The following is a 285,735-nucleotide window of genomic DNA, read 5'->3' on the forward strand; positions in this document are numbered from 1 at the left end:
TTTACACAGGCTGGGCTGGAGGTCCTGAGCTCATCTTCCTGCTGTGGTGGTCTGAAATGTCTTTCCTTCTCCTTCTCCAGGTTGAGTCTTACTGTCCGAGATATTGCCTTTTCCAGGAGCCCCCACCCCGAGGCTACCTATGGAGTCAGGCGTTTCCCAGGCAGAGCCCCACAGCTTCCAAGCGGAAGGTGTCTGTTTGCCTCTTGTTTCCATGAGTCTCCATTTGCTTGAGCTCAGACTCTTGTCAGGCTACCAGCCTCAGGATCCCTAAATCGCTCTTCTTCATATCCACAGCTGTGACTTCAGTGGTGTGTGGCAGGCCTAGACAGAATATGCTCAGCATTTTCTTCCTTCCTTCCCTCCCTCCCTCGCTCCTCCCCTCCCCTTCCCCTCCCTCCCTTCCTTCCTTTGGTTTTGTTTTTCTTTTTTTTTTATCTAAAATATTTTTTTAATATTTTATTAAGAATTTTTTTCATTCATTTTGCACACTAATCAAAGATCCTCCACTTCCCTCCTCCTGCCTCCCCAGCCCCAGCCCCCACCACCCACTCCTGTCCACAAGAAGGCAAGGCCTCCCATGTGAAGGCACATCCAGTAGAGGCAAGTCCAAGCCCTTTCCCCTGCCTCAAGGCTGCACAAGGTGTCCCATCATAGGTAGTGGGCTCCAAAAAGCCACCTTATGCACCAGGGATGGATTCTGATTCTACCACCAGCCCCCCTGCCCTGCAACAAGCAGATCAAGCTACACAATTGTCTTATCATCCAGAGGGCCTAGTCCAGTCCCATGCAGGCTCCACAGCCATTGATCCAACTTTCATTAGCTCCCACTAGTTTGGCTTGGTCGTCTCTGCAGGTTTCCCCATGATGATCCTGATGCACTTGCTCATAGAATCCCTCTTTCTCCTACTGGACTCCTGGAGCTCTGCCTGGTATTTGGCCATGGATCTCTGCATCTGCCTCCATCAGTCATTGGAGAAAAGCTCTGTGATGACAGTTAGAGTATTCACCGATCTGATCACTGGGGCAAGCCAGCTCAGTTCAGGCACCCTCTCCATTATTTCTAGTAGTCTAAGCTGGGGTCATCCTTGGGGATTCTTCCCTAGCAACGGGTTTCTCTCTATCACCATGATATCTCCCCCCATCATGGTATCTCTCTCATTGCTTTCCCACTCCATCCCTGTTCCAGCTCAACCATCTGATTCCCTTATGTTCTCATCCCTCATTCCCTACCCTTCATTGCCCACCCCTCACCCCCAGTTCACTCATGGAGATCTCATCTATTTCCTGTTCTCAGGGCTATCTATGCATCCCTCTTTGGGTCTTCCTTGTTAGCTAGCTTCTATGGAGTTGTGGGTTGTTGTCTGGTTATCCTTTGCTTTACTTCTAGTATCTGCTTAGGAGTGGTTACATACCATATTTGTCCTTCTGAGTCTGGGTTACCTCACTCTGGATGATATTTTCTAGTTCCATCCATTTGCCTGCAAATTTCATGATGTCATTGTTTTTCTCTGCTGAGTAGTACTCCATTGTGTATATGTACCACATTTTAAAAAATCCGTTCTTCAGTTGAGAGGCATCTAGGTTGTTTCCAGGTTCTGCCTATTACAAATAATGCTGCTATGAACATAGTTGAGCATGTGTCCCTGTGGTATGATTGAGCATTCCTTGGATATATGCCCAAGAGTGGTATAGCTGGGTCTTGATTGATTCCCAATTTTCTGAGAAACTACCACACTGATTTCCAAAGTAGCTATACAAGTTCACTCTCCCACCAACAGTGGAGGAGTGTTCCCCTTGCTCCACATCCTCTCCAACATAAGCTGTCTGCAGTGCTTTTGATCTTAGCCATTCTGAAAGGTGTAAGATGGTATCTCTGAGTTGTTTTGATTTGCATTTCCCTGATAACTAAGGATGCTGAACAATTCCTTAAATGTTTTTTGGCCATTTTAAATTCTTCCTTTGAGAATTTTGTTTAGCTCTATAACCCATTTTTTAATTGGATTGTTCATTATTATGATGTCTAGATTCTTGAGTTCTTTATATATTTTGGAGATCAGCCCTTTGTCAGATGTGGGATTGGTGAAAATTTTTTCCTATTCTTTAGGCTGTCGTTTTGTCTTATTTACTGTGTCCTTTGCCTTACAGAAGCTTCTCAGTTTCAGGAGGTCCCATTTATTAATCTTTGCTCTCAGTGTCTGTGCTACTAGTGTTATATTTAGGAAGTGGTCTCCTGTGCCAATACGTTCAAGACTGCTTCCTACTTTCTTTTCTATCAGATTCATTGTAACTGGTTTTATATTGAGGTCTTTGATCCACTTGGACTTAAGTTTTGTGCATGGCAATAGATATGGATCTATTTGTAATCTTCTACATGTTGACGTACAGTTATGCCAGCACCATTTGTTGAAGATGCTTTCTTTTTTCCATTGTACAGTTTTGGCTTCCTTGTCAAAAATCAGGTGTTCATAGGTGTGTGGGTTAATGTCAGGGTCTTCAATTTGATTCCATTGGTCCACATGTCAGTTTTTATGCAAATACCAAGCTTTTTTTTTTTTTTTTATTACTATAGCTCTATAGTAGAGCTTGATGTCAGGGATGGTGATGCCTCCAGAGGTGGCTTTGTTGTACAGGATTCTTTTAGCTATCCTGGGTCTTTTGTTTTTCCAAATGAAGTTGAGTATTGTTCTTTCCAGGTCTGTGAAGAATTGTGTTGGGATTTTGATGGGGATTGCATTGAATCTGTAGGTTGCTTTTGGTAAGATTGTCACTTTTACTATGTTAATCCTACCTATCCATGAGAGATCTTTCCATTTTCTGATATCTTCTTCAATTTCTTACTTCAGGGACTTAAAGTTCTTATTGTACAGGTCTTTCACTTGCTTAGTTAGAGTTACCCCAAGGTATTTTATATTATTTGTGGCTATTGTAAAGGGTGATGTTTCTCTGATTTCTTTCTTAGTCTGTTAGTCATTTGTATATAGGAGGGCTATTGTTTTTTTTTTTTTTTTTTTAGTTAATCTTGTATCCTGCCACATTGCTGAAGGTGTTTATCAGCTGTAGGAGTTCCCTGGTAGAATTTTTGGAGTCACTTATGTATTCTATCTTATCATCTGCAAATAGTGAAAGTTTGACTTCTTCCTTTCCAATTTCTTTCTTTTTTTTTTTTTAAGATTTATTTATTTATTTTGTATACAGCATGTATGACTACAGGTCAGAAGAGGACACCAGATCTCATTACAGATGGTTGTGAGCCACCATATGGTTGCTGGGAATTGAACTCAGGACCTCTGGAAGAGTAGTCAGTGCTCTTAAGCTCTGAGCCATCTCTCCAGCCCCTTCCTTTCCAATTTCTATCCCCTTGATCTCCTTTTGTTGTCTTATTGCTCTAGCTAGAACTTCAAGTACTATATTGAATAAATATGGGGAGAGCAGACAGCCTTGTCTTGTTCCTGATTTTAGTGGAATCGCTTTGAGTTTCTCTCCATTTAATTTGATGTTGGCTGTTGGCTTGCTGTAAATTGCCTTTATTATGTTTAGGTATGTTCCTTGTATTCCTGATCTTTCCAAGGCCTTTATCAGGGTTTCTCTGTGTAGCCCTGGTTACTCTGTGGACCAAGCTGGCCCCAAACTCACAAAGATCTTCCTACTTCTGACTCCTGAGTGCTGGGATTAAAGGTGTGTGCCACCACCCCCCGGCCAGTATTTTTTTAATAAGGTAGTCTTGATTGGTCCCGAGATATGGGTAGAACTTTAAAATATTTTTTGAAGAGCTTTAATTACATTTTAAATTCATTTGTGTGTGTGTGTGTGTTTGTGTGTGTGTGTGTGTGTATGTGTGTGTGTGTACATATAAGTGCAGCACACTGTGCACTCATAAGGAGGTCAGAGGACAACTTGTCAGAGGTTGCTCACTCCTCCACCGTGTGGCTTCAGGGGACTGATCTCAATTCTCAGGCTTGGCACTAAAAGCCTTTACACACTGTGCCACCTCGCTGGCCTAAGTCTTCCTTTTTAAACAAGTTGTACACGTACATAAAACAAAACCCAAAAGGAGCAAAAAGGTTTTATAATGAAAATTAAAAGTAGGTCACTTCCCAATAACCTAGTTCTTCTCCCCAGAGGCCACCATTGGTATCACTTTCTGAGTATTCTGTGCAGACAAGAACTATCAGTCTGCCTTCACTCATTCCCCTTTGTTTTTGGAAAAATTTAAAAGAACAAGAAGGTTGCAAGAATAATGCAGCAAACACCCTCTGCCAAATTTCACCAATTAACGATTGGCCATAATATGTGAAATATTTTGCAAGCATTATTATCGCTTAATGCTTGCAAACCCACACATTCATGTCAGTTTTGTACATGAGGTCAATGAGGCACCAGCCAGGGTAAAGGACTTGCCCACAGCTGGATCAGAGCTGGGCTTTCCCCTCAGGCGGTAGGAAGACTTTGATCTGAGTTCCTTCATTCCTGATACTTTGTGCAGGAAAGCATTTCTTTCTCAAAATGGGAAATACACCTCCCGGGGTAGTCACCAGATGATCAGTGGAAAAGTACACAGCTCTGAAGGCATCTCTTCTACTAAAGCCTCCTCATAACCTGAGCTCAGCGGCTCTCAATGCTGCTACCATCTGCTCCAATATCACCTTCACCGTGAAAAAATGAGTTAGCTTAGATTCTGCTAAAAACTCAGGCTGATTCCGAACTGTCAGCCCGTTGAGCCAGGAATCTCAGGCCTAAGCGATCCCTCCCTCACGTTGTTCCTCCCTCTCTCCCCACTCCTCCTTAGACATGTCTCACTATGGTCCAGGCTGACCTCAAACTCTCCATCCTCCTAGGTCTGCCTCCAGAGTCCTGGGACCACATACTCCTTTCTTGTTCCTCCTCCCCCACCTCTACCTGCATACTTGGGACCATTTCCGCAGGCTCCCTGCTTAGATCCCTCCCATTGCTGCTGGAAGCACTCTGTCTCCTAAGGAGCAGGGGTTGTCCCCTCCACCCTGCTCCCCTCCGCCCATTCTGCACTCCCCTGCTCTTTCCTTTCCTAGTGGCCTTTTGCCTGGAAGTCTGGGCAACAGTGGCCTACAGTAATAGTTCGGCCGCTTCCTGGCAAAGTGACCTTGCACAAGCTATTCCCAGCGTCTGAGCCTTTGTTTCAGCAAGCACCTAATGAAGGTGCCTAACTCCGTATCTTGCAGAACTGGGCTCACTCATCTCCCATCTTAGAATTGATAGCTCCTTAAGGCTGCTGACATCTAATCATGTCGGAAACACTATGTATTATTACTTAACTGTTCCACGCACCTCAGTTTCCTCACGTAAAACAGGAATGATCATGGAAAGATTGAGGAACTTTAATGAGCTGAAACATGGGGAGCACTTGAAACAGTTCCTAGCCCTAATAGTGCTCTCTGGGTCGACCGAAGACCCGGCACAAAGTAGGGGTGCAGGCTGGGCGCGGCAGAAGGCCGCAGGGAAGAGGCTACGAGGGAGGCAGGGGCCCTCGGGGAGACCGCGGAGATCCGCGGCTCCCTTCCGGGAGCAGCCCAGCCCAGCGCCGCAGCTGTCAGGCCGCGGGCGTCGGCGCCAGTCCACCAAACCTGAAAGTTCCATCCCAGCGCCTCCACCTTCCCAGCCTGGACAAGTTACCTTGCGCCCGCTGCTCCCGGTCCCGCCCCCGCCATCCATTGGCCGACGGGTTTCTTTGTTAGCAGGAGCGTGCGGGCGCCATTGGCCCGCGGGCTGCCGGTTGCGGCGCCCCGCCCCGCCCCGCCCCGAGTGCGCGCGGCGCCGCGCTCGGTTCGTTCGCGGTGGCGGCGGGCGCCCGGTGAGCGCGACGGCTGGACTTGCCGGCCGGCGCCTTGGGGGCGGCCGCGGTGGAGGCAGCGGCCCGAGGCCGCGTCCGTCCATGGACCCGCAGCGGCCCGGCGGCGGGGCGGGGCGCGAGGCGGCGCGCGCGCTCTGAGGCCGCGGCGAGCAGGCGGGGCGCGGCGTGAGCGGGGAGGCCTTTCCGGGCCTGCGGCGGCCAGCGCAAAATGCGGCGGCGGCCGCGCTGAGTCCCGACCTCCGGGAGCGCGCTGGGCCGAAGTGGCCCGCGCCGCGGCCGCCCAGGCGACATGTCGGCGGCCAAGGAAAACCCGTGCAGGAAATTTCAGGCCAACATCTTCAACAAGAGCAAGTGTCAGAACTGCTTCAAGCCCCGCGAGTCGCATCTGCTCAACGACGAGGACCTGACGCAGGTGAGCTGCCGCGGGGTGCGGAGCTGGGAGTCCTGCCTGCGAGTCGGGCGAGGAGCCCGGAGCCTGCGAAGGCCAAGAGAAAATAAAAATGGAGCAGGGAGAAAAAAAAAAAATGCGTGAGAGTTGGGGGATGGGGTTGGAATGGGGGCGGGAAGAGTATCGATAGAGCCGGGACAAAGGGAAAATCCTCAAGTATGCCGAAAAATAACATCCTTTCCCGTTCCCATAGCTCTGCCGTGTGATTCATGCTTTTTGGGTGACTCAAAAAATGTCTGGTTTCCCTGGATAGGAACAAAGTGGGGCTTGCTTGCCGCTTGTCAGGACTCTCCTACCCACCCCCAGACTCTTGTCTTGGGGCTGGACTCAGACTTGGCCACCAGACTGTCCCAGGAATTGGCTTGTGTGCGTGGGCCACCAGCTTCCATCTTGTGGAACAGAGCCTGCTCTCCTTCTAAGTCACTGTCACCGTCAGGGCTCGGAGAGAGGTGGGGTATTTCTAAGTGGGGATGGGTGGGTCTTGCTCTTGAACTGATGGTAGGGACGGTTTTTGTTGAGGGGGGTCCCTGTTTCTGCTCTCTGGCTGGGGAGTCCAAGAAGACTTGTGTGCATTCTGGGGAAAGTCGATTACCTCCTCTTTATGTCTTTATCTGTTGGTCGGGATTTTGGATCGGATTAGTAGCTCTTCCTACCCCGCGTCAAAGTCACAGACAGGAAAAACAGTTCTAGGCCTCCACCCCCGAGTAATAAATGTCGGAGATGGGAAATTTGTGTTGATACAAGGTCCCTCGTTTGGGCCACAGGCCCTATTGGCCCTTGGGAACTGGGTGCTCTCAGGCTTCTGGTGTTGAAAATTCCTGGCCTTATTTGCACCACTTTGGGAAGGACCTGTGCATCCTGCTTACCTTTCCCCCTGCTCCTCTTTAGTTACCTCTCAACATCTGATTGTCCCCTGCTTGCTGAATGCCAGTGGAGTTTCCCCATGCATTCCAGTCCAGTGCCACCTGGTACTAGCCACTCCTTTTTGGAAAGGGCTGTTTAGACTGAAAACATTGCTTTGAAGTTCCCTGATTTGGCTGTTTTTAATGCCTTTCTGGGCAAGCAAGGTTTGACTTGTTTTATGGGGCAAACCAGAACTGGGTGGTAGGGCAGGGGTTATGGCATCTTTCTCTGAGGTCAGATTTCCAATAGCCAGGAAGTAATCAGGAAGCTTAACTAGATTCTCCAGGTCTCAGTCATTGATTTGTGAGGACACCCAGGGCCTTAGCGACCTGTCTACTTGGGAAGGGCAAAACTCCTGAAGAGAGAGAAATCGTGGTTTCCTCTTCTCATTTGAACTCTGTTCTGGGAAGCAGTTTATGGGATTTATGAGGTGACTGCTTCTAGTCTTGGCTGTGACTTTCTGAGGTCTGACCTTGAACGAATCTTTTTACCTCTGTGTGTTTTAATTTCCTTATCTGTAAACTGGTAATAGTGATTACTGGCTTACTTCTCCCACGGTGCTATTAGGAAAAGCAAAAAATGTATTTTATTGAGCTTTTCCTCTTATAATTTAACAAACCGAAAAACCACCCATAGAACAGTCAACTTTGATTTAAGTTTCTGGACTTGGCAAAAGGCTGTTTTGAGAGAGGTTTGTAAGTTTCCAGGTTATTTGGAGCAACCACAAAACTGGTAATTAGATATTTATGCTACACAGGGGCTTTTACTGATTCTTAAGTTTAGATCAATGAGTGGAATTTAAATGTTTGAGTCTAAAATATTAAAACAAAAATAAGTTGATTATTAATTAAACTCAAGGGATGAGGCAGATTGAAAGTATTGGACTCTTTAGCTGTTTTCAAAGTGGAATTGTAGGTTTTGAAGCAGGCCTGAGACCTCCAGGGCACAATTTGAATAGTAGTTCCTAAAATAATGAGTAGGGTTATTTGTGTGGGGAGAGATTAGCCCAGTCTTCTACCTCCTGGGATCTTTCAGGAAGAAACTGCTCTTGAAAGGCGAGCAGGGAGACTGGAGGTTCTTGCCAACAGCATTTGTCGCTGCTCTCTGTTTCCGGTTCTCCCAGAGCCCTTTTCTCTCCTTATGGCTCCATTGGAAAACCTCAGCCAATCGGTTCCTGTCAGCCTCCCCCAATCCCCTGCTTCCTGCTGCCCTTCCCACCCAGAGCTTATTTTAGACTGTCCAAACTGGAAGATACATCATCAGAGCCACCCCCTCTGTAATAGTTGAGGATGTGAGTCTAGGGAGGCGGGAACAGCTTCTGCTCTCAAGGATGTCATCTTCCCAGGAGCACACATTCCTTTGAGCCTTCTGATTTAAGCTTTATTTCCTCAGCTGTTGGTTTTGTTTATTTGTTTTCCCCTAGAGAGGTAGGGAACTTCTTCCAGGCCCGCATATGTTGTGGCATCAGACCTGGGAAGTACTTGGAGGTCAGTTAAACTGGTCACTTCCTTTCATTGCAGAAAGCCTAACACTCAGAGGGAAAGATTTGCAGGAGCATAGCATGGATTCCTAAGTGCCTTCTTTGTCCCCTTCTCTAGGGGTCTACAGCAGCCACCTCGTGGGCACATCAGGACAGTTAAGTCTCAGAAAGTGCCTCAACAGTGTTGTTTGGGGCCAAGGAGTCCTGCTTTCCCTGCCCTGGAATTCAGACTGATCTGGGATACGTTAAGCACAGTTCTTGTGTTGTCTGTCACTCGGATGGAGCTGTGCTTGCTCAGCCCCTATTCCCAGGATGACATTTTTCTTCAATCCTCTTGTGCATTTCCCTGCATATAGAAGGACGGAAGTATCATTTGAACCTTTAAAATTTTTAACATTTGTTTATTGTGTGGTGTGGGCATCCACTTGCCACAGGGCACCACTTGTGAGTCAGTTCTTGTATCATGGTTCTGGGGATCAGACTCAGGTCATTAGGCTTGGCAACAAGTGTCTACCTGCTGAGCCATCTCAGCCGCCCTCAGCCAACCTTTGGAAGCCTGAGCTTTGTGCTTGTGTTCTCCAGCGTGCTTCTTTCTGCTTGACAACGTCTAGAGCTCCTTTTCATGTTGTTACTTCTAAAAACATAAAATTGTTTTCCATATGGGCCCATTTGGAATGCACTATAATTTAACCCATTCCCTCAGTGATGAGTAGTCAAGGCCACTGGTGAGTTTTGCTGTTCTAAATAGTGGATAGAGGGCTGGCAAGATGGCTCAGGAGGTTGGGTGCTTGCTATGCAGGCCAGGCCTGAGAACCTGAGTTCTTTCTCCCGAACCCATGTAAAGGTAGAAGAAGAAATCAAGTCCACAGAGTCGTTTTCTGACTTTCATGTGTGTGCTGTGGAGAGAGAGAGAGAGAGAGAGAGAGAGAGAGAGAGAGAGAGAGAAGAGAGAGAGAGAGAACCCCATACATACATTTATGTATGCATACAACACATTAATTTTTAACAAATAAATGTCCTCTTAAAAGATTTATTTTTATTAAATTGAATCATATGTAGGAACCTGTGTGTGTGTGTGTTTGTGTGTGTGTGTGTGTACGTACGTATGTGTGCCTGAGTATGTGGATGTGGACATGGAAGCCAAAGGTGTTGATTCCCCTGAAGCTGGTGTTACAGCAGACATTTGTCAACTGCCTGATGTGGGTGCTGGGAACTGAACTCTGGTCCTCTGGAAGACCAACAAATGCCCTTAACCACTGAGCCACCTCTCCAACCCAGTTACTGTGTCTGTCTAGCTAAAAGCTATAGTGCTTTTGGTTGGGTGTGTGCGTGCAGGAATGCGAATATTTCTCTGGGGCAGATACCTAAAAATAGAATGGTTGGGTTAACATCAAGTTCACTAAATTTCCAAAACAATGTCATAACATTTTCAGAAATGGATATTACTGAATGATTTTATTTTTTAATGAGTTCCCTATTGCTATGCAAGTTAAACCCCCCTTTTAAAATTTTATTTTTATTATTTTTAATCATGTGTGTGTCTGTGTGTGAATATGTGCATGTGAGTACAAGTTTGATGGAATCTTACATAGCCCAGGCCGTCCTTGAACTTGCTTTGGAGCTATGGCATGCCTTGTGCTGATCCTCCTGTTTCCACCTCCACAATATTGGGATTAAAAACAGGTCTATAACACCATGATGGCTCTTTTTTGTAATATTTAATAAGTTATTTTTATTTTTCCTGTGAATTGTTTGTATTGCATTGTTTGCTCATTTTTCCATTAAGCCCCCTTCCCCTGATGATTTGTAATTTTTTTGTATATGCTTTTGGTAAGGGTATACAAACTTTGTATAGAGGTCCTAATAATAAATATTTTAGCCTTTGTGGCCATATAGACTCTGAAAATTATGTAACTGTTATCATGATACATAATGAACTATAGATAATACTGTGCACAATGTATGTGGTTGTGTTCCAGTAAAACTTTATTAGCAAAAACAGGCAGCTGGCATGATTGACCTGGGAGTTATAGTTTGCTCCCCCTCCCCCAAATATGGTGAATATTTCCAAGTGTCACTGGTCTCTGTGTGTGGCTATTTTTTATATAGTAGTTTAAAATGAATGCAGTTGGTACTAGGGCTGCAGCGCATGCTAGAACACGCGCTTAGCATGCTTAGAGTCCCTGGGTTTCATCCCCAGAACCGATATAATAAAGTACAATGACTACACTTATTTAGTGTGTGTGTGTGTGTGTGTGTGTGTGTGTGTAGATCAGCGATTTCTCCTTCCACTTCCACTATGCAGGTCCTAGAGAACCAGTTTAGATAGCAGACTCATTGACAAGCACATTACTCACAGGGTCATCTCTTCTTTAATATCATGTGTAAGAAGATCTTCTCTCCAATAGTCTCCAATATTATTAGTTGCTTTACAGTTATTTTTATGTTTAGCTTTTTAAATTTATCAGATTTGTTCTTAGGAAAATCACAAAACCAAGCCGGGCGGTGGTGGCGCACGCCTTTAATCCCAGCACTCGGGAGGCAGAAGCAGGCGGATCTCTGTGAGTTCGAGGCCAGCCTGGGCTACCAAGTGAGTCCCAGGAAAGGCGCAAAGCTACACAGAGAAACCCTGTCTCGAAAAACCAAAAAAAAAAAAAGAAAAGAAAAGAAAATCACAAACCAAAGGCAGAGGATCTAGAAGAGGCCTGGGGTTAGTCCAGGTAGATGGCTAGGAAGATCATCTATCCACAGCAATATTAAGAGACTAGAGAGAAGGAGGTTGAGCAGATTTCCTGGTGGAGAAAGCCAGGATGTATTGAAGTACCCATCCATCCACCTCCCCCAAAACCCACAGTTATATTTATTTTATGTGTGAGAGAGTTTTGCCTGCGTGTGTGCGTGCGTGCGTGTACTTTTGCATGCCTGGTGCCTGGAGAGGCCAGAAGAGGAGATCAGATCCCATGGAACTAGAGTTCCAGGTGGTTGTGGGTGCTGGGAACCAAACTTAGGTCCTCTGCAAGTATAGGACTTCTTAACCCCCAAGCCATCTCTCCAGACCCAATTATCTTTAAAACAGACAGAGAAACCAATTTGCAGTGGGTTTAGGGGTGGAAATTCTGAGGTAAATTGACCTTGTGAGGGTGGATATCCATGTGGCTCCTGAGGTGGAGCCGTTCACCTCAGCCAGAAGTGAACGCTGGAGCGAAGTGAAGGGTTTGCTGAAGTTACAAACGTCAGTGGTTTACTTAGGAGAGAGTGAGCACAGAGAGACACCCTCCATCCTCACAGGCAGGTAGCAGTGGAAGCCCTGACGGAAGTAGGGAGGTCTCAGAGAAGGCTGCTCACTCTGAGATGGAGGTCTCTCCTGGAGCTCCTAGTCCTCCTGATCTGATTGTGTCTTCATTGTGCTCCGACTGTCCTATTACCATGGCTTCAAAGGGTTAGAGGTTGGGGAGCTCTGATACCTGGGGCCAAGGGTTTCTGTAGAGCATTGCATCAGGGCTCCACTTGTTCCTCTTATTTTCTTAGAAGTTTCAGGGTACAGAATTTGTCTGACAATGTTTATCTCAGGAACAATGGAGAAATGTCTTGCTCATCTTTTTTTAGACTATTGATAACTCTGTGTATCTGTTCTGTTTGTCAGGGGATGTGTCTGAAGTCCCAGATACATAAAATCCCCTTACAAATGACCAAGGACATGAGAAGATTCAGTATCATTAGTCATCAGGGAAATGCAAATCAAAATTACAGTGAGGTTCCACTTTATACTCATGGGGATGATTATAATTCTAAAAAAAAAAAACCCAATTTAATGAAAGTAGGTGAAGATCTGGAGAAATTGCAATCCTTGGACATTGCTGGTGGGGATGGTATCAACCGCTGTGGAAAACATTTGGACAATTTCTCAAAAAGGTAGATGTAGATTTACTGTGAATTACAGCAGTTGCAGAAAATTTGAGAATAGGTGTACTCTAATACTTGTATGTAAATATTCATGGCAGCACTACTCACAGCGGCCAAAAGATGACAACAGTCTGAGGGTCCATTGGGCAGCGGGTGACAGCTTGTGAATCCATACAGTGAGTTATCCTTTTATCTAACAAGGAGCAGAGTCCTAAGCCATGCTGTGACATAGATGTACCAGGAGAGCATGATGCCAAGTGAAAGGCTCTCACAGAAGAGATCACACAGTGTAGGAGTGTGTTCACATGAGTGTCCAGAGGAAGTGCATCAGTAGAAACAGAAGGCAGATTGGTGGCTGCCAGCGGCTGGGGGAAGGATGGTGGGGAGTGACAGCTAATGGGCTTGAGATTCTAGTTGGGGGGTGGGGAGGATGAAATGTTTTGGAACTGGATGGGAGTACTTGTTGCACAATATTGTGTAATATACTAAATGCTACTGAAATTTTCACTTAATATGGCTAATTCTATATTATGTGAATTTTACCTCAATAAAAAAGGAAAAAAGAACTGGGTAGTGGTGGTGCACGCCTTTAATCCCAGTACTTAGGAGACAGAGGCAGACGGATCTCTGTGAGCAAGTTCCAGGACAGGTTCCAGAGCTACACAGAGAAACCCTGTCTTGAGAAAACAAAAAACAATAAACAAAAAAGAAAGAAAGAAAAAAGAAGAAAAGAATATACAAGGATCATATCCACACCTGCTCTCTGCTCCTTATGTCGTTTGCACTATCTGATGGTTTCTGGAATCCGGACTAGAGATTGGGTTTTTTTTTTCTTATAGGGCCAGATAGCAAATATTTTAGGTTGTGTAGGCCAACTGGCAAAGTCAAGACATTTTTAGAATTACTTATCTAATCATTTCAATAATGTAAAAGGGAGTTAGGCCTCGCATATTGCAATATAAGCTAGCAAGTTCCAAGCACAACTTTGAAGTAAGAAAAAAATCAGAAATTAAAAAAAAAAAAATTTAAATGCATTATGAGAAAAAGTTATTACTTGCTGCGTGCGTGCGTGCGTGCGTGCATGCATGCATACATACATGCTCGTGCAGGCTGTCAGATAACTTTACGAGTTGCTTCTCTCCTTCCACTTTTATGTGGGCTCCCAGAGTCCGATTCAGGTGGTCAGACTTTGGCTACAAGAATTCTTTACCCACTGAGCCATCACACTAGCCATCCCAGTTATAGTTTCTTTAATCTGATAGATCAAAAACACTATCATTTTTACCATGGAAAGAAGTTTAAATGTGTGAGTTCACCTTCTGGTGGGATTCAGTTCATACAACCACCTTTCTGGTGTCTTAGCCATGCATGGCTGCTTCCCAGAGACTCTGGCATGGCATGTGGGAAGGAAGGCCTTATCTCTCTCTCCTCAATGTCACCTGAGAAGGCTCTGGGCTAGAGGGTCTTGTACTAGTCTTCTCTTACCTGCTACTCCTGGCTGTGCCCTCTTTCTCTTGCCCTTGGTGTCTTTCTGCCAACTTTGGGGTTGTTTTGTCTATGAACGTCACATCTTCTTCAGTAATTAATTCCTTTTGATGTATTCAGAAGCTCTCTGTGGGTTCTGACCTCACCCTTGTAGAGGCAAGGTTTGGTGACAGAAGGAAGAAGGGTTTTGGCCAGGGTCCAGATTGCCTGCAAATGGCCTTCTGGGAAGCCAGTGAGTTCTGAAGCAGGCATGAGTGCGGCTGCTCTCTGTGCCACATACACCTTTACAAGCCATTTGGCTGAGACCCCCTGTCTCATGCAGCTTCTTTGATCTTGTGTTCTCCGGTGTTTGTCACCTGTCTCCTCGCTTGCTTCCCTGGGCTGAGATTTTCTTCAGAGTTATTTTTCCCTTGCAGACCCAGACCCGTGTTCTCTTAGGCACAGTGTGCAAGACGACCCAGAAAGGTGAACTGGGCCTTTGTTCTATGAAGTGGGCACCTGCCTTCTGTTTACTGAGAGGGCATGCTATGCTGTTGGATCCATGGGGTCCCTGAGTACCCTCTGCATGGTCATTAATATTCCAGAGGATGCTGATGGCCTTTTTCTGTGTGTAGAAGCCTTGCTTGAGCCGTCTTGTGACTGCCAGGACCCTGTGCCGTTAACTGAAATCAAGACCTTTGACTTGAATATGTCTGTTATTTATTTATCTGTTTGCTCTCATGTTCGTTTGTTTGAGATAGGGTCTCACTGTGTAGCTCTGATTGTCCTAGACTCACTCTGTAGACTAGGCTGACCTTGAACTCACAGAGATCATCTGCCTCTGCCTCCTGAGTGCTGGGATTGAAGTGTGGACTACCTCACCAGTCTAAATGGTTATCTTTAAGTGGTTCCCAAGCTGCTTAATTTTATTTTATTTTTAATTTTTTATTTGTGTGTGTGTGTGTGTGTGTGTGTGTGTGTGTGTGTGTGTGTACATGAATCCACACAGTGATTTGGAACAGTCAGCCTCAGAAAACAGGTCTTTCTTTATCCTGGGAACTTGGTTCTCTGGGCTGCCCTTTTTCCATCTACATGACATGGTTGGCACAGTTGGATAGTTTCAGGCTTTTCAGTAAGACCCGTATTCTTTCACCAAAGCAAGGCTCTGTGTGGTATGGCTAGGGTTCTGGCTGACAGAGGCCCTTACTTAGGTCCTCTGAGGGCCTGAGGGGGTTTGAAAACTGCCCCAGATTTTGTGCCTGTTCTAGTTTCAGCGCTTGAAGCTGTTTCTCAGCTGCCGTGGGTTGGACCTGCCACTACCCTGCTCATCCATTCCCACAGTGTCATTATGTCCTTCTGGGGAAGGCGGGGAGAGCCAGTGGGTTGATTTGCTGGCATTTTGTCTCTAGAGACTGGAACTGGAATCTTCCAAACCACTCACTGGTTTTCTGAGTCAAGGTCAACCTAGTTCACATGAAACCGCAGTTGGTTTTTTGCCTGGGGCTCTTCTCGCTTGGTCCTCCTGGGTTTGGCTTAGGGATAGCACACCACCCAGTGAGTGAAGCTTGTAGTGGGTCTACATATTTGGCTCTGCACCTCCTTCATCCCTACCCTGGCCTGAACATGTTGAATCACCTGTCAGCATCATGATTCCAGAAGTCCCCAGAGACTAGGGGCCAGCTTGACTGCTGGCAGAATGGCTCCCGGGCAGAGAAAGGGACTGCTCACGGTTGATCCCCATTGATCTGTAACTGGTGCTGTAACTCTTGTACCAGTCCGTCATGGGCTGGTACAGGAGGGCTCAGTTCAGGAGGGCCACCGTGACATGAGGTTGACATTTATCTTTGGCTAAGGCAGGGCTGTTGTCAGGCCTTGGTGTGTTAGGGAAGAAGTTGCAGTGCCGAGAAGAGGGGCTGTCCCGTCCCTGCCCTCCTGGCCTTCACTGAGCAAATGGATTGTCTTTGCTTCATAGACGGAGCAGCCGAGAGCTGTGAGTTGTGTGCTGAGGTCACAGGAAGGCTAGTATGGGCTTCTCCAGAGTTCTGTTGGGCCTCCTTGCCCTTGGTAAGTTAACCTGTGATCAGAGAGATTCCCTGGTTCGGGGATATTCACAGGGTGTGCGTGTGCGTGTGCGTGTGTGTGTGTGCGCGCGCGCGTGTGTTCACTTTCTGCAGCTGTGAGGAGCTGCAGGGAACCTCCTGTCCCCCAGAAAGGCTGCTAGCCTGTGGTAACAGCCACACCTTTGGCATATTGCTGAACAGGAGTCACTGTTTTTTTCTCCTGAAAAAATAATTCAGAATTGGGAAATAACCATGTCCTTGATCTTCTCAGGCACTGGTTTTAACAGACAAACTGGCTCCTTGATACACTTTGTGCTTATGGTTTTTTACCTCCTCATTCTTCCCCTGACTGAAGGGGCTGTGTGAAATGGGAACAGCTGCTGAGAGCCCCAGTGGAGTAGAGAAAGGGGGTCATTTTCAAGGTCCCCTGGTTTACACTCAGAGCCTCATTGTGAGGAGTAGGGGAGACACTGGGGCATGGGAGCCTTGGGACCCTGTGGGGGTCAAGATAGCTGCCTGCTTTCCACTTGAGGATGTGCTGTGACCTAGAAATCTGACAGCTGCACTTTTCCATTTTAGTGTGCCACAGAAGACGGTTGGAATAGCAGAGAGCAAGTTTTCAGCTCAGGTCACATCCAGCATTCTCCTATAGATTGAGCAAGCTTCTTAGGGTTAAGTGTCTGTGCCCTCATCTGAAACTTCAGGTGATTGTAATACCCTTCTTGGAAGTCTAGAGAACAATAAGGTGCATGTACAGCCCCCAGTAACTCCAGGGATATGGGAGGGGCTGAGTTCATAAACACCAGGTAGAATGGGCACTCAGGAAACAGGATGTTTTGCAAGCACTGAGCATGCAGTACAGAGTGAGCATGTGGGGCATCGGCCCTGCCCTGGCATGTGCTCACTTAGCACACTGTCCTGTCTGTTAACTGTGTAAGCCAGTTTGTCCTTAAATTCATTATCCTCCTGCCTCAGTAGCTTGAGTCTCAAGATTACCAGTGTATGCTGCTGTATAGGGAATTGGGTCAGTGCCCTCGAGCTAAACAGGGTGGGGTATTTTGCTGGATAGTTTTATGTCGACTTGACACAAGGTAAAGTCATCTCAATTAAAAAAAAAAAAGCCTCTATAAGATCGGGTTGTAGGCAGGCCTGTAAGACAATTTCTTAATTAGTGATTGGTGGAGAAGGGCCCAGCCCATTGTGGTTGGAGCCATACCTAGGCTGGTGGTCCTGGGTTCTATAAGAAAGCAGGTTGAGGCCAGGCATTGGTACACACCTTTAATTTCAGCACTCAGGAGGCAGAGCCAGGTGAATCTCTGTGAGTTTGAGGCCAGCCTGGTCTATAGAGCAAGATCCAGGACAGGCACCAAATCTACACAGAGAAACCCTGTCTTAAGAAACCCTGTCTCAAAAACTAATAAATAAATTAATTTATTAATTAATTTAAAAAAAGAAGAAAGAAAGAAAGTAGATTAACCAGCCATGGAGAGCAAGCCAGTAAGCAGCTTCCCTCCATGGCCTCTGCATCAACTCGTGTCTCCAGCTTCCTATCCTGTTGGATTTCCTTCCTGTCCTGTCCTGATTTCCTTCAGTGATGAACAGTGATATGGAAGTGTAAGCCGAATAAACCCTTTGCTCCCCAACTTGTTTTTTTGGTCATGGTGTTTCATCACAGCAGTAGCAGATTCAGGCTGAAGGGTCTGTCTTGGGCTCCACATTGAAGCAGCAAATGAGAAAATGAGCACAGATGAGGAATGCGTACCGTTGTAACCTTTCAGGGGAGCTGGCCCTCAAGCCTGTTCTGTCTCTCCTAGCCAATTTGAACCCCTGGACCCTGCTGTTGTCCTGCTGTAGCTGCTTTGTACCTCCAGTGCCATCTCACATTGGCCCAGAGAGATCAACAGGCTCTGCTCAGTCTTGTTTGTGTGTGTAGGTTTGGTTTCTGGAAGATGGCAGTATGAAGATTGAACTGGTTTGAAGGCTTTAGAGGACAGGAAGTGAAAGGGCCAGGTGTCATCAGCTGAGATCTCCACCTCAGGCTGTCTGAGTCCTCTTCACACAGAAAATGGGTACCACAGGTAGGAGATGCGGGAGGACCTAGGCTCATGTCAGCCATGTCCCAATGTCAGCTACACAGTTGCCTTTTAGATGTCAGGTGAATGCTAAGGTGGGTAGAGGACAGCCAGAGCCAGAGCCAGGCCAGTTCAAAATTGCCAGCTGGTCAAGAAATCTGGCCAGGGTGGGTTATAGCCCCTGATCTCCAGCATTGAATTGGCCCCTCTGCTACCAATCACACTGTCCTCATCTCAGGGTTCTTCTAGATGCTTAGTCATATGGTATGGAAACTACTGAAGGCTTTTCTCATGGACACATGGCACCAGGACAAAGCCCTCTACTTCCCAGTCTCCATCTGCCTTCCTCTCTGGAAGTGAGTCTTCTTCTTTGTGAACCATGGTCTCCCATGGTGTACAAAGGGTTTCTTTGTTGTCCCAGGCCACTGTTACTCTTTCATATCCACAACAGTCTTATAGGTGAAGAGATAAGGGGCTGGGTGTGGAGAAGCCCTGTGACTTGTCAGGAAGAGCTGGGCGAAAGCATAGACCAGCTCCTGGCTTCCTGGATAGATGTGGATCAGCTGCCTGCCAAGTGGGCCAGCTAGAGGATCCAGTCTGGGCTGTCCTTGTTGAAGTGTGCTTTCTTGTGGACTGTCTTCCCATCATGCTCCCCCCCCCTTTTTTTTATGAAGAGGGACTCTGCATGGAACTGGTCATGACTTCTGTGCAAAGCTGCTGCCCAGAGGCTGTCCAGCATCTATCATTCTTCCCTCTGCCACAAACAGCATCATCTTCTAACAGTCCTTTAGCTGTGGGCAGCCTGTCAGGGAAGAGGCTTTTAATAACCCCACCCACCCTCTGGCAGGGGCTAGGCTTGCAGGGCCCTCTAGGCCAGTTGAAACAGAGGGGAGGAGGTAAAGCCCATATCTGTAGGCCTGCCTACTATGTGCCAGGGCTGTGGGATCTGTTGTTTTTGTTTACTTTTGTTCTTTAAGGTGTAATTCATATAACACAAAATTAACCACATTAAAGTGTATAATTCAGTTGCATTTAACACATTCACAGTGCTATGAAACCATGCTCTAGTTGAAACACCTCATAACTCTTCAGCCATCCTGCATCCCACTTCCTATTCCCAGGTGATCACTGCTGTGAATCTGCTTTCTTTTACTATGAGAATTTCACAAAAAATGGAATCATAGAACTTGTGACCTTTGATCTGGCTTCTTTCAATCAACTAATGTTCTCATATCTTGAGTACTATTTAGAATTTCATTTTTTTATGGCTGTGTATTATTCCAGGGTATGACTGCACTACATTTTGTTAGCAAGAGGGCTGGAGGGTACAGGATGGGAAAGCTGGACAGCTCAGGGATGAGGCTTACTGGAAGGTGAGGTGCCTGGGAGCTGTTGGAAGGAGCTCCTGGTGCTCAGAATTGGGTCTCAGAGGATCTTGGGTTTGTTGAAGCAGAAAGGCCTTCTCTGTCCTTTTTCCCTACAGGATTACAGTGTTTGTTTGTTTGTATATTACTTTTGGCACTTCATTCTTTTAAACAAAACATGGAACTTGAGCCTGGCTTGGTGGTCCTTGCTGGCAGCCTCATCACTAAGGAGGTTGAGGCTGGAGGATGATGAGTTCAAGGCCAGGGCAAATGGTACCTTAGTGCTTATAAAATACTTTGTCTCACGGGTTCTTAAAAGGATACTAGAACTGCTGGCCTAGCTCAAGGTGGTCTGTTTTCAAAAGACTCCATGTAGGCGGAATTTCTCTGTGTCTTGGCAGCCACTTCCCAAATAACCACTCAGAGGTTTAATATTAATTATAAATGCTTAGTCAATAGCTCAGGCTTGTTACTAGCTAACTCTTACATTTTAAATTAACCCATATTTCTTATCTACCTTCTGCCACATGGTTCATGGCTTGTTACCTCATTTTCTACATGTCCTGTTTCCTCTGCATCTTCTGGCATCTCCAGACTCTGCCCTTCTTCCTCCCAGCATTCTTAGTCTGGCCCTCCTACCTAAACTTATTCTGTTCAGCTATTGGACAATCAGCTTCTTTATTAAACCAGTCACAGTGTCATATATTCACACAGTGTAAAGGAACATTCCATACCTAGGAGTGATGAGCCTGCTGTGAAGAGTGCAGTTTGAAAAGACACAGGGCAGTAGCTAAGGGAGACAGGTTACTGAATGCAGGTTTGGCAGATGGGTGCCAGGGATGCAGAGCAGGAGTGACAGCAGATTTTGTTGACATTACCTTTTCTGGCCACCAGCATGCTCTGGATTGGTTCATGCTTTCAACTGCTCCAAAGCTCCTAGCGACTTAATGAAGTCCCTCCTAGGCCTTACCAACTAAAAGTACCATCATCTCCCAGTTACACCACTCTGACTTTGCCTTTGGGAACATTCAGGATCTAAACTACAGCAACCCCCAGTTATCCATCCTGGCATGTTTTATAAGCATTTCTACATCCTATCAGTCTGTGGTCTGCTTCAGTAAACTCTTGTGCTTTATGTTTCCACCTCCAGATTCAGAAAGGCTGCTTGTGGGGTTTTACCAAACATCTCCAGAGGGTGCCAATCACCAGAACACAGTCCAATCAAGAAGTGTTGGCTCTGTGCATTGGCAGGGGGTTCCAGAACAAATGCCTGTGTAGTGTGTATGTACTTTGATGCAGTCTTTTGGGCAATGTGTGATGATCACTCAAGAGGACCTTACTCTGCTTTGTGTTGTTTTTGTAACTCACTATCTATGGAATAATTGCATTGTCAGCATCTAAATGTTCTATTTCTTACCACATGTTGCCACATGCTACTCTCTGAGAACATAACATTTCCCGTGTCTTGCCATCATGGTTATATAGCAGCCCCACTGTAAGCTTGTCTGCCTGTGTGTTGTCTTCTTGGTACCGGATTCTGACCATTATCATTCTTGTGACCTGGGGGCATAGGATGGGAAAGTTGGAGGTTCAGACTGGCTTGCCAGTGTTCCAAGGCCTTATCAGCCATAATCCTAACATGCCTAGGGAGCAGTTCCGTATCTAGCCCAGTGTTACTGACCAGAGTATCCCTGGAGTCACCTACCCATGTGTTTGCTTTTCAGCCACTGGAGTCTCTGGACTAGATTGAGCTAGGTAAGGACTGGATTCCTATCTCTATAATGGCTGTGCTGTTGTTATAAGAGAAGGAGCTGAGCTGGTGGGGTTTGGGAGATAGGACCTCATAGGGAGCAGGTACTGCTACAGGTGAGTTCTTCCCATGCATCCTTCTGTGTGAGCCCAAAGTGCTAACTGTGTGGAGAGGAGCTGAGCAGGAGGGCAGTGCTGTCATTGCAGACCAGCCCGGCACATACTCTCAAAGTAGCTGACCACAGCAGTTGCAGGACTCACTGTTCTCCAGAGGTGTGCTGCCTTGAGGGGCTGACATGGGACGGTGAAACACGGTTACCTTTGGAAGGGCACCAAACCTGGAGGCCTTGGGAGTGGTGCTTTCATGGGTCCTTTGGTGGCTACCCCAGGAGTCAGACTTCCTCCTTCCATGCCCACTTGCTGTCTGAGGGAGAGGGTGAGTCCTAGGGAGCAGAAACCTGCTGGGAATCCTGTCACCGACTGTGCCCCCTCCATGCTCTTTGAGCCACACAGACTATGTGAAGCCAGAGCCAAACTTGTCTGTTCTGGGTGCCTTGAGGCTGGTTGTGATAGGGTAGCAGTGTCCAGAAGCCAGACCATGCCTGAAAAAGCATTTATTTAGTAGTTTAATTGTGCTTTGTGAAACAGATTAGAGTATTGGCTTCTACCCTTGCCCTACTCATTTGGTCTGGTTGGAGACATTTGATCTAGCTCACCCCAAATTGGCTCTAGAATGATGGTTAAGAGACTTGCCACCATGAAGGAAGAAGCCCTGCAAGGTGGAGCCTGAGAGCCTGTGACTGCCACAGACTGCCACTGGGCCAGCAGAATGCATAACTGTAGCTCGGGGCTGAGGGTCTTGAGGATTGACTTCAAAGACTTTTTTGACTACAACTATGGATTCTAGGACTGTAGCAGGTTCTTGCCAATGTTCTTGCATATAGATAAGATGGAGGAAGAAACTGTAGATTTGGTTTTGTGGAGTTTTTTTTTTTTTTTTTTTTTTTTTGGTTTTTCGAGACAGGGTTTCTCTGTGTAGCTTTGCGCCTTTTCCTGGAACTCACTTGGTAGCCCAGGCTGGCCTCGAACTCACAGAGATCCGCCTGCCTCTGCCTCCCGAGTGCTGGGATTAAAGGCATGCGCCACCACCGCCCGGCTGGTTTTGTGGAGTTTTAAATTCTTATCTAATTACATTTTAAATTTTGTTTATTCTGTTGAGACATGGTCTCATAATGTATCCCTGGCTAGTCTGCATCTCACTGTGTAGACTAGGCTAGCCTGGAACTCACAGAGATCTGACCACCTCTACATCCTGAGTGCTGGAATTAAAGACATGTGCTTCCATGCCCAGCAACCCTATTTTAATTAAACCTTTACACCAAGATCATTGTAGATAAATCCTGCTGCTGTAAGGTGACATGGTGATCTCAGTACCTTTACCCATTCCCCACCATGACACCCCACAGCACAGAGGGGTGAATGTATATGTCACAGCAGGTTGCTGAAGCTGGTGTAGGCAGGAGCATCACATCCCTCGCACCCACACCTTCATCTGCCACAACAATCCTGTCGGGTCCTTACCTAAGCAGTTCAGTTCTGGCTTCCTCTAGATCTCAGGGAGGTTTGAGAGGATCTCACGGCATGTCACCTGTGGGGTGGCTCTTCTACTTGTCTCGGTCTCCGGCAGCCCTGAGAGCTGTGTGTGGGGGTAGATCATGTGATTCCACTGCTGGCTGGTGGAGCACATGGCCCGTGGGGTTTGTTAGCTGTCTCTGCACCTGTAAGTCTTCTAGACTGCTGCCATCGTCCGTCGTGTGTAACTTTCGTGTCACCGCTTTCATTTCTTTGGAGTAAAGTACACAGGGATGTAGTTCTGGTGAAATGGTAGTTTCATATTTACCTTATAAGAAACCGCCACACCGATTCCCAGTGATGTTGTGTGAATGCCCGCCCGCTTACTTTATGTCTTTGTCAGCATTTAGAGACTTTGTATAAATGTACATGTATAGTTTAAATGAACAAAACTGTCTGGGCTGACACTACTTCCTCCAAGAGCCAAAAGCCCCAGCACTGGGCATGAGAAGCTGTGTTTTGAATTGTTGGTCAGGGCTGTCCAAGAGGCTCTCCAAACATTGCAGGCTGTTGCCCTTGACTGACCCCAGAGATGAAAAGTTTAGTCCCCATTGCTGCACTTCAGACACGGGGCCCAAGGGCCCCTGAGCTGGAACTGACCCGAATGCCTCCTCCCTGAGGACTAGCTTTCATGGTACCAGAAGACACCATGCAAGCTTCCAAAGGAGGGAGGCCACCACAGACCTACCCAAGTTGTGATGCCTGTGAACCACAGCAATGACCAGCATGGCACAATAATCCTCAAGGTTCAGTACTGGCAAGTGTAAATGTAATGACAAGCAAGTAGACTTCCTCCCACAGCAGCAAAGTTGGTTCAACATATGTCAATCAATAAATGTAATGCACCATATAAACAAATCTCAGGAAAGAAACCACGTGATTTCAGTTGACACTGAAAAGGCATTTGACAAAGTTCAACATGCCTTCATGATAGAAGTTCTAGAAACTTCACAAACAGATGAGACGTACTTCAAAATAATAAAGGCTGTATACAACAAACCTATAGACAACATTAGATTCCATGGAAATTGACCGAGGACATTTCTTCTAAAATCAGGGATGAGACAAGGATTTCTACTCTGTCCCCTCTCATTCCCAGTATTGAAACCCTAGCTATAGCCGTTAGAAAAGAGGAGAAAGACATAAAAGGGTAACATGGGAAGGGAAGGAGTCAAACCATCTCTGTTTGCAGATGATGTGATCCTTAACTTAAAGGACCCTATTGAGTCTACTAGAAAACTAAGTGACAGTATACAAAATCAGTATTTAAAAAACAGCTGTCTTCATTTATACTAATAGCCTACTCCAAGAAATAAATTAAGAAAAATATTCCTTTCAAAATAACTGCCCCCCAACCCAATTATTTAGGAATATCTTTAACCAAAGAAGAGAAAGATTTCCACTATGAAAATTGCCCAGCGTTTTAGACATACTTACCACCTTTCAGGAGCCCAGAGCATCAGGCCACTGTTTTTAAAGGCTTTGGAAGCTGAGCATGATAGTGCATACCTGTAACCTCAGCACTTGGGAGACTGAGGGTAGAAGATTTTGGGCTACATAGCCATTTCCTGATTTTGTTTTGTTTTGTTTGGTGTTTGTTTATTTTTTATTTATTTATTTTTTTTTTAAGGAAGAGACAAAGGCTAAAGGCTTAATTGTGCTTCTTGGTCTTGCAGCCCTTCAGAGCCCCACCTAAGAATAGCCTCTGGTTTGTACTGTTCTAAGTAGGGAAGTCACTGGGGTAGTGGTATCCCTTGGGTCTTCCGTGACAAAATCACAGGCATGTGTTAGTTTTGAAACATGTTATTGTTCTAATGATGGAGGCAAGTTACTAGATGCTGGCCTAGGTGGTCAGGACAGTCCTTGAGGAAGGGACATGGAATCCTAAGGTGTAGGTGGCTTCATACGGTGATAGGGTGTGCTGGGGATCTGGGAGGGACAGCAGCAGCCCCTCTAGCCTGGCTGTGGAGAAGGACAGCCATGGGGCTATGTGGGGAGCTGTGTGTGTAGAGGAGGTGTGTCTGGGTCTTTTTGTGCTCAGTAAGATTAACTGGAGGGCTAAAGGTAGTTCCCAGCAGCACTTGCAAGGGTTCTGTGGAGATAAGGGATGGCTGCTTCCTTTGTGTGTTTTGCTTCTGTAGATGGTTGTGCTTTGTACTGTGACATTGGCCTGTGTGGCTAGCCTTTCAGGTTCCTGGTATCATCCAGCTATTGGCACCAAATCATCCCTTGAGGAGTTGTGCCACCCCGTGCTCTATAGGGCCAGCTCAGTCTTGGGCATCCTGCTCTCTTACTCATCTGGCCCACATCAGCTCCTGCAAATCATAGTTATAGCCCTTGGGACCTTTGACCTTATCTCTGACTGGGGCAGAGTCACCTGAAAACTCACCCCCTGCAGTGTCCTGACTTCCTTAGAATGGGAAGAACTTTGTTTACTCACATGCTTGCAGTGTGGCATAGAAGCAATCGATTTTTCCAGTTCCAGACCTAGGTCTTGGTAAATGGCTATTTTGAGGCAATCTTGCTCTGTAGTTCAGCCTGATAATTGACTTTGAGAGAGAGCACACATACATGCAGGTATTTGCTTGCTGTGACATGTGTGTGGAGGACAGAGGACAACTATTTGAGGAGTTGTATCTCTCCTTCTATTATGGGATCAGGGGATTGAACACAGGTTGTCAGGGTTGCACATTTTTTTAATTTTAATTTTTTGTGACTATAATATAATTACAGTGTTTCTCCCTTCCCTTTCCTTAAAACCCTCCAGGGCTATAGGATGGTCTTTCTGCATGCTGTGAATGTGTTGCTTCCACTGGTTAATAAATAAAGCTGCACTGGGCTATGGCAGGGCAGGATGGAGCCAGGTGGGAAATCCAAGAGAGATAGAAGAGGAAGAAAGGCAGAGTCAGGGGGACACGATCCAGCTGCCGACGGAGCAACAAGATGCCAGCAGACCAGTAATGCCACGGCTATGTAACAATACATAGATTAATAAAAATGGGTTAATTTAAGATATAGTAGCTAGCTAACAATAAGCCTGAGCCATAGACCAAACAATTTGTAATTAATGTAAGCCTCTGTGTGTTTATTTGGGACCAAGTGACTGTGGGACAAAGGAAAACTTCTGTCTACACTCCCATATACCCCTCTTGCTTTCGTTCAATTTCATGGCCTCTTTTTTTTTCATTAATTGTTATTACATACATATATGTTTATATTTACATATTTATTCCTAAATATAACCTGCTTGGTCTTTGTGTTACTTGTATATTTGCTTTTGGGGGATAACTATTTGGTATTGGGGAAGACTATTTTTCTCACTCTCAGCATTCCAGTTGCCTGTGGTTCTTTGTGTAGAGTTGAAGCCTCATGGGCTTTTCCACTTCCCCTTTGCCATGTCCATTGTTACATGCTTGTTCACGTCATGCTTAGGCAGCCATGTTGGTAAGATTTTATGGGTATTGCTTTTGACATTACTGGCACAGTCTCACAGCAAATTCCCTGATCTGTTGAGTCTTTCTGCCTCTTCTTCCACAATGTTCCCTGAGCCTTACTTAGGTGCAAGAGTGTTTTATAGATGTATTCATTGGGACTGGGCTCAACAACTCTGCGTTTTGATTGATTGTGGGGTTTTTTGTTTGTGGTGGTGTTTGTTTGTGTTTTTTTTGTTTGTTTGTTTGTTTTTGTAGTGGTCTCTGTTGTTACAAAGAGATGTTTCCTTGATGCAGGGTGAGAACTCCCCTTATCTGTGGGCATCAGGTCAAAGGTTTAAATTGTAGTTAGGTATTATGTTGCTTTTGTAAAGGAGTGGCTGTAGGTCTTCTTCTAGCATACATGACTTCACTAAGTCTGAGTGGTTAGCTAGGTTTCCAGAACCAGGCATGGTTTCCTTCTTGTTGAGTGTATCTTAAGTTACCACCAAGGTATGCTCGCCACTACTGCACTCAGGTAATGGTGCCATGCTGGTAGTTGATGTGGTTCCTAGGCATCATAGCTGGGTAGGACTGTTGGGTGCCTCCCTTCTATGGAAACTTTCATGGCACCTTTTGGTACCATGAAAGAGGGTTGTTCATGTCTCATATTGGGGTTTTGGTTAGGTGGTCTTTGGCTCTTGGAGGTAGTACTTTCAGATGAGAAAAGTTTGTTAACATTATATGTCTGTTTATACACAGAATTATGTGTATTATAGTTTTTTTGAGGTAACTAGTAGTATGATTGCTCGTGACTTTCAGACATCCTTGTTTTTTTAATCCACCTCCCTCCTCTATTAACTTCCCTCCCCTCTCCCTGAAGAGCCCCCCTTTTCCATATCAGATCAGTGTATCCCATTCTCCCCCTTTGCTCTTCTCTGTATTTACCTCCCTCTCCCTCCCTAAAGCACTCCCACATCCATCTCCCACATCAGATCACTCAAACTCTGCTGTTTCCCTCTCTGTTGTTCCTGAACCCCTTTCTTGGCAGTGGTTCCATTTTACTTTCCCAGTTTCTAAAGATTTGAAGCTAGGAGTCCCTATGAGAGAGAACATAAAGCATGTGATCTCTTCTGGTTCTATCCATTTACCTGCAAAGTTCATGTTTTCATTTTTCTTTACAGCTGGATGGTGTATATGTACCACATTTCCATTATCCATTCATCAGATGAAGGACATTTCCTTTGTTTCATATCCTAGCTGTTATGAATAGGGCAGTAATGAATATTCTATGGAGTAGGATGTTGAGTCCTTCGGGCATATATGCCAAGGAGTGGTATGGTAGGGTTATATGGTAGATTTACTTTCAGCTTTTTGAGAATTCACCACACTGATTTCCATAGTGGCTTGGTGCAGTCCCACCAATGGTGAGCGAATGAGGGTTCCCTTTTCTACCCATCCTCTCCAGCACTTGTTATTGATTGTCCCTTTGATCATTGCTAACCTGACTAGAGTAAGATGAAATCTCAAAGTTGTTTTGATTTGCATTTTCCTAATTGCTAGGGAAGGTAAACATTTTTTTGAGGTATTTGTTAACCAATTTTTTTCTTCTGAGAACTGTGTTAAGGTCTCTAGCCTGCCTTCCTTCCCTCCCTCCCTCCCTCCCTCCCTCCCTCCCTCCCTCCCTCCCTCCCCCCCCTCCGTCCTTCCCTCCTCCTTCCTTTCATTCATTCATTCATTCATTCATGCATGCATGTATGTTGGTGTTTTGTTTGTTTGTTTGTTTGCTTTTTTGAAATGGTTTTTCCACGTAGCCTTGGCTGTCCTGGAACCCACTTTGTAGACCAGGCTGACCTCAAACTCAGAGATCTGCCTACCTCTACCTTCTGAGTGTGGAGATTAAAGGTGTGCGCCACCACGCCTGGCCCATTTTTCTAATGAGTCATTTGTGGTTGTTTGTTTGACTCTTTGTTTTCTTTCTTTCTTTTTTTGAGTTCTTTATATATTCTGGATATTAATTCTCTGTCAGATTTATAGCTGGCAAAGACTCTTTATTCCGTGGATTTCCTCTTCACCCTGTTGATTGTTCTTTTAGTTTTGCAGAAGCTTTTAGTCTTATGAAATTCCCCTTGTCAATTGTTGGCTTTAATTCTTGAATTAACAGAGTTCTATTCAGAAAGTCCTTTGCTACACCTGTATCATTAGAGTACTGCCTATGTTATCCTTAGAGTACTGCCTGTGTTTCCTTCTAGCTATTTCGGTGATTTAAGAGTTAGTTTTTGTTCAAGGTCTAATCCAATTTTCCCAGAAGCATTTGTTGAAGATGTTTTCTCTTCTCCGGCTTATGTTTTTGATGTCTTTGTCAAATATTAAGTGGCTGAAGTTACATGTACTCAAGTTTGCATCTTTAATTTTTTGTTTCCCTTATTGGTCTATATGACTGTGTTTGTACCAGTACCATGTTCTTTTTATTACTGTGGCTCTGTAATATACCTTAAAATCTTGAATGCCAATTCTTCCAGCTTTGTTCTTTTTGCTCTGGGTTGCTTTGGCTATCTGGGGTCTTCTGTGGTTCCATATGGATTTTAGGATAGTTTTTTCTATTTCTGTAAAGAATGAATTGGGGATTCTGATTGAGCTTGCATTGAATTGGAGAATAGTTTATGGTAAAATTGTCATTTTCATGATGTTATCTCTGTTATTCCATGAGCATGGGATGTCTTTCCATTTTCTAGTGTTTTTATCTCTTCAGAATTTTAAAGTTTTATTTGTAGAGGTCTTTGATTTCCTTGGCTAGGTTTATTCCTAGATATTTTATTTTCTTTGAGGCTATTGTGAATGGGTATGTGCCCATGATCTCCTTCTCTGTATGTTTGTTGTGGTGCATAGAAAAGCTCTTGGTTTGTGCATGGTGATTCTGTATCTTCCACATTGCTGAATTTCTTTATCACTTCTAGAAGATTTCTGGTAGAATTTTTGAGATCTCTAATATATAGTATCATATCATCTAAAAATAGGGATAGTCTGACTTCCTCTTTCCTCGTCTTTAATTTCCTTTTGCCTTATTGCACCAGCTAGCACTCCAAGCACAATGCTGAAAAGGAGTGGGGATGGTGGACCTCCTGTCTCTTTCCTGACTTCAGTGGGATTTCTTCAAGCTTTTCTTCATTTAGGATGATGTTGGCTGTGGTTATAGTTTTTATTGTGTTGCAGTATGTTCCCTGTAGCCCTACATTCTCTAGGATTTTTATGAAAGCATGTTGGATTTTGTCAAAGGCTTTTTCTACATCTATTGAGATGAGCATGTGAATTTTGTCTTTAAAACCCATTTATGACAGCTTGGTACTGGTATAAAAACCGACATACGGACCAATGGAATCGAATTGAAGACCCTGACATTAATCCATGCACATATGAACACCTGGTTTTTGACAAAGGAGCCAAAACTATACAATGGAACAAAGAAAGTATCTTCAACAAATGGTGCTGGCATAACTGGATGTCAATATGTAAAAGATTACAAATAGATCCATATCTGTCACCATGCACAAAACTCAAGTCCAAGTGGATCAAAGACCTAAACATAAATCCAGTTACACTAAACTTAATAGAAAAGAAAATAGGAAGCACTCTTGAACGCATTGGCACTGGAGACCATTTCCTAAATAAAACACCGACAGCACAGACCCTGAGCACAACCATTAATAAATGGGACCTCTCAAAACTGAGAAGCTTTTGCAGGGCAAAAGACACAGTCAATAAGACAAAAAGACAGCCAACAGATTGGGAAAAGATCTTCACCAACCCCACATCTGACAGAGGATTGATCTCCACAGTATATAAAGAACTCAAGAAACTAGACATCAAAGCACTGAACAGTCCAATTAAAAAATGGGCTAAAGAGCTAAACAGAGAATTCACAAAACAAGAACTACAAATGGCTGAAAGACATTTAAAGAAATGCTCAACATCCTTAATCATCAGAGAAATGCAAATCAAAACGACTCTGAGATACCACCTTACACCTGTTAGAATGGCTAAGATCAAAAACACCAATGACAACCAATGTTGGAGAGGATGTGGAGCAAAGGGAACACTCCTCCACTGTTGGTGGGAATGTAAACTTGTACAACCACTGTGGAAATCAATATGGCGGTTTCTCAGAAAATTAGGAATCGAACTACCTCAAGACCCAGCCATCCCACTCTTGGGCATATACCCAAAGAATGCTGATACATACCATAAAGATACATGCTCAGCTATGTTCATAGCAGCACTATTTGTAATAGCCAGAACCTGGAAACAACCTAGATGCCCATCAACGGAAGAATGGATGAAAAAAATGTGGTACATATACACAATGGAGTACTACTCAGCAGAGAAAAACAATGAAAGCATGAAATTTGCAGGCAAATGGATGGAACTAGAAAAAATCATCCTGAGTGAGGTAACCCAAACCCAGAAAGACAGTTATGGTATGTACTCACTCATTGGTGGATTCTAGATATAAAATGAACAATCAGACCACAACCCATAGAACCATAAAGGCTATATATATATAGCATGGAGGTCCCTAGGACGACTGTGGCATATAATAAATTTCAGTTTTACTCAATTATTGAAAAAAAAATAGCCAAATGAATGGAAACACATGAACTATGAACCAAAGGCTGAGGGGCTCCCATCTGGATCAGGCCCTCTGAATAGGTGAGACAGTTGATTGGCTTGATCAGTTTGGGAGGCATCTAGGCAGTGGGACCAAGTCCTGTGCTCATTGCATGAATTGGCTGTTTGAAACCAGGAACTTATGCAGGGACACTTGGCTTAGTCTGGGAGGAAGGGACTGGACCTCCCTGGACTGAGTCTACCAAGTTGATCACAGTCCTCGGGGGAGGACTTGTCCTGGAGGAGGTGGGAATGGAGGGTGGGCTGGGGGTAAGGGGAGGGCGTGGGAGGGGGGAGAATAGGGGAACCCATGGCTGATATGTAGAACTGAATGGTATTGTAAAATAAAAAATATATATCACAAAAAAAAAAACAAAAAACAAAAACCCATTTCTGTGATTTAATGTATCTGTTGACTTGTATATGTTCAACCATCCCTGGATTTCAAGGATAAAACTAACGTGGTCATGCTGGATAATCTTTTTGATGTATGTCTGTATTCTGTTTGAAAGAATTATTTAATGAGTTGTTTTTTTTTTTTAATTCATTGGGATAGAGGCCTGTAGGTTTTTTTTTTTTTTTTTTTTGTTATTTGTGTTATTTTTTTCCTGGTTTAGGCATTAGAGTGATAACTGGCTTTGTAGAAGGCATTTAGGAGTAGTGTTCCTTATGTTTCTTTTCTTTTTTGAATAACTAAGAAACATTAGCTGTAGATCTTTGAAAGTCTAATAGAATTCTGCTGTGATTCTATCTGTCCTTGGACTTATTCTCTTTTTTCTTTTAAGCAGGAAGGCTTTTATTACTATCTTATTGTCCTCATTTGTTGTGGGTCTGTTTAGGTTCCTGACTTCTTGGTTTAATTTTTGTATTCTGTTTGAATCTAGAAATCCTCTCATTTCTTTTAGGTTTTCCAGCTTAATATGGAGTACAGGTTTTTTAAAAACATTCCCTTGCCGGGCGGTGGTGGCACACACCTTTAATCCCAGCAGAGCCAGGCGGATCTCTGTGAGTTCCAGGCCAGCCTGGTCTACAGAGCGAGATCCAGGAAAGGCGCAAAGCTACACAGAGAAACCCTGTCTTGAAAAACAAACAAACAAACAAAAAAAATTATTCCATTATAACATTATGGGTTTCTTCAGTGTCTGTCATGTTTCCCTGTTCATTTCTGATTATATTAATTTGGGTCCTTTCTTTCCTTTTGGTTAGTTGGGCCAAGGGTCTGTCAATCTTGTTTATCTTCTTCAAGAACCAGATCTTAGAGTCATTGTTTCTTTGTATTGTTTTGTTTCTATTTCATTGACTTCTGGTTTTTTTTTTTCTTACCATCACTTGTGTTTGAATTTGGTTTGTTTTTCTTTATCCAACTTTTGAGTTGCATTCTTTCTGATTTTTTTAAGGTAGGCACTTAGATTTATAAATTTCCCTCATAGGACTGCTTTCAATATGTCCCAGAGGTTTTGTTATATTGTGTTCACATTTTCATTTAATTCTAGGGAATTTTTTTTTATTTCTTTCTCGATTTCTTCTTTGACATATTCATCATTCAGTGGTGAGTTGTTTAATCTAAATTTGTGTATTTACTGGAGATTTGTTTGCTGTTGATTTTAATTTGCATTGTATTGTGGCGAGATAGCATACAAGGAGTGATTCCAGTCTTTTTTATTCATAAAGATTTGTGTCCCAGGATGTGGTCTATTTTAGAAAAGCTTCCATGTGCTGCTGTGTATTTGGTGTTTGGGTGGAATATTCTGTAGATATCCATTAGTTACATTTGATACATCTATTAATTCTAATGTTTTGTCCAGATGACCCATCTATTCGAGAAATATATTGAAATGGAGTACTCATTATTAATGAATGTTAATCTGTGTCTCTAAACTCAGTAGTAGATTTTTTTTTTTTTTTTTTTTTGGTTTTTCGAGACAGGGTTTCTCTGCGTAGTTTTGCGCCTTTCCTGGAGCTCACTTGGTAGCCCAGGCTGGCCTCGAACTCACAGCGATCCGCCTGGCTCTGCCTCCCGAGTGCTGGGATTAAAGGTGTGTGCCACCACCGCCCGGCCCTCAGTAGTAGATTTTTAATGAAATTGGGTGCCTCAGAGTTTGATACATGTTTAAGATAGTAAAAGTCATCTTGGTTAGCTATTATTCTCTTGGTTAGAGTGAAGTGTCCCTCTTTGTCTCTTCTGATTAGTTGTAGTTTGAAGTCTGTTTTCTCAGATATTAGTGTAATGATGTATGCTTGCTTCCTGTCCCAATGGGTTAGAGTGCTCTTAATCATCTTTTCACTTTTTTAAAAAGCTGAGATGTGTTTGTGTTTTCTTGGTCATCGAGCAGAAGAATGACCTTCAGCTTTTTCTTGGGGGGGGGGTTCGAGACAGGGTTTCTCTGTGTAGCATTTGGAGCCTGTCCTAGAACTCATTCTGTAGACCAGGCTGGCCTCGAACTCACAGAGATTCACCTGCCTCTGCCTCCCGAGTGCTGGGATTAAAGTGTGCACCACCACCACCCAGCACCTTCAGCTCTTTTCTCCTTAATTTCATTGAGTTGTTTCTTTGTGTCTTCTTCAGACTCCTTGAATTCTCTCAAGTTTATGATTGTTCTTTCAAATTCTATATCCTGGAGTTCATCTAGGTAATTCTCATTGGTGAACATTTCTATAGGACTTGTAGGTTTTAGAGAGAGGACACTGGCCTGATTTTTCATATTGTTAGTATTTTTATGATGAGATCTGTGCATATGGACTTCTTTTATTAGAGTTCTGAGTCTGTTATGGACAGAACAGGTTTGGGGCAGACAAGATATATGGGTAGTTTGGGCCTAAAGACTGGATATGTCTTGGATGGAATGAAGCCAAGCAGACAGAGGTTACTGGGCTGGTATATACGATGTGCTTCCTGGTCCCAGCCTGGAGTGTGGTGCTAGATCTGGCTGGGTGGAAAGGTAGGAAGGATATGGTGTGGGAGCATCTTGGGTTTGGAGGATAGGTGGGGAGGGTCCTGGCTGAAGCCTAGAGGTCCTTTTTGGTACAGGCAGGGGAGGCCAGACTAGGCTGGTGTACTACATGATGGGCCAGGCTAGATCTGGCAGGCTGTAGAAAAGATATGTTTGGGGATATCAAGGAAACTCACCAGTCAAGACCCTGGGGAGGTCTGGATATCAAGTGGGGTGATTGCAAGTGGTACAGGAGGGACCTGTGGGTGGTTACAGGTAGGGCAAGTCCTGGGGGAAACCGAGAGGTTGACTTTGGCTTGGGAGAGGGTGGTTAGATTAGGTAGAGGCATGGCATGTCTGACCCAGTGGAAACCTGGAGCTTGGGTTCTGGACAGTCAGTGGGTACCTAGACTAGACTGGCACACTGATTGTGGACCTGGGCTAGATCTGGTAGATTATAGTGAAGGCATAGATAAAAGGTTGGGGAAGGGGAGGGGGATGGGGATGACACTTGCTGGGCTAGATCCTAGAGGAGGATGTGAGAATTCTCTTTGTATGCTTTTAAAAATGGCTTTATTGAGATAAAATGAATGTAATTGAAATGTTTAAAGTGCACAACTCGGTGATTTTGATTATTTCTAGAGACGGAGTTGTCAGTATAGTTACCCTGCACCCTTCCCTGTCCCCCAGCTGCTCTCTGCACCTTGAGTTTTGCTGGTGTGTTTCAGTCACCAGCTTCCCTGCCAGCTCTCTCTGGAGCCATGGTTCTTACTCTGGGCCTCTGCTTCCCTGGCTGCCTACTGGAAACCTTTTCCTAGAGATACCAGGATCTGGGACTGTGGCCTGGAAAGTACTAGGTCTCTAGTGTGCAGTACAAGGCCATGCAAAGAAGGCTTGGGCAGAAGTTTGCTGAGTGAATAATGATGCCTGTGAGGACTTGAGCCAGGGTGGCCTGGGTTTTGAGGCTATTTACACCAATTGCTAAGGTCCCCATTGTCCCCTTTGGGGAAGGTCATATAGCTATACCTAATATAATGTCACCCTAAAGCCCTGCAGCCATAAACCAAAAAGATGCCACACAATCAAACTGGGTAGCCTGTTGGTCAGACCTCAGGGGTAAGGGATAAGAAGGTCACTTAAGAGGGAGGCCAGGATACACATGGTTCAGGAGTTGTCTCACTCCAGCTCTGATTTTCCTGTGCTGTGGACGGTCCTTTGACAGTGTGCACTCATCATGTTTACGGGGAGAGGGATATGTTCAGCTGGCCGGGCACTGCTAGTGTCCCTAGAGCTCTTGGACCCTCTGCTAGCACTCCTGCATTTCAAAGCAAGGTTCTGCCAGTCTTCCAGCAGTCTGCCCCTATCCCAGCTCACATCTCTCTACCCACTTTCCTCAGGGGAAAAGTCATTGCTGGTTTTTTTCAGGGGTGGGGGTTGTTTAGAACTCTTATAAAGAAGCCAAGAAATGGGAGGATTCTTGGCTTTTCATGGAGGCTGTATGACCCTCCAGCAAGCAGATTGCCCTCTCTTGAGTCACAGATTCCACAGCTAAAGGTCATGGCATGATGGGGCCTCCCAGTTTGCAGAAGGTTGAATAAGAAATATATTAAGTGTCTCCCTTCCCCATGGCGTATTCAGAGATCATTGTGTGGATGCAGCAAGAGGGTTTGGATTTTCTTGTCACTGCCCCCCAAATGGCAGAAGGTACTTTGGCTCAGTTGTTCCTTTGCCAACCTCTTCTCCCCAACTGGATATAGTTGTCTAGAGCCATAGTGTATCACTTTCCTGTGAGTACATTGTACTACTTTTGTCAGAGTTTTGGGTGGGAGATGCTTTGGGCAGGAAAAGTATAACTATGTCTAACATTGCTGAGGTTTTATAGGCTAGACATCATGCTTGGTGTTTTTTCCTTATGTAGTTTTATTGAGGTATAATTCACTTGCCATAAAATTCACCCCTTTAAATTGTAGAGTTCTCTAGCTTTAGCATATTCATAGTACTCTGCAGCAATCTCCAGTGTCTCATCCCAGAACATTTTCATGACTTTCCAAAGAAACCCCATGCCTTTTCCCCTTGCTCCTGGGTATACATTCAATCTGCCTTCTGTTCTGTGGATTTGCCTGTTCCACATAGTTCACGTGAATGGGATTCTATAGTATGTAGGCCTTTGTGTCTGGCTGCTTTCAATGATATTTGGTGATACAATGATACAGTGCTCTTGAGGTTCACATGCCTTTTGTGTGCATCAGAACCTCTGTCTGTGTCATGCTGTGCAGTCGTTGTGTGGGTGGGCATTTCGGTTGCAACACCTTTGGATAATTGGGAGCAGTGCTCTCAGAGGGCTGCAGCGCAGCAGGCTTCCTTTCTGTGCTTCTCTCACGTGTTTCTTACCCAGCAGTGGAATTGCTGGGGCTCACAGGAGCTCTGTGTTCAGCCTTTTCCAAACCGCCAGGCCGTTCTCAACTGCATCAGTTTGCCTCGTTGTACTAGTTTATTTTGTTGAGACAGTCTCACTCTGCAGCCCAGGCTGACTTGGAACTCATGGTGATTCCCTTGCCTCAGCCTCCCTGGTGCTGAGATTACAGGCATGAACCACCTCACTTGACTTCTGTGTTGTATTTTACCTACATTATCATAGAAACTTCATGAGGTGGAGTTAGAACTGTGGGTATCCTGCCTTTCACCAGCTCAGTGGCAAGTTGAAGCCCAGAGGTCTCCTTCCTTGCCCTTGGCTGCACCTAGGCACTGATGAATCTTCGGCCAGTGTCAGATCTCTACCAGGTCCTGTTTTACATCTTCAGGATGGGGTCTTGAGACTGTGGCATTTACACTATTCCTGGTGCTCAGTCAGGCCCACGTATTGACTAAAATGTCACCCTTTTCCATCTTGGTGTGTTTGTCAGGAACTTGAGAGAGGCAGCCTTGTGTCTTTAGAGTTCTTTTGGTTTGTGGGTTTTCAGATGCCCCCTGGGTTCTGTGTTCCCCAAAGCATACTGTGGGAATCCTGTAACCTTTTAAATCAGGCACCTGTTCTCAGCCTGTGCCCCCTGGGTTCTGTGTTCCCCAAAGCATACTGAGTGACATCCTCTTCGTCAGCTTGCCTTGCTCTCTTATCCTCTGGTCCTGTGCTGCTGATGACCTTGCATCCTTTTTCTCTTGTAGGCTAAACCCATTTATGGTGGCTGGCTGCTCCTGGCTCCAGATGGCACTGACTTTGACAACCCAGTGCATCGCTCTCGGGTAAGGATACCTGAGAAAATTCTTAGTTTCATTTGAGAACAAATTGGTGAAATTAGGGAGAGAAACAGGAAGTAAATACTGGAACCTGAGTGACAAAGTCAGCAAGGAGCCAACATTTTGTGAACTCCGAAGTCTCAGAAAGTTCTGCTCACATAGATACAGAGTCCTTGTTTAAAAATGTGCCATTCTTGTATGGTGTCACCTAGTGTGGGTCATCTGAATTCTTTGAAAACAGTCAAATGGAAAGGCAAAAAAGCAGCTAAGTACATCTTTGCAGCATGTTAATCTAGTTCCTAGGTCCTTCAGAGCCTAGGCAGTTCGCTCCTGAACCAGGGGCTTATTTTAGCCCTATGAGTCCTAATAAAGGGCCAAGGCTTGGACACCTGTGCTCTCTAAGCCTTACACTGTCCTGCCTCCTGGGTATAGGTCTCTTCTGGAGCAAAAAGATAGATAAAGCTGCATTTTGCTGACCAGAGGCTTGCTCATTTCCTGGGCAATCCACTGGGGATTCAGCTCCAGAGCATCTTTTCCATACACTTTCTCCTAGTTGTATTTACATAGTTGCCCTGGCTTTGCTCATCCCTCCTCACCTAGGTGGGGCTTCAAGAGTACATGCTCTGGCCCACAGAACTAGTGGCATTATATTTCTAGTCCTTGGGCTTCCTTCTAGAATGGATTCTGATTTCAAAGATAGCACATAGGAACCTTGGAAATGTTTTTGGAAAACAGGTGACAGTAGCCTATTTTGGAACTCCAGCCTGGAAGCAGCCCTAGCAGGTCCTCTCTGCATAGCCCCACAAGTCCTGTTCTTACCCCATGGGTAGCCAGTGGTTCCAGCTAGAATGCAGTACCCAGGGAACCAAGTGCCTTTCCTGTCTTCTACTAAAACTTCAAAGCTGCCACTTTTGGCTCCTATTGAGAAAGTCATTGTTTTAAAATTTATTTTTCTGGCCTAGAGCAAAGAAACATATATTATAGTTAATTCTATGGCTTTAGTGCTAGTCAAAACTTACATGTTATTAGACTTTATAAAATGTTGAGAATAGAACCTTGAGTCCTTCTGAGATCAACCCGAGGGGTTGGGGTGGAAGCCATGCCTGCCTGTGAGTCATTATTTAGACTCACAGCCTCATGGGTAGGCAAGACCCTTCACACAGAAAGATGGTGTGTTTGTCATTTTCATTCCAGCTCTCAATGGCTGATCGCCGTAACACCCCTGGAGGCCTGGCCTTTGTTGGGTTCTTCTCTGTTTGACTTTTGTTAGCTTGTTCCACCACTGTTGAATTCCTCAGCTTTGGTTGTCTGCTTCCTGACCCTTGGAAATCACAAGACCAACCCATTTTATATCATTTCCCAGACTCTCTTGGAAGGGATGCTCTTAGTGTCCCTACATCCTCAGGTTATTCCAGATCATATAAGATCATTCATCCAATAAATCAACAAACATTCTATGAAAAAGCTCTGCTGGCTGCAATAGAAACATAGAAAAGTGACCACATAACAGTTTCTACTCCCAAGGAAAGCTCCCGCTTTAAAAACTTCGTGGGGTCTATGGCAGCACTAGTCATTCGCGATTAGGCTTGTCTCCTGACCCCACCTGGCTCATGAATCACTGTACTTATATCTCTGGTTTCTTTCCTTCGCCATCTACCCCAGAAGTGGAAGCCTCGGAGCCAGCATTCCTTAGATTCTGTGTGTCAGATATTGGGGTTCTGCCAGCTGAGACCCAGGGCCAGGATACCTGACCCCCAGCTCTGTGCTCTGTTGCAGAAATGGCAGCGAAGATTCTTCATCCTGTATGAACATGGCCTCTTGCGCTACGCCCTGGATGAAATGGTAAGTGTCTTCAGCATTCCCTGATCCTGGCCCTGCTCTTCCCCACCAGGCTCCTCAGCTGTGGCACTGCTGGCCATCTCATGTGTGAGTGCAGCCTTACTTAGGCTTCTATTTGGGAGCCTGGAATGTTTTAAAGGACTTGTAGTACTAAATAGAAAATACTCTATAAACCCAGATCTTGTGCTTAAGACTTTTTAGCAGTTGTTGGTAAGAGGCAGCTGTGAAGAAGGAAGTCATTTGTTCAAGGTTGGTGAAAGTGAGGGTCAAGTCCAGGGGGTCAGCAGGGGTTTGCACAGGTGGTGGCCTGTCTTCCCGGGACTGTCCCACTAGATCTTGGTGTAGATTCCTTTTTAGCTGGCACCGGAGGTCAACTAGTCCTGTGACGAGAGCAGATGGTCTTCTTTCTTCTCTTCCACTACCTGGTTTTCTGCCTACAGCGTGGGTGGACCAAGTGCTTGCTGCTCTTGCTTCAAGGGCCAAAACCCCAGCCCAGCCAAGTAGAACAGAATGGCTGCCTCTGTTTCTACCCGTGTCACCTCTCTTTTCTCTAGGGAAGTTTCTTTCTCCTAAATGAAGCTTGGGATGCTCTGCAGTGCCTGTGAAGACCAGGGCCACCTGGGAAAGTCCAGTCATGCTGTTTCAGATAGAGTGGCCCACTTGGTGTGCTCAGAGCAGGTTTCTTAACTGTGCTAGGAGACTTTGGAGCATGAGATAACTGTCTCCAGGGACTTTGCAGAGGGTCAGGACTGGAAGGTGATGGTTAGCACTCACGTGTGCCGAGCAGCCCCTTCTCCACCGATGCTTTCTGATGTGGCATTTCACTCCTTTTATTCTAAGATTGTTTATTAGTGGGCATGATATTGTCCCTATAGCTCTCCTCTCCCACAATAACTGTCACCTCATTGGTTGCTTAAGATTTTTTCCCCATCATTCCTTCTGATGAACCTAAGAGTGACCACAAGGGGTTTTGCTGAAGAGCCGTCTGTGAGCCAGAGTAATTTGAGTGAGCACTGACGGTGACCCAGCTAGAAACAGGAACAGGTAGACATGCATGATGCTCTTCTCCCAGTTCAGGAGACACAGAGGGCAAACTCCTCCTCTCTTGCTATCCTCCTGTCTTAGCTGCCAATGGGCAGCAGCTCTGGGATAGGAGTTAGTCTCCCATAAGCCCCATTCTTAAGTTCTGTAACTAGTTAATAGTATTGGAACCTCTAGAGGTTATGTTCTTGTTGGGCTCAGGCCATGAACATCTGAAAATCAGCACAGGGATTCTTGATTTAGGTCCAGCTGAAGTCTAGAAGAGTTCATTATAGTGTTGATTCAGTCCCATCAGCACAAAGAGAATGACTGCTGTCACCCTCAACAGCCGCTTCTCAGTAGATGAGATCGTCGAGCCTGGTGTGCTGACACCTTGTGGTCCACAGTGTCTCCCAGCAACCTGGATATAATAGTCTGATCTCTGTTGCTGCAGTGAAGACCATGATCAAAAACAACTCGGGAAAGAAAGGGTTTATTTGACAGCAGGTTCTGATCATAGTCCATCATTGAGGGAAGCCAAACAAGGAACTTAAGCAGGGCAGGAACCTGGAGACAGGAACTGAAGCAGAGATCCCAGTTTGTGCTTTTGTACACCCAGGACCACCTGCCCAGGGTGCCATTGCCCACAATGGGCTGGGCCCTTCTGCATTAATCATTAATCCAGAAAATGCCCTCTGCCGACTTGCCTACAGGTCAGTTGGATGGACGAATTTTTTAAATTGTGGTTCCCTCTTCTCAGATAACTCTAACTTGTGTCAAATTGAAAAAAATAAAATAAAATGGCCAGCATACAGGATGTGGGCTAAGGCAGAAATGACTCTGTGTCAGGACTGTGAGAAACGAAAGAAGAAAAGAGAGGACATTGGGGGGACATCCAGTTCTAATAGTTTTTGTGCACAGGCCATTTTCTGGCACATGGCCGTGGATCTGGAAAGACTAATCATGTAGTCAGTTGGTGTTTTTCTGCCTGGACCAGGCTAGTGCACATAGCTACTTCTGAGAGTGAAGTGGCAAAACCAGCAGCGGCAGTCATGTTGAAATGTCTTCTAAAGTATCACTTTGGGCTTGTAAGCTTTGCCATGTTGCCTCAGGAAGTTCCCATAAAAGCTACAAAGGAGGGGCCATCACAGTGAAGACAAGGCAGCAGGAGTCAGTCAGGGTAGGGGCCAGGAAGGAAGAGACCATTTCAGTAGAAGTCAGGAAGGAAGTGGCATGGGGCTCTTGCTAGGACTGAGGGTGAGGGGAGCTTACCCATGCCCTCTGGTCTGCATCATGTTAGGGTTTACCCTTTGTGATCATTCCCTGGGCAAGAAGACCATCTCCTCTGCCCATTCGGGTGGGCAGGGTTTTAGGACCTGGACTAGAGGTCTGTGCTTGCTGTCATGTGGCTGGGTCCAGCACAGTCTTCCCGTGTTCTTTCTGATTGCCTGTAAGAGCCATGGTCCTCAGTAGGATTAGTGTGCCTCAAGGCTATGTGGCCGTTGTGTGGTTTGATTGAGACCACTAAAGCTGTGATGCTATTGGTATATACTGGTGGGAGGCAAGGATGCATAAGACATCTCCACAACAAAGAAGAATCAGCTTAAAGTTTCTGTAGAGCCCAGGCTAAGAGACTGAATGATTTGGCCAGTGGCTTACTTACTTTTTTTTTTTTACTTAAAATGTTTAATTTGCTATTAATTAGCACAGGACACAGGACTCACCTACCTGATTCCTGGAGTGGGATAATTGATGATAGGCTAGGGTTATCTTATAACCTTTCTTTATCTTGAGGGGTTTCTGTGGTACCTGTACCTCTGCTGCCTGTGTGTGCTACTCACTCAGGGAACACACCATATTTCCTATGGCATTCTTGGATTATTGTGCTTATGAAGTGTCCCCATCTGGGTTCTTATATCTAAAAACATCATTTTTGAGTGCCTGTGACTGCCTCTGAGCCTCCTGTCCTGCCTGACTAAACTGCAGCTCTCACTGGTAGCCTGCCCTTCCCAGCTGACTGGGTGCACCATTAAGTTGTAGCATTTTATGGCTATTTTCCTCCCTTAACACTTAGTCACAATCTGTTTCAAATTGTCATTTCCCTGTTCTACAATTATACTACTTCCCCCCCCCCCTTCTTTTAAATGCTTTCTTACCAGCCAAACTTACGGTTTTCCACTGTGATTGGGGTTTTGATAATTCTTGGTTTCTTTCCATGTTGTCTGGGTGGGGTTCAGGGGACCAGGCATAGCAAGATGTGTGGACTTGGGGCTCACCAGCTGTGGTGAACTAGAGAGAAGATGGGCTGGGGTGGTCCCAGAAGTGTTAGGAATGGGGTGAATTTGAATGGCTCTATGCAAAAAGGAAAGTGATGATGTACAGAAAACTGAGAAACAGTGAAGAAGAGAGGTCTCTTGGCCCTTGGTTGGGCTGGGAAGCAACAGGTGAATGTCTGATGGTTGCAGTGTGCCCTCAGGAGGTGGCTAGTGGTACTAGCTCTGGGTGCTTTAGGACTCTGGCTGGCTAAATAGGACAGTACAGGTCCTTGGTCTGACTGTTGCCTTTTCAGGCAGAGCTAAAATGACACTCACTTTTGGGAATCTCTCTTTTCCTTTTTGAGCAAGTTTCTGTCTCCATACTCTCAAGTAGTGTGTGTGGAGGTAAGGGGCATGATGACCCGCAGACATAGTGGAGCCTCAAGAGAGGTCCCGAGGAACTTGGAACCCCCCACTGCTGCCTAGCCTTTGCTTTTGCTCCATCTGGATGTTACAGGCCGAAGGGCGGCTTGCATCTGGCAAGAAGTTCTGGGCCCCATAGCGGGCCTGTTCTCTTCCTTTGCCCACATACAAGTAAGGCAAACAGATGGTCAAATGCTTTGTTGAGTTTGTTTTGTTTTTATTTGTGGTAAAATATGCATAACATAAAACTCACTACCCTAAGCATATAACACAAAGCACATAAAGTGGCAGTGGGTACTCACACATGAGCCATCGCCATCCAAGTGCATGAGAGCTCTGTCATCTTCTCAACAGAAACTATCCCATTAAGACCCCACCTCACCCCTTAGCCCCATTTTCTTGCTTCTGTCTCAGCTTGATTCCATCAGGAGCCTCATACAAGTTGGTGTCCCTTACCAGAAATGTTTGAGATGGTGGAGTTTAGTATTTTGGAATTTTTTACATTTAGGGGTATTTGCATTGATATTATGTGATGTCTTGGGGATGAGACACAATTCTAAATAGAAAAATCATTTATGTTTCAGCTATACCGTATATACGTAGCCTGAAGACAATTTTATACCGTGTTTTTCTTGCATATAAATTTTACTCTACCCCATCATGAAGTTAGTGTGGAATTTCCTACAAGTCAGAGCTTGATTTTATTTTGGATCATTTCAGATTTCAGACTTCATGTAAATGGACTCTTAGCTGCTTGTATCTAGGATATTGCACTCTATGGGTTCTCAACACACCTTGTTACAATATGTTACAGCATGTGGCAGGATTCCCTTTCCTTTTCACTGTGGTAGGTCCACAGTTCTTGAATCCCATCTGCTCTAAGATGACCTGTACCTCTGCATGAAGGTCATTGGCTTGTGATGCCTGTCCTGAAGCCAGGTACAGTGACAAGGGCTACAGCTTCCCAGTCCTGAGAATCCCTGAGAGAGCCCAGCGTACAGGAGCTTTGGGACTCTTGGATCATGCTGACTTCCAGCGTCCTTGATGTAGCAGGTGAAGAAGCCCTTGCAGCTTTGGGACATGTGCCTTTTTAGGCTTGTCTGGCCATTTGTGAGTTTGTGAGTCTTGTCAGATACAGTAGCCCAGCATGGTTCACTGTGGATGTCTGTGTCTTGTGTGTAGAGTGATGGTCTTGTGGGCTTCCTCAGCAGACTGTCTCAGATTGGCTTGGCTGCTTTAGAGGTGTTTCTTGTAGGATATTCTAGGTCACTTTGACTTTGGGACATGTGTATACATTTTTCTGGGCACATTTCTGCTACTATTGTGTCAAAGCTACAAGCAGTACTTGCTGGAGTGTCCAGGCCCTTCAAAAGCCAAGGAAGGGCATCAGCAATCCTGCTGTTATTAGGAACTGGCAGCTAAGGTGTCATTTTCTTTATAGCTGACCTAGACCTTGATTATTCTCAAAGCTATGACTGCCCTGCATTAGAACCCTATACAGGGTGAGCTGAGAATCCCTTTTGTAACCACCCTTGATTTATTTATTTATTTATTTATTTATTTATTTATTTATTTATTTATTTATTTATTTATTTATTTTAAGGGAATGTGACATTTGAGAATACTGTTTTGAGCTCTGGCAGTTTTCTTCCTGCTTAGAGCTTTGTGCAGACTACCTGCACAGGTGAGCAAAGGGTCTACTTCTGCCTTGGCTTGGCCCCCAGCTGTGTTTCAGTCTATAGTGACTTGAATAGCTCTGGGGAACATCACTGCTAGAGGATGGACATGAAACACTCAGAAAACCCCTCTGTGACAGACACTCAGGCTGTGGGCACTCAGGTAAACCAATAATTGAACTCTTCGTGGTAAAACCATGATGAAAATACTGTGAGAGGCAGTAGATAGTTAGGGAGGCAGACCAGTCTCCTAGGAGGAAAAGAGAAGGAACTCTTTGACCGCCTGTGCTTGCTGCAGATTGTAAGGGAGGAGCCTGCTGCTTTGTCTCCAGCTTGGTTCTTTGTGTACATTTTGTAATGTGGCCCCCACAGTGATGTTGGCTGTGGATCAAGATCAGAACAGTCTCCTGAGGGTGATAGCCAGAGAGTTTCTAACCATTACCTAACATGTTATACTCAAGGAAGCCCAGTGGGAGGCGTATGACTGAGACTGCGCCCTGGGGGCTGAATCACAGGTATGGGATGAGACAGGATTCCTAAGCATCATCCTTGAACTTCTCTTTGGGTGTAGAGGGAGTGCTGACTGTTCTCATACAGGGCCAGTGTAGAACAGTTTGAAGCTTGTTTGCTGCTGTGGTTTGGATAGGCATCCTTCTAGAAGTCTAAATAGAAAGACTTAGTTTCTAGGGTGGCAATGATAAAGAGATGCAGGCCAAGGATCTTTCAAAGGTGGGGCCAGCGGGCAGTCTTTAGGTCATTAGAATATGGCTCCCAAATGGATTGTAGGGCTCTGATTTCTGTGGAGATGTAACCACTGGCTCTAACACATTCCTACCATGATGTACCATCCTCACCAGAGGCCTATACCAGTAAACCTTTAAAACTGTGAGTCTAAGCAAATTTTTCTTACTAAGTAGCTGGCCAGAAAGATGGCTCAGTAAATAAAGAGCTACACACACACACACACACACACACACACACACACACACACACACACACACACACACACACACCTGATGGCCTGAGTTCAGATCTCAGAGAAAAGCCAGACATGATGGTATGTGTCTGTAATTCGAGCATTCCTATGTTGAGATGGAACCAGTGAGCTTGGAATATGCAATGCAATGGGGAAAAAGAGACCCTGCTTCAAACAAGCTGAAGGCAGAGTCCTTTGACTTCCACACTTGCACACACATTCACACACACACACACACACACACACACACACACACACACACACACACATTAAATAAACAAGTAGCTTATATCAAGAATTTTGTTGCAGTATAACGAAGCTCTCTGGTACATGTACATCCACTGTGGGAGCCTTAAATGAACACCCCTAAGCCTTAAAGAGGGAGGAAAGTAGAGAAGAGTGGGCAGGCATGGCCAGCTTTAAGGGTTCAAGTCAGCTTATGTAGATTGGCCACTAGTGCTGAAAGGAGACAGGTCACCATATTCTCTCCTTCCTATGCCCCTTATCCGTAGGATGCTTGCTGAAGCATGGAGAACTCTTTGCACTTCTAGGTATTCCCTACAGGGCAACAAGTACTTTGATGCAAGGGCAGAAAACAGCAGTTAACTGTCCATCTAAGTCAGGGTCATAATTAGATCCCCAGTTGCCCATTTCTTCTTTATAGTTCCTGCAGTTCCTTCAAAGGGAAACTGCTGGGCTCCGTGGTGCTGTCTGCCCAGCCCTTTGCTGCCCTTCCAGTTGTATTAGTAATACAGCTGTCATAGTAGTATGCAGTTGATGGAGACAGTGGGAGCATCAGTTTTATGTCTCTGTTAGGTTTTGCTGGGGAACATGGAGAAGATGCATTGTGGCTGACACGTGGCCACTGCCTGTAGAGCATGGGTGAACTTTCCCATAGCAGCCAGGCCAGCATGATTAGCAGTTGGCTCCCTCCTGAACAGAGAGGAGTGCTAGAAAAGCTAGCAGCTCGGAGTTAACTGGCTAGGAACCTTGACTAAGCAACAGGTGGGAAACAACTGTTGAAAGAGTAATTTTTGTAGAAAACACAAAAGCACATAGGCTCGAAGAAACCAAGCCAAGTGGCTAACGCCAGTGTAGTCAAGAATGAGCTTGTGATACCATCAGGCAAGATGGGGCAGTGTGAAGGCTGCCAAGTCTTCTGGGATAGCTTTCATTCCCTTTCCTCCTTAGGTCTCCAAACTGGACCCCCCACTCGGGTGTCCCTTTCCATTGACTTCAACCCACTTGACCATGCCCTTCACTTTGGGCCTTCTGTGAAATAAATGGTGCTGTCCATCAACATAACCATATAAACCTGCTCACTAAGGGGGCTGGCTGGCTGGAAGCTTAGGAAGCCAATGTTAGTCTTCCTGTTTTCCCCACTTCTAAGCCACTACCATAGGGGCCTTTTCTTAGCCATAAATGCAGAGGAAGGCAAAGGGGATATCTTTATGATAAGGAAGCTCTCAGGGGCCCGGCAGTGGTGGCGCACGCCTTTGATCCCAGCACTCAGAAGGCAGAGCCAGGAGGATCTCTGAGTTCGAGGCCAGCCTGGTCTACAGAGAGACCCAGGACAGGCACCAAAACTACACAGAGAAACCCTGTCTTGGGGGGAAAAAAAAAAAAAAGAAAGAAAGAAAGGAAGGAAAGAAAAGAAAGAAAGCTAGGTAGCTCAGCTCTCAGGATCCAGGAAGTAGGTGCATTTGAAGACTCAGAGATACAGCAATGAGGGAAATCTCAAAGGTAAGTCTCTGCATTGTGCTATGTGCTCATCTATATGGAAATGTATTGAGTGGCCCATATAGGGTAGATATCAAATGTGTACACAGAATGGTGGGTATGCACTTTTACAGTTGCCATAAGTGTAATGGCCTAAAACAGTATGGATTTAATTTATTTCAGTACCAGATTTTAAGAATCAGGTCAAGGTGTAGGTGCTAGTTTCTCTTAGAGGCTCTGCTTTCTGCAGACCTCAGTTCCCCTGTCTGCTGTTGTCAGCTTATGGTCCTTCCTTCCATCCCTATAGCTTTTTATTTGTATTGCATGTCCATCTTCTTTTCTCCTATGTCATTCGTCTCGGGCCTCCCTCACCCAGGACCTTTAGGATTGCATTGAGGGATTTGCTCTTGTATGTGCAAGGATTGTCTCTGGAGTGTGTGAGCCCTGTCTATTCATCCTTCCATAAAGAAGCTCTTAACTGACTGTGGGCACATATCATGGAGCAGAGGTACAGCATGTGTACCTTTGGAGGCAATTAACTCAGTCAACTTCATAGGATATCATCAGAGGGAGCTGCTTCGGAGATAGAACTTTATGCCTCGAACAGTTTCCAGAGAGATGTTGCTGATCAGACCAAGAGCTGTATTGGCCTTGTCTGAAAGATAGCAGAAATGGCTGTCTTCTTCCTGCAGATCTGACACTATTGTGTGAGTGGAGGGCATAGCTCTCAGTGAACTGTGGGAACTCTGTGGGAGATGCCCTTGCTGTCACAGATGGAAAGAGAAGGGGGCCACCAACCCTGCCTGTGGGCAGTATCTGATTGTCTTATGTAGGAAGGACCTGGAAAGCCAGCCCCTTCAGGTGGGTTAATTAAAAACATCCTTACAGCTCAGCTTAGCCTGTGGGAGACCCCTTAGTGGGAGATACATCAGTGTCTCTGCTGCATTCATCAGACCAACTGCGAGGAGAAGCAAGTAGGGCAAGAACAGGCCCCTTGTTGTCCTTTAGAGTCTGTCATCCTAGTGATGATCCTAGTGCTTCCTCCGTCCGTCCCTCCCTCCCTCCTTTACTTCCTTCCCTCCTTCCTTCCACGTGCACATGTGGCTTGGAACTTGCTCTGCTGTGCAGACCAGGCTGGCCTCCAACTCTGCCTCTAACCCCGAGTGCTGGAATTAAAGGTGTGTGCCACCACACCTGGTGGACTCTGTGTCTTGTCCCTAGCACTTCTCTCTGGAGCAGCTCCTGTCTTCCCTGCTTTGCCCATCTTGGACCTAAGCATGCCTCACTCCTGCCTTTGTTCTGCACTTCTTGTTTGCTGGTGTCCTGTTTCCTGGATGTGGTTCTTTCAAATGATTTTGAGTCATTTTAAAGACTTACCTATCCCTCATCTAACTTGCCCTGTTTCTGCCTTCCCAGCCCCTTTCCATTGGCTTTGGCCTGAGGTTTTCTCAAATGAATAGCAGCCTGCCACATTAACTTCCTGATAGGTGTGACAGACATCTATTCACCTTAAATAGAGCACCAACAACAGACCAAAGCATGATTCCACTAAATCCAGCTTGGCAAACCAATGAGTTTATCATGCTGACTTAGGGAGCACTGATGAGGGGTTACTTACAGGAGCATGGATGACCTCCCCCCGCCCAAACACCAGCAGTCCTACCCATAATCCCCTGTTACATTAATCTTCTATTTCTTGTGTGCTCTAGTTTCTCTCATGATCACTTGAAGCTAGCGGAAGCCAGGAGGGAGTGCTGGCTAGACTCTCAGGAGAAGATGCTTTGACCTTCCCCTCTATCTTCTAGGGAGTGTTGGTAGTCCTATTGCTGTTATCAAAGAACCAGCTACCTCTGCATTGTTCTTAATTAGTTATCATGGTTACTAGACCTAGAATCTCTGTTCTAAGATGTACATAGGGTTAACATGTTACATCTGGAGGAAAAAGGCATACAATGACACAACCCTTACACTCCATGCGTACAGGTTGCACACTGATCATTCTCCTATAGTACCTGCCTGAGGAGAATTGTGAGCACTGACTTTTGAAAGGTCCTGAATGTCCTCAGAGATAAGCACCTCACATCCGTTCTCTAGAGAATGATATTCTCAAGAGATCTTTCAGACTTTTGTCAGTTCCAGGCCAGCTAAGGCTACATTCTGAGACCCTGCCTCAAAAATAAATAAATAAATAATGAGGGAGGAAGGAGGAATAAAGAGAGAAGGAACGGGGAGACACACAGAAAGACAGACAAGACAGACAGACCAACTGACCATGAGTACTAAGCCTGCACTTTTTTCCTGAGCAGGTCAGTGTTCCCAAACTGAGCCCTCTCAGCTCCAGTGTGAGCATGACTGTGGGCAGCAAAAGGACTTGGGGTGGGGTTTTGACTTTTAGGGTGCAGGCTTTCTCTGAACTGTGTATGCTGTTCCCACATAGAGTCTTTTGGAGAGTAACCCTCTTGGTGTGTCTGCCTAGGACCTTCAGAGCATTGGCTTCCTAACGTTTTGTGGCAGCATGAGCCTGCTTCCTCCTGGCTGTCCAGGATCTTCTATCCCACTTCTACTTCCCACTCTGTTCTAAAATCTTAACTGATTATCTGATGTCTGCTGTTGTCTTCCTTGTTTGTCCTTTAGAGTGGATACCATCATGACCATTTTTAGAAAGCTTTCAGTAGGAAATTAACAAAGCCTTTACATCAGCTCTGAGTAACTGGAGGCGCTCAGTGTGTGCCAGGAACAGTCTGCATGCTGTTGGTGCATGCTGGTCTCCTACTGTGGGCGAGCCATCATTGACTGCTCTGCTGCTGTCTGTGCCATACTGCAATCCCAGTTGGCTTTGGTGCTGTGAGGCTCATGTTATTGCTGTGGGTCTGTATAGCTAGCTGTGGTTTGGGTAGGGTATATGTTAGTATGTGTGACTACAAATGCACCACTGCAGCCCCAGTGACCTCTGCACCTTTTACACCCTGAATTAAATGCACCTGTTCGTTACTTGCCCTTTTCATCAACAGTTGAAATTGCAAGCCCTCCTGGTTAGAAGCCCAGGGGTTACTTGCTGTTGGAGGAAGCATTTTATCTCATCTCTGATGAATGAGCCCTTTACTAAAGGGCCCATTTACCTACTTGGGACCAACAATAATACCCTTGTGGTGGCCTGGACAGGTTCTGATACTGATACTCCAATAACTTTGAGAAGGCCTGCCCTCATTCCAGGGCCATGGAGCCCTGGTGTCTTTTCTTCTCACCTGTTTTTCTGAGGGCTCTGTCTTATTGCCATCAGACTATTCCTTCATATGGTCAGTCGGTGCTGCTTTGCTGTGCGCCTTGAAGCTGAAAGTTTGGACAATAAAGATGGAAAACAGTCCTTGTTTTCCTCCTGGATACTCAAGTCTAGCCAGAAAAACAGTCAGCTGCCCTGAGATGTGTGAGCTGTGAGAGGTGGGCAGGAAGACACATCTGCCCTCTTTACCTGCATGTGGCCGGAGCCAGCCACACAGTCAGCTAGTAAGGTCTGCAGCCTCCCAGGTAGGAAAGGATGAAGAATAGTCTGGGCTGTGAACATGGAGGCTTCTCAGCAGGGCCAGTGTCCCATGTGGAAGGTGGCACTACCCAGAAATAGGGCTTCCCCTGGTGACAGAAGTAAAATCAGTCCATGGTGAAAGTTTTGGTAAGCAGAATACAAAAGTTGCTTGGTAACTGGAGGTACCAATCAGTTCAAAGATTTATGTAAACTTTTAGGGTATGTGTAGTTGTGTACTTTTCCTGAGGCTAAAAAGTAAGATTTGTAAAGTATATAACATTGTTACTTTTAAAGAAAAATATTCTTTTCAACAGTTTCCTGTTTCATCCTTCTAAATACTATCTTTATTCACTATTCCATGTTTTCAGGGTTTTTTTTGTTATTGTTTTGTTTTGTTTTTGTTTTTTATTTGTTGTTGTTGTTTTCAAGACAGGGTTTCTCTGTGTAGCTTTGGTGCCTGTCCTGGATCTCACTCTGTAGACCAGGCTGGCCTCAAACTCACAGAGATCCGCTTGGCTCTGCTTCCCGAGTGCTGGACTAAAGGGTTCGGTGTATTTTTTAAACACTGTAGGTCACAGAGACCGTTCTTGGAAGTAGGGTTGCTGTGTGGAGATGAACATTCTTGAGCTCCAGTAGCACTGCATGTATCAGCTGACTGGCTGGGTCTCTCTGGCGGTTCCCTTTTTCATTTCTCCCTGTCCTATCCCTAACTCATATTTCACTACCCCAAGCTATAGTGAGAGGCTTTTTGAGTGAGGCCTCCAAAAGATATTCAGTACAGTGTTTGTGATCTTTAAGAATTGAGATATTAGAAGCCTGAAGATAACTGAAAAATCTTATTTTAGATCTGGCTTCTCTCCCACTGTCAGAACCAGCAGCAATGGATCTCAGCAGGCATTCATTCACCCCTGCCCCTTGCCTCTTCTCAGTGCTCTGAGGCTGAAAAGGGGGAGCTGGGTGCAGATACACAGGCTAGTCACCCTCTCTCAGGTAAAGGGAAATGAAGTAGGCCAGCACAAAGTGACATGAGAGCACCACTCCATCTCTTATCCAGAACCTTCCCCGTCCCATCTGCCTTCAGCCTCTGACTCTCCACCACCCATTTGCCTTTGGAATTGGGATGGAAACAAAACTGTTTCAGGCCACAGAAGGTCCCTGCTTACTTAATTCCCATGTCTCTAAAAATATCTGGGAGCTTCTGCTGGCCCAGTCTCCTCCCCCTATGCTGCTGCTCTCCCCCCACCCAAGACTTAGGGGAAGAAACAAGATCTCCTTCTCATTGTTCTTCCCAAGCTCAGAAAGGAATAAATAAGAACACCGAGTTTCCAAAGTTGAAAGGGAAAAAACTGCCTTTGTTAGGGCTGGAGGGCCGCCACAGTGTCTGAAACCATCCCTGCTGGGGACAAGTCCACACGCTGTCGTCCCTTCTCCTTCTCTAGGAGAGGAGTGGAGGGGTCAGGAGCCCAAGCTCTTCCTTCTTAGATATGTGGGATGGTGAAGGGAGCACCGGCCTGTGCCCGGCCAGGCTGCCTAGAAGAGCTGTCTGTGGGAATGGCATGGCGCCCAGCCCCGGACCACGCCTGGTCAGCACAGGCCAAAGGGGGCTGTGGGAAGCGTCCAACCTCAAGGCTGCTTGTGGCCCTGGGTGCTTTCTCAGGCATTTCTGGATTGGGACAGAGCCTCAGACACCACCCTTCCCAACCCCCATCTCCTAGCATTGGACTCCTGCCTAATTGAGGCTTTATTTATCTCTGTTTCCCAGCTCTTTCTGAGACAGACAAGTGGGTGAGGTCCACAGATTCTCCAGAAGCACAGCGGAAGAAGGGCCCAGGGGAGGAAGAGAGGAAGAAAGCACAGGGTCTACTCCTTCTCCTCAGAGGGGCTGCACAGGGAGGAGCCAGAGGAAGAACAGGGCTGCGGAGCTTCCCAGTGAGGTGGCTGTGCAGCGTTTCTTCTCATCGGCATCCGTTCAGAGTCTAAAAATAGCCAGGCTAGAAGCACAGCACTGCACATGGGAGCTCCAGAGAGTCGTGTTCAGTGTTCAGCTGCTAGCTGAAAGCTACTGGCTGCTCTCCCTTTTCCTTGCAGGCCAGGCCTATACCCCAGGACCCAGCAGAGACTGGGGGTGAAGAGGAATGTAAGACATACCCAGATGCACTCAGCAAACTGCCATATGTTTCTTTAGAAACAAAACATGGTTTCCTTTCCTCTGTTTTTGCTTTTTTTATTATTATTATTTTTAATTTTTAATATTCCTACTTAGCATTTGCAAAGCGAAGCAAACCTACCCCTAAAATGTAGGGCATTTAAAGAGAAAAAAGACAAACTATTGGATTTGGGGTAGTTGTGTATAGGAGGGCAGAAGCACAAAAAACAAAACAAAAAACCTGTTTTTATCATTTTGCCCAATTATAAAGTCAAGATATTTATCATGCACATTTTTAAGACACACAAAAAAGATCAGTTCTCCAGAAAGTCTGCTGCTGTGGTTCAGTTTTTCAGAGTCAACTCAAAAGGAAGATCCTTGTAGGTGTCACAATAGTAGAGGTCAGTGTAGAAACTTAACCTTAGGGTAGTGTGCCCTCCCTGGGTGCTTCTTGGTAGCTGTGGGTTGGTTCTTCCTGTGCACTTAAGGGTCCTGGGCAAAGGGCCAGCAAGTGGATACAGATATGGGTGACCGTAAAAGCCTGCATCTCCCATTCCAGAAGGATTCAGACTTGAGATCTAAATTGCCCAGAGTGCCTTACTGGCATCTTCAACCTCCAAAGCCAATTTGGCTGGAGGAAGAAGTCTTGGAAACCACAAGATAACTGGGACAGGAGAATGGTCTTCTTGTTTACTCCAAGCTGGGCTTTCTCTACTTGTGGAGTCAACCAAAACAAAGTTGAATTAGTTTGCCTGCAGGCAGTTGTGAGAAAACACATGGATTGATGTGTAGGAGCTAAATTCCAGTTCTACTTTCTGTCAGCTCAACCCAGGAGCCTTTATGACTCACTAAACCTGCCCTTTCTCGTCTGTACTGAGAAGACCATAAGGATAGCAGCGGCTTAGTGTGGACAGGAAACCAGAATGTAGCAGAACCCTGTTTCCTGTCTTTGAGCATTCTTCTGAAGAGACAGGGAGAAGACAAAGAAACCATCAGGCTGTCCTGCTTTCTATGCTTGCTTGGCCATTAGACCAAAAAAAAGCCTCTGTCCCTTGCAAGGTGCTTTCTTCCCTCGCCTAGAGTCCAAGGACTCCTGCTCACTGGTGAGGAAGTAGTTTAAGGTTTCGGTAATGTTACATCTAACTAAAAATACTGTTCATTTATTTAAAGGATAAAAACCTTGAGAAACATTTGACAGTGCTGTGGACAACAGAAAGGACTCCGATTATGCATATAGTTCCCTATTAGTTTATATTATTTCTTGAGAGAGAGTTCTGAATATAGGATTTGAAAGATCAAAGGCTAAAGAGACTGCTTTTAGCTTCTAGAACATGACTACTGGAGCTCGTGGTAGTTCAACTCCCCTTTTAGGCCATGTAGCCCTGCAGTTGACCCTGGAATATGCACTTGTTCCAAAGGACTCTATTTTTATTTCATTGTGTTTAGACCTGTGGGCCACATTGGGGTGGATACCTAGTTCCCTTTGTGGTAGGCTATTCTGGACCAGCAGCTGGATATAACTCTTCATCCAGCCTTCATAAGTCCAGCTGGTCACTCCTTGTTTCAGCTTCCTTTCTGACTTCTTTTTGTGGCCATTTCCATCTTCTGTGTGTCTGAATTGATACTGTCCACACTTGATACTGTGTACTGAGCAAATGTAGTTGGAGTGATACAAGTCAGTAACTCAGCTCTGTTCATAGGCTAGGAGGCCATCATGTTACCTCCAGATACGCCCTGAACACCTTTTCCACCCCTCAGGTTTCATCTTCCTGGAGGGGGTGTGATTGAGCAGATCATGGGCTATGAGTTGGTCATTTACTTCAGGTAGCTGTGGTGTAAATCACACTCTTGCCTGGGGTCTTTAAGGGTGGACTGGATACACTTTTGAAAGAAATCTGGGATAAAATTGCTGGCAAGTATAATGCTAGGGAGGAGGCCACTCTGTGCTTGCCTCACTGGTCTTACTAATGTGGTGCTGGGAAGAAGGTCCTAATTGTTGCCTCACTCATCTCACCTGTGTGGTACAAAGGAGACCACACTTGGTGTCTTGCTGGTCTCACTAGCTTGTATACCTGATAGCTTGTCACTTGGCCCTACCTACCCTGAGCCCTGGCCACAGAAGGAAGTCCTGCCCCCTAAACACTGTTTAGAAAGATGCTCAGGCTGTGGTGTGGTCTCTCATGGGTATTTGGGTGCTCTGCCTGTGGTTAGTGGGAGCCTGTAAGCTGCCTCATTGGAGACTCACCAGGGTTTATTGCCCATCTTACTTCTTGCTTTCATTCTCAGTCTAGCCTTCTCTTTTTTTTCATAGAAAAGGTTGAAGTTTGTGCTGTACCACAACAAATCAGTTTTTTCAGGAGACAGGTCATTGCTGTCCTTCTTCATCTCCTTCATATCTCTGTCCTTTAATGGATCTCACTGTCCCACTCCATTCTATCTGTCGCGTTGTTTTTAACCACCTGTGTATGGCAAGCATTCTCACAGGTCTGTGAAAGGAATACCGAGGACTTTGACTTCTTGAATAGAAAGGAGGCTCCTTTTTGTAATTTATTGAGAAGTCTCTAAGCATCTGCTGAGTTTCAGCACCTAGCAAGTAGGAGGACCTTCTATCCCCAAGAAGTAGATGACTCTGTGGGGAAAAAGGATACTTTCCTATAGAAGAAAAGCCTTACAACCATTGTATTAGTTACATGAAATAGTATACAAGTAACTGCCATTGTGGTCAATTTAAAAACATTTCATCATTACAAAGAAAACCCTGTGCCTTTAGTAGTCAACTCCTTGTTCTCCCTTGGTCTCAGCTTTTTTTTTTTTTTTTTTCTTTCTTCTTTTTTTAAAGTCTGGCTGGCCTGAAGCTCAATCTGTAGACCACGTTGGCCTACCTCATAGAGCTCTATCTGCTTCTGTCTTCCAAATGCAGCAGTTAGAGGCATGTGTTACCATGCCTAACTAAAACTTATTTTTAATGCTGAAAAACAGTCCATTGTGTAGATGTCCCATATTTTGCTTATCTAGTCATCTGTTGATGGATATCTGTGATCCCACCCTCAGGCACCTATAAATCAGGCTATTGTGAGTAGTCACATTACAGACTTGTGTGTGGACATGTTTTTCTATTTTATTGAATGTGTGTCTAATAGTGGTGCTGCTGGGTCATAGGGTCATGGTATTTGAAGGAGCCACTACACTTTCCCACAGTGGCTACCTTAGTTCTCATTCTGACCAGCAAAGTATGAGGGGCTTGTCTAGGCATATTCTTGTTGAATGTGTTCGGCCTGTGTTAGTTGGCTCTCACTGTAGTTCTCATTTACGTTTTCCTGGTGACTGAGCAGGCTTTTTAACCTCTGTAATCCTGTTTCTTCTTGAAGAAACCTAGCATGCTACTGCAGACTGTATTATTTATCTATCTATCTATCTATTTATTTATTTGTCTGATAGTCATACGTTTGTTGTGTTATAGACATTCACATCAAGTTCATGTCAGTCTTTCTGACTAGGCCTCGGTATACTCCTCTTATAGATGAGAAACTGAGGTCCAGAGAGCAGAGGGACAGCCCGTACAGCCATGGTTATCTGTGCCTGGCATGTTACACATGAGCAGCACTTTCTGGGTGTACATTGTAAAACACATCAGGTGTGGTACCACACAGGTGGCCATGAAGTTTTGCTGAGCTGAATCTTTGCCCACATAAGCAGCAGCATTTCCCTAAGCTTAGCCTGGGACCCACATGGCACTTGGTAGTTTTCCCTTAAGGGAAACTTGCTCAGTTTGGGTTGCTCTTGGCTCTGAGAGGGGATACTGTGGCACATGGAAACCACAGCAACCTTGTTGTGTCAAGAGTGTCTCCCCTCTATAGGTGTGGGCACCTGCTCCTGAGCAAGGACTACTCAGGGAGCGAAAAGCAGGGGAGGACAATCCCTTGTTTGTAGCTGTGTTGGAGGCTCAGGCGTGAGAGACTCAATTTCTGGTCATTTGAAACTCCACAAGGAAAAACACTGAATGTGGGGTTGCCCTAGGCACACAGTGCGGACTCTGGCCTGGGCAGGACTTCCTTTCAGTTCACTTTAGTGTTTAATCTTTAAAACAGTCATTCTCATAGCATATATGACCCCTGAGGCCTTTTAGAAATGTTTGTTTTAAAAACAAAACAAAAAGAATTCTAACATACACAAGTCAAGCTGTGGTGGCACACGCCTTTAATCCCAGAACTGGGGAGGCAGAGGCAGAGGCAGATGGATCTTTGTGAATTCGAGGCCAGCCTGATCTACAAAGCGAGTTCTAGGACAGCCAGGGCTGTTATACAGAGAAACTTTGTCTTGAAAAACAACAAATTCTAGATTTTTTTTTCACTTATTTTTACAGTGCTGGGGATTAAACCCAGGACCTTACATATACTCGGCAGAGCCACATACCCAGCCAGTCCTTTTACTTTTTAAAAGTTTTGTGACAGTTTCACTGTATAACCTAGACTGGCCTTTAACTCACAGTCCTACCTCGGCCTCCCACACCTGAATGACAGATGTGTACAACTGTTCCTAGCCTAGAAACATTTACTGAACTGATAGATTGAAAAAAGTATGCTCATGATTAGGCACTAAGTGACATTTCTAGCAGAGCAGGCCTCTAGCCAGTACAAAGCTGGAAGCCTCCAGATGGTTTATCTAGGTGGGACAGTATCCTAGTGTCATGTTCCTCAACCCCTGCCAGTCTGGATACAGTGTAAGGTACCCATCATTCCATGTTCACTGAGCAAGTAAGTGGGTGAGAGGATGTGAGTTTCCTATCAGGTTTCCCTAGTATGTGTTATTCCATGGGCAAAGGACAGCGTTAACAGAGCATAGCCTGGCTGTGTTCTGGTGGACTTGCTATCCAGGCCCTGGCCATCCTCATCTCCTTACTGTGTCCTCTTTCTGTCTTTGACCAGGTTAGGCCTGAAAGGCCTGTTATTCCTGATGTATTTTGAGCTTGATCTTGAGTTCCTCACTTTCTAGTTACTTTGAAATTTGGGCAATTTTCAAAGGGTATTTGAATGCCTTTGGGCTTTTAGCTTATATAGCTCCAGCTAAGCCTTCTCCGAGGTGGCCCACTAATGTCAAAGGTCAGCCTGTGGCCCATGGTCTTTAGTGATTGGCAGGGAAGAGTTTTTGTGAGCTAGGAGGTGTACTGGTCTACAAATGATCTATGTCAGCCAGCTTCTTGCACCAAGCAGAGCCTAAGGCTCCAGCCCCATTGCTCAGCGCCTAGTCTTCAGTTAGGTATCCTTGTTACTGAGAGGCTGCCAGAGGTACACTATTTCCAGACTTTGTCCCTGTCATCACACACAATTCTGGCCACATCACTTCTGTCACACGTCTCTGAAAGGGGCTGCTGTCTTATCGGTGGGACAGTTGCCTGGCACGCTTGTTGTCTCTTTCTGTTTCTCTGGTTCTTCACTAAGTGGTGTCATGCCTGCTTCAAGAAAGATACCATACCTGTACGCCTTCTTCCCCAGTTCCTCGGGTTCAAGCTTCACTTGTTGTTGTTGTGGCTGGCAGGTGGTTTAGGGGTGCCGGTCCAAGCCCTCTGTGAAGCCATTTCATCATCCACAACCTGTCAGCTCTGCACAGCTGTGTTCTGTCTCAAATTCTCAACCCATGTTCGCTTTTGTCAGGTCATCTTGGGCCCAGCCAAAAGCTGTGAGTGACTCCAGACAGCTGGGAGCCTGCTGTGGTAGCAAGGAGAGGCCTGTGGGAGGCCAGCTCCCACCTTTTAAAAGAGCTCCTATGAGGAGGAGAGAGGGACACGAAACTGTTAGATAGAAAGATAGCGAAGAGGAAAAAGACAGAAACACAGGATAGCTTTGGGAGGACCTGGATCAAAACCCAGCGGTCCCTTCTGCTTCTTCAAAAGGGCTTTTTATAACAATGCCAAGGGGCGGGGCAAAAGACCTCCCCCCTTACAAGATCAAAGCACACCACACAGCCAAGTGTAGACTCTTCCAAACACCTGATAACCATGCCTGTGGTCAAATCATCCCCTTATGCAGCCCTGCTGGGTAAAACAAGCTCTGATTCTCAGACCCTGATTAAGTTCTCAATAGGAAACCTCTGTGAGTCTCTACAGAGGCCAGGGTCTCAAAAGTTCTGAGGCAGTGGCTCTAGCCTCAGCTGGGTGCCAGAAGCACCATAGGAGGCTTTCACCCTCCTGATGGCCCAGTCCTAACCTAGGAAATAGGAAGCAGTCTCTGATCATGAGGCTTCTGTTTTCAGTTTTGGCTGATTCTATCATTTAGCAAATGCTGAGACTTATGCATATAGCTTGATTTATTAAACTACCTTCTCCAGGCTTGGGTTGCCAGCCAGCCTCTGCCTCCCTCCAATCAGTTTTCCCTCCTACTTACCCCAATCTTGAGATAGCACAGCATGGTTTGAATCTAAAATGCCTCACCAAAGGCCAGGTGCTAAGTGCTTGGTTGATAGCATGGATTCACCTATTACTAAGTTCATAATTTGATAGTCTCTTGGAATTGATAGGAATTTTAAAGGTGTAGGATCTAGTTGAAGGGAGCAGGTCCTTTGCTCACCCCACACCCCAGTCACTCATTTCCTCTTTTCATGGCACCATGATGTTTTGCCTCACTTCAAGCAATTGAGCTAGCAAACCATATATTGAAACCCTTGAATTTGTGACCCATGAATCAAAATAAAAATTTCCTCCTCCAAGTATATTTTCTCAGGTATTTTGTCACAGTAATAGAAGAACTCACTAATTCGTTTCGCTTGTTAGTCTCCCGTTTTCGTTTTTCATCCAAATGTCTTTGGGAAGGTCTCAAAAACTCATACTAAAAGGTGTAAGTTTTTAGCCAGTGATACTCCCATGCCCCCTTTGAGCTCTTAGACATACAGGGACAGTGGCAGGCCCTTTGGTAATTCACTGGAGGAGATTCTGGATGGTGATATAACTAGAGATGTGCTTTGGAAATGAATAGCACCTGGAGGCTCTAAAGCAGGAGCAATCACGAGTGTGTTACCTGTGGAGAGTAGTTCTTTCTTACAGAGGTCCATCTCCATGCACATGGACTGGCCTGAACAGTTTTATAAGTAAATGGATAGTGGTTGGTGAGAAGTACTGTTGGAGCTGATGGGAAAAAAGCTAGGCCATACAGTAGTGGTGTAGTGTGCTTAGCCAGGCACAGACATCATCAGAGAGAAAGAAAGTAACAGATAGGATTGTGCTAGAATTCCAGCAGCATGTACATTTCCTTCATGGGCAGCTAAGAAGCCTAAAAGCCACGATACCCTATGAGCAATGAGAATACCTACCACTTGCCTGGCGGGTTTTAATGTCACTCTCCAGGAAAGGCCTCTGGCTTCTGGATAAGGGGCTGATCTAGAGCTAGGCAGAGGTTGTACTAGATCAACCTGGAGCACCTTGTCGTTTTGGAGTGAGGAAGTACTCGGATACCACACAGGAGCCACAGGAAAAGCTCCTGCAGCCAAAGCTAAATGTGAGCAACAAAATGAATAATTTAGCATTTGATTATAGTCCAGGTATAAGTTAAATATTGACAAGTCTGTGCAGATATAAGTTGATGATTGATAAAGAAATAAACAAATGGGGAAAAGAGGAAAGAAAAACTGTACAAAAGAATTTCAAATAATCCATGCAGATTCTCTCCTTTTGTAGGGAACATCATCACTCCTTCTCCTCATCAAGCAGAATATGTAGTATGTAGTGATTTTCTTCTGGATCTGGGCTATGGTTTATCACAAGACATACCGAGCAGGCACTGGGGATCAACACTAACATCAGTGAGAAGTCCTACACCCTGATCAGATAGAATGAAAGATGTGCTCTACCTCATTGGCTTTCCTTCTTAAGATCCAGAACCACAGTCTAGCCATGAGAAAAACAGCCGGGCGGTGGTGGCGCACACCTTTAATCCCAGCACTTGGGAGGCAGAGGCCAGAGTTCGAGGCCAGCCTGGTCTACAGATCGAGATCCAGGACAGACTCAAAGCTACACAGAGAAACCCTGTCTCAAAAAAACAAAACAAAACAAACAAACAAACAAAAAAACCGAGAAAAACAAATATACCCAAATTGAGTTATATTCTCAAAATATATGGCTAGCACTTGCTGAAAAATAAGGAAAGTTTGAGAAACCATCACAGCCAAGAGAAGCCTAAGGTTCCATGACAATATAGTGTGCTATGGCCTTAGAACAGAAAAAGAACACCAAGAGAATACTCAGAAGACTCAAACAGCATGAGCTTCTATTGATTTGGTGTCAGTATTGGTTGACTATTCCTAACGATCACACCTGGTGAAAGATGTTGATAACAGAGCCACCTGGGTAATGAGTATGTAGAAATTCTGTATGATCATTACAACCTTTAAAAGTTTAAACATAGTAATAGAAAGAAAAAAAAGTACCAGAGACTCCGGGGAAAGAGGTTACCCTAGCCCCAGCTGCTAGCGTAGGCTAGAAAAAGAGGCTCCTTAGAGGACTGGCGGGGCCAGGACAGGGGCCTAGACTGCAGGAGGAGCAGCCTAGTGTGAAACCCACACACTAGGACCTCTTTTCTGCTTATGTCATGGGAGGCCTGGCTGTGGGTGGCTCAAGAGAAGCACAGGTGCCAGTGGGGCAGGGTGTGAGCTGCCATCCTTGTCGTCCTTGTCACATCAAAGCAGCACAGGACAGAGCTGCAGAATTGAGATGGATGAGGAGTCGTCTGCTAGTGTTGTGGAGTACGCTGGTTCTTGACTGCCTGCATGACCTACCTTCCTATCTTCCTGCTTCTCCAAGCTTAGGTGAGAGTCCTGCTGTGGCTGCTCGTTCTCTTCAGCTTTTGCTGCTTTCTCCTGACCCTGTTCTGCTTGCTTGGGAGGCTTATTCCAAGAACATGTAATAGACCAGACTGTCCCTCCCTCTCTTGTAACAGTCCTTATTGAGGCTTCACCTCTTCCATTCGTGGTCTGTCTGCATGATCTGCCTGACTCATCTCCCAGTTCAGCCTCAGGGAGTCAGAGCTTTTGTCGTCCAGTTTATTACTATGCTCCTGGCACGAGTTGCCAGCATCACCCTTGGCATACTGCTTTACTTCTCCCAGGGACTTTCTTTACCTATAGTGGAGATGATGCTACTTCACAGTTACAGAGATCCATGTTTATGGAAAGGGCCTTGGTGAACTTGCTCATCTGTCCTCTGCTCTCCTGCTCTTGGAGCCTACCTCTTCATAGGACTTCATAGACTAATCTAGCCCCTCTGTCACTTGCTGCATCCTGAAGACTCTTGGCCTCCTCACATCTGGCCTCTCTGCCTCCATGGCTCCTGTATTCATACCTTTCTCCTAACACTTAATTCAGCTGTGTGTGCCCTCTTCTCCTCTGCACTGTGCAACCTATGGCAGGTGCTGTGGTTCACTCCTTACTGTGGCTCCTGGCATTTTATCTAGTAGATCCTTTCAGAGTTAGTGACATGGAACAGGCCACTAGCTAGCTGCAAGTGACATTCAGACAGATAGCCATTCATTTAATCCATATACAAAGGCCAGCTCCTTAATACCATGTGAAAAGGCCAGCTCCTTAGTACCATGTGACAAGGGCCATCTTTGCAGTCAGAGGCTATGTTGTTCTGCTGGTGGGAAGGAGATGGGTTTCTTCAGGGTTGTGTAAGGACTTTGGCATCTCACCCCAAGAAATAGGGTGCATGCTGATCTCTGTGATCCAGGCTGTGTTGGAAGACTCAGGCCTCAGGTAGGGCAAATTTGTATGTGGTTTGACCTGGGATTACTACAGTCCAGAAACGGTGGTTCATATGTCAGCTGCTGCTGCTTGCCACTAGAAGTAAGAGTTGGTGGAAGGGCAAGGCCATGCCCAGTTGTGACAGCCTGTATTCTGAATCTACTGAAAAGGCTCTGCAAGGCCACCAACTAGAGCCAGAGTTGACCAGATTTCACATCGCTCTGTCCAGCTGTATCTGCAGAACTGCCACTTCCACATAAGGGTGTGATAGCAGCAAGGCACACTTCTTACCCTGTTTCTGCTCCAACTGTTTATTGTTGTTTTCCATCTTGGGACTCTGAATAGGTCTAGGCTGTGTCCATCCGTCCATCCGTCCAAATATGCATCACAAAAGTTAACACTTGAGCTGCTCTTACTTGCTAGTTCTGTGGCACTGAGTACACTCAGACTGCTGTGCAGCCATCACTACCATGTGCTCCAGACCTCTTTCCAAATGGAAACAGACACCATCAAATACTAACACACTATTTTTCTCCTGCAGCCCTTAGCCATTCCCATTCTACTTAAAGTGTCTATGAATCTGACTTACTAAGCCCCTCATTTAAGTATAATGACAGAGTGTCATTTTGTGACTAGCTGACTTTACTCAGGATTTAATCTGATTTTAACACCTATCAGAACTTTATCCCATTTCATGACTAAATACTCCAGTGTATGCATGGTCTACATCTTGATTTCCATCCATTCGTCAATGGGCAGTAGCCTTGCTTCTGCTTCTCTACTGCTGTAATAATGCTGTGGTAGACGTGGAGTGAAGTGCTTGCGTTATAGGCATGTTCCACCAGTGCCTGGTTTTGTGTGCTACTGTGGATGGGGCACAGGGCTTTGTTTATGTTAGTCAAGCGTTCACCACTGATCGATTTCTTTAGCCCTCTATGCTTAATTATTGAGGAATCTCCATAACTCTTTCCCATGGCAACTGCACCATTATATATTACTGTAAGTGGTGTGAGAAGGTTCCAGTTCTCTATCAGCATTTGTTGTTATCTGTCCATCCTCCCTTTATTCTGTTGTCATCCTAGTATGTTGGGATGTGGTGTCTTCTACTAGAGATTTTATTTGATTTCCTTGATGACTCGTGATGTTGAACGTATTTTCATGGGCTTATCAGGCACATGTCTTTAGAATAATGACTGTTCAAATGTGCCTGGTTCTTAACTGTTGTGTTCTTGCTCCTGGCTTTTAGTCCTTTGTGTATCCTGGATGTTTGACTTTGGCCGCTGTGTTGTTCACAAAGTGTTTCTTCCCTCTCTCACAGTTGCCCTTTCTATGGTTTTGGTTCTTTGGTTTGTTTAATTTTGATGGAGTCCAGTTTGTGGGTGGTGGTTGTTGTTGTTGTCTTTTTGCCTATGCTTTTGGTATCACATCTAAGAAATTGTCAAGTCCAAGCTGGAGCTTAACCTTTGGTCTTTTAAAAGGATGATTGGTTTTGCATTTCCCCTCTCCCTTTGGAGACAGGGTCTTGACATCTAGCCCAAGCCACCTGTGAACTCATGATCCTCCCATGTCTGGCGTAGTATGTTTTTAATGGTTGCTATTTGTTTTGACAGGTCTTGGTGACTTGGCCTTGAACTTTCTGTTACTTTGCTTTAACTCTGAGTGCTAGGATACAGGCCTATGCCACCACATCAAAGCCCCCGTTGCTCTTACGTAGTGGGGTGTTGTCACACATGATAACAGCAGGCACGTGGTTCTTAGGAAGGTGGTCAGGTGGGTGAAGGTGTCCGTTCTTCTAGCCTCAGCTTCAGGAGTAAAGTGGGCCTTGGCTGGGTGGGGCAGGCTTCCTAAGGGACCTAAAGTGTCTTGCTGCCTCATCAGCAACTCTAACCAGATTGGGCTGGCACAGCAAATGTGAGAAGGAACTTCTTGGGCTTGGCAATGTGTGACAAAGGTCCATGTTCTATTCTTTCATTCTTGCAAAATAAATTTAGGTAGTCTAACAATGCCCCCTGGAAGCCCTGGGTCATTTCTGTACCAACCTATAAAACCTTTGGACCTTTGCATATAAAGATGTCTCAGTGGGTAAAGGTGCCTGTCACCAGTCCTCACAGCCTGAGTTCAATCCCCAGGATCTACATTGTAGAAGGAGAGAATTGACTCTCTTTAAGTTGTTCTCTGACCTCCAAAATTGTACTGTGTCATGAGCACACCCACAGAAATGTGCAATGTATACACGTAACAAATATAATAAAAAAGTAACCAAATCACATTTTAAAGTAAAAATATTGATTTGTAATATTTCATTGTACATTGAATGTGTGCACTTGTATGTATATATGCCCATAACTAAGTAAAAGTGGTGTTTTCTATGGGTCTCAGGCAGGTGTTCTTGAAAGACCCATCCTGGGGCTTAGAGAGATGGCTCAGTGGTTAAAAATACTGGCTGTGCCAAGTGGTGCATGTGGTGGCGCACGCCTTTAATCCCAGCACTCAGGAGGCAGAGGCAGGCAGATCTCTGTGAGTTCAAGGCCAGCCTGGTCTACAGAGTGAGTTCCAAGACAGCCAAGGCTACACAGAGAAACCGTGTCTCAAAACAAAAACAAAAACAAAAAGTTAAGGCCAGTCATCTCAGCTGATTCAGGGATAAATAGGGACGTGCATATGCCCCTTTAGTAGAAGACATTCTTTGGGCACCTCCCTAGGAGTGGGATAACTGGATCATAAGGGAGTTAGTTCTGTTGTTAGTTTTTGAGAGGCCTCCACATTTCTGAAGTGGCTGCACTCACTTATACTCCCAACACTGGATAAGAAGAATTCCTCTTTCCTCATCCCCTCACCAGTACTTGTTGTCTTTGTCTTACTATCATTCTCACCAGAGTAAGATGAAGTCTCAGAATAGTTGTGATATACGTATACAATAGAATTTTATTGAGCAGTAAGGAAAATGAGATTATGAAATTTTCAGGAAAAAGGATGGAACCGAAAAACTTAAGTGAGGTAATCCCTGCTCAAAAAGGCAGATTCCCACAAGATTCCTTCCTATGTACAGATTCTCGGCTCTGGCTGTTCAATATGTGTGTTCATGTGGGAGAAGTGTGGGCAGAAGCCAGGGAACTAGAAAGGGCACATAGGACGAGGGGAAAACAATAGAGCAGAGGAGGAGGAGGAGTCCTAGGGGCAGACGGACACATTGCTGGTGGGGCAGGGAGAGGGCTGCCTGGGAACGAGAATCAACAAAATGAAATAGGTGGCAAAACCCTGATGGAAACCCACGATTTTGTAAACAGATTTAAAAATAAAAGGAAGAACAGTGGCCGGTGGTGGCTCACACTTTTAATCCCAGCACCCAGGAGGTAGAGGTAGCCTGGTCTACAGAGTGAGATCCAGGACAGGCACCAAAACTATACCCTGTCTCAAAAAAACAAAAAACAAACAAAAACAAATAAACAAACAAATAAATAAAAAGGAAGAGCCACAAGGGCTCAAATGGGATAAACCTGAGTTCGATCCCATGGTAGGAGAGAGCCAACTCCTGAAGCTTGTTCTCTGGCCTCCACACATGTGCTGTGGCCCGGGTGCGCGTGCGCGCACACACGTACTAAATCAATGTAAAAATTTTAAAAAGGAAAATAGCTTTCATCATAATAGCTTTATAAGGATTTCATTTATGTTACTCCCATTAAAAAGAAGACCAGTTAAAGAAGTTGACGTGGAGTGAAGAAGATGGTCCAGTGGATGGAGCACTTGCCCCCCAAGTGTGAGCGCTTGAGCTCAGATCCCCAGATCCACAGGAAACTGGGTGTGGTGGTACACATCGAGCACTCCAAGGATGAGGTGGGGAATGGGGGCATTGGAATCCTGGAAACTTGAGTGTCAGCTCTCCTGGTCAGGCGGTGGTGAACAGTAGAGACTGGTCTCAGCAAGGTGGCGGGGAAGGGCTGACACCATGCATGCTGTGGCACACCACACCCAGGCAGTTAGAGGGAGGTTTTCGTGTGTTTGTGTAGTTCAGACCCTTTCACAGCTGATAGTCAAGTGATTCGGCCACTTCAGGAAATAGTCTGTCACATTTGAAAGAGTGAAACATACAGTTTCCATTTGACCCAGCAGTTCTACATCTAGCTATCCACCTGAGAGCAGTGAAGATATGTGGCCATTCAAACATAGGAACATAAGTATCCACAGCAGTATTGTTCACAACAGTTCCAAGTGGAAAAAACCCATGAATCTATCAGTGGTAGAGTGAGAAAACAAAATGGGACGCGTCTACATGGTAGATTGCTATTCAGCCCGGACAAAAAAGGTACTGTGTTGAGCCTTCAGAGTGTGGTGAAGGAAGGAGCTTCCAGACACAAAAGACTACATGCCACTTGATTCCGTTTGTATAAAGTAGTGGATGAGTAACTCTTCAGAGGCAGAGAGTAGTTGGAGGGAGACAGAGGAAAATAATGGCTAATGGCCTGAGGTTTGTAGGAGTGAGTATTGTACAGTTCTATAAATGTTGAATAGCCATTGAACTATGTTCTGTAAACAGGTAAGTTGTGTGATATAAATTATGTCTCAGTAAAGCTGCATTAAAGAGAAATTAGCTATGAATGAGATAATTCAATTTTGGAAAATTTCTTCCCATCTCATTAGAAGCCCTGTGAGTGGATTGGGCTATAGAACCATAGTTACCACTTCCTTCTGTAGTATTTCCTGATTGTTCTTGTGTGTGTGAGACAGGATCCAGTAATGCTCCCCTTATGGTAAGTAGTGGGGCAGCAGGGGCATCAAAGATACTAGTTAGAAGTGAAATTGCTAATTTCCTCCTGTCCTGGCCTAGTGTGTGTTTTTCTGTTAGCCCTGGCTGGCCTGGTTGGCCTCAGACTTTCAGCAGTCCTCTGCCTCTGCCTGGATTACAGATGTGCAATTACAGATGTGCACTAACACACGTGCCTGCCTGGCTGCCTTTGCCTTCTGCTGACCATTTTGTAACCCTTTATAAAGGAAACAGAGCTGAGGCCTGGGAGTAGAGAGGTTGAAAGGTGAGACCATGGCTGCACTCAGTTGTAAGGCAGAGTCTTTGGCTCATGGTCAAGTGTCTGGTACAGGGTATTGCGGTGCAAGAGGGAAGAGTAGGGCTGTAGGGACCTGAGCAGTTTGGTGACACTGAATCCTTGAAAGGCCTGGTGGCCAGTATCTTGAGAAGGGAATAATGGAATTTTTGTTGATATATTTTATCATCTCCACTTAACTCACCTTTCTGCTTGATATATTTTCATATTTCATAATCTATTGACATAGGTCTGAAGTCCATAATGGCCATTGCTGTGTTGTTGTTTTGTTTTTTGAGACAGGGTTTCTCTGTGTAATAGCCCTGGCTGTTCTGGAACTCACTTGGTAGCCCAGGCTGGCCTCCAACTTACAAAGATCCACCTGCCTCTGCCTGCCCAGTGCTGGGATTAAAGGCGTGCGCCACCATGTCTGGCCTTGACTGTCAGTGTTCTGATCCCAAGGATTGGAATGGAGTTCCAGCAGTAGGGGAGAAGAGGCATCTTTTGCAGTCCCTTGCATCTGATCACTCTTGACTCTCTGCACAGTTTATATCATTCTGTCCTCCCAATACCCATAGCATTAGTTTTCTCTTCTGTCTCAGAGATAAGATGTTGCCTTGTCCAGGGATGAAGAATTCTTAGAGGACAGTTTACCCAAAGCAGGTTTATGAGGCATACTGGAGAGGGCCTGTGATTAAAACTTACGTAGACTAGAAGGGACTAACAAAGGAAAGAAGGGAAATTAGGATCTTGTCCTGGGTCCTGCAGAAAGTGACCAGACTCTGGGTCAGGGCAAGACTGGGTGTTAGACTACTGTCTCTGTCCACTGCTCCTCCAGAAGCCCTGCTTCTGGGTTGCAGGACTGCCTCTGCTGCAAAGCTGGGCTGGGCCTTCTTAATACACCCTTCCCCAGGGTATGTGCTCTGGAGCTCAGAGGCCCACCAGTTAGGGGGTCCGACTTTCAGCCATGGGGAAGAAAACTATCATGAGCCTTCTGTGGGTGAGAGCCCTCTATTCTGGTGCTGTGTCCCTGCCCCCTCCCCCCACACACACACCCCTGAGTCTGCAACAAGCAAGTTAGAAACCCTTAGATCATTCTGATGACCTTAACTGGAAAGGGCCTACAGAAGACCTGCCTAACAAGCACTTGACAGGTAAAACTCATGGGGTGGTAGTTCTGAGCTCAGTGTGGGTACCAGGTCTCATACCCTCCGACAAGGGTCCACCCTCATCCTCAGTCAGCAAGATGTTGGTAAAAATGGATTCATAGAGCTACAGAGGGAAGCAAGCCAACCGGAAGTATCCACCTGCTGCTCCAAACACTTAGTGCTAAGAAAGGAAGCCTATTAAGTAGTAGGCCTTGGGTGCCTGGGTGAGAAGTTGCTGTCTGCCCCAGAGCCTGCCCACCTGTGGCTTCTGGAGCAGACTGACGGTATTTCCCTGTAGAAGCTGGCAGCATAAAATAATAATAATTAAAAAAAACTGGCATGATATAATACACAGTACCCTGTCTGCCTTCCCAGAGTGTCTGTGTTTGCTGCGGGGTATTGGGAGGCTAACTGTCCAGGCCTTTTTTTAAGAAATCCTCTCATCCAGCCTTTCACTTCAATGGAAATCTCTCAAAGCTTTCCTTTTCTGATTTTGGTTTTCTGTTCTTAATTTTGGTGTCTTAACTGTGCCTGTGCGCGTGTGTTGATCCCTGCCTGTCAAGAAGTTTCTGCTCCTTAAAGCCCTGGCAGGTGTAGATGGGCCTTTGAGTGTGTCTCCCAGCCTCAGAGCTAGTGTTCAAGGATGTGGCTCTACCCTACCTGCTTCCTTCTGTCTTAAAAAACAAAAACAAAAACAAAACAAAAAAAAACAACTTGCTCTTGAATCTGCTGTCTCAGAGACTTTTCCTCACAGGCCCGAGACTAGGATCTTGGCTCCCTCTTCTCCCCTGCAGTCCTCACCGAGCTGTTCTATCTTGTGCCCTCCTCCAGGGCAAGCTAGGACACTATTCTCCAAGTAGGAGGTGAAATCCAGCTGGGTGTCCTCTAAAAATGTCCAGCTTGGCCTGCCCCTCTGTGGATGGTGGGTAGGACTTGGTGGTGTGAGGACGGAGGACTGAAGGAGAGGGCTGGGTACTGCTGGTGGCTGTGGGACCTGACACCCCTTTTGAATGACTTGTTTTGTACTTGCAGCCTACCACGCTCCCTCAGGGCACCATCAACATGAACCAGTGCACAGATGTGGTGGATGGGGAGGCCCGCACAGGGCAGAAGTTCTCCCTCTGCATTCTGACGCCTGACAAGGAACATTTTATCAGGGCAGAGACCAAGGAGATCATCAGTGGGTGAGTTGCCCAGAGCCACAGGAGGTCTGTTTGTTGACCCATTTCTGCAGACCCCAGGGCTGCTAGGTCTTCCTCAGAATTCTTCACTGGTTGGCGCCTCCCCTAACCCCACGCCTGTTCTCACCCTGTGCCTCATTGGTACTCAGCTACATAGTACTGCTTATGCCTTCCCCTCAGACAGAATAAGTCCTCTTGTTTCAGGCTGTGTGAGCCCTTTTGAGAAACATGTCCTGTGTAGCACTGAAAATTCCAGGTAATTCACATACATGTATTTCCTCAGTGATGAACCCCATTCATCGTATAAGGCTGAAGGGGACAGGTGTGTCAAGGCTTTGGAAGAAATCAATTTGGGGTTGAGGGGAACAGGCTGCAGCACAGGGTAGAGGACATGAAGCCCTCTGGTTTAAGCAAGTACAAGGCCACTGGGAGCATTGCCTTCCTCTAGCATCAGTTGTATCTCTAGTGAGGCTGTTTAGGAAGCCAGCCAGGACTGGCCAAGGGATATCCTTTGCTGGATGACTAAATTCCCCTTTTCCAGCTTCTGGGGACAGTATGGAGAAGGGCTTTGTGTGTCTTCCTGAGTTTAACCCAGAACATCAGATTTAAGGATTTCAAGGTCTTCTAATGAACCTATGGTCTATGTCAGGGAATCTGGGGGTTGGGAACAGGGGAGCAGTCAGGTGTGAGCCACCCTCCATACTCCTGACTGCACCTGGTGCTGCCTGGCCTGGTCCAGGACACCTGTCCCAAATGAGTCTTCTTGGGGAACCTCACCTCCCAGGCTTGGATCTAGGGAAGGCCTGAGTGGCATGTGGGATTGAAAAGGGAGTCTGAGGTCCTCAGGACAAGCTGGGAGTATCTGGAACTGGGTCACTGATGCCATGTGGTTCAGAGAGTTGATATTTAGCATCTGACTGACTGATCACTTTGACAACTACCCTGAGGTCCTGGCTCCACTCTGGGCCACCTCTCCTTGGTTACTCCTCTGTTGTCTCTTCTGTCAGCATGTACCACGGGGGGGCCTGCTAGGTTATTGGTTATTGATACCATGATAAACATGGTTATTGATGATCATTAACTGACCAAGATACCAGCAGCATGTGGCTTCAAAATCCTGTATGCAGGCTAGTACTCCCGGGGATCCACGGCTTATGTGGTACAGTGGTGTGGCCCTAGTTACAACAAGCCATCTGAAGCTCTTTCTCTCCACTCATTCCTGAAACCCCTCTTCTGACCCAAGCAGCCGCTTCTTTAGCCTTGCACACATGCTGGGACCTTTGAACCCACAGAAGTCAGGCATGGCACAGATGTTCCAGGAACAGGTGCTTTACCCTCACTTTCTGTCTCCTCTAATCTTGATGCCCTCTCCAAGGCTATTGTGGCTTTTCATCTGTGTATTCCAAGCCCCATTGGCCTACATGCTCTGGTTACATCAAAACCAGTTCCTAAGAAGATACTTTCACCCAACTGGATGGGGAGAGCAGGGACCCAGCATGGGCCCTTGTGTTTTGTGAAGTTTGGAGCCTTGTCTCTCTTGTGGTTCTTATAGTTACTGCTTGTCTAGACAGAAGGCTGGCTGCTGTACCCCATTTGGTCATGGCTGAGGCCAGATTTCAGAAGCAAGCCCTCTTATCCTTTATGTTACAGTCCTTCTGCAATTCTGAACATGCTCTCATCTAGCCGCTGGTCTCGGACATGAGATGTGCTCCAAGGGGTTAGGGGTACCCAGGGCTCTGGTTAGATAGTGGCAGTACCAGATCTGGGGTCCTAACCTTTGCCCACAGCTCTTTCTCTCTCCATGCTTTCTGTTGCTGGCCCAGAATGGCTTTCTAAAATGCAGGCTTTGATGAAGGAGCCTTGGCACCTGTGTGGCCTTGCCCAACCCTGGGGTACCTGGCATGTTCCTGTGTGAGTAGTGGTCTGATTGGTTAGCCTCTCACTCCTGAGGTGACCCACCATGGGAACTTTGCTGATATAACTCCCAGTTTTCTCCTTTAGGCCAGTGTCTGCCCCAATAGTCCTAATTATCTGCCATGGTCTGGCTGTGCACTTGTTAAATCCAAGTCTGGGAAGAGGTTTTAAAGTTGAGACTAGGTCCTGAGAATAGGGTCAGTAATGGGACAGTGATGTCCCTGCATTCCATAGTGCCTTTGGACCCTGCCTCTTTGTCAGAATAGAGAAATCTTCTTGCTCTGAGCTCATGGTGGCCGTGGAAGACTCATTGTCTAGCCTAGTCCTGATACAGCCTGTACTTTTCCTGGCTGCTGTACTCTCGTCTGGGGTAACCTGCTCAGTGTCTGACCGCTGGATAGCTATCTCCAGAAAGGGCACCTAAGGGCTTGAGGTCTCTACCACCCAGGAAGGCCTGGAGTCATGGATCCTGAAAGCCAGGGATTTACGTGGTGCTCTTTCTCCTCCCTTCTTCCCAGGTGGCTAGAGATGCTCATGGTGTATCCCAGAACCAACAAGCAGAACCAGAAGAAGAAACGGAAAGTAGAGCCACCCACCCCACAGGTAGGCGGGTTGGCATATCCTCTAGTGGAGCTGGGCCTGGGAAGAAGTGAGGGCAAGAGGGTGGGGAAAGGCCTGGCCAGAGCTCAGGTAGTCACAGCTTTCATGTCGCCGCCTCTTCCCTCCTGCCTGTACTCTAGGAGCCACAGGCCGCCACACATCATCCTCTTTGAATCACTGAGCAGAATAGCCTGCTAGAATGCCCTAGACTGTCTTCAGGAAGGTTCAGGCCAGCAGGCAAATTGCATTGTGTCCCTTCCCCTGCCTATCCTGTCAGCCTCTGGGAAGGGCAGAGAGATCTATTCTTCTGCCACAGCCAAAGGAAAGCAGTGGCCCTGCAGACAGCAGGCTAAGCAACAGGGAAGGTGAGCCCTGGAGGGCCCCTGCCTTGACTCACATGATCAGAGCTAGGTGGCTGAGAGAGCCTCACCAGGCCCAGTGCTTCCCTCCCTCCCTCCCTCCTCCTCCTACTAGCCAGTATTCTGGGCTCATTGGCGGAAGGGCTCTGCCCCTGTTCTCTCTGTGTTCACCACACCCTTGAGCTCTGGAAGGGTGAAATCACCATTCTGAATCTCCAGCAAAGGCCATTTGCTAGGGTGGTTACAGTACTTAGTGTTCATCTTTTCCCCTCTCTACCAAATGTTGCCCTCACCAGGGTTCTGGCCTACATTGGATAAATCAAGCTAGTCCTAAGAATGAGCAAGATAGTTCTTCTGGGTGTCAAAGCCAGAGTCCTGTGGAAGCAAAGAGAGGCAGCCCTGGGCCAGGCAGTCTTTGCTGGCTACTCTGGCTCCCTAGGCTGCAGAAGTGAGACAAGTAGAGGCTGCTGGTCTGGGTCCCCACATCCCTAGGACTGCTATGGACAGTTTCTCCTTCTAGGAGGGTGCAGCCCAGGCCTACCCTCCATTGACCAGCATCCATCCTGCATCTCATCCTTACCAAGGACGCCCAAAAGGCACCTAAGCCAGCCTTCCCTGGAGAGCAATGCCCCTAACTAGAAGTCATTAAAACATGTAATCAAAGAAATGAAAACATGCAATCAGTTCCCGGAAACTGAAAGTAGAGCTTTCTGCTAGGGAGCAGCAGTTAATGCTCAAATCCCCCAAGCCGCCTGGTTTGAGGGGAAAAAGTCCTGGCTGAATAACAGTGGTTAGGGTTACGCCTTGTTTCTATGGTGATGCCTTGGAAACACTGCAGCACCGAGCTTCTGCCTCCAAATAAGGTAACTCCCTATGTGCAGGAGACAGCCTGGGTCAGGCTAGAAATTTGGATGTGTCCCCTCCTCCATGACTTTGTCCCTTCCAGATGATGCTGCCCTGTGGCCAGGCTCCAACTCTCTAGCAAGTAGAAAGAGCCCTATGATCCCAGAACAGGGAAGTCCCCCTTCCCTAAGGATATGCCTCAGAACCAGGACACCAAGTTCCCAGCCTCTTCTACCAGTGTTAGGGCACTGCCTCTCCCCTTCCCCACAGCTGACCTCTGGTTGGTCTCAGGAGAGAGACAAGGACTGCATTTGGATTGAAGTCTCTGGTACACTCCACATACACATACATAGCCTGCTGCCAAAGACATTTATGTGGCCCTTATGGTTCTGTAGATGAGCATGAAGCTCTGTTTCCACCTCTCTCCCTCCACAGGCCTAGAAGAGTTTCAGTTTAGACCACTGAGGACTAGAAGCCTTGGTTCTGCCAGGTCCAGCTAAATTCAGCTTGATCCTGAAGAAACTTAGATGGAAGAGGTGATGGCCATCATACTGTGCTCCTAAAGAGAAGGCCTAGAGTAGAGGGAAATAGGAGTCCCCCAAGGAATGACGATAGCAAGAGTCCCCCAGCTCTCCCTATGTCTGTTGCCCACATGGACCTTGGGAGAGTGGCTCTCTTCTCTGCTAGCCCCCAGCCCCCAGCCCTTGACAGAGACCTGGGTGATACCCTTGCTCTGTATGTTGATATGTTGAGCACTCCCTGTCCTTCCCTAGGATTCTTGGTTTCTGTAGGGTCTCTGCTGCTCTGTATTTCTGTTCCATTTTCATGCCAAAGAGGTAGAGAATGGTACCTTACAAGAGGGAGCTTGCTCCCTTTTTCCTTGGCTCTAGAAGCCCTTCTGAGTGCCTATGATAGGAACCAGGGTTCATCACAGTGTTAACAGCATGAACATGGCAGCTGGCTGTCTAAGGATATGATGTAATGAGCCTCGGTGCCTGCACCCTGTGCTGACCCAGGCTAGCTCTGTGCAGTGTGAGCCTCTACTCCCCTTTGTGGCCACATCCACCCAAGTGAATGAAAAAATAAAGAAATAAAAAGGAAAGGACATGGCTCCTAGGTATGGCAGAGGAAAGGTTATTATAGATACGTGGGAGAGCACAGCCTGAGGCAGAGACATCTGGGAGAATCCAGAGTGGACAGAGCAGACTGAGTTGGGCCATGGCAGGGACAATGGCGACAAGGTGCAGCAGCTAAAGGTACAGAGGGGGCGGATAACCAAAATGGCTGGACTAGATAGGGAAGAGCCTCTGGGAGAAGGGCTACCCAGCCCCTGGCTGGAGAAGTTTAGTGTAGGGGTGGGGTGTGCCAGCCATGCCCTGTAACTGGTAGGGACTGAGGGGAGTGGGAGAACCTGGAAGCCAGGTCTCCTTTGATATATTAAATGGGTACCTCAGCCATTTGTCCCAGGGTTTGAGACCTAACAAAAGGATCTTGCCCAAGGATGGGGGACCTTTACCCATCCTCTGGAAGACAGAGCATTGTAATAAAGGAGGAAGAACAAGTTCCTTTGGGTTCAGAGGTGTGGGTCAGGCCTAATTCTCTGGCATGAGACCAGATGGCAGTGGGCGGTGGATATTTATATATCACCACCTCTTCATGGCAAGATAATAATTGACTGAAACCATCCTCTTGGCAGACCCCTCAGCAAAATGAGTGGTTGGGCATAGGACAAGAGTGGGTACTGCAGGATGGCTGGGGTTCCCATCCTGTCCTCGTCTGGGCTCAGCATCTAAAGAGTCCAACTCTCTGGTTACTAAGAAACTGGATTTCTGTGTCTACTGAGTTTAGCCTGCCCCACGAACCCTTTTTCCTCAGGGCCATATTGCTTCTGTGCCCTAGGAAAACTAGGGAATGACTTAGAGTACCAATAAGGAACAACTTGTACATGAGAACACGGTGTGCATGTGACAGGTGTGGGTGTGCAGGTTGGAGTGGGATGTTGTGTGTCTCACATGATTCCTGATGATATTCACAAAGTGTCACAGACTGAAGTGCTGAAACATAGATATTGTCTTTTCTCAGAATTCTGGAGACTAGGAAGTGCAAGGCTACGGTGCCAGCAGATGTGGTGTCTGATGAAGGCCCACTTCCTGGTCCTCTCTCACATGGTAGAAGGAGCAAAGGAGATGACCTGGGCCTCTTGTGTAGGGTACTGATTCCATTCATGAGGAATGACTTAACCACATCCGAAAGGCTCCACCTTCACAAATCATCATCAAGAGACAGGATTGTTTTGTTTTGTTTTGATTTTTGTTGTTGTTATTGTTTTGTTTTTCCAAGACAGGGTTTCTCTGTGTAGTCCTGGCTGTCCAGGAACTCTCTGTAGACCAGGCTGAGCTTTAACTCAAGAGATCCGCCTGCCTCTGCCTCCCGAGTGCCGGGATTAAAGGCGTGCACCACCGCCGCCGCCCAGCCACGGGATTGGATTTCTAATGTGAATGAACAACTAACTGTTGAGGCCTTAGCTTTTGTCTTATTTCAGTAGCTCTTTCACATCATCCCTGGTATTCCGTTTAGGCTTAAGAGTAGGTAAGCCCACAGGGTGCTGTGGACTCCACTGTCTGCATTGGCCCAAGTGTTCTCGATAACAGTGGGCCTAGCTCAGAAGAATAGCCTCCTCTTTTGCCTTGCCCTGCCTCCCTTTGTTTATGTCTCAAGTACCTGTGAGTACAGGAATGACAGACTGTGAATCACCTCCTATGGCTCACCCTTAATAACTGGGCTGCTATTCTAAGCACTGTCTGACAATATACAAAGAGAGCTTGGTGACATGGCTCTGGTAGAAACCAAGGACCTTCCCTCCGCAAGGTCCCTTGGACAAGGCATTATGGTGCCACAGAGAACAATCAGAAAAGAATGGCTTCCCATCCCCCAACACTGTTTTACTGGCCTTGTGTTCCTTGTAACACAGCAGCAGGACCTCTGAGCTAGCTTGGGTTACAATGCTCACATGCTGCTGCCCCTCATTGCTGTCTCTCCAGGAGCCTGGCCCTGCTAAGATGGCTGTCACGAGCAGCAGCGGTAGCGGTGGCGGCGGTGGCAGTGGTAGCAGCAGTAGCAGTATTCCCAGTGCTGAGAAAGTCCCTACCACCAAATCCACACTCTGGCAGGAGGAAATGAGAGCCAAAGAGCAGCCTGATGGGAACAGCCTCAGTCCAGTTCAGAGTCCCAGCCAAAGCCTGCCTCCTGCTGCTTGTACCCCACGGGAAACAGGGCTAGAAAGCAAAGAAGGTGAGTAGAAGCTGATCAGCCTGTGAACCTCCTTGTTGTGGTGAGCCATCTTGTACTGCTGGAGTGGGCTTCCTTCCAGTGGACAGGAATGACACTGGGGATGTGATACCCTAGGAGTCCTGGCACGGGCCCTGAACTTTCCTTCCCTCTGCATATCAGTTCTGGGCACCACTGGCCTGGTATAACTGGGTTCCTGGCCCGTGAGCTTCAGCTTGGCTTCTCTACCCCACCTATGAAGGGAAAAGGTATGACACCTGCTCTGCTGGCCTCAGGAAAACTTCAGACACTGCTCTGCCTCTGTGAGGAGGCCTCTGTTCCTGTACCGCAGTCCCGACTACATTAGCTCTTAGAACCCACTAGGTTAGGTGCCTCCTGTCTTTAGAGAGCCAGCAGTTAGGGCAGTACTGCCCCTCTCCTCATCATTATCATCTTGCTCAGACCCAGGCTAGAGAGAAGGGCCAGGGAGGAAGCCATTGACGTCACTGTGCCCTCTCCACTTAGTATGCTGTGATGCCCCAGCAGAGCTAACGCTTTCATCTCGGCCTCCCTCCATCCGAGTTCGTCAGCATACACACGAATGCACATTTAAAACCCTTGTGCTCCATCTCATGCTTACCAAAGCCCTCCTCCCTGCCTGAAAATGTACTGAGAGCCTGAAAGGTGTCTTGTTTGTTGGTTTCTTCCTGTGGTCTGGTAAGAAACCATTGGTTAGGATGGAGTCCCGCTTCCCCACCAGAACTGTATACAGAAGGTCTACTTGCGAGTCTGACTGCAAGTAACCAGACTGGAGGGGAGGGTGGGAGGAAAGGTGGGAAGAGAGGGTAGGGAGGAGAGGGTAGGAAGGAGAGGGTGGGAAGAGAGGCAACACAGATGGATGATCCGTTTCTGCCTACAGTGCCCTCCTTCCACCTCTACCCCAGTTCATAGCTGTGGATTGTGAAGGTGGAGGGTGTTGAGACAGCTCCTGGTTGATCCTGTGTGGGCTTTTGGAACCTTTTCATGACAGAACTAGCAGCAGTCTGAGCAAGCTTCCCTTCTCTTCCAGATGAAAGCACCATGAGTGGGGACCGTGTGGATGGTGGTCGGAAAGTACGGGTAGAGAGCGGCTACTTCTCCCTGGAGAAGGCCAAGCAGGACCTGAGGGCTGAGGAGCAGCTGCCCCCACCACTGTCCCCACCCAGCCCCAGCACCCCACACAGCAGGTATGGTTGTCCTGGATCGCCTTCACAGGAACTCGGCCACCCCCTTCATTCCCCAGGTCTTCCAGCCCTAAGCCGCATGGTCTACAGCATCTACCCTGACAGCCTCGGTGAGGCCAGCAGGCCACCCAACCACATGGACTCCAGCAGTGCTGGGGGGTGGGGATCAGAGATACTGGGGAGCACCTTTGCCTTTAAAGCCAGCAGGCAGTATGCCGCCCTGGCCGACGTCCCTAAGGCCATCCGGATCAGCCATCGAGAAGCCTTTCAGGTGGAGAGAAGGCGGTTGGAGCATAGGACTCGGGCCCGGAGCCCTGGCAGGGAAGAGGTGGCCCGACTGTTTGGCAACGAGCGGAGGTAAGGAGGACGTTAGAGGGCTAAAATTCACATACTCATACATACATAACACTCACACAAGTGTACCTCAGGAACATGATTTCCGTTCAGTGTATGGAGCACTTTCTCTCTGGGCCTTGGACTGTGGCACCAGTTCTCAGCTCTTGGCACCAGATCCAGGACTAAGTGCCTGCGGGCTGGCTGCTCTACGTTGGTGCTTCCCAGATCAGGCCGTGTGGCTGAGTCTTACTCTTCTTGGCCTGCTTCTGTTCCCTGAGAAGACTCCCAGAGCTGCAGGTAGGGACCAGGCCCTCCTCATGCTGGCGGGAATGAGAGGACAGCACAGGGTCTTCCCACGAGGATGCAGAAGGCAGCCTCCAGGTGTCCCAAGTCCACTCTTGCCCTCTGGGCTTTGCTGATGTGGCTTCCCACCAGTGACAGAGATGTAGCACTTCCTGCTGCAAAGATAAGGCTCCTGCCTGCTCTTCTCCTGCCCTGCTGTCCCCAGCTTGGAGCTTGAGGAGTAGGGGACATTCTCCCTGTGCCCACTCCCGTCCACCCCCAAATTCTCAGCCACATCTGTGAGCTGGGTTTTGTGTTCATGCCAGGTTTCTTGCCTAACACCAGACAGGTTTCTAGAGGTCCATTGCTGCCCCCAGGAGAGGAGGGAGGCTTTCTTCAGGTTTGCACAGAGGTTCTCTGTTCAGAAAGGCAGCTCCAGAACTATCCAAGTGCAGGCTGAAGTTCAGTCAAGGGTAGGAGTAGGATGAGACTGGGGAGGACCTTGTTTCTTTTGTCCCCTTTCTGACACCCAACCCAGCTTGTTCAAATGGCTTATGGACCCTCAAGTAGACAGGGGGCACTGAGTGCTAATGGCTCCCTGGCATTCCATATAATTAACTATCTTCACAGTCCAATAGTGGCCCAATAAGACACCTATTACTCTTGATTTATGGGTGTGAAAACTTGAGGCTCCAAATTGAGTGACTTCCCACCCTTCATGATGAATAATAGCAAATGGTGGGCCTTTAGCAGGAAGTCCTATCCCATGACAGGACCCAAGACCAGAGCTCATGATGTCCTTTTAAGCATTTAGGATAACAGAGGTAAAAAGTCTTGCTAACAATTAAAGAAATTTGCAGGATGGGCAGGGGAGGGTTTGCACTGGCTAGTGGGCAGGATGTGATCTGGTGGTTCCAAAATGGGGTCGGCTATACCTTAAAGTTAGTGCCAGGCCAGAGTTAACATTTTGCACACCTGCTTGGCTAGGCCACTTGTCAGAGAAGTTAATTTTGAATGCATTCTTGCCTACCTACCAGAGATAGATGCAGTCTCAAGGCTTTATTCCTGCATGTTCTTTGCCACTGTGGGGATGGGTTTCAGCTGGTGGTGGTACCCGGTCTACTTCTGCACATTAACCCTGTAACTATCCCTCTCTGAATGATCTCGCTGGTTGGTGTTGCTCTTTGAGGACTGTTCTCCGAGGCTCAAGTAATCCACCTGGTACTGGACTGGAGCCTTGTCCCTGATAGGTTAGAGTGACAAGATGTCAGCCTCTTTGCATTGAGTGGTGGCTGAGACAGACCTGCCACACAGCCAGGCAGTTGAAACCACAAAGTCAGTTCTAGAAAACCTTAGTAAGCCGGTAAGCAACCCCGCCTGAGAGCAGCAGCAGCAGCTCTGAGCTTAGAATTTGCTCTTCAGATTTCAGAGCCTTTGAAGGAGTTCTTAGGCAGTTCCTAGGCCCGTGTCTGCTAAGTGTGGGGAAGCTGTGGCTCTTATAACACTGTTAGTGACTAACAGAAAACAAGCCCCACCCTCATGGAACCCTGGCCCCTCCACCTTGCCCTTCGAGATCTATACCTATCCACCCGAGTGCGGCACTTTCTGTCACATCTCTGTTGCTTCCGAAACACCAGCTCCGCAGCAGAGAACCAGTTAGTTACATGGGAGTTGCCCGAGCCTGGTGTCACAGCAGCTCTTGGCACCCATGTCAAGCAGCTATAGCAAGTGCTTCCTATTTTTCATGCTGACCACTCTGCTTGGAACCCTACAAACCCGTATCATGTATGCCAGCCTGGCCTGGCACAGGCCTCCTGCTATTCTGGGGCCTGAAGTCCGCTAGCCAGATACAGTACTCTGAGTCCCAGAAGAAGCAGTAGCCCCAAGAGCTCTGGTAGCCAGATCTTCCTGCAGCAGTCTGGCTGTGCAAGACCCCTTGGCTGCACTTCAGCAGCTGCTTAGCTTCCTGCTCTCACAGTCAGCCTCCTCACCTCGGCCTCTGTGGGCACAGCAGGCTAACCCTCACCAGGCTTCTAACAATGCTGAGCTTGCAGGCAGAGCACCCAGAAGCCCTCCAAAACCCTGGCTGCCTGCCCTTGGCCTCTTGACTCCCTTGAGGAAAAGGCCTCTCAAGGCAGATTTGCGCCTGAGTTCTAGGCCCTATTCTTCCTCTTGCTTATTAGAGGTTTTAGTCTCCTGGGAGAAACCTTTATCATGTCCCCTTAGCTCTTCAGCACTTGTTCAGAACCTGTCATGCTGCCCTCATTGTGAGGGAGTAAGGTGTCCCTAAGAGAGCAGGGCCTCCCTCAGGTTTGGTGAGAAGGGGTTGCCCTCCCATCAGGTTGAAATCACCTCCCAGACCCCAGATAGGCAGCCCAAGCCTTCTGCCTAAAGTCCACCAAGGTGACTCCTCAGGCTCTGGGGTGATCATGGGTCTTCTTTCTTCAGCGGTTACCTTGGGGTTTTGCTGCTTTAAGTCTTTAGATTACTTTGATTCACCATGATTGGAATGTGGAAAGCAGTCTTTTTCTGTTCATTCATTCCCCAGCCTCGTTCTCTTTCAGGTCTTGTCCTCTCCACCCTCTGCTGCGTCACTGTGGCCTTCGCGCCTCCTCCACCCGCTTCGCTTCCATCTCAGCTCCGTCGTCTCAGCCGCAGACCACCTGACCAGGCCGCCGCTGGCCTTTCACATGAAATCAACTGCTTTGTTTTGTTTTGATTTTGATTTTGATTCCTTTTAATGTTAGCAGAAACTGTTCATTCATGGGCCTTTATCTTGCTAAATTTTGAACACTCCGCGTGGGATGCCATGTGTTCGGAGGTGGTGGTTGACCTTTATTATGTCTGACTCAGGGAGATTACCAAGGTGTCAAGCTGTATGAGTCCAGTGTGGGGGCAGGGCCAGTGCAGGCCCAGTGTGGAAGGATTCTGTTGCTGCTCCACCCCGCCACGGAGTGGGGGACAAACGGAGCTCAAATAGACTGGATCTGTGCCCAAAGTCCTATTAGTACTTTGTGAAGGGTGCCTCACATGCCAGCGGGAAGGCTAGCACTGGAGCCCAGTGAGATAGGCCAGGTGTGCCAGTTGACTACGGGACCGACCCCACTGGACTTGAGACCCAGCCCACCTGGGGACAGGGAGACTGGTTTAGCAGCTTCGTGTCCTCTTTTGTAGGAGGTCCCAGGTAATTGAGAAATTTGAGGCCTTGGACATTGAAAAGGCAGAGCACATGGAAACCAACATGCCGATTATGACCACTCCATCAAGTGACACTCGTCAGGGCCGCAGTGAGAAACGGGCCATCCCTAGAAAGCGGGTGAGCTCCAGTGTGGGGCTAGTGGGGCCTTTGGCAGCATGGCTTGGGTTTGGGGAACACACTGTCTGTCCTACATGCTCTGAGTCCCATACACACCAGGGACATGTTTCTTCGGGGCCTCCACGCTTCATTCTCCTCCAGTTAGTCTCTTGAGCACCAGCCTGTCTTCCACACCTCTCCCTCCTGCAGCATCAGCTTCTGTGCCACAGGATGCTTCAGTGAGTTTTAGATCCCAGTTGCTAGCACAGTTTCTGCCCACTGAGACCACCCCGGAACAAAGCCGAATATGACACCTTCTTTCCTTCTTTTGTGTTTGGAGTGGCAAGCTGTACCCTCACTCTCTGCTCGGCCTGCAAGGTCAATCAGACCACAGCAGTCCCCCCCCTAGACTCCTCCAGCCTCTTATCCTCCTGATGCTTCTGTGGCCTGCTGCACCCAAGTCCTTCTTTCCGGTTTCTTTGTTGCTCATGAAATGCCTGCTGTCTTCTTCTGTAACCTGAGAAGCTGCAAAATTGGGTAGGGCCAGGACACTGCTGACCAGAAAAGGCTGCTCCACTGCCAAAGCATGCCAGGACGTGGGTCATCCCAGAACCTGCTGTGGGCTAGACAGCACTGCCCTGCTCAAGGAGGGATGAACGACCCGACTGGTTGCCCCTGTGCCTGCCCAGACTGCCCTGGGCTGTACTGATGGGTGGCTGCTCTCTGCCACAGGACTTGGCCAGTGAGGCCCCCACAGCTCCTCTCTCAGACGCTTGTCCCCTGTCTCCACACCGAAGAGCCAAGTCATTGGACAGGAGGTCCACAGAATCCTCCATGACGGTGAGCCCAGGCCACGTGCCACGTTCTCTGGAGATCTGTGCTACTGCCACTGCTGCTTCTGGCCACTCTGGGCCGCTGTCCATTTATGTCTATCTGTCCACACCGGTCCTCCCTCTGTACCACCCTCATGCCTGTGAGTGCCCCACCCACTGGTCTGCAACCCATTGGAAACTGACCGTTTCTCCCCTCAGGGACCCGCAGGACTGGGGGCTGTGTGGCACTCTGAGTGGCACATGAAGGTCTCTGTACACAGGAGGCTCCTGGGGCAGGGCAGGTATAAAGCCCACACTTGACTTCTGCTGTCCTGCTTTTGGTGTTTGTTTTTGTGGCACTTTGGAACAGGAGCCACGTTGTAATGACAGTTTGACCCGCCTGAGGGTATGTACAGGAATGAAGCTGCAGACACAGTTCGGCCTGGTTCCTCAACGGTCTACAGCCTCCCAGGAGACATGGCACACTCACCAGCTCTCATCCCCCAGACAGAGCAGTTTCTCTATCAACTCAGCTGGTAGCCACTCTTCCTGGCAGCCACCAGAGGCCCAGAGAGGAAAGACCCACAGGGACCAACCTGCACCATTCCCCGAGGCAGGCGCAACAGCAGTGACAACCACAGCTTAAGGTTTAAGAGTCTTTCATAGATCCGCAGCTCAGCAGGGGAGCCAGAGAGGCAGTGAGCCGGCCTGCATCCCAAGTCTCATGAAGCAGCAACAACTGTGTGCAGCAAAAAGGGATCTCCTTGTGTACAGGTCTCTGTGCTGGGGCAGCCTAAAATGTCTCCATTTCTGTTGATACTTCAAACAGTTCTTGTAGAAGGAAGTCTCGTGAAGCATGGGTTACAGCAAGGCTCCACAGAGGGATGCCTGTCTGCCATGGTCTGCTGGGGCAAGGCAGGAGTCTACTGTGGCCTCTCCACAATGGAGCAGGAACTCCCAGGATGCCTGTCCTGATTGTTGTCATTTCTCTGGATCACTCCCTGTCCTTGGAGTAGTAAGAGACATCAAAGCCAGTTTCTGATCAGGACAGCTGTGGAAGACCTGAGAGCGCTGGGGACCACAGAGGGGTGTCTGGGGTCTTCGAGGCCTGGCCTTCTGAATGTACTATGTAGCAGATGAGAGCCGGCCCCCCGCAGAACGCAGGCTGCTCCTAAGGAGAGCCAGCACCCACGCAGGTCTGCTGTGGTCCCTGGCCTACCTTCCTGGGTAGGGAATAAGACTGAATGAACTTCCTCCTGGTAGAAGAGTAACCTGAAAGTTGGACAAGGTTGCTGCTGCTACTCTCTCCACCACAGACACGGTCTGCCTCTCAGGCTTCTGGCCTTCAGTCCTTCTGCACCCTCAGCGGGAGCTTTTGGATTCCCCTCTCAGCTGTTTCTGAGGTGTCCCCTGTACATTCGGTGCCTGGGAACTCTCCATCGGGTCCTGTGCTGTGCCCCAAGGCAGGATGTACACAAACAAGCCCTGGATAAGCTGGAATAGAGACCTCAGGGCAACCAGGCAGCCTGTGTTCCTGTGCCCAGGTTAAATGAGGCTGTGCTCTCTCTCCTTACCTTGAGCCCCCTCCTCAGGGAGATATATATATATATGCCTCTGGGCAGGGATGCTGGGGCAAAATCGTGGGCAGGCTTATCTGGTAGGTGGTAAAAACTGTTTCTGGTGCTGCTTCGTCTAGATTAAAACAACCCGGTTGGACACATTTTGTCCATCACTGGGGACTCCACGATGGTTTCCCTTGAGCTTTTCTTTTTTCTTCCTCAGCCTGACCTACTGAATTTCAAGAAAGGCTGGCTAACCAAGCAGTATGAGGATGGCCAGGTGAGTGTGTGTAAGTGCTGAGGCTTGGAGGACTGGGGAGCAGATGTAAGTCCCAGCTTCTCTTGTCCCTGCAGGGTCTTTGAGCCCTGATCCATGCCCTTGGCCTGCAGACATCCTACAGTCCCAGCTCCTGGATATGATTGCTCATAAAAGTTCTCTTAAGAGTGTAGGTTTCCCTAGAGGCAAGAACAGCCAGCATATGCTATGGGCTGGCTTATGTTTCCATACAAGGCAGGCATATGGGCGGGCAGTCACATAGGGCTGCAAGGGTGTGGTGTTGGAGAGACCAGCTCCGTTTTAGGGGCACCATTAGGCCCTGGGAATTGTATATCAAGTCCAAACAAGAAGAGTTATTTGCAAGTTCCACTTTGACCTGGAGCATGTTGGGTCCTTGCCGTAGAGGCCCTTAAAAACCCACTCTGCTATCTTAGCTCCTTTTCGCCTTTGGAGACTGTGCCAAAGCATCCCCTTTTTCTCCTCCCACCATATCAAATGCCCTTGGCCTTGCCTGAAGACTCGAGTTCCCTTCCTCAGATTGAAGATTGGGACTTTAGCAGGTTAGTTTGTACCTGCTGGCACAGTGGGGCTCACACATCTGGTCTATCAGCCAAGTGGTTGTGCCTCTGAGCATCCTTTCACAGCCACCTTTCTGTGTGATAGACCCAGCAGAACTGTCTGCAGCCTCTGAAGTTAGGATGGAGGCCTGCAAAACACCATTCACCAACCACACTGGGGCACAGAGCTGGCCGAGGCCCACAATTCTCCACTGCCTCATTGCTGGAGTGCATCTTAACCAGGACCTCCCTGAGGTCATGAGTGCATGGCTGCCTGCCAGAAGAGTCATCTGTTGCCTGCTTTACCTGTGCTCTCCAGAGTGCCTAGACTCAGCTGGGGTCAAGGAGGGGCATCAGGTATGTTACAGAATAGTTGGATGTTTCTTTTTCTCTCCTTTAGTGGAAGAAACACTGGTTTGTCCTGGCTGATCAGAGCCTGAGATACTACAGGGATTCCGTGGCTGAGGAGGTGAGAGAGCTACAAGGCAAAGCGGTACCTAAAAGTCCAGGGCTGAAATCTAATGGGACAGTGCATCATTGTCTCCATCATAGTCTCCATCATTGTCTCCATCTAATGGGACAGTGCGTGCAGTTGGTCCAGCTTTGACAGCAGGACTGTTTCCCACCTCAGACATTGAGGTCATCCTCTGAGGCCTTGAATGCAGTTTTTTTGGGAGGGGGGTTGTTTTGTTTTGTTTTGTTTTTGGTGCAGTGGCTTTTGGCAACTCTGTTTTCTATATTCATTTAAGAACAATGAAGTGGGACTGGAGCGATGGCTCAGTTGTTAAGAGAATGTGTTTTTTGTAGCGGACCTAGGTTTGGTTTCCGCCATCCACATAGTGGCTGGCTCACAACCATCTGTAACTCCAGTTCCAGGGATCTGATGCCCTCTTCTGACCTTCACGGGCTTCAGGCACACACTTGATACACAGGCATACACGCATGCAAAATACTTATTCAAATTTAAAATGAAGTTAGTACTCAGGGTGAACTTGGGTCTAGTTTTGTTTTGTCTTTGGTTTTTAGCAAAAGGATTGTGTGATGAATTGAGTCACTGGACAGATCAACTTCGATCTTGTTCTGCCTTGTGGTAGAGGAACTTACATTAAGAAATCATTTTGTGTGTGTGTGTGTGTGTGTGTTGTGTGTGTGTGTGTGTGTGTGTGTGTGTATGAGTCCGTGCGTGCATGTGTGCATGCATGTGTGTTGGAGCATAGGGAAAATACTGTGCTGTGGGACACCAGTGGTGTGTGTGTGTGTGTGTGTGTGTGTGTGTGTGTGTGTGTGTGTGTGTGTGTGTTGGGGCATAGGGGAAAACACTGTGCCATGGGACCCAAGTGGAGGCTGTGGAACAACTTGAGGGAGTCAGTCCTCTCCTGCCATTTTGGTCCTAGGGATGGACTTAGCAGCAAGCACCTTTATCTGATGACCCACCACCCCTAGAAGAACAACCAGAAGGGGCTCTTTTCCTCACTTAGCAAAAGTTCTTTTGAACAGCCTGACAAATCTGTGTGCTGATTTCTCCCTGCTAATTCCATCTGGCATCCTTCAGAATCACCCAATCTGTGCTTGAATAATAGAAACAGGAAAAGAATCTCTTGGGTTGGTTTATGTACTTAAATTCTTGAGATCAGCTTCCATGGCATAAAGAGGAAGGCTGTTGGTCAGATAGGCAGGTCCAGATTGTGTGAGTGGTGAGCTTTGAGCAAAGGTATACCTAGTACTCAAAACTTTATGGATTGGGAGGGGGGTGTTTTGGTTTGGATTGGATTGGTTTTGGTTTTTCGAGACTGGGTTTCTCTATGTGGTCCTGGCTGTCCTGGAACTCACTCTGTAGACCAGGCTGGCTTCAAACACTCTGAGATCGGCCTGGGTCTGCCTCCTGAGTGCTGGGATTAAAGGTGTGCGCCGCTGCCTGGCTTAAAACGTTGTTTTTGTTTGTGCCGCAGCATGGGTACAGAGGTCAAATTGTAGGAGGAGTTAGTTCTCTCATACCAAGTAGATTCCAGGGCTTGCACTCAAGTTGTCAGACTTGCTCATAAGCGCCTTTCCTTGCTGAAGTACCATCCTCTAGAGTAGTATTTAGTGAAATGTGTTGTGAGAGTCAAAACTGTGCTGCTGACAGACTGTGTTGATAAAACACTGACGACACAAAAGCAGAATTAAATAAACTACCAATGTCTTGGCAATAAGCCAAAGTCAAATAGTACCAACAGTCAATGGGCTTATTTATTTTGCTTTCCAGTCAGTGATGTTTAAAAGCAACAAAATAGGTCCTTGATTGATTTTTGATGGATTGATTGATTGATATGGTTATGTATATATATTTGGTATATATGCATATATTTGGTTTTTAAAATTTTTGTTACTTTACTTTTGGTTTTTCAAGACAGGTTTCTCTGTGTGTAGTCCTGGCTGCCTTGGAACTCTCTCTGTAGACCAGGCTGGCCTGGAATTCACAGAGATCCGCCTGCCTCTGTCTCCCAAGTACCAGATTAAAGGTGTGTGCTAGGTATGTTTAAGTGGCAACCTATGAATGCTCATCTCTTTAATATTCTTTTTTAACTTTTATTATTACGTGTGTGTGTGTGTGTGATGTGGAGGAGGGAATGGGTACACACATGCTCTCTCGTGGACATCAGAGGATAACTGTGAAGTTAACTCTTTCCTCTGCCTTTAAATGTGTTCTGGTATGGAACTTGAGTCATCAGGTTGTGTGGAAAGCACCTTTACCAGTCGTCCCTTGCTGTCCCCTTTTTATTGTTCCCTAAATGGGAAATGTCTGCCAGTCACTCAAGCCTTATGGAAGCACATCCGTACATTACCAGCTGAACTAGCCACTTATTTGTAGAATATCATGTGAAGAAACAGCTGCCAGATGAGCTCTGGTCACTCAGTTTGGAGGGTTTGGCAGGCATTTTCATGAAAATAAACCAGGAATCTGTTCCCTCAAGGACAGTTTGTTGCCAATGATGAATAGAGTTTGGGCTTTCAAGAAAAAAACCAGTTGGGCTGGAGAGATGGGTCCACAGTTAAGAGAACTTGCTACTCTTGCAGACGACCACATAAGGGTTCACAACTACCTGTACCTACAGTTCCAAGGGATCCCACACCACTTACTGGAAAGCACTCCTCACCCATGGTATACATATAGGCATTCAGATAAAATATTCACACATATTTTTTTTAATCTTTTCACAGAAAAACCTAGTCCAGGCACAATGATGCATATCTATCTGTAGTCTCTGCCACTCAAGACACTGACGCAGGGAGGTCACATGACCCAAGAGTTTTGAGACCAGCCTAGGCAGTGAACAGAGACCTGGTATCAAGAAAAGAAAGCGAGAATTTTGGAAGGTTCATATTCATAACCTCAGTAGCGTCTCTTTATCTTCAGGCTCTGCTGATGAAATAGGCAGTGGTTTAGCAAGCATTTTGCTTCTGCACAATGAATTGTGTAGACATTTGAAAGCTATGCATAGCTTACTCTTTTCTGTGACCAATATTTAATGTTACAGAACATGCCTGGCAAAAGAGATATTCAAAGGGTAGGACTGTGGATTTCAGTGTTAACAGCACAGAACATTCACTGATAGCAGATTCCGCATTGCAGTTAAGCTTTGAGACATGGCTCTTCATCACGGAAGACTGGCTAGTTCCTTGAGAAGTCTTCCTCTTCCATCTCTGTGTTAGACTACTTTGTCTTCACCCGCGTTAGCTGAAATGGTACATAGAGAACTGAGTGCAGATGGAGACGAGCCTAGCGTTGTCTCCAAAGTCCCGCATGTAAGAGACCTGCAGAAATGTAAACACTGTCACTCTAACCAGGGATTGTTAAGCATACCTTGATTTTTTAACCATATTTTAATTTTGACATGAAAAGGATTTACTGTGTAGCTCAAGCGAGCTTTAAACTCACAGCACTCCTCCCCAGCCTCCCACATGCTCGAACTGCAGATGTGGATCACCACACTCAGCTTTTATTAAAATTTTCCTTAAGTGAATAAATAATGTTTAAAATCTCTAATTTTTAATACAGAAACTATCAGTAGGTGAGCTCCACATACACAAAACTCTTAGAGTATATTTTAGTTTACTTTCTGCTGTAATAAACATCATGACCTCCAGCAGGGGAGGAAAGGGTTTATTTAATCTTACAGTCTATAGTCTATCACAAAGGGAAGTCAAGTCAGGAACTGGAGGTAGGAACTGAAGCAGAGGCTGGAAGCACACTGCTTACTGGCTTGCTCTCTCTGGCTTACTCAGCTTGTTTTTCTTATACCACCCAGGACCACCTTCAGGGGTCAAAATGCCCATAGTGACTAGGCCCTTCCACACCAGTCAAGAAAACACCCCACAAACTTGCCTATAGGCAATCTGATGAGGAAATCCTCAATTAAGATTCTCTCTTCCAGATGACTTGGTTTATGTCAAGTTGACAGAAATCCAGTCAACACAGAGGGTCTTCTTACTTTTTAAGCATGTGAAAAAATTTTAATGACGGACATTCAGGGAATACTGGTGTGGAATTTCTTTGGTCAGATACACAGGGAAATGGTGTAGTAGATACCCCCAAGGAAGGGGACTTGGATCTGGGAGTTGTAGGAAAATCGGCCAAGATCTAGTCCTATGAACACGTTCAGTGGAAAACATCACTCACAGAAATTTGATCACTTGAGCATCATCTCTGCCTGAATCTCTTCACACCCTCTCATTTTTCTCTGCAGGCAGCTGACCTAGATGGAGAAATTGACTTGTCCACCTGTTATGATGTCACCGAGTATCCAGTCCAGAGAAACTATGGCTTTCAGATACATGTGAGTCTTGGGGTGGATCGAGTTGACCGACAGGGTTATATTTTAACATGTGTGGTAAGCAGTCTTTCCTGTACTCCTGATATATAATGTGGACAAAAAGATGGGTTTCTGCATCTTTCTCCCGAAGGCTTTTGAAAGGCTTTGCTACAGAAATTGCTCTTTTTCTTTTCGTTTTAATGTTGGAGTATAGGCCCATTGGAAGGATGAAGAGTATAGGGAGTAAAAGATTAAGGGCTGCCTGGAATTAGGTTAAAGAATTTCTGGGACATTTGCCTTCTGCAGTGAGGCTTCATACTTGTTAGAGTCAACTGGGTTACATTTGGTATCCATCTCTAAGCACAGGTTCATGGTTGGTGTTTGTTCTTCCTGATGCAGGAGTCTGTCCCTTATATCATCTTGTCACTATCACTACCACGTGGGGGTCCTAGTCATTCAGATTTCTGGACTTGTAAGCCATGTCTCTGGAGCAAGACAAAGCCAGCCCCTCCATTGGAACAAACCTTTGTAACCCTCACCAAAGCCTTCGAAGGGCCGGCAGGTAGAATAGGCTCTAGGCTTTGACTTCTAGCTCCAGGCTGGAATTCTGGTGGGCTCTCTGGGGAAAAGATCTTTTTGATTTGGGGATCTAGAACTCAACTTACTGCTGTGTTCAGTTGTTTAGACAACTCAAACTTGGGACCAGTCCACACCCCTGGCCAGTAGATTTGATCTTCGGAGGAGTCTAGCACCCGTTCCTGGGCAACTGACCATGGCTCCACTGCACGTACTGGCTATCTGGGGAAGGAGCCATAGCTGTTCCCATGGCCTGGCTTCTTGCTGCCCAGCTGCCGTGTTCTGTCCCTACTCCCTTTGAAGGAGATAAAGCATTCCTGGATTCTGAGTGCTGAGACAAACCTTTTTCCCAGTGAGAGTCCTGGCTCTTCCCTCGTCTTCATCTTGATTAGCAGATGTCCCAAGGCAGTGCTTGCACAGTCTGAGAACTCTGCTCTCTCCCCACATTAGCCAAGGCCAGTGGTGGGTCTGGTTTCCTACCCTGAGGGTTCAGAAGAGGGTGCTAATGCACAAGGTAGGTGATGGGTAGAATCTGAGAATAGCAAATGTATGTCAGGGCAAATACTGTCTCAAGGTGTGGAAAGCACTGACTGTTGTGGACACCAGGAATGTGCCTTAGTTAGTAAGATATATAGGGCAGAACTTGCATGAGGGACAGGAGCAATTAGAAGGGAGACCAAGAGGTAGTAGTTGTGTGGTTGGCAAGTATGGAAGGAGGGGCTGGAGATGCCAGGGAGGAACTTTGAGTGAGGTGGGACCTAAGAGCTCCTGCAACCCCTAGTGTGTTGGAGGGTTTCATATACACTGCTCAGAGAGAGACTTCACAGTAGAGATGGATCCTCTGCAATCCTAGCTAGCAGGTTTGAGGCAGTGATTGGTCTTTTGAGAGCATGAGCTAGGCAAGTAGCCCTGAGACTAAGAAAGCTTACCAGCAAAGCTGAGGCCAGAACCTGGAAGCACCTATATCAAGGGCTAGCTAAGAATGTGGATGGAGCCCTGTGCTACTGTTTACTCCACGGTTGTATTCTCTGAAGGGGAGTGAGCCAGGTGTGTGGCAGCCTGCCATGGAGGGAGAGGTTGGGTCACAGCACAATGGCCCACATGTTGTTGTCTCTAAGTGCATCTCGTTCCCTTTCAGAGCAAATAGAGACCCAGGCGGTCACTTTGTCACACTGTGCACCTATGTTGAGACTGCGGATGATGGGCCTGGCCACCACTCTCCCTACTCCCAGCCAGATCTGTGTCCTTGTCCCTAGGGCTAGCAGAGCTTCTTGAGGAGAGGGACACATGTGATCACCAATCTGTGTGCAGGCTGCTGCTACAGCATAATAGGAGCTAATGATTGCGTATTGCCTTGTTTAGGGGACACCCAGTTCACCACTCCCCCACAGTGTGGCCCTATTAGTCTGCCTGTTTCAAACAGGTCATATACAACACTCCTAGGAAATTCACCTAACCTAGCCCTTTTCCTTGTGGGCTGACCACTGATGGTTACTATTTTTTGTGTAGACCAAGGAGGGTGAGTTCACCCTGTCAGCCATGACATCTGGCATACGACGAAACTGGATCCAGACCATTATGAAACATGTGCTCCCAGCATCTGCCCCAGATGTGACCAGGTAAGATGGAGGCCTTGCTAATTGGCATTCCTTGAGGCCTGAGCCCAGCTCCACCACCACATGAATTCCTTTTCTCCTTCTGGCTCACTGTCAGCTGACTGCATTTGTCCCCTGTGATTCTTGTTTGCTGCCTCTGCTGGCCTTTCTTCTGTTGAGCTGGCCTGGTCTGCCACACAGGTCACCCTCATGCCTATCAGCATGGATGTCTTTGTCAAAAGAGTTCAGCCCTCAGGATGGGCTTGGGCTCCACTATGGGCCTTATCTAGTGGCTGTGCCCTGCCTGGGTGGGAGCAGCCTGAGCTGCCCTGTAGTTTTGCACTTACTCAAGAGTCCTTTTATCTCACTCACTCCATCTGTTTGGTTTTATACAATTGAGAGAAGCTTCTGTCTGAGACTGTAGGTCCTAAAGCGCACATGTGAGAACTCTGTTCTCTCCTGTGTTTACATGCTGTAGTGTATATTCCTTGGAACATGATACATGCCTCCCCTTCTTGCCCTATAGATTGCAGATCTACCAGTGTTCATGCTCTATGTGTACCAAGCTTTACTCTGCCTCGTCCAGGTTTCATCTTGAATACCTTGTGCCTCTTTTGGTTCGTGTTGCTGCCAATTTTGGTATCAGAGGTTTGGGTGTATGGCAGGCAAAGGGTAGTAGCCTGTGACAGCATTAGCTATACCTATTCTTGTCTCAAACGTTTGCCTCGTTCTGGCTGGTTCTATTTCTTTCTGAATGAGAAAGAAAGGGAAGGAGGAAACCTGAACTCTATTCTTCAGCCCCTTTCTGGCATCTGTTACATGTTCATTTCTTCACTCAGCAGCAATACCTACTGATTTCTGCATTCTAGGACTCGTAAGTCATGAAGACCTACTTTTATGCAGAAAATAGTCCTCTGCCATCTCTCAAGAACTGTGCTAAGGGGCTGAAGAGATGGCTCAGTAGCTAAGAGCACTTGCTGCTTTTTCAGAGGACCTGGGTTCAATTCCTAACACCCACATCATGGCTCAGTTACAGGAGATCCAACACCCTTTTCTTGCCTCCACAGGCACTACATGCATATGGTGCACAGATGTACATGCCGGCAAAATACCTATACACATAAAATAAAATTAAATTTAAAAATTTTTTGAAGGGCAGTGGTAGTGCATGCCTTTAATCCCAGCACTCAGAAGACAGAAGCAGGTATGTTTCTGTGAGTTTGAGGCCAGCCTGTTTTACAAAGAGAGTTCCAGGACAGCCACACAGAGAACCTGTCTCAAAAAAAAAAATTTATTTTTTGAAAGAACTGTTGGCAAAAAAGCAGTGCCCCACCCCCTACCTCCATGGCTCCTCCAGTCAGGAGAAGAGCCTGTAGTACAAGGCCCTGAAGCAAAATGTAAAAGGCACTTGAGCTGCCCTGCCCATGTGCAGATGGAGGGTCATGGGATGGATCATGGCTGGAGGAGATCAGTGTTGGGGTGTCCAGGACAGACTCCAAGAATGCTCATATGTGCGTGTTTATGCTACGGTCCATGGAAGGACTGAGGCCCAGGGCATGAACGTAGAGACCTGGTGCTTCTCTCTTTGGTTAGAATCTACATTACAGTTTACTGTGTCTTCAGGACTCCACACCCATTGCTTTTAGCCTATGTTGTTCTGTTTGGCTCATGTTGAGGAAACATGATTTATAACTACAAGACCACCAGAAGGTATTAAAAGGACAGCAGTATCAGCAGCAAGTCTTGGCCTGCTTCTCTTCTCCTTTCTGTCATGTTGTCTGTGGTGAGGATGTCTCACAGTACTACAATAGACTTCTGGGTTTGGGGATGGTCCCTGTTCCCAAGTATCAGTTTTAACTCCTCATGTAGACCTGACACTTCACCAATTTTCTCATGATTCTAAAAGCTCAACTCTGGGTTGTTTGTTTTTCCCTGTGTAAAGATCTTGCTATATAGCCCAGGATGGCCTCCTATTCAGTCATCCTGCCTCAGCCTCCTAAGGGCTGAATTACTGGCACGTGCCATGCTGCAACTCATTTTTTTTTTTTTTTTTTTTTTTTTTGGTTTTTCGAGACAGGGTTTCTCTGCGTAGCTTTGTGCCTTTCCTGGATCTCGCTCTGTAGCCCAGGCTGGCCTTGAACTCACAGAGATCCGCCTGGCTCCGCCTCCCAAGTGCTGGGATTAAAGGCGTGCGCCACCACCGCCCGGCCTACTGCAACTCATTTTTAATGGATGATTGTGAGCCGCCATGTGGGTGCTGGAAAGCCAGGGCCTCTGCAAGAGCAGCATGTGCTCTTAACCACTGTGCCATCGATTCAGCCCCTTCCAGCTCATTTTTATTTGTGTGTTTGTTTGATCTTAAACTGGACCCTTGCTGATCCTACTGCTCTAAAGCATTTGATTTTTGTTTAGATATTTGTATTTATTAGTGTGTTTGTGTGCATGAGAGAGAGGGAGGGAGGAGGGGGGGGAGTTTGTTACAGCACACCTGTAGAGGTCAGAGGACAACTTCACTTGCTTGTTTTGTGTGTACACACCTTTGCTGTTGTGTACATGTGGAGGTCATCTGTAGGAGTTGGTTCTCTCCTTCCACCATGTGGGTTCCAGGGAGAACTCAGGACCTGGGCTGGGTTTCTTGGCAAGTACCCTACACACTGAGCCATCTCACTGGCCCAAGCACTTTGATTCTTAGTTTGCTTCCAGGACAAGTGACCCAAGGGCAATGAGAATCACTTCTCTTTTGTTTGATGTCCCTTTGGCAAGCTCCTTGTTGATCCTAGTATAAATGCAAGTGTTCCCTGGCTCTTCCCCCTTGGTCCCTCCTGTCACCAGCTCACTTCAGTTCTGTTAAGGCTTGGACAAGACCAGGGCCATCTAGCAATCGCTGGGACTTATGCTGTCAGTAAATCCACTGAGCCTCTTGCCATGTCGCCAGTGGTGATGTCCTGACCCCATCTCCTGCTGGAGTGGAGGCTTTCCCGGAAATCTTCCTTGGAGAAGATAGGGAAAAGGCAGTTATCTTCAAGCTAACCAGCTTCTTTCTTCCCTGTTATCACTGGGTAGGTTGAGGCACTAGCAAGCTTGATCTGTATGGCTGTGCCCCTAGTTACCTCCTTCCTCAAAGTGGTGGGTACTACACTACCTTCTCCCTGGTAGTGTGGGCTTATGGCTGCCTGAGTCACTTGTCCCCTTGACCCACAGATAGTCTCAGCCTCGCTCTGACTGATCTGTCTTGCCTGGAGCTGGAGTGAGATTTTAAATAGAGATGATGGTGTCTCCTGTTCACAGACATCCCTGAGCCCTTCTGAAGAGAGCTAGTTCTGTCACTGCGTAGTGGAGGGTTGCTTCATGACCAGCCTCACCAAGTGTCTGGACCTTTCTCTCCTGTGGGACTTATAGGAGTCCATGATGTGGCCACGTGACACTCCTTTTTACAGGATGAGAACTGAAGTCTCAGGAGCAGCTGATGCTCTTTCCCTTCCCCGACCCATCAGCTAGGTTTGAGTTCTCCAAGGGAGAACCTAGCACAGGTGGAGCATTCTTCCCTCTCCACTTAGAAGCCACTTTAGGGATCAGAACAGGTGTGGGCTGGCCTTGTGACCTGCTGAAATGTCCAGGCTCCCTGACAGGTCCTGTGCTTCCTCACTGCCCCACAGCTCATTGCCTGAGGAAAAGAATAAAAGCACATCTTCTTTTGAGACCTGCCCAAGGCCAAATGAAAAGCAAGAAACTGAGCCAGGAGAGCCAGATCCTGAGCAGAAGAAGAGCCGTGCACGAGAGCGGAGGCGGGAGGGCCGCTCCAAGACGTTCGACTGGGCTGAATTCCGCCCCATCCAGCAGGCCCGGGCTCAGGAAAGGGCCAACACTGTGGGGTCCTCTGATGCTGGTGAACCTGGGCGTCCTGAAGCCGAGCCAGGGGAGCTGGAGCGTGAACGAGCTCGACGGCGAGAAGAGCGCCGCAAACGCTTTGGGATGCTGGACACCGTTGATGGGCCAGGTATGGAGGACACAGCCCTACGTATGGACATAGACCGGAGCCCATGTCTGCTGGGACCCCCTGACCTCAAGACGCAGAATGTCCATGTGGAAATCGAGCAGCGGTGGCACCAAGTGGAGACTACCCCTCTGAGGGAGGAGAAACAGGTGCCTATTGCCCCTCTGCACCTGTCCTTGGAGGACAGAAGTGAACGGCTCTCCACTCATGAGCTCACATCTCTGCTAGAGAAGGAGGTAATGTGGGGCTGCTTTCGTCTTGCATGCACGTAATTATTCAATATAGTACTCAGGAGAGTGGGGAGGTGGCCCAGGGCTGCGGTGAGATGGAGTGGGCCAGAGATTAGATGGAGGCATTCTAGCATTGTGGTACAGAGCCATATAAGCTAGCACCTGTGTTCGTAGTATATGATTCTCATAGAATGTGTCCAGATTACATCTGCACGTACATTCATATTTCACTAGTGAGTTCCATGATACTTACAGGATGAGTAAGTATCCTTAATTGAAAAGTCACAAATGCTCCAAAATCCAAAAGGCTTCTAGTGTCAGCGTGATGCAAGCAGAAAGTTCCCTACCAGGAAATTTTGTTTCTGTATAAAATTAGTAAATACTATGCTATAGGAGACTAGGGGTGTAGCCCCAGGGTTACAGCATTTGCGTAGTTCACAGAGCCCTTGGTTCAGTCCCAGCACTGCCACAACAAAGCAAAATGTCCAGATCACATATATAAAAGAAGGCATGTGTATAAAGTAAAGATGTGACATGATTGAAGTTCATATTTAAATTGGGCCCCATCCTCCATATTGCCCATTGTGTATATACAGTTACTCCACAGTCATTTCAAAGGCAGAACAACAATAAATCCTAAAATCCAGAATACTCAGATGAGGTATTTGAGATGTGGGCTCAGCTTACATAGGGTTGGTTCTGACTTTTGCCCTCTTGGGGGCATCTTCCTCAGCAAGCGTCGGCATATTCTTACACTCTTTCCATAAGAGCTAATTGAAGATCTACCACTTCGGCATGCCTCTCTTTGCCTCTTTTATTTTTTGTTTTTTTTCTGTTTTATTAAATGTATGAATCTGGTAGATCACTAGCACCAACACTTTGACTTTTTCATTTTCTATATCCATTAATTAAATAATACAGGTAAAAAGAAATAAAGTAATTCAAACTCACATAATTCTAGGCTACCAAAATGAGCCTTCTGGCCTGCAGGCCACATACTGAGTTCTTAACTGAATAGCAACATCTGCCTCCCATGGCCCAGCAGACCAAGGCAGCCCCCGTACAGCAGAGCATCATTGGGGCTCTTAGGTTGGGGAAAGGTGGATGGTGATTTTGAAGCTGTTGAAAACAAGAATGTAGAGCGTTTATAGGTTTCTCTGTCTTACTGAGAACATGTTGGAACTTGATGTGGAATCTGTTCTGTAAACCTGGTCAGATGGAGTAGTCAGTAGAAAGTACAGCAGGACCTAAAGTGAGATCTGCATGCCTATGCCATGGACCCCACCCACACAGTCTTCCTTTTGATAAAGCTATGAAGCCTTCTTTTCTCAATGGAGCACAGCCACCCCCCAGATGTGAACTTTCCACCTGTATTTCAGCCTGCATAGTACAACTGTGAGCCAATGTGAAAGCTTATTGGGGCTAGGCAGGGCTTACCTGAGGCAAGAACAGGAAATGTGTCCCTTAGCCACCAGAAGGGAACAGTTGTGCTGATGATGTGTCCAGCTTGAGTGAAGCTGGACCCTTCAGTGCCATATGCTGCATATCCAGTGAGAGTCTGAGACCCATGAACAAGCCTTATTGTTTTGACGACTTGTGGTCAGCTGCTTTTCCTTATTGTCATCATGTTTGTGAAGTGTATGTATGTGTTTATTTTCGCCAACAGCTGGAGCAGAGCCAGAAAGAGGCCTCGGATCTTCTAGAGCAGAACCGGCTTTTGCAGGACCAGTTAAGGGTGGCCCTGGGCAGAGAGCAGAGTGCCCGGGAGGGCTATGTGCTGCAGGTAGGGTGGGCAGCTGCCCAGTCAGCAGTGCACCCAGGGGCTTCAGTGTGAAAGGTCTGCTCCAGCCCACAGGCTAGGAATGTGCAAAGGTGGTCCTGATGCTGTGATAGTCTGCACATTTTCCTTGCTGCTAGGACATTCATTTTGGAAAAGGTGTCCCAAATCTCTACAGCTAAGGATTATCTTTTGGTCATGAAATCATTTTGGTGTTCTCTCCTTTGGGCATTCTAGACACTGTGCTTTTGTGAAAACCGTGTATCTGTATGTCATTTCTCATTGTGTTCACAATAGTGATATTGGGCCCATTGTACATATACTGAAAAAACTGGTCAAGACAGCAAGCCAAGTGCCTTCTTAGGACCAACAGCAAGTTAGTGGCAAAGCTAGGACTGCACCATACCCACCTACCCATTCCTATTCAGCCAGCCTAAGTGTCTGGAGGACATATGACCACTTAGCCAGCCTAACCCAACCCAGAAGGAGGGAAAAGTGGTAGCAGCTAGGTGCTGAGCTGACAGCCCAAGACCAGTGTCCTTCTCAAGGCGTCTTCCCAGAATCTTGCTGCATTCAGATCACTAACATCCCCTTGGTGTGGATATGTCAAAAAACAGTCTCACGGTAGCTGGGTGTGAGGACAGGTGGCGTGTGTTATCCTATAACTGGCTTCCTAGCATCAGTGCCAGCTCTGGGACGTGAAGGAGACGTACTCTTGCCCTGGGCACCGTCATGCTGATGGGAGAATCAACAAGGAAGTGTTAGGGATAGTGGAATGGGGTGGCGGAATTGAATTGAAGCTCCCAGAACGGGCCAAAGAGAAGATGGCGGTTTTAGATTGGTGTCAGGGTTCTCTGTTCTAGTCTTGACTCTGCCACTGACCCCAGAAGCACACCCCACCCTACAGCAGCAGCCTCTCACCTGTGTCATTAGGAACTAGTGGTCTCCAGAAGGCCTTCAGCTCTCAGAGACCCAGAGTCTCTGCCCAGACCCTTCTACACTGACCTCCTCAGTCCTCGTCACCAAGTCGCCAGTGGACCTGGAGTCCTTCACTCACCTCAACCAGAGCCTGCCTTACCTTCGTGCCTACCCCTCACACTGCTGCACGTTTCCCTGGTTTACCCCTGTTCCCTGCCCCACATTACTGCACCCTCTTCCCTTCCAGCAGACTCACTGCTGGCTGCTTCTGACCTTCTTGCTTGGAACTGGCCATGGCAGGCCTCTCCCTTTCACACAGCCTACTCAGAAAGCCGTAGGTTATTCATTCAGGCCATCCCTAATTTAAGGGTCATTTTCTTTTCTTTCTTTTTTGGTTTTTCGAGACGGTTTCTCTGTGTTGCTTTGGAGCCTGTCCTGGATCTCGCTCTGTAGACCAGGCTGACCTTGAACTCACAAAGATCCGACTGCCTCTGCCTCCCAAGTGCTGAGATTGAAGGTGTGTGCCACCACCACCCGGCTAAGGGTCATTTTCTTAAGTCTTTGTTAGGTTCACCATATAATTCTTGACTTCAGACGTGGTGGTCAAGACACTGCCAAGGAGCTTTGCACATTGCTAACTTGTGTGTCTAACATGGACTGTCATGTGCATCTACACTGAAGGCCCTGTTGGTCAGCAACTGGGCCAGCTTCCCGCTGGCTCTAGTACTGATTACCCCTGAGCTTTGGAAATACGTAGTCAAAAGTGAGAAGGGTCAAGTGGCCTTCTGGGGCACTGAGGGTTAGGAGATGCAAGCTCGGGTAGGGTGCTGTGCTCACTGCTGGGAGGGGCCTGCATGCTTTGGATGGTGAACGTGGTGTGGAACTGGAACTTACTGAGTGTCACATCTGTGGCTTCCCCACCAGCAGACTGAGGGAGCCTGGGCAGGCAGATTCTAAGTGGGGCTGTCCTGACTCACCGTGCTGTCCCTGCTTCATATGAGCCCTGTCTCTTCTGTGTCTCGGTTTGGGAACTTTGTGTTTTATTTTGGGTTTTGCATGTGTCACTCTTATTTTGAGCTTTACGGAGGTTTGTTTTGTTACCACGTTTTGCTTCATGATCTGCATTCCCCTTGTTCTGTCTTCTTGCAGGTAGAGATTAGTTTTCTCCTCATGGTGGAGGCCTGACTACGCTTTCTAAAGGAAATGTTCAATGTTACCTTGCTGACATCTCTCAAGTAGTTACCTGCCTTCCTTCTCTCCCTGTCACGGAAGGAAGTGATGTCACTTCCTTGTGCCTTATACCCTGTGCTGCTTTAAACATGTGGTCTAGAACCGCATACTTTGTTTTGCCAAACAAATGCGGTGTCCTTTGTCCTTCAGTCTCCGTTATACTTTTCAGTGTGTTCCATTATTCAGCTTTATTTGATTTATTTCTTCTAGATGCTGTTCAGTTAGAGCTGTTTTTTGATGTTTTTTCCCATGTGTTCTGTTTATGTGGAAGCAGCTATACTTACCAAAAACAAACCAAAACAAACAAAACCCACATTAATTTGATTTTTTTTTTCTTTAAACGAAGAAAAAAAAAGTTGTACAAAGGATTAAAGCCAAACCCACCAAGGAGCTTTTCTATGATTGATCCTGGCCAGAGGTGTGACACTCAGAACAGGGTGGCCTGAGTGTTACTAACCAGTATTTAATCGGTTTTTTTAAGACTGAAGTGGCCACCTCCCCATCGGGTGCCTGGCAGAGGCTCCATAGAGTCAACCAAGACCTACAAAGTGAGCTGGAAGCTCAGTGCCGGCGGCAAGAGCTCATCACGCAGCAGATTCAGACCCTGAAACATAGCTATGGGGAGGCAAAGGATGCAATCCGGCACCATGAGGCTGAGATTCAGACTCTGCAAGCAAGACTTGGTAACGCAGCTGCAGAGCTGGCTCTTAAAGAGCAGGCTTTAGCCAAGCTCAAGGGTGAGCTGAAGCTAGAGCAGGGCAAAGTTCGTGAGCAGCTGGAGGATTGGCAGCACAGCAAGGCCGTGCTGAGTGGCCAGCTGAGGGCCAGTGAGCAGAAACTCAAAAGTACAGAAGCCTTGCTGCTGGAGAAGACCCAGGAACTGAGGGACCTAGAAACACAGCAGGCATTGCATCGGGACCGACAGAAGGAGGTGCAGAGGCTGCAGGAATGCATTGCTGAGCTCAGCCAGCAGCTAGGTACCAGTGAGCAGGCCCAGCAGCTGATGGAGAAGAAGTTGAAGAGGAACTATACATTGTTGCTAGAGAGCTGTGAGCAGGAGAAGCAGGCACTGTTGCAGAACCTGAAGGAGGTAGAGGACAAGGCCAGTGCCTGTGAGGACCAGCTACAAGGCCATGTGCAGCAGGTGGAGGCCCTCCAGAAAGAGAAACTGAGTGAATCATGCAAAGGCAGTGAGCAGGTGCACCTGCTAGAGGAAGAACTGGAAGCCCGGGAGGCTAGCATCCGCCAGTTAGCCCAGCATGTCCAGAGCCTCCACGATGAACGGGATCTCATCAAGCAGCAGTTTCAAGAGCTCATGGAGCGTGTGGCCACATCTGATGGGGACGTAGCTGAGCTCCAAGAGAAGCTGAGGGGAAGAGAAGCTGACTACCAGAACCTAGAGCACTCACACCACAGAGTCTCTGTCCAGCTGCAGAGTGTGCGCACTCTGCTGAGAGAAAAGGAAGAGGAGCTAAAGCACATTAAGGAAGCACATGAGCGAGTTCTAGAAAAGAAAGACCAAGACCTCAATGAGGCTTTGGTTAAAATGATTGCCTTGGGCAGCAGCTTAGAGGAAACAGAAATTAAGTTGCAGGAAAAGGAAGAGTGTCTAAGGAGATTTGTAAGTGATTCTCCAAAGGATGCCAAAGAGTCTCAGAGTACAGCAGAGCAAACAGAGGAGGACAGTGGCATTTTTCCCCTAGGTTCAGTCACCAGAGTATTTCCAGGCTTTCCCCACTCACAGCCAGAGGATGAAGACCCAGGTGCTGGCCTAGGGGAGGAGTGTAGTAGTGGTAGCCCCAGCAGAGAGGAGAACATGGTACCCCCAAAGTCTGTGGATGTGCCTGACAGGGAGGGGCATCTGCAAAGCACCTCTAAGTCTGACCAGGGAGCACCTGTAAAAAGGCCAAGAATCCGGTTCTCCACGATCCAGTGCCAAAGATACATACACCCGGAGGGGTGTGCAAAGGCCTGGACCAGCAGCACGTCATCAGACACCAGCCAGGACCAGTCACCCTCAGAAGACAGTGTGTCCTCAGAAGCTACCCCTAGCACACTCCCTGCAGCGGCAGATGCTGAAACATACATCTCTATAATCCACTCCCTGGAGACAAAGCTCTTTGTCACAGAGGAGAAGCTCAAAGACGTGACCGTGAGACTGGAGAGCCAGCAGGGCCAGAGTCAGGAAGCATTGCTGACATTGCACCAGCAGTGGGCTGGCACTGAGGCCCAGCTGCGGGAGCAACTCCGTGCCAGCCTGCTGCAGGCTAGTGCACTGGCCTCTCAGCTAGAGCAGGAGAGACAGGAGAAGGCCACAAACATTGAACATCACCCTGGGGAGCTGGAAGACTTCCAAGCCAAAAATAGCCAAGCCCTATCATGCTTAGAAAACTGCTGGAAAAAGCTGAGGTCTCTGCCATTTGCTGACCAGGAGGAGGGACAGGATGCATGTGCAGCCTCCCTGGCTAACATAGAGAGTATGCTTGTGAGTGCTATAAAGGCCCTTCAGCCGTGGGCATCCCCAGCAGACAGCAGGACACAGACTGAACAAGAGAAGGGGCACTCCATGGAAAGTAGCCTGGCAACCCCTGTGCAGCAGCCCTGCCAGCCCATATTGAATGAGCAGGAACATAGGAAGTTGCTTTCTGCTCAGATAGTCCTGGAGGCCTCACTTATCAACCAAATAGCTGACTCTCTGAAGAATACCACTTCAGATGTGTATGGCGTTCTCTGTGAGCTTACTCAGTCAGGGGAGTGGCCACTGAAGGAAGAAAGTGCTGCCCTCTCTGCCGGGGCTCCGGTGGAGATCTGGGCCAAGAAGGTGCTGGTGAATGGTGAGTTCTGGAGCCAGGTCGAATCCCTGAGCAAGCGCCTAGGGACACTGGGAGAAGCAGCAGCCTGCACATCTGGAGACAGGCAGCAGCATATTCCCCAGAGTCTGGCTGATGCCACGTGGATTCGTGCAGAGCTCAGCTACGCCACACAGTCATTAAGAGAATTGTTCTACCACAGGCTACAGAGCATACAGGAGACCCTACAGGGAACCCAAGCAGCCCTGCAGCAGCACAAGTGCATGCTGGGAGAGATCTTGAGAGCCTACCAAACCCCAGACTTTGAAAGAGTAATACAGCAGATCTTAGAAACTCTCAGGCATTCAACTGGCAGGGAGGACCAGGTACAGACATCCTGGGACCAGAGCCCCTTAGGAGAGGTACTGAGGCCAGGCACAGATGGCTCCCAAGAGCCTTTGCAGGCTTTCCATCAGAGCCCTGAAGTCCTTGCTGCCATTCAGGATGAGCTGGCTCAGCAGCTAAGGGAAAAGGCTAGCATCCTTGAGGAGATTTCAGCTGCCTTACCAGGCCTGCCTCCCACAGAGCGACTTGGGGGTTGCCAGAGGCTTCTGCAGATGTCCCAGCATCTCTCATATGATGCTTGTCTAGAGGGCCTTGGTCAGTATTCTTCATTACTGGTTCAAGATGCAATTATTCAGGCTCAAGTGTGCTATGCAGCATGCAGAATTCGACTGGAGTATGAAAAGGAACTGCGATTTTATAAGAAGGCCTGTCAGGAGGCCACGGGGGGCTCTTGCCAGAAGCGTGCACAAGCGGTTGGGGCCCTGAAGGAGGAGTATGAAGAACTTCTCCACAAGCAGAAGAGTGAGTACCAGAAGGTGATCACCCTCATTGAGAAGGAAAACACTGAGCTCAAGGCCAAGGTGAGCCAGATGGACCATCAGCAGAGATGTCTACAAGAAGCAGAAAGTAAACATAGTGAAAGCATGTTTGCCCTGCAGGGCAGGTATGAGGAGGAGATCAGGTGCATGGTGGAGCAGCTGAGCCACACCGAGAATACACTGCAGGCTGAGCGTAGCCGGGTTCTCAGCCAGCTAGACGCTTCCGTCAAAGACAGACAGGCCATGGAACAGCAGCATGTGCAGCAAATGAAGATGCTGGAGGACAGGTTCCAGCTGAAGGTCCGGGAGCTGCAGGCTGTCCATCAGGAGGAGCTGAGGGCCTTGCAGGAACACTATATATGGAGCCTGCGGGGAGCCCTCAGCCTCTGCCAACCCTCACACCCAGATTCCCCACTGGCCCCGAGGCCATCTGAGCCCAGAGCTGTGCCAACAGCCAAGGATGAGGCCGAATCCATGACAGGGCTGCGAGAACGTATCCAGGAGCTGGAGGCCCAAATGGATGTCATGCGAGAGGAGCTGGGCCACAAAGAACTGGAGGGTGATGTGGCCACCCTGCGGGAGAAGTACCAGCGGGACTTTGAGAGCCTCAAGGTCTTTAGCACCGTTTATTTTTCAGAGATAATTCTCTTTGGTGATGCAAGAAAGGGGCATTGTGGGCAGCTAAGGTCTTAGAGTGGGGGTAGGAGGTAGTTCTTAACTCTCAACTGCTGTACAGGCATAAGTGAGTAACATTCTCCAGGCCATCTACTCACAACCCAGAGGGGAAGCCAGCAAGGAAAGCAGCATCCCTGTGGGAAAATAGAATAGGGTCTTCCTTGCCTGGCCACGCCTCCAGGGCACTCTCCATACCCTTCACCTTCTTACCCTCATAGAATCCCTTCTGGCTTCAAAGTTGAAGCATTAGTCCAAGGATTGTCTCACATCTCTGAAGGGCAGTCACCACCTGACTCTTCTCAGAGAGCAAGGTTGGGACTTTAGAACGCAGGAATATTTGCAAAGCAGTAAGCGTTCTTCCCTAGCCTACCTTCCCAAGGAAGAGTTGGCAGTGGTCGGGCACTGTGTCTGAGTAGGGCTTTCTCACACTCTTGTCTCCCAGGCTACCTGTCATGCTTCTGTGGCTGCCCCTATTTTATCTTAGACGACACTGTATGTGGCTGCCTGGGCATATTCGTGGAGGGTCCTAACCATCTCTTAGATTCCAGAAGTGGCCTGGTAGCTGGATCTTCATCTTCTTCCCCAAGGTGTAGGCTCCCAGGGTACCTGCACCGGCTCTTGTTGCAGGCCAGCGTTCCTGCCATAGTGCCACGGCTGCAGCATAGCAGGGTGTCTGTAACTGTTTCCCAGCACCCTTTTCCTCCATCCTCCGTTCAGGCTGGTGCTTTGCCTTTGCCTCTGGGTGGACTCATAGCTACTGACCAAATGCACAGGAGAGCTTGACGAGGCACCTGAGGCATTGGTGCTCACCATTCTTTTCCTGGTTTCATCCAGACCTTTAAAACCATTAAGCATTGTGAGAAATTTTCAAAATGTGTATTCAGTGATCCTACAGGGAGACTGGACCACCATTGCCTGCTCCTCTTTGCATCTCAGCCATCTCCACAGCCTAGGATAGAGGGGTCCAGGCCTGGCAACATCATAGTCAGTTATCAGGATGTCAGAATGGTTATGCTGGGCTCGGGTTACCTAGTGGGAAAACGCCTTAGAAACAAAAGATAACAGGTTAGGAGAAAGCATCGGGCTTGAGCGTTTGTATGTGCCCAAGAACTTCAAGCCCTCTATGGAACTTGTGGCACACATGCAATGTGTTTGACCAGACTGTCTAAAGAGAGCCCAGCTGGGAACAGTTTCTCTCTGTGGATCTCTGCCCAGATAAGGGAGCCTGGACTGTTGCTACTGCCTCACCACCACTAGCCATGAGCCTGCATCTTAGTCAGTAAGGAACTTGTTTGATTCTAGGGATGATTTAAAAATTAAAATTTGTGCTGGGTGGGTGGTGGTGTATTGCCTTTAATCTCAGCACTCAGGAGACAGAGGCAGGCGGATCTCTGTGAGTTCGAGGCCAGCCTGGTCTACAGAGCAAGATCCAGGACAGGCACCAAAACTACACAGAGAACCCTGTCTCGAAAAACCAAATAAATGAATGAATGAATAAGTAAATAAATAAATTAATTAAAAATTGGAGCTGGGGAGTGACTCAATGTTTAAAGTGCTTGCCAGCAAGTATGAAAACAGGAGTTTAGATCCCCAACACTCATGTAAATGCTGGGTAAGCATGGTACGGTGTGGCCCCCTTGTAATTCTAGCACACAGCAGATGGAGACAAAGCATCCCGAGGAAAGCTAGCTGGGCTAGCTGGCTCAGTCAGCAGATGAGAGGGTCTGTGTAAGGTGGAAGCAATCAAGGAAAGAGATGTCAAGTATCAACTGTGGCTTCCCTGCACATATACACTCAAAATCTTTAATTGGTTTATAGAGTAACAATCTTCAAACATAATACAATTAACAAAGTAGCAGCCTAGTTGTTAAAGGCACCTCAGTGTTTCTGTTGTAGGAATTTCAGACCCTATCTTCTTCATGTATTCCAAAATGCTCAAATCCGAATAAGATGGAAAAGACTGCCTATAGGATGAGCATCCATTATATGGAACTCAGAATCTGAAATGAGCCAAAATCCAAACTATTCTGAGCACTGACAGACTGCCACAAGTGGAAAGTTCCTAAGTGAACACTCTGTGGTAAGTCTTGGTTAACTGCGGCAGAGTAAACAGGCTGAGTAAGATTATCTCTAGGCTGAGTAGAGAAGGTAACTAGTACAGCACACACTGCAGTCAGCTCCAGGATGTGAGTGCAGTTTAAAGTTGCTGAATAGAGGTTCTTGGAAAGGCCCCACAGTGACTGTGAGGCTAGGTAAAAAATGTCAAAGCATGATGATTGGACACTTGGTATTCTGTATTGATTCCATTAGCAAAACAATGAGGTAGGGACAGAGTTAGAGCCATGTTCTTCTGGTTTGTTTGGTTTGGTTTATCAGAAAGCCTGTTCTTCCCAGAAGTGGCTATCACAAGTTTAGGCAGAATGACCCACATTCAAAGTAGCTGTGAGCTGTAGGTGGAATGCAGAGCATGCATTACTGCTTGGTTGGGGAGAGCAGCTGGGCTCTGGGGCTGTGGGGAATGGGGACTCTCCTTAGGACTCACGTGTTGTGTCTGGTCTGCTTGGTAAGGTGGTACGGTTCTCAGTGGGTAGCATACCTTGGTTCTCCTTTAAATGAGAGGAAGGGAGAAGGCGTAGGCTGGCAGGAAAGATGTTAGCGTCTGCTCTGGCTCCTGTGTGGACACCTTTGAGGTTTAGTAAACAGCTGAAGCTCCCCAGCTCCCAAAAATGGGTCCTGTGTACCCCAGCCCACAGAGGATGTGCTGGGCTCTGCAGTTAGGCTACCTTTTGTTTCAGGATGGACCTCACTCTCCCCACTAGCACATTTGTCTGAATTTGTCCCTGTTAGTGACAACACCCAGTGTGTCTGCTACTCCAGCCAATATAAGCAGTACATGGGCATTTGGTTGTGATGACGTGCAATCCCAGACCACAGACTTGGTACTGATACGAGAAGCACCAGCCATATCTTGAGACCATATCACTTCCTGGACCAAGCAGGTCGCTGCCTTATTTATTACACAGGATAGCCACTTGGAGGCAAAGAAACCAATAAGCCCTCTTGCATTCCACAGGCGACATGTGAGCGAGGTTTTGCCGCCATGGAAGAAACACACCAGAAGAAGATTGAAGACCTACAGAGGCAACACCAGCGGGAGCTGGAGAAGCTGCGGGAGGAAAAGGACCGCCTCCTGGCTGAGGAGACAGCTGCCACCATCTCAGGTGGGGCTAAGTCCGTGAGCACAGGGGTCCCATGTCTTGGCCTGAACCTGCAGTTCAGAAGACGATTGGCCTTACTTGTTTTTCCCTGAGATTGAAGTTTCCTCCTTATAGATGGTGGTGGGTAAAGGCGGGCAGGGTCTCTGTCCTAGGCCATCCTTTAACTCCCTATGTAAGTGAGGATAACCTTGAACTCATTCTCCTTCCTCCACCTCCTCAGTGCTAGAGTAACAGACATGTACCACCTGACCCTGTTACTGTATTGCTGGAGACTGAACGTGGCCTCATGCATGTCCAGCAGGTGCTGGACCTTAGGTTTCATTTTGGAGAGAGCTATTTGAAGAGTAAAAGTGAGGCAAGGACTAACTTGAGAAGCCTTTTGAGAGCCTCCAAACTGAGAGCCAGTGTTCCAGCCGTCTGTGACACTGCAGGGCTGGGCCCCAGCAAGTGTCCGTCACTTGGAGTCCTCTTCACCAGAGCATGAGTGTGCTGTGACATGGCCCCAGCAAGTGTGTCTCACTGTCTCCTGTTGTATTCTCTTGTCATGATTAACGACAGCATGGTCAAGTGTGATCCTAGTCTTGACAATAAAAACCCAGAGTCAGATAGATATCAGGGTGAAAGCTCAAAGAGCAGAGAAGCAGAGCAGCAACCAGTAACTTCTTAGCTCTATGAAATCTCAGACCAGATGGGGCTATCCTATCTCTTCAATCCTCAGACTGAATGGGCCTCCTAAGTACGGCATCAAAGGCATGAGATCCCAAGTGCTGGGATCAAGGGTGTGAGCCACCACTGCCCAGATCTATTTCTTTTAGCCTGGATCAATCTCATGTAGCCCAGAGTGGCCTTAAGCTCCTGATCTTCCTGCTTCCTCCTCCCGAGTATTAGGATTAAAGCTGTGTGTCACCACTGCCTGGCCTCTATGATTAACCAGTGGCTAGCTCTGCCCTCTGATCTCCAGACAAGCTTTATTTGTCAGAACACAAACAAAATATCATATAATGGTATGGTGGCTTATTTTAGCATCAGGGAAGAAAGTAAACCAGCTCCCAGACATTTTTGTTTTAAAAACCCATGCATGAATATAACATTGACATTTGTCTGATCATTGTGGAGTCTTTTTAATATCACATATAACCTGCCTATAGGCCTTCCAGTGGAAATTAGTTTGTGAATTCTCTCAGCCATTTTTTGGTCCCAGAGAGCTGGATTATGATAGACCAGCCGCTGTGGAGTCCTGCTGCTGCTGGAGTTGGTGTCAGCAGGGGGCAGACACCGCAGTTGACCTGCCCTTGGCCTTGTGGAGGGATAATGTGGCAGTAGAAAGAGCCACTGCCAGCTGTATCCCTAGATTTTGGTGCTGAGGGGCTGTGTCTTTCCTCTAGCCATTGAAGCCATGAAGAACGCTCACCGGGAGGAGATGGAACGGGAGTTAGAGAAGAGTCAACGGTCTCAGATCAGCAGCATCAATTCGGACATTGAAGCCCTGAGGCGGCAGTACCTGTGAGTCACCTAGCCCTGTGGGAGAGGGCTCCTTTCCCACACCTAAGACAGCTTTGAGCTTGGTCTTGGGGAAGTGAGGAGACCATGGTTGTAAGACAGCCCACACTACCTTGCTCTCCAGGGCAAACACCTCAGAGTTAATTAAGATTGATTTCTAAGATGCAAAGAAACAGATGCAAAAAATGACGTTTAAAAACCATAGCTTAAGCTAGGCATGGTAACATACATTTGTAATCCCAGCACTAAGGCTGGAAGATTGCCACAATCCGAAGCCAGTCTGGGCTATGTATGGAGACCCTATTCTAAAACAAAACAAAACGCCTTCTGCTTGTTAGGATTGACTGCAGACACCACCCCCCAGTTTGCCTCCACTGCTACTACTCTGTCAGCACCTTACAAGGAGCCAGGGTCTGGCTGGTACTTTGTGCCTGGTGCAGCACTGCTGTTGTGGCAAAAGTGGTTCAGTTAAGTGTTCTCAAAGTTCACGCATGCTGGCTGCGCAGGAGACAGCACCTGGTGAATTTTCCTTTGTTGGAGTCACTGCTCGGGACCCTCCGGTTAGTAACAGGAGGCATCCACTGATTAGACTTTGCTGGGGTCTCTGCACTATGCCAGGATCTAAAGCAACAACTCAGGAAGTCTAGTGGTCATGCTTGATGGACTGGAAGCTCACCTGGAAGCTCCTTCTTGCTCTCTTGAATTTGACCCTTCTGGACATGGGGTGCTGAGAACAGTACCTCCAGGGCAGGTTCCTGGTGCTAATGTCTGCACTTTGAAGTGATAGAACAACTAAGTGGGTGCTTCCTACCTCTGAGATCTCTCAGAAACAGAGCTCTGTATCACAGTGACTGGCTCTGCCTCCCAGTTCCGTCACCAGAGTATGCCAGCTATGGATGGCCCCAGAAAGACAGAGTCATTTCTGCAAAGTGTCCCTGACATTCTGTGAGCAGACACTGTACTCTCAGTGCCCAGCTGCCCAGTCCTGTAGTGGGGCAGGGCTGAGCATTCCCTCTCTGCAGGGAGGAGCTACAGTCAGTGCAGAGGGAGCTGGAGGTCCTTTCGGAGCAGTACTCCCAGAAGTGCCTGGAGAATGCACATCTGGCCCAGGCGCTGGAGGCCGAGCGGCAGGCCCTGCGGCAGTGCCAGCGTGAGAACCAGGAACTCAATGCCCACAACCAGGTAAGGCCAAGAGAAGCCAAGCCTCACCTTCATAGAGGCTGCCTAACCAAGGAACAGCCACATCTGTCTTTGCAGAGACTGAAGAGTCTGGTCACATCTCTAAATCTCTGGTCCTCTAATTGGAGTAGCTCAAGTCCATCTCAGGGTTGGGGTCTTCTGTCCTCTGGTAGCTGGGCTTACCCTGTCATGTTTATCTTTATAAGTCGTGCTCTCAGAATTCAGTGTTCCTCAGGAAATTGGGGTTCACTAGAATCCCTGCTGGCCCAAATGATTGAGTTGTGATACTGAGTTCAATATAAGCTCTTCTGCCACACCCTGTTTTGCCTGCCTCGAGCTCTGTCATGCTCACTCTCTGGCCCTCAAACCATACTGGACTGTGGGTGGAACTACTTGGGAGTCACTGAACCACTGCAGTGGCTTGAAGAAAAGCACTTATCCGCCAGAAAGCAGGCCTGAGAAAATGGAGGGACAGAACAGAATAGCCTTTAGGAGGTCAAGTGAGATAAGAGAACACTGCCCACAACAGAAGGTTAGGGGTTTTTTTTGTTTTGTTTTGTTTTTGGTTTGTTTGTTTTTCAAAATAGGGTTTCTTTGTGTAACAACTCTGGTTGTCCTGGATCTCGCTCTGTAGACCAGGCTGGCCTCAAACTCACAGAGATCCACCTGCCTCTGCCTCCTGAGTGCTGAGATTAAAGGCGTGTGCCACCACTTCCCGATTCAGAATGGTGTTAAGGTCCATGGAATCTTAGTTCAAGAATACAGTTGGCCCTCTGCTCCTATGAGTTCTGAGTCAGTAGATTCGACGGACTACAAATAGAAAATTTTTAGGAGGGAGGAGAAAAAAAGGCATTTGTACTGGGCATGTACTAACTTTTTTCTTATCACTACTCCCTAAATAATACAGTACAACTGGATACTTGAGCATTATATGGTATTGGGTATTGGATGTAATCTGGAGATAATAATCTAATGTGTATGGGAGGGTGTATGTAGATACTGTGTGCCATTTTGTAAGGGGACTTGAGCATCCACAGAATTTGGTGCCTAATCAGGGTCCTGGAACCTAAGTCTTCACAAGCCTCACATAGCCCATATGAACAGCTTTTATGTGGTAAAAGCCTTAAATGTCTACTTTAAACACAGTGCTGTATATGTACAAGGCTTGTGGCCTCCGTTCTTAGGCCTCTACACACTACTGGTGAGAAATGACCTTCTCTGGTGTCCCAGCAACTGTGTATGGGGGCGGTCACTGTTGTATTGTTGTCCCCCAGGAGCTGAATAATCGCCTGGCTGCGGAGATCACACGGTTGAGAACACTACTGACTGGAGATGGTGGTGGGGAGTCCACTGTGTTGCCACTCACGCAGGGCAAGGATGCCTACGAACTAGAGGTACTGTGAGAAGTGAGACACTGCCTTGGTTAGTGCTCCTGAGTCACACAAGAGCTCCTCAGAGTCACTGAGGGACCAAATTTGAAGATAGGGCCAAAGAGGTAGAATTCAGTCGTAGAACTCTGGCTTAGCATGTGCAAAACTCTGGGTTTGTCTCTAGCTCTGCAACAACCACCACAAAAAAGAAAGCTTGAAGCTAACATATGTGAAAGCCGTGGGAAGGTCCAAAGCCATCCAAAGATAGCCGATAGCTGACAGGCAGTCTGAGCTCCATGGGCAGGAGCAAGGCCTCTCTAGATGCCAGGAGGATCTTGAGTCCCACCTTCCCTTCACCTGCCCACAAACTGGCTTCATCAAGTGCCCTATTGCAGGGCTATAAGAATGCTGCTGCTCTCAGATTGTATCATGAGTTAACTTCTCACAGCAATTCAGAAAGGCTCATTCTGCAGTGGCAAATACCTGTAATTCCAACGACTTAGAAGGCTGAAGCGAGAGGATTCCAGAGCAGTCTGGGAAGAAAAGCAAAAAACAAAAACCACTGTTGAAAGAGGGAGGGAGAAAAGAAGGCTCTAATGTGTGTCGGGCAGTGGTTCTCATCCTGTGGGTCTCGAAACCTTTGGGGGTCGCATAGCAGATATCCTGCATAGCATATGTTTGCATTATGATTCATAACAGCAAAATTACAGTTATGAAGTAGCAAGAAAATAATGTTATGGTTGGGGCTCACCACAGCATGAGGAACTGCATTAAGGGGTCGCAGCATTAGAAGGTGGAGAACCACTAGTGTAGGACATCCTCAAGAAGGCCCTTAGTAGGTTAAGATTTTCCTTTATAGGTGGTTCAGACTGTACCATACTGGCAGGTGAGCAGGAGGAGCTGGGTAGGATTGGCAGACGTTCTCACAGAAATAATATGTCTAGGCCTTAGCAGTTCCACCTTCAGGGAGCAAACCAATCAGTAGTGGGAACTCAAGGTTGTCCTCACGCCTGCGGCCCCAGGATTTTCCCTTCCCATTTCTGTAGAAGCATTGAGCAGTGTTTAAATCATGTTTTCTGTTGGGTGTCAGTAAGGGTGGGCTCTCTCCTCCTCCCCACTGTGTGAACCAGCTGTCTGCCAGCCTACCCCTGTCTGCACAGACTACCCCTGTCTGCACAGCCTACCCCTGTCTGCACAGCCTACCCCTGTCTGCACAGACTACCCCTGTCTGCACAGACTACCCCTGTCTGCACAGACTACCCCTGCCTGCACAGACTACCCCTGTCTGCACAGCCTACCCCTGTCTGCACAGACTACCCCTGTCTGTCTGCACAGACTACCCCTGTCTGCACAGACTACCCCTGTCTGCACAGACTACCCCTGTCTGTCTGCACAGACTACCCCTGCCTGCACAGACTACCCCTGTCTGCACAGACTACAGGATCTCTGGTCCTGAGAGTCAGTCCTGTTTTCTCTCTCCTTATAGGTCTTGTTGCGGGTCAAAGAGTCAGAAATACAGTACCTGAAGCAGGAGATCAGCTCCCTCAAGGATGAACTCCAGACAGCCTTGCGGGTAAGGGCCACATGTTTGGAGGCAGGGCAGGGTAGAGTGAATGCTGGGATGGTCCCAAAGTCAGTTTCCCTTGAAACACCAGCCTGTGAGCATATGCCTCCTGCCTAGTCAGGGGTGGTTGTCCTGTGTTTCTGTGTATGTGGGTAGGAACAGTGACACACAGGAGAATGCCGTGGGGGTGAAGTGAGGCTTGGTCTACTGTTGAGGGGGTCTCACTGGACTGGTCTCAAGGGGATGCCTGGAGTCAGAAAGAAGTGATATAATCCTTGGTATGATCAGGTCACTTCAAAAATGTAAAAACCAGAGACTTTTCCTGACTGACACCCACAAGGAAGTGACTGGGCAGGCAGGACCACAGCAGGCTGCCTGAGCTTGCTCTGCTCACTGCCCCCTCTGCTCACTGCACGTTTTCTTTAGTGTCCAGTCTTTGGCTCTGGGAAAGGGAGAGTGAGGGTCATTTCCAAGGCACAGTTAGTTCTCCCAGCACGTTAGCCCCAAGGCAAGGCTAGAGTTCAAAGTGAGTCTGCCCCCTGTTCAGCTACCATTCCTGTCTGTCCTTTTGCCCTCAGGATAAGAAGTACGCTAGTGACAAGTACAAAGACATCTACACAGAGCTCAGCATTGCGAAGGCCAAAGCCGACTGTGACATCAGCAGGTTGAAAGAACAGCTGAAAGCAGCCACAGAGGCCCTGGGCGAGAAATCTCCTGAGGGCACTGCCGTGTCAGGATATGGTAAGCAATCTGGGTGCTACTCGAAAAGGGCTTTTTGGCACTTGGATCGAAGCCCAGAAATTCATATCTCCTTGAGGGGCCCCACATGCACAGGTTGCCCAGAGAACCCGCTCCTCCCAAGTCCTGCAGCTGCTTCTCCCATAGGAACAAGGGGTCTTATAATCTGTCTTCTGAGAAACTCCAGCAAGTAGGGGAAGTTCTTGCTAGTTCCTTGATCCAAATGTTTTACCATAAAACCTTTGAGGGCCATAGGCAAGCAGAATAGAGGGAACCTACTGCCCTCTCGAGAACAGTGGAACTGGCCTTTATCTGCTGGCTAAAAATACACAGGCACTGTGGAGGACAGACAGAAAAGAGGCTGCAGAGCCGTATTCTCTTGGACACTTTCTGATAATTCATGATTTCATCTTGCCTTCATGGTGACCCTTCTTTTTAAAAACCCCACAAACTGAAGATCTGTTCAAGTCCTGTGGTATCCTGTAGCTCAGCTTTCCTACACCAGCGTACAGGAACAGTAATGACGAAGACAGCCTTCGCGTGTGCCTTCAGACAGCCTCTGCAGTGCGTGTGGGGTACAAACATCCACTCTGCTGGGAGGCACAGGCAGCAGCAGAACAATTTCAAATCTAACTGACTGGAAAAGGGTGATTACCACTGTCACCTGGGTAGGAAACCAAGAAGCCAAGGCATTAGAGGGAGGTAGCTCTTGAGCTGCCATGTTAACTAACCTCTGAAAAGTGTGCGAGGGAACTGCGTCTGCAGACAGGCCCCACAAGCAGCAGTCCACACACGGTGTACATACAGAGTGAGGAGAGTCACCCCGGACAGCAGTCCACACACAGGGTACAGAGTGCGGAGAGTCACCCCTGGACAGCAGTCCACACACAGGGTACAGAGTGCGGAGAGTCACCCCGGACAGCAGTCCACACACAGTGTACAGGGTGCGGAGAGTCACCCCTGGACAGCAAAAGTAATGAGCCTTTTTGTTCCTTCAGACATAATGAAATCCAAAAGCAATCCTGACTTCCTGAAAAAAGACAGATCCTGTGTTTCCCGGCAACTCAGAAACATCAGGTCTAAGGTGAGTGAAGTCCAGCTTATCGCTGAGGTAGGGCTTGAGGATGCTGGAGAAATCAAGCCCAGTACAGGCACTAGCCCACCTGTGTAGTTACTCTGTTGGGATGAATCTAGTGGCTTCAAGTTCCATGTCCATGTCTATGTTCCATGTCATCAGAACCATCTAGAGGTCAGGGTTGCAAGAAACAAGACATGGAGGAATTCAGACATACGCCTCATCTGTGGGGTAGATCTGATCTCTCATCAGCTCCGCTGTATGTCTGTCCTCTGCACGTCCCTGTTACCTCACTGACACCGCCAACCTTGGAGAGATGAAGTCAGCAGTCCTCAGTGTGCTCTCAGATGGGCGTGTCTCTGGGAGGATGGGCGGAGAGGGCCTGGCCAGCATGCTGCATTTAGAACTGATTGTGTGTGTGTCTTATTTTTGCTCTTTCCTCTGACAGTCCGTAATTGAGCAGGTCTCATGGGATAACTGAGTCGCGCCCGCTTCCAAGTCCCCTGTCATGTAGGTAAACCACTTCCCACTCTGCCCACTACCCGCCCAGGCGGCTCTGCATGCACTGCTCACACCTCCATAGCACACCTCTGTGTAATATCTTCATTCATCCTTCTCCAACACACACACACACGTACACATAGTCCACGTGAGATCTCAGTAACTAACTGTTCTGGAAGTTGGCACGCTAACCTCTTCACAGAGCTGAGCCTGCCCAGCTTGACAGGAGGGCACAAGCCAGCATGCATACTTGGTGATTTGCACGGCACCAAGTTCATGTCTCCTCTCTTGGAAACAAGTTGCAGGGAGATGGCAGGTACCCACTGACTCTGGCGAGCAGTTTGCTCTTGTGCAAGACCTCAGCCATCCAGTTAGTAGCAAGGCTGCCTGGGGGAGATGCCTGCAGATAGAGCAGATCCCCGTTGTGCTGTTCTACGTGGAACTGATCAGTACTGCACAGGTAGAATCTGAGAAAGTATTTTGTTCCTAAGGACCCGGCAACCTTATACACGGGGGCTAAACATGACCTGTTTTTTGTTGTTGTTTTTGTCTTTACAAAACAAAGAGCCAGCCGGGCCATGGTGGCGCATGCCTTTAATCCCAGCACTCGGGAGGCAGAGCCAGGCGGATCTCTGTGAGTTCAAGGCCAGCCTGGGCTACCAAGTGAGTTCCAGGAAAGGTGCAAAGCTACACAGAGAAACCCTGTCTTGAAAAACGAAAAAATAAATAAATAAAAAGAAAAGAAAAAACCAAAACATTAATTAATTAATTAATCAATTAATTAAATGCCTGTCTCTCCAGGAGAAGGTGGTAAGGTTGGCATGTTGAGGTCAGTGTTAGGGATGCTGTGTTGACTTTTATACAATGGTAACAGCTCAAGGATTCCGGCCTGTTGTTCCCACTGGTAGTATCGTTCCTGCTATCCACGAGCCCTCCCACCTTCCAGCAGGGGCCAGTAGCTCAAGACTCGGAGGAGACAGGTTTGTCTTAGGGAAAAGTATTGAGAAAGCCAAAGAGTTTCAACATTGGTTCTTTTTGGTGGGGAGGTTGGGGTTCAAGACAGGGTTTCTCTGTGTATCCCTGGCCATCCTGGAACTCACTCCGTAGACCAGGCTGGCCTCAAACTCAAGAGATCCGCCTGCCTCTGCCTTCCCAGTGCTGGGATTAAAGGCGTGCACCACCACTCAGCGTCATCGGTTCTTTTAACCAGGCTGTTTTTGTTTTCTCTAGTCCCAAATTAACTTACATGTAGGTGAGGTTTAAGCAAGATAAAAAACTTGGTTTAGGGTTTTTCCTAAAACTTTAAAAACAGAAGTTTTCTTTGGTGAGAGAGGAAGCCTTTCTAGGCTCATTCTTTTCACATTGGAGACTATTTTCTCCAGCCTGAGGTTAAACTCAGCTCTTGTCCTTGAGCCCTCAGAAACATAGTGGTCACTGTGAATAAGTGGGGCCTTTGTGTCAGAATGAAAAAGGACGTCCGGGGAGGACACCATGTGGACAGACATACAGTGGGGGGTGTACCAACTACCTATGAATTTGTAGGGATGTGAACACAGACACAGAGCTCAGCACCTGGTGGCGGTGATGCTGGGGAACAAGGAGCCTCTGTTCTAGCTAGATCTCTATGGCAAAGACAGCCACGAGAGCTGTTGGGGGCTTCTGTGCTTGGCGAGGTCACTAGAGGTCACTAGAGTCGTACAGTGCTAGGGTTCCTCTATGCTGACAGTCACTAGAGCCATGCAGGTGGGAAAGGCAGGTTTCCAGGAGGGCAGAGGAGACCCAGGAACTGCTTCTCACGTTTTTGTTAGTATTTGCATGGTGGTGCAGTTCTGTTGTTGTGCTTTAGATCCAACCTCAGGATAACACATGCCCACTGGGCAATGGGGGCCAGCCAGGCATGGTGGCAGCATGCCCATGCTGCCTTAGTGCACCGACCCTGTCAAGAGAGACTGAAACCTGTGCCATGTCCTGAATGGGACCTTCCTTGGGTACTGTTTCATTTTCTACTTCATTAGCTTTCATGGCAGCACTATGGCCTCTTCAGAGATCCAGAGCAGAGAGGATTCTCCTCGATGTTATCATGGGGTGGGTGTGGGATGCTGAGCCCTGAGGTAACTGGCTACACCTGAAGCCAGAAGGAGGCCAGAGACTTCGGAGAGATGGCACTTCCCAGGGTTTAAGGGACAGTGGGTCTTGTCTGCTCTCTGCCCTGAGAATGGTAGTGAGTGCTGTGCCTGGATTTACCCCTGCCTGGGGTTCTGATGCCGTCTAGAGCCACTGTGGCCATCCAGGGCCTGCTCAGTTTGCTAGGTGGTAAGCCAAAAGACCTATGTAACATCTCTTAGGAGTCTGGCTGCCATGGAACTACTTAAATTCAGGAGAGGGGACTTCAAGGTACCCTGAAGCAAGTATGGGTATCACAATTCACATACACATAATTCGTTAGTTTAAAAACAATACTCGTTAAGGGACAGCCTCAGCTATATGAGAACCTATCTCAAATGAAACAAAACAAAAAACAACTCAGTTATTACGAGGAAGGTGGTAAGGGACAGAAACTACAGTCCAGATCCTCCCTCATTCCCTGCAGAAAGCTGAGCCTCAACCTCCAGAAAGACCCCTGGCTTCCCATATCGTAGTAACAGCCTGCATTCATGGCCAGGCTGAGCCTGGCACCAAGACTGATTACCAAGAGTCAGTACTGAGGAGCCAGATCCAGACCTAAGCATGCTGAAATATGTTCGTTGCCAGATCTCTAAGAACTGGGGTTTTTCTCTTCTCTTCTAGAAATGAAAAGCTTTGGGGAAGGTGTTTAAGGGAGGAGTGGTCAATGTTCTGTTCCTCGATTAGTAAAATGTCCTTTACCTTAAGAAATAAACACAGGGAAACAGCTGGGAAGTGTGCGTGCGTGCGTGCGTGCGTGCGTGCGTGCGTGCGTGCGTGCATGTTGTTGTTGATGATGACAGCTATATCTGGTGGCCTCCTCAGTGATGCCTGGGGTAGAGCTGTAACGTCACTAGGATGCCCCAGAAGAGAGCACTTGTGTTAAGGTCATGAGTTGATGAAGACAAAGGAACAAGACGTGCATACTGCCTATACAGGAAGTGACAGGTGGCCAGGCTTCCAGTTCTCAGCCCAAGTTTTCCGTGATTTGGTCAGACTGAAGAACCAGCTTTAAGGCCAGAGTTGAACTATGTGGACACATGATCTTGTTCTCTTTATTTTTCCCTTCTCACCTAAGTCAATTTCTGCAGGAGAAAGCAAACTCCAGTAACACTACTTCTCAGGGCCTTCTGCCCTCGCATGCCCACTAATCTCAGGATCCCTCAACCTCACCCCTGCACCTACTTCTGAAGCCCAACTGCCGCTGCTTCACAGCACCTGATTGCTTCTTCTCCGCTCTGTCTCCACCAGAGTCTGAAGGAGGGCCTGACGGTGCAAGAGCGCTTGAAGCTCTTTGAATCCAGGGACTTGAAGAAAGACTAGCTGCGGCCTGTTCCACCTGACACATCCTTCCCAGCTGGTGGCAGCACAAGCCGAGTGTGGCTTTCATCTGCATCTGTGCTTTTCCCTGTTGCCGTCATTACTGTGGGTATGGATGCATGAGAGACTGCTGTGTGGGGTGTTGGCTCCATTCCCTTCCCTGGTGACTCCCACTTCCCAGTGTCCTTATCACAGCTTTTCACCGTGGTCTTCTCAGATTCGTCACGCTCAAGCAGTAGTGGGGAGGGCTTCCCCACCGACATCTGAGCAGGACCCCTTGTCCTCCCCACACTCACTGTCAGTATTAAGGCACAGCAGCCTGTTAATAAGCTAGCCCTGCCTCAGAGTAGACATGTGGGGACCTGCCAGTGGCTCCACTCTACCGCACACAGCTGAGCACCGCCCCTGCTGGTTAGAGCAGAGCCACCGAATGTTCTAGTCTGGCCTGGTTGTTGAGGGGCCTTAGATGGTGTCCAGCCTGCCCCCACTTCCTTTTGACCTGGGAGGACAGCATTTTGTATATGGCCCACTGATGCAGCTTAGAACCATACCCCAGATAATCCTGGCAGATCTTTCTCCACCTGGAAAATGTTGAAAGCAACCATTCCTATTTTGGTTTTGTATTAAATCTTGCACAAAAGCCCCGGCCGGCCCTCTCCTTCCTTCCTTCCTCCCTCCGCTCGTGCCTCCCTTGGTATGCTACCCTGGTGGCTGGGAATGGGACCTGCAGCTGCAGCTGCACCTTCAGGCTTGTCAAGTGTGATAACCCCTCCCCCTGGTCCTCAAGAGGAGACACATTGCTGGGGTTTAACCTGGGAAGTTGTCAGTGTCGCTTGGGGAAGGAATGAGAGGAGACCTGTATGTGAAGACGGGCTAGTAAGAACAGCAACATGTGCTTAGGACTCTTGATTTGTCTGAGCTCTGGAAGGTTCCCTTAAAGTGTCTGCTTCTCATGGAGCCATAAACTGGGAGCCTGTGCTAACAAGTTTGCTCTTCTAGCTAGCTGAGCAGGACCTTTCTAACTACCTAAAGCATTCCACAGTGTTTCTTTAAAAAACAAAAACTTAGCAGAGGTTTCTGTTCTCATTAAAAACATTCATACCATAAGATGCAGCACACAAGAGTCCCCGTGTCTGATGGGGGAGACAGTGGCTTCACAACTACATCCTGATGTCCTGAGCCCCAGGCCCCTGGCTCAAGCTTCCACTTTGTTAGTATTGAGTAGGTTAAGTGGTCTCTGCGTGCACAAGTTCAACTCATGTATGAATCCCCTCAGTTGGTCTACATGAGTTCTGTTCAAGGTCATCCACAGTGTCTAGCTGGCCTTGAAGTAGTCAGGCAAAACCCGCCAGATAACTGCGTTGTTTGTGACATATCCAAGTGTGCTACTGCCCCGCAGACAAGCTCTGGGCACATCCCCTTTGCACAAGTTTTAAAGTTCCTCACTAGCACAGTTACCATTTATGTTTTCAGCATCGGGCAAGTGAGATCTGTTGAAAACAAGCTGCTGCTGGAACTGTTTGGAGCTCAAGAGGGCCATGGAGCAGCATTGCCTGGCTGGGATGCAGGGGCTGTAGTCTGTGTTGAGGGCTGCTGTTCTCTCGGGTGTAATTCCTCTGCAGCTGTCCGGCTGCCCTCGGGACCCTTCAGCCCCAGTACCATCATCTTCCTGCCGTGCCACAGGGCCTTCTGAAGATGCCAAGCCTGTAGGTCAAAAGAACATTTACTTTTTGCTCTTCACCTTAAAACCCTTGGATATGACCTTTGCTAAGTACAGTACCTGGAAGTCAGAGGGAAGGGCTGGGAGATAAGCTGCACCTATCTCTTCTGCCACTCAAGCTTCCACTGAAAGCCCCCTTGCCATGATACAGCACACTCCACTCTAGCACTGATTTCATGTGTGGTGTTTGGCTTGTTGGCCAGATACTGAACTGGCACAGTACAGGGATGCCTGGATCATCTCCCACCACCCAAGCACTCTGAGCAGTAACACGGGATCAGGATGCATCTTGAGTTTCTTGGCAGTGACTTCTGGCAGAAGTGAACCAGGAAAGAAGCTGGTCTTCTGTGTCCCTGGTGGCCATATAGGCCCACTGAAGCATTTTACCTTGGACTGCTGCTGTCCTCTGTCAACTCCCTTCCCCCAGGCTGGGCTGGGCTCACTTTTGCCTGACCTTACAGGCATGCCATTGCCTAGAAAGAAGCTGAAGTTGGTATATTCCAGAGAGGAGGCATCGAACATGCAAGTAGAGTTGGTCCAGACATCAGTGGAGGAGGATGCTTGGCTAAGGATGGGGTAGTGTAGATGGGGTACAAGAAGACTCAGGCTGTTCCCAGCCCAGTCAGTGGCATGCTTCCCTATTTCATGGTGGGAGCAGCATTAAAATGAATAGACTTTAGAACTTCATTTTCTTTTTATTTCTTTTATTTTCTTATACATTTGTAATCTGCCAGCATGTGCAAGCAAACTGCCATTATAGGGAACTACTTGACATCATTTGACAAATGATGTGAACACATGCTTAAATTCTATCTTGCACATGATGTGGTGCCCAGTACCCGAGCAGAGAGCACATCTTTTCACAGAGGGCTGCAGATTCTCCAGTATGGCTGTGTCCACAGAGCCAGGGCCATAATGGGAGGCCCATTGTTTCAGGGAGAGCAGAGGCGGCCGAGACCTCATAAAGTAGGAAATCACCAGAGGGAAGGAGGCTGGGAGTGTGTGACTTCACTAAGGGAAAGCTAAAGTCAGAGTTGAACCTCCACTGGATCCATCAGAACACTGAACTAGATGTAGTGGTTTATGCCTGTACTCCTAGCTGGACTATGTGACAAGGCTCTGACTCAAAATACAGATGGGCTAAGTAAGGGTATATATAGCTTAATAATGATAGAGCAACCGACCTAGCATGTGTAAGGCCTAGGCTTCAACTACAGCATTACAAAGAGCACCCTTGTGAACTTGAGAACATGTGTCGAAAAGGAGACTGAGAAAGATTTGACTAGGCACAAACTGGTGTAAAAGGAAGGTATTTGATGGGATGTGTACTACTGTTAACTTCCCACAGAGGGAGATAGTGCACTGTCTTCTACCTGGTACTGCAGAGACCTGAGCCCGCTCCTCACCGCCGACACCTAGCTGGTGCCGAGAGAAGTGGCTGGATACCACACAGCCTGCCCTGTGTGTGTGTGAACTCGGGCATCAGTGCAGAGCTTCCTGCAGGCCGGTCCCACACACCAAGTGCTCTTTCTCCTGATCTCCAGCCATACCCTGGCTTCCAAGAACAGGCTGGATAAGCACCCAGAGGCCCCATGCAACCTGACATCAGGGAGAACTCTGGGGTCCCCACTCCTGCCTCCATGTGAGTATCCGGTGCAAGCTGCACACCAGTCAGCTGGCAGCTGCGGGTAGACTCAGCCCCCAAATGCACAGTGACACCCTGTCCCCAGACTCTGCTGGTGGAGGGGACACTAGTTACCTCCCAGGTGACTGGCTGCACCTTGCAGAGCAAGAGGGTAGCAGTTCTTGCTATGCTACAAAAAAAGTCATCTTCTCAGCTAGTAATAGACAACCAGTGCAGGGCTGCTGCATACAGCCTTTCTCAAGGGAGCACCCGGCATAGCACAGGGGGGCACTTGGCCTTTCCTGTATATCAGAGCAAGTAATGTTAAGTATTTCCAAGACATGACACAGGGATTTCGGTGCAAAGTTGGTGTGAGCTTTTAAAACATCTTGTCTAGACACCCCTTTAGGAGGCAGTGCTGGAGTTAGTGCAAACCCCCCTCAAGCATCAGAAGACCATGAGTTAGCTAGATACGGTGACTCACACATTTAATCCAGCACTTGGGAGGCAGAGGAGAGACAAGCTAAGTTCAAGACCAGCCTGGTCTACAAAGTGAGTTCCAGAAGTATCAGGGCTACATAGTAAAATCCTGTCTAAAAATAAAACAGCCCAAACAACAAAAAAGACAGCGTTAGTAACTAGTGTCTTTAAGGGTTTTACTTACTGGACAGATGTTTTGCAGAGTATCCTCTTAACCCACACTCAGGGCGAGCCCTTAGCAGTGCCCTGGTTCTTACTAAAAGCATTCTGAGACTTTCGTAGAGTCACTCAAGAAAAACCAGGAAGATGAATGAGGACTTTTTGGCACCCAGCCTTCAGGCTTCTTAGTGTATTTTGTTAGGGGAACTGGCTGGGGTCATAGGCTGCTTCAGGTCTAGGTGCCTAGCTTCTGACAGAGCTGCAGGGCTGGACTGTGTTCTGAGCAGCCTGACCACCAGTCGATACATGCCTGGCTATACACAGCATGGGAGTGCAGAAGCCCCTGGCTGTGTTTCTGCAACACTGGTAAGGAGCCAGCCAGCCCATCAGGAGAGAGTTTACAAACTGAAGGACTTCACATCCTCTCCAGTTTCTGTGGGTCACAGGTGAGTCTGGTGCGGCTCCCATGGTGGGGCAAGACTCCGTAGCCAGCCTTGGCCATAAAGAGGTGCGTGCAACTGTGAGAATCCTAGCTGACAGCCCACTCCAGCTTGCCAGTCAACATGCCCTTGGCTCATCTCTCCTATAGAAGTTAGTCATACCACACATCTAATTTTATTTTAGCTAGGAATAGATTGTAAAGAACACTAAAACCACTATTAGTTTCTATCACAAACTTCAATTTACATGGATTTTAAGTCACTTGTAAGATTTACCTTTGGTATTAATGCCAGGATTCAAAACCAGTTCTGTGGTACTTAACCCATGTGGCTTTCTGTAGGTGTGTTACGTAGAATATTAAACATCCCAGTCACAGTGGCTCCTTGACAATCAGAACTCTGGGTAACCTTCCATTACAGTGCTTGACTGGGGCTGGGCTGCACGTCTGCGAACAGGCACCTCCCAGGGCCACTTCGCAGCACTCACAGGCTTGGGCCATCTCACCCGCTATTTGGTTTCTGTTCTGATACGGTCAGTCTGGTTGCCAGACTAAAAATTACATGTAGAAGAAAAATGGAGCCTCACCGAGCCAGGGAGGCTGTGAGCACAGCTTCCCAGAACCAGCTTAGGCCTCAGTGTGTGTGCACAGGGTGTGGCCTTCCAGCAGATAAAGTGTCCCCAAATCCTCATTCAAACATTTTATGATTCAGTGTGAGGTGTTTCCTACAAAGTTTGTGGTCAGGTGTTCACTACAATTGAAATGTTAATTTGTAGAAATATTTATTCCTTTGTGTGACAAGCTAGAGTCCTTGGCTGTAGCTAACCATTTTTATTGTGTAAATACTGCTTGATTTTACATGAACTGTATCATAATAAACTATTTTTGCATTGCCCTCTGCATGCATATGGGTGCTGACTCAGCCAGCGAGGACCAGAACCTACAGTCCAGTCATAAACTCACTAGCAGCCCAGAAGTCACCTAAGTTTCTTACCTGCTGCTTTCCTTTTAGTTTCTCAGAGGTGTTTTGTTTTGTTTGTTTTTGTTTTCATATTTTCACACATAAGTCATAATATTTTATGTCTAGAACCTAAGGTACTTTGACTTGGTATAGAAATTTCAGGGGTTAAAATAATAGTAAAAAATTCCAGCAAGGATTCCTTCATTAATCAAGGTACTATAACTGTCTTATCATAACTGTCTTGTGTTTTTATTTTGTGGTGCTGGAGGACCCAGGGCCTCAGGCATGCTGGATAATCCCTCTACCACACAAGCTCTGGAGTTATAGCTCAGACTGGCCTCATCTTCAGTTCACTGAGTACCAGTGTGCACCACCACATCGGACCTGTCCTTCATGAATTTACTTAGAATATAATTATGCCCGTATTTTTTAAAGCATCATAATATAAAATAGACAACACAAAATTTAACAAAACAGTGTTTGCTAATTATGGTATATTCTTGGTGTTTGTTGGATTTTTTTTTTAACTTTTTGTTCATTAAATTTAGAATAATAAACTAGGCCACACATAATGGCAGCCAGCCTGGGCTACACAGCAAGACCCTATCTGTCCCCATAACCCCCCAAAAGATAACAACTGGTTTTTTTCCCAATATTGTCACAAACTTTATACTAAAAGTCTGTGAAACTGACTGGAAATACAAAAAAAAAAAAGTTTCTGCACCAATTAGAAATCAACTTTAGTTTATATTTATAAAACAGTAAAATGAAGATATTAAAATAATAAATATTTTTAGTATGTTATTGCAATTGTTTAGGGACTTTTCAGTAGCCCATTAAAAACTATTACAAACAAATGTATACAAAAAAGCTTTGGGGAACTAGCCTGATAAGACTGCAATTTAAAATTAGTTGGCAAGTTGATCACTCTTTCATTAAAATTTTAAAAATGGGGGAGGCACACCTTTAATCCCAGCACTTGAGAGGCAGACGTAGGTGGATCTGAGTTCAAGGCCAGCCTTGTCTATAGAGTGAGTTCTAAGACAGCCAGGGCTGTTACACAGAGAAATAACAACAACAGTCAAAAACCAGGAACAGAAAAAGAATCACCCTCCCCACCAAACTGATCACAGTAATTAAAGACTGACATTTCCCTAGGGCTGGGATTTCGATGAAGACATCTTTCCCCACTTCCATTCAAAAAATGGTACAAAGGATCTAGCCCAAGTAGTCCATTGAGAAAGAGGCACTTGGACTGGAAAAGAATAAGTCAAACTGTTCCTTTTGAATGAGTTCTGTGTATTGTTGATGTTAGCTATCAAGCGTGGGACAAATGGCTGAGAGGCACAGTAACGTATCAAAGAAGATGGTGGCCAGCTGCCGTCCTCCCCCAGCCCCCATCACTGAGTCCCTGTGGCTCCCCCCAGTACTCCTCCTCAACCTGCCCCACCCTAAACCTCTTCCTGGGGGTCGGGGGAACAGGGTTTCCACTTCCCTTCCCCTAGCCTGATCCTTCTATATCCCTTATATCCCTAATCCTCAGCCGTTTTGGTCTTGGTTTCTTGGTCAGTGGCTCCTCATCTTTAGCCTGCCAGCCATGTTCAGCCTAGACTCTGCCCTCCACCTGCTTTCGCCTTCATACTACAATAAAAATCTTCTCCATACTTTAGGAGTAGTTGTGTCCTCCTTTATTTCATTTTTTCATTCAGTTTACACTGCTGAATTCAGAAAGGTAGGATACAGGGCTCAATTGTATTTCTACACAGTAGCTCTGAAGACTGGAACATATTAAGCAATTCCATTTACAGTAACATACTCAAATAATACTCAAAACTACAAGCACTGATGTGAGATACTTAAGCCCCCCAAAAAAGGAAAAAAAAACAAACCCAAACCAGATGGGCTGGGCGGTGGTAGCGCACACCTTTAATCCCGGCACTTGGGAGGCAGAGGCAGGTGGATTTCTGTATGGCCAGCCTGGTCTACAGAGCAAGTTCTAGGACAGGCTCTAAAGCTACACAGAGAAACCCTGTATTGGGGTTATTAAAAAAAAAAAAAAAAAAAAAAAAAAAAAAAAAACTCAAACCAGATGGAAAAGACTTAAAACTATCAACACCAACATTAAAAGGTCAAAAATCCAAGCAAGTAGAGAAGTGTATTGAACAACCCTGGGCACTCGTGGTAAATTAAGCCCAAAGGTGGGAAAAGAGAAGGAGAAACAAGCATAGTTGATGCCAGGTTCCACCGTTCATCCAGACTGACTTCTGTTTTCACCTCAGCCCCTTCTCCAGCTTGGCCGTCCACCACCGCAGGCTGGGAACTAGCTCTTCATTTCCTAATGTTTTCCTTTTCCTTGGGATTCCAAGAACCTGGCTGCTTTCTATTAGGAATGTGTCGTCTCTTTGATGTGTAATTACTATTGTGTCTCCTTGGCTACCCAATAAATTTGTGAGTGAACAACAGAAAACTGACAAGCATCAAGAGAAAAGATATCCACACTCATGGGTCAGAAAACTCAAGATGGTAACCCCAACTTAATCTACAGGTTAACATAATCCCTATCAAAATCCTAGATGCTTTTTTAATTTTTTCCAGAAATTAGTGTGTTCATTTTAAGATTCACACGGAGATGTAAGAGAATATGTTGGAAACAGGATTCATGTTGCCAGTTCTCAAAACTTATTACTGCTGTTCTTACTAATCTAGACTGCTGCTGGCATTACCACATTGAGACAATGCAGAGCCCAGACATAAACCATTAAATGAATGGTCGGTTGGTTTTCAACAAACGTTTTAATACCATTCATTAGGGGAAATCATCTTAAACTGGTACTGAGACAAGTGAGATATCCACATGTACTATGCCCCTCAAAGTGGAGGTGGTAGTACATACATGTAATACCAGTACTTAGAAAGTGGAGGCAGGAATCTAAGGCCAGCCTCAGGGCCATACTAAGTTTGTGGCCAGCCTGGTCTAGTGAGACTGTCTCAAAACAAAAAAAGATAAATATATGAAGTAATATCACTTCACAAGTCTTCACACATTCCTGCAGGTAACAAGGCTACGTAACCCCTGACAGCCACAATGATGCCATGTGGATACCAGCCTTCTCCGGAAGGGATGGGGACAGGAATCAAGGAAGATACACACACCGTCAGGCAGATGACAGAGAGAAACAGGCTACTAGGAACCATGCTTTGATTTTTTTTTTTTTTTTTTTTTGGGAAGGTCTGGAAATAGTACCAGAGAGTAGCTGGGGTGTTTGGAAAACACACTAGCTAAAATAGACAACACAAAATTTAACAAAAGTGTTTGCTAATTATGGTATATTCTTGGTGTTTGTTGGATTTTTTTTTTTTTAACTTTTTGTTCATTGAATTTAGAATAACAAACTAGGCCAGACATAATGGCAGCCAGCCTGGGCTACACAGCAAGACCCTATCCGTCCCCATAACCCCTCAAAAGATAATGTTTTGTTTTTTTATTTATTTATAGTAGCCACCAGAAGGTGGGTACTGTACAGTGCTATTGCTCTCCCAGGGACTCCTGTATACACAGGGGTCTAAATAGCCATATACCTCCCCCACAATGTATTTTAAGAGTAGCCACATTTGAATGCAGCAGGCTAAGGCAGACAAGTAATAGTTTATATTCTAAAGTAATATTTATTGAAATGTGCCACCAGTCCAAGGTCCCCAGTGGCACTGTCACTCAAAGGAAATTTTGTGATCTCCCCCCACCAGAGCACACAGGAATTCACGAGCTCCAGAAGGAAAGGAACTTATCCAACATAACTACTTCTGAGTATTATACTTTATAGTTTCTGTTAAATCTTTTGGAAAATCAACATCAAGTTTGCTTGTCTTAACACTAAGTAAAAGGTAACATTTAAAAGGGTGAAAATAGCTGGGCATGGTGGCACATGCCTGTAATCCCAGTTCCTGAGGCAGAATCAGAGAGATCTCCGAGTTGAAGACCAGCCAGGGCTACATGGTCAGACTATCTTCCTGCCCCTCCCCCCAAAAAAGAAAGAAAACACCTGTATTGAGCAGCATCTGCTGCTAATGGTTCCATGAGCTAAGGGACACTTCATCTACTCAGACTGACTTTAAGGGGCCACATGGAGCCTGTCACACACACAAGCATGAACAATGACAAAATTAGCTCTTACGTCACTTGAGCTACTTGCATATAAAAACAAAGTAATTTGGAACATGTCACACAAATGCGAATGAGAAACTTGTTCCTCTGACTCCCTGGGATGCCCACAGCAGAGCTCACAGCCTGGGCAGCTCTTCTTACCTCCCTTGGTTGTCAGCTCCTGATCCATGACTGAGCAAAAAAGCCATGAGTCCACAGGTGCTAGAGCCGAGGTCACTTCTAAGTCACAGTATTGCTCTAATGTGAGGGACATGGAAAATTAAAGGCGCCTATACATAGTGCTCACCGGTGACTAACTGCCAGGCTACAAGGCCAATGGCAGAGGGTCAGTACTATCAGACATGTCGAGTGATGCCCAGAAGCCACTTGAAGAGGATGGCCTGCCTATCTAGACAACTACTGCTAGAGGACACCCTACAGCACTGCCCACTGTCGCCTCCTTCCTGACTTCTCATGGGGATGCGAGGACAAGAAGACTTATCAGCCCAGTGTACCCAGGACTGCCCCCTGCCAGGAAAGGCTTTTCCAAAGCAGGAGGGAACCTCACAAGAGCAAGCTGGAAGACTGAGCAAGACAGAGCAGGGTCAGTGCCCTCGCTGCTTCTGGGGGAAAAAGCTGTACTTGGTGGGGTCAAATTCTTCCCAGATGCGCTCGAACTCCTCCAGGAAGAGCCGCACATACTCAGTGTCCTCCATAATCAGAACGTTCTCACGGTTGTTCTGGATGGCCTGTGTGGTCCAATTGAGGGAGCCAGTGATGAGCACCTTCTTGTCAATGATGGCAAACTTATGATGCATGTAGCCGAGGTCCTGGTCATGCCGTACCTGTATACCTGTGGAGCCAAGGCAGCCTTTATTATGCCCATGCAGGTGCAGCTACCCCCAAGCTTGCTGATGTCCTCTGTTGACTCCACAGGGAAACCCAGGGGCTGTCCCAGGGTGGTACTGAGATGACAGGGAGAAGGCAGTCTGTCATCCAGGTCAGTACACAGAAAGCAAGGACTCTGGATGACACCAAACACTTCTCTGGGGAACAACCCACCCACACCAGCTCCACTAAGCCTGTGTCTAAATGCTACCTCAGAATCCTTAGAGAAAGGAGTCAGACATGTGACACACCCTTGCTGTTCTTGTCACTCACTGGATAGATAAGGGGGGGGGGATGATATGAGACAACAGAAGCCTACACAGGAAAGGAGTGCACGTTGACTTTGGCTGGCCAACTGGAATTACACCTCCCAGGGTGCCTCACTAGCTGAACAGAAAGAACTGTGCCACCTCCTAACCTGCTATCCTCACCAAAGTTCTGGCTTTGGCTTCCTTCCTTTTGAGGGTATGTTGTTTGGCAGGGATGTTGGGGTGAAACACAGGCCCCTCACATGCTGGGTAAGTGATCTGCCTGTCTTTACTGCGCTTCTGCCCTCACTCCATCCCAGCAAAGGCTGGCAGCATCACCTCGCTGCAGACCACCTTTAGTCAGTCCCCAGCAGCTAGTTCATGGCTTGGGCACGTTGCGCTGTCCCCGAATGCCTCTGTAGCTATCCTAGCCACTCACTTCATGATCTTTGTGAAGTTTTCCAGACCTTTTTGATTCATGCGTTTTCCTACAAGTACCTGACTGTACCAAACACGGACACATGGCACACTTGTTGATGGAACAATCTGGAACTCACCCAGCTGTGGCCAGAACATCAGTGGAAGTTCCATCTGTGACAGCAATTTGGTTCTTTCCAAATCTGAGGTTTTGTGACTCGCCAAAATCTAAATACAGTGACATCACCCATGCCCGATATCTCCTTGTCCACCCACCAAAATGGCCTGACTGGAGATCACCCTGTGACTGCCAGTGAGGGGACAGGGAGTCGCCATGGTGCTTCTGCTGTGGGTGAGACACAGCGGGTTGGTGCTATGGTGCTCTTCCCAATTTGCTGCCTGAAGCAGATCTGGTTTCCAAAGCCTACATTATCCCGGGGACTAGGAGGGCAGGCTGTGTGCAAGGAAAATTCAAAAGCACCGCAAAACCTGAACATTTCCCAGGGGCTCCCCAAACCTGTCAGTCACTGTAGGCACAATGATGAGGCTAGGCAAGTGTGTGGAGGGTTGGGGGGCACTGAGTCTTGGGTAAAGGAGGGATCTAGCAGTCCAAGTTTGCGTTCCTGCAGTGCCCACCACTTAAAAGAGGGCAAACAAGGGCCACGGACCAAGGGAGAGTAGAAATCATCACACCTGTTGCCTGGGCAGAGCTGCAGACTCCCCAAACACACTTGCGGGCCCAGAGGTGGCTGATCAGTATTCATCCGCCACACTGTAGGGTCCACTTTCCAGTGATCGCCCAGCCTAGTAGGAAACTCACTAATGACACTGACCACTGGTCACTCCTAGCTTCCCTGGGGCCCACGCAGAAGCAGCTGAGGGTCCTTCAGTGCTGACTGGGTTCAAACTGATTTAAGCTTTACCTTCCATGCCTTCGCGGCCTGCAACAATCACAAAAATTGATTGCATCTACACACGCCTCCCCTCCAAGGTCAGAGCCTAGGAACAGGTGGGAATTCCTGCACACCTTACTCTAGACATGGGAAATGACATTCTATAAACCCTGGTTCCTTGGCCAGCTCACCCGCGCCTGCTGCCTGCCTGCCTCCACCTTCTCCCTGAAAAGCTACCTGTTCTAGACCAGTCGGCTGGGGCATCCACTAAGTCCTCAGCCACCTCAGCCCCTCCTCTAGGGAACACCTCCGGCGGCGGCGGCGGTTTACCTGCCTTGCGCAGCAGGCCGATCTGCGAACCGTTGAGGGCCATGTAGTCGCAGTCGGTGATGACCCGCACGCGCACCCCGCGCTGGTGCAGCAGCTGCACCGCACGGCCCAGCTGCGGGCTGGAGAAGGCGAAGAGGCAGAGCTCCAGACTGGAGCGGGCGGCCAGCAGCGCGCGCAGCAGACGGCTCAGCGAACTCTCGCTGTGCGGGAGACTGCACGGGCAGCCCGAGGAGGGCCCGGAGGGCAAGCCTGGGGTCTGCAGGAGGGCCTCGGTGCAGGTCACCTGCGACGGGAAGAAGAGCACCTCGCGCCGTGGCCGCCGCCCGGCCAGCAGCCAACGCACCAGCCACGGCAGCGCCTCTAGGGCCAGCGCGAAACCCGCGCCGGCCGCGACCACCAACCGCCAACTCGAGAGCCCCATGGCCACCAGCTCAGAGGTCGGCGCGGGCATCGGGCGCTTGCGCGTGCTGGACACACACCAACCCGTCCCCGCCCCCAACTCCCCCCCGCGTGCCACGCCCCCCTGCGCTGGACCGCCCCCAGCCAACAGCTGGGTTAGCTCCTAGCTGCTAGGCTATCCTCGGCACGCCTACCCTGCTAACAGTTATTTATGTGCCAGGGATCACAGGCTAGTACCATCACCAAGCCAGCCACACACTGCAAGACCCCCCTCCTCCGCCCCGCACCCACTTCTGCTACGACCCAACCACCCCTAACCAACTCATCACCCTGGGCCGTACCTGTGCCCACGGTTGACCATTTCCCTGGCTCTATCTAAGCTGGAGGCACTCTCAGGGCACACCTTCTTACCCCAGGCCCTTAAATTTTGGGCGATAAAGAACAACAGGTAGATCAACTCAGGGCCCTTGAAACGGGGTAATGATAACGATGGTGGTCAACTCCGCATAGGCCAGGTGAAGATCAAAACCAGGATGTGAAAAAACCAATGGGTGATAGAGCAGATCAAAACTTCAGGGACTTCCTCGCCATGAGAGTATGTACAGTGATGTTCCCCTCTGCCTAGGGAACTTTTCAATTTTGAGGGAACTTAATTCCCCTACACAGATTCGTGCATCTTATGTACCTGCTGACAACACTGTTGAACTCTGGGTAAAACGGGCTTCTGAGAAATGTGCCACCTAGAAGTTCCCACCCTGGAGAAGGCACAGGGAAGAGGACAACAGAGAGAAAAATCCTACACCTCCAGCCGTCTGGGCCGAGGCTGTTGCCGCTGGCCTGTGCTCAGGAGCACACACAGGCTTGCTTCCTTGCGTTGTCTAATTAAACTTGACTGCTCGAACCATTCCTGAAGACACTCCCCACACAAGACACCCCCCCCAGACCCCCTCCCTTAGGCACAGGGTGGAGAGGGCCATGGGCAGCTTTACAGGCACCTGGTCTGCATTCACGGGGAGAAAAGCCAGGGCAGCAGGTATTCCTAGGCGGGGAAATTAGCCCAGCTGGTCTCGAAGTGAGGACCCTCAGCGCCTGCTCTGTTCCACTGAGGGCTGGGTCATCCTGGGGTCCTGTGAGAACAGCGGGGAAGGGGTGCTGACCTGCACCTAGAAATTCAAAGACCAGAGACGGGGTCGGAAGCAGGACGCTTCAGCCAGTGACGGACCTCCCCAGGGAACCCGCCAGGCTCTGGGAAACTGCAAAGGTCCGTGCAGCCAGCCGCGTTGCCCAGAGTTAAAAGGCCAATGGCTGGAGGGGGTAATGCTTAGAAACAGAAGGAAGGGTGGGGTCTTGGGCTGCTCAGAGATTCCAGTGAGAACTCCTGCGTTCAGTCTCATGTCTATAGGAATATGCCTAAGTATGCCCATGGTGACATACATGACCCACTTCTGCCCCAGGAGAAGGTCCAGAACCAGCCCAGCAGCGGTGAGGCTCTGGAGGGAGCACTGACTAGAAGCCATCCTGGGTCCTAATGCCTGCCATGTCTACTGGGTCTCAAGCCGGCTTCCCCTGAGATAGGATGGTTGTTCTGTTTTGGGGGCTCCTTTGCCTTATACCTATGGTCTGCCTTTGTTTCTGCCCCACTGGTATTTCTAGTTTTTGGTTCTAAAGACATGGGCAAACTAAGAAAGAAACAAGCTGCTACCAACATTTACTGAGTTACCTTAGATGGCTGCTTTTCATAGTTTTCTTCTGTTTGAGGGCTCCTAAGTCACAGGAACTCATATTATTCTGCAACTTGATATCTTTTTTCAGATTAAAAAAAAAATACTTGTTAGCTTTTCAGGTTGTCTGCCTCCGTCTGTAGACATACACAAGATGCTTTAATCCCAGCCCTGAGGAGGCAGAGGCTGGTGGATTTCTAAATTCAAGGTCAGTCTGGTCTACAGAGTAAGTTTCAGGACAGACAGAGCTACACGGAAAAAACCTGTCTCAAAAACTTAAAAAAAAAAAAAAAAAAAAAAAAAAAAAACTCTAAAATCCAGGTGTGCCTCTTAAAGTAATTACAGCTGGACTTGGTAAAAGCTAGTATTCCTTCAAAAAGAAAGCTAGGCAAACTCACTGGGAAGGTCACCTGGAGCCAGCCTTTCATCCCATGCAATTACGTCCTAATTGCATGAGACCTCAAGGTTTTCTGGAAAACTGGGGAGTTCAGGCTAAACGCTAAAACTGGGGAGGGAGTCCACCCACACAGCAAGAAAAAGGGTGATACATATGTTGAGTAAGGGCCCCAAATATTGCTTAACACCGCCTTGAGAAAACCTGCAACAAATGATGAGTTTGTTACTGTTACGTTTCATGGTATTTAAAATTTTATAATGGAGAGAAAATTATATATAAAAGTTAAAATGGCTAAATGTAATCACACATGTCTAGCTCTCTGAATACTCCCCCTTCTCTTGGTCTTGCCCTCACCCTTCAAGGTCATGGATATCTTTGAAGCTCTTTCTGAAATGTAAACTTTCTCTCAGGATCTGTAAGACCATTGGGGAAGAGACTGTTAAAAACCTGTTCCAAGCAGAAAGAAGTCAGCTTAAAATTTATAACAAAAAGGTTAGTAGTTAAAAGTCTATCTACACACAATCTTAATTTGCTACAGCATGACACATGTGTCACTTGGATTCAACTCATGTTTAGAAAATAGAAACAGTAAGCTAGGAGGGAAAATGTTTAAATGGATACAAAATAGATGCTTATGTTTTTGGTTTAAGAAATGTTAAAATCAGCTGGGCGATGGTGGCGCACGCCTTTAATCCCAGCACTCGGGAGGCAGAGCCAGGGATCTCTGTGAGTTCGAGGCCAGCCTGGACTACCAAGTGAGTTCCAGGGAAGGCGCAAAGCTATGCAGAGAAACCCTGTCTCGAGAAGAAAAAAAAAAAGAAATGTTAAAATCTTGGAGAAGATTCCTTTTTTCCTAAGAATAAAAACTAACAGATGAGGCCTAGAGGCAGTGGAGTACACCTTTAATCCCAGCACTCGGGAAGCAGAGCCAGGCAGATCTCTGTGAATGCGAGGCCAGCCTAGTCTACAGACAGGCACCAAAACTACACAGAGAAATCTTATCTCGAAAAACAAAAACAACAACAACAAAGCTTAAAGCCAAGTCACAGAAGGTCTGAGTAAGTTATACAGGGTTAAAATGATCCATGTTAGGGGCTGGAGAGACGGCTAAGAGGTTAAGAGATTCCCAGCACCCACATGACAGCTCACAATTGTCTGTAACTCCATTTCGAAGGGATCTGATGCACTCACACAGGCATACAATTCAGTCAAAGCACTAATGCACAGAAAATAAAAATTAAATCTTTTTTTAAAAAAGAATGTACGTTTGATGATTACAATTTACAATTCCCTAAGATTATAATGGTCTATTCCTGCTAACAAAAACTGACTTAAAGATTTATGTCTAGGGGCTGTAGAGATGGCTCAGAGGTTAAGAACACTGGCTGCACTTCCAGAGGTCCTGAGTTCAGTTCCCAGCAATCACATGGTGACTCACAGCCATCTGTAATGAGATCTGGCACCCTCTTCTGGCCTGCAGGGACACATGCAGACAGAACACTATATACATAATAAATAAATCTTAAAAAAAAAAAAAAAGATTTATGTCTAATCACATATGTTGTTTTCTAACTTTGTTAATCTCTGAGTATCTGGAGAAACTGGGTCATATAAAAATTAAATTTGCTGGACATGGTGGCACACACTTAATTCCTAGCACTCAGGAGACAGAGGCAGAGGCAGGCAGATTTCTGTGAGTTCAAGGTCAGCCTCGTCTACAGATTGAGTTCCGGGACAGCCAGGGCTACACAGAGAAACCCTGTCTCCAACAACAACAAAATTATATTTTGTAAAGGTACATTATAAAAGTATCCGGAAAATGAGGTTCCCAGCCTCAACATGGACTGTATCTATAGTTTAAAAGTTTATTTTGATACTAAAAGGGCTTCAAATCAAAATGTAATTTTTAAGGCTCAAATTCTTAAAAGGGATAAAATTATAAAATCCTAATCTTACTAATTTATTGTAAACTGTTAAAGATAATTAAGATATAAAGGTTAATGATCAGTCACCTTATAAATGATCAAATTCTTTAATGTGCTCAGAACTACGTTTGTAGTCATGCTAAGTAAAAATATAATTCATTTACAAGCTTGGAGGGAGAGACCAATTTACATCTCCCATTATATAGTCTTCTGTGTGTGTTGTCAAAGTTAAACCTAAAGCAACTACCTCAAAACAAATTTAAAGTAACCTTAAAGATTTTTGACGTATAGTAATATTCAAAATCAAGGATATTTTTAAATAGTTATAAAAACTTTTTGAATGCTTGAATAAAATGGGTAAAGCGTACCACACACTCGAATGGCAGGACACCCCCAGCTCAAGTAACGCACACTTTCCCTTGGGCAGGATCAGATCCTACCAAGAAAACAACATGCTAGTCTCTTTGCAGGGTAAGGATGCAGGGGAATTAGAGCTGCCAGAAGTCTGCTGCTCCTGTCTCTGGCTTTGTGGGTCTGACCAGGAAAGTGTCCTCCTTATCTATAGGGAAGATAAATTGCTCCTCATGTCTCACATGGCAGGAGGATGAATTCTGTGGCCCAGTGGAGGATCTTGGAGTCTGTACCCACATCCTGAACATCTAAACAACAGAGACAAAGAGTGACGACTCTGCCCTTGATGTCTCCCAGACTGACATATCAGGACGCTGTGAACAGTGGGACCCTGTACCTAAGCTGACCACTTGATTGGGATGGGACTTGCATGCTAGTTCAATTGGCCATGACCCTTCACCCTGGGTTTCACTTCTTCCTCTTAGAAAGCCAGGCATGGTGATGCACACCTTTAATCCCCACATAGGCAAGCAGATTATACAATTGCGTTTAACAAACAAACAAAGCACTCTTTACTGGGGACCCCAGAACCACCACACTTTGTCGACAATCCAGAGAGGACAGTTGCCACCAAAGAATGCAACAACGCCCAGCAAAGACAAGACCAGATATCAACACCTAGAAACACCTCAACAATCATAACTCCAAATGCTTAGACCCCAGTGCAAAAACACAAACATAAACAGTCAAGACAATATGCCTCCCCCAGAACCCTGTATCCTGTCTGAGCACTAGGGATTAAAGCTGGATGTCAGCAACTACAGAAAGCATATAAACCCATGGAAACTGAACAGCTCACTCTTGGATGAAAAATGGGTCAATACAGAAATCAAGAAGGGAATAAACTTTCAGAATTGAATGAAAATGAAAACACAACATCTCCCAAACCATGCACAACAATGAAGGCAGTTCTAAGAGGAAAGTACATAATGCCAAGTAACTACATCAAAAAATCTGAGCTGTCTCATATTAGCAACTTAATGGCCCACCTGAAAGATATGTAACAAAAAGAAATCACACCCACAAAGAGTAGATAGCAAAAGTAATCAGACTCAGGACTAAAATCAATGAAATAGAAATAAAAACAATTCAGGAATCACTGAAGTGAAGAGTTGGTTCTTTGAGAAAATTGAAAGATTGACAAAACCTTGCCCAGATGAACTAAAAGATGGAGAGAGAAGATCCAAATTAATAAACTGAGAGACGACAAGGGGAACATTATAACAGATACTGTGGTGGTATTTTGTATTTTGTGTATGCCTGAAGATCAGAGGGCAAATCCAGCCACTAGTTAGCCATAGAGGCCAGGCAGTGGTGGCACACACCTTTAATCCCAGCACTTAGGATCTCATGCCTTTCCTACTAGTAATTGGGAGGCATACACCTTTAATTCCAGCACTAGGGAGGTTGAGACAGGAAGTGATATGGCTGGGCAGAGAAAGGAATATAAGGTGGGAGGGGACAGGAACCCAGTCCTTTTCAGCTGAGGAGTTGGTGAGGTGAGAACTGGCTGTGGCTTGTTCCTTTGTCTCTCTGATCTTCCAGCATTTACCCCAATATCTGGCTCCAGGTTTTTATTAAGACCAATTAGGATTTATGCTATGGATAGGAAATACAGGGACTGATAAGAACATAATTTTAAAATCTATTATCAGCCAAACTATAAAACCTAAAAAACAAAATGACAAAATATTATAGCATGAATCTAAAATCAAACCTGAGCCAGGTATTGGGGTGAACACTGGAAGATCAGAGAGACAGAACAGGCCACAGCCACCTCACCTTGCCAGTTCCTCAGCTGATCCTGTTTCCTCAGACTGGAAGCCTCTGAGTCCTCATCCAGAATGAATCTCAGCTGAACTGCTGCTCCAAAGCCTGAAACCTTAACCAGCTAAAAGCTTCTAGTTTCTGGTCTTCACACCTTATATATCTTTCTGTTTTTGCCATCACTCCCTGGGATTAAAGGCTCACTTCTTGGGATTAAAGGCATGTGTCCCCATGCCTGGCTGTTTCCAATGTGGCCTTGAACTCACAGAGATCCAGAGGGATTTCTACCTCTGGAATGCCAGGATTAAAGGTGTGAGTGCCACCATTTTCTAGCCTTTGTATCTAGTGGCTGTTCTGTCTCTGACCCCAGATAAGTTTATTGGGGTGCACAATATTTTGGGGAACACAATACCACCACAAAAATATTTCTTTATATATAAGACCTACTGGGCTGGAGAGATGGCTCAGAGGTTAAGAGTACTGACTGATCTTCCAGAGGTCCTGAGTTCAATTCCCAGCAACCACATGGTGGCTCACAACCATCTATAGTGAGATCTGGTGCCCTCTTCTGGCATGTAGGCATATATGCAGGCAGAACACCACATAATAAATAAATAAATAAATAAATAAATAAATAAATAAATAAATAAACAAACAAACAAACTCTTAAAAAAAAAGCCCTAACAAAGTTAAATCAAGATCAAATCAGCAATTTAAACAGACAAATAACACCTAGTGGAAAAAAAAGCAGTAATTAAAGGTCTCCCAATTAAAAAAAAAAAGCCAAGGCCAGATGGATTCAGCATAGAATTCTACCAGACCAAAGCCACACAGCAAAATCCTGTCTTCAAAAAAACAAAATAACAAAAAAGAATGCACATAAATCAATATGTATCAACCTGTACAAAACTCAAACTCCAAATAGGTCAAGAACATCAACATAAGACTAGATCCCCTGCACAAAACTCAAACTCCAAATAGGTCAAGGACATCAACATAAGACTAGATCCCCTGAATCTGACAAGAAAAAACTGTGAAATGAGGTTGAACTCATTGGCACAGGAAAAGACTTTGTAAGACACCAATAGCACAGGCACTAAGAACAGCAATTAAATGGGACCCCGTAAAGCTGAACAGCTTCTGTATGGCAAAGTGGTAGGCCACAGAATGTGAAAAGATCTTTACACATCTGATAGAAGGCTAATATCCAAGAAATATAAATAACTTAAAAGTAAACAACAAATAACCCAATTAAAATTGGGTACAGATCTAAACAGATTTCTCAAAAAAGAAAAAACACAAATGACTGAGAAGCACGTAAAGAAATGTTTAACATGCTTAGTCATCAGAGAAATGCAAATCAAAACTACTTTAAGATTTCTTACACTAGTCAGAATAACCAAGATCAATAAAATAAATGACAGCCATGCTGACAAGGATGTGGAGTAAGGGGAACACTCATCAATTGCTGGTGGAAGTGCGAACTTGTACAGCCACTATGGAAATCATTATGGCAGTTCCTCAGGAAGATGGGAATAGATCTACCTCAAGATCCAGCTATACCACTCTTGGACATAGAATCAAAGGACTCCACATCCTACTACAGGGACACTTGCTCAACTTTGTTCATTGCTGATCTATTCATAACAGCCAGAAATGGAAAGCAGCCTAGATGTCCATCAGTAATGGATGGATAAAGAAAATATGGTACATTTACACAAGAAAATTTTATTTAGCTGATTAAAAATGAAATTAGGGCAGGGCGGTGGTGGCACACACTTTTAATCCTAGCACTCAGTAGGCAGAGGCAGGCAGATCTCTGTGAGTTGGAGGCTAGCCTGGTCTACAGAGTGAGTTCCAAGACAGTCAAGACTATACAGAGAGACCCTGTCTCAAAAAAAACAAAACAACAAAGTGAAATTAGAAAATTTGCAAGTAAATGGATGGATATAGGGGAAAAAAAACATTCTGAGTGAGGTAACCCAGACTCCAAAAGACATATTGTATGTTTTCTCTATGTGGATGTTAACTTTTAAGTCTTTGAAAGATATGTATTCTACAATCTGGACAACCATAGAAGGTGTATCAAGTAAGGGACTAGGGGGGGAGAAGAGGATCTCCCAAGGAAGGGGAAATAGAATGTATAGTTATGGAGAGGTGCTGGGGGAGACTGGAGTGGGAGGATTAAATGGGGAGGGAATAGAATAGAGGGTTAAAGAAGGGAATATGGGGATAGACAGCTAACACTAAGGGCCATTGGAGGCCTCACATGGAAACCTACTACTGTAGACGCTCCCCAAAATATACACGAACATGAAAGAAATCTAAATAGAATCAGCAAATAACAGGGAAACAGACATCCTCCACCACCCAGTAACAGGAACAGGTTACATCTAGTTGAGTTGTTGGCCAAAGGGGCCCTAAGGGAAACCCCAGACATATCAGGCTATTGTCAAGGCTATTGGTGATGGTAAGTCCCTATTGCTGAAGACAACACATATCGAATACAAAGCTGGAAGGTCCTCTTCACATTACCAGAGGAGGAAGATTACCATCAACCCAGCTACAAACTCCACCATCTACAAAAGTGTCCTGTCTGCAAGACAGGCTGGTGAAACACTGGTACAGACATTGTGGGAGTAACCAACCACTCTCTGATTGGATTCAAAACCCACTCCATGAGATGCAGCCCATGCCTGACACTGCTAGGGTGGCCAAGAACCTGAGATGGACAGGCCACAGGCCTAGGGGAAAACCGAATACTACTGTTCTGCTAAAGGAACGTAACAATGATATGACTCCTAATGGCATCCTGCTCTGCCCATGATCAGCGTCCAACTCAGCCATCATCAGAAAAGCTTCTTGCAGGAGATGGGAACTAACACAGAGACCCACAACTGAACAATGTGCAGAGAGTGAGAGCGAGATCGGAGCACTCACTGGAATGTTTTCATCCAATCCTCCCCCCTCAGGGTTCAAAGACCTATGAGGAAGAGGAAGCAGAAGGATTTTAAGAGCCAGAGGTTGTTGTAAAATATTATTTTAAGATGTTACATTTGTTTATGCTGTGGAACATTTGTTTAATGATGCAAAGATGTGTTGCATTCTTTTATGTTGTATTTGTTTAACTCTGTGAAGCTGTTACTGTGCCTTGTCTAAGACATGGTCTAATAAAGAGCTGAATGGCCAACGGAGAGGCAGCAGAAAGAACAGGCAGGGCTTGAAGGATAAATCTGGGGGAAAAAAAGAAGAAAGAGGAAATGAGAGAACAAGGAGAAGAGGATGCTAGGGGTCAGCCACCCAGCCACACTGCCAGCCCCAGAGTAAGAGTGAAAGTAAGACATATAGAAGTGAGAAAAAAAAAAAAAGCCCAGAGGAAAAGGGTAGATGGGATAATCTGAAGAAAAGCTGGCAAGAAACAAGCCAAGCTAAGACTGGTCACTAATAAGTAAGAAGAAGCCTTTGTGTGTATTTATTTGGGAGCTGAGTGGCAGGCCCCCCAAAGAGACAAAGAGTAAGAGAACAAAAACCATCAACAGCAAGGGTGATGGAGACTTTATCCTCCAGATGCAATGGCACTAATACACATATGAACTATGGTAGCATCCCCACAGGGCCTGCAGTTTCAAGCCTGATGGGGTTCCAACACTAAGAGGGGAGATTGGACACAAGCTCCCATAGCTAACCAAGAAGCTATCTACAGGGGTTGGGGATTTAGCTCAGTGATAGAAGGCAAGCACAAGGCCCTGGGTTCGGTCCTCAGCTCTGGGGGGAAAAAAGGCTATCTACAACTGGTACCACTTGTAAAGGAAAAATTAGTCTTCTCCAAGGGAGTCTCATTAGGTATATCAACAACGTTTCAGGGTAGGCCCCATGCCTAGGAGTAGTTGGCCAACACAAACTCAATGGTATTTTTGTATACTTTTCATCCTATATAGCTTTGTTTGGGCATTTTTTGTCTCATTGGTCTTTTGCTTTTTTCTGATTTTGTGTTTTTTTGGTGAGGGGTGTGTGTGTGTCTTTCTCCAGATCTCATAGATGGTTGTGAGCCACCATGTAGTTGCTGGGAATTGAACCTAGGTCCTCTGGAAAAGCAGCCAGTGCTCTTAACCTCTGATCCATCTCTCCAGCCCAAAAACAATTTCTTTAATTTAAAAAAAAAATGCATTTATGTTGACAAATGACAACCTCAGAAGAGTGTGATAGGACCCAAAGTGGCTGTGTATTGTATTTTTAGCTTTTAACCAAAACTTACTGGACACAAAAGCAAAAGGAAAACGTGGTCCATACACGGAGAATTTATCAACAAAAAATCTTTATGCCCGAGGAGGAGTTTAGCAAAGACTTCAGAAAGTAAGTTCTTATCTCCCTCCCAGAATTTAAGAAAAATTAAATTCTAAATTAATAGCAGTGAATTGACACAAGCATAGTTTCAATTAAAAATCTATTCACCTGGTGGGGGTGTGTGTGTGTGCACGCCTTTAATCCCAGCACCCGGGAGGCAGAGGGAGGCAGATCTCTGAGTTTAAGGCTAGCCTGATCTACAAAGCTAATTCCAGGACAACCAAAGATGTTACACAGAAAAACCGTGTCTCAACAAACAAACAAAACAAAACAAAAAATCCACCAGAATCTTCCTTCTTCAATCTTTCTTCGGTAGTTAAAAAGGTTTTACTGTAGAGGTTTTTTTATTTTATTTTATTTTTAGATTTATTTATTTATTATGTATACAGCATGTGTGACTGCAGGCCAGAAGAGGGCAGCAGATCTCATTACAGATGGTTGTGAGCCACCGTGTGGTTGCTGGGAATTGAACTCAGGACCTCTGGAAGAGCAGTCAGTGCTCTTAACCTCTGAGCCATCTCTCCAGCCCCATAGAGGTTTCTTATCTCCTGCTTAGGCTTATTCATAGTTTATTTTTAGGCTTATGTGAATGGGGCTGTTTGCATGATCACTTTCTCTGGATGTTTGTTGGTGGTGTATACAAAGGCTACTGATTTTTCTAAGTTAATTTTGTTTTGTTTTGAGACAGGGATTCTCTGTGTAGTTCTGGCTGTCCTGGAAGTTGCTCTGTAGACCAGGCTGACTTTTAACTCAGATCCACCTGCCTCTGCCTCCCCATTACTGGGATTGAAGGCATGCACCACCATCCTTGTAAATTGATTTTGTATCCTGCCACTTTTCTGTATATAATTTCTAGCTTTCTGGTGGAATTTGGGGGATCTCTTGTGTATATCATATCTGCTACAAAAAAGGGATAGTTTGACTTCTTTTTCTATCCATATCCCTTTAACTGCCTTCTCTTACCTTACTGCTCTAGGTAGTGTTTCAGGCCCTACATTGAACAGAAATGGGGACAGTGGAATACCTTGTCCTGATTTTAATGGGATTTGCTCTGAGGTTTTCTCCAATTAGCATGGTATTTGTGGATTTGTACGACTGGTTAACAGGAGGGAATTCATGCATGGTACTGTAAACCTAGCCAACTACCTGACCAGAGGGAAGAACCTACTACTGCCAATCTCCTAAGCCAATACAATTCCTGTTTCCTAAAAGCTTCCCCTTTATCCACAGGTAAGTGTAGCTCTCACCCCTCATCCCAGGAGCCTCTTTCTGCAACAGATGAATGCTGTGGAATGTCGTTCTATATGCTGTGAATGTGTTACTCTGATTGGTTGATAAATAAAATGCTGATTAGCCAGTAGCCAGGCAGGAAGTATAGGCAGGATAAGCAGACAAGGAGAATTCTGGGAAGAGGAGGGCTGAGTCAGGAGTCACCACCAGCCAGATACCAAGGAAGCAAGACGACAAGGCAGAACTGAGAAAAGGTACAAAAAGCCACGTGGCTAAACATAAATAAGAATTATGGGTTAAGTGTAAGAGCTAGTCAGTAATAAGCCTGAGCTACTGGCCATACAGTTTATAAGTAATATAAGCCTCTGTGTGTTTACTTGGGTCTGAGTATCTGCAGGACTAGGCAGGGATACAGGAAAACTTCAACCATAGATGAAGACAATTACAGAGATCCCCAACTGATCACAATGCAGAGAACACGTGGCAGTGGGGGTGGATATCCGCTCATCAGGTTCAGCAGCAGACTCCCCCCCACCCCTGCTGATACACCTGCACCGTAAGCCCTACACCTAAGTTTGTGCATTATGGGAGAGGTGGTAGGAAGATGGTAAGAGCCAGAGGCTCAGGACACCCACTGTTAGATAGTTGGCCCTAGACAGGACAGGGCAAATGCACTCACGAAGTCTCGGCAACTGCCTGAACAAGACCAACATAGCGACACCACCAGGTGGCATGAAAGTGTGGACGGGAAATTCTATACAGTCCCACCCCTGATGAAGAGCCGCAGATGGTCAATGTCTACTGAGAAAGGGAGAATCAGTTTCCTCCAGAAACAAACACCCACATAGGTTATTCAATCCCAAGCAGTTGGCCTTGGACACATACACATATGAGCAAAGCTAAACAAACTCAGTATGTTACTTATACATATGTGCATACATATATTATATACATATGTGCATATATGCAAAAATAATAATTAAAGATGAGATCCTGGATTTGGAGGGCAGGGGACAGGGGAGGAGTTGGAAGGGGACAGGGAAGGATATGTAGACAGAGCTCATATAAGAAGTCTGAAAAAAAAAAAAAGAAACGAACAAAAAAAAAAACCCTATTAAACAACAACCACCACCACAACAAAAAGGCCATGGGCTGGAGGGATGACTCCCTAGTAAGAACAATGCTGCTCTTCCAGAGGACCTGAACTCACATCCTAGCACCTACATGGCAGCTCACAATAATCCATAACTCCAGTTCCAAGGGGTCCAATAGCCTCTGTGGGTACTAGGCATGAACATGATACACAAACATACATGCAGGCAAAACACCTATACACATAAGACATGGAAAAAATCAGAATATATATCTTTAAAGGAGTTTGAACAGAAATAGCCTCAATGGAGGGGCAATGCTGCCCCCAGAAGTAACTTGGGTTACTAAATGAAAATCACAATGCCAAGCAGGTAATACCTCCCTGTCAGTTACTGGTCAAGGAGGCCCCAGAGACACCCAAAACAGCAGGGGCTAATGCCATTAATTTGTTTGTTTGCTTGTTTTTTTGAGACAGGGTTTCTCTATATAACAGCCCTGGCTATCCTGAAATTTGCTTTATAGACCAGGCTGGGCCTCAAACTCACAGAGATCCACCTGCCTCTGCCTCCCAAGTGCTGGGATTAAACGCGTGCACCACCGCACCTGGCACGGTTAATCTTGATTACCCACCACAACTAAATGGGCAGGCTCTACAGCTGAAGACATCAGTCCCCACTTTGAACGCAGGACATAGAGAAATCAACCTCTCCCAGGCTGGCTTGTTGTGGAATATCATTGTAAGGTGTGTTACTTTTGTTTATGTTGCATTTGTTTAACTCTGTGAAGCTGTGTCACTGTGCCTGTCTCAAACACCTGCTGGTCTAATAAAGTGCTGAATGGTCAATAGCGAGGCAGGAGAAAGGATAGGCGGGGCTGGCAGGCAGAGAGGATAAGAAGAAGAAAAGAGATGGAAGAGTGAAAGAGAAGAAGTAGCCAGAGAAGGAGGAGGACCCAGGGGCCAGCCACCCAGCTACACAGCAAGCCTCAGAGTAAGAGTAAGATTTAGAGAAGTAAGAGAATGGGAAAAGCCTAGAGGCAAAAGGGTGATGCGATAAATTAAAGTTAGGAAAGCTGGCAAGAAACAAGCCAAGCTACTATCCCTCACCATCACCTCCAGTGACCCACTGGGAAACCTTTTGTTTCCTGGGTCCATGGTCTTGTACTCTGCAGACACAGGAATCTTTCTGCTGCGAGGCACAACAAACATCCCACTGAACCGGAAGCCTAGACTTCTCCCTGGCCATTTTGAGCTCCTAAAGCCCATGAATCAACAGGCTAAAAAAGGAAGAACAGTGGTAAGAGGCATGATTAATCCAGATTACTAGGGGAAAATTGGACCGCTATTCCACAGTGCAAGCAAAGGAGAGTATGTAGACAACCATCTCCAGGGATCTAGCTGGTGGGGTGTAGCACAAATCTCTAAAGATCTTATCAAATAAAAACAAACCTTTGAGCCTAGGTATTGGGGTGAATGCTGGAAGATCAGGGAAGCAGAACAAGCCACAGCTTCCTCACCTTGCCAACTCCTCAGCTGATCCTGTTTCCTCAGACTGGAAGCCTCTGAGTCCTCATCCGAATGGATCTCAGCTGAACTGCTGCTCAAAAGCCTAAAAGCTTAACTAGGCTTTAGTTCTTGGTCTTGACACCTTATATATCTTTCTGCTTTCTGCCATCACTTCCTGGGATTAAAGGCATGAGTCACCATGCCTGGCTGTTTCCAGTGTGGCCTTGAATTCACAGAGATCTGGATCGATCTCTGCCTCCAGAAGGCTAAGATTAAAGGTGTGAGTGCCACCATTTTCTGGCCTCTATGTCTGTCTAGTGGCTGTTCTGTTCTCTGACCCCAGATAAGTTTATTAGGGTGCATGATATATTGGAGAACACAATATCACCACAGTGGGGAAGGCATGGTGTAGGAGCAGGAAGTTGAGAGGGCATATGCCAACCTCACACTAAAGTGGGAAAGAAAAGTGGAAGTGGGTGGGGCTACTTAGACCACCAACCTCCAGTGACACCCTTCTTCTAGCAAGGCTGCACATCCTAAAAAAATGCATTAACTACCTGCAGACCAAGTGCTCAAGTATGTGAGCCTGCGGGGCCATTTCTCATTCAGACTATATCACAAACGCTTACCTAAGCTAAGTAACTGGGCCCATCAGATTGAGTTTAAGCCCTAGGACCCACATGGGAAGAGGAGGAAATCAGCTCCTACAAGTTCTCCTCTGGCCTCCCCATGTGGTATGACACAGGTGAACGTGTGTGTACACACTTGGTGGTCAGCCTTAGGAGGTGGAAGGGGCCAAAGGGAATAGACCTTGGTGGCTAGCTTTAGGGATGTCATCTAATGGTTCTTAGCTGAGAAGACCAGCTGTCCTGGTGGCTAGGGTCCCTTCACATCTGAGATGCCCAGCTGTCCTGGTGGCCAGGGTCCCTTCACATCTGAGGTGACCAGCTTACAGCCTTACTTCATAGTTTTGGAGGTTCCAGTCTATCAACAAATTAACTGGGCCTGCGTCAAGGGAGTTCATCATGGTGGCGGCAGGTAACTGAGCAAAACACACACCAAATGGCCAGGAAGCAAAAGCAAGGAGGCGCCCTTATCCCACAACCCCAAGGCCATGACATCAGTAACCCAATGACCTCCCACTAGGAGCTCCTAAGGTTTCAGGTCCCCCTGAACAGTGCTAGGCTGCAACATGGCCTTGGGGGGATACTTGCTGTGTGATACTATTCTTGGGGAGATATAAACAAACACTTGCTCACCCCAAATAGGGAACTGACATCAGGCCAAAGTAAGGATACCATCAACCTGCTCAACCTGACGGACCAGTGAGTTTCCCTGGGGTCACTTTCAGGAGCAGAAATGACTCAGACAGCTGCATCCCAAGCCCACCCCAGCATGGGTGACGGTTCACAGAAGTCGGAACACTGCACAGCCTGCAGACAGCTCAGCACTGTCAGAGAACATCTTCCCAAGCAGATCAGTCTGAGAGTCTCTCAGCGGTCCTTACGGCTTCTGTCTGTTCTGGGAGGCAGGGGCTACCTGAAGCCATTGAATTGTTTACAGCTTAAAGAGCTTCCGGCAGGCTGGGATGTTTCAGGGCTCCACATAGCTTCTGTTATTCCACCTCCCCTGTAAACATCCTGTCTTAATGAGCTTTTCCCTTCAAACATCCTGTTTTGCCTCCCTTCTAACATCCTGTCTTAAAACATTCTGCAGTCTGGGGCTGGAGAGATGGCTCAGCAGTTAAGAGCACTGACTGCTCTTCCAGAGGACCTGGGCTCAGTTCCCAGCATCCACATGGCAGCTCACAACTGTCTGTAACTCCAGTCCCAGGAGATCTGATGCCCAAAAGAGGATTCTGATGAGGAGGAAAAAAATAAATAAAAAAGACTAGGAATTGAGCGAATTTACTAACAAATAGGAAATATTAGGTCACACAGGAATAGGAAAATAAGAGTAAGAAACTCCATCTGTCATTTGAAACACAGAAGTGAAGAACTGCCCATGTCTGCTTCTGTGGACCTACCTGCCCCATCCATTCTCCAGAAAAAGTTAATGAATGAAAACAAGAAATAAAAGGAGGGCATGGTTGCTCCTAAGTGTTGGGAATCTCCAGCTCAGGCCCCATTCCACACCCGCTCTCAGAAAACCCGCCAAGCAGTGGCTCCTCCCCCATAGCTGCGCAAGACCACGCCTACAGAGTACTTAAGCTCGGGACTAGAGCCCATGTGCGCTCTCTCTCCTGCTTCCTTCTCCAGAGTCAGTGGCTTTGGCCAGATTAAACCTGGTCTTACTGATTCTACTAGATTCGGTTTATGGCATCGGCAGAGAGACTTAATATCGGGTACAGGAACCTTTCACTAAGGGGTTGAGGTTTTTATTATAGATATGAGGGAGAGCAACAGGCAGAGGCAGAGACACCTGGGAAGTCCAGAGTGGACATCACCAGCCAGCTGAACCCGGCCATGTGAGAAGGGAGAGGGGAAGAAGCCAAAATGGACAGGCATGGGCGAAATGGCTGGGTTATATAAGGAAGAGCAGCCGGGATTAGGGCAGTGAAGCTCTGGGGCTGGAGAGGTTGAGGGTAGAGGGCAGGGTATGCTAGCCAGGAGGGCCGCGTAACAGATACGGACTGAGGGATGCTGGGAGAACCTAGTAGCCAGCGCCCACCTTGATATGTTAAATAGGCACCTCAGGCATTTGTCCTGAGTTGGAGACCTAACAGTTGACATCTGCTCTTCTCCCTTAAGTGACCACCAGCAAGTGTCATTTAGGTACATTCTGTCTACTAAAAATAAAACACTTACAACTAGAAACCTTCAAATTTCGGCTTCTGTAAAACGTGCTCAGCTTCATGAAAATGCTCTTTGGAGTGGGAATTAAAAGAGCACCCCAAGGTAGTCACAAGATTAAGATGATACTTAACCCTATATAAATATGAAATATTTCTTCTCAAGACTGGATCTCTTTAAGCAATAAAGGCTAGGTTGCATGCTTAATTAAACAGTCTTTCATTTTATTTCTGAGTGATGAGAATTTCTCACTGGGAGAGGGTCAGCCTCCCTTAGCAATCTGGAACTCACTCTGTAGATCAGGCTGGCCTTGAACTCAGAGATCCACCTGCCTCTGCCTCCTGAGTGCTGGGATTAAAGGAGTGCGCCACCACCGCCCAGCTGTAGTTAGGGTTTCTATTGCTGTGATAAAACACCATGACCAAAGAAAGCAACTTGGGGAGGAAAGGGTTTATTTAGCTTACCCTTTCACATCACTGTTCATCATGGGAGGTCAGGACAAGAACTCAAAACAGGGCAGGAACTTTAAGGCAAGAGCTGAAGCAGGACTGTAGACGAGTGGAGCTTACCGGCTCGCTCAGCCTGCTTTCTTCTAGAACCCAGGACCTCCTGCCCCACCCACAACGGGCTGGGCCTTCGGATAGAATTCTAGTCACTATTCCAGGTCCTCACATCCCATGTAAACCCATTGTGCGCATGTGTGTGGGGGGGGAATCCATAAAAAGTGGACCACAGACACTACCACCCCCACCCCCCACCCCCGCACGACCATTTCCATGGGCCTAAGCACACCTTTCCTTAATAAACTTATAGTGGGCTTTGTTGTACTTCGAGGCTTTTCTCCCACCGTCAACAGCGCGGCTTAATGAATCACACAGCACCACATAAAACCAACACCCTCCCTCACCATTAATTAAGAAAATACCCTACAGGCTTGTCTACAGCCAGATCATATGGAGGCAATTTCTCAATTGAGGCTCCCTCCTTTCCCATGACGCTAGCTTGTGTCAAATTGACATAAAACTTGCCAGAACATGCACTTTCAGATTGTTGAGTCAATGTTTAAGAATGATACTGTTTTCAGGGGGGTCCACAGTGGTCCAGAACCACGCTCAGCATCTCCTCCTTTGTCCCTATTGATGCAGCAAGTTTTACTCTCTGATGGGAACGCTGAGTACATTCCTTCCTGTGAAATGAACTCAGAGCTACCTCAGGTTGGGCTCCTACTTATTAAGAGGCTCAGCAGCTGAACCAGCAGACAACCGGAAAAAGCTTTGAGCCTGGTGGTGGTGGTGGTGGAGCATGCCTTTAATCCCAGCACTTGGGAGGCAAAGGCAGGCGGATCTCTGTAAGTTCGAGGCCAGCCTGGTATACAGAGCGAGTTTCAGGACAGCCAAAGCTGTTTCATGGAGAAACCCTGTCTACAAAAACAAAACCAAACAAAACAGCTTTGTTTGAATGTGGGACAGAGCTTCAGGGAATGTTACGTGCCAGAAAGGCAAGAGCTCATATCCAAAGACAACAGATATCACCTTCCTCCATCCATCTGGGACTCCCGGGCCAGCGTCGTAAGCAGGCTAGGGTGCCTCCCTCTTCTGCGACTCCACTCTCTCACAGAGCCTCTGCCACAACCTTCCCGGGGCGGAGCCGTTTTCTGAAGTAGGGCAATGTTAGACACATAGGTCTTATTCTGTGGCCTAGCCTGGTTTAGAACTTACTGTGTGGCCTCCGCCGGCCTCAGACTTGCAGCAATCCTCCAGCCTCAACTGCCCAAGTGTTGGGATTACAAGATTGAATCGTCATGTTCAGCCCAGTCAACAATGGACCACACACACAGCACAAGCCATGAAAGATTCTGTTGTTCAGTGTGTGAGTCCATCTGAGTCTTGTAGCCATGCCCTATGATGTCTTCCTCAGCCGCGCTGACACACACAGTTGCATCTCATTGGTAGTCAGCAGTTTAAAAAAATACAGATTTATTATGTTTCAGTGATACAGAGACCAAGACACATAAGCTTAGTCTTCATGTTAAATATACATAAACACCAAAAATACTATAAAAACAAACTGGGGAACACTCTTCCAAGCGGCATCCTTATTAAAACTGCATTGGTGGGAGACCATCTGTCTTAAGACCACCATATTCTGCAATCACTGGTTAATGCTGCAGCTGCAGCAGCAGCAGTAAAGAGAGCAATGTGAAGTCCTGGTGGCTCAGTTCTGTAATCCCAGCACTTGGGAAGCTGAAACAGGAGGATTGCTACAAGTGTAAAACCAGCACAGGCCACACTGTGAGTTCTAAACCAGGCTGGGATACAGAATAAGACCCTGACTCAAAAATAACAAAATTAAAACAAAAAAACAAAAAGAACAGCCATGGTTTCGATGTATCCACAAGCTGGCAAGCTGACCAGATGCCATGGTGGGCACATGACCCGAGAATTCCACAACCCAGCAAACACAAACGATGCAGGATGCTTGCTGGCCTCCACAGTGGGAAGGCCTGCTCCTAACCCCGAGTGGACGCATGCATCAGGAAGACCTCCGAGTCAGGCTGACATGATCCACCCCAGTCAGTTCTGAGTCTCTGTCCTCAAGAGGCACAAAGCACGTCTTGACAATCCCTGACGGGGCAGTGTGATGCAGAGGGACCACCGTCTCTGTCTCCCCTACATTTCGGTAGCTATGGGATAACACAGAGCCTCACGGAGAGGACAGAGCCTAGCCCAGAAGTCTTCACTCCTCAAACAGGGCTTCACCGAGCGCAGTCTCTCCCACAGATCTGGGACGAGCGCCTCCTCCCGGGTGTTCTCAGAGTCAGTTCCGTGACTCAGAGGCAGTGGGGCTGCGGACTGTGGACATGAGGTGTGACTTGTAGGTTTTGCTCAGGCCGGTCATCCAGAACTTGAGCAGCTTGACGTTGTCTTCCTCTGAGGCGCCGAGGACGCTCAGGAGCTTCTGCGTGTCCTCCTTGGGGCGACTGTCCACCTTGGTGAATTTAAAGAGGACTTTCACTTTGCTACAGGAAACAGAAAACAAGCACTTAGACCCATGGCCCAAGTACCAAGCTTTCCTCATGGGCCCAACTTCCAGAGCAGGGAGGGCTCTGCAGGCCCCGCTGGAGTTCCTCCACGCAGAGCAAGGGCCCAGGGCTACAGAATGCCATGCTTAGGGCCTCGCCCTGAGGAAGGCCAGGCCACCACCATGGCACAAAGAGAAAGGGGTATCGCAGTCTCAGCTACTCAGGAGGCTGAAACAGGAGGATTCCTTGAACCCAGGGAGGTCAAAGCCAGCTGGGATAAGACAGGAAAAAAACAATCCTCTCAAAAAAGAAGAGAGGCGGGGCTGGAGAGATGGCTCAGCCGTTAAGAGCGCCGGCTGTTCCTCTAGAGAGCCGGGGTTCAATTCCCAGCACCCACACGTCTTTATCTCCATCACAACTGTCTGTAACTCCAGTTCCAGGAGGTTCATGGCACCAGGGATGCATGTGATGCGTGCATGCAAAATACCCATTGCATAAAATAAATCTTTAAAAAAAAAGGAGATAAATTTATGAAAAGTAACTGCTCATGAGCTTCACTGCATTATTTGAAACCAGGAAAATTGTTCAGCTCGTTCAGCTGATTTGATAAACTAAGGCTCAAGGCACAAGGAAACAAGTAACTTTCCCTTATAAGGCAGTAGAAACGGCTGCCGGGCTGCACCCTGCTGCAAGTGTGCCGAGGTCTGATGCCTCGCATCCCCCACCCCTCCAAAACCAAAGGTGAGTTAAGGAATAAAGAAACAGCGCTTTGGTTGTTCTGAACCTCTCTTACATGGCCAGCATCAAATCTCAACAGCTGCCACCAACCACCTCCCAGGACACAGGGTCCAAGGCGGGAGACACTGCATCACGTCCCAAGGTCACCAAGCTCCTAAGCAGCCGGGCTGGTGTCTGAACCCCACTCCTACAGACTCCTGAGGGCCACTGCCCGGCCTCTTTTTAACAAACCCCTGACTGCTTTTCCACACGAGCCCGCCCACCGCCATGGAGAGCTCCCCCTCCCCCACAAAGCTGGGGAAGCCGTCATGGCAAGGCTCGGGCTTACTTCATCCACTCTTCCTTGAGACAGATGAGGCACTGGTCCACCACGTCCACAGACAGGTTCTGGTTGGTCAGGGCTGCTTCAATCTTATTCAGGATGGTGGGCCCAACTGGGGGTACAAACACTGCGTGAAGGGAGGCCTTGGTGCCCCCTTATGCCCCGACAAACGGTGACAGCAGCAGCAGCACCCACCTCTGTCTGCGGCCACAGGGCTCCCACTGGTCACCACAAACTCGTACTTGCTGAGGGACGGGTCGTCCTCGCATCCAGCTGGGTGGAGGTTTGAGCGTGTGGCCGTGTGGACCTCCACAACTACGGCAAACTCTGTAGCAGCAGAAAGCACGCTATCTTGTGACGTGGTCCCCCGACCCCCACCGCAAGCACCCCCAGGCATACACTGTCAGGGACGGGCCTCCCGTGAGCGAAGCCTTGGTGCTGAAGACCTTCTGCAGTTTATGCACTAAGGGTTAGTTTTTGCCTCAGCTGAACTAGAAGTAACTCTTAAATTACAATGATCATACATCGCAAACAAAGTCATTCTAAGAAGCCCTCTGTGAATGGCTCCACTATGAGGCTACCCTGTAGATGGAAACTGCCTTGAGGTTCAGTGGCCACAGCTAGGGGCATCGGAATTTCACAGCCAAACGCCTCTGCACAGACCAGTCCTAATGCCATCAGAAGGCACTGCTCCAGGGGCTCACGACACCCAACCCCAGTCCTCGCTGGGGCTGCAGAATACGGCCTTGCCGTCAATCTGGGACTTGGAGCCAGGTTGCCTTTGAGAGCATCAGGCAGTAGTGTCTCTAAGGGTACTCACCCGAGGCCAGCACATGAGCGGGGATAGGCACGGGAGGGCTGAGCCCCAGGAAGTTGCAGCGATAGGCCTCCTCGTACTGGCTGCTGTAAGGGATGATTCGGACACAGCCGACAGGCAGCATGGTCTGCGGAGGACAGGCTGGCTCAGAACCCACCCCAGGAGCGCCCTCTGGATCTGGTCCACAGCCTCCCTCCTGTGTGTCCCTGGTCTCTCAGCCCACACGTGGTCTCCCGCCACGAGGCCCCGATGCTGACATGTGCGGCCTCTGCCGGTATCCTCGCCTGCTCGGAGGCTCACTGCACAGAGGGGCACTGGCGGGTTTTGGCAGCCGGCAGCCCTGCTGTGAGCTGCTCCTACCCCACCACCCCAACCTGAGAACAGCCGTGCAGCATCGGCAAGTGCCAGTCCCTGCCCACCAACGTCTCTGAAGAACTTCAGACTGAGGAAGGAGAAAACGGTAGCTGTCCATTGTGACAACACAGGTCCCTGCCACAGGAGTGCCAATGCCGCCATCGTCGCCAGGCAAAGGAAACCGATTTCTGAGGCTCTGCACTGGTACCCCTAATATTACACACACACACACACACACACACACACACACACACACACACACACACCACACACACACCCGTCAAACACCAGCACGCAGGGAAAGTTTCTCACCCGGAGGACTTCAAATGCGGAATGGACGAGGTGCACATCTCTGCTTTTCCAGATCACCTGATTTCCCATGAGGACATGCCAGGCCAACATACGAAAAGAGGAGGCCCCCAAGACCTGAAATACAGCACACAGCTCTTCGTGCATTTTATAGGAGCCAATCTGGCCCCATATGCTCAGAGACTAGAATCTCTTCACTGTAAAGAAGGTCACGGTCAGCAAAGGGAAAGCTACTTCTCTTCCTAGGGATACTGGTGACCTGTCCAAGGCTGACAGGGGACAGGAGAAGTCCCCAGATTCCAAAGGTATTACATTCTTAACGTCCCTCTCCCAATTCCGCTTTGAAAACTACGAAGCAAACGGTGTTGACGTTTTGCAGCTGTCTCCCGCTCCAGACACGCGGTCACACTGGAGTCTTTGGAGGTGACATCTGCCTCATCACGCCTACATCAGAAGACTGAGGGCCTCCATCCCCAGGATGCGCCCACGTCCTGGCACTCGCCAGGGCCAGCTGCCCGATGACAGCCTTCTCCACAGTTAGTTCTTCAGATGCCATCACCGCATCAGGTCTGCTTCTGTTTGTGCTATCTTTACTCTTTAACCCAAAAACAGCCTCTCTCCTCCCTGCCTCTCCGAAACTCCTCAGCACTGACAGGAGGTAGCCTGTGGTTTCCTGAGGCCAAGCATGACCTCGGAACAAAACAAGACAAACAAAAACAGAGGCTATAAGACCGTACTTTATGAAATGTTGCCAACACTCGTGCCTGCAACAGAAATCACAATCCCGGCTATCATAATCTTGTAAAGAGTCAGCGAAGCCAGCCCAGCTCGGCACAGGAGAACACATGTCCCCAAACAGAAACTCCAGGGCTCAGTCCCTCTGCCTGGGGATCGAACTCAGGACTTTATGGCTGTCGGTGGGGGCCTTTACCCAGTGGGTCATCTCACTAGCCTCTCCCCTCTCCAAAATGGAAATAATTCTTGGCTGGTAAAATTAAAGCTCATTGAAAAATAAAAATAAAGAAGGTGAAAGATGGTTCAGTGGTTAGAGACAGGCGCTTGCCATGTCAGCCTGGCACCTGAGATTCAGGTCCAGACAGCACCCACACAGAGTAGGAAGGAGAAACTTGACTACAAGGTTGGCCTCTGACCTCCACATGTACACCACGGCATGTTGTACCCCTACACACAATAACAGTAAATAAAACTTAAATACTTTAAATTAAAAATAGAGAGAAATACAGTACAAAAAGTAAAGCTGGCACGGTTGCACATGCCTATAATCCTAGCACTTGGTAAACACACCCAGAAATGCAAGCCCATCCTCAGCTATAGTGAGTTCAAAGCCAACCTAGGATACATGAGACTCTGTCTCAAAAAGGTAAAAATATCGTGAAAAGGGGATAATTTGCCTTCACCTGGAGCAGCCCTCCCAATAAACCACATTAATCTCATCAGACGATTTCGTCTCTGGTGTGTGTATGTACATCCCACTTCGCTTTGCCTGCTTGCTTTTTCAAGCTAAGTAACACTCCACTGTCTAGATACACTGTAACAACCAAGACCGCAGGCGGTTATGCCGGTTATTCCAGGAAAGACCATTAAAGTCCAGCCTGCATACAGACAGTAACGGTGCTTCCCAACACCTCCAGGGGTCTAGACTGGCAAGGTTACCGGAGCACCGGAACCCTCAGACAACACGCTGGGCTGGAGACAGCTCAGCTTCAGCGCAAGCTATGAGGACTTGAGTTTGCACCCCAGAACTCAGATGAAAAAGGCACACGCTTGTCATCCTAGAGCTGGGAAGGCACAGGTGGCAGATCCCCGGGGCGCACAACCCAGCCAACTAGTGTATCTGACCAGTCTCAGGCCTGTTAGGGACACTGTCTCAGAATACAATGTCAGCAGTGTTCAGGAGGAAGCTCCGCCTCAGCCCCAACTCCACCCCTCCAAACCCCGCCCCCCCAGACTGCCAAAGTCCAGGCTCCTCCCCCAAAGCTCAAGATTATGTCTACAGGGTATTTAAGGTCTGCTCCCTAGACCTGCCATGTGATCCCCTCCTCACTTCTGGGGGCGCTGGAGAGTCACCCCAGAGTGCTTTGCTCAGATTAAACCAGGTCTTTTTTAATTCGGCTTGATCTGGCTTATTCCATCGGTGAAGAAACCCACTACTGAGGGTCCAAAAATACCTATCAAACGGCGCCCAGAAGAATGCCACTCTGGCCTCTACACATATGTGCATACAGGAACATGTACACACACACCAGATGCCCATTCTGTCCTGGAGTTAAGACACCTGACATCCACTGTGCCCTCAGTCACCCACCCTGAGAAGTTCCGAGTGTCACCCGCCCGTGGATGTGGAAGCCGCTCCGACCAGAGGCCAGGCAGAGTGCAGAGTGGCCTGAGCTCTTCAGTTAGGACCACACCCCTGCTTACCTGTCTCATGTGTCGGAGGGACTTGAAGACAGAAAGCTTTGGGGGCTGCCAGCTCCCACAGGCTGAGAGGAAGGATGACTCCGCCGCCGGGCAGGGGGGCAGCTCACGCCCTTCGGCCCCCTCGGGCCTAACAGCAGCCTTCTCCTCCTCTTCAGCCTCAGAATTGTCCCAGCTTTCTGATTCTTCCTCTAAGTCTACAGGACAGACAAACAGGACAGGTATGGAGTGCTTCCCCTCAGATGCTACAGCCTGGTTCTGTGGTCATTTCTGCCTCAGGGCACCTACGGCTACACCACCAATTCCTGTTGTATCCAGAGACTGGACAACTATGTGCTATTGACTGGGCATCTGGGGCGGACGGGGAACGGCTTGGGCAGAAGGGACATCTTAGAAGTTTTTCCTGTTCTCCACTGCTGGGAGGCTTGACCACACAGTGCAGACCACCTGTGTTTGCCAGTACTGCTCTGCCAGGGGCCAGTCCTTGTGCCCCACCCCCCACCCCACCCCATCTCCCCCAAGCCAGACAAGACAAACATTTTACTTCCGTTAGTCCTCATGGCGGACCTTCACAGTAGCAGCTCTGCTGCATGTCACAATGAGACCCAGAGAGCTGGGTGCCCATGAGCACAGAGCCAGAGTTTGAAGTCAGTTCCGTCAGACTTGAAGGCAAGCCTGAGTCCATACTCATATCCTTCATGACCCAATTCAGTTTAAATGTGGCTAAGATCCCTGTCTGCCGGCACATCTCACTCTTTTCCCAGGAAACACATCCCACCAAGACATGACTCTAACAGCCGGCAGAACCTTTCTATTTGTGAGTCCATACTACACTGAAACGGTTCGAGTGCTGACTGAACCATAGGGATGGGAAAGCAACTCCAAGCTCTATCTTTTCTGAGTGTGTCTGGCTCTTGAGACCTTGCTCCTGAGGACCTGTCAGAGCACAAGCATGTGCAGAGTGAGCACTCAACTAGTCACAACCTGGAAAGAGCTCCAACTACTTACAATGGAGGAGTGGTAGCGTCAGCAGGAACAAAATGTATACCATATACCATAAGTGACCACTGCTATTCTACCTCTCAGCCGTCAGGGGGCAGAGGGGAGGAGGAAGGGGGATGGGACAGGACTATGAACTCCAGAACTCAAATTATCTCTACGGAAGTTGAGCCACAATTGAGGCCTGCACTCATGCATTGGGACCACCCTAGGAAGTCAGTCACATAGGACTCTAAACCCAAGGGGTAGAGATTCTAAGCATGGATGTAGGGATGATACTGTCCAGTGATTTCTTCTGAATTGAAACATTCTAAGAAGGAGAAGAAAGGCTCATGAGATACAAGTCTCAGGAAGTTCCTGAAACTAACAAGGATTCACAAGGCTTCTCTCTCCAAGGTTATAGAAGCAAAAAAACAATTGCTGGGGAGGAGACCAGCTGAGCTATCTAGAGGAATCTCTGGCAGTGGAGCTACCTGCAGGGAACTCTCCAACCTACTGAGCTACCTGAAAGTCCTGCAGGGAGCTCCAGGGATCCCGAACCCACTTGGGAATGGGTCACCAAAGCAACCATCCCAGAAGATGAGACAGAATCATAACAAAATCACCAAGAGCATGGAACTGGCTGTCACAAAGGCCCTTCAGGCTTGTTCATATCTAAACTCCCTTGTACCAGCTCCACTCACTGTGGCAGCCACAAAGCCAGGGGCCCTGCTGCCACCAGAGATGGCCCAGCAGAGATAAAGTCTTACCAGCAAGCTTCTCCATCTGGACCAGGGTGTCTTCTGTGGGTGCACCCTCCAACAGCTTTTCTGTCAGTCGGCTACCACACGCCTTCAGGAGCCTGGAGATGGAGACAATACCAGTCATGAGGTATCCCTGCCAACGGGAAAACTGAATCTGAGGCTTACCAAGCCCTTGGTTCAACTCCAGGTCACAGAAAATGGCCTACACAAGCACATTGGAGGACCACCACCACCACTACCACCACCGAGGAATCAGTCTCCTAGACATGAGTCTGGTCCTCCATTAAAGGGGACGAGAAAAATGGGCTGGGGGAGGTTTGGAGGAATTGTTGGTTTTAATCCCAATTCAGAAGTCACCTTTGAGACAAAAGGAACATTGGTAGCACACCAGAGAGCTCTTTAGTTCTACTGAGTGAAGTAATATCCTTATGGATACATTATAGATGGAAAGACGCAACCAAAACATTCTAGACAATTCTCAAAGGAAGGAATTACAAATGGCCAGTAAGTACGTGAAGACATACTCAACATCCTTCGCTCTCAGGGGAGCACAAATTAAAACTGCCTTCAGATTCCATTTCATACCAGTCAGCATGGTTGTCCCCAAGAAGTCCAGGGACCAGGGCTCAAGAGACGGCGCAGCAGCTAACAGTCTCTGCTGCTCTCACAGAGGACCCGTTCAGTTCCCGCACCCTTGTGGGGGCTCACACCGTTCCTAACTGCGGTTCCCCAGGATCCAACTCCTTTTTGGTTTCTTTCTTTTTTTCTAACTTCCACAGACATCAGGCACACATGTAGTACACATACATACATGGAGACAAAACACTCCTACACATAAAATAACTCTAAAAACAAAAAAGAAAACCTTCATGCTGGTGAGCATGGAAGAAACAGGAACCTTATGCCCTGTTGGTGGGTGTGTTAACTGGTGCAGTCACCTGGGGAGTCAGTGGGAGGTTCCCCCAAACCCATCCCCATCATACCACTCCTGGGCATTACCTGAAGGACTATAAGCCACCACCCCAGAGATCCTTAAATAGCCCTGTTTATGCTGCATTATTCACCATAGCTGTGGGGGGACTCACCCCCACTTTTCCTCCAGGGTACTCTTGAGGAGTGAGGGATAAGAGATTTAGATAGAAGGACAGAGGGGAGAGAGACAGACAGAAACACAGGAAGCCTCGGGAGGGCCTGGATCCTTATCCACCGGCCCCTTCGGTCTCTTCTAAAGGGCATTTTAAAGGAATGCCCAGGGGTGGAGCAAAAGACCTCCTCCCCTAGCACAGCCAAGTGCAGACCCTTCCAAACACCGGGTAACCACATACGTGGTTAATCCATCCCCTTATGCAGCCCTGCTGTGTAAAGCAAGCTCAGACCTCATGGGCTCCCACACATGGCTAAGGAACAGACCAGCCTAGATGCCCATCAACTGACGAGCGTGGTACAAATGGAACAGCAAATGCTAGAAGGGGCGGCACATCCTGCTAGGCTCAGGGCCTGAGGCTCTGCAGGTCACACTCCCTTTCTCTAGACTACTCCGTTTGGGAAACAGGAGCTCCCTGTTCACAGCACACTGTACGCTAGACCTTCGCTCCACACACCAGCTGACTGCTCCCCACCAGCAAAAACTCCCAGACCTGAGCCCGAAGCGCCAGCCACTAGCTCAGAAGAGGCCTGGGCCAGAAAACGGCTGCCATCCTTAGAGAGATGACTCGGTGGTCTTCGTACAGAAATGTTCTCTGTGCCAATGCAGAGTGAGTTCTACCTACGAGTGTTTCCATCCAGCAGGGAGACAGACAAGAGAAGGGGCCTCAGAGTGAGAGCCGACTCACGGTGCCTGCCAGCCAGCCCCACACAGCAGGGAGACTCTCGAAGGCTCAGAGGCCCGACCAAGATTCATTACCAGGCAAAGGAAGTGTGCAGACACGCCCACAAGTTGTCGTCACTGGTCAAGGAGGTCAGGGAGCGGGCTGCGTTGCCGTTCCTCTGGTGCAGGAAGGGTGTGAAGGCTGTGTTCATCCTCTGGGCACGCTGTGGACATCCAAACTGCTCTGCCTCAAACACCTGAACACCAAGGGCGGAGAAGAGTGTGCCTCTTCAGTGATGGCTAGGACCTAAGCTTTTAGTTACAGCCACCCAGTTTTCCCAGAGTCTCTCATTCTGTCCTCTTGACTCAGAACACAGTACATGGCAGCCATCTGACTGTGCCTCAGAATGGTTCTGCTGACCAAGGGCTTTCGGTGACGTTCCTCCCCTCCCCTCCCCTCTGCTGCTTGGCCCCGTGGGCTCCCGCTGGGTATGAATCACTCTCCAAGTACTCTTGGCCTCTCCCGGCAGGTTCATTCTACAGACCACTGTAGGTGATGGGCACGTGACCATCTACTGTCACCTGCCTCCTATGCCCTGAGCCACATTCTAACACAGTACAGCTGCTCCATCTATGAAGACGGAGGATGATGAACGGCCTGTTCCTCTACTGCCTGTGGACAGAGCATGGACAAGAAATGGGCCACTGGATCTAAGGGTCTGGGATCAAAGCGTGCCCATGCCTACCTGCATGCTCTTTTGCAGCTGGAGGGGGTGCCCTGGGTAGGGCCCTAGACAAGACTAGCAGGTAGTTCTGAAGAGTACAGGAAGCAAAGAGAGCAGGCAGGAAGCCAGAGGCTGAAGAGCAGTTAAGACAGCCGGCTGAGGGAGCGCCAGAGGGGCGGGGTAAGGTAAAATCAGGAGAGCTACGGGCTGGTTAGAAGGGACGCCATCCTGTGTCATGACGCTGAGGCCGAGACTACAACTTGGGCCCTGTTGACAGAGGCAGAGCCAAGAGGATCACTGCTTCCTGGGCACTCAACATCCAGGCTAACAGCGCCAGTGACCCGGCTTCAATGAGGCCATCACCTTGAGGGCCTTGCCCTGGAGCTCATTGATGATCCCGCGGATCTTCCCCAGGAGGAAGGGCCAGGAGTTGATGAGGTAGATTCGATCCATCATGATGGCGATGATGCTGTACCAGCGCTGGAAGCCTCTGGCCAGGCTGTCTTTGATGAAGAAGGTGTGGCTGAACACAAAGCCATGCTGTTCATCCCCAAAGAAGATAGGGCCTTCGCGACCAGGGCACACCTTGGAGGAAGCGACAGTAACTTTAGGCAAAGTTCTATCCTGACTTTAACTAAAGTCTCTTGGGTCCCTTTTCTGGTTTGAATGGTGCTAGGTTACTCAGGGCCTTGACCCAGTAGGCCAATGGCCTATCACTAAGCTGCACCCAAATGTTCCAACTTGGTCTTCTGAGAGAACCAGCAGATGTAATGGACTACTGCTGGGCTTGTGGAATACAATAGCACTCTCTTCAACCATGGTGGTGGTGGTGGTGGTGGTGTTGGTGGTGGTGGTGGTATTGGTGGTGGTGGTGGTGGTGGTGTGTGGTGGTGGTGGTGGTGGTATTGGTGGTGGTGGTGGTGGGTGGTGGGGGGGGGGGGGGGGGGGGGGGGGGGGGGGGGGGGGGGGGGGGGGGGGGGGGTGGTGGTGGTGGTGGGTGGTGGTGATGTTGGTGATGTTGGTGGTGGGTATTGGTGGTGGTGGTGAGGTTAAGTGCACATGAGTACAGGTGCTTGCAGAGGCCAAAGGTGTTGGAGCCCCTGGAACTGGAGTCACAGGAGGTTGTGAGCCCCCAATGGGGATTCGAGGGAACAACTCAGATACTCCGTAACAGCGGTACACAATCCTAAACGCTGAGCCATCGCCAGCCCCGGCACACCCATTTTCAGAGTCCTGTGGTCTCCTCCTCCTGACCAATTTGCTGAACAGGTAACTACTGTGCACAGGACATCTGGCTGCTGCTAAGCGTAGGTCAAGGAACAGGAAGAGGTGTAAATCCAGAGTGAGAAGGACCAACATGGGCTCCAGGGATCAGATGAGGTGGATACACCGCAGCGAAGCTCTCGCTAGCACACGTCTGTGTGACGGTCACACCTAAACGCTAGGCCTCATGCTCCAGAGCAGTAGTTCAGGAACAAACCTTTTGCTGTTTTTAAACCTTTTTATTTTCTGTTCATGAGAGTTTGCTGGTATGCATGTATGTCTGTGCACCACAGGCATGCAGTACCCATGGAGGTCAGAAGAAGGTGCCGGATCCCCTGAGACTGGAGTTCAAGATGGCTGCAAGCCAACATGTGTGTGCTGGGAATGAACTCGGGTCCTCTGCAAGAGCAGCAAGTGCCCTTAACCGCTGAGCCACCTCCCCAGCCCGATTCGCTCTTCAGAAGGTCCTAAGAGTTCCAACATGGCGGGGTGGCGGTTGATACAATATAAAGGTAGCACCTGGTTCAACAAGCCACACAGCATAGGAACTGTTCTGTTCTATCTTAGAAACACACTCATAAAGAATGGACAAAAAAAAAAAAAAGTAACCGTCTGTTGTTCAAATTGAAAAGCTAACACCCAGTTCGACGGCCCGAGTCCACTGCTCTTCGAGCTCTAACAGCTGCAGCCATGCTCACACTGCACCGACAGGCAAGCCCCCTTGCCGGATAAACAGCGATAAACCTATATTCACGTGCGTTTCCCACAGACAGCCCGACGCTGGCCTTACCTCACAGCTCAGGCTCCGGACACAGGCCTGGCGGACAATGCTGAAGAGCTGGGGGTGGTTGGGGTGCTGGTGACTGACGTACTTAATAGAGGTCTCCTTATCATGACTGATATAGCCCGGGTGCCCTACAGCAAGTGATCGGCAGCCCTGCACACAGAAGGGCAAGAAATCTATTAGCTGGAAGTAGGCAACAAAGCTAAACGTAGAAAACGTAATTTTTTTTTGAGACAGGGTTTCTTTTGTCTAACAGCCCTAGCTGTCCTAAACTAGCTCTGTAGACCCACCTGCCTCTGCCTCCCAAGTGCTTAGCGGCAAGCACCTTTAAACACTGAGCCATCTTGCCCCGGTCCCAACTGCAGCAAGACCCTCCTCAGGAGATGCTCCGGGACCCTGAACATCCTTTAAGACAGGCTCTTCCTTCCCTCTCGCTGCTACCCAGGCCTAGAGGCCCGTCCACATTTGTTCCTCTCCCCTGTCCCAGGCCCTCAGCTTCCCACAACAAAGGACTTTCTCACGTGACGACTGCTTCTCAGAAGAACCAAATGACAATGTCACCTGATTCCTGTCCACCATAGCAGCAGCTGGAACCCCTACCCAACCCAGCCAACCCAGATCCTCGCCAGCAGTGGCTGCTGGGGTTTCCACACTTCACTCCAACAAAGAGGTACTGGGACCCACAAGGAGGATCACCCAGATCCTAAATAGGTTAAAAGGGCTCCTGCTGGGATGACGAGAAAAATGCTCTCAGGACCTTGGGGGGTCTCCCATGCTCCCACCTCCCACAGAAAGGTCCCAAAGACACTTGCCTCACACATGTCCGATTTCTTGGGCCCGGGGCTGCTGGACTCGGTGCTGGCACCCTCGGCTGGGCTGTGGGCACGGACCCGGCTGCTCATCTGGATGCCACCCTCTTCTTCCTCAGCCTGCTCAACCTGGCCAGGACTGTCCCCGCTTCCAGCACCCTGGGGCAGGGGAGCGTGTAGAACTTCGGTGCAGAAGAGGGTGCGGGGGCCATGGAGCTCGCAGAAGTGGCACAGAGCGACGATGGCATTCATGGTGCTCGGAGATGCCAGGGCCTGCAGGACAGAGACGCTACTTGTGGGCTGCCCCGTCCATGCTGGGAAATCATGCCAAGGACTCTGACACACCGGGGCCACAAAGGGAGTCCTGACAGGCTTCTGCCTGGCGGAGGGATGTCCCCACCTGCTGGCACTGCTGAGCGCCTACTGTAACTGTTGTTATACCAAGGGCAGGAGAGAAACAAGGGGAACAGACAGACAGACAGACAGAGGAAGAGAAGTATGAATCAATAACCACACAGAAAGTACTCGCTGGACTGCAACAGGTCCAGGAAGCAAACACATCTGTAGGCACCAGGGGAATGACAGTGAGAAACAAGATCGGTGCCAAGGAAGGTCCTTCATCCGCCATCACCTGCGGGGCAAGGTCTGAGTGCTGGGACACTTGGGGTGGGGGGCTCACCTCCGGAGACAGACACATCTCATCTCATTCCTGTGTGGGGAGACTTGGAACACAGCACCGTAGCACACACAGGGGACTGAGAGGAAGCAGGACCAGAGCGGGGTGGGGGGGGGGGGTACACAGGTCCCTGTGGAGCTGGAGGGAGCAAAGCGTGCAGACCAAGCAGGCGGGCTGGGTCGGAGACGGGCAGACGCTCATCTCATGAACATCTGGCCACAGCCAGGCGCCTGGTCGGTTTTAGAAATGGCAAGACACGCAGAGTTCTGACGAAGACAAGTAAGCTCTGGCCTTCATCTTCCAAAGCTAATGTGCAAAAGCAGACTGCAGGTTCCCGGTGACAGGCCCGCTCACCACTCGAGAGTGATGGGGCACGGGCAGGTGACTGTGACAGGAGGCAAGGCCAACAGCACCAGAGTTTCCAAAATGCGAGGCAGACTCTGCTGGAGGGAAGTGAGATTGTGGATCCTGAAGGCAGGAACAGGGGAAACAAGGGAGGAGGGGCAGGGGTGGGGGGAAGTGGGGTGAGGGTGGGGGGGGGGTCACACACGCTGGGAGTGAAGTCTGCAGGGACTTTTCACCTTCATGAGAACTGAGTGGGGCAGCCAGGGCCTCAGACACGGACCATGTGATGTCCACAGATCACGGTCAGGACGGGAGAAAGAGCTGGCCAAGGTGACTGAGGGGCCATCTGAGCCATCCTGCTGGGCCAGAGTGCGTTAATAAGGAGGGAAGGGGGTGTCACTCGGCCTTGAGAGAAAGGCTATCCTACAACCTGCTGTAGCCTGGACAGAGCCTAAGAATGAAACCACACAGACACAGGGCAAGCTCTGGTTGGCCCGCTCCAGAGATCTGGGGGAGCTGGACTTGACCCCTGTGAGGTGGACAGATGAGAGAGCTGAGGGGATGGCGGTGAGGGCTGGCCAACACCACTGAACTTCCACACGCCTGCAGTGTTCAATGTCATGTCCTATGTGTTTCATCACAACTTTAAACACGAGTAGTAGCCAGGCATGGTGGCACACCTGTAATCCCAGCATGCCCAGAGGCAGAGGCCAGTGTAGTCTACAAAGCAAGTTCTAGGCTCGCCAGAATAAGACCCTGTCTAAAACAAACAAAAACGAACACTCAAACCTGATCACCCACAGAGCCACGTGAAGGTCACTCATTGGCAATCATGTGATTTCTAGAGGAGCGAGGGTACTGGTGCTCCACTGGAAGGGATGGGGTGGACCTGAAAAGGATGTGGTGTTGGGGAAGTCCCCATCTCCACCTGATAAAATGATCCCAAATGAGCAGAACCTGGAGCCTCTAAAGGGGGTGGCAGCTAGGAGGCAACTCACTCCTTCTGCGGGCTAGCAGCTGAGGGGCGGGCAGCCATGGGGGCAGCTGAGGGGCGGGCAGCCATGGGGGCAGCTGAGGGGCGGGCAGCCATGGGGGCAGCTGAGGGGCGGGCAGCCATGGGGGCAGCTGAGGGGCGGGCAGCCATGGGGGCAGCTGCAGGGCATTTGTCCTCAGATTTACAGCAAACAAGAAAAGGCGTTAAAGATCAGAAAGAACGTCCTTGGGGTTCTAACAGCAGAGACCACCACAGCGGCAGAGGCAGGGACAGCCATAGCCAGCACACCTGACCCATGGACACTCTAGACCACACTGGCTGGCTGGCGAAACGTCTGGAATGGCAGCTCAGAGTGACCTTGAATTCTCCACACCCATCATATCCACCACAGTCACAGGCTTTAAATCAACCATAGCCAAGCTCAGGTCCACAGCCTCACCAGGCAGGTGTAGAGCATTCACACAGGGCTCAAAGCCACCATCTGAAGTGTGTGGGTTCCAAGATATTTCCATCCCCCCCCCCCAAAAAAAAGCTCTACAGAAGAGTCCTACTCAAGGCAATGCGCGGCTATTTGAGTCTCTAAATTATAGGCAAGACGACACTGGCCAGAACCCACACTGCGTCTCTTTTGAGGACGCCTCCCTAGGTATCATCCCTTGGAAGGTCAGGCATGAATACGACCGAGGCGATGTGGCCAGGCAGATGGCCAGGCAGATGGCATGCCCGGGAAGCTGGCAAACAGGAGCTCATGCACCTGCACAAGTGGCTGGTGACAGACCCTTGGTTGTCTCTAGCTGCCTTTGAGATGGCGCTCCTATAGTGTCTCTGCAGTCATCTGCCTGAGCTGACAGGAGCCGCAGCACCAGCCCTCTCGGGTTAGACCAGGACTAGCAGCGGCCGGTAGAAAACAGAGGTAAAGCAGGAGACAGGGAACTGGGGATGGACCCTTGGCCCGTGGAGAGTCTCACTGTGGTGTGGGACAAGTCCCGAATATGCTGCAGGCCTCACTCTGGCTCATTCTTTCTGAGCACTCCAGTCCTTACACTAGGCCATGTAGACGGATACACGGACACACGGACGGACACACACACACACACACACACGCCCCGCCCCGCCCTACCAACTCCCGTTCTCTCACGTGTCCTCAGCTTCGGGACCTATGTCCTGGTGTTTCCCCTTTACAAATGCTATGTCCTCACCAGCGGAGACTTTGTCTAGTTAACCACAATCCTTCAGTGCCCGCTGCAGTTCCCAACACATGGAAGGCACCACACTTGCTCAGAGAGATAACCACTGTAACCAGAGAAATTGCAAGTACCGAAGAAGTTTCGACACAACCACAGTCAAAGCAGAGTCTATGAATCTAGAGGCAGAGCGAGGGTTCAAAGGGCTTGCTACAGTGTGGTCATGGACCACTATGGTTTAAGGATCCAGTACAGCTGGTCATGGTGGCACACATCTGGAATGCATAACACTAGAAGGTGCCAGCAGGAGAATCAGCCAGCTTCAGCGACATGGGATGAGCCAGGCCAGCCTGGGCTAGCCTGGGCTACTGTCTCATAAACAGAAGAAAAGTCCACTGCAAGGGAGAAGATGAAGCAAGGTTCATGTAACGGGATAAAGACGGTGGGGAAATGAAGGAGTCAGGACCCAAGACAGAAGCATGCATGCTGGAGAAGGGGCCGTATCATCTTTGCAGGGGCATCCAAGGAAGAGAAATGAGCTTCCTCCCAGCCAAGCATGCACACGAAAGCAGCCCTTAGCCAAGTACCACCCACGTGTGGAGCATCAATACGAACCTTCCGCTCCACAGATCACAATTCCGCCATCCTGCCTAGACCAGACCACGCACAAATCCTGCCGGATGAGCTGGCAACTGCACTCAAATTCAAAGACTTGATGTTTTCTAGGAAAAGAAAGAAAGAAAAAATCAGACCTAATTCTGAGAGCAAAAGTCTTCGTAGCTTCTCGGGTTGTTTTGTATGAGGCACCTGAATCCTGGTCAGGAAGAGGCCAGTTCTTCCGTATCTCTCCAATTCCAACGTCTACCACATTTTTCCTGAGCAAGCTTCTGGGAGTGTGCCTAACCACCCTGCTTCCCAGCTACTACTCACAGCTGAAGTGGTCTCTTCACCACCACACTGACGTTCTTTGAGGCAGGCTGTGCATGTATGCTGCTTGCCCACACCGTCTTAGCCTGGCAAAAAAACACCCACACCATTCTTCCCTGGTGTGCCCTGGTTTTACCTCAGCTCTATTTCTTGTCTTCTCACAGCACCAGGCCACTAAGAGTGCCTCGTAGGCAAACGGGGGGGGGGTTTACAAGGACCCCCAGTGAAGTCAGCAGCAGCTGTGGCTGTCTCCCACGGGAAACTCATTTCTCCCAGCTGCCACCCTAGCTAGAACAGAATGGGGAAGAAATTCAGCCAGAGGGGCTGTATGTATGTATCTACAGCTCAGAACCACTCCCCACTCTATGACAACCGCCAACTTCTGCAGGACTTCCTTCACGGAGCGCCCAGTCACTTGACACTAGCAAACAGTGTCACGTGCCATGACCTCGCCACTGTTCAATGACAATTGTAATAACCCTGTACCTCCAGCACTAACTACACTGGCTGTTGGCCTTTAGGTGCTGGTGCTGCGACTTCTCTCTGCTGGGCACCATGGGTGGGGCCAGGCCCCCAAGAGGTGCAAAGCCAGCCCGTCCTCTCAGCAGGTCCTCCTCCTGGCTCCCTAAAGCCTAGGGCAGCTTCTCCTCGACTGCGATCCATTGGCTAATCCCCGAGCTAAACGTTCTTTCCAGTACACGAGGGAGAATTATCCAGCCAGAGTGGAGAGAAGTGAGGTGTCCTCCCTGCCCTGCCCTGGGGTGGCTGAGCGAGACAGGCAGAGCCGCCCGAGGGGCGTCCTAGGACGGCCGTCCTGCTAGAAAACGGACGGCAGCGGTGCTCAGAAGTAAAGCAATGATCCGCTCGGGGGTGGAACCCGTCACCTCCCTCTCCCCGGTGTTTACCATCCCCGCCTTCCATTCAGCCCTATAGCCCAACACCAACCCAACACGGGCGCTCGCCGTCTCCTGGATGCCGGGCCGGAACCCACTCGTGACTGTCGGGGGCCGGGAGGCCGTCCCTAGCGAGCCGCCCCTCGCCCAGTGCTCGCCGGGTCTGCAGGCCCTGCACCGAGCCCAGCGCGTGACCCAGCCGGACCGAACCATCCGCAGGCTGGCGGAGGGAAGGGAACTCCAGCTCCCGACCCAAGCGAGCGAGCGGCGCCACGTCCCCGGGCAGATGGCCAGGGTGTGCGGGGCCACGCTGTGCAGCGTTGCGCTCCGCCGAGCCAAGGACATAAGCCCCACGGCCACGCGTGCCCCTCGGCGCCGCTTGTCGCCCCGCGGAGAAGCGCAGATGGTTCCGGCCGCCGAGAGACGCCATTCTGCAGGGGTGAGGTCAAAACTAACATTTCAAAAGAGTCGGAAAGAATTAGCCAGCGGTTACCCGGTGTCTACAGAAGAGGAAAGGAAAGTGGAGGAATTTCTCTAGGGCGCTGTGAGTTTTCCTGGCTCCACTCCTCGCCGGTTAGGCTGCCGATCGGAGTCAGCTTCTCCCCTTCGTGAGAAGTGGAAGGTGCGGACAGGTCCTTGGAGGGAGGTTGGTGACAGAGGGACTGCGGCTCAGCGGTGGTCTGAGCCCGACCGACCTTTGCAAACTAGCTTTCAAAACAGTTCGGGGGACCTTGCCTTGGTGGAGGTGGGACTGGGGTTGGGTTGTGGGGGAAGGCTGGGGGGCGGAGGAGGGAGGACAGGGGAATCTGTGGTCGGTATGTAAAATGAATAGAAAATCTCTTAATAAAAAAGAAAGAAAAAAGAAACAACAGCAACAACAACAACAAAAACAGTTCGGGGGGTTGTGATTTTGCTCAATGGTAAGCCAAGACCCTGGGGTTGGTTCGTAGCGCGCGCGAACACACACACACACACACACACACACACACACACACACACACACACACAGTATTGGTTTGGCTATGTAAAATTGAATTTTAAAACCATTAGTGCATAGCGTGGGCCCTTCCTATGAAGACAGATGAGAATTCAGCTCTTGGCCTGCCTGCGGCTTGACGCTGGAACTCAGGCTGCCAGCTGTGTGCAGTGGGGCTATGCACCCCAGGAAGGTGCTCAGAATGTGGTTCTCAGGAAGTGGGGACGTTTCAGATGGTCTAAGTAGAAGTAATTGGTAGGTTCATTTGTTTTTCAAATCACACTGCCGTCATTAGGCACCCTGGAACCTCTATAAATTAAGATATTCTGGATCTGAAGAGCCAGAGAAGGAAGAGCTGGAAGGCTTAAGTGCCTGGTTCTAGGAGTCTTCTGGAGCCATTTTGAGTAACCATGGCCTGGGAACACAAGAGTTAGGTTACCCCAAATTAGATGTTCCAAGGTGGAAGTAGTTTCATGAAGGTTTATAGTTTTACAGAATAAAGTCATAAGTCAAGTTTAAAATACATTGCTGCCTTTCTCCGTCACCCATTCTTTGGAAGTGATTAAAGAAAAATTATTTTTGTGTATAAGCGTATGCTTGCACATATGTATGCGTATGTATTATGTGCATGCCTGGAGTCCACAGAGGCCAGAAGAGAGTCTTGGATCCTTTGGAGTTTAGATGATAGTGAGCTATCACATCAGTACTGGGATTCAAACCCAGGTCTTCTGTAAGAGCAACCAGTGCTTCTGCCCACTGAGCCACTGTTCCAGCTCCCCTACTCCAAACAATTGTGTGTGTGTGTGTGTGTGTGTGTGTGTGTGTGTGTGTGTGGTAGCCATGGCTGTCCTGAAACTCACTCTGCAGACCAGGTTGGCCTCAAACTCACAGAGAGCCACCTGCCTCTGCCTCCTGAGTGCTGGGATTAAAGGTGTGTGCCACCACTGCCCAGCTCCAACCGTTTTTTTTTAATACTTTATGCCAATATTTTCAAACTGAACCACACATATTCACTTAAGGGTCTTTAACACCCCCCCCCTTTTTTTGGCAGTACTGAGGATGGAACTCAGGGTGGAATATGTGCTAGGCAAGTACTCGACCAATGAATTAAACTCCAACCCTCTTTTTTTTTTTTTAATGATTTATTTAACTTTATTTTATGTGCGTTGGTATGAAGGTGTCAGGTCCCCTAAAACTGGAGTTAGAGACAGCTGTGAGCTGCCATGTGGTTGCTGGGAATTGAACCTGGGTCCTCTGGGAGAGCAGCCAGTGCTCTTAACCCCTGAGCCATCTCTCCAGCCCCCAACCCTCTTTTTACTTTTCGAGACAGGGTCACATTAAATTGCCCAGCTTTCCTTGTACTTGTGACCCTTCTGCCTTACTCTGCTCAGCAGAGGTTATAGCCTGTATACCAAGTTCTGTAGTTCCTGTAACTTTTTTTCCCCCAAGACAGGGTTTCTCTGTGTAGCCCAGGAACTCGTTCTGTAGACCAGGCTGGCCTCAAACTTACAGAGATCCACCTGCCTCTGCCTCTCAGGTGCTGGATAAAGAGTGCGCCACCACACCCAGTGTGACCCTGTAACTTTTAATCAAAGACTGGCTCTTTTATTGCTTCATTTGGCACAAATCCAAATAGAAAACACAAATGTAATGCAGATACTGGATTCTGGGGGCAATTAATGAGTGGTACTAATCTAGGCTATTATCATTTGAGATTACCATGGAGAGACAAACTTGAAACTTCTTAGAGAACTGGTAGTTCCACCAATGAACACCTACCCAAGACGACATCTTGGATATCAGCAACATACCTAATTCCCTAAGTACAAAGTTGCCAACAACCTCTGGTATCATACGGATGCTACAGGCATTCGTGTGTCAGCGTGTTCACAAAGGAATCGGCTGCGAGAACTGCCTTGAAGGACAGACAGCTAAGGCCATCTTAACTATGCATGCATTTAAATGGGCCCGATAGTGCTCCAAAGCCAAGACAGGCAGCCTCAAAAGCAACATGCTAAGCAACAGGTGTGAAGTCCTAAATGCTCTCAGAAGTGAGCAAGGCATGAAACTTGTGGACCTTGGAATGACTTGGCAAAAGGAGCCCGAGTCGGGAGAGAAACAAAGATTCTACAACCCACAACCAGGTACTGGTAAAGAAAGTGGCACCAAGGGAAAGAGGAGCTGCTCCTTGAGTCCCGGGAAGCCCCAAGAACGCAAGACTGAGGGAGCGCCCTAGTGGGACAGGCTTCCTGCCTTCTGAGTGGGGGTGGGGAGCTCGCCTCCTGACTTGAGTCCACTAGGGCATTTTGAGGCTACTTTTAGGAGCATGGCAGAATGTGACTTGAACCTGGGACCATCCAAACAACTAGTGGCTGTTCTCTCCTGCCTGGCTTACAGCCCTAGTTCCTGCTGCTTCGATGGTCTGGCCTCAGAGAAGTTATAAAACTACCTGAAAGTCACCTGTACTTCCCCCCCAACACTGGTTCAGGGATGACAAGGGTCAGTGGGCTAGCAGGTAAGAGAATCTTAAAAAGAGAATGTCACAACCCTTTGAACTCAAAAACTTTCAAGCAATGTGAAATTTTAATGAACCAATCTTGGGAAACAAATATAATAGTATTTACATCACTAGAAGTCCTTACCAGGCACCTTTTTTTAGTCACCACTTGAAGCTATTGTAGGTGATTTTAATTTCAGATTCTGATAAATACTGCTGAAATTCAGCTTTTTTTTTTTAAAAAAAAGAGAGTCCACAGTTCACTACACAAACAGAAGATAAATTCCCTTTAAATATGTCCTCTTTCCAAAACACAGGTATACACAAACCTAAAAGATGCCAGCTACAAGCAATATTAATAATGGAAGAGAATCTGAGTCTAAAGTTGTCACTCTTGGCTTATCAATTCCAGAGGACCTACAAGGACAGGTCAACTACCAGTGTGGGTCTACTTTACAGGCTTTGGAAGATTCAAGAGTTTCATTAAATTTTTCTTTTTACATTTATGTGTGCGCATGTGCAAGAATGCCACCGTGCGAGTGTGGCAGTCAGTGAACACGTCCTCTCCTTCCACCATGTGGGTTCTGAGACTGAACTCGGGTTCTCAGGCCTGGTACCTTTACACACTGAGGCATCCCGCCAGTTCAAGGGTTTCCTTAAAAACAAAACAAAAAAAACAAACCCACATTGTATGTACTTGTGTGCCACAGCATCACAGCATGCATGCTCAGGTCATGACAACTTATGGGCATCAGTTCTCTCCTCCTTCCATGTGGGGTGGAGGAACTGAACTCAGGTAATGAGGCTTGGTGGCAAATGCCTTTCCCTGCTGAGCCTTTTCACTGGCCCTGAGTTTTGTAAATACTGAAAATGTAGACTGAGGTGTAGCCCAGGGCTAGGGTGCCTGCCTAGTTTTCAGGAGACCCTGGGTTCCATCTCCAAGACTAAAAGTAAGTAAATGAATGAGTAAATAACAAAGATGCCATTTGCCACTTAAAACATTTGGAAAAAAATGCCAATGAGCCAGGCACAGTGGTGTATGCCTTTAATCCTTGAACATAGGAGGCAGAGGCAAGCAGATGTCTATGTTCATGGCCAGCATGGTATTTCCTGGCCATCCAAGGTGCATAATGAGTCTCAAAAATCATGCTAGTGATAAAAATGATGACATTGGTGGTGGTGGTGAACCTGGCACGTGTGCATGGGGACAACAGAGGACAAGCTACAGAAGTCTGTTCTCTCCTTCCACATTGTGGATCCTGTCATTTGAACTCAATTCACTGGGTTTGTCCAGAAGTACCTTGTGACCTACTGAGCCAGCTCACTGGCCTGATTGGTATTTTTAAAGAAAAAAAAAAAAAGTGTTTATTTAGTGCTAGGGATGGAGCCCAGGACTTTATGCGTGCTAGGTGGATGTTCTATCATTTAGCCTCACCATAGCCCATAGAGAAATTACTGTACTTTTTCACTATTTAAAATACGCTTCTATAATGATATTTAATAGTATTACCCCTGTACAAATCCAAAGAACCAACATTTATAGACCAATATGGTATATATTTTAAAGAATGTATTATTGTATGGCATTGTAGGCATGTACCTACCACAGCACTCATGTGGAGGCCGACAACTCTCATCAGTTCTTCCCACTGTTATGTGATTTTATTACACTCAAGGCGTCAGGCTACAGAGCAAGTGCTGAGCCATCTCACCACTCTTTCTAAAATTGGTGTGTTGCACGTGTGTGCCCACGTGCATGCACGTGGAGGCCAAAGGAAGACCTCGAGTATCTTCTCCACAGCTCTCTACCTCACTTTCTTGAGGCCTTTCGCCGAACCACATTCACCACTCTGGCCAGGCTGGTTGGCCGGTGAGCTCCTGGGACCCAGCTGTCTGCTGCAGTTGAACGGTCCTGTCCAGCTTTTCACACGGATGCTCAGGGATGGCTGAGGCCCTTGTGCTTCTTCTTACCACTACGCTACCCCCTTGAAGATCAAATTTACTACACTTTAATAGGACCACACTTCACCGGCACTCTCTACCACCACAGAGGGCTAGCTCAAGGACTTCTGGCCAAGGTGTAATGAGGCTAGAACAAAATCCAAACATCTTGGCAGAGTATCCGAAGATGTTTCAAGAAGAAAAGGGGCTGTTGAAATGGCTCCGTGGGTAAAGGCACACTGAATGCCAAGCCTGGCAATCTGAGTTCATTCTCCAGGACCCACAAGGTAGGAGGAGAATAAATCCCCCTACACATACACACAAAATAAAATACAATCAAAAAGAAAATTAGAACCGGGAGAAGGCCCAGGACGGCAGAACACTGCACACATGGTAGGGAGTGCTGAGAGCCAACAGCACCTCAGTCCCACCCACTGCCACCAACCCAGGAATTCTGATGCTGCAGTGTAGATCCCACTCACTCTCCCAACCAACCATCTCCACTCACAATGGAGGTATCATTAAACCTTTGCAGGAGCCGGGTGGTGGCACACTCCTTTAATACTTGGGAGGCAGAGGCAGGCGGATCTCTGAGTTTGAAGCCAGCCTGGTCTACAGAGTGAGTTCTAGGACAGCCAGACTATAGAGAAACCCTGCCTCGAAAAAACCAAAGCAAACCAAAATGAAACCCTTTGCAGAGGGGGAAATTGGTAGAGAGCACACATTAACATTCAAGGGATTAAAACAAAAAAGGTAACTTTAATGCAATAATAACAATAATCTGAGGATAAATAAATCCACAACAGACTCTAAAGTTTGATTTTTGTTTTCTTTCTTTTGCAGAGACTGGTTTTCTGAAAGCAATAGGACTGAAGATGTTAACACTGAATTTCTCAATGTCCAGGTGGAACCGGCGTGGGACTGGCATGGTACTTCCTGCTGCCCTCTTCATAGGCCAAGGTGACAATTCTGTTAGCTCAGGATGGCGTTAGTTTCAAGAGAAACTGGAGGGCTTGTTTCCTGAATCATCTTCTTGTGAGCCCATACTCTGCGAAGGGGAAGGCAAGTGGTGTGCTGTGACTGACTCTACCAGGACTTGGGAAAGCAGGCATGCCAGCTACTCGGCCTGTCTCCCCTGCAGAAAGCCACCTGGGCCTTCCCTCACCACACTCACAGGCAGTGCCTGACAAGCACCTCTGTGAACTTATGGGTACTGGTTTTTAACAACAGTGAACTTCTGTTTAATAAATCATGTTTTCGTGCTTAATGTGGTAATATCCCTCTGTGTCCACCCATTTCAAATGAGAAGAGCCCTGTTTACCTTTTGAACAAATTGGGGATTCACCGTGATCTCCTGGTCCATGGCCTTCAGCCGTTCATCCAACTCTATACACTTTAGCATCTGTGCAAGAGCCAGAGAATGATGGTCAGCAAGGGGCTTTGGTCAGTCACAGCCTCTGTAACCGACTGTAGTGGGGGGCCAGAGACTCACAGTCACTGATCTGAAAGCCTCAGCTAAGGGCTTCTGAAGTCCAAACATGTGGATTCAAACAGTAAATACATGTACTATATACTACCCAATATCCCAGAGTTGATAAAACATACCTGCAGTCAAACTCATCAGCATCTGCCTCACTGAAACCGATCACACACACACACACACACACACACATTTATTGTGTATATGTGCACACATGTAAGCACAAACACATGTGCCATGGTGCATCTGTAGAGTCAGAGGAAAACCTGCAGATGTCAGGTTCTTTCCTCCTACCATGTAGGTCCCAGGAACTGAACTCAGGTGGTCAGGCTTGATGGCACATGCCTTTAACCGCTGAGCAATCTTGCCAGTTCTAAATGAAGGTAACATTTTAGGTGACATTTTGATATCCAGGAATTATTAAAAAAAAAAAAAGTAATAAAGTTCCACTTTTGACTATGTGTTATTTTTTAGGATTCCTGGGATTTTTCTTTAAAAAAAAAAAAAAAGTATGAGTACTTAAGTGCACTAAGTGAACCATGTGTGTGCAGTTCCTGCAGAGGTAAAAGAGCATGAGATCCCCTAGAACTGGGGTTACAGATGGTTGCAAGCTGCTTACGGGTGTTAGGAACCAAACTCATGTCCTTCCTCTGGAAGATCAGCCAGTGCTCTTAACCTCTGAGCCATCTCTCCAGCCCTATCCTGGGAATTTTGTTGTTGGTTCTAGTGTTCAGTCTTGCTATGTAGTCCAGGTTGGCCTCAGACTCACAGTCATCTGCCTCCCAAACATCAGGATTAAAGGCACAGGCAGCCACGCAGAGCCAGCTTTTAATTTATGTAACATGACCTCACTCATTTCCTTCCTCCAAGGTCCAGATGATCCAACTTACTCCCAGACCCCAAAGCAGCGCTTAAGAGCAGCCGGCCCTCACACACAAGGCAGCCTATGGCTGTGGACCATGTTGTTGACACGGCACCCCTGCTCTAGATGCCCAGGATATTGCTGCTGCTGACATGGGAGATGCCTTCTGATCTCCCACCTCAATGTCCACAGAGACAAGTCCACACACTGGCAGTCAGGCTCAAGTTAAACACTAGATGCCTTGAATATTTTTGGAATTAAATTAGGTTTTGGTAATCTATTTGGAAAATCTATCCTACCATTTAGTATACGTATCCAATCAATTGAGAAGAGTTTCCAGCAGTCACTTTGAAATTAACATTGCAGGAACTGTGTCCACTCGCTGGGAACTGCCTATAAAACACTACTCTGGAGCACAGGAGCATTCCAATACAGCAGCTCAATCACCCATCAAAAATGTCCAAACACAGGGCGGTGGTCGTTCAAGCCTTTAATCCCAGCACTTGGGAGGCAGAGGCAGGCAGATCTCTGTGAGTTCGAGGCCAGCCTGGTCTATAGAAAAAGTTCCAGGACAGGCACCAAAGCTACACAGAGAAATCCAGTCTCAGGGGAAGAAAAAAAAAAAAAAAGCCCAGGCAAATCACTTACCTCTTGATCAATGTTATGAAGCATGGCTGGGTTATTATATTTTTCAGGATTATCATGGAAACTGACCATACCGTCCTTCTGATTAATACTTGCAAAAATTTCCCCATCTTCTATCTAAAAAAAGAAAGAAAAAGAAGGAAACCATCAAAGTTTAGACCTGACTCGGAATATATAGTCAGTGATATAACCAAAGGTCGAAAAGCAATGCATAAGTCTTGCCGTGTCACCCAGACTCACCTCAAACTCACGACCCTTCTGTCTCAGACACTGGATCTAGGTCACAGGCTAGCTACTTAAAAAAAAAATTATGTATGGATGTTTTGCCTGTAGAGTAACCCTTGCAACTAGTTACAGATGGCCGTGAGCCACTCTGTGGGTGGTAGGACTCAAACCCACATCCTTTTGAAGAGCAAGTTCTCTTCTTAAGCCCTGAGCCATCCCTCCAGCTCAATTACACACGTATTTGAAGTACTACCTATTTATTCAGTGTTTACTAAATGCTATATGCTAGGCATCATTACAGAGAGATGCCCAGTAGACGAAAGCTGACACTCACACACACGACCTCTCCATGGCTGTTTTACCTACCTCCACACCTCTCTCCTCTCACTCTCTCCCTTATTTATTGACATAGGGTCTCACTATGTAGCTCTGGCTGGCTTGGACTTCATCATGTAGACCTGGACAACCTCCAACACAGTGATCTGCCTATATCTGGGATTAAAGGCAGGCCTAACACTCTCATGTTTTTTATTTATTTATTTGGTTTTCTTTGAGACAGAGTTTTACTTTATAGTCCAGGCTGGCTTTAGCTTGAGATCTTTCTGCCTCCACCTCTCAAGTGCTGGAATTATAGGCACATGTCACCACGATGCTGGTCTAACGAACTATTATATCACTGTGTTGTAAAAACATTTTTATTACTTATGTGTAGTGAATATTTTATTATTTATGGCACTGCAGGTGTAAGTGCCAGCAGAGCCAGAAGAGTACCTCTAATTCCTGAGAACTGGGGTTACAGACAGTTGTGAGCCACCACTGAGGGTCCTCTCGAACAGCAGCCATCATGCTCTTACCCACTGAGCCATCTCGCCAGCCCCTTCGTTAATCATGTTCAAGTCAACAATTCAGTGGGATTTAACTGTTTTCAGTCACCACCTCTACTTAGTTCCTAAACATCTGCAACTGTCTCAAGACATTCACCCACCAGAAGCCATTCCCTAGCCTTCATCTTCCCAGCCTGGCAATCACTAACCTGCTTTTTCTCTATGAATGTGCCTGTACCAGACTTTTTTCTTTTGAGACAGGATCTCATGTAGCCCAGTGTGGCCTCACACTCTATGTAGCCAAAGGATGAGTTTGAACTCCTGATTCTCCTATCTCTACCTTCCATGTACTGGGGATTACACATGTGCAATCCTATGTACAGCTTGAATTAGATATTTTCTATAATGGCAATGTATCATTTTTTGTTTGTTTTTTTGAGACAAGGCTTCTACATGTAGCTTCGGTCCCTGTCCTGGATCTGCTCTGTAGCCCAGGCTGGCCTTGAACTCAGAGATCTGCCTGGCTCTGCCTCCTGAGTGCTGGGATTAAAGGTGTATGTCAACACCGCCCAGCACAGCAATGTATCTTGCAGGTTTTCTTTTTTTTTTGTCTCAGTTTATTTAATGTTAAGGCTCCATCTTTCTTTTTCCATATGCAGAGCTGAAGATTAAAGCCCAGGCTTCACACATGGCAAGTGGGTACTACTGCACTGAGCTCCAGTCTCAGCTTGCTTTGTTTTTCTTTTTCGTGGTGGATTTGTGTTTTTGAGACTGAATCTTTTATATATAATATATAAATATATAATATATAATGTATATTATATATTTTACATTATATATATATATATATACGCCCAGGCTGGCTTAGAACTAGAGATCCTCCTGCCTCTGCTAGTGCTGAGATGACAAGTGTGTAGCACTGTGCCCAGCTCTGCCCTTGCATTTTTAAACAGTGTGTCATAGTCACATAATTTATTTTTCTTCTTATTTTTACTGTTGCTACTGAGACAGGGTCTTACTCTACAGCCTTGGCTGGCCTGAACTCACTATGTAGACGAGGTTGGTCTTGGACTCACAGGACTAACCTGACCCTGCCTCAAGTGCTGAGTGATGATTTCTATTACTTCTGCATTTTAAAACATGAGGCTACAACATGCTTTTGTTTCATCAGTGGAAATTAGGCTCTGCTTTTTCTGCAATCTCTTCTACTACTGCTGATTTCAAAGTAATTTTAAGGTCTGTCACTGTTTTAGTTACATCAGTGACTGGGGACTTATCTCACTGATACAACCACATCCTGACCATAAAGTTACAAAAGCAGTAGCAAACAAAAGTCCTGACAGCTATTTTGATCCCTAAAGATACTCCATGGTCTTTGTTCTGTTTTGAAACAAGGTATCACTCTATAGGCAGGGCTGACCTATACCCTACTCACCACCCATTAGGAAACCCAACATAGCCAGATGCCGTAACAATCCTCCTGCTTTAAGCTCCTGACTGCTGTAATTACAGAATGAGCCACTGTGCCCAGCTTTCCAGTGTGACTACTGTTTGGCTCACTTGTGAGCAATGGAACAAGCTGTCTAAAATGGTCATTCTTTGCCTTGGAAGAGACAGTAGATGAGTTTAACGAGATAGCAGCTCCAGCCCAAAGAATATTAATAGAATTCAGAGTTCTCTAACAATAGATGTAAGTTACTGCAGACTTAAATTCCATCCAGACTATGGTTCACCACAACAACACTTTTTGTAACCCAGAATAGAAAATGAGCTCGATGGCCACGTAGTTAGAATGGAAGGGTAGCGTGACACTACAGCCTGAAAAGAGAAGAACTATAAATACATCTACATGCATGGCTCTTACAAAGCATGCATCATCCACCTTTCAGATAAAGCTTGTAATAAACAACCAAACAAGCTGTTAGAAGTCAGAACATCACCCAACTTTCTAGCTAGGGCTAGGGCTGGAAGCTGGTTATATTTTGTCCCTTCATGGATATCTTCGTTTTTTGAAAATGTGTTCAGTGGGGGATGGAGCAATGGATCAGTGGTTAAGAGCACCGGCTGTTCTTCCAGAAAACCCAAGTTCACTATCCAGCACCCACATGATGGCTCACAACAGTCTAGAACTCCAGTCTGAGGGGATCCAAAGTCCTCTTCTAGGGGTACTACATGCATGTGGTGCAGACAAAACACCTTCCCACACACACACAAAATAATACATTTTAAGAGAGAAAATGTGTGCAGTGGAATACCCATTTAAGTGTACCTTTATGCACATTACCTAGTAAAATGGTAGCTTAAGAACCCTGTCTCACCAGCCTGTCGTCCTGGGCCACAAAGTCTTTTAAAGGTTTGTTTTATGTGTATGTCTGTGTAAGTGAGTACCACATGTCAGGTGCCCTCAGAGGCCAGCCAGAGTTACAGGCAGTTATGAGGTGCTAGACATGGATGCTGAGAACTGAACTCAGGTCTTTTAGAAGAGCAATAAGCCCTCTAAATCATTAGCCTTAAACGTTTATGATGTAAGCTGGTTGCCGTGTGTGTGTGTGTGTGTGTGTGTGTGTGTGTGTGTGTGTGTCTGCCTTGTCTGTCTGTCTGTCCGTCCTAGCAGTCTGTCAGTTCTACTGCCACATGCAGCCAGACTGATACTGCCCACAAGGAGAGATGGGACTTGACTGAGAATGAAAATCAATACGGCAGAGCACACTGCTTCAGCTACTATTTATTTATTCACTTATTCATTCATTCATTCATTCATTCATTTATTTATTTATTTATTTATTTATTTATTTATTGGCAAGACTTTCTTGATGTTGAGGGTGCTTCAGTATACATACTTGTAATCATATGATCCTATCACAGATCAGCATAATAGCACTATTTTATGTTTTTTGTATCTGAAATATTTCAGGGAAATTTCAATTGACTTAAATATAATAAATAAGGAACTTAAACTGGATACAACCATGGTGTATATTGTACAAGTACATTTAACTGTCTGAGTGTCCTCAAGGATTCACTGTGACTGAAACTTTGTCTACAGGGTAGTAGGTACTATTTGGAGAGCAGAAACTTTAGGAGGTAAGGCCTAGTGGGAGGGCCCTAGGGGTGTATCTTTGTAAGGAACTGTGAAACCCCCGTCCTTCTCTTCTGGTTTGCTCCTTACATATGCTCCTATCATCATGTGCCACCTTCACCAAAGGCCCGACCAATGAGACCACCTCATATTGGACCCAAAATGTGAGCTACATCAATCTTTTCTCTAGATAAAGTTACTTGTCTCATTCACTTCTCTGCAGCCACGACTAGGAAATCTGACCTAAGGAAATAGACCAAAATGTCAACAGTGGTTGATTTTGAATATTCACTTTTTAAAAACCTCTTATTTTTTCATAATGAACACCCACTGCTTTTTCTAAGAACAAAAATCCACTAGTTAAAACTTTTAAAAACATACTTACCATGTGTAGAACATATTTCTCTGCCTCCTGAGGTCCAGATAACTGCACACGACTTGCCATATCTTGTAATGATAGTGTTAAAAAGGTCTGCAAGTCAGAAGTCAATTAATCACACATAGAAATGGGAAAAAACTATGTACTGAATGTGTTCTGCATTATTTCCATTGCTATATAAGATAAATCTTTCTTTGTGAAAACGACTTGTGGGCTGACGAGATGGCTCACTGAGTAACGGTGCCCGTTGCCAAGTCTGACAACCTGAGTTCAGTCCCGACACCCAAACGGTGGAAGGAGAGAACTGGTTCCCATGTGTTGTTCTCCACATGCTTTCCACTCATGTGTACAAGTACACTCATATAAAACCAGTAAACGTTTAAAAACCACTTGAAATGAATGAAACCAGTGGTCTCAGCGGTCACTCTCCAGGAGTAAACAGAAACAGTAAATTCCCTATACATGAATGGCCAGTTTTATAATTAAGAAAAAAGTCAAGTATTAAGGACTATGCAAATGTGGAAAAGAAGTCAAAGGGACATTCTCAGAGAGAAAATGCTCCTTCTTACATCATTAGGAAAACCATACTAAGGCTGCATTTTCCACTGGTCAGCTAGTGGGAGAGGATCTGCAGTATCTGTGATACAGGCTTAGGTTGCCATGGAAAGAGGCTCAGGACACACTGAGGAAAAGAAGGGGAGACTGGCATGCTCCGTGTAGATGACTGTCTTCACAAAAACAGAGAAGAGACATGAGAGCAATCTAAAACCTAATGTCCAGACAGGTATGTTTAAACACTCAGGAGGATGAGACAGGTGATCTCTGTGAGTTCAAGGCTAGCCTGGTCTCATTAGCAAGTTCTAGGCCAGAGAGGGCTACACAGTGAGACCCTGTCTCAAAAACAAAAACAACCAACCAACTAATGTCTACACACAGTGACAGAAAAATAACCCCTCTACAATGGATGTGGCAGGTAAAAACCCCATCCAACAATTCCTACACCTGGCCACGTTGGGACAGGGTTTCCATCACTAACATTAATGCATGCGTGGTCTATCTGCTGAGGCTTCTATGAACAGCTTCTTTCTGATTTTCTAGTAAGAAAGAAGCTTCATTTAACTAGAAATTCCTTTCTCTTGTCTGCTACTATTACTCTGGTACTAGCACCTGATGCCAAGTGTAACTACCACCATCAGAGATCTGCCCTTTGGGGTGGACACTGTCCTGCCTTCCTCACTTTATGGTGGTCCTCCTCTAGATGTCCTGAAGAGTGCTCATGAACTCAGTATTTTATGAGTGGCACCATTTTATGCTGGCACACGAAGGACCCAGAACACAAGTTATGAACCACTTGTCTCAGCCTGACCTCACCACTTTAAGAGCCTCCTTATTTGATTAGATTCTTTTTCTTAACATTTTATTTTTCTTTTGTGTGCTAATTTTGTTCCAGATTACCCTATCTTAACTAGAAAACATTTGACTATACTGCTATCTCAAAAGTACAAGCTGGTAACTGGATCACAGTGTCAACTGTAACTGATGGTTTTCACAGCAATGCCTGCATACATTTCAAGACAGGGTCTCACTATGTAGCCCTGGCTAGCCTTGAACTCAAGAGATCTGCTTACCTCTGCCTTCCAAGTGCTGGAGTCCCAGGCATGTGCCACCATACCCAACCATATTAGATTTCAGTTGGTTTGTCTAGCTGACAGGTTACATTTGTTTCTCAACTTTTCTGAGAGGCTTTCCTTTGTCACAGTCTTTATTTTCCTCTTACAAATCAACCTCTTACCAATTCTCTGCTGATTTCTTTGAATCAGGAAGCTACCACTGTTCTTTGTAGAGTCTAGACTACTGCAAGGAATTCCTCCTGCTAATCAGTGACGGCTCCTTACTCCCTTTTCTCCTCTAGACCCTGTGTCCCCAATGGCCTGTCTACCTCCACCTGCCCAATTCCCTACTCTGCTTCTTTAGCTTCTCATCCAAAAGCATCCACCCTCACTTTCTGCTGCTGGGTATCCTGGCTACAATTTGATTTTGCTCCTACGACTTTTCCAGCTACTGATGATGTGGGCAGAGCCTGGGAATGGGACCCTATCATTTCACCAGCTGTCACTGTCAGGTTATGAGCATACTCCTTACCCAACAGCCAAGTGCTATTTAAGCTTCTCTTAGTACAATTCCTATTACTTGCAGCATACACTTTTAAAAATTTTTATTTTTATTTTATGTGCACTTGTTTTGCCTGCATGTATGTTAAGTGTGAGGTGCCAAGTCCCCTGAAATTGGATTTACAAACAGTTGTGAGCTGCAATGTGGGTACTGGGAATGGAACTCAGGTCCTCTGGAAGAGCAGTCAATGCTCTTAATCGCTGAACCACCTCTCCAGCCCCAGCATCCACTTTTTAAACAGGGGATTTAAATTTATATGTTTCTCTTCACAGTTCAAACACTTATAAAGAGCGTATTTCTTTCTCCCCACCCCCTCTTAAGTCAGAGTCTTGCTATGCTGCTCCAGCTAGCCTTAAGAATCCTCCCTCATCAGCCTTCCAAGTAGCTAGGACTATATGCACATGCCATTAGGCCCAGCAGGCATTTCTTATCAGAACCCTTCAACATAAAAGTGAAGACGGGACACGGTGGAGCACACCTGTAACTCCAGCTCTCTGGAGACTAAGGCAGGAGGATCATGAGTTTAAGGCCCACTTGGTCAACATAGCAAAATCCTGTCTAAATAAATAAATAAAAAGTTCCTTACATCCTATGACTTAACCGCATGTGGCTCGTCTAACTCTGGCCTAGATGGTAATGTCAGTCTTCTCATGTCTAAGCAGAGATCAGCACAGCCTGAGAAGTTCAAGGCCAGTGATCGCTAGCCACCCACCATTCCCCACTTAGAACTGATGACCCCTTTCAGGGCTACTTCTCTGCCTCCCAGTGTAGCCGTATCGCCTACCTTTCTTCCTCTTCACCTGCTCCTCTTCTCAAATACCCTGCTCTAGCCCTGAAAAGACCAAAAGGTATCAATCAAACTCTTTCTAAGAACCCAGCTGCAACAGATTCTCTCTTAGTGTAGAAATCCTGCCACACTTTATCCTGTACCTGCTTCCTCTGTGCTGAAGAGGAAAAGAAAAGAAAACCAGATCCAAGGACAGCCAGAGCCACCTCCAGGGGGCAGCACCTGCCTCACCTTTGTTAGCCTCTGAATGTTCTTCTTATAGAGAGATGACAGGCACTGCTTCACCAGGCCCATGTTGTTATCTCGAGTGAAAGTTTCACTGTGCTTGTTCACCAGGTTCCGGAGCTCCGACGGGTTATTGGTTGAATAAACTTGTGCTAACTCATGGTAAGCGTTGCTGAGAGGCTAGAGGTTTAAGATAAGAAAAAAATTATAGCAGTATGTTTTGAGACCACACAATGCATATTGTACTTTATCTAAAACAAATGGTTCTTTTTAAGACCAAGGACAGAAATCCACTAAGAAATAATTTATTATTAATAACTTACGAAGACACACATCTTTTCTCTATCAGTGGTTCTACTTTTTGTACTGGTAAGTTAAATGAGAAAAATGAAGTCAAAATCATTATTCCCAACTGCCTCTCACCCCACATTCTCTACCAGGTGCAACAGGACAATTTGCTATTTCCATTCAGGAACTGGGCAGAGCAGAAAGAATGTAGAAGGGCCCAAGCACCACCATCAGACTGAAACTGATTCAAATGCCCCTCTGACTGGTCTTGTCTTACCATCCACATTACAGCAAGTTAACTAATTCTTAGGAGTACCCTCGGAGCTTTGAAGACAATCACTTTACAAAAGGCATTTCTCCTACAGCAGGTCTACTGTCTGCTCAGGGCCACTAGAGAGCTCAGTAGCTCTCAATGGTGCTCTGATTATGTTCCCCTAAAAGGATCGCACTCATCACTTTCCCATGGAGCACTTTTAGCTACCTTCCCCTTTTGTGGGGGACAAGGCAGTCAAGAGTCTTGAAAGCCATGAGGAGCTCTCAGGCAAAGTTCAGGTGGCCATTTGTCAACAAATCAGCATGATATCAGACCGATGTCCCTAAAATTCTGAGGGTCTTTTTATTTATTTATTTTTTGAAACAGGTCTCTCTATGGAGCACCAGCTGTCCTGGAACTCTATATAGACCAAGTTGGCCTCAAATTCACAGAGATCCGACTGGCTCTGCCTCCTGAGTACTGGAATTAAAGATGTGCATTATCATGCCCAGCCTTAAAATTTTGAGTTTTATGATAGAGTGACATTATTATCAAAAGCACTGCAATCTCCTAACTCTTTGCAACTGCTCAATTTAAAAAGAAGTCATAGCCTGGTGGTGGAGGTGCACACCTTTAATCCCAGCACTTGGAAGGCAGAGGCAGGCAGATCTCTGAGTTCGACACCAGCCTGGTCTATAGAGTTCCAGGGACAGACAGTCAGAGCAACAGAGAAACCCTGTCTCCAAAATACAAAAACAAACAACAAAAGAAAGGAAAATAAGTGAAATAAAAGAAGTCATGAGCATATGGTATTTAATTTTTTTGCAGAGCTGGAGATTGAACCTAGGGTCTTGAGCATGCCAGACCTCAGCTATGTCCCCAGCCCACATGTATGTATTTGTCATAAGCACACACATGCATGTGTCCAAATGAAGGCCAGAGGTCCATCTTACGTGTAATTTCTCAGGAGCCATCCACTTATTTGATGACACAAAATGTCTCAGTAGGACCTGAGACTCGCCTAAGGTTAGTGAGCCTTAGGAACCACTTGGCTTTGCCTTGTTCAACTTTTCACATGGGTTCTAGGAATCAAACTCACACCAAGTACTTTATCAACTAAGCTATCTCCCCAATCCTCTTTCTATATGCACTTTAAAACAAATAAACAAACAAACAAAACAAAAAACCAATTCATTATTTTATTTTTAAACCTTGTCCCAAAGTTTAGCTGTCAGGGAGACCTGGAACAAGACAGTAGTTAAATAGCGCTTCAGTAAGGCCTCCCAACATTTGAATAAATTAAAGTTCAATCAAATCAGAACTATATTTGCAATATTTTCACTAAAATGTAATAAAGAAATACAACATACAAATCCCCCCACCACAAGAGCTTAAACACCTACAGTCTAAGTCCAGAGCAGGGCCTGGAAACAGGCTTTAAAAGACTGCATTGTTACTGGGGGAAAGGAGAGGGGGAGAACAAGGGAATCAAATCTGTGGCTGATATGTAGAACTGAATTGTATTGTAAAATAAAATAAAATAAAAAAAAAAGATTGCATTGTTACAATGTCTTCACATACAAACTACTATAGAATGTAAGAAAATCAGTTTTATTTTTAAAACTTACCTTAATAAATCTACCCACAATCTGAGATGTGTACTTAGGCAGCTGTTGTACTTTGCCAAGTAATATCAAAGACACTAAAATATACTTTTTATATGATTCCAACATGATATGGCTGACTGCCATGGCCGGAGTGGTAATAGCCTGAGCAAAAGAAGAATGAGTAGTGTGAAGAGATGGCATAATATAGCAGGAAACACCAACTGAGTACATGTATCACTTTATTATAAAACAACAAGACTTAAATATCCATCATTATTAGGATATTTTTATTACAGCTATTTATTTACTGAGTGTTCACATGTGCATACACCAGTGAACATTTAGAGTCAAAGGAGACATCCGTGGGAGTGACTCTCTTCCCACCATGTGGCCCTTAGGACCAAACCCAGTCAAGAGGCTGGGCAAGTACCTTTACCTGCTGAGCCACTATTTTAAAAGGGGGAGGTGTGAAAAGTCCCCAACTACCTCAAAGTCTGCTCTGAGTTTTCTGCAGTTGGGGAAACGGCGTAGATGGGCTCATCCCCAGTACAATGGAGAAGCCTCACTCTGGGAAAACAATCTTGATCAAGGTGTCTCCCCTGCCAGGTTCAGTATATAACACTTTGGGTTTTTTTTTGAGATAGACACTTGCTATGGCCCATGGCTGCCCTGGAAATCAAGAAGTGCCTACTGAGCTCCTGTGTATATGCCAGCATTTGTGGCTTGTGGCAGCTTTATTGATACATAACTCACAGTACAAAATTTACTTTTTTTTTTTTCCCTGGTTTTTTCGAGACAGGGTTTCTCTGTATAGTATTGGAACCTGTCCTGGATCTCGCTCTGTAGACCAGGCTGGCCTGGAACTCAAAGAGACCTGGCTCTGCCTTCTGAGTGCTGGGATTAAAGGCGTGCGCCACCACCGCCTGGCGCCTGAGCTTTTATCTTAACTGTTGAACTCTTTCCCAAAGTGCCTGTTATTCTGCAATCCCGCCCACAATTATGAGGGTCCTAAATTCCCTGGATCCTTGCTAACAGACTATCCTTGCCTGTCTTTTTAAACCTTAGCTCTCCTAGTATGTATGAACCAGTAACACTCTGGGTTTGTTCTGATCACAAGTTTAGAACCACATCACAGTCTTTAGAGAACTGATTACCTGCTCATAAAAGTAGAGTGCTCTTTCAAAGTTCTTCAGTCCCGTATAGATCATCCCTCCGTAATAATAGTAGCACAGAAAGTGTTTTGCATCATAGGCTCCATTCTCTTTACAGATATCCATCATATCCACATCAAGATATGGAAGGGCAGGTTTAAAGCACTTTGCTAGTAAACAAAGCTATAAAGAAATTTGTATTAAATCATTTTAAATTTCACCATGGCAGATTTAAAAGAAAATTCAGAGTCCAAAATTTTAAGATAATATTATTTTGCTTTACAGTTGATTAATGACATAAAATTAACACATTATATTTCATTTTCTTAATCCTCTAGAATAAGAAAGCATTTCCTGATGGGTGTGGTCATTCACACTTGTATCCTCAGGAGGCTGAAGCAGAACTGCTGCAAATTCAAGGCCAGCCTGGGCTACAGAGTAAGATTCTCTTTAAACAGAAAAGAAGCCAGGCAATGGTGGTGTAAGACTTTTAATCCCAGCACTCAGGAGGCAAAGGCAGGCAGATCTCTGTGAGTTCGAAGCCAGCCTGGTCTACAAAGTGAGTTCCAGGACAGTCAGGGCTGTTACACAGAGAAACTCTGTCTGGCGGAAGAAAGAAAAAAAAAAAGATAAAAACAAAACAAAGTAAAAACACTAACACTAAGGTAGAACAAATCACAGATGAACTGAAAATCAGAATTACACAGACACAGTTCAGTACCCATCCACCACGCATGAGTTTCTGGATGAGCGAACAGAATTCATTTTCGATTCACTGAACTAGTAAAACAAAAACAGACCAGTACTTCAATCCCAGCTCTTGGGAGGCAGAGGCAGATGGATCTTTGTCATTTGAGGCCTGCCTGGTCTACAAAGAGAGCTCCAAAACAGCTAGAGCTACAGAGAGAGAAACCAAACACCAAAACAAATGCACAAGTACACAGGGGACGTGATGTACCCAACAACGACTACAGTGGAGAGGTCTGCACTCATTGTGGAGCAGCCCTAGACCAAAAATTAGATAAGGGGCTGGAGAGATGGCTCAGTGGTTAAGAGCACTGACTGCTCTTCCAGAGGACCCAGGTTCAATCCCCAGCACCCATATGGCAGCTCATAACTGTCTGTAACCCCAACTCTGACACCCTCGCACAGGGAAAATACCAATATACATAAAATAAGAATAAATAAGTCATTTAAAAAAAATAATGAAACAAATAAAAAATAAAAATTAGGTATAACCAGGTATTGTGGTGCGCACTTTAATTCCAGTATTTGGAGGCAGATGCAGGTAGATCTCTGTGAGTTTGAGGCTAGCCTGGTCTACACAATGAGTTCCGGGACAGCTAGAGCTTATGAAGAGCGGTCCTATCTCAAAAAACAAAACAAAAAACCCAATAATAATAATCAAATCAAATAAGAACTAGGTATATACTATCCCTGTCACAAAAGCACTTTGAAAAATGAAAGATGTAAGAAAAAGGAACATGTCGGTAGTCCACACCACAAACACTCCGCGTCTAGCTCCAATGCGACCTACTCATATTACAGAAGGCTGTGTAGCATAATGTGTCACATATTCATCTCCAAGATGCATTAAATAGGAAAAAGCAAACTATATGGAAATCCACACATAAATGGGATTTGTGGGCTTTGTTTTGTTTTTTTAAGAAAAAGTAGGTGTATACACTTGCTTGTATGTGTAAAGGATTTTTAGAAGAAATGCACAAGAAAGTACTAACGAAGGCTGTAGGGAAGAGGGGCTGGCTAAAGAAACCCACCCTGGCCCTGGAGCCCAGAACTAGGGAAAGATGGTTTGGATCAGAGCCATCTCTGCCCCTGGCCAACCTACCTGTGAAACCAACCAATCACAGAGCAGGAAAGTAGCACCCTGGCCCAGGAGCCCAGAACCAGGGAAAGAAACACAGCCTGGGTTTGGGACCTGAGCCAGAGAAATGAACACTCTCTCCCCAAACCCAGAACCAAGGAAACATGCCTGACTCTGAAACCAGTACCAAAGAAACACTCTTGGTCCCTGGAATCAGTCAGTGAAAGAAATATACCCTGGCCTTAGAATTAGTGTCAAAAAGCTAAGAAAGGCCAGTGAAAGAAACACAGTTTGGCTCTGAAATCAGGGCAATCTCTGCCCATAGTCCACAAAACAGACCAATCTCTGGGCAGAAAAAAAACTAACCAATCCCTGGTTGACTCTGCCCCAAGACATCCTATATAAACCACCCTGCCTGGTCAGTTGTGGGCTGTTCTCTCCACCCTGGCAGAGGCAGCTACTCTCCTCCTTCCCAAATAAATCTCTTTCTCAAAGGAGTTTTGGGTGTGAAGATCTTCATTCACTGGTGCAGAGAAGAACCTTGCTGAGATGTCCCATAGTAGATAGAGCAAGGAGGAGCTGAACAGAAAAACCTTGCTGAGACGTCCCTCAGAGGACAGAGCAAAGGAGAGCTGAAAAAATAACACTTTTCTCTGGAGCCATTTCTCCAGGGCTTTACCCTTTTGCAGAGTGAAGCAAAAGAAGCAACATCTTAGCCGGGCAGTGGTGGCGCACGCCTTTAATCCAGCATTGGAGCAGAGCCAGCGATCTGTGAGTTCGAGCCAGCTGGCTACAAGTAGTTCAGAAAGCGCAAAATAACAGAGAAACCTGTCTCGAAAAAAAAAAAAAAAAAAAAAAAAAAAAAAAGAAGCAACATCTTAACTGAAGAAGAAGCAAACCTCTGCTGGGAAGCCCCCTTAAGTGGGGGCTGAGCAAAGCTCAGCTGTAACGGCTCTCAAGGAGGAGCAGGATTGCTATATACTGCAGGGAGACCATCCTCCACCACACCAGGTACAGCCTGACTCTCCCGAACAGTCAGGATACCCTTCCCTGATGAGCTGTCCCCGCAGCTTGAGGTATCTGGGATACCTCCAGGGCTGCTGTCTCATCACGGCTCCAGCCGTCACCTGACTCCCCAAGTGGCTAGGATACTTCTCCCCCAGAGTTGCAAAACTCCCATTTTGGTGCCAAAATCCAGGACCAAACCCACAGAACTGCAACCAACTTTGAAAAGAACTGTGGCTAGCAACAGTGCAGGGAGATCTCATCATACCTCCTCACATTAGGACTTTGAGTTACTTAGATAAAGATAAATAAAAAAAAAAATGTATCAAGATATAAAACACTGCCTGTGTTTTTACTCTAAGTCCCATAATTTAGTGAACAGAAAATGACTTAAATTTCAAAAATGCTACAACCATTATGATGATCCTGTTTGTAAGCCCCATCCTCCATATTTCAACCCCTGCATGACACTCTACACCCATTATCTCTACACCACACGTGCCCATGAACAGCCTCACACCAATACCAGGTGTTATCTATCACATACTTGCTGCATACCTGGCAGAGATCGGCATGGACTGAGGTCAGCTGGTTCGTATTCATCTGCATCTTGTCTATGGCTTGCTTAAGGATGCCAATTCCTCGAAGGGGCTGTCAGAAATGACATCTCTTTCAGATAAGTTCTCAAAGTTGGCAGCACATTGGATCTTATGTTGTCACTTACAAATAAAAAACAACACTAATTGATAGGTTCCTTCCGTAGGAATAAGGTTTCCATACTATGTCAGGAAATGTCTGCCTCTATTTAGTCAGAAAGTGTTTTGATACGTTTCTTGGCATACTTAGTTTCACTATCATTTTTAAATCAACTAAGTATCAGTAATAAACTGTACTATTTTCTTGAGGGTGGGGAGATGGCTCAGTTGGTAAAGTTCTTGCCATATAAATATCAGGATCTGAGTTCAATCCCCAGAACCCATGTAAAAGCTGGATGTGACAGTACACACTCAGAATTCCAGCACTCAGGAGCCAGAGATAGGAGGATCTCTCCGGTTTTCTAGCTAGCTAGTCTAGACAGTCAGAGTGCTCTAGATCCATGAGAGACTATCTCAAAAAACAAGATAGAGAGTGAATGAAGAAGATATCCAGTGCCAACCTGTGACCTCCACATACATGGCCACATGCATACAAAACTAGAGTACTTTCCTAATAGTTAAACAAAGAGAACTTTTCTGCATCATTCACCACAGATTAGCACCGTAACTTAGAAGCTAAGCTTGTGAATGATGGTGCTAGCATATTTTCACACAGAGTATTAGCCCTAAAGACTCAATTTATAACCACATATCATGAGCAGACTGCTTCCCACCCCTAGTTACAAACAACAGTACTCAGCCTCAAGTGAGGCACAACTCTCTGGTCAAATATGAGGCTAAAAATACGTACATAAATTTACGTCTTTTTCAATAAAGAGAGGCATAGTAACAGCTCTCCTCTTCTCTCCCCCACCACTCAGAAAAGACACAGTAGTATTAACCATCCCCAAGACAGGGATGCGTAGCCCAATTTAACCTTGAACTAGATATGTAGCCAATGATGACCTTGAATGCATGATCTTCTTGCCTCTACCTCCCAAGTGCTGGCACTACTAAGTTTTTGTTGTTGTTGTTGTTTAATGTGTACAGGTTTTTCTGCCTGCAAGTATGTCCATGTACCACATGAGTACCTGGTGCCCTGGGTGCCCTAGAGCCAGAAGATTGGATGCCTTGGAACTGGAGTTATATTCAGTTATAACTCACCATGTAGATCCTTGGAATGGAACCCAGGTCATTAGCCAATGCTCTTAACCACTGACCCACCTTTCTATCCCCACAGCTTCTAACCAAATTGTTTAGTGCTACTACAGAATATCAAAGGCTCCTTCTGCCTTCAGCCTCCTAGCCTTAAAAGTTCATTTTCAAATAAAAAAGAAACACCCAGATCATAATTTGTGCCAAAGGCAAAGTCTACGAACCATTGCAAGTGAAAGCAAACTAAAGAGAAACAACAGATTATCAACCTATGCTCTGAGGTCTGCTTCTCCATAGAGAACATCAACCACATAGCTGGCCACATCTGGCTATTCTGTGGTTTTGTGAGAGCATTATCTTAAGATCTATTTCCAGATGCCGACCATCTTCACTGTGGTCTATGAGAATGTCTAGAGAGTCCCCACTGCAGTATTTAAGATAAGGAACAAATATCTACATTGAATTTCAATGGGAGGGGGGGTTAAACAAGTGCAGGGAAACACTAACATCTGGAGAATCTAAGTCAAGAGCATATAAGAAGTCTTTATATTATCCTTTCAGCGTTTTAGAAGGTGAAAATCATAATTAAAAGCTAAAAGGAAAAAACAAAAATAGAATCATTGTAATACAAAGGGCACTAATTGGCAGTTTTCAGTTTGTTTTTTTCTTCCTTCAGCACTGGGCATGGAGCCAAGTACCTCATACATGCCAAGCAACTGCTCTACCACTGAGCCACATCTCCAGCCCAGACTTGCAGCTTCAAAAACAATCCTCACTACCAGTCACCTCCCTGGAGGCATCACATCTAGCCAAAGGCTGCTCTCCAGGAACCACACATATTGGAATGTTGAGTACTAAACCTAGATGTTCACTATGCTAGTCAAACACACATTTTAACAGAACTATGAGTATTTGAATAACATTTCTTACCTGTTTTCTTTCCACAAGTGCATTTGTTAGCTGATGGCAAAGCCCAGCAACTAGATGCAACAATAACAAAAAACAATAACAAAATATTGAAAATATAAACACTACAAAAGAAAATACATTCAGGAAGAGGAAATATTATTAGCTTACATGTATCTGTTGCATATCGAATGTGCTCGCCATTACAAGTACTAATGAAAAGCTGAACCTGTGAGAATAGTGTTTCAAAGTCAGGAACACTGGGCATCGAAAACTTCACAAACCTAGAATGGGGAGAAAAAGAACCAAATTATCTTGTATTTCATATAGTAAAGGACAGAAACACTTAAGCCTGAAGTCTACCCCACCTCTGTGAGATTAAGTATCACAGGACTGGAGAGATGGCTCAGTGATTAAAAGTACTTGTTACTCTTTTTTTTTTCCCTTTAAATATTTATTATGTATACAGTGTTCTGCCTGTGTGTGTCCCTGCTGGCCAGAAGATGGCACCAGATCTCATTACAGGTGGTTTGTGAGCCACCATGTGGTTACTGGGAATTGAACTCAGGACCTCTGAAAGAGCAGTCGGTGCTCTTAACCACTGAGCCATCTCTCCAGGCCCCTCTTGCAGAGGACCTGGGTTCAAGTCTCAGAACTACATGATGGCTCATAACCATAACTTCTTTTTTTAGGGGATCTGATACAATCTTCTGATCTTCACAGGCATCAAGGATGCAAGTGGTGCACATATATACATGCAGGCAAAACACCGAAAAAATATAAAAACAAAACAAAACAAAAAACAAACAAGCTGGGCAGCGGTGGCACATGCCTTTAATCCCAGCACTTGGCGGGCATAGGTAGGTGAATCTCTGAGTTCGAGGCCAGACTGACTAGTCTATAGAGTAAGTTCCAAAACTACACAGAGAGAAGTCCTGTTTGGCAGGAGGGGGGGGGGGAATAATAATAAGAATAATAATAAAAATAAAGTATCAGAATCCACCAAATATTCCTGGCCTGTTTTTTCCCCTCCTCACAATACAGAACAAAGATACAAACAGAGGTTAAGGACAACATTAAGAATAAAAAAACTTTTTTTTTTTTTGAGACAGGGCCTCTCTAAAAACTCATAATGTAGACCAGGCTGACCTCAAACTCACAGAGACCCACCTATCTCTGCCTCCCAAGTGCTAAGATTAAAGGTGTGCACCCCTAGGATAGGTTCAGAATAGAAAAACCCTTAGATGAGGTCAATCATCAGGTTATATAACATCTAGGAATAACTGAATCTAAACTTTTATCACCTATCCAATGTAATTGGGTTTTTCGTTTATTTATTTTTTTTCTTTAAGCCCCAAGTGGTCAGGACACTTACTCAGTTAAGAATCAGTTGCTAGCCAGGTAGCATGCCTTGGAGGCAGCGGCAGGTAGGTCTGAGTTTGAGGCCAGCCTGGTCTACAGAGCGAGTTCCAAGACAGCCAGGGCTGTTACACAGAGACACCCTGTACTGAAGAACCACAAAGAATGAGTTGCCCAGGCCACTGAGGTGCTCAGCAGGTAAAGGCATTTGCAGCCAAGCCTGACAACCTGATCCCCAAGAGTGACATGGAGGAAGAGGGAACCAACTGTGGTGAGCTGTTCAATGACCTCTATACATGTGGGACGACGTACATGCCCCTCCTCCACACAAACAAAATAAATACACATCATTTTATTTAATCTCTTGTTACTTTTCTTATTTTGGAGAGAATGTAGTCAAGTAAGGCAAAGAGAGGGATGGTGTGGCAGGAGGCTGAGGCAGTAGCCCAGGTTCAAGATGCTGTGGCCAGTCGGATGCCGTTTCTGTCTGGAATATTGAAAGAACTAGCTGATAGGCAAAATAAGAAAGGGGTAGACATAACAGGGAGCACTCAGATGTCCTATCTTGAGTAACTAGGCAGATGGTGTCATGGCTGCCATGAGACATGTTCAGATGGGCTTGCAGAGAATTTCAGGATAGAAAGCTGCCACCATTAGGGCTCTAGAGCAAAGTTCATGATCTCTTAAAACCACAACTATTGAAATTAATTCAAGAAAAATGGTTGATTCTCCTATATCTAAATTTTCGTTTGGCTACCTTCATCTATACAGTACCACTTAACAATGTCACTTTATATTTTGTAATTAAGATGTACCAGAAACAATTTCACAATAGTTAACAAAGCACTGTGATGTCCACCTGAAAAAAGGCAGAAGTTCAGGGCTCACTTTCTGAAAGTGAAAGAATATAGATTTAAGTGAGGCTTCAGACACAAGTTCAAGGTTCTTCCCACACAATATCTACATATAACTGACATACAGTGGTAAGACACCATACAGCATCAATGTGTTTTCATGGTTATAGGCATTAACACTAGGGAGACTAAGGCAGGAAGATGGTGAGTTCAGGACCAGCCTGTACTGAACAGTGGGGCAGGAAGATGGCTCAGAGGGTAAGGGTGCTTACAGCCAAGGCTGAGGACTGAACTTGATCCCTGAAACATCACAACAGGAAAGAACCAACTCCCGTAAGTTGTCTCTGACCCTCTGCATATGCATGTAAACACACACAAACAAATACACGTAAAAAGTATGTTTTTACATAGATCTTAAATATACATACTATCTGCTCTTTCATATCAGTAAGAAAAATACATCTTATTTTAAAATTTCTTTTAAAAATACAGAATTCCTAGTGTGACTGGGGCCAGATGTTTATTATTTTAAATGCCCTGACAAAATCCCAATTTATACATACTACAACAGCAAAACAAATTCCATAAGACACTGTTACAAGGAACTCCAGTTACAATAGGTTTAAAAATTTGTGGCAGGCCATAAGAAGATAGGTCACAAACTGTAGTCCACACTTTCCTATTCTATTGTCTACCTATTTTCTTTCTAAGTTAAAAAAGGTGGGTAAGTCTCTGAGATAAATGCAAATTATAATGCCTAGAGTTGTAAAAGCCAGTCATTTTTTAAAAGACATTTCCAAGGAGCAAAATGGCTCAGAGGTTAAGAACACTTCCTGTTCTTGCAGAAGACCTTAGTTCAGTTTCCAACACCCATGTCAAGTGGTTCACAAGTGCCTCTGACTCCAGCTCCTCTTCTGTCTTCTAAGGGCATCCCCAACATATACACACACATTTTTTAAAAATTTAAAGAACTTTCAAACTTGTATAAATACAAACAATGAGTCAAAATGATGAAACTGGAAGCTGGAGAGTTCACTCAGCAGTTAAGAGAACCTGTTTCTCTTGCCTGGATTAGGTTCAGTGCCCACATGGTGACTCACAACCACCCATGACTCCAGTTTCAGGGGAATACAACACCCTCTTCTGACTTTTGTGTGCACCAGGAATGCATGCGGTACACGTCTGTATATGCAAGCAAAATACTCATACTCATAAAATCAATAAATCTTGGCTGTGCAGGTGGTGGTGGTGGTGGTGGTGGTGGTGGTGGTGGTGGTGGTGGTGGTGCACACCTTTAATCCCAGTACTCAGGAGGCAGAGGCAGGAGGATCTTTGTGAGTTTGAGGCTATCCTCATCTAAAAAGTGAGTTCTAGAACATACAGAGTTGTTACACACAGAAACCCTGTCTTGGAAAACCTTAAAAAAGAAGTCAGTAAATCTTCCAAACAATGATAAAGCTGGAGCCAGGTGCAGTGGTGCACACTAATCCCAGCATTCAGAGACAGAGACAGGGATCTCCTAGTTTGAGTCTAACCTGGTCTACATAGTGAGTTCCAGGACAGCTTGGGCTACAGAGAGATCCTGTCTTCAAACAAACATGCTCACAGACACAACACAGACACCAGTGCACACTAGAAAGCGCAGATTGTAACAAGCACAAAACTGTAAAAGAAAAAAATGCCCTTACAGAACAGCAAGGACACCCAGGGAGTGTTCTTGAACATCTAGCGCCCCAAGCACGGTGTCCAGGTGGGACAAGTTCTTCGCAAGCAGCTCTCCACTCTTGTTGATCAGCTCACAGAGCTGAGTCATTTGCCCTGCAAAACAGAACAACGCGAGTGCTGAGTTAGGGTGCGAGCCAAGCTAAAGACCTCTCCAGACTTCCTTCTCGAAGCTCAAGTACTTAGGGATAATTTTTCTTTCTTTTCTTTTTTTTTTTGAGACAGATTTCTATGTGTAACAGACCTGGCTGTCCTAGAACTCTTTCTGTAGACCAGGCTGGCCTCGAACTCAGAGAGATCCCCTATCTCTGCCTCCTGAGTGCTGGGATTGAAGGTGTGAGCCTTAAAGAGGATCTGTCATGTCTGTTATGTCTTCCTGTACTGGCAAGGACCAGAACAAACAACTTGCCCATGCCTCACAACTCAAAGTGTCAGAGAAACACTTTCCCACTCCCTCTGGTCTCCAGAAAGCACCTCTAGTCCCTAAAGCCAGAAACAGACGTTCCCATCACTCCCTCTCTCACAACCAAACAGCACTTAATTTTATTCCCCAAGCTCTCAGCTCCATCCTTTCCCTCTCGTCTTAAGCTGACTTTATCACTTCTCATACGGATACATCTTCCATATGATGTATGCCTACTTAGATCTTTGTTCCAAATTCTACTTACTGTGCAAATTCAATCAAATTACACCAAAGGCACCAAAGGCTTTTTACACACCTGGCAGTGGTGGCACACGCCTTTAATCAAGGTGCTCAGGAAGCAGAGCCAGGCAGATTTCTGTGAGTTTGAGGCCAGCCTGGGGTACAGAGTGAGATCCTGGACAGTCAGAGCTACAAAGAGAAACCTGTCTCGAAAAACAAAAACAAAACAAACAAAACAGGACAAGAAATCCAAACACATCAGCTCACCTTCCAGAGCCAATTTAGTACCTGGTTTCTGCAGTTTCTCTAGCCACACCTCCTACTTCTATCCCCACAGCCCCCCTCTTCAGTCACACCCCACTGAGAAAAATCAACATTCCACATTATTCTCTCCTCTTTGTGCTTCTGTACATACTATCTTCCACCTGCTACCCGACTCACCTCCCCTTCAGCCATCAGCTTAGACAGTCTCTGAGCGCGCGCGCGCACACACACACACACACACACACACACACACACACACACGCCCTGTGACTAAACTATCAGTCCGCTCTGCCCTCCCTGAACTACAAGGGATTGTGGTGGTCATGTAATTCGAAGTCAAGTGTGAGGGACTATGCTACTTCTCTAGTTTGAGAATAAAGTGCCCACTACAGCTTGTTGAATTAATCTCCAAACTGACAAAAAAAAAAGTCCACTTAATAATAGTGGTATAGTGTGGCTGGGGGTGGAGACACCTTTAATCCCAGCACTCAGGAGGCAAAGGCAGGTGGACCTCCGCAAATTTCAGGCCAGCCAGGATTACACAGTGAGACCCTGTCTCCAAAACAAACAAAAACATAAATGCATGTTTATAGACAGCATGTTTATAATACAAAATTTAACAGAAACCTCTGCATTCAGATTCCATACTCCAGCCACCCTTATCTTTCCTCAGAAACAAATCAGTGCTATCAACAAATGCCTTACATATCCTTCTAGAGATAGTCCGCATGTATGGGAATGCTTGCCCATGGACGCACGCAGTTTTTCTTTTTATTCACAGGGATGTGAGTGTGTCACACACACTATTAAGCATCTTTCTGCTATTTAATGATGACCTCAGATTCCTTTTCAGTTCATAAAAAGTATATGCACTTCTCTTTCTACAGCTGCATAGGAGTCCGATTGTATGGCTGTGCTATACTTAATTTTATTTATTTGTTTTTTCCCCTGAGACAGGGTTTCTCTGTGTAACAGCCCTAGCTGTCTTGGAGTTCACTCTGTAGACCACGCTGGCCTCACACTCAGAGATTCTCCTGCCTCTGCCTCCTAAGTGCTGGGACTAAGGATGTGCATCACCACTAACTGGTTGACTGTATTTTTAATTGTATGTATGTGTCTGTATGTGGGTATGTGCATGTAAGTGAAGGTGCTCAAGGAGACCTGAAGAAGGTATTGGGTTTTGGATTCCCTAGAGCTGATGTTATGAGTAGTTGGGAGTCACTAACAATGCTAGAACTGAACTCAGGTCCTCTGAAGGGTAGTTAGTATTTCCCAAGCCATTCTCCAGCCCCACTTAACTTGTTTATTTAGAGATGGGGTGGGGGTTCTCATTGTGTAGTGCTGGCTGGCCTTGAACTCAAGCGATCCACCTACCTCTGCCTCCAGAGTGATGACTGGGATTAAAGCAGTACACTGCCACACTCCTGTTGGGTGATATTTTGTTTGTCATGGCTGCTGCTCTGCCTCTTTGACCTTTTTTCCCCCCGAGACAGGGTTTCTCTGTGCAGCTTTGCACCTTTCTTGGGAGTCACTTGGTAGCCCAGGCTGGCCTCGAACTCACAGAGATTCGCCTGGCTCTGCCTCCCGAGTGCTGGGATTAAAGGCGTGCGACACCACCGCCCGGCCGGCTCTTTGATCTTTCAAGCAAGCTTTATTTGTCAGAAGACAAACAAAATATCACCCAACACGCTCCCACTTTACTTAACTTTAATCCTATCTGAGTGGTATAGATAAATGATATAATTAAAAAACAAAACAACTCACAAGTATGTAACTGGCCTGTGAGCTTAATAAGGAAACGAGAATTACTATTTATTTTGCATGGTTTCATACAGTATCATCTAAACCTTTTAACAGCAGTCCCGACACACCTCCTCTCTCTCTCTTCTACAAACGGAGATGAGTCTAACCTCACAGAAATTTCCACGATGTCAACAATAGCTTGTAGTAATACTTATTGTATCCCATAAGAAGCACTGTCTCAAGCATTTTTTTTCTTGCCTTCTCCACTCAATTCCCTCAACTCCATTAAGGAGAGATCACATTTTTCTGGCTCAAGATTATGTGTGTTCAAGTGATTAAGATGAATGAACCAGACAGCATGTCAATTTAGGGAAAAATAAAGTAACAATTCTACGCCCTAGAAATGGAGGCCGACAAGTGAGAGCTCCGCTGGAGTTCGGTACGACCAAAAAGGAGCGGAGGATTCCGAGCGTGCGCTGCTGGCCAGCCAAGGCTCAGGCCTCAGAGCCAAGGAGCCCAGAAAGGAGTCTCCTCCAGCCGCTCCAGAGGCCTGGACAGGGCGGGCCAGGCCGTCAGGACAGACAAGGCGTTTAACCAATCACCGAAAAGAAGGGGTGGCCAAGGGACCAATGGGTGTCCCAGAATGCCTCTAGCGGAAGTCACGCCCCCAAACTGTCAAGCGGCGCACGGTGGCAGGGGCCCGAAAGCCAAGGGAGGGGGGCAAAGGGGGAGGGGGAGGAAAGTCCCCAGAGCCCGAGACAGGGGAAGGCGACGGCGGGGACTCCAGCGCCCGACAGCACGCGGAGGGCTGCTCGCCGCCGTGCGCTCCAGCCCTAAGGACCGAGACCCGAGCAGGTCCGGGGGGAGAGGCTAGAGCTAGAGGCGCTCCCGGCCTCCGCGCTGGCGCCGCGGCGTGCGGGCCCACCCCTGCGGCACAGGCCTCACCTTGAGCCGAGAGCTGTCGGACACTGTTCACGAACTGCTCCAGAGCAGACGCCATGTTTCCCCGCTGGAGGCCCGGGCAGCAAGGGTGGCTCGCGCGGGAAAAGGCCGCCGCTCTAGGAGGAGGGGCCCCTCGACCCACCAAAGCCTGGAGGGAGTCACGTCACTTCCGCCCGCCGAGCACCGCGAGATCTCACCTGGCTGAGGACCACCCCCCCTCCAGTTTCCATGGAAACAGTTCCGCTAGTCGCCGGAAGTTAGTTTCCCTCCCTCGTCTCTTGGGGTCGAGCCCTTGGGAAATCTCATCTCGCATTAAATGGAAATAAGTAAGAAAGGAAGGAGTAATATTTAAGGACAAAACATCGGGGCCCTGTTTTGCTGAGAATGGCCGAACATGTTTCATACTTCTGACATAGCTCCACTGTCACTTCCGGAAAGCTTTTTTTTTTCTATGAGAACTCAGGCTGGCGTCAGTTGGGCTGGGTTTGGAACCGTTTTTAACCACTTAGCCGCTGTGTGATTGAGTGGCTAGCTTGTCTCTTGTTTTTACCACTTGTAAAAATCTCAAGTGGTTTAAAAAAATAAAAGCCGGAGAGTGAGAGATGGCTCAGTAGATAATGGTGCTTGCTGCCAAGCCTGATGGATGCCGTCTAAGGGGTGCAAGAACGGCTCCTTTTCTCTGCCAATTAAGGGTCTACAAGGCAGGAAAAAAAGTGTTACTAATGAACCAGCCAGCCTCCATCTTAGGCTTAAAAGCCATTTTATAGTAAAGACAAACTAGGTTCATTCCTCTTTATGATTAAACCTCTGTTTTTCAAGGATTGGGCGATGCCCCACCTTAATTACAAATGGTTCTGTACTGCCTGTTCCAGGAAAGGACAACCGTGCCTTTGTTTCAAAAAGTTGTTTATAACCATCTTGCAACCCTACCTTTGTGTCAAAAGGTTGCTATGACTACCTGTTGTTATGGCTGCCTTGTTAGACCACCTTGCAATCCGCCTAGCAGTCTTGTCTTTCAAGATCTTGTTATGACTAACTTATGCTTATGTTCTGGTCCTGAAACCCTGCCAGTTTTGCCAGCCAAATCCCCCATTTGGAAACCCTCTACTCCTGACCTTATAAAAACCTTGCTTTCCTCACATCCAATGCTGACCTCTTGAACCCTACCTTAGGGGGAGGCAGCCCATGTCTATGAATAAAAAAGCTTGCTTTAATTAATTTGGCCATGATGATTTGGGTCATCAGTCTTTTCTCCTCAAATCTTTGTTATTAACATTACCAGAAATCTTAGGGCACCCCAGCAGAGCCATCTTATGGTGAATGGGAATCAGAGTGCCCCTTTGGATTTCTTGGTTAACAAAAGAGTTTATGAATAGACACTGAACCCAGATGAGAAAAATCATGAATCACCACACCTTCTTCAGCCAATTAATAAAATGAGTCCTCTAGCTGGCTCACAAAGGGCAGGCTCATGCCTGGGAGAGGCCCTTGGTGCCAAGCAAAGGCAGGTAAGGTTTTTAAAGTCAAAGGCTGTAATTACATCACCTCTGGTGCAGGCCCAGAGTTCTTTGTTTTTTGTTTTTTTACAGTGTGACCTTTGATCTGAGAGGATAACATGGTCGCAGCCATCTTAGAGAAGGGTCAGACTGGGGGCCACAGACCCGGGGAAACCCACCAGAGGATGTGCTGCCCCTGCATCCTTAGGCCCTGGGAAACTCATCAGAAGATGTGCTGCCCCTAGACACAGACAATTAGGGACTGCACACCAGACATTTCCTGCCATAACCTAAAGGATATAACATAACTGGCATAATAAACAAAGCACCAGATATGTCCTTTGGGATGTTTTCTGCTGTTATAGATTGTATACCATAGCTGTCAGAGGGAATTAGTTTCCTGCAGATAAGAAATGGGATGTCAAACTATCAGAAGAAAAGGGTCTGCTGGCAAAATACAGTAACATAGATTGCTAGAGGAGATGGCAATTTCCTTGCAGCTGCAACTCTCCAATCAGTTCAAACCAAGCATCTCTAACTTGAAGTAAGCACCAATCCTGAGCTTGTATCTACATAGAGTTGGAATTCCCCAGATCCCCTACCCTAACTATTATAGAAATGCTGCTTCATTGCTACTCAGGGTCTCTCCTGCTCTGCTGCTGCGTCAGATGGACGGAGAGGCGTGGGTTAACTTGAAAACAATAAAAACTCTTTGCTTTTGCATAGGATTTTGTCTCTTGGTGGTCTTTGGGGGACTCTGGGTACAAGAGATCTTTAAAACATTACCGGGGCTGGAGAGATGGCTCAGAGGTTAAGAGCACTGACTGCTCTTCCCGAGGTCCTGAGTTTAATTCCAAGCAACCACATGGTGGCTCACAACCATCTGTAATGAGATCTGGCGCCCTCTTCTGGTGTGTAAGCAGAATACTGTATACATAATAAATAAATCTCGGACAACTGTGGCTTATAATAAATTTCGGTTTTACTCAATTATTGAAAAAAAAAATAGCCAAACAAATGGAAACACATGAACTATGAACCAAAGGCTGAGGGGCCCCCAGCTGGATCAGGCCCTCTGAATAGGTGAGACAGTTGATTGGCTTGATCAGTTTGGGAGGCAACTAGGCCGTGGGACCGAGTCCTGTGCTCATTGCATGAGTTGGCTGTTTGAAACCTGGAGCTTATGCTGGGACGCTTGGCTCAGTCTCGGAGGAGGGGAATGGACCTGCCTGGACTGAATCTACCAGGTTGATCGCAGTCCTCAGGGGAGGCTTTGCCCTGGAGGAGGTGGGAATGGGGAGAACAGGGGAACCCATGGCTGATGTGTAGAACTGAATGGTATTGTAAAATAAAATAAAAGGGGAAAAAAACCACATTACACAAGGCCCTTTCTCCAGCAGTGGTTCTCAACCTTCCTAATATTTCGACCCTTATAATACAATTCCTCATGTGGTGACCCCAACCATAAAATTATTTTGTTGCTACTTCATAACTGTAATTTTGCTACTGTTATGAATCATAATGTAAATATCTAATATGTGACCCAAAGGGGTCATGACCCACAGGTTAAGAATCATGGCTCCAGAGGACCCAAACTATTCTTATACACTGGGACCTTTTCTCAGCAGAGAATAGGACCTTTTTGGTGTTGTAAACCATTTTATTAAGAAGAGTGAGAAGCCATCTGTGTACAGACAAATGTGGCTCCCAAGTGGAGAAGGCACCTGGTCGAAGCTACCTGCCCTTTTCTAAGTCATTTCCCATAAGCAGAAGCTCAAGAAAAAAGAATGGAAAGAAATGGAAGCTTGAGAACAATTTTATTAGCGTTTAAAAGTAAAACCCTAGGGCAGGCAAACTAAGTCTCAGGGCTGCCTGGAAGGGAGGAGGAGAATGGAGAAGAGAAGCAGCATAAGTCACTCAGCTCGATGAGGCAGCCTGGAGGTCAGCTGTGGGATGGCAGGGAGCCAAGCAGTGAGGAGCTTTAGAAAGGAGTAAGAAGGAGTCACAAAGCATATTTAGATTCCGGCTAGCATGAGGAGGAGGAGGAGGAGGAGGAGGAGGAAGAAGGAAGAAGAAGAAGAAGAAGAAGAAGAAGAAAGAAGAAGAAAGAAAAAGAAGAAGAAGAAGAAGAAGAAGAAGAAGAAGAAGAAGAAGAAGAAGAAGAAGAAGAGTTCCTCCTTTCTGAGCCACCAACCTCAGGTGGCTTGGCTCCTAGAGGCTGCACTAGGGGGCAGAAATTCTGCAAAAGAAAAGAGCATTGTCTAAGATGACTCTGCCTTCTTAGAGATGGTCCCTTAGCCAGGTGGTTGCAAGATTCTCCTAGAGAGGCAGGTCACTAAGGCTACCCGCCAGAAGGCAGCACTTATTTGTGCTAGCACTAGCTCAGCGGATTCACATTCAAAGACCCAGCTCTGAGTACTAGCCTTATATACTCATTAGTTTCCCTTGACATTTTAGCCCTTTTGACACCCTTAGGTGACAACATACATTTTGGTTGAATGGTTTATGTTACAGTTATAACAGACTCTCTCTCTCTCTCTCTCTCTCTCTCTCTCTCTCTCTCTCTCTCTGACACACACACACACACACACACACACACACACACACACACACACACACGCATTGATTATGTCACATTATTTCTTTGTTCTTGGGAGGCCCTTACCACATACCTCCCCTTTGGTGCTTGGAACTCCTTGAGTTTAAAGAGCATCTGCTGCAGCCCCTGCAGCTGGAGTACAAAATCTGGTGAGGGACGCCGAGGTTAAACAGCACTCCAGACACCCAGTTTCAGTTGTCAGGGAAGCAGCTCTCGTTATTTCCACCAACGTGGGCTTATATAACCCTCCAACAGCAGGAGTCAAGGAATGGTTACTCTGTATCCGTAGGCAAGCCGGACACTGTTTTCCAAACAGGAAAAACCATAGGGGAACTGATCCCCAGTACCCTCCGGAACCCAACTGCACATTTCACACAAACAACTTAACTGGGACAGGACAAAAAGGGCATTTAGAATTAAGGCAGCAAACTTACTGCTGCCAACATGTCCTCCCTTTTTATTTTCAAAAGGAACACATTGGCTAGAACAGCCTGTGGAAGATCAGATAGTCCCTGCCTTAGGTCACCTGTTGCAATCCTCAAACGTACCCGTCATAGGGGGCTGCCCTTATGCCCCCTGCCTTAGGTCGCATGAGGACCACAGGAGTTGCCCGTCTCTGGGTACTATCTGTCCAACATTTGTAACCACACTTGTGCAGATTCAGGGGGTGACATGGCCAGAAGGTCTTGTTTGGTTACCTGTCAGTGTTGAGTGAACTGGCATTGCCATCAGCATAGCAGAAATGACCCAATTCCCATACCGCCTGCACAGATTAATAAGAGGGAAACAGACCCTGCCCATCCAGTGATCCACCCAGTAGCTTTAGACATTAATGACCATCAGGTCTGTTCATTTATAGGAACAACTCTAGTTTTATTAATCCTTAGTTCAAAAATGTCCCATTCCAAGGCCCTCGAAAATAAGCATTCAATTTTGCAACCTTGGCCGATGCATTAAAAGCTGGATGAGGGGTTACACAAACTTCTGACATTCCATAAGCACATAACATATGTTGGCGTATCCACAACATATCTATTTGTTCTTATAACAGTGCTGCTTGCTGATTAAGCATCAGAATTCCAAAGTGAAATTGTCCATTCAATGTTCGCTGAATGTCCGAGGCACCAACCACCCTCTCAGATAATGTGTTGATAATGGCAGCCTGTTGAACAGTCTGAGACAATGCAAGCCCAGCAGCTGTAGCAGCAACAGCAGATGCAGCCACAGCCGCAACAATTGTGGCAGTAATGCCAAAGTCTCTTCTTGTCCTCTTCAGTTGCAGCGGAAACTGATCAGAAGGACTCTCCAGAGGCATCACTGCAAATGCAGGTATTCTCACAATCACTGCATGGGACCAATTTGCACTCCAGCAATTGTTCAAGCTACAATTTAGAACTGAACAATTTAGTAGCCCCTCCCCTCCCACATCACCATTCCAAACAACAAAAGGGAAAGGAGCACTTGGAGACCCATAGCATAGGACATGCTGGAACTACCTACAAAGTCTGCCAAAGAAGTATTACTCAGTATTAGGCAATCATGAAGGCTACCTTTCAGATTCAAGGAGATATCATTGGTATTATTCTTGCCAGCTGTACAATTTTTCTCAAAACAAAGAGCATTTTTTTAAACTGCAAAGTAATATTTACAAAACCTTCTTGGAGTTTTACATTGCTGGCAGCAGTACCAATTGTCCAATTAGAAGAAAATACAGCAGGAAAAACAGGGCTATCAATACTCACAGGCAGTAACACAGGTAGATTTCCTACTAAACTCCGTAATGGCTCAGCTTCTCCCTGAGGCATCATCTTTTAAAGTTAAAGGAACATGCTCCCGGACCACCTGTCCAGCTTGATTGTGAGTTTCAATGGCTGGATATGTTTCATGCTACACCACCCACCCACCCCCCTTTATTTTTTGTCAATATACTTTTGTATGGCGCCATTTCTGTTGTAGTTTTTTATCTTTTTTTTTTAGTTGTTCTTTTTCTTTTATTAAATCTGAGACAGAGGCAAGATCATCATCTTTTTTTATCTATTAAATTTTTTACAAATATCCTTATATGCTCTTTATAGGGGAACTTGACCTCTTTTTTTTTTAAAAAAAAAAGATTTATTTATCTCTGTCTCTTGAGTATTAGCAAATGTTTGTTCACACTCAGCGAGTTGTTCTTTTATTTTTATTTTTAGAAGAGCATCTTTTACAAGTCTCCATAGAGAAAATGTAGCTGTAGGAAATTTATCTGTGCCCTTTTCTTGTAACATCTTTTGTAAATTTTTTTACTTGTTTTTAATTTGGAATATTTAAACCTCCTCCCGTCAGAAACCAAGAACTTGTTTTAGCTATGGTGTCCACAAATGTGAGTGTGGTGTTAGACTTAATTTTTGTTTTTTGTTTACTTAACTTAATTCTTGTTCCTTGCTTACTTAATTTTTGTTTTTCAGTGGCCAACTGAGCTTTAGCTGTGGAATTTCTTATGGTACGTACCCTATTTTATTTTGTTACATTTAATCCTCCCCCTTCCTTTGTGAAGGTGAGCCTCGTTCGCTTACCCCTCTTTCCAGGTCCCGGTGGTGACCTCCACTTGCTGCGGCCTGCGCAGCTGGAGCACAAAATCTGGTGAATTTTGTGAGTGACGCCGAGGTTAAACAACACTCTAGACACCCAGTTTCAGTTCGTCAAGGAAGCAGCTCTCTTTATTCCTACCAACATGGGCTTATTTAACCCTCCATCAACAAGAGTCAAGAAATGGCTACTCTGTATCCGTAGGCAAGCCGTAGGCAAGCCAGACACTGTTTTCCAAACAAACAAACAAACAAACAAACAAAACATTAGGAAACTGATCCCCAACATCCTCCGGAACCCAACTGCACATTTCACACAAACAACTTAACTGGAACAAAAAAAAAAAAAAAAAGGACATTTAAAATTAAGGCAGCAAACTTACTGCTGCCAACAAGCATCATCTTGGTTTAAAGGTTTACATGAGTGGCCATCTTTTGACCATGGCCTCAATGAGGCTAGATAGAGACGACTACTAGTAGAGACAGGCAGCACAGTGTATGTGAGGGGGGTGTGGTAAAGAGACTGCTGAAACGGCAGCTTCATTAGGGGGAAGGCTTTTACTGTGAGTAAGAGAGAGAGAACAGCCAGAGGTCCCTGGAAGAGTCCAGATCAGAAGAAACAGAAACAGGCTGGACACAGCAGGGCTAGGGAAGCAAAGAAGAGAGAATGGTAGGGGAGACAGCAAGAGAGGGAATAGTAGAGTGGGTTATACGGAGGATGAGGATCTAGGAGAGTCCGTGAGCTGGAGCAGCCGAGGAGTGTGGGGTGGAGGTGGGGTGACAGGGGTCAGGATGCTAGAAGAGGCTTTGACATGTATAAAAAACTATGTGGGAATAGGGACTGAGGGAGCCTGGAGGCCAGTGTGGGCTTCGATATGTAACCATAGTTACATGTCAATGGAGAGCCATATGTCCCTTCTTCCAGAGGCAATGGAAATCACTCCTTTTTGGAGGGTGGGGAACTCATTTCACAAGTTCCTGAGGATTTCTGCCTTTTGTCTAACCACCAGAAATCCTTCTATAGTCCAGCTTGTGCTCATTTCTGGATATACACACTGCCTGAGACCTAACAGATCAATTCATCAAAGTCCCCAAAATCTAAAGTATAACACTTACAAAGGTCTGAATTCTCCTAAAGCTGAAAATCAATCCCCAAGCAATTCCCAGGGTTCCAGCCTTCCCAGGTCTGGACTGAGATACAGAGTGATTTTTCTTGTTCCTTCTTTGATTTCTTCTTATAGTCCTTTCCTCATCAATCTATATGTGAGCAGAAGTTGTTCAGGTTGAACTTGCCACAAACTTCTCCCTCTGAGGAGAAGTAATGTAAGGCTAAGCGATTCTGATAAACAGCATTGCACATTTTGGGTCCCTGCTTAGCCAGGAACCAATTTCTGTCTGAGTTAGGGTTTCAATTGCTGTAGCAAAGATGGGAGGAAAGCCACTCTGTATCTCCTCATAAAATGAATGAAAAACCTCATGAAATGGGGCGTAGGGTGGGACTGTGACTCTTGAAATGCAATAGGAATCCAAGGCATAAGTGTTACAGCTCTGAGCGGAAAGGTTTCCCCAGTGCAAGTGTTACAGCTCTGAAGAGAAAGGTATCCCAGAAATCTGGAGCCAAGAAATACCACAAAGTCGCACCACACAACAAATCTCACACGAGAGACTTACTGGGAGACATACAAAAGGGTGGCTGCCCCTGTTGGGGTAAGAAACAGCAGGAACTGTTGAGCAGGAGACCGGCTTATATAGGGTTTCTTGGTGGAGGAGTTTTCCAGGATGGGGGTTGGTAAGAATTCGAGTCAAGCCCAGGAACTGGTGGGACCACTTCAAACCTGGAAGTGGGCTTGGACCTTTTACCCTATACAAGGTCTTGGTTACACCCAAGATAAAAACCATCTTGTGGCCATTCTTCTACCTCAAGTCTTCTGGATGGAAGATCGTTGTGTGGCAGAACTTTTCCTGGGGAGATGTTATACACACGTGTATTTAACCCTGATAAGGAGTCCACAACAGACCCAAAGTATGGATACCACCAAAGTCCAACTCGGTGAACCAATGCGTTTTATTGGGGTTACTTACAGGAGTATGGGGGAGGGGTGACTTACGGGAGCAGAAATGACCCAACAACAGCTGCATCACCAAAGCCCACCCCAGCATGGGTGACAGCTCACAGAGCTGGAACCTGGAGTACACTGCACAGCCTGAAGGCAACTCAACGGGCTAACTCAGCTGTTCTAAACATCTTCCAGGCAACTGGTCTAGACTCAGTCTTCTTTTCAGCTTGGCTTCTATGAGAGTCTCTGCAGTCTTTATTGCTGACTCTAGGAGGGAGGGGCCTAGCAAATCTGGTCCATTTCAGGGACTTCCTAGAGCTATGTTGAGTTGTTTACCTTCCTGGTTAAGAAGCTTCCCTGCAGGATGAAATGTTTCAATCTTAGAGGAAACTATTACACAACAAGGATAGTAAAATGAACAGTCCTTGTATCAGAGGCAGGAGTCCATAAAGGATAAGGGGAGAACCCTGTCTGTCCTTGTATCAGAGGCAGGGGTCCATAAAGGATAAGGGGAGAACCCTGTCTTTCCAGTAGGGCTAGACCTAATATTCAACAAAGCAATTGGCAACAGTTGGTGCCAGTGTAGGTGGGTTCCCCCCCCCCAGTTTCTGTTCGGCTGCAGCTTTGATCATTCCACCTTCCCAGAGCTCTGGGGACAGTATGTGACGTCCAGGTATCCTCAACTCCTTTGCCACCAATTGTGCGACCTTAGTCACAAACATCAGCCCATTATCAGATCTTTTGATGACTGGGATCCCAAATTTGGGAATGATTTTCTTCAGGAGACACTGAACCTTCTTTTGGGGAGTAGAGAAGGCCTCTACCCAGCCCGAGAAAGCACACACCAATAGTAACAGACACTTGCAGTCACAGACTGAGGGAAGCTCAGTGAAGCCCACAACTATATTTTCAAACGTTTCCCCTCCAATATTCTGTACCCTAGAAGAGACCTTAGGTCCCCAATGCAGGTCATTTTAGACACATGTTTCACACTGTCTGCACACCTGGTCTACACTGGAGAGTCAAGGGATGTAGAAACCTTGGCCCAATGTGGCCTCAAGAGCTGTCCAGCTAAGAGACAGGGTCTCACTCTGTAGCCCTGGCTGTCCTTGAACTCAGTATGTAGACCAGGCAGGCCTCAAACTCACAGAGCTCCACTTGCTTCTGCCTCCCAAGTGCTGGGATTAAAGGCGTGGGCCACCACTGAGTTGATTAAGCACCTTTTATTCTATAAAGCCTCCTGTATGTGGAGGGTGGTGAAGGCATCTCTAAGAGTCCTTATGTATACTGACACACAGGGCTCAGGCAGGTCAGTGAGATGAGTTCTGCTTTTTGTGCTGAGATTCCCTTTGGTGGGGATTTCACCTCAATGATGGGACTCAAGTTGACCATAAAGCATCCTGAAAGATATCCTCCCTATCACAAAACTGCTACCATTGGTGAAACACTCAGCATCCAGGATCCTTCAGAGTTAAGTCCAATTGGTAAGAAAAGACCTCATCCATGACTTTGACACAGTCATGTCTTGCTGGTCTAGACCAGCAAACACTAGGGTCTTGGGGTTAGAGGTCCACACTATTTCTAGGTAAATATACAGGTTCCCACACATTTCCTGGTACCTGATCATCCATGCATTAGTTAGCCAGTATTTTCCCTTGCCCTCCATTAATGTCAGTATGGGGTATGACACAAAGACTATTAGCTCTTTCCCCATAATCAATCTGTCAGTCTCCAACACTAAGATGGCAATGGCAGCCAGTGTCTAGAGCCAGGGTGGCCAGCCTTGGGCAATGGAGTTAAGTTGATTGGAAAGGTATGCCACTGGGTAATGCCATGACACCAACATTTGTGTCAGGATCCCCACCCTAATACCAGCATGCTCATGCATGCACAAGAGTGTGGACATGTCTGAATGTCCTAAGGCCAGGCAAATCGGTGAGGGCTTTCTTAATCTCTTCAGAAGCCTTCTGTTGTCCTTATTCCCATGGCAGAGGTTCTTGCTCTTCTCCTTTGTGGCCTCATAAAGTCATTTTGACAAGATGGAGAAATTAGATATTCAGATTCCACATAAACCTGTGGCCCCAAGGAACTCCCCAACCGAGCATTAGGTTGATGAAACCAAGATAACCAACCAGACAGCATGTTCTCTCTCTCTCTCTCTGGGCTGAGTCAATGCTCCTCTTGGGATAGGTGAAAACCAAGGCATTTGATTTCTTGACATATTTGGATCTTTTTTTTTTCCCTTTCAAACCATGTAGCCACCTCCCACAGGAGGGTAAAGCGCGGCTGTGTTCATTCCATTTAACCCTCCTGCACCAATGTGCCCAGCAGTAGTTCATCCACATACTGGAGCAGAGTTCAGCCATGCTGGTCTGCTGGGAAGGCTTTTAAATCAGAGGCTACCTCAGTGCTGAAACTAGTTTGAGAATTTCTGAATCCTCGAGGCAGTCTAGTCCACATTAACTGGCCCTTGTCACTGTTTTCAGGATTCTACTACTGGACGGCGAAGACTGGTTGGCTCTGGGGGGCCCTGTGGGGGGGGGAGCATACAGAAAAAGGCATCTAGACATGTGATGAATGCAGCTTCAGCAAGGATGAGACCCAGGAGAGGGCAACTGGGTGTAGGGTAACAGTGGCCTTGTTTAACCGCTCATAGGTTCTGACCTGGCCCACAGCCATCTGCTCCTGTTTATAGTCGGGCAGGTTGTGTTCCAGGATGACTGGCAGGGTCAGAGGATTCATAATTAGAGCAAAATTCTTAAGACCCAAACAAGCTTGGTGCTTCAGAAAAGAATATACTACCACCGTTTTTTGCTAGACTATAGTACCTGAGGAGAATCTTAATTTCTATTAGATTTGTCTGGTTTTCAAAAAGCAAAGCATTTGGTAATGTGTGCAGAGTCACTGTTGGGCTTGAAAGGGCAGGCAGATAATCCTCGAGGAGGAGGCAGGAGTAGTGCCATGCTGCTGTCAATCTCCCCCAAACCCTAGTTCTCCTGTGACATGTGTCCGGGAAACCAGACTTGGCACCTAGAGACCACATATAAAAGGCCAATAAGAGTCCTGGTGACTGAGAGCAGGTTCCTGCCACAAGGAACTCTTAGCTCCCTAACAAGGCAGGGGAGGGTTTATAAAACCACAATCACATCCTACCAGAGGCAGGCAAGGAGTTGCAAGTTTGGAAGGTTTCAGTTCAACCGATTAAAACAATGTTTCATGTTGTACAACAGGCCCCTGGATGCTACAGATGGGCAGCATGAGAAGAGTCTGTACAGATGATGTGCTGCGCAGGGGGTTGGGGAGCAATTGGGTGCACTAAAGCTAGGACAAAATGGAGCTACTTTGGGCAGTTCAAAAAAGATGCTGAAGGCCGGGCGGTGGTGGCGCACACCTTTAATCCCAGCACTTGGGAGGCAGAGCCAGGCGGATCTCTGTGAGTTCGAGGCCAGCCTGGGCTACCAAGTGAGCTCCAGGAAAGGCGCAAAGCTACACAGAGAAACCCTGTCTCGATAAACCAAAAAAAAAAAAAAAAAAAAAAAAAAAAAGATGCTGAAGTGTTTGAATGGGACAGATGCATCTCTTCCCTCAGACTTTCAGCTATCCCCTGGGTTACTCGGAATACCACCACAATGTAAATGCTGTCAATAACTGTCATGCTGGATGGTGTAAGGGAAAAGTATGCCTATGTCCCTCAGAAATGAACATTTTATTCATTTATTATCTATTTATTTGTTCATTTAATTTTGAGACTGTGTCTCACTGTATAGCTCCTGCTGGCCTGGAACTTGATTTGTGAACTAGGCTGGCCTTGAACTCACAGAGATCAGCCTGCCTAGGCCTCTACCTCCCAAGTGCTGGGATTAGAGGCAGAAGAAAATTTTAAAGAATATTTTTAAACCATGCTTGATTTCTCAAATGCAGAAACCTAGGGGTATCCAGAGCCAACCATAACTCAAAAATACAGAAAGAGACAAAGTGAGCCCTATGACATCCTTGAATCACTAGAACCAATCTTTTTGGTTTTTCAAGACAGGGTTTCACTGTGTAGCCCTGACTGTCCTGGAGCTCACTCTGAAGACCAGGCTGACCTCAAACTCACAGAGATCGGCCTGCCTCTGTCTCACGAGTGCTGGGATTAACAGCATGTGGCACCGCCACCTGGCTGCTTCTCTACCATTTCAAGGAAACATAGTCTCACAGCAGATTGCCTGGTCCTCTGGCTAGTTTCCTCGTTTATAAACCTCATGTAACTTGCATAGGCCTTCTGTGACATGAGCTTTCTAGCTTTGTATTTATCTTTCTCATTTGGGAAACATCCAGCCCTCACACTCTAGGGCAAAGTATTTTTTTATTTTAAACATTTTATTTATTTTTATGTTTATGTGTATGGATGTTTTGGCTGAATGTATGCCTGTGCGCCACGTGCATGCAGTGCTCAACGAGGCCAGAAGAGGGCGTTGTATCCTCTGGGACTGGAGTTATTGAGGATTATGAGCTGCCATGTGGCTGCTGGGGCTCCAGACCAGGTAGGACAAAGTCTTAACATACAAAGATCTTTCTTTCCTAAAGTATCTTCATGTTTACATCCTTTGAAATACTGACTAGTTCCTTTTTTAATATCATGAGACATAGTTGAAAGACTCCCACCAAAGGCCCTGACACAGTTCCCGCAGAAACCCAAAAGAGCTGAGGAAAGAGATATCTTAAAAAACAGAACTGAGTCAGTTCCCCCTTCCTGGAGAAGGTGAAGTCAGGTGTTTCCAAAAGAACAAAGTCAGGATGTCTGGCGGTGACCGATTAACCATGAGATGCCCCTCTCCTGAGATAACCTGACCAGACCCCGGAGATGGGTTGTAAAACTCCTGACAGGGCAAACAGAAAAGCTGAAATAAGACAAAGTCCAGGCATGGGGGGGGGGGGGCTGGACCAATCAAGGATGGACCTGTACTAACCCCCTCCCCTCTATGGAATTTTGTGGGTTTTACCTATAAAAACTAACTTCCCCAAGAAAGAGGAACTCTCCTCCCTGCCTCGCTGTGTCAGGTGTGGTGGACGAGGGTTCCCTGCTAACTTGAACCACGGGCGATTGTTAGCTGAGTCAAATAAACCTTGCTATTGCATTCTGGACATCTTCAGTCTCCCATGGTCTCTTTGGGGGTCCTAATCTAGGCAGAACAATAGTAACAATGAACAAATTTATAGACATATTTGAAGACTCACTGTTGAATCCAATAATGTCAGGCTGGACACTGAACAACTGTCCCCCTTATAACCTGTATAGATTTGAAGGCTTACCCTCTGCTATCTTTAAGTTGTATACAGTCATGGTTGCATACAATCAGCATTTACGATCAAAGAGGACCATGCACAACAGGCACTTATGCCTTTCCCTGTGCCTAACTTGAAATCCTCCCTGGCTATACTTCGGGATGACTAGCTGTTTAAAAACCTGTGCCCACAATCTGTTTGTGTGGGCTCAGGATGGCCGAAACTTGTTTGTTGGGTTCACAGCCCAACGAAGTAAGTGCTCAATAAATACCTAAGGACGCAGCTTTGTCCCTCCGGCTACTGGGCTCCTCCATCCTCCAGTGCCACAGTTGAGTGCTCCAGTCTGCCGCTCGCAGGCGCTGCAACCAGGTACTGGATGTCCCCAGGGCGACCAGCAACTCGCGTTCGCGCTCACCTTCTCCCGGCGCTTATCCCTTTAAGGGCGGGCGGCGGGGCTGCGCACGGGCCTCGCTCTGGGCTGGAGCCTGCGCGTCCGTGTCCCCGGCGAAGGCGGCATCTGCCGAGGACCCAGGGCGAGGAGCGGGGCGATGCTCAGGCTGCGCGGCTGCTGCGCGCGTCCCCGCGGCGCCCCGGTCCGAGCCGAGCGGAGCCGGGCGGGCAGCCGTGCCTTGCGGGTGCTGGTGGACATGGACGGCGTGCTGGCGGACTTCGAGGGCGGCTTCCTCCGGAAGTTCCGCGCGCGCTTCCCAGACCTGCCCTTCGTGGCGCTGGAAGACCGGCGCGGCTTCTGGGTGTCGGAGCAGTACGGACGTCTGCAGCCTGGGCTGAGCGTGAGCACCCGCAGGCCCCTCAGCCGGGCCCCGCGGGAGGGGAAACCGAGGCCACAGCTGGCCAACCCCAAGCCAGCCCGACTCCCCCATGACCTCTGGCGGGTCCTTTTGTACAACGGGGCCTTTGGGGGGACAGTGGCCACAGCGCTAGGGGGACCCGCCCGTGCAGCTGCTGCTGGCTGTCACCCGGGCTTGCTTCAGTCTCCTTACTCTCCCCCTAGAAATCTATCTCGATCCTCTCTTCCTCTTTCCCTCCATCCCTCTCCCCACCCCACCCCTATCACAGCCCCTCTCTATCCGCGCGCCTCCGCTCAGTATTGGAGATTGAATGGAGTCTCCTGGAGGTTAGACAAGCTCTCTACCACTGACCTACATCTCCAATCCTCTTACTTTTTCCCCTTGTCATTGGCTCTCACTAACTTCTCCGGGCTGCCCTTGGACTCACTCACTCTGTATGTAGCCTAGGCAGGCCTTGAAATTTTGATCCTCCTGCTTCAGCCTCCCCAGAAGCCGAGATCACAAGCCTGTAACACCAGGCTGGGCTTGGATTTTAAATTCTTGTTATATTTTGGTCTCAGGTAGTTTGTTACATGGGGAAAAAAATAGACTAGCATTGTGTCTCCTTACTCTTACATAGACATGGGTATTTCTTCCTCCCGACGAATTTGATAGGTGTCTTTGCCCTCATGTTTTGCCCCAATCCACGGAAGCATAGCTAGAGAGTATGACTTTCAGAGTGTCACATGGGAAGTCAGAGTCTAGGTAGAGTGAACTTCCCTCTTGACCTGATGAGGCCTTTGCTGAGCCCTTGGGCAACCCCCTCCCCATGGCTAGACAGATACCCAGGTAGAGAGAGTGTAATTTGGAACTTTTAAAAACTATTTTATGAAAGAAACAGGAACATTTGCCCAGCATTAACTTAGAGGATGAGTTTTCTGGCATCTCTCAGTTGGCTGCCTGGAGGCCATGGCTAGAGGGCTTGATGGTGAGTGAGGAGGGTGATATTTACCCAGGTTTGTAACACCCTCCAGGGACTGATGTCAGTAAGGTAAAGAAGAAAAAGACACAGACAGAAAGCTGGGTTCAGCTGGACCGGGCTCTTTGCTGAAGAAACCCATACCACCCCCGAAAGCTCAGGGTGTTTATTATAGAGTTGAACAGAGAGGTAGTTGCATACAGGTGAACCCGAGGCAAGGTTTATGATGTGCCACTGGATCTGGGAGAGACAGGTTTAGCTAATCTAGGTAGGAGCAGTCTGCAGATGGCATACATCCAGAGGAGAAAGCTGGGGTGGACACTTTCTGCACACACTATCAAAATTTAGACTTGGACCAGAGGAAGGCTTTCTCATGCCTCTAATTCTCATCCCAGGGGAGAGGCTCTGCCTCTGTCAGCAACATACATTCACTTAGGACTTTCTCCGATCCCTGCACGGTCCACTGCTTTGTCGTGACTGTAGGAAGATGCTACTGTCTCCACTTTGCACACAAGGAAGCCTGCTCCCACATCACAGGATAGTGAGGTATGCAGGTGGGATTCAGACCCAGCAAGCTGTCTGCCTGCTGCACATATTTCTCTTTCCCCTCTCTATTTTTTTTTTTTTTTTTTTTTTTTTTTTTTTTGGTTTTTCGAGACAGGGTTTCTCTGCGTAGCTTTGCGCCTTTCCTGGAGCTCACTTGGTAGCCCAGGCTGGCCTCGAACTCACAGAGATCCGCCTGCCTCTGCCTCCCGAGTGCTGGGATTAAAGGCGTGCGCCACCACCGCCCGGCTTCCCCTCTCTATTTTTAAGACAGGGTTTCTCTGTGAAATGGTCCAGCTGTCCTGGAACTCACTCTTTATACCAGGCTGGCCTTGAGCTCACAGATCTGATGCCGATGCCTCTGCCAACCAAGTGCTGGGATTAAAGGCGTGCGCCACCATCACCCAGCTCTCTTTTCTGAGTCTTAACATCCTGTTCCCTCTTCTGCTTTCTCTCCCCCTCCCCCCTCTCTCTTTGGTTTTTCGAGACAGAGTTTCTCTGTATAGTTTTGGTGCCTCTCCTGGATCTCGCTCTATAGACCAGGCTGGCCTCGATTCGCCTGCCTCTGCCTCCCGAGTGCTGGGATTAAAGGCATGCGCCACCACCGCCCGGCTCCTGTTCTGCTTTCTCTTGATGTCAACAAGGTGCACAGACGGGGCTGGTAATACAGCTCAATGGTAGAGGATAGCCTAGCCAGTGTAAGACCCTAGGGTTCATTCCTAGCCCTGCAACTCTGCCCACAACTCTCAGACCCCTACACAATAAATACGGCACCCCTACAATAATCTGGTTTACTGAGGGACAGGTACTGCAAGGGGACATGGGGTATCGTTTCTGTTCATTCTCAGATGGTACTTCTGCAGGCAGCTTCCACAGAGCCTGGGTAGCTGACCTCTCCCAGAGCTGAGAACCATGGAAAGCTTTAAAGCAAACAATCCATGTCACCTTTGTAGCCTCAGCATTACACGAGGTTCACTTGTAGATGACTGGCCAGTGTTTGCATCTGGGGGACATAATGTCTTTATAGGAATGTATTCAATTTGTTTATTTATTTAGTTTTATGTGTGTGAGTGTTTCGTCTGCATGTATACATGTGCACTCTGTACAGTCCTAGTGTACAAAGGTCAGAAGAAGATATCCAAAGCCTTGCAACTGGAGTTACTTACAGATGGTTGTGAGCCACCATGTAGGTGCTGGGATTGAATCCAGGTCTTCTGCAAGAACAACAAGTGCTCTAAACTACTGAGCCATCTCTCCAGCCCTGGGAATATACTAAAGGGATAAAATGAAATCTACCCAGACTCTGCAAGCAGACTTGTTTCAAACCCCAGTACCATAAAGAAGAGGAGGAAGAGAAAGAGAAAAGGAGGAGGAGGAGGAGAAGAAGAAGACGATGACTTAGAGGTTTAGCTTAGTAGTGATCATGATTACAGAGGATGCATGAGGCCCCAGGTTTCATCATCAGCACCATAAAACAAAGAAGAGGTGCAGTGACTTAATAGCTCTTTGTGTAGATACTCCAGGTCCAAAGGGACTAACTCTTGTCTTCCAAGTGCAAGGTGAGAGAGCACAGGGAAGAAGGAGGCTACTGGGATGGGAAGGACCTATTGATTTCCACTCATTCATTTTCTGGGCCTCAACTCGCTGAAGGATACCCCCAGAGCCTCCTGTGGCCTAGCTGTCTGAAGTGTCAGTGGTTAAACCAAACAGTCTAGGTATAATAGCTGTGGCCATGCTTACTTTGTATTCTTGCCCCCTGGTATTGGGGAAACCTGTTCCAGGAACCTCTAGGGTACCAAAAATCTACAGATGCTCAAGTCCTTCATGTAAAATGGCATGACATTTGCGTATGGCCTGTGTAATCCTGTGCAGCTCAGCCCTGCTTAGGTGGCGTAAGTGTAAATGCCTAGGAGATGGTTTTGAATCCTGAATGTCGAGGGAGTAATGACCCCGAAAAAGGCCTCTGAGGGTTCAGTGCAGACAGTAATTCCCCCTGGTAGTCTCTGTCTGTGGTTGTTTGAATCCATGGAGGTAGACCCCATGGCTCCTAAGTACATTTGGAGTCGTGGAGTACCTTTGTCTTTGTTCCTTTTGGTTTCCACAGTACTCTTGGAGGGAAATTGGGCAAAGGTGGAAAGAAAAATCTCATTTCTACCAACTTAGCATCCTTAATTGTTAGGACAGAGAACTGAGTCCAGAGAGGGAATTGCCTCTACCAGTGCTTCCCGGGGAGCTGAGAGGCTAACTATAGGTGTTGGAACTCCGTGTCTGTTCTGTCTCACCAGGACTTTGGATGAAAGGGATGGGTCTTGTCTTCGTGTTGTTGGTGAGAAGCTCCATGAGGGTGGTGGCCAACCCTGAACTTGCCCACAGAAAGGGTCATACTGCCTCCATATATGAGTTCAAGTCCTGATGGCATTACCCCTAAGTGGCTTTGAAGAAAATCATGTTTTTCTTAAATTGTTAACCAGCCATCTTTGGTCCTTGTAGATTGCATGGATTGAACTTGAGAATGTGTCTTAGCAACAGTGTGTTTGTTCAACCTGTGTAGTTGACAAGGCGATCAGCGCTCTCTTAACCAGGCAATGGGATTTCCTGTACTGCACACATGTACAACACTGAAACGCTCCCTTCTCGGAGGCTGAGATATCTTACTTCCGCCTTGCCTGGCCCTAGGAGAGATCTGACCAGCACTCTGGGAACATGAGTTCTGACCTACTCACACAGGGTAGAAAGGGGATCCATACTCAGCCACTGTTTTGGTATATGGCATTAGTTTTACTATAGCTAAAAAGAGAGTTTGTATTTCTTTTTGAGACAGGGTTTTGTTTTGTTGCCCAGCTGGGCCTCTCAAGTAATGGGACTAGCATGGGCCACCATGCCTGGCACAAGGTCTGGATTTTGGCTTTCAAACTTTCTAAGCAACAAAACTCCTTTTTTGGGGGGGAGACAGAGGCAGGTGGATCTCTGTGAGTTCAAGGCCAGCCTGACCTCCTTAGAGAGTCCCAGGACAGTCAGAGCTACACAGAGAGATCCTGTCTCAATAAAATAAGATAACATATTGGTACCTCAGCACATAAACCAGGTGAGGGCACAGCTGTTCTGATTGGTGTAATGAGGAACCTGGGACTCTCCCAGCTGTCCTTTTCCTGGCTTACCATATTCCTGTTCCTGTAGACCCTGTACACTACAATGCACTTCAGGATCCCCGAGTTCCTTCAGCTTCCAACTCTGGTGACTCTTGTGGCCATGAATGCATTCCCTCAGCCCCCACTGTGTGCTGGCTGTTGTAGCCTAGAGCACTTGGTGAAGACTGTCCTCAGCCTGAGAACATCAGGTGGCTGTCCCAGAGCTGACCCCTTAGTTTGTCTCTGCTGTGTCCTAAGAGAGGTCACATCCTTCCTGAGAGAGGGGCCCAAGCACATGCCAACTCCTTGTGATTCCTCCTAGGACACAGGTCTAGGGTGAATGTAGGGCGCCTTGAACCCCCTTCCCACCAAGCAGCAGCTCTGCCCAGCTGTGTATGTTTCCAAGAGGAGGGTGGTGGGTCAGTGGGGACCTGGAGGTGACTTGCTTTTTTTGGCTTCTCAGGAGAAAGCCGTCAGCATCTGGGAGTCCAAGGATTTCTTCTTTGAACTTGAACCTCTGCCAGGAGCTGTGGAAGCTGTGAAGCAGATGGCCAATCTGCAGAAGTGAGTATGACCGCCCGCCTGCCTGCTGCCTGGGGACTCCACAGGCCAGCTCCACACCTTTATCTTGCTGTCTTGCCCTTCTCTCCTCAGCCCCGCAGAGGCCCATTACATTCTCATTGCTGACCCCGGCAAAAGACCTTCCAGGCACATGCTGTGGGCACCAGCCTGACTGTGACACACAGCATGGGCTTTGCCCACCAGGGAAGTCCAGCTTGCCGTTGTGAAGCAGTCATGTGGGGCAGATGAGCCTAGTCTGCCAAGTCCTGAAAAGAGGGTGAGCAGTAGGCCTCGCTTGGAAGATGGGGGTTCAGAAAGGACAGAGGTGTCATTTTGTTCTGGTGAACCGAGAGCTTGTGTGTGGTGAAGCCCTCACCTCACCTTCTACGGTCCTCTGAAGCCGATCGGAACTTCCCTGAGATCTTCTAGAAGCACAGCCTTATTGACGTGTGCGCCACACCTTGTAGCTTACCCATTTCGAGTGTACAGTTCAGTGGCTTTAGAGCACTTACAAGGTATGGAGCCATCGCTGCTGTCCATTTCAGAATTGTTTTCATTGTCCCCTAATGTCAAGCCCATTAGCACACTGCTCATTCCTGCCCTTCCATGGTTCCTAAGAGCCACTGATTCACTTTCTGCCTCCAGGGCTTTGCCTGTCATAGACAGTTTATGTAAGTGCTACCATCCAGTGTGTGGTCTGGCTTCTTAATGATTTTAAGGTTTATCCATCTTGTAGTAACTCCTGATAACTCACTGTTCTACTCTTGTGAGTGTGTGTGACTGGAGATGGAATTCAGGACATTTTGTATGACAGGCAAGGGCTGTAACCATTCAGCTACACCCCCAATCAAGTACTTATGCTTTTGACAACTGAACAGTATCCATTATATAGACAGACTGCATTTTGTGTACCCATTCATTAGCTGGTGGACATTTGGACTGTTTTCGTCTTTCGACTTTGTGGGTAGTACTGCCATGAAATTTGTGTTAGCATTTGTTTGAATGCTTGCTATTACTTCTTTGGGGCATATACCTTGAAGTAAAACTGTGAGGTCATAGGATAGTTCTATATTTAATATTTTAAAGAACCATCGAGCCTTTGCCCTAAATTTCAGGAAGACTGCGGTTTCTTGATGTGCTTGCCAACACTTGTTATCGTCTCTTATTTTTTTAGCTGTCCTGGCAGTGGCTGTGACTATGGTCTCTCATTGTGGTTTTTCTTTTTTGTGTGTTTTAAGATTTTAATTCAGATAGGTTCTCACTATATAGCTCTGGCTGGCCTAGAGCTTGTTATGTAGACCAGACTGGCCTTGAACTTTCTGGCACCCTCTTCCAGCATGGTCCTGAGGTACAGGAGTATTGTTGTAGATGTCGATCTCCACTGGAATGGGATAACTTTTGATCAGTTGTGGTTTTCTGTGGTGGTCTCTGCCTGTGCCTCCTCCCTACATAAAGATTTAGTTGGGATGAAGGAGAACGGCACGGAGGAGTCAGAATTGGCCGGGCTGTCTGTATTGAGGCTGAAGAGTTAGTTGAGTGCAGGTAAAGCTTGGGACTGAGTGTTTCTTAGAACAGTCATTCTAAGCTCTGTCGGTAGGCAGCATGTGGTGGAGCAGGGCGGGGTGAGGAGAAGGCTGTGTGGCCCGGGCCTCAGCAGTCAGGCTTTGGAAGGAGCAGCGAAGACGAGGGAAGGCAGCTTGCTTCTGAGGTGTGGGGGTGAGGAAAAGCCTGTCTGCAGTCAGCCCTTCGTGTGAGGCAGCTCCAGAGAGGCCGGGCCTGATACTGTCGCTCTGCCAACTCTGTTGTCTCTCTGCACCCGATGTTTTCCTGAACACTGAGCAGGTACAAGCAAAACCCCCAGAGGCCACCAGACAGGTCTCCATACAACCCCCCAGGGACTAATTTGCCAAAGAGAGTTGGAGAAACGCCACTCCTACAGCTCAGCTTGATGGGCCAGCCCGTACAGGCGCCAGCGGAGAACACAGTGTTAGGACTGTTTGGGATGGGGTGGTGTTGGTGGTTGGGGATCCATCCTGTGGCTGTGGCTGTGGGGAGGGGCGAGCACCTGGGAAGCCCTTCTTGGTCAGGATCAGCAGCCCAGAGGTGTGACAGTGCATTCGTCATGCAAAGCCCATGTCGCTCCTGAGGCCCCAGAGCTGGAGAGCTTGTCTCGGTGGAGTCTGGCTCCCTTCCTGTGCAGCCTGCAGCCAGACGATGGAGGATCGTTTCCTTTCCATCAGCTGGGGATGCAGCTCTCTTTCAACTGTCTGCAGACTCTACAGTATATTTTCCCTTTATTTTCTCCCTCCTCCATTGCTGGTGCTGGAGAAGGAACCCACGGCCTTGAGACACGCCTTTTCTACCACTGCGCCCCCAGCCTCTGCCTCCTTTCAATACTGTGCTTCTTACCAAATGCCTCTCTCTCTCTCCCTGCTTTCTTACTCAACTAGAGTCCGCAATTAACCCCGCTAACCTTCTGGGCCTAGTCCTGCAGGAATTGCCCACCTCAGAGTTTGTTGCCTGTGGCCAGGGCGTATCATATGTTCCTTCCCAGGACCTTTGAGTCGGGCAGAAATTGCACATTGTAGCCCCTTGTGTGGGAAGGTGCAGAACAGTGGGTTTTCCCGTAACGGGTACAGGCTTAGACCCTGGCTACAGTGGTGTGGACGTAGATGCGGGGCTCAGCTAGCAGAGGTGGGCGGTGCGCAGTGGTGTGGACACAGATGCGGGCCTCGGCTAGCAGAGGTGGGCGGTGCGCAGTGGTGTGGACGCAGATGCGGGGCTCGGCTAGCAGAGGTGGGCGGTGCGCAGTGGTGTGGACACAGATGCAGGGCTCACTGCTCTTTCTCTTCCGACAGCACTGATGTCTTCATCTGCACAAGCCCCATCAAGATGATCAAGTACTGTCCCTATGAGAAGGTAAGGAGTCCGTCCCAGGCCAGGGCTGCCGTGTGACACAAGGCCCCATCCTGGTGCGCCCTCCCTCTCTGCACCAGCCTAAGGCTCTGTCTGTCTCATGGTCTGGATGGACTTGTTACAACGTGGGCTTGGTGGGATTGGTACCTGCCACGTTTATCAGCTGTGCCTGGTCCAGGGAAGTCTGGTAAAGCAGGTGACAGGGATCAGGGAGGGGCCAGGCGCTCAGGGACATCCGTGCATGAACAGAGTCTTTTCATTTACTTTCACACTCTCTCTTGTGGTACTGGGCCTGGAACTCAGAGCATCACACATGCCAGGCAAGTGCTCTGCCACTCAACTTCGTCCTCAGGCTTACGTGAAAAGTCTGACAACCTGTAACACCAACACTCGGTAGGCTGAGAAAGGGGGATTGAAAATTCCAGGTCAGCCTGTGCTACATAGTGAATTTGAGGCCAGCTTGGGCTATAGTGAAATCCGTCATGGCCCCCTTCCTAAAACAAAAACCAAGAAAGAACGTATAAGCAAAGCAAACCAAGTTTTTTCTGTGAGCTCCTTTGTCTAATGAAGAAGTAAAACAGTCCAAGCGGTTGCTTTCTGCACCGGGCAGGAGGATTGGGCCACCACACCTTGTGGGTTTCTCAGATACGCCTGTGTACTCAAGAGGCTGGGTTCCCAATCACCTCCACCCCCTCAGGCTTCACATCTTCATGCTGAGTGCTTCTGAGTATCTCTACCTTCCTCTCTTCCCACACAAGCCTTCCTCGCCTCAAGTTGTTTGTATGCCTTGCTAGGTCAGCTGGTGCTCATCCCGACCCCTTTGAACTGTCAAGTCTGCGTTCATTTCAGCCCGAGGGAGTGGGTGTTCGAGCCACAGCTTGCGGGTGGAGCGAGGAGTGAAGGCTGGGTCTCCTCTTTGTACCAGAAGACCGATCCACAAAGGAGGTTCTGGACAGGTGGGGACTGGTTAGAAACAGACATTTCAGTAACACTGACCTTTTGAGCCAGAAACTCGGGGAGTGGCAGCGTGGTCTCAACCAACTTGTCAGATGGTCAAGTGATTGGATGACTGGCCAGTACTAGTGCCCTGGGTGGCTGTCAAGTTCCTTTATAGAAACCAGTGTGGTAAGTACACATCTCGCCTGTACTTGAGTACTTAAGCCATCCCCAGTGACTGCAATACCTGATACAATATGCATGCCTTTGCTGTGGCCTTCTTCTCGTCCTCCATGGCTAATGATATGGGCTTTGTTTCCTGTGTTCTCTTTCTGAAACATGCCTGGCATCTGTCTGCTTCTCTTATTGCTGCGATTTTAAATTTCTTTGTAGAACTAATGAAACTTTATAAGGTGGATCATGTCAGCCCTGTGTTAATTACTTTACTATAAAAATAAGCCTGAAGGCCTGTCTGGCTCTTTCCATCCACGGAGTTCCCACCTTCTCTGTTTTATGCTGTCCTTGACTTGTATTATGGCTCAGATGTGAAATGCCCTCTGTAGACTCATGTGACTGCTTAGCCCCTAGTTTGTGGTGCTGCAGAGGGAGGTTGTGGAACCTTGAAGAGATGGGGTCTGGCTGGCAAATGTGGGTTGCTGGGGGCAGGTTTATGGGCTGGAAACCCGCTTCCAACCTGGGATTCTCTAATCTCTGTTTCCTGGTCCATCCAGATGTGAGCCAGCTTTCCCCATGACTTCCCTGCCGTAATAGATGGTGTGTCCTCAAACCATGAGCCAGAACCAATCCGTTCTTCCTTAAGTTTGTTCATCCAGGGTCCTTATTGCACTGACCAGCACAGTAACTAATGCAGTTGGCAATGTCCCACATCTGCTGACCACCATAGCTAACGTTGATTCTGTCTATGCTGTGCCTTAGCAGAGACATAGCAGTCTCAGCCTGGTTTCCTGCACACCGCTCAGATTGGCTCCGTTTCTTTGTTTCTGGGTTATTTTCTGTCTCCTACCAGACTGAGGTTTGCAGAGGTGGTAAGTGCCCTTCCTTCTTCCCCAGCACAGAGCTAGGCACCTGGAGAACACTTGAACAGATCCATTGTTCAACAGAGAACTATCAAAGACATTTAAAAGGTATTCTTTGAATTGCATACATGAGTACTGTATTTACATAATTTCTACCCATCCTCCCTCTCCAACACCTCCCCTGCTCTCCCTCCCTCTCAACTTCATAAGCTCTTCTTTAATTAGCCTTCCTCTCTCCCTCCCTCCATTCCCTCTCTTCACCTCTCCTTTCCTCCTTCCTCTTGAGCCCATTTAGTGTTGCGTGTACATACATATGCTTAGAGGTAGCCTCTTGGGATAGGATAACCTAGCAGGGAGCTCATCCCTGGAGAAAATGGACTCTCCCACTCAGGAGCCATTGATTCCCTGTAGCTCTTCATCTAGGGATGGGGCCTTGTGAAATTCCTCCCAATCACATTAACGTGTCAACAGGTTTTCTCCTGTGCAGGTCTGGTTTAGGTATTGTAGTGGTTTCGTGGGTAAAGCTTCCTTATCCTGTCTTGAAGACACCATTTCAAAGCAGGCATCCTGGTCTGGTTCTTATGACCTTTTCCACCCCCTTCTCTTGTTTTTCCTGAGCCTTGGGCATAGGGGTTGTGTTGTAGATGTATCAGTAGGGGGTGTGCACCCCATTGTTCTCTGCATTTTGACCAGTGTGGCTCTCTGTAATAGTCCCCATCTGCTGCAGAGAAGCTTCTCTCTGCAGAACTGAGAGCTACAGTTACGGGTCTACAGATATAAACTTAGAATGCAGTAAGGAGTTGTAGGGTTTAGGGAAATGGAAGGAAGAGAGTCTCCTCTAGGGTCTGGCCTCTCCAGCCATGATCGGTAGTTGGCTACATTCCAGTCCTGAGTTCGTGTCCTGAGTTCCCTCCACTGAGTAAGCCTTAGGTCTGCCTGCCATCACTCTGCAGCCGCCCCTGCTTAAACTTCACCTCACGGTCCCTCCTCTGCCTTCATCTCACACGTTGTTGATCATCTTTTAAGCAAACCCCTCTATTTGTTGTGAGATGAAGTGCTCTAGTCTCTGCCTGGTTTTTTCTTTTTCTTTCTTTCTTTCTTTCTTTCTTTCTTTCTTTCTTTCTTTCTTTCTTTCTTTCTTTCTTTTTTAAATTACACTCATGATATAATCACATTTGTGGTATTCATAGATTACATTCGCAGTATTCATTCAAATATATATATATATATATATATATATATATATATATTTAATTTTAAATGTCGAATGTCATTTCTTGAAGGGGGTAGGAGATCTTAATTATAGGCTTACAGCACAATGGGAGGACCCCGGAGGGCAGAAGTTCGCTACTGATGTTTTACAATCTTGCATCTAAGCTGTTAACGTCCATTATTCAGGATACACAGACGAGGAACTTCCCTTAAGCATTCAGGAGGGTGGAACCTGGCAGGGAATTAGCATTGGGAGGATATCAAGGTCAAGATCTGCAAGCAAGGCAACAGTTACCCAAAACGGGGGGGGGGGCAGGGCCCTGCAGGTCCCCCTTTTATTAAAAAATGAGCTTCTGACTTGGGTTGCATGGGACGTCAGCAGGTCACCTTACCCGTCATGGAGACGCCTGCCCAGGCCACACAGGTGCTCTGTCTTAGGTTGGTGAGCACCCCCCCAGGCATTACCCGTCTCTGAACACTCATTGTCATACCGCTTTGCCTGGTTTTTCACTGGGTTGCTGTGTGTCCGCTTGTGAGAATCTTTCTGTATTCTAGAGACCAGTCCTTCTTCAGGTGATGGGTTCTGCAGATATTTTCCCAGTCTGTGGCTTTTCATCTCCTTAGGTTTTTAAAAACTGTTGTTGCTTTTTTTTTTCTCGGTTTTTTTTTTTTTTTTTTTTTTTTTTTTTTTTTTTTTTTCCGAGATAGGGTTTCTCTGCATAGCTTTGCGCCTTTCCTGGAACTCACTTGGTAGCCTAGGCTGGCCTCGAACTCACAAAGATCCGCCTGCCTCTGCCTCCTGAGTGCTGGGATTAAAGGTGTGCGCCGCCGCCGCCCAGGGATTCTCTGCATAGCTTTCTGTTGCTTTTTAAAGCCTTTTTTTTTTTTTTGGTTTTATCGAGACAAGGTTTCTCTATGTAGCTTTGGCGCCTGTCCTGGATCTCGCTCTGTAGACCAGGCTGGCCTCAAACTCACAGAGATCCTCCTGGCTCTGCCTCCCAGGTGCTGGGATTAAAGGCGTGCGCCACCGCCACCGCCCACCCGGCTTTAAAACATTTTTATGTATATATTTTTTATTTTATTTTCTGTGTGTGTCCACAGGGCCTCCTGCTACAGTGCATGTAAGTTGGTCAGATGACAGCTTGTGAGAGTCAGTTCTCTCCTTGTCCCGTGTGGGTCCTGAAGGTCAGACTCAGGTTGTAAGCCTTGACTGTAGTGCCTGTCCTACCATCAACCTGTTGTCGCTTTGTTTTTGGAGGTAGAATTTCCCTGAATAGCCCTGCTGGCCTGGAACTTGCGATTCTCATACTGCAGCCGTCCAAGATTACAGGTGTGAACTGCCATGCCTGGCTTAGCAGAGTCTTTTTTTTTAATTAAAAAAATTTAATATAACATATAGTCACATATATTTGGTCACATTCTTTCCCATCCCCCAAGGGCCTCCAGTTTCCCCCCTCCCTACCCATCCCATTTTATATTCTTTTTCCTCTCTTAAAAAAATACAAAATCAAAACAAAGTACAAGCAGAAAAGAAAGAAAATATGAAAAAACAAAACATGGCTTTTGTTGGCCAACCATTCCTGAGCATGCAGCCTACCTGGGATGTGGTTAACTCTTTGACTAAAGAAAATAGATTTCCTCCACTCCCAATAGCTCTCAATTGCAAATAACTTCTTGCTTAGGGGTTGAACTCTATGCCCACTTCCACTTCTCCATGCTGGGATTTTTGTCTAAAAGAAACTTGTACAGGTCTTGTGAGTGAGTTTGGTTAAGGTTTCTACTGCTATGACCAAAAGCAATTTGAGAGGAAAGGGTTTATTTGGCTTCCATATCCTGAATCATGATCCACTGAGGAAAGTCAAGACAGGAACTCAAGCCCAGTAGGAACCTGGAGGCAGGAGCTGATGCAGAGGCCATAAAGGAGTGCTAACAGGCTTGCTTCTCGGGACTTGCTCATCCTGCTTTCTTATAGAACTCAGGTGCCAGGGGTTGTACCACCTACAGTGGCCTGGACCCTCCCCCATCAATCACTAGTCAAGAAAATGCTCTAAAGACTTGCCTACAGCCTGGTCCTATGGAGGCATTTTCTCAGCTGAGGTTCCTTCCTCTCAGATGACTGTAGCTGTTGTCAAATTAATGTAAAACGAGCCAGTACAAGGATGCTGTCACGGTCTCTGTGTTCATCTGTGCATTAGCCCCGTCAGATCTGGGAAACACTGTTTCTTTGAAGTTGCCCACCACCTCTGGATCTTAAAAATCTTTCCTCTTCCTCTTCAACATAGATCCTTGAGTGTCAAAGCGAGGAGTTGGATAAAGACCTCCCATCACGAAGCATGCAGATCCACAGCTGGGCAGGACTTCTGGCCTTAAGTCTCCCCATCATTCTTAGTAGCCGCTTCTGGCACTGCAGGAGCCAGCTCTCAGGGAGGGGACACGTCAGACCCAGCCTAGCTTTATTTCTCCAAGTCAGCAGCCCAAACTTGAAACCTCTTCAGCAACAGGCTCTTACCATTCAGTCCTGGAATGCAACCAACAACTGTGGTGATGGCCTTTATTGTTTCAGGGACTTCTAGGACCTCTGTGGTCATCAACTCCTAGAGAGATTGCCCATTCTTAACACTGGGGTTCCTAATTAATCACCTTACGGCTTCTGGGTGCATCTATTTTCACCTTTTGTGTCTCTAACATTGATAGGCACGGGGCATTGCCAACTTTCCCTATCTCTTTGGTGGGTATCACTTGTGCCTTACCCAGCCATAAAGCTCCCACGAATTCCACAGCAACACCTGTTCGTGCCCTTTGTGAACTAATGTCCCGTGCTGGCTTCTTCAGGTACACTCACACGTTTCTTAAGTGAGTCTCCAAATCTCCACGACCCTAGGGTTAACCTTGTGCGGTCCATATGTAATGAAACCTTTCTACACAGGCTGGACAGAGCGGCGATCTGAAGTCTCATAATGAATAGGGAGTGGGACTGTGGAGTAAGCCTGGCGGAGCACTTGGAAGTCTGTTGTCGTCTGCTTTGAGCTGTGTCAGGAGACGACAGGAGTCCACTGCTCAGGAGATACTAAAGTCAGCCATAGCAAGGTCTAGCAGTGCGGGAAGATTTTACCCGTTAGTATCAGGTGTTCCCTCCACAGATCCAGAGGTGGATCGGAGGCACTAGCTTAGCTCTCCCCAGCTCTCAGTGGCTCTCTCTGAGCCATTTCACTTCCACACCCTGGAGCTCTTCCAGGGGACCTCCCATATTTCCCTACCTTTGATGAACTTGGTAAGGGTGGGGCAATGAGACCCACCCCTCTGCTTACCCTGGTTCCCTGAGTCAGGGAAGCTCTGGGTTGGCATTATGGCTGGAACTGCAGCTGTGGTCTCCATCCATCACACCTGGCTACTGGGGCAGGCCTTGGCTTAGCAAGCTCTTTATACCTTTAGCACCTTTTTTGGGGGAGGGGGACAGGGTCTCACTTTGCAGCCCTGGCTGGAACTCCCTGTGTAGACCATTGAACCCACAGAGCTCCACCCACTTTGACACTTGTCCTGGTTGATTTTTTTGTCAACTTGATACAAGCCCAAATTATCTGAGAAGAGGAACCTTTGTGGTGGAATATTATTATTATTATTATTATTATTATTATTATTATTATTTGGTTTTTCGAGACAGGGTTTCTCTGTGTAGCTTTGTGCCTTTCCTGGAACTCACTTTGGAGACCAGAGTGGCCTCGAACTCACAGAGATCCGCCTGCCTCTGCCTCCCGAGTGCTGGGATTAAAGGCGTGCGCCACCACCGCCTGGCGGAATATTATTTTAAGATGTGTTACATTTGTTTTTGCTGTGAAACATTTGTTTAATGATGCAAAGATGTGTTGCATTCTTTTATGTTGCATTTGTTTAACTCTGTGAAGCTGCGTTACTTTGCCTGTCTAAAACATCTGATTGGTCTAATATAGAGCTAAACAGCCAATAGCTAGGCAGGATAAATGACGGGCAGGTCTGGCAGGCAGAGAAAATAAATAGAAGGAGAAAACTGGGAAGAGAAGATCGAGGAGCAGGAAAAGGAGAAGAGGGGAGGACATCGGGGCCAGCCAGCCAGCTACATACCTGGGTGTAAGAAGTAAAGAAAAGTATATAAAATAGAGAAAGACAAAAGCTCAGAGACAAAAGATAGATGGGATAATTTAAGAAAAGCTGTCTAGAAATAAGCCAAGCTAAGGCCAGGCATTTATAAGTAATTATAAGACTTGATGTATTTATTTGGGAGCTGGGTGGCAGGCTCCCAAAGAGCAAAGAGTAAAAAACAAACAAACAAACAAAAAAACCCCCTACATTTTAAAATAATACTCCATAACAAATCTCAGTTGAGAAAATGCTTCCATCAGATTTCCTAGTCTGTGGTACATTTTTTTGATGTGGGTGGGCCAAGCTCACTGGGACAATCACCCCTAGCCTCAACCTTCCAAGGAACTGGGATTTCAGACCTTCATCATATGCCTGACTTAGTTAAAAATTTTTATTGTGTTAAATACATATAACACAGAAGTTCCTCTCTTAGCCATTCCACATGTATATTCAGCATATTTCATTGTTATCCTTTGCAAATGTAATTTTTATCTAATTATAATATCCAGATGAATAGAAATATAAGTGATTTTGTATATTGTATCATCTAGTTTTTGGTGGGTGGTGGTGGTGGTACTTTGAGACAGAGTTTCTCTGTATAGCCCTGGCTGTCCTAGAACTTACTCTGTAGACCAGGCTGGCCTTGAATTCACAGAGGTCGACCTACCTGTGCCTCCCGAGTGCTGGGATTAAAGGCATGCACTACTACCACTGGGCTGTATCATCTATTTTTAATAGTTCTAATTGTTTTTTTTTTTTTGTACATTATTTGGGGCTATTAGAGTTCAGTTACAATTATATGTACTAGGTTTTAGTAGATGTTTGTGTTAGCCAGGTTCCTGTTACTGTAAAAATACCTGAGATAAATCAATTTATAAAAAGATTTATAAACCTTTGCTCAGAGGTTTGATTGATTGGCTCCCTTGCGTTGGGCCTGCGGTGAGGCAGCCTATGGTCACGGCGGAAGCCACTAGAGAGCAAAACCACTTTTTTCATGGCTAGAGAGCAAGAGAGGAAGAGAATGGGGCCAGAGTTCCACAGTCCCCTTTGAGGACATGCCTTTAGTGATCCAAGATCTCCCTTAAGGTCCAGCCTCCCCAGGGTTCTAGCACTTTTAACAATGCCACTCTGGGAAACAATCCCTTACCACACGGGCCTCTGCAGGACATGGTAGCAGTATCCTACATCAGTTTAACCATGCTGACTGTATCCTGAGGTGCAGATCTTAGGAGGTCCCACAGCTCAGGCATTATCAGAAGCCTGGAGTGGGAAGGACACCCGGGTCCTCTGATTTGTGATAAGACCCAGGGCTACAGCTTCCTGTACCCACTGTGTGCCAGGTGCCACACACATCTCCCGTGAGATAGAAGGTGCTTGTATCAGTCAGGGTTCTCTAGAGGAGCAGAACTGAGAGAATGAATATATATTTATGTGATTTATTAGAGTGGCTTCCAGGCTGTGATCCAGCTAGTCCAACAGTGACTGTCTACCGATGGAAAGCCCAAGAGTCCAGTAGTTGTTCAGTTCACGAGGCTGGATGTCTCAGCTGGTCTTCAGTATTTGCAGGAGTCCAAAGAAGTAGGCTCTAACGCCAGTGAAGGAATGGACTTGCCAGCAAGATCAAGAGCAAGCAGGCAGAGAGAGCGAGCTTCCTTCTTCCATGTCCTTTATAAAGGCTGCCAGCAGAAGGTGTGGCTAGATTAAAGGTGGATCTTCCTACCTCAAAAGTTCTGGATTAAAGGTGGGTCTTTCCACTTTAAATGATTTAATTAAGAAAAATCCCTCACAGGTGTACCCAGCTGCTGGGTTTTAGTTAATTCCAGAGGCCGGCAGAATTCCAGAAGACTAGCTATCACAGTACTCTAGTTACCACACATGAATCAGGCAGCTTCCCAGGGACGAGCAAGGCTCAGAGGCAGAGCAGTGGCATGTCCATTTAGAAGTGGTAGCTTAGTCGCTCAGGCAGGAACCCGGGCGCCCCCCCAGATACAGGGCAGGAGAGTACAGTGGTGGGAACCATCACTGGCCCTCTTTGAACTTCAGTTTCTTTATCTGTACAGAATCTGTGGACCACGGTACTGTTTCCTTTGTGCAGTTGCTCTTCTGTGGCCCATAGACAGGCCACATAGACAGGCCACGTAGACCGGCCACGTAGACAGGCCACGCCAGAGACAAGAGCCCCAGAGACTGGGTGCCTGGGACCAGATACTTGTAATGATTTGATACCGATGCTGCACCCAAGCACGTGATTACCACTCACAGAGGTGATGGCTACAATGAATTGGAAATTCACAAAGGGAAGGAAAACTTGTTGGCTCTGTGAATGGTTTGTGAACCACGGTGTTCAGGGACCAGACCCTGTCCTCCCTCAGAACCCCTGTGCCACTAAGCCTGGGCTGCCTAGTTGTGAACCCCTCAAGCCCAGGGGTTCCCCCTGGTTCTTCAGTATGCCTCACACAGACAGGGCCAAGAGCTGCAGAGGTGAGGAGGATGTCTGCACCCAGGTTGTCATGAGGGTCAAGTACACTTACATTAGCAGCCCTGGTTTCCGTCTTCCATTCTCCCTGTGTGTCACCTCCATGGCAACACTAGGGTCACTTATGTCTTCCCCATGGCCTGCCCCCTGGAGGTTGTCCAAACCCCACTCAGGTAAGCACTCCAGGGACTCAGCCCATCCACCACCCATCTGCCTGAGGCAGCGTTTTGACCTGACTGAGCTGCTTTGTGAGCCCAGTGGAAGCCTGTTTTCCCTGCAGTGGTGTCTTTCTGGGGAGACGGCCTGCAGGGCTTCACGGAGGCCTTGGCCATGAAGCCTTTCCACTTAGAGTGACCTCAGGCAGTCTGTCCAGAAAGGACTGTTTCTTCTTCATGGGTCACGTGGACATTTGGACTACTGTCCCCATCCTAAAGGATGTCAGCGGTGGTTGCAGGGATACAGATAACAGGCGTGGCCATCACCTGGAAGGATGAGGAGTGTGAAGGTGAAGGAAGTTGAGAGGGGGCAGTTTTAGGAACTTGCAACGTCAGGGGAGAAGTGTGCCTGGACAGTGTGTGAGAGTGTCACGTCTGTGCGTGTGTCGTACATGCATGTGTGTGGCTAAAGGCCTGAAGAGATGGAACTGTCTGAAAATGAAGGTTACCATTGTGAGGCCCGAGGCGGGTGTGGATAGGGCAGGGCCTTGCAGCCCTCCCTGTGGGCTCTGCTCTGTTCTCCAAGTCCTTCCTGTGCTAGAGGTCACGTGGGGCCACATGGAGTTTGCTCATGTCTGCTCAAGTCACCTGGACCACAGCCGGGACAAAAGGACCTGCCTGAGGTTTGCTGCAGGTGGTTACACAGCCTTTCCCCTGGAAGGTCATTCCCTATGAGCCAGGAGACACGCATCCTCTTCTTCTAGCTCCTGGCTGCTGTTAGTTCTCCAGGTGGGGCCAGAGGAATCGGGGCAAAGACTCCTGTTCCCTTCTGCTGGAAGCTTCCCTGACTAACGTCCATACCTGTCTTGGTCTGTGAGCAGATCAAGGAGGATGTAGAAGGGTGGCCAGATGGCTAGATGCAGCTACCCACATGTGGCGTGCCCGTGAACCTCAGGCCCAGGGCCACCCTCCTCTCTCCTGGTTCTCCCAACAGAGCCAGAGCCAGTGGCTAGTCAGGCCATATCTGCCGCCAGGCTGGCGAAGGAGGGAAGGCCGTTTTCCCAGTTCCCAAAGTGTCCCAGGAAAGGGAGAGGCAGTCCAGAGCCCCACAGTGGCGAAGGGAAGTGTGGCCTGCCAGAGTGCACAGTGTCCTGTCAGGGTAGCTGTTCCCGTGGTCTGATGGTGGAGCTCTCTGCCTGTCAGTCCGGCAGACACCTGCACTCTTTCTGTGGGCCCGGGGTCCCAGCTCTGCAGCACCCCTTTGCACTGATGTGACGGTCAAGTTCTTGTAGCTCTCCCTCCCCCCGACTACGGCTCCCCGCCCCCCCAGTATCACATCACACACGGTTTGACTGCTGCTGTCCCTGCTTTAAATTCCCCGCAGAGACACTGGTCAGATGTGCTGGCTATTTCTCTGTGAGTCAGCCACCTTAGGAAGTCACCAAGTCCCCAGGACACAGTGGCAGCCAGTGTGACTAACCTCTGATGGAGTGCTGAGAGCGGTCTCTGTAGCTCTGGGGACGTCAGGTCTGAGTCTGAGCTGTGACCCTTTTGTAGTAGCTGAAGAGCGTGCAGGTACCCAGCTCCCAAGTGACAAGTTCTTGGCCACACAGCTTCCAAGTGACAAGTTCTTGGCCACAGAGCTGCCTGAGTGGGCCCTTTATATTATTAGGCTCCCTCCCTCCCGAGTGCTAGGGTTCTAGGCTGAGCCATTCCCAGATCTGTCTGATGTCATCTCCTCCGTTACCTCCAGTACGCTTGGGTGGAGAAGCACTTTGGCCCTGAATTTCTGGAGCAAATTGTGTTGACCAGAGACAAGACTGTGGTCTCTGCCGACCTTCTCATAGATGACCGGCCGGACATCACAGGCAAGTAGCCCAGGGCAGGGATGTGGGTGGCAGGGGGAGGGTAGGTGGCCATAGTTGCATTCTCCCTTCTCCCACATACCTCCTCCTGGGGTCTCCTCAGCTCCCTTCCCACCTTTACCAGGTGTTTACCAGCACCCAGCCAGGGACTTCCTCCTGTTGGGAAGTCCTGCCTGCGCCGGAGGGACAGGGGGCTACTGGAAAGCAGAATGTCTATGCCTTACCCAGACTGAGTTGGACCTGTTGGCTTTCCTGAGTGAGAACCTAGCTTTGATTTTCAAACCTTTTTGTTTAGTAACAATGGTAGTGCAGGGTAAGTCTACTGTGTAACAGGAAGTCGCAGTCAAGTGTCTATGGCTGACAGTGGCTTAGGCATTGCATTTGTCCCTTTTTTCGGTTCCAGCTAATGACCCCTTCCCAGAAAACAAGCAAACCGATTACTTGGCTCACTTAACTGAGAAGGTAGGGTGGACAAAGGGCTTCAGGCATGGTGGGATTTGGGAGTTCCGTTAGTAAGTCCACACTGTTTCCGGTCTCCTGGATGTGTTCTGCCTGTTTTTGCCACATTGTGGGCAAGATGTTTCCCCGCTGGTAGTTCTTAAGAGTTACAGGTAACAGTTTGTTCTGTTTTGGTCAGATCGGCAGGAAGACAGTTTCTTTCCTAAACCTTGCTGAGTGCCAGGGAAACATGGCTATCTGCCCCAGTCTCTCCAGAGGTCCGGGTGGATGGAGACAGCCTCTCTTAAAGGTCTTCTGGAGGCTTCCAGGGGGCTTCAGCCACAGGAGCTAGTAGGTCTCAACCCCAGGGAGCCTATCAAGTTGCGGCACGGTGTGAAGGAGGTTGGTACCGTAACCGCAGGCAGGGCATGCAGGCCTGGGCTTCCCACTTGAGCTAGCACAGGATGAGCACAGAGGTGGTTGACCAAGCCCAGCAGTGGGGATGACAGAGCCCCTTCAGCCCTCACCGTGCGGACCCGGACCGCTTCCTAGGTGTCGCACGGAGCACCCTGTGCACAGTGCCTTGTTTTACCCTCGTGCCTTCTATAGTAGGGCAGGCTAATGGAGCATCACTTTGCAGACAGAGAAACTGAGTCAGATGAGGCACGACACCTGCTTATGGGACTACCCCGGGGCCCCAGTCTTTGGCCTGAGGCGCTGCTCTCCTCCCCAGGGGCCGAGCCGCACCCCAGCTGGGAGCACATCCTCTTCACCTCCTGCCACAACCATCACCTGCAGCTGAAGCCCCCTCGCCGGAGGCTGCACTCCTGGGCGGACGACTGGAAGGCCATCTTGGACAGCAAGCGTCCCCACTGAGGGCTGTGCTGGGACTCTCTCGTGGTCCAGTGTGGGGCTGGCAACTCGTGACTGGACAGCGGCCAGCCTGCTGAGGGCTGTACTGCGTTCCCTGGCACTTCCTGGAGGACCCCAGTGGACTCTCTGGTCAAGACAACTTCCTGGTACACTCCCCTTCTTCTCCTAGCCCAGACCTTAGCCTGATCTTGGGCAGCACCAGGAGAAAGGCATTTGCTCCCAGGCAGCTTGGCCTGGCCTCAGGCGGTGGACCACGCCATTCCCTCTCACTGCTTCCAATAGGGATGTTCTCTAAGGCACTGGGGTGCCCTGGTCCAGGATCTGCAGCCTTTGCAAAGGTAAGGAGTGCCAGAGAGAGAGATGACAGGCTCCTCTGACAGGCATGTGCCCTTCCACCTCCAACACGGTACCTTGTCCAGTTTGCCCACCTAGCCTGTTCTCTCGCCCTGGCTTTCAGTGGCCACCAGGCTCTTCTGGAGGCCAGCAGTGACCCTGCCTATGGCTGGTGCTGTGGTTTCTTTCTCTGGTATCCCTAGATCCGGTTCACAGCCCAGAAAGGAGTCGGGAGGCTTGAACATTTGTTGACCGTATAAGAAATAAATGCTATTGACATATAGCCTGTGCCGTGGCCTTCTCTAGCACCTGCCCCAGGGTCATCCAGTGTGCCATCTGCCTGTGACGTAAGCATCTGGCAGTCCCACACGCTGATGAACAGGACAGAGGTAGGCATAGTGCTCCTTTGTGTGCCTCACATGGTACCACACGGGAGCAAAGGCAAGATGGCCTAGGTGGTGGCTTCTTTTGGTCCCGTTCAACTGAGGGAGGCACTGCTTCCCTCAAGCACCTCCCCCAATGCCTTACCCCTTTTCTCCTCACCCCGCAGTCAGGCCTCAGCGGTTGTTCCCTTTGGGCTGAATCCCTGGGAGGCGACACTTGAAGCAGCCACCTCCCCACTGTCCTCTGGCGAATTTTAGAAACAGTGCCCTCCAAGGCCAGTTGCATTCTCAAAACCCTGATTTGAGATGGGCCTGGTGACATATGCCTGTTCTCTCAGCACTTAGGTTGAAGCAGGGGTATTGCTGTGAGTTCAAGACCAGCCTGGGCTACATAGTCTAGGCCGGTCAGGGTCACACAGCAAAACCCTGTCTGAAAACATTAAAAATCAGCACCCTAGTTTGTTTCTGGGCCTTCGTACTATGCCTTTCAGTATCTAAGGCAGGTGATCTTGACTTGCCTAGGGACTGGCTAAGGTAGAGAAAAAAAAAAAAAACAAGAGAGAGAGCCCTGGTTTCAGAGCTGGCCAGGAATTCCATTTCCTATCTTTTGGTCTTAAGAGTTCAGTTTTGTCACCAGGCTAGGTCTGAGGCATCCACCACCCAGTCTGGAGAAGGATACCCCAGGAACCCACTGCCTGTCCTGGGCCCCTCTTGACTCAGCCATGTGTGCCTTTCCATAGTACTACTCCATTGTTACCCTTGGGCTGGTTGGGGGCTCTGCCAGTGTCTTACTGGAAACACATGGCAGTGATGTCACTTGATCCTGGAACGCTGTGGCACAAGCAGGGCAGTGTCTGGTAACGTCTTGACCAGGGGGCCTGGAAGAAAGCCAGTCCCTGGAGGGTGGCTTCGTGCCTGCTCCAGAGGCCCTTTGTTACCCTGACAGAAGACCTCATTCCCCAGCAAGACCATCCATGCTGGTCCAGGAAACAGTGTGACAAGTGAGAAGCATGAATTATTTCTTTGTGACTCCTCGTGGCGGCTGGATGCGGCTCCCTCCTGTCTGTCAGCCATAGGGCCTGCTTTCCCGTGATCCTCACGCTGCCCAGTGCCAGGTCTCCACTTAGAGTGACCTGGCCAGTCTAGAGCCTTGCAGCCTCCAGCCGTGGCAGTGAGGGAACTCTCTTGTGCTTGTGACCTTCCGTGATAGGTTGGGGATGGTCGGTCATGTACTTTCTAGGTGCCTGGGCTTTTGCCAAATCAGAGGTCACAGCAACCAAGGAGAGCCACTCAGCCCTGCCTTGAAAATACCGTGACTGTCATTCAGGGAAGAGAAAACAGTGCAGCTCATTGCTACCCAGAGTCTGCCCTGCCGATGACAGATAACCCTGCTGTCTTACTGAGGGTTACTATTGCTATGATGAAACACCATGACCAAAAGCAAGTTGGGAAGGAAAAGGCTTATTTGGTTTACACTTCCACATCTTAGTCCATCACTGAAGGAAGTCGGGACAGAACTCAACAGGGTAGGATCCTTGAGGCAGGAACGATGCAGAGGCCATGGAGGGTGCTGCTTACTGGCTTTCTCAGCCTGCTTTCTTACAGAACCCAGGATCACCAGCCCAGGGGTGGCACTATCCACAATGGGCTGGGTCCTCCGCCATCAACCACTAACTAAGAAAATGCCCTACAGCCAGATCTTATGGAGGCATTTTCCCAGTTGAGCTTCTCTCCCTTCATATAACTCTATCTTCTGTCAAACTGACGTCAAACTAGCTACCACAGTTGATCCCTTGTCAACTTGACACACACATCACTGCTAATCCATAACCTTTCCTTTCTTCTTCATCCCCAAGATTACACATTAATATGGCATCACAGTATAAGATATTCTCAAACTTAAAAGCCCCACTGCCTTACAATTTCAAACATTTAAAAAAATCAAAGTCTCAGCTGGGTGGTGGTGGTGCCTGCCTTTGATTCCAGCACTTGGGAGGCAGAGGCAGGTGAATATCTGTGAGCTCAAGGTCCACCTGGGCTACAGAGTGAGTTCCAGGAAAGGCGCAAAGCTACACAGAGAAACCCTGTCTTGAAAAACCAAAAAGAAAAAAAAAATTCAAAGTTTCTTTTAAAAATCCAGTCTCAACTGTGGACTCCTATAAAATGAAAAATAAGTTAAATATATGTGTGTGTGTGTGTGTGTGTGTGTGTGTGTGTATTTTTTTTTTCAAGAGGGAAAAACCAGGACATAGTCACAATCTGAACAGAGCAAAACAATACTCCAACTTTAAAAATTCAGTATCCAATGTCTAGGATCCACTCACGATCTTCTGGGCTCATCCAAAGGGCTTGGATCACCTCTCCAGCTCCGCCCTCTGCAGCACACACAGCTTGTCTTCTCGGCTCTGGCTGGCTCCTCTTCACTGCTGCTGGTCATCCCGTGGTACCGGCACCTTCAAAATGCTGGAGTCTTCTGCTTTGACTGGGCCATACTTTCACCAATAGCCTCTCCTGGGCCCTCTTCATGGTGCCAAGCCTCAACTTTCTCCATGACCCCTTCAATCCTGAGGCTTCCACTGATATTCCAGCTGCACCTTCACCAATGGCCTCCCCTGGCCTCTCACGGTGCCAAACTTCAGCTGCTCTCCATGACCCCTTCATGCCTTCAAAACCAGTACCACCCAGGAGACTCTTACACATGACCAAGTTTGGCTGCCAGCACGAGGTACAACCCTGGCCACCTCTGGAACGCAGCTTCTGTGTGCTGACTCTGAGGAAACACTTCCCAGAAGATTCCACCTCAGTGACACTGGTCTCTTCTTAATCACCACTGACTTCTTATCTCCAGGAGACCAGCATCCATTGTCCCAGCACAGAGGTTTCACTTTAGTGGTTCTGGTCTCTTGTTAATCAGAGCTGATTCTTCAGCCCCTACTGACCAGACACCACAGATTCTTCACACAAAAGGCTGTCTCTTCTGGATGCTCAGCCACATGAGTGCCCTAGGAAGGGAATGGAATTGTATTAGTCAGGATTTTCTAGAGAAACAGAACTGATAGAATGAATGTGTGTGTGTGTGTGTGTGTGTGTGTGTGTACATATTAAACAAGAGGGTTTATCAGAGTAGCTTACAGATTATGGTCCATCTTGTCCAACAATGACTATCTCCCTATGGAAATCCAAGAACCTGATATTGTTGTGGTGTATTCACCAGAGAAGACTGCTCAGACTTGGGGTTAAGTCAGTTGAAAGTCTTTATTGGCTGACTGGAGACTACACTGGGTGTTCAGGATCCCCGTGTAGCCCCGAGCCTTTCTCATGGTGAGCTTTTAAGCACAAAAACCATGTTCTGGGTTGACATACTTCAGCTAACGAGAACAGTTAGCCATAAGCAGAACTACAGGAGCTAAAGAAGCAAGGTTAGTATGTTTAGATACTTTCCCAGAACTATGTGGACTTGGATGGATCAGGGCTTTGTTTTAGTTTTGGCAGGTGGTGTTATCTACATGCTGAGTTTTATAGCCTAAATGGTAGTTCCACCATGGAGTCAGTTGTGCTAAGGTCTGGGGGCCTACTAAGGTCTGGAGCCCTCTTAAAATAGTTGTTCAGTCCACAAGGCTGAATATCTCAGCTAGTCTTTAGCCTATGGTTGGAATCCCAAAGAAGTAGCTTCTAATACCAGTGAAGGAAGGCCACAGCAGCAGGATGGATGCCCTTGCCAGTGGGCGTGAGGGCAAGCATGCAAAGAACAAGTTTCCTTTCCCATGTCCTTTTACACAGGCAGTCACCAGAAGGTGTGACCCAGGTGTGGCTCCTAACACCTCAAATGATCCAATCAAGAAGATCTCTCAGAGGTGTGTTCAGCTGCTTAGGATTTAATTGACTCCAGATGTAGTAAATTGATAACCAAGATTAGCCATCACAAATCCACCCCTCATCATATCTCCTTACATCATGCTTAATTTCCAAATGAAAATAATAACGAGATCATGTTACACTAACATGATATAACTCCTCCATACAACCACAAATGCATTATATATTTAGAACAGGTGGCAATGTCCCCTGAGGAACATTCTATTAGTGTCTCATAGCTTAAGTATAACTACTGCTGTTATCTCAGTTGATGTTATATGATAAAGAAATTGAGGAAAGTATACGTGAATATATATATGCACACACAAAATAGAGGGGAAATACTCATGTCACTTATAATCTTCATTTCTGCAACTGGTCACATGGCCTTAGCTGGTACTTATAACTGTCTTCTTCTATCCATTCTGTATTTCCTCCACCCTCAGCAAGCACCTCTTGTCCTGAGAGAGTTGTCCATATCTTCATTTCTGAAGGATCTGGACCCTTCGTCATCCTGCTGCATTTGGGCTTTTGTAATTTCCCATTGACTGCAATCACATGACACAGTAGCACCAAGAGATGCCCTAAAGTGGCTGTTCTCAACCTGTGGATCATGTCTCCCCCCCCCCTTTTTTTTTACAAGGGTTGCCTAAGGCCAAAGGACAACACAGATACTTACATTATGATTCATAACAGTGGCAAAATTACAGTTACAAAGCAGCAATGAAAATAATGTTATGGTTGGGGGGGCCACGACAACATGAGAACTGTGTTAAAGGGTCACAGCATCAGGACAGTTGAGAACCACTGCCCTAGAGGATCTCCTGCATTCAGACATAATCTTTCTTACCTCCATTGTGGGGAAGTAATCCAATTTCCCCATGGTAATCTGGATCAATCACTTCTCCTAAAACTCCTACTCCTTTCTTAGCCTGTTGGCTTGGGGCATCAGACACTCGAGGTGGCCAGGGGGACGTCTGAGCTTCCAGTTCAAGGACATGTTTGTTGTGTCTCCTGGTGGGAGAGCTCCCCCTTGTGGAACCAAAACGTCTAGGCCAGCAGAACTAAGGTCCCAGGCGCAGGGAAGCAAAATTTTCCTCAGTTGGTCACTAGGGGTGATAGTGGAACCATTCCATTTTCCACCCCTTGATTCCTTGATCCTGGTCATGGGAGAAGCAGTGTTGTATATGGACACTGATTCAAAGCATATACCGCCTTCTGGAGAACTCTGCCCAGGCCACCTGATTGGCTCTGTAACTGTGTCTTCAAAAGGCCGTTCATTCCATCATTCTGTCAGGCCACCTGCTTCAGAATGGTGGGGAGCATAGGAAAACCAGGCAGTGGATTCCATGGCCATGGGTCCACTGACTGTTGCACATCCTTGGCTGTGAAGTGAGTTCCTTGGTCAGAAGCAATACTGTGTGGACTACCATGGCTGTGTAAGGCATTCATTCCGTCAATCCATAGATGGTAGTTTTGGCAGGAGCTTTATGTACAAGAAAGACAAATCCATAAGCAGAATAAGTACTCTAATAAGGACAAAGCCTTGCCTTTCCACAAAGGAAGTGGTCCAGTGTAGTCGACCTGCCACCAGGTCACTGGCTGGTCTCTGCAGGAAATGGTACCATATCGGGGCTCAATGTTGGTCTCTGCTGGTGTGGTACCTGCATAACATGCAGAACCATCAGTAAACCAGGCACTAGTCTTCTCTTCCTCGGTCAACCAATCATAGAGCACACCCCATGAGGCTATAGGTGCATGCTTGGGAGCAGGTGGCATTTTAATGGGAATAGAAGCTATAGGCATTTGGGCAACTTCTTCATGTAACTTGCTTGTCCCCTCAGGACCTGCTGGGGCCCAATCACATATATACCACTTCCATTTGGTAATGGATTGCTGCTGTGCACATCCTACTTTATGACTTGCTGGGTCAGATACCACCCAGCTCATGATGGGCACCTCAGGTCATATGGTAACCTGGCGGCTCACTGTCAAATGTTCAGTTTCTACTGAGGCCCAACAGCAGGCCAAGAGCTGTCTCCTGAAGGGAGGACTGCTGTCTAGATGATGGTAGAACCTTTCTCCAGAATCCCAAGGGTCTGCTCTGATTTACCCAAAGGGACCTGCTCCCCACCCCCAGCATCTCTATCTGCCACGGACACCTCAAATACCATGAGGTCTGCTGGATCATATAGTCCAAGTGGTATGGTGGCCTGCATCGCGACCTGTACCTGTTGAAGAGCCTTCTCCTGGTCAAGGCCCCAGCCAGAGCTAGCAGCTTCCCACGTCACTTAGTGTATGGGCCTGAGTAACACCCAAAGTGAGGAATGTGCTGTCTCTAGAATCCCAAGTAGGCTCACTAAGGACTGTGCTGCTTTCTTGGTGATGGTCCAGGTATAAAACCTTCCCCTTCACCTTAGGAGGAACATCTCTGCCTGCCCCACACCACTGGACTCCTAAGAATTTCCCTGAGGTAGAAGGGCCTTGAATTTTGGTTGGATTTGTTTCCCATCCTGTGATGCATGTGTTACAGGTGGTTGCTGCCTCCTGTTCACTCGGTACAGCCAGCACCCACTCTTCCTTCCCTGACCCCCCAACTTTGTGACTTCAATTTTTTTTTTCTTTTTTTTTTTTTTGGTTTTTCGAGACAGGGTTTCTCTGTGTAGCTTTGCGCCTTTCCTGGATCTCGCTCTGTAGACCAGGCTGGCCTCGAACTCACAGAGATCCGCCTGGCTCTGCCTCCCGAGTGCTGGGATTAAAGGTGTGCACCACCACCACCACCAGCAACAGCAGCAGCAGCAGGCTAAAATGACTCTTAAGGATAAAAATGCATGGAAACCACATGTAAACTGTCTGGTTGAAAAATCCTTGATTAGAATGTACAGACAGGGATCCACAAGCCAGCAGCCCTGCTCACAGCTTAAAGAATGGCTCCTCAGAGGAGCTGGCATCTTCGATGCAAAATTCAAGAATCTTTCAACTACTTCTGCTGCTGGCCAGTCAGACTGCAGTGGTTCTCAACCTGTGGGTCACAACCCACACAGCATATCGGCTATGACTTGTGTTTACGTTACGTTATATTCATTACAGCAAAATTATAGTAATGAAGTAGCAATGAAACCATTTCATGTTGTGGGCCGCCACAACAAGAGGAACTGTATTCAAGGGTCACGACACGAGGAAGGCTGAGAACCAAGAGGAGCAAAGCGGATGGAGGAACTACAGTTCATCGAGATGGCCACTGGATGGCACCAGAGGCCTGGCTCTGGGACCTTGGAGCCCTTTCTGCCCGCCTTGAAGCCTGTCGTGATCCAGACCTGCCCACTCTCGGAAGTCTTACCCTGTTATTCCCAACCACTATTTCTGACGTGTGCACCTTCTGGGCAGGGCATGAGGACCTCAGTCACTGTTGTCCGAGCAGTGGGATGACTCACATCTGCTCTTACCGCACTGAGAAGAGCCAGGCACCGTGGTTGCCAGCCTCCAGACCAAAAGGAAGGTGCCTCCATGGGCGTCTGCTATGATGATGCAATGAGGCAGGTGCCTCGAAGCACGTCATACAAACCCAAGGTGGTCCTCAACATGCTTCAAGTAGCAGAGGTGAAACATTTCACAAGTTCCTTATGCCTAGCTCCCAGGCTCACCGTGGAAAGTTTCTGGAACATCTGGAGGCTGATGGGATTCATGGTGAACTAGTGAGTAGAGCCTGTTGCCACCTTCTGGGAGTCAGTTCCACCCCCTCACATTTGTGTACACCCTCCTCACCCCCGTGGCATTTGAGTCTCTGACCTCTGACTAAGCAAAGTGTAAGGTTCTTTCCTACACAGGTTCCACCTCTAGTCTGGAGCCTCTGCTGTCCTTTCCCAGTGGCCCAGGCCTGTCTCACCCCCGGGCCCTGCCAGTGGTCTTCCTCCAGAGTCCCAACTTCTGAGAACTTCGAGTACTAACTGCACACGGACTCCAGGGGAGGAGGTGCTATCTAACAGAAGGGAAAGAGTCTAGGGAGGAGGTCGGAAGGCCCCAGAGTTTCAGGAGCATATGCTATGTGCTATGACGTCTTTAATTTTCCCAAGTGACTGTGAGGCAAGGATAGGACAGTCGCCGGGCGGTGGTGGCGCACGCCTTTAATCCTAGCACCTGGGAGACAGAGGCAGGCGGATCGCTGTGAGTTGGAGGCCAGCCTGGTCTACAGAGCGAGTTCCAGGAAAGGCGCAAAGCTACACAGAGAAACCCTATCTTGGAAAAACAAAACAACAACAACAACAACAACAAAAAAAAAAAAGAATAAGATAGTCTGGGTTTAATTTCATGGAAACTGATGCAGAGACAGTGGACCAGGTTCAGCAGAGTGATGCTCAGCATCCCAAGGTTGTAGGCACAAGGAAGCCCAGAGCACTGACAAATAGGGATCGAAGGGCAGAACACAGAGCCAGGATGCTGGCTGGCTGTCCTACAGTTGGAGACAGCGGGGAGCAATATGACTCTATGGTGTGAGCTGTATGCATACTCAAGCCTGGGTAAATTATGGTCCGTGTGAGTGTGTGTGTGAGTGTGTGTGTGTGTGTGTGTGTGTGTGTGTGTGTGTGTGCGCGTGTACGAATACACATGCATCTTAGTTTGCACATCCATCTTAGTTCCTCCTGGAGGCGCTGCTGTAATGGATTCTTGGAGTAAGATGTGGTCATCTAGGAACCACTGAGTTCATCCTGTGGGAGAAAGGGTTGGACATCCAGAGACAGAAGAACCAAAACACAAACGGAGCAGCAGTGGTGGCTGCCAAGGAAGTGAAGTAACAGGCAGAGAACCCGCAAGCAGCAGTCCCAGGGAGCGGGAAGCAGCCTGTGGTCAGGGAAAGCGAAGGTGACCAGGGGAGCACGAGGTGAGAGCCAAGGCCAAGGCAGAGGCCACAGAACCTGGGAAAGGAGAAGCAATGCCCACAGAGAAAGGAGAACAAAATGGACAGTTTGCTAGAGAAGACAAACTATGGGGGGTGGGGGTGAGGGCCCCCCCTTCCTGGACTCCCTCCCTTCTCCCTCATTGGTCCCAGTCGGGATATCCTCTCTTGGGTGGGCTCTTTCCCTCTGCGCCCCCATGGGCTTTTCTTCCCGCAGTTTGTAGTCATTTGTAACCCATTTAAGGTCCTGGAGTGGGACCCCCCATCCCCACCCCCAGGAGCAAGAAACAGCCTGTCTTACAGGGTCTTTCCTGTCCCTGCTTTCCTGGTAGCCTTGAATTCCCCAGACCCTCCTTTGCCTTCTGCCAGCATGCTACCTCAAGCACTTTTCAGCAAGAATTGTGGCAGGAACAAACCACATTCACACCGAACAAGGGACTTCAACAGTGGGGGCTTTTATTCTGGGAGAAGCCTGCAGAGATGGGATCCCTGGGAGCCTCAGAGCCTGCCATCCATTTACAGGGCAAAAGGGGCGGGGGAGGAAGGATGGCGATGGTGTCTTTTTTTGGCTTGCACTGGTTACTAGGGGGTAACCAGTGAGGTAAGAATGACAGACGATCAATAAACAAACATCTCAGGGGAGAAGGTGAATAAGACCAACATACATTGTCTGAAATCTCAAAGAACTAATAAAATACTATTTTGAAATAGATTTGCCTCTCTCTCTCTCTCTCTGTCTCTCTCTCTGTCTCTCTCTCTCTCTCAGTTTTTGGAGACAGGGTTTCTCTGTGTAGCTCTGGCTGCCCTGTCTAGACCAGGCTGGCCTCAAACTCAAAGATCCACTTGCCTCTGCCTCCAGAGTGCTAGGATTAAAGGCGTGCTCCCCCCCCCAGTGCCCCACAGATTCACATCTCTTCTGGTCATTGTCCCCTCTACAGGGGTGGGAGCAGGAATCAGGCAAGCAAGTTACTTTAGTTTTGGAATACTAATTATGGTGGTTAGAGGAAACTAATTGTCACTATTTGAACAAAATAGGGGGAGGTTTTTTTTAAAAAAATGGTTTGGTTGGTCTTGGCTAACAACCACCACGGTTGATAGGCAGCTGGCTCCAAAGCAAGAGAAGCAGACCCATGTAATGGGTTTTCTACTCCCCGCTACGTTTCTCCACGAGCGCAGTAAGCCAGAACAAGCCACATTGAAAAAGCATGACAACAGGTTTATTTGAGCAGAGTAACTCCCAGGTGAGTTCTCCAGTGCCAGAGATGGAGGCTGGAAGAAGCCTCACCCCCACCCTCTACCCCAAACTAAAGCAGGGAGACTTTATAGGTTGTAGGTGCGGTGTGATGACGTGTGTACCACGAGCTGGGTTTGTGCCCACTTATGGTCAGAAGCTGAGCACTTAGGCGGGGATTTGGGCTGCTGGTCACGACAGAGGAAGAAGCTGCAGTCATCACCAGGAATGCAGAAGTGGGCTTTTTGGTGCCTTTTCTTTGTTCGGAGACTCTGTGAGCAGGGTTTGGAGAGAGAGACAGGAATGAGGCTTTCTGAATTGTTCAGGGGTGAGCTGGAGGTTCCAACCGAACACCCGGGACTGGGAGTAAGAATTCAGAACAGGTGTAATAAATGCCCTTTGAGAGGTGCACAAAACAGTGTCCTCAATCGATTAAGCGAGGACTGGGACAATCAAAACTTGATGGCTAAAAGACCTCAGCAAATGGGCTGAGCCGCAGCACGACAATTCTGATGAGACAGAATGAGTCAGAGGCCTGAGCTGAAGACTTCTGAAATGCAGCTCACAGCAGGGCTGAGGACAGAGCAGAAATGTCTTTCTTACTCCAGAAGGACATGCCCAAAGAACACGGAGCTGACATTGATGGTGCCCCAATGCCCTGAGCCAGGATTGATGCATGAATGGAGATTTTGTACTGCACAGATACGTTAACATTTAAAATCGGTGGACAAAATAATTCTAAATATTTCCAGACCAAAAAATTGAAGCAATTATCTTCAAGATCTGAAGGAAAATAATTTCAAACTCAACTTCTAAATGGAGCCAAATATAAAAGGGAAAAAAAGTCCATGAGCGTGCTGGAGAGATGGCTCAGCTTTTGTGTTTGTTGTTTCTCTGAGATAGGGTTTCTCTGTGTGACCTTGGCTGTCCTGGAACTCATTTTTGTAGACCAGGTTGACCTTGAATTCACAGAGATCTGCCTGCCTTTGTCTCCTGAGAACTTGGATTAAAAGTGTGCACCACCCCTGCCCAGGGAGATGGCTCAGCTTTTAAAAGCATGAACTGCTCTTTCCAGAAGACCTGGGTTCAATTCTCAGCACCCATGTCAGATGGCTTACAACCTCCTGTCACTCTAGGTCCAGAGATAGCTTAGTTCTCTGCCCTCTGTGAGCACCTGTGCATGAATGAACACACACACACACACACACACACACACACACACACACACACCCCAAAAATAAATCTTTAAAAAACATGAGACAATTGAAATGTATGATGTCAGAACTTTATCAGTTCTTTTTTTTCATTTGTAAAATATTATGTGTTTTGCCTGCATGTATGTCTGTCCACCCTATGTGTGCCTTGTACCCACAGAGGCCAGAAGAGGGCATTGGATTCCCTGGGACTGGAGTTGCATGTGGTTGTAAGCTGCATTATGGGTGCTAAGAATTGAATCCAGGTCCTCTGGAGGAGCAGCCAATGAGTGCTCTCAACCACTGAGCCATCCCTTCAGCTCCTGATCAAGTTCCTTTTGACAGAGCTACCAAGTGATGCATTCTAGCAAGGAGGGGGAAAAGCTACAAGATAGCCCCACCCCCACCTTCTTAAGTTCAGCCATCATAGATAGGGCAAGGTATATATGGGTTGTCCTGGCCCCATATCTCCATCCTAGGGATCCCAACTTACTACTTGGCAGACTCTGAGTGGCTATACTGTGTGTTGAACCCCAAATGCCGGAGACTCAAATGTGAGAAGACCAGATGTATCCAGTGGGCCTGAATGTTTCACCATGGTACTCCCTGTGGTGCCTGGCTTCAGTTCTGGCCCAGAGTTCCTTCCCCATGGACCCTTGGAGACAACATTTTGACTTTTGAGGCTGAAGACCAGGTACCTGAAGGAGGAGACCTTGCCATATAGCCACCATTCTGTGGGTTTGGTGATGTCAGGGGCTCCTTTCCCTGTAATTACAGTTTGAATTTAACTTTTTGTTTGTTTGTTTTGTTTTGTTTTTCGAGACAGGGTTTCTCTCTGTAGTTTTGCGCCTTTCCTGGAACTCGCTTTGTAGACCAGGCTGGCCTCGAACTCACAGAGATCCGCCTGCCTCTGCCTCCCGAGTGCTGGGATTAAAGGTGTGTGCTCACCACCGCCCGGCGTAATTACAGTTTGATACCCAAAATCTGTCCACTTGTACAGTTGTCTGCTCTATAGATGTTTGCTGGTCACTCCACAGACAGGCCTGGCCTCAGTATCCCTGTGTGTGTCCCCAGCCCCACACCATATTGGCCACTTCTGCTGAGTTGGGCTCTGGGACAAGATGGGAACCAGCAGCATGGTTCCTGCTGCTGGAGGAGGGGTGTGTGGTGACATGTGGTGATTAGGTTATGGACTTTGCTCATGCTCAGTGCTCCGAGGGAGCCAGGGTATCAGTGGGGTGGAGCGGGACTTCTCTGAGGAGGCCTGTGACCTCAGTTCCCATCACTCACTCAGCCTGTTTCCTGACACTGTCTGATGTCAGGTCCCACCACCTCTGGCTTCCAGCCCATCTGCTGTCACTGCCTGCTGGAGCTTAGGTCAGCACTGTGCTGGGCAACTGTCCCGCCTGTCCCCAGGGTCTCAGCTGAGGCAGATGCCTCTTGAGTGCTCAAAGCCTTTCACGACTGCCAAGTCCTCGTCTCTGCTTCCTGCCTGGCTCAACTCCAGCCTTATCATCTACTCACCACCTCCTTGGAGTCTGTACCTCACCACAAAGACTCTGCACTACCCTTCCATCCCCCAGAGGCTGAGCTGGGCACAGTGTCCAGGCTCTTTCAGACATGGCATCCTGTGCCTAAACTTGGATCTCCCCACCTCCGGCTTCTGGGCCACTTGCAACTCTCCTCCTCCATTTAGGGGAGAAGGCTATGTCCCCAACCCCTAAAATCGCAAACTGGCAGAGATGGAGAGGGAGACAAGAGACGGACGATGTTCAAATAGGACATGAAGGAGAAAGGGAAATTTGCAGGACATGGGAGGTGCCGTGAAGGGCCATACGGGAAGGGCCCGGTACAGGAGGCTGAAGACCGTGGAGGGACTAAGACAAGGCCCACGCAGCCGTGTGCAGATGAGTGGGGCCAGTGGGAGAGGACAGAGGAGCAGTACCTCCAGTCTCCTGGGACCGTGACCGCCCCCCACACTTCCCAAGCACCTACAAACATTCCGAAGGCAGCTCTCCCAGCCTCCTGCGACCACACAGTGATATCCTGGTGGTAGCACAGGACAGTGTTTAAACAGTTGTAGCCACTGGTGGCTGTTCTCACATGGAGGGAGACCTAAGGCCACGTGACGCCGGGGGCCTGCACCCACCCCACCTTAGCCCCGGATTCTTGGGAAGGGCTTCTAGTGGGGAAGGAGTGCGCTTAAAAGAGTGAAGCAGGTGGACAGAGAACGTCAGGGCACTCCGGGAGAGGGAACACCGGAAGCGTGGAGTGCTTCTGGAAAAGGCAATTGCTTAGAGGCAGGCATTGTCCTTCCTGGGGCATCTGACCCTCCCTTGGAGGCTGCAGCCCTGGATGTCAGCACCTGTTGCCCCCTTTGCATGGTCTCCTCTCCCTGGGGCCCCAGGAAGTGGCCAGTGGCTCTGCCTGGTGGTGAATTTACCCATTTTGCCCTTCCCCAGGCTCCGCACCCGGTGCTGAATATTCAGACTGGCCACCTGAGTTACCCCTGCCTACGTTTGAGTGGTTCTATTTATAAAGCCCCAAGGATGGCTGACGAAAATGGTGAAAAAGAAACAAAAGTCTCCGAGTTTAAAGGCACTGTGCCAGCTGCTTGTTTGGAAGACAGAATGACGTCTATGCTCAGTTCCCTGCTTCCCCCAGGGACGTGGGGATAGATTAGGCTCAGGCTTTGCTACTGACCCATATGAGCTGGGCCACACACCACGTCCTTCTGCACCCCTGAGAGGACTTCAGAAACCTTGTTTCTGCCTTGCTGGCCTTGGGGGTTGGAGGATGTTTTTCCTGTAGAGCACAGCAGATCCTTCTATGTTCTTCTAGTCTACCCTTCTCCATCTCTTTGGCTAAGCCCCGTGTCTTAGCCAGTGTTCTATTGCTGTGAAGAGGCACCATGACCATGATGACCATGATGACCATGATAATTCTTTTTTTTTCTTTCTTTCTTCAAGACAGGGTTTCTTTGTGTAACAGCCTTGACTGTTCCTGGATCTCGCTCTGTAGACCAGGCAGGCCTCAAATTCACAGAGATCCACTTGGCTCTGCCTCCCAAGTGCTGGGATCAAAGGTGTGAGCCACCATGCCCAGCCACCACAGCAACTCTTATAAAGGAAAGCATTTAATTGGGGCTGGCTTACAGTTCCGAACTTTAGTTCGTTATCATCATGGCAGGGAGCATGGTGGCGTGCAGGCAGACATGGTGCTGGAGAAGGAGCTGAGAGGTCTACATCCGATCCACAGGCAGGAGAGAGAGAGAGAGAGAGACGAGAGAGAGAGAGAAGAGAGAGAGAGAGAGAGAGAGAGAGAGAGACAGAGAGAGACAGAGACAGAGAACCACTGGGCCTGGCTTGAGCATTTGAAGCCCCAAAGTCCACCCCGAGTGACACTCTTCCTCCAATAAGACCACATTTACTTCAACAAGGCCATGCCTCCTGACCCTTCTCAAGTGGTGCCACTCCCTGATGACTGAGCATTCAAATATATGAGCCTATGGGGGCATGTAGGTGATTGTGGTGTTTAAATAAGAATGGCCCCCAGGGCTGGAGAGATGGCTTAGAGGTTAAGAACACTGGTTGCTCTTCCAGAGGTCCTGAGTTTAATTCCTAGCAACCATGTGGTGGCTCACAACCAAATATAGTGGCATATGATGCCCCTTCTGGCATAAAGGCGTACATGCAGATAGAGCACTTATATACATAAAAAATAAGCCGGGCGGTGGTGGCGCACGCCTTTAATCCCAGCATTTGGGAGGCAGAGGCAGGCAGATCTTTGTGAGTTCGAGGCCAGCCTGGTCTACAGAGAGAGATCCAGGAAAAGCGCAAAGCTCCACAGAGAAACCCTGTCTCGAAAAACCAAAATAAATAAATAAATAAATAAATAAATAAATAAATAAATAAATCTTAAAAAAAAAAAAAAGAATGGTCCCCATAGGCTCATATGTTCCACAGTTGATGGCACATTTTGGGAAGGATTGTGTCACTAGGGGTGGGCTTTGAGATTTCAAAAGATTCCCAGTGTGTTCTTCTTCTTCTTCTTCTTCTTCTTCTTCTTCTTCTTCTTCTTCTTCTTCTTCTTCTTCTCTCTCTCTCTCTCTCTCTCTCTCTCTCTCTCTCTCTCTCTCTCTCTCTCTCTCTCTGGTTCTCTTTACTTTCTGCTTGTGAGCTCTTAGCTGTTTCTTTTCTCTGCCGCCATGGATGCTAACCCTCAGAAGCTGTGAGCTGAACTGCCTTGGTCATGGTGTCTTATCAGAGCAATAGAAAAGTAACTATGACAGAGGTTGGTACCAGGGAGGGAACTGTTGCTGTAACAGTCTTGACCACACCGTTTATTGGAGGAACACGCAAGACTTTGGACTGGGAAAGCTGTCGAGTGGGATAAGTGGGCCATCCTGGTCAGAACTGGAAGACAGTAGTGCTAAGAGCCATGTTGACTCTGGAGGCCCAGCTCAAGGTTTCAGAGGGAAACAATATTAACAACGGGGCTAGAGACCATTCTTGTGACGTTTTGGCAAATATGGCTTTCTGCCTTGTCCTAACAACTTTCCTGAGGCCAAACTGAAAGCTTTGGACTAATTCCCTTGGTGGGGGAGATTTCGAGACAGCCTACTAGAATGCCGTCATGTGGTTGTTAGTGGTCACTCTCACGCAAGTCTGCAATGAAACAGAGCAAGGAGGCAACAAGAGACACAAAATGACAGTCTGAGGAGAAAAATAATGCCAGGAAATTTAATATGGGAGCCAAGGCTTGTTCTGAAAGAGGTGAGGAGAATAGAGGGGGGCCTGGTGCCAGATGGAATAAGGGGAGTGCTGCCCTCACGGCAAGGCCCCACCCAGCCGAGCTTCCAGACTGTAAAAAGGACGGTTCTGAGGGGTTTCCTGTTCCTCAAAACAACAAAAGAGAGCTGCTGCCCACCGATTCAAGGGGGCAGGCTCTGTCCTGAGCCAGCGACAAACCTGGCAGGGCTGTTCACACGGTTCTGGCTTTAGAATGGTATGCTCATGAAGGGGTTAATGGGATCTTCTTCTGCAGTTCGGGAGAGCCACGAAGGCCAGCCTTGTGGCAGGGGAGTCCCCTTCATGGAAGCCCCGAGAGGCCATGATGTGAAGGTGAAGCCTGGGTTTCACTGGAGACCCTAGGATGTTGGAGATCCCACAGCCGAGGGATGGCTGCCAGGGAGAGATGCATGCAGGACGTGGAAGCAGCCCAAGAGAGAGAAGTGTGCCACAGGCAGCCAAGCTGGGAGAGTGGAGCCATCTGAGCCCTTTGACATCAGACAAGGAGCTACAGGATTTGGGGTTTGCTCTGCCGGGTTTCAGTCTTGCTTTGATCCACTCACTATGCTCAGATGTCTTCCTTTTGAGATGGTAATGTATATCCTGTGCCTTTGTGTGTTATTGATCCTAGCACTCAAGAGGCAGGGGGATCTCTATGAATTCGAGGCTAGCCTGGTCTACAAAGTGAGTTCCAGGACAGTCAGGGCTGTTGCACAGAGAAACCCTGTCTCGAAAAACCAATAAATAAATAAATAAATAAATAAATAAATAAATAAATAAATAGTATGTGATGTGCCTTTTGATTTGATAGGGGATTGCAATCAAGAGATTGCCTTGAGTCTCAAAATAGATTTTGGACTTCGAAACAGAGTTGAGGCAGTCAAAGACTGTGGGGACTCTTGAAGTTGGACTAAATGTAATCCACAATATGATACGGCCACAAGCCAATGAGGTCAGGGAGTGGATGGTGGTGGCTTAAATGAGATTGGCCCCCATAGGCTCATAAGTTTAAATACTTTTCCACAGTCAGTGGAACTGTTTGGGAAGGATTAGGAGGTGTGGACTTGTTGGAGGAGGTGTGTCATTGGAGGGGGGCAGGCTTTGGGGTTTTAAAAGATTCTTAGTGCTCACTCTCTCTACCTTCTACTTGAGGGGGGTCTCTGTAGGTGTCAGGCAGGGAAGCAAACCAGGAAGGGTGAGAATGAAAACTCAGTTCAGATTGACTTTGTGAACCCAGATCAAGACTTCCGGGAGTCTGATGACAGGAGGTTCGTTGTCAGCATATTTAAAACACAGTGAAATTTGAAAAATAAGTTTCCTGGTGTAATACAATCCCTGGTGCACAAGAAAGCATAATTATATTAAAACTTGATTCAGGGTACATGTCATTTCTTCCAAGGCTACCTGTACTAGGTTAGGTTAAGGGCCTAAGCAAGGGTCTGGACTGGTCTTGGTCATACAGATAACTCAGAGGTCATTTGGTCTATTAGCCAGCTCTGGTCCTGGTTGTGGGAGCTGGGAGCAGTTGGGGGGCTCTGGCTATACAGATAATGTAAGGGTTATATAGACTCTTAGTTATATCTGATCTTGATTGTGGGAGCTTGATATGGCCTGACCTAAAAGGTAACACAGATTACCAGTCTGTTAATCACCTCTAATTCCAAGCCTTTTGGAAAAACTGGTTATATACATCCTTCCCTTGGAAAGAATAATCCTAGGTGCTAACATTCCTGGTTCACTGAAGATCTGTGGGCTGAAAGACCTTGATGCACACAACACTGCTTGTGGTGATCAATATGAGCTCTCGGCTGTTCCTTCATGCCATCATGGACTCTAACCCTCTGAAGCCATAAGCCAAGTTAAATGCTTTCTTTTGTAAGTTGCCTTGGTCATGGTGTTTTATTGTAAGACATGGATGAGACGCACTCCCACTTGTGATACAGTCATCTTGAGATGGACTTATTGGAACATAATTCCACTATGAGTCAAGGAGCATCTGTGTATTTGTATAGGCCCATGAACAAATTCTCTCCATAACGTTTCATAATCTTTGATGTTTTTTTCAGACAGGGTCTTACTATGTAGTTCAGGCCAGCCTTGAACTCACAGCCCTCTTTCCTCGGCCTTTTGAGTGCTGAAATTGCATGAATGCACACCATACCTAGTAATATTTTGTGATGTAAAGTGTACAAGTCTGTGATGGTTAATGTTATTAACTTGACAGAATCTAGAATGCATGGGAGATGTACCTCTGGGCATATCTGTAGAGGGTTATCTTCATATGTTATTAAGGTGAGAAGACATACCCATTGTGTGTGGCCCCATTCCTTGGCTGGTATCCTAGACTATGTAAGTGCAGGAAAACAGCTGGGCAGGAGCATGGGTTCCTGGTTCTCTCCTTTTTAATTGTGGATGCAGTGAGACCAGCTGTTTATGCTGGCTCTCGTGACAAGACCCTCCCAAAGATCAGAGTGTCTTTACCCTTAGACAGACTGTCAATCATGCAACCAAGCATAAGACCTTGAACAACCCAAGAGGGAATTAGTAATTTCTAGTTTAAACCAATTCTAAGAAAACATATGAGGAAAATATTATAAGCCTGAGAACTAGAGAAGAGATGACATTAGTTGGGAAAAGTGGACAATAAAGCATGGTCACCCCAGGACTTGAGGATCACTTGTATGCCTTTCTCTCTCTCTCTCTCTCTCTCTCTTCTCTCTCTCTCTCTCTCTCCTCATTTTCCCTTCCCACTCTTGCCTAAATGAGTGTATATGCTTTTGAGTTTTGATTTTTTTTAAAATCACATTTATTTATGTGTGTGTGCTGGTGTGTGTGTATATGTGTGTGCACGTGTGTGCACGTGTGTGTGTGTGTGTGTGTGTGTGTGTGTGTGTATTCATGCCACAGAACACATATAGAAGTCAGAGAAGAACTTAAAGGAGTTGTTTCTCTCTGTCAACCAGCTTGGTGAACCACCGAGTTACTTACAGAGCACAGGTGACTGACTTACAGGAGTATGGGTGACCCCAGCATCACTCAAAGTCCCGCCCCGTTATGGATGATGACCTCATGGAAACTGCATCATGGAGCCCTGCCTTCAGTTTACCTTCCACCTCCTGGGTATTCTAGCACATCCTAAGGTCATCTGTAGCTGGGGTAGAGGCATAAAAAGAATAATACCTGGAATCCCAGGTGAAGATCCTCTGTCCCTTCTACCCTCCTCTTACTTAGGAGAATTACAGATCCCTTACTGTGACAGTAAACCCAACTAGCAACAGGAACCCAACTATCAGTGTATCACTTTTGCTAATTTAGTTGCCATGGAAACCAGGCTGGGGTTATCTTTACCTCAAGAAGGAGATAGGTTCATCATGTTATGGCCAGAAACAAAAACAAAAACAAAAACAAAACAAAACAAAACAAAACAAAACAAAAAAACACAATACAGCACCACTCTGCCCATGAAGAAACCTGGACCATTTGGAGCTTCCTGAGGGAGAGAGTGGCGGTGGGTTAGGTGTAGCCAGCAGCAGCCTCCTCTCCAGCCAGTTAGGGTGAGGAAGGGATTAAAAAATGAAAACGAATCCGTGTGATGGTTAATGGTGATTGTCAATCTGCTAGGATCTCAAGTCACCTCAGACAAAGCCTCTGGGAATACCTGGTTAGGTTAACTGAAGTTAAGAGACACACCCTGGCGGTGAGCATCTCCATCCTGTATGGAGTAGAGCCCTGGACTAAATAAAGAGAATCTGAGAATTGGCTTTTGTTCCTGATTGTGGATGCAGTATGATAACTGTCAAAGCTGCTTCAAGTCCCGCCCACCGCGACTTCTCCACCATGGTGGAGTGTGCGCGTCAACTGTGAGCCAGAGTTTTTCCCTAAAATTGCTTTTGTCAGGCTACCAAATCATAGCAACAGGAAGAGGAAACACGGTCTCATGACTCTCACTAGTGCTCTTTATTTTAAATCACGATGGTATCTGGCAGAAGCCAGTAGTAGGGATGGTTGCCAGGGGAGACATGGACATCAGAGAAGTTACCCAGTTGGCATGGGGTAGACCTGTCATACTTAGGGACCTGCTCTATATCACTATGCCCATGTTCTTAGTGATCCTATGGGGGCAGAGGGCAGGGAAAAGGAGGAGCTTCTTTGTCTGCAGAATAGGGTCATAGCTCTCCCTGGGGAATCCATGTAGGGATCAAGTCTTGAATAGTCCATGATGTGTCCATGACCTAACATATGCCATAACACTGCGTATCGTAAAGTCATCGAAACCATTAATCTCTGAAGAGTCTGAGTTCAGGGTAAACTATCCCCAGAGTGGGTACTGGGGTGGGGGACCCTCCTCTGCTGTGATAGGACTGGTCTGAGGGAAGAGCTAAGGTGGGACTCTTGGGTGGAACAAGGAAATACTAGGGCTTCTTCTCCCAGACAGACCCTAGGATTTTGTGTGCACAGCACGCATTACCAGTTCCGTAATGAATTATTGAAAACAGCAAGGACCAGGCTGGCAAGATGGCTCAGAGGGTAGAGGTGTTTGCCACCAAGCTTACAGCCTGAAGTTTGAGCTGTGGGACCCACATGGTGTAAGTCAAGAGCTGACTCCCACAAGTTATTTTCTGACCCGAATTATACTTGTGAGTCACAGCCTGTGCCCCCCACACGTATATTCTTACATACACATTATATATATATATATATACATGGTGGTACTTTATATTCATATATATTAAATCAAAAGTAAACAAGCAAGCAAAACTCACCAATGACTACAAAAGCATCTATACACAACTATTCACGGTTGCATGGATCCCGTAGCCACATGGCCATCCATAAATAGCTGGACAGCAAGATGAGGAGTGTCAGGACAATTCCACTTGTGAAGGAGGGGGATACTGCCACATGTCCCCAATGTGGGTGAACCTTGAGGACACTGTTCAGTAAAATGCGCCAGTCGTGAAAGGTGAGACACTGCAAACTCCCACACTGCAAACTCCCATTCACATGAAGTAACTCTGTGATGGTTCTGTTTGGTTGGAACCTCCAGCTGGCTCCTACAAGGTCTGAGAAGCAGCTCCATCTCTCTCTCTCTCTCTCTCTCTCTCTCTCTCTCTCTCTCTCTCTCTCTCTCTCTCTCTCTCTCTCTTTCTCCAAGCCCTGCCCTCAGACAGCTCTTCTGGAGTCGCAACTCACAGATTGAGAACCACTGCTCTAGGTCATAGCAGAAGGCCCAGGAAAGGCTCTTTTTGGAGGTGTGATTGGACCTGTTTGCAATCTCAGCAACAGGCTGAGCAGTAACCCTGGAGCTTCTGGCAGCACTGAGAGCTGTGAGCAGGTGGACAGCACAGAGCAGTGGGAAGAGCTGCCCAGAGCTGTGAGCCGGTGGAGAGAGCCACGGAGTTGCTATGGCTGCTGCTTCAGCTGCCCGGAGAGCTGTTTACACTACTGACTCAGGACAGCTAGCATTACTTCGTGTCTCGTGATTTCTCTGTAAGTTGAGCAGAACCCTCAGCCATCTGGAAATAATCTCCCCGCCTCGTTCCCTCCTTTCTCTCCCTCGACTGCTCCCCAGCCCTACTTATTTGCCCAGCACAGATATTGTTAGCTGCTCCAGCTGAGGTTGATGACCCCTCATGGTGTCCTGATGCCAAGAACCATTGTCTGGTACACCTGCCCGGGGTGACCGCCCACAGACCAGTGTGGCTGCCCTTGTGTGCCGTGTGTAATAGCCTGGCCTGGTATCCCCAGTCCTGGACTATGTCTCAAATAATGCCTGCAGAGCACCAAAGACAGAAACCACCAGAGAGAGGCCACAGGGTAGCCGCATCCTAGTTTCTTTAAGATAGTAGAGGCCCAGGCAAACGGGAAAACAGCCTTGGTTGGGGATTAGGGGATCAAGACTGCCCAGGGGCCAGCCACGCCCTCAGCAGGCCTCAGTTGAGAGTGGATTATCAGCTCAGCTCCTCCTCATCTCTACTCTTCACTGACAGTAGTGGCTGTACCTCCAAAAGGCTGTTTGCCGGGCCGGGTGGTGGTGGTGGTGGTGCACGCCTTCAATCCCAGCACTCGGGAGGCAGAGGCAGGTGGATCTCTGTGAGTTTGAGGCCAACCTGGGCTATAGAGTGTAGTTCCAGGAAAGGTGCAAAGCTACACAGAGAAACCCTATCTCGAAAAACAAGGCTATTTGCCTGGGGAACTAGAGACTCATTGTTCCAATTTGACTCTTGTTCGGTCAACTTTGCCCACCTGTCTACAACAAAACCCCTGCCCAAACCCACCCTTCCATTGTCCCCAGGAGTCTTGGATTCAGAACTGGGACTGTTGCAGGGTAAAAGTACAGCTACTCATTTCAGGACCCCAGAAGATGTCACTGATTTTGTCCCAGACAGGAAAAGGATGTTCGTGGAGTCTCTACCGTACCTGAGTGTCTGTCTGAGTGTCTGTCTGGTCTGCCGTGTGACACTGAGGAAGCCACCTCAACAATTTGAGCCTCTACTTTGTATTTTCATGTGTCAGGAAGGGCTGGGTTGGACAATGTGGATAAACTGGGCCCCGAATTCTACCTCTGGAAGGAAGTACAACTGTGTGAGTCAAATTCAAGTTTCTCAAAGTCAAAGAGCCCCAGGGCCAGGTCACAGGGCAGGTTCCAGGCCGGGAGGAGTGGACCCAGCTGCCCCTGGGCTGCAGGAGTGCTTTCCAGTTAGTATGTGAATTCCCCAGTGCTCCAGGGCCTGGCTACACCTGCCAGTGTTCTAATAATGAGGAAATGATGGTGTGTGTGTGTGTGTGTGTGTGGTGTGTGTGTGTGTGTGTGTGTGTGTGTGTGTGTGTGTGTGTGTGTAAAACCCAGCAATTCAGTCACATACAATAGACTGAACTCCAAAAGGAATATGGGGTACTAACTCTCTATGTCCTGTCCATCTCTGTCTTTAACAAAACAAAACATGTAGCCAGGCGGTGGTGGTGGCGCACGCCTTTAATCCCGGCACTCAGGAGGCAGAGCCAGGTGGATCTCTGAGTCTGAGGCCAGCCTGGTCTACAGAGTGAGTTCCAGGACAGGTAGGGCTACACAGAGAAAAAAACAAACAAAACATATGCATTTGTTTATTTGTATATGGTACACACACACACACACACACACACACACACACACACACACACCATTGAGCAAGTGTGGAGGCCAGAGACAATTTGAGAGAGTCAGGCTTGGCAGCAAGCACCTTTACTTGATAAACCACCTCACTGGTAGCAAACCCCTTCAAGGAGGTAATCCCAAGTCATGTGGGTATCATGGCACCCGGCCCCTAATAAGTGCAGGTAAATCCAAGCATCTTCATCCTTTACAGGAAGGAGACGGTAGAGAACAAACATGGAAGCCTTATCCTCTGGAGCTGACATGGGCAGCACATCTGGGAACCCTGGCCGGAAGCAGAGCTGACACCGACAAGGCCAAGGGAGCCAGGCTGAGGGGCTGCCCGTGGAAAAGGCCTGCAGGAAAAGGTATTTGCATCACGTGGTTGACTGAGTTTTTCTGTAAAGCAAAAGTTACATGACCAGAAGCCAAGCCTACTGAACTGGCAAGTGGACGTCAGCATCTGAGCACTGTGGCCTTGCTTTCCTCATGGAAATGTTGAACATCACTCACTTGCTATGACTGTCACGCCCCCCACTGACCTTGCTTCATGTGGGCTTTCACCCACTTTTTCCCCCCTCACAGGTACTAGGCGAGTTCTCTATCCCCCAGCCATGCCCCCAGGCCTCTCTTACCCACTTTTGCCCTTACTCGGTTATTGAGTTAAACAAAATACCACCGACCAAATTGAGCAGCTTAGCAGCTTGACCACACAATAGCACCTGTGGATCAAGACGCTGCCACTTTTAGACCCCAGGGCTCCAGACAGACCCCGAGGCTGGTGTGTTGTCGGGAGGGTGTTCCCAGTGTTTCTGAGGGCTCCGTGGGAGAGGCTTGCTCTCAAGCTCCTGCATGACTTAGGCCCTTGCAGGCTGGTGACCAGGTGCCTCACTCAAATGTTTTCCCAAATGGCCTCTCCGAAGAGCCAAACCTTTTAGCCAGCCAGTGAGAGTACAGGGACTGGGCCACCCAAGTGAGATGGGAGGTCCAGCCTTCCATAGCTGTGTCTTGGAAGGGAATCTGTCATCTTTGTAGTATTCTGTTCACTGGAAGCAAGTCACTAAGTGAGGGCCTACATGGAGGCGAATACTTACCAGGACAAAGACTCACAAGGAGCAATTCCAGAGATGGCATACATGTGTAGCCTAGAGTAAAAGTCAGCTTGTGGACACAGGCCTGGGAGGCGATGCTTGGCACAGCCTTGCTGTAAGGCAGAGGCCTCTGACTACCCTTTAGCCCACCTTGATTTTGCCCATCTGCATCGTGCCAACGGTGTCCTTACCTGAGCCACATGTCCCTCTGTGTTCAGAAGGCCCTGCCTGGACCTTAGAGAAACCCGTGTCCTCAGAGCAGCCTCTACCCATGGGAATGGGTGCAGCTAAGCCCTTGGCCTCTGTCTTTGCATTCTGTGTGGTTTGTGAGTTGCAGGTGTCAGAGCCGTGGCCAACTTCCATATGACCCTCCAGAGGTCTCACCCACCCCCTGACCATCACTGTCCACACGGGATCAGGACAGTCTGCTCACCCGAGGAAAAGGTGGAGGTGAAGGTTGAGATTCCTGAGGCGTCAAGGTACTTTAGGGTCCCATTCTAGCATGTGTGCCCCTCACACTTAAGATCCAGCTGCCATACCATGAGGATGCTCAGTCTTGGGGAGGGTGTGAGGCCTAGTGATCATGACCACACAAGTGAGTGGTAAACAGGTCCCCAAGCCACAGGTGGGTCTTCAGGTGTCTTCAGGTGTCTTCAGGTGCCCCCACTAGACTAACTGCTGCCTCAGAGATGCCAGGCCAGAACCCCAGTCAAACCCCTTCAGATCCTGCCTCAGGGGGAAATCACAGGGTAATTTTTTTTTTTTTTTTGAGATAATGGCAAGGCATTTATTTCCCCTTGGCCAAGTCCTTTCTCCAGCTGCCAAGAGCACCCCCAAACCAACTGCCTGCGCCCTGCCCCAGCGCTTCTTTTGGGAAACCAGACCCACCAGCACTGACGGTGTGTACTGCTCAGTGTTCTCTCACTGAAGCAAACTATTTACCAGGTGGAGAGATTGGTTCAGACTCAAGCCACAGGACCTGTGGTCTGTGGGGCCTGCGATGAGATGGCGCACAGTAGAGGCGTGTGGTGGGGCCACTCACTTCATAACATCCAGGAAGGAAAAAGAAAGGAAGAGACAGGGTCTCCAAGCTGCTTCAAGGAGATGCCCAGGGTGACCTAACTGTCTCTAACTGGCCTCTCCTAAAGATTCCAGCACCTCACAACAGCCCCAGACTGTGACAAAGTGACAACTTACGGTCAGGCTGATGCCCATCAACAGGACAGATACACAATGGTTCAGTCATCCCACTGCCTCCCATACAGTGGTGAGCATAAGCAAACAAGAACCATCTAGATTCTCTTTCACATGGAGAGATCCTGAAAACCCAGGATGAAACGTAGGGAAGCAGGTCCCCAGTGGGCAGCTCTACCGTGCCCGTGGACACCCAGCACACGAGTGGAGTCCAAAACACCCGAACACTGAAGCAGAGGAGCCAGCATTACTGGGGGGGGGGATACTGAGGTACAAGGGCGGGGCTGGGGGCCCGAGGCCTCTGCTGTATTGGCCATCTTTATAAAGAGCAGAAGCAATGCAAGGATAAGGTTCCCAGTGAGTACTGGGAGGAGGGGGCAGAGCACTTCCTTAGATTGTGCAAAACTCTGGGTTAATTCCCAGAACCAAGAAAAAAAGAAAGAAAAAAAAAAAGAAAAGCAGGGGGGCGGGCATTGTGGGGAAATCTGCTTTAGGCTCTGGTTAAGGAGCCTTCCTCTGGGAGTGCTCTGTCCTATTCTTTGATGTCCAGAACCCCACAGCCCTACGTGTTCTCCATTTCCTTCCTCCAGGCTGAACAGATTCCGCATTGACCTCTTTACCAAGTGCAGAGCGAACAGCTGGACTGAGACCCCTGTCTCCCCACCAGAAACACTCTCAGGGCCTTTGACCAGAATGCAGGCCAAAGGACAAGGGTCTCAGACCCACACCGCACCCAGAGCCGTGGCTCAGCCCCCAGCTACCCGCGGCTTTCCTGGCTTTTGTAGTTCTCCGAGGCCATCGGCTACAGCAGCTCCCCAAGTAGGTCACAGCGATTACTCTCCCTTCAGGGTGATAATGACCATCATTAGTCCTGGGGATGCAGGCTGGCATCTAAGGCTCTGCTTCTCCGAACTGCTTGCCTCTACCTGCAAGCCTCCAGGTGGCCAGGCTCAGTTATTTGTGCTCTCCTTTTAGAGAGGTAACTGAGATGCAGCTAAAAGGTGGACCTCACACTTGTCCCAGGATCATGCTGGACGTTAGACAAATACCTCACACTGCCCTGGACACTGTCCGGAGAGCGTGAGGTGGCCTTTGGGCAGGGAAGAGCTCTGCTTATCATATCATGTGCATGGGTGTTGCCATCTCTGCCCAGACTCTAGTGTTGGAAGTACTCACTGCCAGGCTCCTTGATGGAATGCCACTTACCCATCTGTGGGGGGCCTTGGGGAAGCTGCCAGGCCCAGGCATAACCTCCACAGCAGCCAGTGTATTCAGTCTACTGGGGGTGTTTTCCAAAAAGCACACAAGAAGGTATAAACCCAAAATGTAAGCAAGAAAACAAAACAGAGACGTCAAGGTGTCACAATGGACCCCAAGGTAAGCGCAAAGCAAAAGGGAGTGACGTTTTTTGGAGTAAAAGCTGCAGGGAGACCTGGGTACAATGTGTGGTGGCAGTCAAACACATTTCCATTGTGTTCCCCGAGCTTTGGGGGGCGGGGGTCATCTGTTCAATGAGAAGCACAGCATAAGCACAGCAATGAGACCTGGAGGAACCAGTGGGCCTCAGCTCACAGGCACTGGGAGTGGGAGAGGCCAGAGAGCCAGGGCCCCCACTCCCAGGGCCTGCCAGACCACATCTCTCTGCTGGCACACTCCCTTTAGAACCAGACCAGCTCCCAAGAGCCCATGATTGGCTTTTAACAGATAGGAACCTGAAACCCAGAAAATGTACAAGGATGCCCCATTACTGGTTAGGGGACTGGCAGGTCATATGGTCTAACGAAAAGCTTGGGTACTACTGTGGCCCAGATTTCCTACCTGGAACTGTCCATACACTGGCCCTCATGGTGCCACTACTGCCCAGAAAAGGCCCTTGCAAGAGCCTGAGACTCTACCTCCAAGGAGAGAGAGAATGGGTCCCATAACAAGCATCAGCTTCAAGATGTTAAACAGTTTAACAGAGGCCCGGCCACCCCAGCCTGGCATCTGCACAGAAATAAACCAGGAGTCCGGACAGAAGCTCCTCATCACAGCAACAACAGCGGTTTTCATCAGACTCGGAGAGAGAGAGGTGGTCCCACCATCCCCTGTGGGATGCAGGACTTGAGAAGGATGCAAAGGAGAAAGCTCCCACCGAGGATGCTGTCTAAAGGGCGGGTGAGGGGTGACTTGCAGGGACTGGGCAGAATCAGTGGCAGCAGCAGCTGAATTCAGACTGGCGGGGATCAGCTACCTAAAACAAACAAGTTTTCTTGGGGGTAGTGGGAATGTTGTGGAAATAGATCATGGTGGTGGTGGTGGTAGGAATTTTTCTCGACCTCAGTTTCTGTACCAGGGGAATGGAGCCAGTGATTTTCCCAGGCTGGCGAGGAGACAAACATTCAGAAAGCATCAGGCTGGGCCACGGGGCAGACAGAGGTCTCACTGGGCCGTTCTCTGGGGACTGTTGGTCTGCAGCATCTGAAAATAAGGCCGGAGCACCGAATGGCAACTTCTGCCAGCCCAGACGGGTTTTAAAAATAGGATAGGGAAAAATCAACTTCCTTGTGTTCACATTCGACCTCAAGGGCGTTGGTAGGGAAATAGCCAAAGCCAGGTGGGTGGCTGAGGCTTGAGGATGTTTGTGCTGGCATCACGCCGTGGCTGCACCCGGCTGCTCTGGTCTCCACTCCCCGCCCAGCAGGGCAGCTGAGGACCCAGGCTAGAGCTGCCTCAATTTGCCTTCCATGCTCAGCTCATCTCAGCTCCAAGGACAATTTAGAAACCAGAACTTCAATTAACACTGCATCCTTGGGATACAGCTTGAGAGAAAGGCTGGGGCAGAGGAGGACAAGGAGGCTGGCAAGTTGGCACTGGGTGAAGCCATCTGGCTACATGACAGGGGACTTAAAGGACCCAGATCCAGGGAGGGACGGGGCAGGCTGCCACTCATGACGCTTGTGTGTCCACTCCCTAGAGGGCTCTGGCCTCTTGCAGGAAACAACTCCAACTGCTACCATCCCAAGGGGAGGATTGCAGAGTCTCATCCCTCACTGAACCTCCTCAAGTACTTCCTGTATGTTCCTGGCTGTCCCTAAAGGCCATCGCCACCTGCCAGAATGGTCCCTAGGCAGAGGACTGGTGTCAGAGAAGCAGTCATTTCTTTTTTTTTTTCCTTTTTTTTGGTTTTTCGAGACAGGGTTTCTCTGTGTAGCTTTGCGCCTTTCCTGGAACTCACTTGGTAGCCCAGGCAAGCCTTGAACTCACAGAGATCCGCCTGGCTCTTCCTCCCGAGTGCTGGGATTAAAGGCGTGCGCCACCACCGCCCGGTGAAGCAGTCATTTCTGGACCACACTGCTGATGCCACCAAGCTGTTCCAGGCCTGGCCCTGCCAGGCACAGTTTTCAAGGAGGAAACTAGCATCTAACTTAGAAAATGACAGAAGCTATAGTCCTGCCAAGGTCCTGAGGACACCTGCCATCTTGCCTATGGGGTTTAAATTCCCAGTGCCCAGTTTCTAGACCAAGAGTCTGAGGGCTGAGGAGCTGGGATACTTGCTCAGGGTCTAAGAGGTAGGAAGCATTTGTTTTGGGTTCTGGGGTTTCTTGGAAGTTTCCATAAACATCATGGAGAGTTGTTACACTCACCTCTCCCAGCCTCAGTTTCCTAGCTTTAATATGAGCCAGGAAGAGCACCCAGTGGGACTGCTGTGGAGGATAATGGATGTCGGCCGCCTAGTGAAGGATCATTTTTATTTCCCCTGCCTCCCTTCTCCCTGCTACCTGCTCTGTGTTTGTTTGGTTGGAAGGTAGGCCTCGGGGCTCTAGGGCAACATGCAGGAATTGTGTCTGAGAGGATGGAAGCCAGCCCCACGCAGCCCGTCTGCTCAAAGTTCATTCTGTATACTGGTAAAAACCACAGGGAAGTGGGGAGCGCTTGCTTTGTTCTGGACATCTCTCATGACCACGTGGGAGAGAAAGCCAGGAAGCAGAAGGCCTGGGTTTGACTCTGGCAGTGCAGGGAGGCTGTGTCCCAGGCCTCCTTCAAGGTGGCTCAGGAAATGCTGTGATCTCCATTTCAACCCCTGGCCTCATGTCTTTTCTCTATGGGACATCACAGGTCACCCTGGGTCAGCGTTAGCCTGGCTGCATCAGCAAGGACCAAAAAGAGCCTGGAGAAGCTGTGTGAACCTGTCGGTGCGAGCCAGGGTAAGAATGTGGAGGGCAGGCAGAGCACCCCAGCTGAGGCCCACACTCTGGGATTTTACTTTTTTCCTTTCTTTCTTGCATTCTTCCTTCCTCTCTCCCTCCCTTCCTCCCTTCCTTCCTTCTTCTTCCTCCCTCCCTCCCTCCCTCCCTCCCTTCCTTCCTTCCTTCCATCCCTGATAAAGTCTCACCATATGTAACCTTAGGATGATCCTGAATGAACTAAGTACCTCAGCTTGTACTTGAACTTGTGAACTTCCTGCCTCAGCCTCCTGAATTCTGGGATTACAGACCTGTGACACCATGCCTGGCTCTGAGGCCCAAAGTCCAAGTGACCAGCCCCCTCTCTGGGTGCACCCTTGTGGAGTAGATTGTAGGAATGAGATAGGGTTGTTTGCATCCATCCATGGGGACTCCTCTCTTTCAATTTTGGCACCTGGAGCCCCAACCTGGAGACTGGCTGAAGAAAAAGGCAAGGGATGCGGAGCCCTGGCCCAGGAGTCTCTTCTGTGGCCCCCAGAGACACAGGGAGCCTCGGCAGAGCTGCCTTTTCTGGGTGTCTCGAAAGCCTGTGCTGCCTGGCTGGCTCCTGACTTGTCCTAGTGACGTAATTTCTGACAGTGTCACAGAAGGTTTCGTGTCCAGACTCAGATCAGAGCTAAACCCAGCCTTGCATATGTTTGGTGACCTTTGGTGTCCTTGGGGACACGCTGTGCTGAGGGCAGGCTGGAGGGAGGATTACACAGCTCATATGCCATTGCCAAACACATCTCGGAGAAGGGAAAAGCTAACACTCAGAGCAGTCTGCCCCTCCCTGGGCTCTGGTGGTAAAGAAGCTGCTCCTAAAATAGCTTCCTTACAGGGCCTGGTGGAAATATCCAAGGGATGAGGAGACACATTTCCCTGTGCCCTGTGGAGAAAGAATACCCCACCCCCTCCCCCAGGTCTCTGTGGGCCCTCAGGGAAGTGGGCTGGTCTGGTCTTCTGGGAACTGAGAGGGTCTTGTGCATGAGGAAAGTACAATTAATATGACATGCCATCAGGAAAAATAAAAAGTGCCCGCCTACATCACTGGCTCTGGCTGGCCTGGATATGGGATGCAAGAACCCAGATTCCTGAGCTTGCCCCAGGATAGGGGAGGGGATGGAAGCAAGGTGCAGAAGCCAGGTGCCACAGAAGGACAGGTTAGCAGTGATGCCAGGGGTCTGGAGGCCATCGACGATGTCCTTTCTAGCACCTCCATTTCTTAGGGACCACAATTCCCCTGAGACAGGATGGAAAGACATGGAAAATCTCGGGGACATGGGAAGGGAAGGAGTCCCTTCCCTGGGGATCTGCAAGAATGTGAGCACAATTAACATCTGCTAAAGGCCTTCTAGCTCACCAGCTGTAATGGTGCAGCCGAGGGGAAATCTCAGGGAGAGGGCACAGACTAATGCCCTTAAGTGTCGCTAGATGCTCTGGTTTCCCAGATTATAATTCCTTCCAAAACATCTCCAGAGTCACCCAGTAAATTCACCCATCAAAACAGAGAGAGAATGGAGGAGGGTCCTTAGCAAGCTTCTGTTGTCAAGAAAAGCAGCTCTTGCCTCAAAGGAAGAAATGAAAAAGGCATAGAGGTTTATTCTGAGAAAAATTGTGGCCCCCAATACTATGTTCCAATAAAGAAATAGCCTCTTGTAGTTTCTATAGTAACAGAACAAAGAAAGTTATAAATCAAGGCTTTAAAAAAAAAGTGGGAGATGAGTGAGTCTGTGTCCCAACTCCTTGTCAACACAACACACAACACCTTTTGTTGCTGTTTTTTTGAGACAGGGCTTCTCTGTGTAGCCCTGGCTGTCCTGGATCTCACTCTGTAGACCAGGCTGGCCTCAAACTCACAGAGATCCACCAGCCTCTGCCTCCTGAGTGCTGGGATTAAAGGTGTGTGCCACCACCACCTAGCGCACACAACACTTTTTTTTTTGGTTTTTTGAGACAGGGTTTCTCTGTGTAACAGTCCTGGTATCCTGGAACTCACTTTGTAGACCAGGCTGGCCTTGAACTCACAGAGATCTACCTGCCTCTGTCTCCTGAGTGCTGGGATTAAAGGTGTTCGACAGCACCACCCAGCCACACAACACTTTTTAAGACATAACTTTTCCTTTTTTGGGGCTTCATTCCCCAAATCTCAGATTATTAAATATCACAAATATAAAACATATTACAAACTTAAAAGTCCAACAGTCTTTACCAATTCAAACACTTTAAAAGTTCAGTCTCAGCTGGGTAGTGGTGGCACACGCCTTTAATCCCAGCACTCGGGAGGCAGAGGCAGGCAGATCTCTGTGAGTTTGAGGCCAGCCTGGTCTACAGAGCGAGATCCAGGACAGGATTCAAAGCTATACAGAGAAACCCTGTCTCAAAAGAAAAAAAAATTCAAAGTCTCTCAACTGTGGGTTCCTATAAAATAAAAAATAAGCTAAATACGTTCTTAATTCAAGAGAGAGGAACCAGGGCACAGTCACAATCTGAACAAAGCAAAACCAAACTCCAGCATCTCAATGTCCAATATCTGGGATTCACTCGGGATCTTCTGGGTCACTTCTCTGCGCCACCCTCTGCAGAACGCACAGCTTGTCCTCTAGGCTTGGGCAGACTCCACTAGCCACTGCTGCTGTTCTTGGTGGTCATCCCATGGCACTGGCATCTCCATAATGCTGGCATCTTCACTGCAACTGGACTGCACTTTCACCAAGAGCCTCTTCTGGGCTCTTTTCATGGTGCCAAGCCTCAACTTCTCTCCATGACTCTGTCAATCCTGGGGCTTCAACTGCCGTCAAGTCTGCACCTTCACCAAGGCCCCCCCAGACCTCTCGTAGTGCTGAGCCTCGGCTCCTCTCCATGACCCCTTCACGCCTTCAAAACCACCTGGGTGACTCTTACACTACCAAGTTCGGCTGCCAGCACAAGGTACAACCTTGGCCACCTCTGGAACACAGCTTGGACATGCTGACTCTCAGGAAACACTTTCCAGAAGATTCCACCTCAACGATGCTGGTCTCGATCACAGCTGATTCTTCAGCCCCTGCTGACCAGCATCCATCATCCCAGCAAACCTAAGGTTTTGCTTTAGTGGTTCTGGTCCCTTGTTAATCAGAGCTGATTCTTCAGCTCCAGCTGACCAGACGCCACAGATTCTTCACACAAAAGGCCCCGAAAAGTCTTTGATTCCCTCTGAAACTTCACAAGCCAGGCCTCCAGCATCTGCACTGCTCTCCACGTTCTTACCTTCCAAGCTCCCACAGAACAGCCCACTGAGCTCTCAACACTCAATGGCTTTTCTAGAAAGTCCTTCCACAATCCTCCCAAGACAACATGGTCAGGTCTGTTACAGCAACACCCCACTCCTGGTATCAACTCGTTAGGGTCACTATTGCTGTGATAAAACACCATGACCAAAGTAAACTTGGGGAGGAAAGGGTTTATTTGGCTTACACTCCTGTATCACTGTTCATCATCAAAGGAAGTCAGGACAGGAACTGAAACAGAGCAGGAATCTGGAGGCAGGAGTGATGCAGAGGCCATGGAGGAGCTTGTGCCCCATGGCTTGCTCAGCCTGCTTTCTTACAAAACTCAGGACCGCCATCCCATGGATGATCCCACAATGGGGTCATCAATCACTATGAAATCTTTTTTTTTTCATTTTTTTTATTAAGAAATTTTCTATTCACTTTATATACCAACCACTGGCCCCCCTCTTCCCTCTTCCCACCCTCCATCCTTTCCCCTCAACCTACCCCCATCCCCACATTTTCCAAATCAAGGTCTCCCATGGGGAGTCAGCAAAGCCTAGCACACTCAGCTGAGGCAGGTCCAAGCCCCTCCCCGCTGCACCAAGGCTGTGCAAAGTGTTACACCCTGGGCACTTGGCTCCAAAAAGCCCGGCCATGCACCAGGAACGGATCCTGATCCCCCTGCCTGGAGGCTCCCCAAACAGTTTGAGCTAAACAACTGTCTCCTGTAACCAGAGGGCCTAGTCTAGTCCTCCGGGGCTCCATAGCTATTAGTCCACAGTTCATGGGTTCCCACTAGTGTGGCGGTCATCTCTACACATTTTCCCGTCATGCTCTCAACATCCCCTGCCCACAGAATCCCTCCTCTCTCTCTCATTGGTTGGATTCCTGGAGCTCAGCCTGGTGCCCGGCCGTGGATTTCTGCATCTGCTTCCATCAGTCACTGGATGAAGGCTCTATGATGACAGTTAGGGTGTTCACTAGACTGGTCACCAGAGTAGACCAATCCAGGCACCCTCTCGACCATTGCCAGTAGTCCAAGATGGGGTCATCCTTGTGGATTCCTGAGAGCTTCCCCAGCACCCTGCCTCTTTCCACTCATTTATCACGGTATCTCTTTCCTTGCTCTCCCACTCTATCCCTATTCCAGCTCTACCCTCCCATTTCCTTATGTTCGCATCCCCCATTCTTTGCCCTCCATCACTGCCCCCATTCCCAGTTTGCTCATGTAGATCTCATCCATTTCTCCTTTGCTGGGCTCTCTATGTGTCTCTCTTAGGGTCCCTCCTTGTTAGCTAGTTTCTCTGGAGCTGTGGGTTGTAGTGTGATTATCTTTTTAGCCCAGTCTTATGGAGGCATTTTCTCAACTGGGATTGCCTCCTCTCAGATGACTCTAGTCTGTGGTAATTGGCATAAAATTTGCCAGCACAGTTGGGTTATAGCAAGATGGGGGATCTCGCCTATACTCTCCAATTTTACCTGATTACAGTCTTGGCCTTTCCGGTAGTGAAGAGGATTTTGTTAAGTTAATACATTTCAAAGGTTCTCATCTGAATGCTAGGTCTAATGCAGAGATGGGCAAGGAATGGCTTGTTTGGGGGTTATCAATAGCTTAAAACAAATTGTATTTAGGATATCAGATCAGCAATGTTCCAACCTCCCCATAGTCTTTGAAGTGTTTATCAGTCATCAGCCTCTGCAGAGATTTCTTTCCAGGAATTTTCATTCACATTTCTGAGATCTGCCCTGAAAGCCACCAAAATGTTATCTACAGCTAATGCTAAGACGTCAACTGTAGCTCTCTCTTGAGGAGCCCATACTCACACTTGGGTCTTCCTTTCTTCTTAGCTCCCCAAAGGAAGACATCTACTCCTGGGTGTTGTCTTACTTACTTTTGTATTGCCATGGTAAGACACTACAACCAAGGTGACTTCTAGAAGAGTTTATTTGTGTCTTAGTGTTTCAGAGGGTAGAATCCATGACCATCATGGTGTTAATATGTTTATGGTGGCATAAGCCTTCAATCCCAGCACTCAGGAGGCAGAAGTGGCAGATCTCTGAGTTGGAGGCTAGCCTGGGGTACAGAGAATGTTCTAGGACAGCCAGAGCTATACAGAGAAACCCTAGAGAGAGAGAGAGAGAGAGAGAGAGAGAGAGAGAGAGAGAGAGAGAGAGAGAGAGAGAGAGAGAAGAAAAAAAAAAAAAAAAGAAAAAAGAAGAAGAAGAAGAAGAAGTAGAAGAAACAAACAAATAAAATTCAGGGCCATAAAGAAAGAGACACTATTTTAACAGAAGTGTCTGGACAAGGTAAAGTTTACTCTTGACTAAGACGGTGGCCTTGGAAGAGAGAACACACCCAGACAGGAAGTGCATTTGGTTTTTAATCCTAAATCAGGGGAGGCTGTGCCTTATCCTCATTGGCTAGGGTTCAGCCTCACAATCTTATTCGATTGGCTAGTCTGAAAAGAATTGGCACACAGGAAATGAAGGAGGAAAGGGAAAGAGATCCTTGCTCTAAAGAGCAGAGGGCCACAGCTCCAGGCCATCACATTCCCAGAACAGAGCAGTGAGTGGGTCTTTGTGCAAACAAAGGTTTTAAGGGTAGGAAGGATGGAAGATTTACATTAAAGGTGGGGAAGATAAAAAGATCTTAATTCCCTGTCTTAAACTCAAATTTTATAATACTTGATAGAAAAGACTCGTATTTGATTATTTGTTACAATGGTGATAAAGATTACTTTTCTCCTCCAGTAGTGTGCATAGACACCAGCTTGATGTCTCCATGTTTGATGACATAAGTCATCAGCATGGAGTCTCCAGCAGCAGGCTCTGTTTTAGAAAAGCTTCCATGTGCTGCTGAGTAGAATGTGTATTTTTGGTGTTTGGGTGAAACATTCTGTAGATATCTGTCAAGTCCATTTGATGTATAATGTCAATTAATTCTGATGCTTCTCTGTTTAGTTTTTGGCCAGATGAATTGTCTATTGAAGAAAGTGGGGTAGTGAAATCACCTTCTATTAATGCAGTGATGTTAATCTGTGTCTCTAAATCCAGTAATGATTTTTTTTTATAAAGTTGGTTTGATACATATGTGTTTAGGATAGTGTCGGAACATGGTCAAAAGAATGACACGTGGTGAATATGCCTTTGGGAAACTCTGGAGAGGCTCCAGAAAAAAAGGCAGAGGGCCTTTTACCTCAAATGCATTTTGCTCCCAGGTTTGTTCTTGACATGATTTTGTGCCTCCTGTGACAAGCATTTACATTTACATTCAATTTATAAGACATGTTTATTCTTGTTGGATGTCAGATCAAAGCTGTAGAACCCATCTGGTAAGAGGTTATGCTGGTGCTGTCCTCAGTGCACCCTGAATCTGGACATGGCCCTCTGCCTTGCTTCCGTGTTTCCAGATAGAATCTATAGTACGTGCCAGGCAGCTGCGTTCAAATTGGTCTGTCCTGAGAAAGTTCTGGGAAAGAGCTGCTCTGTTAATATTTAGTATGTGCTTACTGACATTTATTTACATATTTTTCTGATCATGCTTTTCTGAGCTCAAAAAACCTGCCTTGGATCATTGCTTTTTCTTTGTTTCATTCCTGTATAAAGGGACACTGAAACTGAAGTAAGGTACCTACAGCATTAGACTGTAGTCTGCCCCATTCTTTCAGGTCCTCAGACCCCAGGTCCAACACAGATCTGTATAGGTCAACAAGTCGACAGCGAGTAAGGTCATCTTGGTTAGCTGTTCCCTTGGTTAGAATGAAGAGTTCCTCTTTGTCTCCTCTGGTGTGTTGTAGTTTGAGGTCTGTTTTCCCAGATGTTAGGATAGCGATGCTTGTGTGCTTCCTGTCCCGTTGGATTGGGGCTCTTCTGTCCATTCCTTTACTCTAAGGCAGAGCCTATCTTAGAGCAGAGCTCCTTTTAGACAACAGATAGATGGCTCATGTTTCTTGATCCACTCAGTCAGCCTGTGTCTCTTGATTGGAGAATTGAAGCCACTGATACTTAAAGTTACTATTGAAATGTGCATTGATTGTGGTCATTACGTTGTTGATTTTTTGGTACCCTAACATCCCAGTGCAACCTTTAAGAATCACTCTATCGGGGAAAGGTTAGATAAAGAGGTTTGTTTCGTTTGTGGTACTGCAGACTGAACTCAGGCCTCGGTGCTCATAGGCAAGTCTACCACTGAGCTACATTCCTAGACTTCTTCACTTTTTATTGAGAAGCATGGTCTCACTGAATTGCCCAGGTTGGACTTCAACTTCTGACTTTTCGGCTTCAGCCTTCCAAGGGACTGGGATGACGGGCCTGCGCCACCAGGCCGGGTGAGGTAGGTATTGGAGACACAGATGCTCAATAAATACTATTCATACAAAGATAGTATGCAGTTCTTGTGTTACCTAGTGAGTCAAGTCGCTAGCAGCATGAAGATGAGTTAATAGGCACGTTCCTTTTTCAAGTTGTATCATATGGTAAGTCGTGTTAACACTTGATGCATGGCGGTTTTTCGAGACAGGGTTCTCTTGTGTAAGCTTTGTGCTTTTCCTGGAACTCACTTGGTAGCCCAGGCTGGCCTCGAAACTCACAGAGATCGCCTGGCTCTGCCTCCCGAGTGCTGGGATTAAAGGCGTGCGCCACCACCGCCCGGCAAGTGTATCTCTTTATTGGGTGTGTGCTTAAAGATTTCTTTATCTATTAGGTATACGCACACCAGCAGAGGGCATCAGATCCCACTATAGGTGGTTGTGAGTCTCCATGTGGTTGCCGGGAATTGAACTCAGGACCTCTTAACCCCTGAGCCATCTCTCCAACCTCACACCAGTATATCTTGCAGGCAGGTCACCACTGTAAGTCGCAGGGTTTGTAGCCGAGTGATATTGATGATTGCTTTTCTGCTGCCGTGACACCTGCCACCACAGTGATGGGCCAAGCGACAATGGACAGAAACTGTGGAGTCATGAACTTAAATAGATTTCTTCTTCTTCTTCTTCTTCTTCTTCTTCTTCTTCTTCTTCTTCTTCTTCTTCTTCTTCTTCTTCTTCTTCTTCTTCTCCTTCTCCTTCTCCTTCTCCTTCTCCTTCTCCTTCTCCTTCTCCTTCTCCTTCTCCTCCTCCTCCTCTCTCCTCTCCTTCTCCTTCTCTTCTTTCTCCTTCTTCCTCCTCCTCCTCTTCCTTCTCCTCCTCTTCCTCTTCTTCTGAGGTAATATCTCACAATAAAGCCTTGACTGTGCTGAAACTTAATCTGTAGGCTGGTCTTGAACTCACAGAGATCCCTGCCCCTACTTCCAAGTGCTAAGATTAAAGGCATGTGCCACCATACCGGGTTGACTTTTTCTTCTCTTAACTTGATTATTTCGTTTTGATTTTTTTTGTTACAATGACAACAGCTGGTTGATACAGACATTTAAATACCCATTTTATAGTAGTGTTATTCACAAAAGTTAGAAGCTGGAAGCAAGCCTTGGAAGCATGGATGTGCTCCACCCACACAGTGGGTGATTATCCTTATTTATAAAACGGGCACTCCTGCCACTTGCTGCCACTTGGATGAACCCTGAAGTCATTAAGCTGAGCAAAATAAGGCAGTCATAGGACACATCCTGAGAAATGCCACTTCTGTATGCTCCCTACAGTAGTCAAATTCAGGGACAATGAGTAGAGGTGTTGAAGCACTGGAGGGATGAGAAGCTGGTGCTTAAGGGCACAGTCTTCAGTTTGGAAAGCTCAGCAAATTCTGTAGTTGGTTCTAAGGCACATGAATGGACTCGGCGTCAGAGACCTGTGCGCATCAAGAGTTAAGCTGTGGACCTTACCGATGCAGAGAAAACAAATTAATTTAAAAACTAGCGAGTGCTACAAAGCACTGTAAGGAGAATAGTCTTGCAGAGTCCCACTTGAGGGTGGGAGTCGCTATTTTGGCTGCATTGGAAGCACCTTCCAGGCCCCTCCGGAGCTGTGAGCCGGTGGGACTCTGATCTGAGATGTGAAGATACTGAGACTTCTTCAGGGAAGCAGCCCTGAAGCATGCAGGCAGGCTCAGATGAACTCCTGTCTGAAAGACCTGAGTGAGGAATAGGGTGAGGCAGGACTTTTAATATAACTTTTGTTTCTTTGCCACACACAGTAGCTTATCATTTCATTGGTTGTTTTAAAACCCTAGGGTGGGATTCTAAAGGTGTCCGGGATGTGGAGTGGAGGAAGGGGGGGCTGTTTGGGGGATACAGCCAGATCTCAGGCAGGCTTCAGCAGAGACTAAACCGCATGGCCGCCTCGGTCTCTCCTTCAAGGTCGCTGGGAAGGCTTACTAGACAAGGAGGGGTTTTCGGGGGAGATGTGCGAAGTCAAGGATGTTGTTCAGCATGCCCAGCTATTTTCTGTTTTTCTTGTCCTTAGTTCCCAGCCTCCCCCTCCCCCCACCCCCCAGCAGTGCACAGCTGCTTCTCAGGGCCCCAGCCCCAGCCAGCCTGCTGTCTCCTGAAGGCTAGCCTTTCCAGCCAGCCATGCCAGGTGAAGGACATCTTGGCTCAGTCTCTTGCAGAAGTAATCAGATGGGCTAGGTCCACTCTGCTTGTGAAAGGACCAGAAACATCTGTTGTCCTGTTAGCTTGACTGCCCCATCCCATGCCATCCCGTCCCCCCCCACCCCCCCCCCAGCCACTGCTTCTTGCTGGCTTCTGCCTGCAGAGACACAGCGAACAGGAGCTGAGGGAGGGGCTGAGAAGGGGGCTGGGCTTGAGGGAGCCTGGTTCTCACCCAGCAGGAGGTCTGTTTGTACTTACTTCGCTCAACCCTAAAATCACAGGCAGGCATTTGGCCCAGGTCCCAGTGAGCTTTGGGGACTGCTGCCCAGCACTGGCTGCCCTTCTGACACAGAAAGCACACACAGTTAGACGTGTGCAGGTAGCCTGTGAAATACCGCATCTCATACAGAGCTCTATACCATCCCCTGGCCCGGCCCCTCCTGCCGATGCAAGGAGCGAGTGGGCAGCCATGGATAGCGATGGCCAATAACTCAGAGTGAACAGAGCAACTTGGTTTCAAGCCCTTGGCTGGGCAGCAAAGAGAAAGAGAGAGCAAGTGCAATTGGTGGTGGTGACAACGTGCCATCTATCTTCATTTCTCCGTTATAAAAGCCTGAAGTCCCTTGGAGTGCTGGCAATGTCACTGTGGGCGAGGAGACTGCAGTCAAGCACAGTACTGTTAAGATCAATGTCCCATTGCAGCCCATGACCTTGAGACAATTCCCGAGGCTCCTGAGGATAATAGACTGTCCTCAGTGGTGATTTAGTGAGATAGAGCCACAGGCAAAGGCTTCCGGCCCATTTGCTGGAGAAGAGCAAAGATTCAACCTTCAATACTGTTAAAAGAAAAGAAACTTTGCACATTTTAATTCATTCAAGCAGCCATTTCTGAAAGCCTGTGCAGAACCAGCTGTCGAAAGAGTGCTTGCGGACAGCTGGGACAATGGGAACCGCTCTGGGTGAGGTCAGCTCTCTGCTGGAGCGAAGGCTGGAATTGCAGCCCTGACGGGTGTGCTAGTCTATTTGATCTTCTAGTTCTGTGGGTTGCTTTCCTGAGGCAGAGGAGGAGGGCTGTTTGGGAAGGCCACAGGCTACAGGCCGATCATGCTCTTCCTGAAGCTTCAGCAAAAGAAATGAACTATTTGGGGATGTGAAGTGCTCCTAGGTTATGCCAACATGTGGGAGGCCAAGACAGGGAGGGTAGCTTGAGCCAGAATGTCGTCGCTAGCCTGGATGGGACCCATCTCAAACATAATAAAACTGTAATCTTAAAAAGTTAAAGGACTAGCGAGGTGGTTCATCCACCACCAAGCCTGGTGACTGAGTTTAATCCCAGGACCCACAAGGTAGAGGAGAAAACTGCTCCCACAAGCTGTCCCCCTGTGACCGCTACTAGAGCAATATGGCACACATGTACTCACACAAACACACACACAGGCATACAAGACAAATAATAACACAACTGAAAATTAAAACTAAATGAATGAAAAAGATGAAATTTGCTTTTTGTTTATTTATTGTTGTTCTTTTCTAAGGACAGGGTTACTAGAGAAGACAATTTTTGGATGATAGAATTCCACCCAAGTTGACTTAAGCAAAAGTAAACATTACCCCCCCCCCCCCCCCGCCAAAGGGTATTTACTCCTGGTTATTCATTACTTGTTTTGTTACTGTGACAAAATACATGATAAATGTCACTTCAAGGAAGGAAGTGCTTATTTTGACTCACAGTTCTAAGGCATGTCCTCCATCATGACGTTGGAGGCAGCCGGTCCTCCATCATGACATTGGAGGCAGCCGGTCACACCGTGGCTACCTACACTCAGCAATCAGCGAGAGAAGAGCATTGGCGCTCGGCTCCCTTCCTCCTCGTTATTCAGTCTGGGCCCCCAGTTCACAGAATGGGCTTACCCATATTTAAGGCGATTCCTCCCACTTCAAATAATCTAACCAATTTGTTTTCGTGGTGATTCTAAATCCCATCACGATTAGCCTCGTCAGTGTCTTAGGACTGGGGACAGCAGGATGGGTGAGGTTCAGTTACAGGCAGGTGTAAGGAGTCAAGCCCCCCCCCCATCGAATCTCCACTTTCAGCCTATTTCCAGCTGGGCTTTCTTCAGCTTCCGGCTTATTATCCGTTGACCTTGACCATCTCAGGTAAGGTGGGCAGGGCCACATGGTGCTGGGGGGAAGAAAATTTTTAAAGGAAGCAGCACTGTTGAAGACTAACATGAAAACGGGCATCCATAGCATCCACCACGCACATCTGGTGGTACTAATGTGAAAACAGTCATCCATGGCATCCACCACGCACATCTGGTAGCACTTGCCCAGTCCAGTTCCCCCCTCCCAGTAGTAAACAGCCAATCTCTGCTTGTATACCTCTCTGACAGGGTGTTCATTACTTCAGAAATAATCCTTGTGGCAGAACTAGTCTCTACCACCATAGCTACCACCGACACAGCCACCTCTACAGCATAACAGAGCATGTTGATTGCCGCCCACCGGGTGTCCATCCTCCATCCCAGTCTCCCTTTTGCCTAGAAGCCATGGACAGATGGGCTGGGTAGATAGGGCAGTCTGTTCACTGTCTGAAACAGCACCAGTCAAGTGTGACAGCCTTATGGGAAATTCCTTCTACCCTTTTTCTTCCCTGCCTAAAATAGCCATTTCCTCCTGGGTTGTGTGAAGGGGGAGGGGTGGAGCAGCAAGAAGGGTGGTATTAGCATCTACGGGTGCCTGGTTTGGAAGTATTATTGGAAAGGTCAGTGTGGGTACGGTAACCACTGAGCCAGGCACTTCCAGATGGCCACTCACCAGAGGACAGTCTGGAGCCCTGGCGCTTGTAGCCATGAGTAAGCACGTGCTACCACCGGAGTGGCTGACTTCTTTTTCAGGTTCCTCAGGAATCTGTGACTGTTTGGACATGATGTGTATGCTATAATTCCAAGGAGCTTCAATCTCAAATAACAGCCACCAGGCTTCTGGGGTCACACTGAAAGGCAGGCATCACTCTGAAGACAATGACTGAGTCCCTGTCATGCTTGCACGAACAATCTCAAAACTGAAGGGCAAGGTACAATTTGGGGTGTCAGCTAGCCTCAGGAGTGTCTGAGCTCTCGCTGGCCTGCCTCACCATTGTGCTAGAAGGGAGGCTCTGACCAAGGGAAAGAGTTGTAACCTGTCACATCTTTTTCTGGTACCCCTTTCTTGACCCCAATACAGAGCTTCTACAGTGACAAAGGAGCCTAGCCTCCCCACAAGACCTCCATCTCTCTCTTTGGTTGTCTACTGGGATGGACAGCTAGCTACATTTGCCCCACTTGCTGGCTGGCACTACTGAAGAGATAGCCTGATCATCTGGAAGTCACTTACATAACCAGCAGGGTCCTCCCCATTCTCCATCATCTCTCAGTCTTGTGCTGGCTTTCCTGGAAGGAGGGGTGTGGATGTTTGACCTGTCTCCGCCAAACGGTGAAGACAGTTAGAGACAGCTGGCGTGCCCAGGGTGTCTGAGTGCCTAAGAGGTGAAGAGATGGGGCGGAGGGGCTGGGGTAGGGATGTAAGAAGGAAGGTCTCAGAGAATATGGGCTTCCTAAGAGGTCCTTGACTCTCCTCTGAGCCCTACTCCTTGGCCTCCAGGATGCAGAAGGACCCATGTGGGAGCAGGTGGTACTCTGTCTTGGTTTTGTAGCCTTGCTCCTGAGTACAATAAGAGGGCTTCCACCTCCATTCGCCAGGTTAGAGAGGGGCTGCCCACTCCATTCACTAGTCTGTTGTGGGGATGCTCATCCATTTCACCGGTCCGGAGAGGGAATGCCAGCCTCCATTCACCAGTCCAGAGAAGGGCTTCCTTCTTCCATTTACCAGGCAGAAAGGGCTTCTGGGGCTGGGTCCTGGGTGCCTGTCATTTGCCTCATATGCCACTGTTTGTAGCATGGATTTTTACCTGGAGCTGGTTGGACACGCAGAATTCCAAGCTCCACCTAGGTTGTTCAACCGGAATCTGCAGTCTTCAGAATCTCTGAGAATAGTACACCGTAACTTTGGAGGATCAGAGCCCCAGAGTCCCAGGATATCAACCCTGCCTCCGTGGAGGCCACCTCTGTGAAGGGCTAGCTAGAGGTAAAGCTGAAATGACAAGCTTGGACCAGTCTGAGCTAAAAGCAGAAATAGTGGGTCTGCTGAGTCAGTGTTAGAACCGGAAGCATGGATACTGATACCCCAAGGCCAGCACTGGAAAACAGACAGACAGACAAACAACAACAGAAACACTTTGGGCAAAGGCGTGGGAGCTGCATTGTGACAATACTGTCACAGTCAAAACGATGTCTGTGTCTCAGAATGTGACGGACAGTATTTGAAATGGGGTCATTGCAGATGCAATCAAGGAACCTGGTATCATGACCGTCCTTGTGGGTCCTAAACCAAATGACAAGTGTCCTTGAGGAGGCAGAGGCAGAAAGACACAGAGGGAGGGTGTTGGGAAGCCAGAGGCAGAGACCCATGGGGACACAGGCATCAGGGACAAAGAGGTCAGAAGGCCCCTCCCAGACATCTTCCAGAAGAGTGGCCCGGCAGATGCCTTGATCTTGAACTCCCGGCCCCTAGACCTTGCTCTGTGGTGCTAAAGAGGCAACCTTTCAGACTGCCAAGGGAGAAGCTCTGGAAAGAAGTGAGCTGCCCGGTCCCACTCACAGACCTCAGCTCGCCTCCCAGAACAGCTGATTGCCCAAGCCCATTTCCTCATTTCTTTCTTCCTTTTATTTTTAATGCTCCATAAATCCCAGTGACAGTTGGGATCCAGGGCTCCTGGTCTTGCATGGCTACTGATCACCAGACTGTCAACAGCTCCTGAATGGTTCTTTCAGGTTCCCAGAAGTAATTTGGTTATTTATTTTAAACCTACCTTGTTTGGAAATTGTTTAAAGCAATTACAATAGAGCAAAGCTAAATTATATTTCAACTGCTTAAGTATCACATAAAAACAGACAACAAAAAGTCCTTTGGCAAATGATTTCACAGCACCTGGGTTTTCTGAGTTTAGACAACCACACAGTAGGTTAATTTAAAACTATTTTTATTACACTTTATTTATCTTGTGTGCAGTGTTTGTATGTGAGCGTGCGTGCGGCACAGCAGATGCCCCAAGTTCAATCCCCTGGACCCACATAGAATGAGAGAACTGACTCTTGCAAGTTCTTTTTTGAATCTCCGAATGAACAAGATGGCACAGATGTGAACTCCGGGACACACACACACACACACACACACACACACACACACACGTAATAAAAATAAATTAGACACAGTCAGAGATTAACTGTAATAAGTGATCATAAAAGAGATCAATTACAACAATGTGGTGTAACATAGCAGCATCCCTCCTCTTGCACGGAGGGAACATTATTAAATAAAAGACAGGCCACTATGGTAACAGCTTATTTCGTAATGAAGGTAGCCCCTGAATGACTAAGAGTGGAGAGGGATGAAGAAATGACTCACTTCCCAGGCAGTAGGAAAGGTACAGCAGGGACAGTCATGCTTCTCAAAATAGCACTCAGTCTGAACCTTATAGATTATTTATTTCTTCAATGTTCTATTGAAGATTTTCAGGGCTTTTGTGCCTTCAGAGAACATCTGGTGACCAGGCCTCCAGATTCCCTAGGACCAGGGAGCACTTTGCAACCAGGCCTCCAGACCAGTGACCTCAGAGGTCGGTGCAAGGGCGAGCTTTGGTTCCACTGCCCAGGGTCCTCAGCGGGATCAAGTTTGTCCCAGTGGTCAATATGGGGTGGGGTTCTGATGTCTGAGGTGCCTAAACATCATTTCAGGTCCTGGAGTCTATATTTTTGTGCTCTTAGAGGTTACTTTGGGTCTGTGGCTCTCACCGCAGCCCCTTGGTAGTAGAGTGGCTTCACTGGGTCTGGAGTTTGGTATCTTGCCTTCATCAGGTCCACAGAATCCAGAGGTGACCCAGGTGTAGGCTCCATCTGCTCACCTTGGCGCTGAGTGTGCAGCCCCGCCCTCTGTCCTGTTGGCACATAGCCAGGACAGGAGAACTTCAGCCACTCATTCCGTAGTCAACACCAAGTCTCACCGATCTTTATAGCTGAATTTCAAGCAAATATTACTCGAAGAGACACAGAGCCAGAATATCCAAACAGAAGAGGAAGTCAAAACAAACCTACCCCAACAGATACTAAAACACAACAAATCAAGACAAAGAATATGACACAGCCACCCATGACCAATCAAAACCAATCAACCCCCCACAGGGAACCCAAAGTTACACAAATGGCCAATTGTCTGAGAAAGAAGTTAGAGTCTTATTTTCAAAAGAATTAAGGATCATTCCCGGGGGACTCTGCCTCTTGGCACAGACCCAGCTTAGTTCTTTCCAGTGGACCCCCTCAGCCTTCCCTTTTAGCCAATCCTCATTCCTTTGTGTCAGATGCTCATACCTAGAAACACTTTCTACTAGGGATCCCCAGTGGCTGCAATGGGCTGGAACTCAGGTAGACAATTTTCATTCCTCTTCCTGTCCTCTGTTATCATCGCTCCCGTCCTACACTCGGCCTGTAGCGGCCTGCTTGAAGGTGTCCCCCCTACTCCAACTCCATTTGCCGGACACTCTCCCTCTTGGTACAGACCCGGGACCCCAGCCCTTGTGTCCTTGTCTCTCCAGACATATTCCTTGTCCTACTGCTGTCTATTTGTAGGAGCCCTCCTCCTCTCTGGGGACCTCATCCCCCGGTGTAGACAGGATCTCTTTCCCTCAACCCCTCTCAGCCTCTACTCCAAGCCCATCTCTAGTCATCTCTGTCACCCACGGACCTGCAGAAGCGCTCTCTACCAGGGAACCCACAGCCATTAGGTTCCAGAGGAGACAACAAAAATCAAGGAACAGAATACTCACCCAAGCCCAACAAAGACGAGAACAGTTACTAACACCTAGAATCCCCTCAAATACCATAACTCCGAATGTCTAGACACCAGTGCAAAACCCAAATACTAGCAGCGAAGACAACATGGCTCTCCCAGAACCCAGCAGCCCTCCTAAGAGGCAACAGAGCTGAAGCACAACACGAGGACTTCAAAATCGCAATTATGAGTATGTTCAAGAACCTTAAAGAGGGCATGAATAAATCACTCAGTGAAGACTGTGAAAACAGAAACAGTTGAATTAAATACTGAAAACAGTTCTAGGCATGAAAGCAGAATTTAACAAAGAAACAGAATCATTAAGGAACACCTAAATTGAAATAAAACTGTAAACGAAAAGTTCGGGAAGTCAACCAAAAACCTCTGAGGTAAGGCTGAGCATCAGAGTACAAGACATGGAGGAGAGGGTCTCGGGCACTGGAGACAGAGTGGAAGACATGGAAGCCTCAGCCAGAGAAAGTGTTCAATCTAAAAACATCCAGACACACAACGTCCAGGAAATCTAGGACACCAAGAAAAGACCAAATCCATGAATAATAGGACTAGAGGGAAGAGAAGAAATCCAGGTCAAAGGCACAGAAACTATTTTCAACAAAATTAGAGAAGAAAATTTCTCTTTCCTAAAACAGGACATGCCTACTAAGGTACAAGAAGCTTAGCTTACAGAATACCAGGATGAACCAGAAAAGAAATTCCCCATGACACATAATAATCGAAACACTAAATGTACAGAATAAACAAAGAGTATTAAAAGCTAAAACAATCCTCAACAATAATAGTACTACAGAGCTATTATATATATATACACATATATATACATATATATATAATAGTTATATATATATATATATATATATAAAAACAGCATGGTATTGGCATAAATAAAAACAGACACATTGATCAATAGAACAGAACTGAAAACTCAGATATAGTCCACACACCTATAGACATCCGATTTTCGACAAATAATCCGAATATATACTGACTGGAAAAAAGACAGCATCTTCAGTAAATGA

General features: G+C 47.6%; 5 protein-coding genes and 1 non-coding gene across 16 annotated transcripts; 2 read left to right on the plus strand and 4 right to left on the minus strand.

Annotated features, from left to right (window-relative positions):
• The first annotated feature begins 5,783 nt into the window (after nucleotides 1-5,783).
• LOC114682562 (myosin phosphatase Rho interacting protein) lies at nucleotides 5,784-124,538 on the plus strand. 8 transcript variants are annotated; one of them, XM_028856485.2, is made up of 25 exons: nucleotides 5,796-6,236; nucleotides 37,067-37,144; nucleotides 38,915-38,980; nucleotides 69,655-69,806; nucleotides 72,236-72,320; nucleotides 76,561-76,810; nucleotides 77,856-78,366; nucleotides 81,802-81,943; nucleotides 82,655-82,762; nucleotides 84,517-84,573; nucleotides 85,528-85,596; nucleotides 89,855-89,944; nucleotides 92,006-92,115; nucleotides 95,748-96,321; nucleotides 97,982-98,098; nucleotides 100,722-104,525; nucleotides 107,662-107,809; nucleotides 109,192-109,309; nucleotides 110,329-110,488; nucleotides 111,760-111,879; nucleotides 113,342-113,428; nucleotides 113,998-114,160; nucleotides 115,156-115,241; nucleotides 115,681-115,742; nucleotides 119,148-119,236. In XM_028856485.2, the coding sequence occupies exons 1-24, from the start codon at nucleotides 6,114-6,116 to the stop codon at nucleotides 115,711-115,713; spliced, it is 7,251 nt and encodes a 2,416-aa protein (XP_028712318.1). In that variant the 5' UTR covers nucleotides 5,796-6,113; the 3' UTR covers nucleotides 115,714-115,742; nucleotides 119,148-119,236. The 8 variants fall into 8 exon arrangements, with proteins under 8 accessions (XP_028712324.1, XP_028712323.1, XP_028712318.1 ...); XM_028856486.2 differs by having other exon boundaries at nucleotides 115,681-115,746; nucleotides 119,148-119,235; XM_028856491.2 differs by lacking the exon at nucleotides 100,722-104,525 and having other exon boundaries at nucleotides 5,784-6,236; nucleotides 77,856-78,012.
• A 3,286-nt stretch (nucleotides 124,539-127,824) lies between these two features.
• Nucleotides 127,825-131,951, minus strand: Pld6 (phospholipase D family member 6). Of its 2 annotated transcripts, none has more exons than XR_005090374.1 (2): nucleotides 131,424-131,510; nucleotides 127,825-129,593 (listed from the first exon to the last, which is right to left on the minus strand). XR_005090374.1 is itself a non-coding variant. In XM_028856523.2 (2 exons), the coding sequence occupies exons 1-2, from the start codon at nucleotides 131,935-131,937 to the stop codon at nucleotides 129,346-129,348; spliced, it is 669 nt and encodes a 222-aa protein (XP_028712356.1). In that variant the 5' UTR covers nucleotides 131,938-131,951; the 3' UTR covers nucleotides 127,825-129,345. The 2 variants fall into 2 exon arrangements, 1 of the variants encoding a protein (XP_028712356.1); XM_028856523.2 differs by lacking the exon at nucleotides 131,424-131,510 and adding an exon at nucleotides 131,517-131,951.
• A 19,092-nt stretch (nucleotides 131,952-151,043) lies between these two features.
• On the minus strand, nucleotides 151,044-169,387 carry Flcn (folliculin). Its single transcript, XM_028856525.2, has 13 exons — nucleotides 169,298-169,387; nucleotides 168,041-168,147; nucleotides 164,230-164,499; nucleotides 163,424-163,570; nucleotides 161,734-161,955; nucleotides 160,742-160,902; nucleotides 158,845-158,936; nucleotides 157,100-157,293; nucleotides 154,664-154,777; nucleotides 154,001-154,124; nucleotides 153,376-153,507; nucleotides 153,187-153,292; nucleotides 151,044-152,117 (listed from the first exon to the last, which is right to left on the minus strand). The coding sequence occupies exons 3-13, from the start codon at nucleotides 164,476-164,478 to the stop codon at nucleotides 151,916-151,918; spliced, it is 1,743 nt and encodes a 580-aa protein (XP_028712358.1). The 5' UTR covers nucleotides 164,479-164,499; nucleotides 168,041-168,147; nucleotides 169,298-169,387; the 3' UTR covers nucleotides 151,044-151,915.
• Nucleotides 169,388-172,770: 3,383 nt separating this feature from the next.
• Nucleotides 172,771-201,859, minus strand: Cops3 (COP9 signalosome subunit 3). 3 transcript variants are annotated; one of them, XM_028856527.2, is made up of 12 exons: nucleotides 201,693-201,859; nucleotides 198,064-198,193; nucleotides 194,334-194,446; nucleotides 194,187-194,236; nucleotides 192,025-192,117; nucleotides 188,640-188,819; nucleotides 187,507-187,647; nucleotides 185,344-185,517; nucleotides 182,160-182,246; nucleotides 177,650-177,763; nucleotides 175,981-176,061; nucleotides 172,771-173,373 (listed from the first exon to the last, which is right to left on the minus strand). In XM_028856527.2, exons 1-12 carry the CDS (start codon nucleotides 201,745-201,747, stop codon nucleotides 173,338-173,340), a joined length of 1,254 nt encoding a protein of 417 aa, XP_028712360.1. In that variant the 5' UTR covers nucleotides 201,748-201,859; the 3' UTR covers nucleotides 172,771-173,337. The 3 variants fall into 3 exon arrangements, with proteins under 3 accessions (XP_028712360.1, XP_028712359.1, XP_037056956.1); XM_028856526.2 differs by lacking the exon at nucleotides 172,771-173,373 and adding an exon at nucleotides 175,399-175,707 and having other exon boundaries at nucleotides 201,693-201,858; XM_037201061.1 differs by lacking the exons at nucleotides 172,771-173,373; nucleotides 198,064-198,193 and adding an exon at nucleotides 175,399-175,707 and having other exon boundaries at nucleotides 201,693-201,855.
• LOC114682584 lies at nucleotides 187,942-188,100 on the minus strand. Its single transcript, XR_003733065.1, has one exon. It is a non-coding gene; the product is annotated as a U1 spliceosomal RNA (small nuclear RNA).
• A 13,537-nt stretch (nucleotides 201,860-215,396) lies between the features above and the next one.
• Nucleotides 215,397-238,312, plus strand: Nt5m (5',3'-nucleotidase, mitochondrial). The gene is made up of 5 exons (XM_028856507.2): nucleotides 215,397-216,464; nucleotides 221,575-221,675; nucleotides 224,531-224,591; nucleotides 236,274-236,388; nucleotides 237,557-238,312. Exons 1-5 carry the CDS (start codon nucleotides 216,222-216,224, stop codon nucleotides 237,697-237,699), a joined length of 663 nt encoding a protein of 220 aa, XP_028712340.1. The 5' UTR covers nucleotides 215,397-216,221; the 3' UTR covers nucleotides 237,700-238,312.
• The last annotated feature ends 47,423 nt before the right edge of the window (nucleotides 238,313-285,735 follow it).

Source organism: Peromyscus leucopus, chromosome 8b, assembly GCF_004664715.2.
Source record: "Peromyscus leucopus breed LL Stock chromosome 8b, UCI_PerLeu_2.1, whole genome shotgun sequence".
Lineage (NCBI taxonomy): Eukaryota > Metazoa > Chordata > Mammalia > Rodentia > Cricetidae > Peromyscus > Peromyscus leucopus.

Bases quoted from the DNA above. Each gene is read 5' to 3' on its own strand.
- LOC114682562 (XM_028856484.2), top strand. From the start codon at position 6,114: ATGTCGGCGGCCAAGGAAAACCCGTGCAGGAAATTTCAGGCCAACATC. The intron at 78,367-81,801 runs GTAAGGAGGACG...CCTCTTTTGTAG, and splicing joins CTGTTTGGCAACGAGCGGAG to GAGGTCCCAGGTAATTGAGA. The intron at 107,810-109,191 runs GTGGGGCTAAGT...TCTTTCCTCTAG, and splicing joins GACAGCTGCCACCATCTCAG to CCATTGAAGCCATGAAGAAC.
- Pld6 (XM_028856523.2), bottom strand. From the start codon at position 131,937: ATGGGGCTCTCGAGTTGGCGGTTGGTGGTCGCGGCCGGCGCGGGTTTC. The intron at 129,594-131,516 runs GTAAACCGCCGC...TTGGCTCCACAG, and splicing joins CGGCCTGCTGCGCAAGGCAG to GTATACAGGTACGGCATGAC.
- Flcn (XM_028856525.2), bottom strand. From the start codon at position 164,478: ATGAATGCCATCGTCGCTCTGTGCCACTTCTGCGAGCTCCATGGCCCC. The intron at 161,956-163,423 runs GTAAGGCCAGCG...GCTTCCTCCAAG, and splicing joins TCCGGAGCCTGAGCTGTGAG to GTGTGCCCTGGTCGCGAAGG. The intron at 152,118-153,186 runs GTAAGCCCGAGC...TGTTTCCTGTAG, and splicing joins CTCAAGGAAGAGTGGATGAA to CAAAGTGAAAGTCCTCTTTA.
- Cops3 (XM_028856526.2), bottom strand. From the start codon at position 201,747: ATGGCGTCTGCTCTGGAGCAGTTCGTGAACAGTGTCCGACAGCTCTCG. The intron at 194,447-198,063 runs GTAAGGGCATTT...TCCCCATTCTAG, and splicing joins CTGGGTGTCCTTGCTGTTCT to GTTTGTGAAGTTTTCGATGC. The intron at 177,764-182,159 runs GTAAGTATGTTT...TTCTTTTTTTAG, and splicing joins AGAAATATGTTCTACACATG to ATAGAAGATGGGGAAATTTT.
- Nt5m (XM_028856507.2), top strand. From the start codon at position 216,222: ATGCTCAGGCTGCGCGGCTGCTGCGCGCGTCCCCGCGGCGCCCCGGTC. The intron at 224,592-236,273 runs GTAAGGAGTCCG...CGTTACCTCCAG, and splicing joins AGTACTGTCCCTATGAGAAG to TACGCTTGGGTGGAGAAGCA. The intron at 236,389-237,556 runs GCAAGTAGCCCA...TCTCCTCCCCAG, and splicing joins TGACCGGCCGGACATCACAG to GGGCCGAGCCGCACCCCAGC.